The sequence below is a fragment of the Ranitomeya imitator genome, chromosome 5 (genome assembly GCF_032444005.1).
Source record: "Ranitomeya imitator isolate aRanImi1 chromosome 5, aRanImi1.pri, whole genome shotgun sequence".
Taxonomy (NCBI): domain Eukaryota; kingdom Metazoa; phylum Chordata; class Amphibia; order Anura; family Dendrobatidae; genus Ranitomeya; species Ranitomeya imitator.
Genome location: NC_091286.1, coordinates 81309819 through 81598176, shown reverse-complemented (window position 1 = coordinate 81598176; position 288358 = coordinate 81309819). Strand labels below are relative to the sequence as shown.

At 44.0% G+C, this 288358-nt stretch overlaps 1 protein-coding gene across 2 annotated transcripts; it reads left to right on the top strand.

The window, feature by feature from the left end:
• The first annotated feature begins 81173 nt into the window (after nt 1–81173).
• Nucleotides 81174–282709, top strand: SPTBN1 (spectrin beta, non-erythrocytic 1). Of its 2 annotated transcripts, XM_069768874.1 has the most exons (36): nt 81174–81302; nt 134242–134426; nt 200072–200223; nt 216068–216241; nt 217087–217178; nt 219297–219377; nt 221711–221826; nt 225798–225910; nt 227466–227653; nt 232618–232735; nt 233649–233807; nt 235876–236178; nt 236259–236412; nt 237852–238722; nt 238804–238941; nt 239026–239782; nt 241355–241557; nt 242158–242248; nt 243241–243387; nt 246356–246619; nt 251196–251420; nt 251554–251643; nt 256186–256464; nt 258227–258357; nt 258492–258696; nt 259384–259758; nt 262081–262325; nt 262524–262662; nt 263045–263129; nt 263260–263456; nt 263860–263972; nt 264050–264116; nt 271538–271776; nt 279050–279223; nt 279736–279778; nt 281223–282709. In XM_069768874.1, the coding sequence occupies exons 2-36, from the start codon at nt 134285–134287 to the stop codon at nt 281436–281438; spliced, it is 7086 nt and encodes a 2361-aa protein (XP_069624975.1). In that variant the 5' UTR covers nt 81174–81302; nt 134242–134284; the 3' UTR covers nt 281439–282709. The 2 variants fall into 2 exon arrangements, with proteins under 2 accessions (XP_069624975.1, XP_069624976.1); XM_069768875.1 differs by lacking the exons at nt 81174–81302; nt 134242–134426 and adding an exon at nt 167465–167878.
• Nucleotides 282710–288358: the final 5649 nt, after the last annotated feature.

The window sequence follows — 288358 nt, the reverse complement described above, 5'->3', positions numbered from 1 at the left end:
TACAACCATGGAACTAGCTAAGGTATTGAACTCCTGGAACATGACACTAGTTGGTACAGTGAGAAAAAACAAAAGGTTCCTACCTAACAACATGCAGCCTGCCAAAGAAAGGCCTGTATACTCGACAAATTTTGCCTACAATCATGATGCAACAGTCTGTTCATATGTACCAAAGAAGAACAAATCAGTCGTGCTTCTATCATCTATGCACATGACGGGAGAAGTTGAAGAGACACTAGCAGCCAAGCCAGAGATAATAAAATACTACAACATAACAAAAGGTGGCGTTGATGTTATGGATAAAATGTTGGGAGAGTACACTGTGAAACGACGAACATCACGTTGGACTTTGGCATTTTTCTACAATATGATTGATGTCAGTGGGTTAGCATCCTACATCATCTACAGAGAACACAATCCAAGCTTCAGGGCAAAGGATCAACGAAGAAAGTTCCTGAAAGATCTCGCAAATCAGCTGTGTATGATTGCAATTGAAGATCGTAGTACAAACAAAATGATAATGAGAAACCATTTTCTTCGAGGTGCAGTAGAAATGGTGCTTGGACGATGCATTGTGGTAGCATCGCAGCCAGCAGCTGGCCCCAAAATACCTCATGGTAGTCGTGGACCCTCCCCTGTTGTTGGTAGTTGCTATGTCTGCAGAGACCTGAGGCGAAAACAACGCAAGACTAGAAAGTCTTGTGTGGTTTGTGTGAAACCCATTTGCGATGAACACTCTGTAGCAAAGCCAACATGCATTACTTGCAAAGAAAATCAATAAAAAAAAGTTTCTTACATTTTCTTTTATAATGTAAATGAACAGTTTTTTACTTGTTTATAATAGTTAAATAGCATTATCATTAAAAAAAATTTATGCTTTTTCCCTTGCATTATCTTCATTCAAAATATATGAGGTACATTTGTACCTATGCAGCTTGTTATGGATGCAAAAAGATCTCGACCCCTTATCTCGGAAGCGGGTGGAGATATTTTATTGAAATTTGGCCAATATATTCTGGACCAAAAATGTAGAGATGTCACGAAATTTCAGCCCTCTACGTCTTTTCAAAAAAAAGTTATTGCAATTTTAAAACGGAATAGTTACAATTGTACCTATTCAGCCGGATAAGGGTTAACCATTCTTTTGCAATACGACTAATGTTCATTGGGTCGTTGACTTGCTGCATGACACACTTTCTCTTGAGATTCAGCTTATGGACAGACATCTTGATATTTTCCTTTAGCGTTTGCTGATAAAATTCAGAATTCCTAAACTTTCTGTTAAAGTGGAAACAATTTAGTGTAGAGTTCTGCTCTCAATAAGAAAAAAAAGCACCATAATACCATTTATTAATACTGCTTGGTACATTTTGGAGAATCTCAAAGATAATTTACGAAAATAGCTACAAATGATATAATTCATATTAATTTAGATGCTTTGTTTATAGAATAGAATTGTTTAGTGTATTATTTTTTGTTTCACTAGTCTCATCTTACACCAAGCTTGGCTCCTGGCCTGAACTATCATTTCTGTTTGTACTAAATATTGCTGTTTGTTAAAAATGTTTAATGAAAATTATATATATATATATATATATATATATAAATAACAATTATTCAGAGTTCATTGTTTTCTAAATGGGTTGCAGAAAAACAGGCTCAAACCATAATACTACCAGTGTCGGACTGGTGTGCCTAGGGCCCACAGGAGGAATTGATCCCACAGGGCCTATTCTACTGTTAATTTACATATAAATTGTATTCGTTCATAATCAAGCGTCATTCACATATACATGAGGCACATGAAAATATACCTGGAATATACATGAACATTTTCTCTGGTTTGGGTAGATGCAGCAGGAGTGCGGCTGTTTAATATAATCATCCTTTTTCCACTGTTGATCTTGTGAGCATATTGGCAGAATCTGCACAATCATCTTGATGTAATACTATGTTAGCATTATTTTAGGTTACATATAATGTATTCATACAGTACATATAGCATACATTTACTATAAAGGTGCTTCCAAAAAAATCAATTCATAGAGGATACGCCTGCCTAACACATATCACATAGACAGTTCCCTCCTCTGCCACACATAGCATTTACATCAAGCCCCCTTCCTTTGCAAATGGCATATATAGCAAACTCCCACTCCCCACATATAGCATACATTAACAAGTCTGCCCTCCCCCACACATAGAATGCATAGCCAAGTACCCACTCCCCCACACATAGTATGCATAGCCAGGTTTTGCCTCCCCCACACATAGTATGCATAGCCAAGTCTCCCCTTACCCACAGATAGCATGAATAGCTAAGTCCCCTCTTCTCCACACATAGTATGCATAGCCAAGTTTCTCCTCCCCCACACATAGTATGCATAGCCAAGCCCTTCCTCCCCAACATATTGTATGTGTCACCGTTCCACCCCTCAGTGTGTCTGGGATGCAGTTACTGATGGCTCAGTCATTCAATCTGGTACAGGGGCATGTGAAAGCTGTCAGTACTTCGTCCAGTCTGGTGCAGGAGTGTACTGATCTGTCGGTGTTTTGATTGACTGTTCAGCCTTCACATCTGAGACTGGGAGACCCTGGTGGTCTCCAGGTGTTCATTGTTCCAGGTGATTGCTCTGTTATTTAGCTGGGCTGTTAGTCCCAGATCTCTGCCAGTTGTACATTCAGCTAAGTGTGGTTTGTCTCTTTGTGCCTAATGTTCTAGGCATGTTGATTTTTCATTGCCTGACCTTGGACCTCATTCTGACCATTCCTCTGTTTAATCCCTTTGTTCTGATCTATCTTCCTGGTACTTTGACCTCGGACCGTTACCTCACTACACCTTTGTCTCTTCCCTCTGTTTATGATGTACCCTCCAGACTTTTGACACTGACTCCTTGACTATCTCAACTCACGGCTTGTCCTTAAGAAGTGACTCAGCATCACAGTATGACTAGCCTAGTCCCCTCTCCCCCACATATCCCACATATCCTATGCATAGTATGCATAGCCAAGTCCCCCCCACATATAGTATTCATAGCCAATTAGCCCCTCCCCCACACATAGTATGCATAGCCAAGTCTCCACTCCCCCATATATAGCATGTATAGCTAAGTCTCCATTCCCCCATATACACAGTGTTCCAAATTATTATGCAAATTGGATTTAAGTGTCATAAAGATTTAATTGTTTTGTTTTTCAAATAAATTTGTGGATGGTATTGTGTCTCGGCTCAATGGATCACTAAAATCAATCTTAAACACATGTGATAATTAGTTTTCTAGGTGATTCTAATTAAAGGAAAACTACTTAAAAATGATGATCCACATTATTAAGCAGGCCACAGGTTTTAAGCAATATAGGAAATAAAAAGGATCTCTGCTGCTAAAAAGCGTTAAATAGTGCAATGCCTTGGACAAGGTATGAAAACATTAGATATTTCACGAAAACTTAAGAGTGATCATCATAATGTGAAGAGATTTGTGACTGAAACAGAGCACAGACAGAGTTCATGCAGATAAAGGCATAACGAAGAAGGTTTCTGTCAGACAAATTCATTGGACTAACAGAGCAGCTGCCAAAATACCATTAGAAAGCAGCAAACAGTTATTTGAAGCTGCTGGTGCCTCTGGAGTCCCTCGAACCTCAAGGTGTAAGATCCTTCAAAAGCTTGATGTGGTGCATAAACCTACTATTCGGCCACCTCTAAACAGTGTTCACAAGCAGAAACGGTTGCAGTGGGCCCAGACATACATGAAGACTAATTTTCAAACAGTCTTGTTTACTGATTAGTGTCGAGCAACCCTGGATGGTCCAGATGGATGGAGTAGTGGATGATTGATGGATGGCCACCATGTCCCAACAAGGCTGCGACATCAGCAAGGAGGTGGAGGAGTCATGTTTTGGGCCGGAATCATGGGGAAACAGCTGGTAGGGCCCTTTAAGCTTCCTGAAGGTGTGAAAATGACCTCTGCAAAGTATATAGAGTTTCTGACTGACAACTTTGTTCCATGGTCTAAAAAGCAGAAACGTGCCTTCAGGATAAAAATCATCTTCATGCATGACAATGCGCCATCGCATGCTGCAAAGAATACCTCTGAGTCATTGGCTGCTATGGGCATAAAAGGAGATAAACTCATGGTGTGGCCACCTTCGTCCCCTGACCTCAACCCTAAAGAGAACCTTTGCAGTATCATCAAGCAAAAGATCTATGAGGGTGGATGGCAGTTCACATCTAAACAGCAGCTCTGGGAGGCTATTCTGACTTCATGCAAAGAAATACAAGCAGAAACTCTCCAAAAACTCACAAGTTCAATGGATGCAAGAATTGTGAAGGTGATATCAAAGAAGGGTTCCCATATTAACATGTAACTTGGCCTGTTAGGATGTTTTGGAGTTAAATAGCTTTTTTGTTCAGTGAATGTGACCTCCTAATGCTGCAAATTCCACAAATGACATTTTCAGTTTTTTAAAACATATCAAATGTTTAGAAATTCTACTGTTCCTAATAATTTTGAACAGTGCATTTTGAGTTAAATTCATTTTGGAGATTATACTGTTTTCATTGGGAGGTTTCTTCAATAAAATTCGATGTATACTCTAATGTGTGATGACTTTTATTAGACTGACTGTCATTTGCACCGACCATTTAGGAAAATCCGAGAAAAATATAATTTGCATAATAATTTGGAACATGGTGCATAGCATGTATAGCTAAGTGACCCTCTCTCACACAACATATAAACCACTTTACTCAAAATTGATGTAAATAGATCTACTATTTTATTATACATATATTTTTTGCATAAAACTACATTCGCAGCAGAAGAGGGAGAAGGTCCGGGCAGCAGCCGCATGCTTTACCGTGACACAGAACCAACTACAGCTCACAGCCTCATCAAGCTTATACTGTCATGACTCTGTTAACAGGTGTCCCGGAACTAGGGGCTGCTTCCCTGTTCCTAATAACGCTAGGGGTGCGCTAACTTGCCCTGTTCCCACGTACCTTGCCTTATCTCCCGAATCCGCCATATGTGTGCCTGTCCCCCACACAGGGAAGAGGAGAGTAGTAGTGTGCCGTAATAGACCAACCAGACTAGCAAGGTAATACAAACAGTGGTAATGAAAAATATCAAACATACAAATACTCACACATACAACAGAGGAATGCACTGGGGAGTAGAGGATGGGGTTAAACCAAAGTAGAAGAAGAAAGGGAATTATCACACACTCAAAACCTAGCAACAGTCACAGATAAATTTACCAAATGCCTTCTCCAATAGCAACCACCAACAATCTCCAGCCATTCAGCAAAAGCTTGCTCTGACAATGAGTGCTAGCCAGGGCCCAGATTATATAGGAGATAGAACTGAGCAGATTAACCCCTGCATTGCTAAAAGAAATGTGCACCTTTTAATATGAAGGTGAAGTGCTTCTAATCAGTGCAAGAGTAGGAGAAATCAGACACTGCGGTCTTCTGGCTTCTCTCTGTCGCATACACCTAGAGCACAACAGATGATCAAGAGGCCAATATACATAAAAAATAGAAAAACTTTATTTAAATAGGGTACATATAACAGGTAGAATGGTGGACACGACCACAGTGCACATAAACAATTCAACACAAAGCGATAAAGTAGTCCAATCATTATCTTTAAAATGGTAATAAATAGTAGAGGTAGAGGATCATAGTGAGAACCTGCTGAGTACCCCATACAACGGCATATATAAGCCTAGTAATAGAAATATCTTTCCCAGGGCTATAGATTGTGCCTAATATAGTAGAGTAGTATTTGACCGACGGTAACAACCGCTGAAAAATAAAATGGGTTCGCAAATAAATATAGGCATACCTAAATCCAGGTCCAATGGGTCACCAAGTATAAAGAGGGGAAGTACTACAGCAGAATCCAGATGTCACCACATCACCTCGACGCGCGTTTCGGCGGAGCCTTCGTCAGGGGGCATGATTACAATCAACAATGTGGGGTTTAAAAATAGGTCCGGAGCCAATAAACACGAACCCGGAAGTGATGCAAAGTTGCTATGACAGCGCACAGCGTTATCAAAAGTTACCACTAAATAACAGTATACCTAGCATTAGAACTTAGTATACAGTACAGGTATGAGAAAAGCAATTGTAGGTCACATATAATGTATAAAAATATATGCGGCGGAAGTTACGATGTCGCGCATCATAACTCATGCGCAGCTGGAACACAGACATCATACATCAATGGTGATGACGGGTAAGGGAAATGGGGTGAGTCCAGAGTACAATCACATGATCAGGTATGGGTTCAACAAAAAATACTAGAAAACGTCAGCCGCGACCAGGAAATGTTATATCGTTGCCATGGATACAGGTACCGCAAATTAGGGGCAACCATAATATATATATATAACTAGCAGAACTGATAGTCTCTTGTGTCTCTATTAAATTTCTGAGTTTTTGTCTCATTAATTTTCTTGACTACGAGATCTAATGTTTTCTCCAATTGTACCTCAAAGTTCATAAAGGTATCACTAGGACACTTAGATTTGAATTCAGTCAATGATGCATCGATGGATAGAGCCAAATCCGTGATGGACTTAGAATTCAGATCTATCAGAAGCTGAATAAGGGATTTAGATCAATTGGTGCACGCTTCCTCCCACATCGAGACAAACAGTTCATCAGCAACAGGAAATGCTGGAATGACTCTAAAGGTACCTTCGCACATAACGATATCGTTAACAATATCGTTGCAACATCACGCTTTTTTGTGACGTAGCAACAATCTCGCTAACGATCTCCTTATGTGTGACAGTGACCAACGATCAGGCCCCTGCTGGGAGATCGTTGGTCGTGGGGAATGATCAGGACCTTTTTTGGTCGCTGGATCACCCGCTGTCATCGCTGGATCGGCGTGTGTGACGCCGATCCAGCGATGTGTTCACTTGTAACCAGGGTAAACATCGGTGACGCCACCGCTGTGCTCTGCGTTACGGCCGGCGCTTGACACAGTCAGTGCCGGAAGCTGACGGCGGGGGACGTGACAGACATCGGAATGTAAGTATGTAGTATTTTTTTTTTTTTAACTTTTACAATGGTAACCACGGTAAATATCGGGTTACTAAGCGCGGCCCTGCACTTAGTAACCCGATGTTTACCCTGGTTACCCGGGGACTTCGGCATCGTTGAAGACATTTTCAACGATGCCGAAGTTGTTCCCCTGATCGTTGGTCGCTGGAGAGAGCTGTCTGTGTGACAGCTCCCCAGCGACCACACAACGACTTACCAACGATCACGGCCAGGTCGTATCGCTGGTTGTGATCGTTGGTAACTCGTTTAGTGTAACGGTACCTTTACTCGTAGACCTCTGGGGACAATGTTTCAGGATTTATATTTTTCCAGGAAGGCTCTCTGTCGCAGTAAACCCATGACAACAAGTACTCTGAGGTGCCAGAAAGGTGTGAGGGTGTGCCAATCAATCGGTACCCTGTGACTGCATCGAAGGGGGCTGAAGGGAGCTGGTCAGATTGATACCTCTGCAGGGGAAGTGTCTGTAGCACAGCACAGCTATGCACTGCTCATCTAATCTGCGTCTACAGTGGCAGAAGATGCGAGATAATTGAGATCTGTGAAGGAGATAGATCCCTGTTCTTTAAATAAAACAGGTACCTGTACCTCATACCTGATTGTCATCCAACCAAATGAAAACTCTAGAGTCTAAAGGTACCGTCACACTAAGCGACGCTGCAGCGATACTGACAATGATCCGGATCGCTGCAGCGTCGCTGTTTGGTCGCTGTAGAGCTGTCACACAGACCGCTCTCCAGCGACCAACGATCCCGAGGCGCTCTGCTTCTCTGCTCTGGCTGTGAGCGCCGGGCAGCTGGAAAGCAGAGCGGTGACGTCACCGCTCTGCTTTCCGGCCGCTGTGCTCACAGCCAGAGCAGAGAAGCACAGCTCCGGGGACAGACAGCGGTAGGTAAGTATGTAGTGGTTGTTTTTTTTACTTTAACGATGGTAACCAGGGTAAACATCAGGTTACTAAGCGCGGCCCTGCGCTTAGTAACCCGATGTTTACCCTGGTTACCAGCGAAGACATCGCTGAATCGGCGTCACACACGCCGATTCAGCGATGTCAGCGGGAGATCCAGCGACGAAACAAAGTTCTGGACTTTCTTCCCCGACCAGCAATATCACAGCAGGGGCCTGATTGCTGCTGCCTGTCACACTGGACAATATCGCTAGCCAGGACGCTGCAACGTCACGGATCGCTAGCGATATCGTCTAGTGTGACGGTACCTTAATGTCACTTTCAAATTATCTGCTAATTTTGAAGATTATAAACTTGGGAGCAGGGCCTCTCTCCTTCTTTAACTGTTTAAACTGTATTTTACTTTGTATTGACTTTTTTGTCTGCATACGTCACTGCTTATTTGTAAAGTGCTGAGGGATATGTTGGTGCTATATTAATAAAATTACTATTATATATTATCAATCCTGAAAATTCACATTTTTGTATAAATCAGGTTTATTGAAGCAAATAAACAATACAAACAATGGTACAGTGCTGAAACAATTGTTAAACTCGACGGGGTACAACCCGTAGATCGTACAAAAGGAGAAAGTCTCAGCAAGTATTAAATGTAGTTGGCCACTGCCAACGATAACACTTTCAAGTTAGCAATTATACTTTTCATAGTTGAAACATATAAACAGCATCAAAGGCAATCAAGTATTACTAGCTATATTTAATCGTTTATATTAGTATAAAATGTCGCTAGATATACAGTTAGGTCCATATATATTTGGACAGAGACAACATTTTTCTAATTTTGGTTATAGACATTACCACAATGAATTTTAAACAAAACAATTCAGATGCAGTTGAAGTTCACACTTTCAGCTTTCATTTGAGGGTATCCACATTAAAATTGGATGAAGGGTTTAGTAGTTTCAGCTCCTTAACATGTGCCACCCTGTTTTTAAAGGGACCAAAAGTAATTGGACAATTGACTCCAAGGCTATTTCATGGACAGGTGTGGGCAATCCCTTCGTTATGTCATTCTCAATTAAGCAGATAAAAGGCCTGGAGTTGATTTGAGGTGTGGTGCTTGCATTTGGAAGGTTTTGCTGTGAAGTAAACATGCGGTCAAAGGAGCTCTCCATGCAGGTGAAACAAGCCATCCTTAAGCTGCGAAAACAGAAAAAACCCATCCAAGAAATTACTACAATATTAGGAGTGGCAAAATCTACAGTTTGGTACATCCTGAGAAAAAAATAAAGCGCTGATGAACTCATCAATGCAAAAGACCTGGGCGCCTACGGAAGACAACAGTGGTGGATGATCGGAGAATAATCTCCATGGTGAAGAGAAACCCCTTCACAACAGCCAATCAAGTGAACAACACTCTCCAGGAGGTCGGCGCATCAATATCCAAATCTACCATAAAGTGAAGACTGCATGAAAGTAAATACAGAGGGTTCACTGCACGGTGCAAGCCACTCATAAGCATCAAGAATAAAAAGGCTAGACTGGACCTCACTAAAAAAAATCTAAAAAAGCCAGCACAGTTCTGGAAGAGCATTCTTTGGACAGATGAAACCGAGATCAACCTCTACCAGAATGATGGCAAGAGAAAAGTATGGTGAATGCGTGGTACAGCTCATGATCCAAAGCATACCACACCATCTGTAAAACACGGTGGAGGCAGTGTGATGGCTTGGGCATGCATGGCTGCCAGTGGCACTGGGTCACTAATGTTTATTGATGATGTGACACAGGACAGAAGCAGCCAAATGAATTCTGAGGTATTCAGAGACATACTGTGTGCTCAGATCCAGCCAAATGCAGCCAAACTGATTGGTTGTTGTTTCATACTACAGATGGACAATGACCCAAACCATAAAGCCAAAGCAACCCAGGAGTTTATTAAAGCAAAGAAGTGGAATAATCTTGAATGGCCAAGTCAGTCACCTGATCTCAGCCCAATTGAGCATGCATTTCGCTTGTTAAAGACTAAACTTCAGACAGAAAGGCCCACAAACAACCAGCAACTGAAAACCACCGCAGTGAAGGCCTGGCAGAGCATCAAAAAGGAGGAAACACAGCGTCTGGTGATGTCCATGAGTTCAAGACTTCAGGCAGTCATTGACAACAAAGGGTTTTCAACCAAGTACTAGAAATGAACATTTTATTTAAAATTATTTAATCTGTCCAATTACTTTTGGTCTCTTTAAAAACAGGGTGGCACATATTAAGGAGCTGAAACTCCTAAACCCTTCATCCAATTTTAATGTGGATACCCTCAAATGAAAGCTAAAAGTCTGAACTTCAATGGCATCTGAATTATTTTGTTTAAAATTCATTGTGGTAATGTCTATAACCAAAATTGGAAAAATGTTGTCTCTGTCCAAATATATATGGACCTAACTGTAAGAAGTAAGCAGAAGTAGAAAGAAGTAAAGAAACGGAAAGAGGAGGAAAGAAAGAAGAGAAAAAGATTAAAAAAAGGGGGGGAGGAAAGGGGGTGGAGGAGGGGGGGAAAGGAAAGCGGGTGAAGGTAAAAGGGTACACTAGGTATGAGGAATGCGGCACCCCTCCCGGGCTGACCCCAGGCCCTATGTAGTGGAGAGAAGAACATTGAGTCACCAACATTGGCTTTAGGCCACGACAGCAGGCCAGAGGATAGGGGCAACAACCATTACGCGAACGCTCCCATATCGGCTCCAGATATGAATTAGGACCTGGACAACCATACGTCCAACTCCGGGGTCTCCCTGAATACAATCCATGAAGCCCAAGTGTTAAAAAATTTCGCCGAATCCCCCATGGATTCACTTATCAATTGTTCCATTCTGTAAATGTTGTTAAGCTCCGCAACAAAATCGGAGCCTGAGGGGTAACGTTCCTGCTTCCAGTATCTAGGAATCAAATTCCTGGCAGCCGTAAGAAAATGTCTGAGAAAAATCCTCTTAAAACCAGAGATCGACATGTCACACAGAGACAAGAGGGCTAGTTCCACTGTGGGTTGTATTTTGCGAAAGGATAATTTGTTATGGAGATCGAAAACTAGCATCCAGAATTTCTTTATGGGTGGACATTCCCACCAGATATGGACATAAGTCCCTTTTTCTGATGTGCATCTCCAACAAATATCCGGTATCACCGGGAACATAGTGTGAAGCCGGCAGGGGCATCTATACCACCTCGACAGAACCTTGTAACTCCTCTCCTGTGACACAGCCGACAGCGAAGTCCTAAAGGTAAACAAAAAAATCTTATCTCTTTCCTCTTGGAACAATGAAATCCCCAAGTCACTCTCCCATCTTGAGAAAAACGTTGGGAAGTCATGTGTTGGGGTCTGACTCTCCTGGAAAAGATTATATAAGAGGGACACCTTACGAGATGGGGGCTCCTCAGCGAGACAAATTTTCTCGAAAGGGGTTAACACCCCCATGGACTTATTAAGTTTAAATGATGTGCCTATGAAGCTCTTTAGCTGTTCGTAAAAGAACCAAGAGCCCTCAGGAGGTTCCCCCCCCCCCCCCCTGGTATATTTCGTGTAGGGACTTAATACCTATCTGATTTATGAAGTCAAATATAATGGGTCTTGAAGCTCTATTTTTACTCAGGAAATTTTCCCTACGGAGACCTGCGGGGAAGTGAGGATTGTCGTAAATTGGGGTTAGTGGACCCGGGGCTGTAGAGGTTATAGTATTTCTGCCACTCTGTCATACAAGTAGAAGCATGTTCCTAGTCATGAATGGAAGTTTCGACCTCCCCCCCCCTCCCGTGTTCCATAGTATCGTCTGAGGATCCCCGCCAACGAGATCACCCTCCAGGCCCACCCATTTCTTGTTGTTACTGCTGTGGTATAAGTCTAAAATGCAAGTACCTAATGAGGCACGACTATAAATTCACATTTTTTTACATTGACAAACAATGTGACATTTGATCATTTTCCTGAATCAAAAACATTATAAAGAAATATGGAGTATTCTGAATGGTTCACAAACTTTAAGTGCCTCTGTATAATGCATTGTGATTTTTTTTGGGTGGTGGTGCAAACATTTTTTTTTATTAATAAAGTATTTTTATTGTGAAAAGTGCAGTTTTGTATTTTATTTTTTGCAGTGTGTTATACCAGCCTGTCAATAATCTATTGTCAGGTAGCATATTATTCCAGTTTCTTTTCTTTTTCTATAGTAGGTGATTTACGTTTTTTTCGTAAAGTGACACGGAGTGTTTGACATCTGCCCCTCTTTCCTTTCACCAAGAAAAAAGCAGCTCTACCAGTTAGACAGTCTACATTTAGACTGTCACCAAGCTACAATAAAATAAAAAATATTGCAATATGTCTCTTTTTACCATAAATTTGGAATCTGTTTTTTGTATGCAAAAAAATAAAAAATTCTAAGCTTCTCCTTATTATCAGACCTCATTCATACATTAGAAATTTTTCTCACGTGTAAAAACACAGACCATTCTTTATCAGTGTTTTGGATCCGATTTTCATCAGTGTTTGCTCCTTATATCAGTATTCGCCATCATGTGTTTCTTCAGTGATTTTCTTATATAAAAAAAATAATTCCTACATATTACAATGTTAATTACAGACAGTACACGGATTGCACACGATTGACAATGTGTGTTGCCAGTGATTTTTGAAGGACTCATAGACTTGGTAATTTTGATCCATAACTTGGATAAAAACAGACATGTCGCCATCATTTTTGCAGACACGCAGCTCCATAGAGCATGATGGGTTCATGTTTTATCTGTGAAAGACATGGACAGAACAGATGAGAACTGGATGTCTGAATGAAAACTTAAACAGTAAAAACAGACAGGACTCCGACGACACACGGATGTCATCTGTGTGCTGTTTTTTTGGCGGACCCATTCACTTTAATGAACAATTTTGGTACACATATCATATTAAAAACAAATCATTCCCATAGACTATAGTGGGTATATGTTCGATCTATGGAAAACACGGATAGAACATGAACGTGTAAACCAGACGTCTGAATGAGGCTTTATATGGTGTCGTTTGTTTTAATTATTCCATCGATTCCCTTGAATTGTATTGTGTTGGAAGTACACCTTTCTCAAAAACTGATAATGACAAATCCTGATGCTTTATCACTGCTCCACGACTCCCTGAGGTGCTACCGCTTTGACTTGAAAATCTTATATTGGTGGCATGTTGCTTAGCAACCTCTTGCCGCCTCAGCTCCTAGCAATGAACACAGAGAAAAGGCGACCAAAGAGGTCTTCTGCTGGGATATAATAACATCAGTTAGAACAGGCACCGTCTCCAAATAGTAGTTTATTTCTTTAAATAGACTGATTGTTTCCCATCCCTGCCTGTTTATTTTACTCTCAGAACAGCAAATAGAATCTGTGGACGTTTTCTGCAGGCCGTCGTTGTCTGTGCGTCTGAACTCCACGTCTACGGGGAAAAAAGCTGAGACAATATTCATGAATAGTCTCTGGAGATTTCATGCAGCTGTTCCCTTTATACCCTGGAATAGTATTTATATTTAATGCAATTCACTTATCTTCGTATCATATAATCTTTATCATAATAAATAATCTTTTGATATTTTATGGTCATTTTGCTCTCACACAGAACACATGCACATCATGGTGTATTGTAGAATTGATGTGGATTTTACACAGCATATCTCCAGCATTTCCACGGCATTTCTACTATGTTTAGGCCTCATTCATGTCTAAAATTAAGAATTAAATTTAAAAAAATGGAGTGGGTTCCCGTGTAATTTTCATAACCAGCAGAGGGAAAGCCCATGGCTGGGGGCTGATGTTAATAATCTTGGAATTGGGACAATATCCCAAAAGGTTCCAAGGCTATTAATAACAGCTCACAGCTGTTTGCTTAGCCTGTACTTGTTAGTTTACAGGGGGATCCCAGGAAAAAAAAAAGATGTAGGGTACCCCCATAAATTCGAACAAGCAAAGGTTAAACAGACAGCTGTGGGTTGATATTAATATCCAGGGTAGGGGCCAGGAATATTGCCCCCCACAGGCTACCAACATCAGCTCTCAGCCACCCCAGAAATGGCGCATCCATAAGATGCGCCAAATCTAGCACTTAGGGCTCCTTCTTACTTGCGAGAAATACATCCGTGTCTCGCAGGTTAAAACGCTGCTCTGGCGCCGGCACTCCAGAGCGGAGCGTGCAGCTCCATGTATTGCTGTGCGGCTGCACGCTCCGCTCTGGAGTGCCGGCGCCAGAGCAGGGTTTTAACCTGCGAGACTCAGACGTATTTCTCGCAAGTAAGAAGGAGCCCTTAGCCTCACTCTTCCCACTTGCCTTGTCGCTGTGGGGTAATGGGGTTGGAGTTGATGTCAGCTTTGTATTGTCAGCTGACATCAAGCCCAAGGATTAGTAATGGATAGGCGTCTATAAGACGCCCCAATTACTAAACCCATAGTAAGTTTTTAAAAAAACACACAGAAAGAATAAAATCCTTTATTTGAAATAAATACTCCCCTACCCTCTTTTTCCCACTTCTTACTGTAAAAATTTAAATAATAAAAAGCATATTCCTCACCTGTCCAACGAGAAGATAATCCATTTGTCTCACGCCGTAATCCATCTCTGCTACATCTTGATGTCTTGATGAATGGTGGCATGATGTTGAGATTTTCACAATTTGCATTGCAAGAGTGCAGACCACAATGAATTCCTCATAAATAACTGACATGCCGTGGATTTTGCAATCTGCAGATAAGGTCAATCAATATATGTACAGAAAATTTCCGGATCGTTTGGATGAGATTTTTAGAATCTCATTAACTTACTGTATTACACTGTGGATTTTTCGCATGAACATCTACACCAATAAAGCAATGAGTGCATGTAGCCTAAGTTGCTACAATGAGTATTTGGTGCAATGCTTTCTGTTGTGTATTTTTATGCATGAAAAAAATGCAGCACATTACAGTTCCAGCAAAGTGTATGGGATTCATATAAATCTCTGGCTAACTCTGCTGTATTTTAATGCTGCAGAAATTGACCGACTATTAACATAAGGTGGCAAGTGAGACAAGTATACAACTTTTTAGTTAAAAGTTATTAAGTGCTTTTGTTTTCATCTTTTCTGGACCTGTGGATTTTGCTGTGGATATGACAATAATCGGCATCAAAATCCATAACAATTGGCGTCTGTTACAGATTTTGACTCCGATATTGCACTCAATGGGGATAATTTGCCGCAAACGTGCATCGATTCTTTGGCAAAATTAACATGATATGAATTTGAGTATGGATCCACAAGGGCAGGTCCAATTCTGCATGAAAAACATCTGCAGCATTTAAATCAAAGTTGAAATATTCTCCATTTTGTTGATACTGTATGCTGCTGTAAATTTTGTGAAAATCCAGAAGAAAAATCCAAAGACTTTCCACTATGATTGGATGCAGCTTTATAATTCTGTTTTGTGAAGCAAATCCTCGCTTTGGCTTACAAAAAAACATGACATCAATAATGGCACTAAAAGTGTAAGGTGTTAATCTTAGGAAAATTAGTGCTATAATTGCCAGTTTTTCCATCTTGTCAGCCTCTGTGCTGTCCAAACTGTTACAAATTGTACCTACATACCTACAATGATACACTATAGCAAACAGGACAGAGGAGAAATTTCTACTGCTATTGGGTAGACTAGAAAATAAATTGTAGCAAGCCATCATGAAAAAACTTGTCAGCAGGATTCTAGACCCCAAACTATAGCTTGAAAAAAGACCTAGGTCCATGAAGTTCAACCTTTCTCAGCAAATTGTACATTTTGTCACTAAATTAACTATAACCCACAATGTTATGGGTATTGAGGAAATCATTCCTCTATTTTTTAAGTCTGTGCCTCCATTTGATAGAAATCCATCAGTAAAATTATTAAGCTAATGAGCCTTAAGTGCAGGGGAATGGCCTCTCTCCTTCTTTCCCCCCAAGCTGCCAGCCTCATGTCAGTGACTGACAGATCACTCTCTCTGTGACCTGCTCCACCGCCCAAGATCCTGCGCAAGCACCATCTTTCCTGAGGGCAGCGCATGCACAGACTGATAGCCTGACTCTCAAATGCCAGAGGACCTTACTGCGCATGCACCACTCCTGGAATGATGGCAGATGTGCTAGATTTCGGGCAGGGGAGCAGGTAACAGAGAAGAATGAGGCAGCGGACTGGGAAACAGAGGGCTGTAAATGTAGAGCAAAGCCTCCTGTACTTGTGGCATATTTGCATTAAAATTCACCAATGGATTTCTATAGAATGGGGATACAAACTTACAAAACAAAGGTATGGACATAACCATCATTACACAGACTTAACAGATGACGTTAGTTTGGGGTGTAAAAACTTGCTGATAGGTTCCCTGAAATTTTTTATTTGTTTTCAACACGGATAGAATAAATCCCTTGCTGCACTGTATGTACCGTACCTATCAGGGCAGGTGGCACATTTCAGGGCACAGTCAGTAATTGTATCTGTGACATCTGGACATGTGTGATCAGCTTTATGGCTAAACTTGAGGGTTAGTGGGCCAGATGAATGCAGTAATACTGCTCAGAGCAGACTGCTAAATATAAAGGTGTTTTGTTCACACCTCCCAATATAGTATAGTGTTTAAGGCAAAACACTGGCAGGAAGACAAGATGTCCTCTCAAAGCCTACAACTGTCCAAACTACATGGATTAGATAAAAAAAATGTACAAACAAAAATTTTTAATATAAAAAAACCTTCTTTAAAGCCATTTTTATAGAGTGTCTTTGATTGGCTTCAAGATTGGCATTTTGTATGCCAGTCTTGATGAGGAGTGCAATGGAGGAAGATGCACCCGTTAATGAATTTGGACCATCTTTTGGGACCATGTGACCTCACAAATGTACTCCAGCTATGGACTGGACTACATTTCTCTTAAAATTCATGTGACTTTTGTAGACTAAATTATTATGAGCCCATGACCAAGCACGTATTTAAAAAAAAATTGACCAAGTTGGATGCGAATGGCGTGAAAAAATTGCAACATTTTTAAGAGTTTTATGACAAAATTCTGTTAGTGGTATTTTGTAACTGCTCTCTTTGAGCTAAAAGGGCTCTATACTGAAAAAAAAAAAGTTTAGAATGAAAGATAAGACATTACACAGAATGCATCATGGTGGCCCTTTTTGGTTGTCTGCCTTTTGTTTCCTTTGTGCTTACATCATAGGTGAATAAAATACATGTACAAACAGGAGCAGTTTAAAAACACTGAGCTGTATGAAGAAAGTCTTATACATATACAGTATACAATCGGCATATCCTCCTCACTGTTTTTTGTCCTGGATAGCCACTTAAGAGAGGTGAGTCACTAGACTTAGGGTCCATCCAATCAGTTCACTTTGTCACTGGCAGATGGCTTATTCATTTTTGATTAAAAAAGCGTTAATTAAGTATCTCGCATTTTATTTTTATCTAATTTTTTTGCAGAGCGCTTTTGCATAGTGTTCGTAAATAAGTCTTAGCCATGGTTTATATAATGATGTTCTGTGGCCAAAACAAGGTGTGAATCCAAAAAAATTCACACCACAGAGGCTACATTTACATCTTGTTATTCTGCAGTTTCGGTCTATGGCATCTGGGTATACTCTGAAAATGTCTCCAAGGTATAACCGGCATATAGGCAGCATAGTCAACTGTATAATGTTCAGTTTCATATATCAGAAGTCATATATTCAGGGTATACATTATGCAAATTAGCTGTCCTCCAGGAGGAAGAAAGCTGACCACTTATTGTAGGGAAGCTACCTTATAAGTCAATTTTCAACCCTTTAACAAGCCTTGCTACATGACTTAGGATATTTAGCCATACATTATTTTCCCAAAGGAAGACTCCCACCCAGAGACAGCTTTCCAGCACATTCTGGTACAGTATTCCAATACAGGTTCCAAACATGGCTATCATACAGCCAAATCAGATCTCATGCTTTGCATTGAGGAGGGGCAACACCCTGAAACATGGGTCTGCAAACTGAGATTCTGGTTTGGCTTTTATCCTAAGTCATGTGGCAAGGCTTGTTAAAGGGTGGATATTAAATTTTAGGATTGCTACTAATAGATGGCACTTGAAGAGGCAATTTACATAGTCAACTAAAGGCACACGCAAGTGTATAAGCTATAGGGAAATGTATTATGGATCTAGGATAATAGAAAGAATTGGAGTCCAGCTCAACAGGATTGGATTTTCCTTTTCTTTTTCAACAGAAAATATAATGCATATACAAAAGAAAAATGTACATGGTCGACATGACCCAGTATAAGGCTATGTTCACATTGCGTTAGTGCAATCCGTTTAGCGGATACGCTAACGGATTGCGCTAACGCAATGGCCAAAAAGGGATTGCGTTCGGAAATCCCGCTAGCGCAGATGCCCGATCTGCGCTAGCGAGGAACGGACCCTGAACGCTGCAAGCAGCATTTGAGGTCCGTCCGAAACTAACGGCACATCGCAGACGCATGCCAAAAATGGCATACGTTTGCGATGCGTTAGGGATCCGTTAGCACATTGCAGTCAATGGGTGCGCTAACGGATCCATTACATAGCGTTAATTGCGGCAATTACGCCATGTAACGGAGTCCGTTAGCGGACACCCACTAACGCAATGTGAACCTAGCATTATGTATCTATAGCTCATGCATTTGTATATGGTTGTGTAGATGAGGCATTGTGTCCATTTTCTATGTTGTTCTTTGCTGTGAAACTAAGTGATTAGTCTGGAAAACATTGTAGATAAGCAAATCTGGCAAAGAGCTCCATGTGTATTTAACCAACATATTTATAGAAACTTCAATAGGCTTTGCAGTTTTTCATTTCTCTTCACCCACTGAGTAAATTAATTTTTTATTGTTTAGTTGTCTGAACTAGCTACCCCCAGGGAGAGGGTCAACTCTTCTTGACTTTATTCCCGTACAAGACACAAAATCAGACAATGTTGTAAGTCTGGTATTTTATGAACAAAGACAGGAATAACCAGAAGCATACACTATCCGCTGGGTGCATTATGTATCACTTACATAATTGACTGCTGCTATAGAACAAAATGATTTCTACTTGAGTGTAGAAAAACATCTCACAATGACAGAAATAGAAATAGGAAGATATTTAGTATAACCGACTTCAGCATCACAATAGAGCATTTCTTATAGGGAACCTGTCAGGCGATTCATGCTGCTTAAAGAGGTTGTCCTCTGCTTTAGCATTGATGACCAGGAGGCGAATGTGTACTAACCTGCGGTGGCCACTATTGGAAGACGGCCAGCTTCGCAAGTGAGCACTTCAGGCCAGCGGCTGCTGCCGACACCAATAACAACTGATTGATGGGGTTGTCGGGTGTTCGACACCGACCGATCAGACCTAAAGATAGGTCATCAATGCTAAAGTAGTGGACAACCTCTTTAAATTGCAGGCAGCATGAATCACAGCCTGGGATATGATTAAGTGAAATGCTCCAGCATTTTAGTGTAAGTACACGGTGAAGGTCCAGACAAGGACCATATCTGGGGCGAGACTAGTCCAGCCGTATCTTCCCAACAATGCTAGAGGTAATTGACAGGTCTTCCTATAAATACATGAGAGAGAGACCTGTCAATCACCTGCAGCAGCGTTGGAACAAACTGGTCGGGAGAGGAACCAGACTAGTCTCGTCTCTGGCTATGGTCCCCAGACAGATTTTCAAAATATTATAATATATCTCCATGATACAATTCATGCTGCCATAAGTTTGGGCAGCATGAATCACCTGACAGCTTACCTATAAGACCTAGTAAAGCCATGGAAGGCAGTGATAAAGATAGACTGCAGGTAAAAGTACTCAGTTTAGCAATTCAACCATTATAGCGATTTATCGCGACTATATTCTGGTTTATAAAAAAAATTTATTCTGTTTTTAACAAATGCTTTTTGTTATACATACGAGTAATTTTTATGCATTTTTTTCTATAGAAAATATTGTAGAGAAAATGCACCAAAAGTTTGTAAAAAAGCTATACAAATATGCACTGTTTATTAAAAAAAAAAAAAGCCTAAAAAACATAATTTAAAGAAGCTCGGTATAAAACAATCTTTAGGCTGGGTTTAGTGGGGCCAGTAATGACCAGAAAGTTCCAATGTAATTGGCTCTGTGTGAAGCTGCTCATCCTTCTTGTGGATAGGTGCACGAGCTGACTTCTAATACTAACCCAAATAATGCTTGTTCCAATGATCCACAAGGAAAATGCCCACGTGCACCAGTTTGTCATAGTGCTGTCCATGTGTGCTCTGTTCAGCACATGGACAGCACACAAAACAAAAACATGGCATATTTTTTTAAGGTGTTTGAACCAAAGCAAGAAGTTGGACAAGTAGGAAGAAGTATAAATCCATCCTTTATATTTTTCATTGCACAACTCGAAGTAATGCAAAAATTGTATGACTTCTGCTGGGGTTTTTTTTTTGTCATCACCAATGTAAGTGCCTGTACCATGTTGGACTCATTAATTATCATGAGTGATTTTATTTTTCACCTGAAAAAAGCACATACTGTACACAAAAAAGAAGAACAATTTCATATGTATCTTAATACCAATGATTTAAATCTATCTTTTACTATCAGTGGTGTAGGCACAAAAATTCATTCCTTTTTTGGATGTATTGTTAACAGGTGATTCCATTTTACATAAGATACATACTTCGGCATATAGAAAAGGTAATTGAGGAAACTCTTTGCTTCTTTCTTCCTCTTATTCGAAACATACTATTAAAGCGATCCCTTATGGTGAGTTTAACAGACTCAAACATCAATAACAAGGGCGTAGCTACTGGAGGTACAAAGGTAGCAGCTGCCCCTCATTCCTGATGCTTGAGCAGATACAAAGGCTCCTGTGTCAAAAAGGAAGATAGCAGTAAATTTCCTTTTACATTTTGATATGGTTCATATACTTTAAAGGCCATCAAAATAAAATAATGACTGGAAAATCAGCTTCTTCTATTTTTCAGGCCATACTCCAATTCTGCAGTCAAGAAGTGTCATTATATATCCAACTACTTGCCTACGGATGTGTTTTCCAGCCATCTACCAAATTGCAGCCATACATTAAAGCACAGCAGTATGTTATCAGGTCCCTATGTTAAGCAGACATCTAGCAGGCATGGGGGCCTAGATAAGGGCTTTGTCTGCAATGGGGGCTATGGGGAAGGGGTAGGATTACTTTCCTTGAGTCCCAAGAGGAAGAAAAGAATTTACTGAAGTATGTGTATATTTTTAACTTCAAGAAGGAAAACTGTCCAGGCAAGGAACATTTGTTGGGAACAGTACATATCAGGAAGCAGGAGGGGGAGGGAGGAATGTAAAGTAGCGGCTTGTCCTCCTTCCCATGTAATTCACAAGCTGATGGCCATTGTGAAAGCCTTAGGGATACAATGCTCATTAACTGCAATGACCTTGTTTGTTAAGCACATGTTGCTTAATTCTTATGCAGTAATGTAAGGAACTTAGCTTCCGTCTCTCTGTCATGGCTCTATGGATATTTCATGGGTTACGTGAACAGTTACACAGTTGTGAATTTGTTATATACATCCTTTTTTTCCATAATTATGTCTCCATACTGTTCCCTTTATCTGCTATACACATAATAACTATGGACAATTAGGCATGACCGTAGGACACTTTATGATGGGTCATAGGCAATGTCAGGAATGCTCTATCATTGTAATGACCAACAAGACCTTTGCTCCATGTTTTTACCATGTTTTGTCAAGACTGCCATCTGCAATTATCCACCATGCCTTATCTGTAGTGATTTTATCAATGTGTTTCTTTTTACAGATGTAGCTAAATTTAACTTGACAAACAATGCACCATCTTGACCACTTGTCTTGAAAGTTTATCTCACTAAAGAGGATTAATTCTGATTCTATGTCTTCAGTCATGTCCCACTTGTGGATACTTTTTAGGCCGTTTCTTGCCATGCTTCCCTGTTTTACATGGCTTCTTTCAATTGCCTGACATTAATTCCTGTCTCATTCTTGATGCTGCCATTCGGTCTCCCCTGCTCCCTTTTACCACTGGCAAATTCCGAATCGCACCTTCCGTTTTCTCATTAATTTTCCCTCCTCACATGTCCAAAATAGGTCAGGTTTTGACTGGTAATTTTGCCTCTCTGGGTTTATATGTTCAAGAACATCTTTGTTGGTGATCCTAGCTAGATTCGAAGAAGTCTTCTCCAGCACTACAACTGAAACTAAAAAAAAATTATTGTCTGCTTGTGAGTGTCCACATCTCACAGTCATATGTCACGACTGGGAGCACAATTGCAGTGATCAGTCTTTAGTAACAAAAAAGGCTATCAGCTCACCTGTCTGGTCCACAGCAAAAAACCTCTGTAGTAATACACTGTAGGTAGATCCACGTACAAACAAGCACTCATAGTATTCCATAAAAAAATAAGTTTATTGTTCAGATTAAAAACATGAGTGGCAAAAAGCAGCAACAAAAATTATTACACTATGTATACAGTACTGCTGCTGTACTGAGCTGCTGTTAGCCTGAGATTTCTGAGGCTGGTGACTCAGATAAACTTATCCTCAGAAGCAGAGGTGACTCTTTGTCTTCCTTTCCTGGGGCGGTCCTCTTGTGAGCCAGTTTCTTTGTAGCGCTTGATGGTTTTTGCCACTGCACTCGGGGACACTTTCAAAGTTTTCCCAATTTTTCGGACTGACTGACCTTCATTTGTTGAAGTAATGATGGCCACTCGTTTTTCTTTACTTAGCTTCTTTTTTTCTTGCCATAATACAAATTCTAACAGTCTATCAGCTGTGTATCCACCAGACATCTGCTCAACACAACTGATGTCCCCAACCCCATTTATAAGGCAAGAAATCCCACTGATTAATCCTGACAGGGCTCACCTGTGAAGTGAAAACCATTCCCGGTGACTACCTCTTGAAGCTCATCAAGAGAATGCCAAGAGTGTGCAAAGCAAAACGTGGCTACTTTGAAGAACTTAGAATATAACACATAATTTCAGTTGTTTCATACTTTTTTGTTAAGTATTTAATTCCACATGTGTTAATTCATAGTTTTGATATATATATATATATATATATATATATATATACATATATATATATATATATATCTCAATGGTAAAGAATGGAAGCACATCTAATCAGGCATTCATGCAACTGTTTTCTGTGGTCCTGAGTGTGAGCCAAGTATATATTGTATATATTTTAATTATTTTTGCTGTTGCTCTTTGCCCTCATGTTTTTAATTTGAACAATAAGCATAATTTTTTTTATGGAATACTACGAGTGCTGGCTTCTATGTGGATCTACCCAGTGATCAGTCTTTGACGGTGATTGAGATGCCCTTGCCTTTCCATATATGATCCATTTTCACCATGAATGAATGTCCCAATACTATTTGATGTTTGATCTCTGCTGTCGTCCCGACACTGTGATTAATGAGGGATTCAAGAAAAATTAAGCTGTTGACCACTTCTATATCTTCATTGTTGGTCTTTATCTGGACTTCCTCATTGGTGATAGTCATGATTTTGGTCTTCTTGGTGTTAAGGTAAAGTCCAAATTTCTTGTTTTCTTTCAACTTGAAGATTTTATTTAATCCTTCTTACTCTCTACCGGCTGAGTTGTATGAGCTGCATATCTTAGTTTGCTGATGGTTCTTCCGCCTATTTTTTTTCAACACTCCTCATGATTACTTCCGCATAGAAATTGAAAAGAAAACGAGAAAAGATGTTTCCTTATTTTGTGCCATTTTTATCTTGAACCAATCTGTATCTCTAAACCTGGTTGGCACTGTAAGATTCTTTATTGTCATAGAGTGACATGATTAACCTAATCTGGGGTGTATCTACACTTCTACCTTACTCAGTTCTTTCCAAAGCTTATCATGCTCAACACAGTCAAAAACTTTGGTATAATCAATGAAGCAGAGGTAGAGCTTCTTCTGATACTTCCTTATCTTTTCTTTAATTCATCTCAGTTTTGCGATGTGATCACACAATGTACCCTTACAGAATACAGCTTGGGCGTCAGAGAAGTTCTCAATCAAGGATTGTATGTAGGAGGGTGTATAGGGGCTCATACTGTATATAGGAGGCTACATGGGGCCTCATACTGTATATAGAAGGCTATATGGGAGCTCATACTACATATAGAAGGCAATGTGGGAGCTCATACTGTATATAGGAACCTATATGGTGGCTCATACTGTATATAGGCACCTATGTAGGAGGTCATACTGTATATAGGAGGCTATATAGTGGCTCGTACTATATATAGTGAGCTATGTGCAGACTCATACTGTACATAGGAGGCTATGTAGGGGCTCATACTGTTTATAGGAGGCTATATAGAGGCTCATATTTTATATTGGAAGCTATGTGCAGGCTCACACTGTATATAGGAGGCTATATGTGGGCTCATACTGTATTTAGCGAGCTATGTGTGGGCTTATACTGTATATAGGAGGCTATATAGGGGCTTCATACTGTATATACAGTGGGGCAAAAAAGTATTTAGTCAGTCAGCAATAGTGCAAGTTCCACCACTTAAAAAGATGAGAGGCGTCTGTAATTTACATCATAGGTAGACCTCAACTATGGGAGACAAACTGAGAAAAAAAAAATCCAGAAAATCACATTGTCTGTTTTTTTTAACATTTTATTTGCATATTATGGTGGAAAATAAGTATTTGGTCAGAAACAAAATTTCATCTCAATACTTTGTAATATATCCTTTGTTGGCAATGACAGAGGTCAAACGTTTTCTGTAAGTCTTCACAAGGTTGCCACACACTGTTGTTGGTATGTTGGCCCATTCCTCCATGCAGATCTCCTCTAGAGCAGTGATGTTTTTGGCTTTTCGCTTGGCAACACGGACTTTCAACTCCCTCCAAAGGTTTTCTATAGGGTTGAGATCTGGAGACTGGCTAGGCCACTCCAGGACCTTGAAATGCTTCTTACGAAGCCACTCCTTCGTTGCCCTGGCGGTGTGTTTTGGATCATTGTCATGTTGAAAAACCCAGCCACGTTTCATCTTCAATGCCCTTGCTGATGGAAGGAGGTTTGCACTCAAAATCTCACGATACATGGCCCCATTCATTCTTTCATGTACCTGGATCAGTCGTCCTGGCCCCTTTGCAGAGAAACAGCCCCAAAGCATGATGTTTCCACCACCATGCTTTACAGTAGGTATGGTGTTTGATGGATGCAACTCAGTATTCTTTTTCCTCCAAACACGACAAGTTGTGTTTCTACCAAACAGTTCTAGTTTGGTTTCATCAGACCATAGGACATTCTCCCAAAACTCATCTGGATCATCCAAATGCTCTCTAGCAAACTTCAGACGGGCCCGGACATGTACTGGCTTAAGCAGTGGGACACGTGGGTTGCGTGGAGCCCCAGATCGAGGGAGATTATCAGTGGTCTTGTATGTCTTCCATTTTCTAATTATTGCTCCCACTGTTGATTTCTTCACTCCAAGCTGGTTGGCTATTGCAGATTCAGTCTTCCCAGCCTGGTGCAGGGCTACAATTTTGTTTCTGGTGTCCTTTGACAGCTCTTTGGTCTTCACCATAGTGGAGTTTGGAGTCAGACTGTTTGAGGGTGTGCACAGGTGTCTTTTTATACTGATAACAAGTTTAAACAGGTGCCATTACTACAGGTAATGAGTGGAGGAAAGAGGAGACTCTTATAGAAGAAGTTACAGGTCTGTGAGAGCCAGAAATCTTGATTGTTTGTTTCTGACCAAATACTTATTTTCCACCATAATATGCAAATAAAATGATAAAAAAACAGACAATGTGATTTTCTGGATTTTTTTTTCTCAGTTTGTCTCCCATAGTTGAGGTCTACCTATGATGTAAATTACAGACGCCTCTCATCTTTTTAAGTGGTGGAGCTTGCACTATTGCTGACTGACTAAATACTTTTTTGCCCCACTGTATATATGAGGCTATATGGAGGCTTGTACTGTGTATAGTACATAAGGGAAACATTTGTGAAGCACGCTTCGTGCACCGCTATCTCTGTCATTTTGCATGTACAGATGTGCACCAGAGCACCTGTGTGTTATTCATGACCCATCACATGATCTATCAAAAGTGATCATGTGGCATGTGACGTGTGACGTGATACGTCGGGTACCTAGGAGGGCCCACGCCTTCTAAACTGCCAGGGGCCCTGGCTACTGATTGGCACTACCCTGTGTTAGGTGTCGAGTTCCCCCGCTGCACAGGGGGAATCTCGAACCATGTCCTCTGCGGTCTCCCATTCTTCCCCAGCCGCAGCAGAGACATCGGTCCCAGCATCTGGCTCAAGCTGATACTGTGCGTCTGGTTACAGCTGCTGCCCCAGGTTCAGCCTTTGTAACCAGCATTGATCAGCAGCGAGCAGACGTTCCAGGGACTAAGTCCTGCTTTTCGTCTACTGAGCATGCCTGTGGGACGACCTCTCATTGGATGTTGGAGGTCACATGCTCAGGTCCTGTAGCAGCTCCGATTGGACCTCTAGGAAGGTCCTGGAAGGCAGCATCTATAAAAGGCTCGCATTGGCCGCTCGGCCATGCGCTAGCATAGAAGTGTGTGTGTGTGTGTTTGTGTTTGAATCTGGTGAAAGCTCCTAATTATACCCATCCCTAGCGTTGTTGCATGTTCTTGGGTGATTGAGCTATCTAGCGCCAGACTGTGCCATCCAGCATTAAGCACGAGCATACTGGGTCTATTTGCAGCAACCGCCAGTGCGGCGCCGTGCACAACTAGTGCGCTTTCAAGGCCCTAGTTAGGGTGGTTAGTGGCGTCCGCCAGAGGGGCGCTGTACGCACTCTGTGCAGTATTTATTTTTTTCCCTGGCACCACAGTTGCGGCACCGAGCGCTAGTGGTCTAGAGGGACCCTAACCCTGTGTCCTCGGGGCAGAGTCCTGTGATCTAATACTAGTGTTCACTCTGCGGTATTGCAGCCCTGTGACACAACAGGGTTTGTCTCCTTTCATACCGGGTGAAGCTAACCTGTTTTTGTTCACATTATACTGCCATATACTGTCAGCCATTACCGAGCAGCAGGTGTCATCTCTGCACGGTGGACCCCGGGCTGTGAATGCACCTTATATCTTCATTATTATTATTTGGTGCGTTCAGCCTGCCCTAACACCCTGGCACTGTCAGCACTGATTGGATATGGTGAATGAACGCATACATCTCAACTAGTAACTCCCAGTTGTCAAGATGAATTCGTACATTTTTAGTAGGTTTAACATAGGAATGGTAGAATGCAGTGTTCTAAGAAAAGATGCTCCGGAATAGTTATATTATTAGTAATTCCCCTTTTTACTGAAGCAGATATATTAGGAAGGCCAATAAAAAACCTTGTATATGCAGCCTACTCTTCACTGGTGCCAGTGGCTAAAACATCCCTTTTTTGGGATCAGTGTAAGTCCCAGAAGTTGGACACATCCCATTATTTTTTACTTAAAAGATCTATCAACATATAGTATTATAAATGAGTTTTCAGAAGAAAGGCGTATTTTCATGTAATGATTGAGTGAGAACTTTCTAGCAAGAACTTTTTAGCAAATCGAAGTTTATAACTATCTGTTAATTGGAAGGAACACTTTATGAATGAAGCGACTATAAAACTGACCACACCAGTGAGTTCTGGCAGATGTACAGGCCTCTTACTTCACAGTGTAAGATTTTCCTAATTCAGGAGCACAATTAGTGCCTTGTCATTCCAAAAATGACTTAATACTTATTCCAAGAGGAAAAATGTGGATTTGCAATGCAAGGCAATGGGCAGAACATAGAAAAGAGTACTAGGAGTATTATAGATGGAATATTAAACCATATGTTATTATAATATATATCACCTATTTAGGGATAGCCTACTTGCATGCTGTATAGTAAATTTTAGGTATTCCATAAGGCTACTTTCACACATCAGGTTTCTGCCATCAGGCTCAATCCGACGAATTTTGAAAAAAATGGATCCGTCGCAAATTGTGAAAAACTCATGCGACGGATCCGTTTTTTTCACCGGATCCGACTAGCTGATCTGGCTAATTGGATCTAAGGGTATGTGAGAGAGACCAGAATGGAAAACGCGAAAAAAATCGAAGCATGCTCGGTTTCAAAAAACGAAATCTGTCGCCATAGGCTTCCATTCTAGCAAAAGCCGGATGGCACCGGATCTGTCGCTGTTCGTTTTTTCGACAGACACAAAAAACGTTCCTCTGTGTGTTGTCTCCGGCCGCTAGACTGACAATTTTCAAAGGATCCGGCGAACGACGGACAAAACGTGAGGCCATCCGTTGCAATCCGTCACTAATACAAGTCTATGAGGAAAAAACGATCAGGCGGCAACTTTTGCTGTATCCGTTTTTTTCCAAAATTCGCCGGATTGTGCCTGACGGCAAAAAACTGATATGTGAAAGCAGCCTAAGCAGGAATGGAGACATAATGATCAAACTGCCACTTTAATTGTTAGAATTACAGAGATACTATGACTAATGGCTGACCTGAGACTCATCACTAATGGTAGATAGGTAACTGAACCCTAATCATAGACAGGAAAAGCAAAACTGTTAATTAGAGGCAGATTTTATGAGGTTAGTATTTTAAAAACCTATTTCTACCATGTGCCTCGTTCTGATGCTGCATAGGATTACATTGTAAAAGTGATTTCCAGTATAGACCTAAATCCCAATGGGATCCAGCGAGTTGGAATTTCAGTCACGTGAGTGAGAAGAGGATCGGAGCAACTCTGGAAACCAGTGAAGATGGCGATCGGTGAGTATTTTATTGCACTTACATTAGACAGCACACATTTAGACAGTTTTAGAGAACAGAAAAAATATTTGGACGCCTTCTTTAAATGCACTACTATGCACTTTGTGGCATTTTTACGCACCTTTAGGGCAGTCTCACACGTCCAGATAATTCCGGTACCGGAAAAATCGGTACCGGAATTATCCGTGTCCGTGTGCCCGTGCGTTTCTGTGGCACATCAGTGTGGCACACGTGCGGCACACGTGTGCCGCCCGTGTGCCCACTGGGTACCACACGCACCGTGCTGGGTACCACACGTACCAGCATCTGGTGCTGAAGCCGCCATTCATATCTTCCCTGCAGCAGCGTTTGCTGTAGAGAAGATATGAATATTCCTTTTTTTTTTAGTTTCTCGTGTTTAAAATAAAGCTCCATGTCACGTGGGGCCGCTCATTTACAGTAATGAATATGCGGCTCCACCCCTATGGGAGGTGGAGCCGTATATTCATGACTGTAATCGGCGGCCCCACGTGACAGCTCACACAGTAGAAGGTGCGTCCAGGACAGGAAGCAGCGCCAGCCAGCGAGGGAGCCGGGTGAGTATTTTAAGAACAGCGGGCGGGCGCACAGGGTGTGGGAGGGGGGTGGGGACATGGAGCTTTATTTTAAACACGAGAAACTAAAAAAAAAAAAAGGAATATTCATATCTTCTCTACAGCAAACGCTGCTGCAGGGAAGATATGAATGGGGTTTCAGCACCAGTGGGGGGACAGCGCTTACTGTAGTGCTGTCTCCTGTACGGCACACGGACTGCACACGGACAACGTCCGTGTGCGGTACGTGTTTTACACGGACCCATTGACTTTAATGGGTCCGTGTAATCCGTGTGCTCCCACGAACACTGACATGTCTCCGTGTTTGGCATACGGAGACACGGTCCGCAAAAAATCAATGACATCTGCACAGATGCATTGATTTCAATGTGTCTACGTGTTTCAGTGGCTCTGGTATGTGAGGAAACTGTCACCTCACGTATCGGAGCCACTGACGTGTGAAACCGGCCTTAGGCGGTGTTCTCAAGTCCAAAAAAGATGCTTTTATTTCTCTAGGCTTTTTCTAAAAATGTCTCCACAAAAAACACAATCGTTCTGATCAGGAATTTATGTGGTTTTGGCACAGATTTTACGTGTGTTTTTTTACTGCAGAAATGCTGTGATCGCACAATTAAAAACACAATTGCCCTGTTTACATTCATGTTTTCACATAGTGCCTATAGCAAAAAAATTCACCAAAAAATGTTCAGCTCAGCAGCGTATTAAGGGTATGTGCACACGTTGCGGATTCTCTGCGGATCCGCAGCGTTTTTTGCAGTGCAGAAACGCTGCAGATCCGCAATGGATTTACAGTACAATGTAAATCAATGAGAAAAAAAGAATGCTGTGTACACTTTGCGAAAAATCCGCTGCGGAAATGCTGCGGTTTAAAAGGAGTAGCACATCACTTCTTTTTTGTGAATCTGCAGCGTTTTTGTACCCATTCCATTATAGAAAACCACAGGCGTAAAAAACCCAGCAAATCCGCAAGAAAACCGCAGAAAAAATGCACAAAAAAAGCTACGGAACCGCACAAAAAACGCGACAAATCCGCAGCTGCGTTTTCTGCAAGGAGAGGCAGAATCCGCACCAGAAATTCCTAAGCCTAATCCGCAACGTGTGCACATAGCCTTATAGGGAACCTGTCACGTGAAAAAAACTAATAACCTACAGATATGAGGCTATTCTGCTGGTTAATATCGAGCTGACACCATGCGCCGCCCGCACTTAATACCCCGCTGCTGGGAGGAAATGATCTTTATTTTTCACGCAACAAGTTCCCTTTAAACGCTTTCACAAAATCACATCTACTTCGCTTGAACTATTACGCAGTATTCACACATCCAGCTGTAAAGGTCCATGATTTACAAATCGGCTGAGACTTGAGGCTGTCAAGATCAGGACAGGAAACCTGCGGCCAGTCCGAACATCGCAACGATGTGTGAATTCATGACACAAATTAATGCAACCGAAAAACTGCAGCATTTTTACGCTACAGTAAACACGACTTCAGCCTATTTTTAGGCTGGTGATATTTTTTGAAAATGCAGCTTGTTTGAGCTGAACAGATTTTCAAAGCACATTTTAAGAAGGCCACTAAAAAATTGCTTGTGAAAAAAAATGCATGAGATTCATAGCAATCCCAACCCTGCACCTACAGTATATTTTCTATAAAAAAAAAAAAAGACCAAATAAAAGGTTAGGTAATCATTTTCAGATTTGGTTATATTTGGGAAGAAAAAAAGGTTTTGCCCTTTCAAAACAAGTGAAATACGACCCGAGCTGAATGGCGGGATTGTGCTACTGCTTGTCAAAGGTCAGCAATCAGATTGTAATTACCACAAGGCATGCAGTGGCAGGGAAAAAACACGTATAAGTTGGGAGATGCTTGTCAAACGCAGCACACTGCTTGAAGGAAGAACAGGGCTGTAGGGCCATCTTCACAGTAATTGCTATACAATAGCCACAGGACTGTCGCCTGACTGCTATGTTGGACCCTGTAGGATTACTGAGGAATATTTGCCATCTCCCTTGTCAGTAACAAATGCACACAACTATTTCCTTATAATCCCATTAATGTTCTAGATGCCAATGTGATTACTGCTTGCATATGTATGAAAATTATATTAAGTGTACTATTATTATTATTTATTATTATAGCGCCATTTATTCCATGGCGCTTTACATGTGAGGAGGGGTATACATAATAAAAACAGGTACAATAAACTTGAACAATACAAGTCACAACTGGTACAGGAGGAGAGAGGACCCTGCCCGTGAGGGCTCACAATCTACAAGGGATGGGTGACGATACAGTAGGTGACTAGAAATTAAAGTGATTTGCCTCTGAAAGTATAGACTTTGGGGCAGATTTATCGTAATGTATTCACACCAGTTATAGAGCTATGTCATGTTTACAGATCTGAACTACATGTACAACTTTAAAAGCAGAGTTTCACAACTCAGTCCTCACAGCTTCCCCACACATCAATGGTAAGGGAATCCAGCACTCCAAAAAGAGAGCTTCAGTAAAAAGTATTCAATCACACAGTCCGATAAAGTGCAAAAAAAGTGACATGCACAGGTGAGAGAACATGTGGCATTTTCTGATGCCTTGATAATAATTGCATCACCTGTGCAATACTAAAGGTACCTTCACACATAACGATATTGTTAACGATATCGTTGCTATTTGTGACGTAGCAACGATATCGTTAATGAAATCGTTCTGTGTGACAGCGACCAACGATCAGGCCCCTGCTGGGAGATCGTTGGTCGCTGAACAAAGTCCAGAACTTTATTTCGTCGCTGGACTCCCTGGAGACATCGCTGGATCGGCGTGTGTGACACCGATCCAGCGATGTCTTCACTGGTAACCAGGGTAAACATCGGGTAACTAAGCGCAGGGCCGCGCTTAGTAACCCGATGTTTACCCTGGTTACCATGCTAAAAGTAAAAAAAAACAAACACTAGATACTTACCTACCGCTGTCTGTCCTCCAGCGCTGTGCTCTGCACTCCTCCTGTACTGTCTGTGAGCCGGAAAGCAGAGCGGTGACGTCACCGCTCTGCTTTCCGGCTCACAGACAGTACAGGAGGAGAGCAGAGAAGCAGAGCGCAGCGCTGGAGGACAGACAGCGGTAGGTAAGTATCTAGTGTTTGTTTTTTTTTACTTTTAGCATGGTATCCAGGGTAAACATCGGGTTACTAAGCGCGGCCCTGCGCTTAGTTACCCGATGTTTACCCTGGTTACCGGCATCGTTGGTCGCTGGAGAGCTGTCTGTGTGACAGCTCTCCAGCGAGCAAACAGCGACGCTGCAGCGATCCGGATCGTTGTCGGTATCGCTGCAGCGTCGCTTAATGTGAAGGGGCCTTAAGGAAATCCTGAAAACATGATCTGTTGGGGGCCGTGAGAAAGCAGCGTTTCCTAAACTCCAGTCAAGGTGATCCTGACAGCTGATACATGCTTCCCGATCTTGATTTCAGCAATTTATGTTTCAGTCTGAAATGCTGAAGCTTTACAAAGATAAATATAGTTTAAATGCTGCCAAGGACTGAGCCGCACAAGAAACTAGTCAGTCAGGCAGGTCCCTATTGGCGTTTTCCCGCCCACTCCCCTTGAGTGACAGTTCTCTCCCGACGTGCGTGTATAGGAAGAGACCTGTCACTCTGGTCCAGTTATGTACATATATTTCTACTTATATATTCTCTAATGATAAACTATTGTCATTCACAGTGCATGTATGATAAAGGTCACATATTATTATTATTATTTATTATTATAGCGCCATTTATTCCATGGCGCTTTACAAGTGAGGAGGGGTATACATAATAAAAACAGGTACAATAATCTTGAACATTATAAGTCACAACTGGTACAGGAGGAGAGAAGACCCTGCCTGCGAGGGCTCACAATCTACAAGGGATGGGTGAGGATACAGTAGGTGAGGATAAAGCTGGTCGTGCAGTGGTTTGGTCGATCGGTGGTTACTGCAGGATGTAGGCTTGTCGGAAGAGGTGGGTCTTCAGGTTCTTTTTTAAGGTTTCGATGGTAGGTGAGAGTCTGATATGTTGTGGTAGAGAGTTCCAGAGTAGGGGTGATGCGCGAGAGAAATCTTGTATGCGATTGTGGGAAGAGGAGATAAGAGGGGAGTAGAGAAGGAGATCTTGTGAGGATCGGAGGTTGCGTGCAGGAAAGTACCGGGAGATGAGGTCACAGATGTATAGAGGAGACAGGTTGTGGATGGCTTTGTATGTCATGGTTAGGCTTTTGTACTGGAGTCTCTGGGTAATTGGGAGCCATTGAAGGGATTTACAGAGGGGAGATGCCGGGGAATAGCGGGGGGACAGGTGGATTAGTCGGGCAGCAGAGTTTAGAATAGATTGGAGGGGTGCGAGAGTGTTAGAGGGGAGGCCACAGAGCAGGAGGTTACAGTAGTCGAGGCGGGAGATGATGAGGGCATGGACTAGGGTTTTTGCAGATTCTTGGTTTAGGAATGCACGGATCCATGAAATATTTTGTTGAAGGCGGCAGGAAGTGGAAAGGGCTTGGATATGTGGTTTGAAGGAGAGATCAGTGTCAAGGATTACCCTGAGACAGCGAGCTTGTGGGACTGGGGAGAGTGGGCAGCTGTTTACTGTAATGGATAGGTTCGCTGGGGGGGTCGCGTGAGATGGGGGAAAGACAATGAATTTTGTTTTGTCCATGTTAAGTTTTAGAAATCTAGCGGAGAAGAAGGATGAAACATCTCGTTTTTATGCACCTTATTGGACCTTGTGATCTAATAAATTTCACTGAAGCTCATTTATTTGAGTGTCGGATTTCTTTACCATTTATTCCATATTATTACCATACGAGTACCTGGAAACCTACGAGTTCTGTATTTCTCTGTTTGCATAGTCCAGGGGAGTGGGCAGGAAGAAACCTTTAGGGACTTGACTATCCGACTAGTGTACAGCGAGACTCATTCCCTGGCGAATTTTAAAATGTTTTCCTTTCACAGTCAAACATATATAGCTCACATCATGTAGCCAGTGTCTGATAGCCGTGGTTCAGGCAGCAAGCATCACCTTTCAAGTTCCTTTTAATGTCAGATTTAACATACTAAAAAATAAGCCAAGCATTATGTGTACAGTCTTACTCCTTTATATCTATTACTAGATGGCAGCCCGATTCTAAAGAATCGGGAGTCTAGAATCCATATATACTTTATTTATTCAAATGTAAGAATAATACAATTAATAAATAATAGTAAGAAAGAACAAAAAATGGCTGCACTTACCAGCTCTTGACAATTCTTGTTATTTAAGAAATTGCTGGGCAATAATGGACAATGTCCTTATGTGGCAAATAATAGAGCAATATACCCAATGTGGCAAAGAAGAGGTTAATAAACGGCAGTCTCTCAGTATAACAGTCAGTGAATAATAGGCAGTATATGGAGAAAACACCAAACAAAAGTTCAAAATTGGTGTGAAAATGTCACTGAACCACTTCACAACTAAATATATATAGTTTTGGTAAATGGTATTATCATTTTTTTGACGAAATTCGGCAGGAGCTTGAAGAGCAACGTCACTGGGCCCGCCTCCACGCAGTAGAAACTTGCTGTGAGGTAAAAATTCAAAAATCACACCAAAATGGCGGGCGGAGTGTGTCACAGTACGGCACGTTTCTGATTGGTCGCTCGCAGCAGGCGGCAACCAATCAGACACTGGACACTGTTGACGTCACTTATCTCCGGACATTATCTCCGGACATTATCTCCGGACATTAGCTCCGGACATTAGCTCCGGACAGGAAGTTGGCACAAATTGCAGGAAGTAGTATTCTAGGCAATTATATATTAGATTCACTATATCTAGCCACTGCAAGAAAAAGGATCTAGACCAAGCTAGACCAAGGGTAGGCATTACATTTTCCCTAGGGACCATGTAGGAAGCCATGACTGTTGTGGAGGGCCAAACCAATAGGCTGAAATTAATTTTGCTATCATGAACATATTGTAGTATTATTATTTTATATAAATTTTTATCACTTAAATGGATAGTCCAGGATTTAACATTTATTGCCTATAATAATAATAATCTTTATTTTTATATAGCACATACAGTATTACGCAGCGCTTTACAGTTTGCACACATTATCATCGTTGTCCCCGAAGGGTCTCACAATCTACATTCCCTATCAGTATGCCTATCCTTAGGATAAGTCATCAGTGTGTGATTGGTGTGGGTGCTGGAATAGTGGCCACGGCCGGATACTGCACGTACACGCCATATTTATTTGACCAAGTTACGGATGTGCAGTACCTGGCTGCGTCCACTATAGAGTCGACAGAGCTGTGCAGCTCTGCAATTGAGCAGTTCTGGCCACAGCCAACACTGGGAACAGATGATTGTTGGGTGTGCCAATTGTTGCAGCCCCTGATCACACATTGATGACCTATTGAGGGTAGGCCATCAATGTTAAAGTCCCAGACAGCTCTTTATTTTGAAGTAGAAATAAGCATGATTACTCACTGCTAGACAGTGCTAATACATGTTACGAAAGGGATTATTGTAATGTATTCTTATCAGTGGCAGCTTTATCAAAACTATGCAATTTATTTCTTTTTATCAAGTTTATAAAAAAAAAACAGTAAATCATACTCCTCCTGTTATTTAGCTGTTGTTCTTTAATCAACAGCCCCCCTACAAATTATGATGCACCCAAACCCCCCAAACAGTATGATTTCCCCACTCTCAGATAGGGAAACACATAAAGTGTATACTTAAAGGGGTATTCTTATCTCAGATAATTCTGGCATATCCAAAGGATATGTGTCATGGAATGGAGAGTTGGTTGTGTAAAACTAATCAGTGGCTTTTTAGCGCAAAATTTAATGGAATAAGTTACATGTTCCCCTTTTCCCCCTTTTTTTTCAAACACAACATTTTTCTTTAATTGCAAACAAGGTTGCAGAAGCTCCATCTTTTGTATGCATGGGATACTGATGCATATTTTGTCACCCATGGAAGAAGATGGTGGCAAAAAAAGGCGTGTTATAAGGATAATTTGAGACAGTTGCAGCTAAACTATTATTATAATTATATCTCCTTGTTCATTATATCCATACCTCATTGGTTTCACTCTTATTATTCAATATAATTAACCTTTTTATGGATATCTTCTTTACTCGATCCTTATTTTGGTTTGAGTTTTTGCTATTGGTTCAAGAATGTGGAACTGCCATTCTGTAAAACAACGGACTGTAACGTTTAATGGGATACTGATTGTAGTCAGGATACTGGTAGATTTTGGAGTTGAATTCACAAACAATTATGGGTCTTATTAATCAAGTATTTTGTAGGTTTTTTTTGGTGGAAAACTGTTTAAAATGTCGTAAAATAATGCAACTTTTTCATTTTAATGCAAGTTCCTGGCCAGCTCTCCTCACCTTTCAACTGGAGAGAGAGTGGATATGGATCGCCCCCAGACACAGGGCCAAGCGTTTTCGGTACCGGGCCTCTCTGGTTCAGTTCCGAGGCTGTCACGGTGGCTAGACCCGGTCCGCGACCCTGCTAAGGGGCGTCCAATAAAGGTGGTGCAGTCTGTCAGGGGTTCATGACGCCACCTGTTGTGAATTCTGTGGCCAAGCTCCCTCCTGTGGTCGTGAGTGGTACTGCGGCTGGTTCTGTCTATAAGCTTCCTTTGGTGGATGAGAGTGGTACTGCGGCTTCTGAGTTTCCTTCCTCAGGTGATGAGGTTGAGTCGTTAGGTGCTGCTCTATTTAACTCCACCTGGTGCTTTGATCCTGGCCTCCAGTCAATGTTCTAGTATTGGTCTTGCTTCCTCCTGGATCGTTCCTGTGGCCTCTCTATCCTGCATAAGCTAAGTTCTGCTTGTGTTATTTTTGTTTGCTATATTTTCTGTCCAGCTTGCTATATTGGTTTTTTCTTGCTTGCTGGAAGCTCTGAGACGCAGAGGGAGCACTTCCGTACCGTTAGTCGGTGCGGAGGGTCTTTTTGCCCCTCTGCGTGGTTGTTTGTAGGTTTTTGTGTTGACCGCAAAGCTATCTTTCCTATCCTCGGTCTATTCAGTAAGTCGGGCCTCACTTTGCTAAATCTATTTCATCTCTGTGTTTGTATTTCATCTTTACTCACAGTCATTATATGTGGGGGGCTGCCTTTTCCTTTGGGGAATTTCTCTGAGGCAAGGTAGGCTTATTTTTCTATCTTCAGGGCTAGTTAGTTTCTCAGGCTGTGCCGAGTTGCATAGGGAGCGTTAGGCGCAATCCACGGCTACCTCTAGTGTGGTGTGTTAGGATTAGGGATTGCGGTCAGCAGAGTTTCCACGTCTCAGAGCTTGTCCTATGTTTTTGGTAAATGTCAGGTCACCTTGTGTGCTCTGAACTTCAAGGTCCATTGTGGTTCTGAATTACCTGTTCATAACAGCCACCTGTGGTGTTCGGTCAGGGTGACCGACGCTGCTGTGGGACCCGCTGGGGTGATGGAATGGCAGCTGGATGGTATACCTTCCCACAGGTGAAGTATGTCTCCAGGGCTCCCTAGTAAGGTGGATGGTAATGGTGTGAGGTGCAGGCAATAACGAGGACACAAGGTTGCAGTCTCTTTACCTCTTTACTGTAGACTTCAGGATCCTCAATCCAGAGCACGTTTAACAGGGCTCTCTGAGACCGGCCGGTCTGATGGGCACTTCCAGAGTTTCCCTCACAGATGGAAATCGTTGCCCACCACTAGCGCCTGTGTGTTGTAGTCCTACCCTGCTGAGCATTCGGAATAGTCCTCATAACTGCTGTTCTCGTTTCATTCGTTCTTTACAGCTCTCTCTCTCTTTAGTTCCAGATGTTGCTAGTTTCTCGTCCCCCAGTATGTTTTGGCTAGGACGCACCCGTATGACGGGAAGGCTTGGAGGTCTTCCGGGACCCTAGAGACGCCCCTCTACCAATGTTGCCCCCTATGTCTTCTTAGGAAATTTAAGGTAGACAGCCAACCTATAATTAACTGTCCTGCGGAGTTTGAAGTAAGGCCTTGAGTCAGTTACTTCCACGGTGTTCCGGCCACCGGCTACGCGCCTCAGTAGGATGTTGCCTCGGTCTCACGACTCCTACTGGTACTCCTTTTTGCTAGATCTCGTTTACACTGTTCCACAATATCCTTCCTTTCTTGTCTCTTTCTTAGGATACCACCGCAGGAGGTGCAGGCGCGGCTCCGTTACGTTCTGTTCTGTTCGCTAGGCACCTGCCAGGTTCCCACGCCTGACAGGGACCCCCCTGTGTCTTCTCCCTGCAACACCCCCTGCCACAGGATGTTGCCTGAATCCAACCCAGTCAGCTTCTGACTAACTTTCTATCCAACCCCTAGTTTTACCAGTGTGAGGAGGGGCCCAATAAATAAAGCCTTTTGCTCCCCCTAGTGGCCGGAGTGTGAAGTGTAATGTGTGCTGGTGATACCTGGTCAGGAGAATTCCTTCAGTGCCATCAGACGTACCATCACTCCCCTTAGTGGCAGAGAGTCATACTGCAACGACCAGGTCTCTGGGGCACTGCAGATAAGCGAGCCCAACAAATTTATCATAAATTTGTGCCTCAATAGAAGCATAAATAAGGACAGGAATGTGTGCCAGACTCTAACTGGCATATATTTTTTAATTTTTTTATCGATGGAGCACAGCAGCTGAAAGATGCACCAAATAAATTATCAATATTATTAATAACCCCTTAAGCCCCAAGTGTGGTTTGCACTTTAATGACCGGGCCAATTTTTAAAATTCTGACCACTGTCCCTTTATAACTCTGGAACGCTTCAACAGATCCCGGTGATTCTGACAATGTTTTCTCAAGACATATTGGGCTTCATGATAGTGGTAAAATTTATTTGATATTACCTGCGTTTATTTGTGAAAAAAAAACGGAAATTTGTCAAAAATTTTGAAAATTTTGCAATTTTACAACTTTGAATTTTTATGCCCTTAAATCACAGAGATATGTCATACAAAATACTTAATAAGTAACATTTCCCACATATCTACTTTACATCACAATTTTGGAACCAAAATTTTTTCTTGTTAGGGAGTTATAAGGGTTAAAAGTTGACCAGCCATTTCTCATTTATACACCATTTTTTAGGGACCACATCACATTTGAAGTAATTTTGAGGGGTCTATATGATAGAAAATAACCAAGTGTGACACCATTCTAAAAACTTCACCCCTCAAGGTGCTCAAAACCACATTCAAGAAGTTTATTAACCCTTCAGGTGTTTCCCAGGAATGTTTGGAATGTTTAAACAAAAATGAACCTTTAACTTTTTATCACAAAAAATTTACTTCAGCTCCAATTTGTTTTATTTTACCAAGGGTAACAGGACAAAATGGACCCCAAAAGTTGTTGTACAATTTGTCCTGAGTACGCCGATACACCATATGTGGGGGTAAACCACTGTTTGGGCGCATGGCAGAGCTCGGAAGGGAAGGAGCGCTGTTTGATTTTTCAATGCAAAATTGACTGGAATTGAGATGGGACGCCATGTTGCGTTTGGAGAGCCACTGATGTGCCTAAACATTGAAACCCCCCACAAGTGACACCATTTTGGAAAGTAGACCCCCTAAGGAACTTATCTAGATGTGTTGCGAGAGCTTTGAACCCCCCAGCGTTCCACTTCCGGTTATAACGCAGAGCAGTGAAAATAAAAATAGGTTTTTTTTTCCACAAAAATTATATTTTAGCCCCCAGTGTTGCATTTTCCCAATGGTAACAGGAGAAATTGGACCTCAAAAGTTGTTGTCCAATTTGTCCTGAGTACGCTGATACCCCATATGTGGGGGGGAACCACCGTTTGGGCGCATAGCAGAGCTCGAAAGGGAAAGAGCGCCATTTGGAATGCAGACTTAGATGGATTGGTCTGCAGGCGTCACGTTGCATTTGCAGAACCCCTGATGTACCTAAATAGTAGAAAACCCCCACAGGTGACCCCATATTGGAAACTAGACCCCCAAGGAACTTATCTAAATATGTTGTGAGAACTTTGAACCCCCAAGTGTTTCACTACAGTTTATAATGCAGAGCTGTGAAAATTAAAAATAATTTTTTTCCCACAAAAATGTTTTTTTTTAGCCTCCCAAATTTTTATTTTCCCAAGGGTAACAAGAGAAATTGGACCCCAAAAGTTGTTGTCCAATTTGTCCTGAGTACGCTGATACCCCATATGTTGGGGTGAACCCCTGTTTGGGCACACGGGAGAGCTCGGAAGGGAAGGAGCACTGTTTTACTTTTTCAACGTAGAATTGGCTGGAATTGAGATCGGACGCCATGTCGCGTTTGGAGAGCCCTGATGTGCCTACACAGTGGAAACCCTCAATTGTAACTGAAACCCTAACCCAAACACACCCCTAACCATAATCCCAACCACACCCCTAACCCCAACCACACCCCTAACCCCAACACACCCCTAATCCCAACCCCAACCACACCCCTAACCCCAACACACCCACAACCCTAATCCCAACCATAACCCTAACCACACCCCTAACCCTGACACACCCCTAACCCTAATCCCAACCGTAAATGTAATCCAAACCCTAACCCTAACTTTAGCCCTAACCCTAACTTTAGCCCCAACCCTAACCCTAACTGTAGCCCTAACCCTAACTTTAGCCCCAACCCTAACCCTAACTTTAGCCCCAGCCCTAACCCTAAATTTAGCAGCAACCCTAACCCTAGCCCTAACCCTAGCCCTAACCCTAGCCCCAACCCTAGCACCAACCCTAACCCAAACCCTAACCCCAGCCCTAACCCTAGCCCTATCCCTAATGGGAAAATGGAGATAAATACATTTTTTAAATTTTATTATTTTTCCCTAACTAAGGGGGTCATGAAGGGGGGTTTGATTTACTTTTATAGCTTGTTTTTAGCGGATTTTTATGATTGGCAGCCGTCACACACTGAAAGACGCTTTTTATTGCAAAAAATAGTTGTCATGCCCTCAGTTGCAGGTCCTGTCTCCGCTGCGCAGGGAGACCAGCGACTATCACACAGCCTTACTCACCCTGTCCGTGGCTCCAGACGATCAGCGGCTCCTTTCTCTGCTAAGAACCTGCATCCTCTTGGCAGGTCTCCTGGAAATGCTCTTAGGAGCTGTGCCCCGCTTCCTGCACATACTTGAAACAGCAGGGCACCTGTTCACTATTAGGGCTGTCTGTGTTATGATGCTCTGTGCATAAAAAGCACCCTCCCCTTAAGGGAGGTGCCTGGGCAACGTGTTCATTCTCTGGATTGTTGCCTCAGCTTCAGGCCACGCTCTGCTGTGCTCTTCACTTTACTTACATCTCTATTTTCACAGAGTCCTCTTCTGGCGATTCCCATCCTGGACTCCTCTGGTCTCTCCGATTCCCACTCCAAGTTGTCTTGCCTCTCCTCACGGAACCCTCCAGACCCTGCTACCGGTGGGATCAACCTTTCCGGATTTCATGGAGCTTCAGGGATTCTCTCCACCAGCAGGTCCAAGTATTCTACAGTGTTGCTAGTTTGTCAGTACGGGTCATCCTCTGGTCCTGGATTTGTGGCATTCAGGCCACCTGGTGTTGTGACGGAGGAATCCCTGTATAGGGGTACACCTTGCCCGGTGCTCCACTATGTGGTACAGTGTTGTGATCCAGAGGTTCTTTCCCTCTGACACCTTTTTCCTTTTTGTTTTTACCTTGTTAATAAATATCTTTTGGTTTATGAGATCCACTCTCCTGTTTTTTGAGTATCGGGTATACAGCCGCCACTGCACCATTAGTGGTCTAGTGAGTCCACTATACATTTTCACACCCTGTGGGCGTTACAATAGTTTTTGCGTCTCCACATTTTGAGAGCTAGTCTTGTTGTTTTGCAGGACGAGTTGACGTTTTTATTGGTAACATTTTCGGGCACGTGACATTTTTTGATCGCTTTTTATTCCGATTTTTGTGAGGCAGAATGACCAAAAACCAGTTATTCATGAATTTCTTTTGTGGGGGGCATTTATACTGTTCCATGTTTGGTAAAATTGATAAAGCAGTTTTATTCTTCGGGTCAGTATGATTACAGCGATGCCTCATTTATATAATTTTTTTATGTTTTGGCACTTTTATACAATAAAAACTATTTTATAGAAAAAATAATTATTTTTGCATCGCTTTATTCTGAGGACTATAACTTTTTTATTTTTTCACTGATGATGCTGTATGGCGGCTCGTTTTTTGCGGGACAAGATGACGTTTTCAGCGGTACCATGGTTATTTATATCTGTCTTTTTGATCGCGTGTTATTTCACTTTTTGTTCGGCGGTATGATAATAAAGCATTTTGTTGCCTAGTTTTTTTTTTACGGTGTTCACTGAAGGGGTTAACTAGTGGGACAGTTTTATAGGTCGGGTCGTTACGGACGCGGCGATACTAAATATGTGTACTTTTATTTATTTTTTTTTATTTAGATAAAGAAATGTATTTATGGGAACAATATTTTTTTTCTTTATTTAGGAATTATTATTATTATTTTTTACACGTCTAAATATTTTTTTTTTACATTATCACATTGTCCCAGGGGGGGACATCACTATGTAGTGACAGATCCCTGATCTGACACTTTGCAGAGCACTGTGTCAGATCAGCGATTTGACTTGCACTGCTCCAAGCTTACAGTCACCTGCTCTGAGCAGTCGCTTGTAAGCCACCTCCCTGCAGGACCCGGATGAGGCCCGTGGCTATTTTGGATCCGGGGCCTGAAGGGAGGTGACGCTCGGTACAAGGTGAGCACATCGCCTTGTACCGAGGGTCTCAGGGAAGCCCGCAGGGAGCCCTCTCCCTGCGCGATGCTTCCCTATGCCGCTGGGACGCAGCGATCATGTTTGATCGCAGTGTTCCGGGGGTTAATGTGCCAGGGGCAGTCTGTGACCGCTTCTGGCACATAGTGCCGGATGTCAGCTGCGATAGTCAGCTGACACCCGGCCGCACTCCCCCCGTGAGTGCGGCTGATTGCATATGACGTACTGTCCCGTCACTGGGAATTAAGTCCCAGGTCACCTTGACAGGATAGTACGTCATATGGGATTAAGGGGTTAATATTTATTAATAATGAATTTGACGCATCTTATTCCAGTGCACTTTTAAATGCTTTGGGTCTCCTAACATGCTAAGCGTATAAGAGAAGTGACCTGACAAATCTTCAGGCTTCTTCCACTCTGAAGACGTTTTATACTTTCCAATTCAAGTCAATGGGAAGGCTCAAAAGATGCCCAGGTGTCTTTTTGAGTGTTTAGTTAGTCCTTTTGCTTCAAAAACTGGAAGCTCTTTATTCACTGTTGAGTGGAGTTAAAAAAAAGTTTGCAAAACAACAATACGAAAGGTGCCCCAAAAATGATGGGGGAAAAAATACTTTAAAAATCCATGGACAATTAAAATCATCAAAAGAGAGCTAAGGAAATTACCAATAAATAAAAAAAAATATGATGCTTTCGTTTCACAAAACTGCAGAGAAAGGAAATGATTCCTAACAGTATTCCACTTGATAAATGGATGTTTTTGGCCACTGAAAAAGAAGCTGTGTGCACATACTTCATAGAATCCTGTGACAATTCATGCGTGGGGGATTTTCATTCAAGGACCACTGCAATTAATAAAGTATAAAGGTACCGTCACACTAAGCGACGCTGCAGCGATACCGACAACGATCCGGATCGCTGGAGAGCTGTCACACAGACAGCTCTCCAGCGACCAACTATGCCGGTAACCAGGGTAAACATCGGGTTACTAAGCGCAGGGCCGCGCTTAGTAACCCGATGTTTACCCTGGTTACCAGCGTAAAAGTGAAAAAAAAAAAACACTACATACTTACCTTCCGCTGTCTGTCCCTCTGCGCTCTGCTTCTCTGCCCTGTGTAAGCACAGCGGCCGGAAAGCACAGCGGTGACGTCACCGCTCTGCTTTCCGGCCGCTGTGCTTACACAGGGCAGAGAAGCAGAGCGCCGAGGTACAGACACCGGAATGTAAGTATGTAGTGTTTTTTTTTTTTTTACTTTTACGCTGGTAACCAGGGTAAACATCGGGTTACTAAGCGCGGCCCTGCGCTTAGTAACCCGATGTTTACCCTGGTTACCAGCGAAGACATCGCTGAATCGGCGTCACACACGCCGATTCAGCGATGTCAGCAGAAAGTCCAGCGACGAAATAAAGTGCTGGACTTTCTGCAGCGACCAACGACATCACAGCAGGATTCTGATCGCTGCTGTGTGTCAAACTGAACGATATCGCTAGCCAGGACGCTGCAATGTCACGGATCGCTAGCGATATCGTTTAGTGTGACGGTACCTTAAGTATAACTAGCAACAATTTCCAGCATGATTGAGACCATGTTACAAGGCAAAAGTGATAACTAAGCAACTTGAACAAAACTTTTGGGTCCATGGCCAGAACACTCCCCAGATTTAAATCCAATTGAGAACCTGTGGTCAATCCTCAAAAAGCAGGTGGCCAAACAAAAACATATAAATTGTGATGAGCACCAAGCAGAGATTAGACAAGAATTGGTTGTCACCAGTTAGGATTTGACCCAGAGGGCTCATGCACGTGCAGCGCCCCAGGGTCCTGGTTGTTGCAATAATGTCATTCTCCCACCAGGGGGAGTGATGTTACGTCTGATGGCAATAAAGGAGATCACCTTACCAGGTATCACAAACTACACAACACACTTCACACTCCAGTCTACCAGGGGGAGCTATGCTCCTATCTAGTAGGGCACTCCTCACAATTAGGTAAAACTGGTGGGCTGGATAGGAAGTTAGGCAGAATCTGACTGGGCTTCACCCAGGCAGCACCTGTCAGGCAGACAGGGGAAAGGAGGAACATCAAACAGCTGCAGACAGAGAGGTCCCTGACAAGGGTGGGATCCTGTCAGAGGCCTAGCCCGAGGGTTACGGAGCTGCGCCTGCCCCACATGCGGCAGCATCCTAAGAAAGGACACGAAGGGAATTGCATTGCTGAGAGTGAGAAACAAAGTCATAGCACAAGGAGAGGAATCCAGAGGGAGTTCTGCCCTGGAATAGGCTGCCTCCCTCTGAGGCGCAGAAGCCGGTGGCCGGAACACCGAGGAAGCAATCATCTCCAAGCCTTGCTTCACAGACCGGCAGGACAGTTAATTCCATGTTAGCTTGCCCGACCTTACACCCAGGAGGCACGGTGGCAACTTGTGGGGGCTGGGGCATCGTAGGGTCCCTGTAAAAAGCCTCAGGCCATCAGTCATACGGGTTTGTCCTATCCATACCATCTGGGGGACAGAGAGAGAGAAAGAGACATAACATCTAGAACACCAACATCAGTTGTGAGGACCTCACCGAGAAGCTCAGCAGGGAGGGACTACAACACTCAGGCGCTAGAGGAAGGCTACTGATTTCCACCTGGATAAGGGGACTCTGGATTTGCCTTCAGACTGGCCGGACTCTGCCTACCCTGTGATCTGGTGCTCTGGACTGTGGACGCTGAAGCCTTCAGTAAAGGTAAAGGGACTGCAACCTTGTGTCCTCGTTCTTCACTGTGCCTTACATCATCCACCATCTACACTCTGGGAAGCCCAGGGGATACACTTCACCTGTGGGAAGGTACACCATCTAGCTGCCATAACATCACCCCCTAAGCAGCATCGGTCACCCTGACCGAATACCACAGGTGGCGTCACGAACATTTCCCCTTTAAAGACCTTTCCCCCATTTATTAACGGACGTCCCCTAGGGCCAGGGACCGGGTCAGCCACCGTGACATCCCTGATGAGAACCGAAGGGCCCAGCTCCGAGTACCCCATTGCCCTACACTGGGGGGGCGATCCACACACAACTGATTTTTCTCATCTGAGTACTATCCGTGATACCTATGATATTCTATGAGGCAGTGCACATGTCCAACATTTTCTTCAGACAGAGTGGTCTGTGGTAAAAATCTGAGACGTCTGATTTTGATCTGATTGTCAGATCAAAATTTGCAATGCTAGTCTAGGGGTCTGTGAAAAAAAAACGGACAGCATTCGGATTCATCTGATTTTCACAGACTGACAGAATGGAGAATGTGAAGAACTTTTTTTCTCTCTCCACGTCCAAGAAAAACTGATGCCACTCTGATCAAAGACCTTGTCAGAATAATCAGTCCATTTTTCTCGGATGTGGAGAAAACAGTCGTGTGAACCTACCCAGAAGCTGATATGTGTCAAGGTGAAGTGCAGGGGTCTTGAAAGGGTGAAAACTGTATTATTAAGTACCATAATATTATATTCAATAAGCCTGGCATTGTAGAGTTCTAATGTCAGAAGAAAAAAAAAAGATATTCAGCTCACCCGTAAATGTCCAAAAGCTGTGGTAATGGCATCCGAGCAGGGAAAAAGACGTCTCCGCTGTAACGTAGATAAATCACCAAAGAAAGCAGGATTTTAAGCTGCAGGATGTAAATATAAAAGCAGTAATTCTTTATTCCATGATTAAAATAGCAAAGGCTGACAATAAACCGGAGAAAGCATCACACAACAGTCCCAACTGAACTGGCATTCCCCTGACTAATAATGGGTAAGCACACCTTTGGATTTATTTTTGGTCTGAACTGGCTTATAATTCACTGAGGTATTATGGGTTGATTTGATTTTTTAAAGCCAGCAGATCTTTCTTTTTATAGTTTGTACGTTACATATTTACTTCCCTGGGGTATATTGTATTGTTCTAACTCAGTCCTGCATATCTGCAGATCTCCTCCGGTCAAATTTCCTTGACATATATTAGGTATACTTAAAAGTTTTTGTATGTGATTTTCTCAATAAATGAACCTTTTTATACTTCTATGATGTTGTTTGGGACATTTTTGCTCTATTTTTCTGTTTTGTTGATACTTATAATTGTAGTTCAGTGCCAGTAGAAACATCTCAAAGATATAAAAACACTGAAGCAACTTTGTGTAAACCAAAATTTGTGTCAGTTTCAAACCTTTTGGCCACGACTGTATGCTGTAGCTGATTCTACACTTGAAGTTCCACAATATATACAGGTGATTCTCCCAAAATTAGAATATCATCAAAAAGTTAATTTATTTCAGTTCTTCAATACAAAAAGTTAAACTCATATATTATATAGAGTCATTACAGAGTGATCTATTTCAAGTGTTTATTCAAGTTAAAGGGAACCTGTCACCTCAAAATGGAGGGATATGTAAATGTCTTTTTTCCGGTCCGATGGGCAACGTTTCGTCTTCATTTCTCCACCCCATCAGTCCCTGTTGTCCGCAATATGTTTGTGAATTAGAGTACTTGTCCTCCATAGTTCATGCGTGCACAATGCAATCTTCGCTCGTGCACGTGCATTATGCTTTGCCCAACTGCGGGCAAAACCGAAAAGCATTACTGCGCATGTGCCCACGCATGTGCAGTAATGTTTTTCGGCTTTGCCCACAGTTGGACAGAGCATACTGCGCATGCGCGAGTGAAGATTGCATTGCGCACGCAATTGCCATCACAGCCCCCCTTGCTCAAAATTCTGTGGCCTATAACAGTACAGAACACGTTCACCCAGGTCATGTCATCGGAGATAAGAAAGAGACATTAAAGGAAACTGAGTTAAGAAGTAGGCCCAATGTAGGGGTGTGGGTTTCTGAGACTTGTAATGGAGTGCATGAACTGACAAACAATTCCCCAGTGGGGGTATCTTTTTGTAATAAATAAAATAGTGCTATCATAGCCCCTTTGCCCAAAATTCACCGGCCTATAACAGTACAGAGCAAGATCACCCTGGTCATCTAGTAGCAGTTAAAGAAGAGACATTGCAGTAGACAGAGTTAAAAAGTAGGCCCAATGCAGGGGTGTGGATCTCTGAGACTTGTAATGGAGGGCATGAGCTGACAAACAATTCCCCAATGGGGGGTCCTTTTTTAAATAAATAAAATAGTGCCATCACAGCCCCCTTGCCCAAAATTCACTTGCTTATAACAGTACAGAGCACGTTCACCCTGGTCATCTAGTGGTTCTGGATGATGAGGATGAGGATAAGGAGGAGGATAAGAACAAACAGACCAAATCTGGAAGCGTATACCCATGTGTGGTTGTGAAGAGGTGCATGACAATACACCTCCCCAAAACAGAGAATGTATTTGAGGTTATGTTTCGCTGTTTTCACTTGGTGGTGTACAGAAGTCTTTCCCAATCCAGCCCTTGATTATTTTTATAAGAGTCAGCCTGTCAGTATTTTCAGTTGACAGGCGGATGTGCTTATCTGTTATAATTCCACCAGCGGCACTAAAAAAATGCTCTGACTGAACGCTAGCAGCAGGGCAGGCAAGGACCTCCAAGGCGATGAGAGCCAGTTCATTCCACATGTCCAGCTTGGATACCCAATTATTAAAAGGCACAGAGGAAACACGGAGGATGATCTGCAAGGTACTCCCTCACCATCTTCCCAAACATTGCACTTCTTGTGACAGCACCCATTGCCTCTGTGCCGTCACGATGGGAGGGTCTGGGAAAACTGTCCCAGAACTTTGCCATTGTTCCCCTGCCTGAGCTGGATTGTACTTCTGTCTCTCGCTTGGACTCCTTGGTTGTACAACAAACTCTGACGTCTGCTGCCAGCATTCTCACATGGGAATTTTCTAAGTAATTCCGCTACAACAGGATGGCTGACCATGCTCTCCTCCTCCTCCTCCTCCCTGTCCTCAGTCCATCCTGTTATGATAGGCAATTCAGGAACACAATGTACATAGCGATCAGAGCACACACAGTGATCTGACAACAACCCAAAATAACAGAACGAGCTCTGAGACGTGGGAACTCTGTAGACCGCAATTCCTAATCTTCTCCAAACACAACTAGAGGCAGCTGTGGATTGCGCCTAACGCTCCCTATGCAACTTGGCACAGCCTGAGAAACTAACTAGCCTGAAGATAGAAAAATAAGCCTACCTTGCCTCAGAGAAATACCCCAAAGGAAAAGGCAGCCCCCCACATATAATGACTGTGAGTAAGATGAAAAGACAAACGTAGGGATGAAATAGATTAAGCAAAGTGAGGCCCGATATTCTAGACAGAACGAGGATAGGAAAGATAACTTTGCGATCTACACAAAACCCTAAAGAAAACCACGCAAAGGGGGCAAAAAGACCCTCCGTACCGAACTAACGGCACGGAGGTACACCCCTTGCGTCCCAGAGCTTCCAGCAAAACAAATAGACAAGCTGGACAGAAAAAATAGCAACAAATAGCAAAGAAGCACTTAGCTATGCAGAGCAGCAGGCCACAGGAATGATCCAGAGAAACACAAGTCCAACACTGGAACATTGACAGGAAGCATGAATCAAAGCATTAGGTGGAGTTAAGTAGAGAAGCAGCTAACGACCTCACCAGATCACCTGAGGGAGGAAAACAGGATTTTTGGTTGCTTACCGTAAAATCTGTTTCTCGGAGCCTTAATTGGGGGACACAGGAACCATGGGTGTATGCTGCTGCCACTAGGAGGCTGACACTATGCAAATAAAAAAATTAGCTCCTCCTCTGCAGTGTACACCCTACCGACAGGAAGTAGGATATTCAGTTAGTGAGAAAGCAGTAGGAGAAGCAACATGTAAAAGAGAAAGAATAATATAATATAGTAACATAGTAACATAGTAACATAGTTAGTAAGGCCGAAAAAAGACATTTGTCCATCCAGTTCAGCCTATATTCCATCATAATAAATCCCCAGATCTACGTCCTTCTACAGAACCTAATAATTGTATGATACAATATTGTTCTGCTCCAGGAAGACATCCAGGCCTCTCTTGAACCCCTCGACTGAGTTCGCCCTCACCACCTCCTCAGGCAAGCAATTCCAGATTCTCACTGCCCTAACAGTAAAGAATCCTCTTCTATGTTGGTGGAAAAACCTTCTCTCCTCCAGACGCAAAGAATGCCCCCTTGTGCCCGTCACCTTCCTTGGTATAAACAGATCCTCAGCGAGATATTTGTATTGTCCCCTTATATACTTATACATGGTTATTAGATCGCCCCTCAGTCGTCTTTTTTCTAGACTAAATAATCCTAATTTCGCTAATCTATCTGGGTATTGTAGTTCTCCCATCCCCTTTATTAATTTTGTTGCCCTCCTTTGTACTCTCTCTAGTTCTATTATATCCTTCCTGAGCACCGGTGCCCAAAACTGGACACAGTACTCCATGTGCGGTCTAACTAGGGATTTGTACAGAGGCAGTATAATGCTCTCATCATGTGTATCCAGACCTCTTTTAATGCACCCCATGATCCTGTTTGCCTTGGCAGCTGCTGCCTGGCACTGGCTGCTCCAGGTAAGTTTATCATTAACTAGGATCCCCAAGTCCTTCTCCCTGTCAGATTTACCCAGTGGTTTCCCATTCAGTGTGTAATGGTGATATTGATTCCTTCTTCCCATGTGTATAACCTTACATTTATCATTGTTAAACCTCATCTGCCACCTTTCAGCCCAAGTTTCCAACTTATCCAGATCCATCTGTAGCAGAATACTATCTTCTCTTGTATTAACTGCTTTACATAGTTTTGTATCATCTGCAAATATCGATATTTTACTGTGTAAACCTTCTACCAGATCATTAATGAATATGTTGAAGAGAACAGGTCCCAATACTGACCCCTGCGGTACCCCACTGGTCACAGCGACCCAGTTAGAGACTATACCATTTATAACCACCCTCTGCTTTCTATCACTAAGCCAGTTACTAACCCATTTACACACATTTTCCCCCAGACCAAGCATTCTCATTTTGTGTACCAACCTCTTGTGCGGCACGGTATCAAACGCTTTGGAAAAATCGAGATATACCACGTCCAATGACTCACCGTGGTCCAGCCTATAGCTTACCTCTTCATAAAAACTGATTAGATTGGTTTGACAGGAGCGATTTCTCATAAACCCATGCTGATATGGAGTTAAACAGTTATTCTCATTGAGATAATCCAGAATAACATCCCTCAGAAACCCTTCAAATATTTTACCAACAATAGAGGTTAGACTTACTGGCCTATAATTTCCAGGTTCACTTTTAGAGCCCTTTTTGAATATTGGCACCACATTTGCTATGCGCCAGTCCTGCGGAACAGACCCCGTCGCTATAGAGTCCCTAAAAATAAGAAATAATGGTTTATCTATTACATTACTTAGTTCTCTTAGTACTCGTGGGTGTATGCCATCCGGACCCGGAGATTTATCTATTTTAATCTTATTTAGCCAGTTTCGCACCTCTTCTTGGGTTAGATTGGTGACCCTTAATATAGGGTTTTCATTGTTTCTTGGGATTTCACCTAGCATTTCATTTTCCACCGTGAATACCGTGGAGAAGAAGGTGTTTAATATGTTAGCTTTTTCCTCGTCATCTACAACCATTCTTTCCTCACTATTTTTTAAGGGGCCTACATTTTCAGTTTTTATTCTTTTACTATTGATATAGTTGAAGAACAGTTTGGGATTAGTTTTACTCTCCTTAGCAATGTGCTTCTCTGTTTCCTTTTTGGCAGCTTTAATTAGTTTTTTAGATAAAGTATTTTTCTCCCTATAGTTTTTTAGAGCTTCAATGGTGCCATCCTGCTTTAGTAGTGCAAATGCTTTCTTTTTACTGTTAATTGCCTGTCTTACTTCTTTGTTTAGCCACATTGGGTTTTTCCTATTTCTAGTCCTTTTATTCCCACAAGGTATAAACCGCTTACACTGCCTATTTAGGATGTTCTTAAACATTTCCCATTTATTATCTGTATTCTTATTTCTGAGGATATTGTCCCAGTCTACCAGATTAAGGGCATCTCTAAGCTGTTCAAACTTTGCCTTCCTAAAGTTCAGTGTTTTTGTGACTCCCTGACAAGTCCCCCTAGTGAAAGATAGGTGAAACTGTACAATATTGTGGTCGCTATTTCCTAGATGCCCGACCACCTGCAGATTTGTTATTCTGTCAGGTCTATTAGATAGTATTAGGTCTAAAAGTACTGCTCCTCTGGTTGGATTCTGCACCAATTGTGAAATATAATTTTTCTTGGTTATTAGCAGAAACCTGTTGCCTTTATGGATTTATAATAATAACAAACTTTATATAGCGCCAACAAATTCCACGGCGCTCCGTAGATTAACAGTTTCAAACACTCAAAGAGTGTTCAAAGAACTCAAACGTATACAGTGAACAGAGCTGTTCAACTTGGGAGGGTGCTGTGTCCCCCAATGAAGGCTCCGAGAAACAGATTTTACGGTAAGCAACCAAAAATCCTGTTTTCTCTATCGCCTTTCATTGGGGGACACAGGAACCATGGGACGTCCCAAAGCAGTCCCTGGGGTGGGAAAAACAGACTTCCATCAGGTCCGAGGACTCACCACTGCTGCCTGCAGGATCCTCTGCCCAGGCTGGAGTCTGCCGTAGTTCGGCGAAACGTGTGGATGGAAGACCAGGTTGCCGCTTTGCAAAGCCGTCGGCAAAAGCCCCGTGACGTACCGCACTGGAAGCGCCGACTGCCCGGGTAGAGTGAGCTTTATCTCAGGAGGAGGCACTCTTGTTCTTGACCCGGTAAGCTTCGAAAGTTGCCGTTCTGATAGAGAGAGCAATAGTCGCCTTGGAAACCGGCAGGCCTCTACGCACGCCATCAGGGATGGCGAAAAGAGAATCCATCTTTCGGAAAGCGGCTGTGCTAGCCAGGGAGATCCTCACTGCCCTGACGAGGCCCAGCCTGTTCAACGATCACTCCAGAGGATGAGTCGGAGCTGGACAAAGGAAAGGTAGAACGATGTCCTCGTTGAGGTGGAAAGATGAAAACCACCCCAAGAAAGGAAGGAAGGAAGGAAGGAAGGAAGGCAGGCGGAGGCCTGGGACCACCTTGTCCTGGTGGAAAATCAAGAAAGGAGGTCGGCAAGAAATGGCCGCCAACTCGAAAACACGGCGGATCGAAGAGATGCACCTGAGAAAGGCCACCTTCCGAGATAGAACTGACAGGGAAAACTCCCTGAGAGGCTCAAAGGGGGAACCCCTAAGAACAACCAACACAACCTTTAAATCCCATGAATCCACAGAGGCCCTGTACGGAGGGACAGTGTGGGCTACTCCTTGAAGGAAGGTCGTAACCTGTGGCTGAGAAGATAACGCCTTCTTAAAAGGGAAGAAGAGCGCAGAAACCTGGCCCTTTAGGGAACTGAGAGCGAAGCCCGAATCCAGTCCTGCCTGAAGGAAAACCAAATGGAAGGCAGGGAAAAAGGACATAGGAGAAAAGCGGTTGGACTCGCATCAACGAAAGTATGCCCTCCAGGTAGGATAGTAAATCCTGCAAGAAGACGAAGGCTTCCCAGCCTGAATTATAGAGTGGCTCATCTGGGCCGAAAGGCCGTACGCTCTTAGAACTGTGGAGTCCACAGCCACACCGTTAAACTGAGCGACCGATAATTTGGGTGGCAGATCGGACCCTGAGACAGCATATCGGGTCCGTTTGGAAGGCACCAGGGGTGTCCGCGAGAAGATTGATGATGTCTGCAGACCAAGACCTCCTATGCCAATCCAGGACGATCAGAATGACCGGCACCCATCCCGCCTTGATCTTTTTCGACAGCTTGGAAAAGCAAGGGAAGGCGTGGGAACCGATAGGGGAGCACGAACTGCGACCAAGGAATGGCCAGAGTGACAACACCACTGTGAGAGGATCACGGGACCCTGGGCCGACCCGAGGGGCCTTCCTGTTCAATCAGGACGCCATGAGGTCCACCTCTGGAGTCCCCCATTGAAGGGCAATCCGATAGGAAACCTCCTGAAGAACCCTTCCCCCGCCGCGAGGCCCTCGCGGCCGAGGAAGTCGGCGGCCTAAAAGTCCATGCCGGGGACATGCACTGCGGAGCTCACCAGGACCGTTGCCTCTGTCCAAAGGAGGATCCTGGAATCTCGGCCGAGGCCAGGGAACGCCGAGTCCACCCCTGGTGGTAGACATATGCCACTGCTGTGTCATTATCTGTCTGGATTCGAATTGGCAGGCTGCTGAGAATCCTTACCCAGTGAAGGAAAGACAGAAAGATGATCCGGAACTCGAGGACATTGATCGGCCAAGAGGACTCCTGCGCCGACCAACAACCCTGAAAGAACAGGAAACAAAGCCCCGCGCCTCCGCCGAGCGGGCTGGCGTCCGTCGTCACCACCTGCCAGGGAACTGGAAGGAAGGATCTACTCTGGGATAAGAGAAGTGACCTCAGCCACCAGTCGAGGAACCGTTTGACCCGGGAGAAAGCCGGATCGGACGATGCAGAGAAAAGACAGACCTGTCCCCTGTGATAGAATAGCCTGCCGAAGAAGTCTTGAATGAAACGGGCGAAGGGAAAATTGCTTCCGATGTTGCAACCAACCTCCTTAGGGCCTTCGAGGCCCGTCGGAAAGGAGGGGAGCCGAAAACCCTGGAGCAAGCGAACTTCCTGACAAAGGAGGGATATCCTGTCTTCGGGAAGGAAGACTCTGGTCCGACAAGTATCGAAGAACAAGCCCGGAGATACGAGGTGCTGAACAAGATGGAACTTCTTCCTGTTGTCGAGCCACCCGCAACGGCTAGAATGTCGGGAAAGATGGATAGACTTTCGGGAGCCTGAAACCGAAATTCCTGAGCCTCCATGGAAGCGATTACTGAACGAGGGAATATCATCCTGAAGTGTCTCCGACGAAACTTCCTGTTCAGCAGATTGAGATCCGGACTGGGACGAACCTTGTCGTCCTCTGTCAGTACCAAAAGATTCGAAGAGAAGCCTGTGAACCGTTGAACCGTTCCAGTTCTGGGACGGGAACGATTACCCCGGATTTAAGGAGGGAAACAATGGCAGTAAAGAAACCCGGGACTAGAGCGGGGTCTCTTGGAGGTTGGGATTTGAAGGAACGATCCCAGGACCGTGAAATGAAGATTTTGTATCTAGAGGGAACAAGTGCCCTGGCCCATGTGTCCTCTACTGAGGAGACCCAGACGTCCCTGAGGAACAGGAGATGGTTGCCCAGCCTGAGAAACTGGCTGGGGTCTAGTCGTGGGTCATGCCTAGGTGGAACTTCCAGTCCTGGACCTGGATAATCCACCTTAGGAGTAGCGGGCACGCCAGGAAAGAGTGAGACGAAGAATACCTTCTTCTCTTAACGTGCCTGTGGCCTCTGCTGTTGCGAAGAGGAATCTGATGCCGCGAAACTACGAAAAAGGTCGAAAAGACCGAAGTAGCCGCCTAAGGGGAAGTGGGCGAGGTCTGGAGAAGGGGACTGGTGCCGCCAGTGGCGTCCTTAATAATTTGGTCCAGCTTGGAACCGAAAGGACGTGAACCTTGAAAAGACAGGCTCGTTAGGGACTTCTTTGATGACTCTTGAGCCAAACAGTGAGACGGCTGGCAACAACATCACTGGGCGCCTGTGCGGCAGAAGACGCGACGTCCAGGGAACCAATTATTCCCCTGCGTGAGTAATCTGGGTGGCAACTTCCGCCAGCCGGCCTGATGGAGCTCCAGCTTGAATGCCCCAACGGAGTTGTTTAGCCCCTCAGATACAGACTTTGAAACCCAAGTGGAAGCCAAAGTCGGGCATTGGGATGATGCGGCAAGTTTCGAAAGCCGACTTCACGAAGGATTCCATGATCCAATCGATGGAATCTTTCAGAGCCGCCCCACCGGACAGCATAAGGACTGTGTTGGTGGTAAGTCTAGCAGCCGACGGATCCACAGGGGGAGAGGTCGTTCTCTAACGCCTCTCAATCCGGGGCAATGAGATCCGGAGGAAAGAGATTATGAGACTCCAAGACGCTTGTCTCATTGAGAACGTCTGGTCGAATTCGCTCTTTCTCTGGCCAGAAGCTCCTCGAATTCAGGATGAGGAGCCAATACCTTGGGAGGTAGTTTAGACCATCTAAACGAAACCGCCTGATCTGCGGGTTTCGTAGAGGAATCTTTGATGCCACAGGTCTGATTGGTCGCTCCAATGAGGCTTTGAACCATATCCCTCATGTTAGCGATTTGGTTCGAACCCGGCCCCAAATTATCCTCCGAAGGCGCATCAGAGAAAACCTCGCCTGACTCCGAGGGGAAAAGCCAGGGGGAAGTCGACCACAGAGAAGGACCGTGGGGCGAAGTGGACCGAGAAGAGAACTCAGACCAGTGTTCCTGTCTGGATCTTTCGCGGCCTGTATTAGAAGTCTCGGACGGAGCTTCTTGCAACCCGCTGGCTACTACGGAAGTCTGCAGGGGCAACCGATCTAGCACGGACACAAGGGTCTGGGACACCCGTGTGAGATCCGCTACTGATAGAGTGGCGGGGGGGGGGTCCTGGGCGGTGAGCATAATGTGGATTGCTGCAGGCCTGCCTGAGAAAAGGTAGGAGGCCGGAAGCGAACTCCCGTAAAAATAGACCGAACGGGTCCGAGGAAAAATTCAGAAGGGAAGAGTATCAGTCTGCGGTGCAGAGCTACTCACGGCAGACGCTGCGGTGGGCATAAGGCGAACACGCAAAGTGTTAGACTAAGGCAGAAGAGGGAGGACAAAAGCGACTTCCCTTAAGATTAGACATGGCGATGAAGAAGCCAGAAGGTTAGTACTCACGACAGGTGATGGATGGAAAGCTGCACCTCATGATGTGGATGGTCCTTAACGCAGGGGTGCAGGTAGAAAGAGCAGACTTCTGGGACACTCTTCTGTCCAGGACCGGCTGCAATGCTGAGCCGCAAGGGATGAGGACGCCAGGCTATGCGCTTTGAGGAGCCAGCGCAAAGCGGTCCTGGTGCCGAAAAACCACTACAGGGGAGCAGGAGAAAGTGGGCGGGGCTAACCGTCAGGATGGCGCTGGTGGGCGGAGCTCACCGACTTGAACCAGTCGGGCGGGAGAAAAGCCCGCCTGATGTAAGGAGGAAGTGGCGGAGTCGCGGCCGGAAGTAGGCCCCGGGGGAAGCCGGGGCCTAAATTAGAGGCCGGCGTCCACCGGTGCAAGACCGCGGCGCCGGAGCTGTGCGCCGCGGGTATGAAGCGGCGGGGCAGCCTGGGACAAAGGCATCGCGGCCGCAGAGAGCGGACGGAGAAGCGTGGCTGCAGGGGCCCGAAGCGGCGAGGCGGCCTGCAAATGCCGCCGCGCTGGCAAAGATGGCAGGGGAGCCGCCACGCTGGCACAGATGGCGCTAAGGGCGGCCAGAATCGTACGGTCGCAGGGGCCAGAACAGGAGGCAGAACGGCCGCAGCTATGGAAGCGGCGCGGCAGACAGAAAAGCACGGCCGCCGTGCGGTAAAAGGGATCTCGGCCCGTGCGCGCGGATAAAAAGGCCCCTGCAACTGCGTGCAGCTGCCCGTACAAACGGGCGACGACCAGTGGGATCCCCCCCTTAGATCTGTATGGGGTGGGATGGAATGGGGAAAATACTCACCTTAAATATCCCACGTCGTTACTAACCTGAAGAGGAATGAGACGTCCAGGGAGCTGATGGACGTCCTCGTCTCCGCAACCGACAGGCTCTGGTGGGCGAGTGGGTGGGGGACGGAGCCAGGACCGGACTTCTAAGCACGCTTGTGTGCTAGGATCTTGGTCCTGGTGAGGGATCTATGAGGATACGGGGTGGCAGTACACGCCGTACTCATAGTCCGCACTGTGGGACTACAGGTGTGACTGTTCACCCTGTATCCCTCCGGAAAAACCTGAAAAGAAACGACGCACATTGAGGTAGATAAGGGTCTAATGAAAGACCCGTGTCCACCTCCTACTGACACTAAGCTAAACTGAATATCCTACTTCCTGTCGGTAGGGTGTACACTGCAGAGGAGGAGCTAATTTTTTTATTTGCATAGTGTCAGCCTCCTAGTGGCAGCAGCATACACCCATGGTTCCTGTGTCCCCCAATGAAAGGCGATAGAGAAACTCAGAAGCTGCAGTACCACTTTCCTCCACAAACGGAAGCTCCCAGAGAGAATCAGCCGAAGTACCACTTGTGACCACAGGAGTGAACTCTGCCACAGAATTCACAACAGTACCCCCCCCTTGAGGAGGGGTCACCGAACCCTCACCAGAGTCCCCAGGCCGACCAGGATGAGCCACATGAAAGGCACGAACAAGATCGGGAGCATGGACATCAGAGGCAAAAACCCAGGAATTATCTTCCTGAGCATAACCCTTCCATTTAACCAGATACTGGAGTTTCCGTCTTGAAACACGAGAATCCAAAATCTTCTCCACAATATACTCCAATTCCCCCTCCACCAAAACCGGGGCAGGAGGGTCAACAGATGGAACCATAGGTGCCACGTATCTCTGCAACATTGACCTATGGAATACGTTATGTATGGAAAAAGAATCTGGGAGGGTCAGACGAAAAGACACAGGATTAAGAACCTCAGAAATCCTATACGGACCAATAAAACGAGGTTTAAACTTAGGAGAGGAAACCTTCATAGGAATATGACGAGAAGATAACCAAACCAGATCCCCAACACGAAGTCGGGGACCCACACGGCGTCTGCGATTAGCGAAAAGTTGAGCCTTCTCCTGGGACAAGGTCAAATTGTCCACTACCTGAGTCCAAATCTGCTGCAACCTGTCCACCACAGTATCCACACCAGGACAGTCCGAAGACTCAACCTGTCCTGAAGAGAAACGAGGATGGAACCCAGAATTGCAGAAAAACGGTGAAACCAGGGTAGCCGAGCTGGCCCGATTATTAAGGGCGAACTCAGCCAAAGGCAAAAAGGACACCCAGTCATCCTGATCAGCAGAAACAAAGCATCTCAGATATGTTTCCAAGGTCTGATTGGTTCGTTCGGTCTGGCCATTAGTCTGAGGATGGAAAGCCGAGGAAAAAGACAAGTCAATGCCCATCCTACCACAAAAGGCTCGCCAAAACCTCGAAACAAACTGGGAACCTCTGTCAGAAACAATATTCTCTGGAATGCCATGCAAACGAACCACATGCTGGAAGAACAAAGGCACCAAATCAGAGGAGGAAGGCAATTTAGACAAGGGTACCAGATGGACCATCTTAGAAAAGCGATCACAGACCACCCAAATGACTGACATCTTTTGAGAAACGGGAAGGTCAGAAATAAAATCCATAGAGATATGTGTCCAAGGCCTCTTTGGGACCGGCAAGGGCAAAAGCAACCCACTGGCACGAGAACAGCAGGGCTTAGCCCGAGCACAAATCCCACAGGACTGCACAAAAGTACGCACATCCCGCGACAGAGACGGCCACCAAAAGGATCTAGCCACTAACTCTCTGGTACCAAAGATTCCAGGATGACCAGCCAACACCGAACAATGAAGTTCAGAGATAACTCTATTCGTCCACCTATCAGGGACAAACAGTTTCTCCGCTGGGCAACGATCAGGTTTATTAGCCTGAAATTTTTGCAGCACCCGCCGCAAATCAGGGGAGATGGCAGACACAATTACTCCTTCCTTGAGGATACCCACCGGCTCAGATAAACCCGGAGAGTCGGGCACAAAACTCCTAGACAGAGCATCCGCCTTCACATTTTTAGAGCCCGGAAGGTACGAAATCACAAAGTCAAAACGGGCAAAAAACAACGACCAACGAGCTTGTCTAGGATTCAAGCGCTTGGCAGACTCGAGATAAGTCAAGTTCTTATGATCAGTCAATACCACCACGCGATGCTTAGCTCCTTCAAGCCAATGACGCCACTCCTCGAATGCCCACTTCATGGCCAGCAACTCTCGGTTGCCCACATCATAATTTCGCTCAGCAGGCGAAAACTTCCTGGAAAAGAAAGCGCATGGTTTCATCACTGAGCAATCAGAACCTCTCTGCGACAAAACAGCCCCTGCTCCAATCTCAGAAGCATCAACCTCGACCTGGAACGGAAGAGAAACATCTGGTTGACACAACACAGGGGCAGAAGAAAAACGACGCTTCAACTCTTGAAAAGCTTCCACAGCAGCAGAAGACCAATTGACCAAATCAGCACCCTTCTTGGTCAAATCGGTCAATGGTTTAGCAATACTAGAGAAATTGCAGATGAAGCGACGATAAAAATTAGCAAAGCCCAGGAACTTTTGCAGACTTTTCAGAGATGTCGGCTGAGTCCAATCATGGATGGCCTGGACCTTAACAGGATCCATCTCGATAGTAGAAGGGGAAAAGATGAACCCCAAAAATGAAACCTTCTGCACACCAAAGAGACACTTTGATCCCTTCACAAACAAAGAATTAGCACGCAGGACCTGAAAAACCGTTCTGACCTGCTTCACATGAGACTCCCAATCATCCGAGAAGATCAAAATGTCATCCAAGTAAACAATCAGGAATTTATCCAGGTACTCTCGGAAGATGTCATGCATAAAGGACTGAAACACTGATGGAGCATTGGCAAGTCCGAACGGCATCACTAGATACTCAAAATGACCCTCGGGCGTATTAAATGCAGTTTTCCATTCATCGCCTTGCTTAATTCGCACCAGATTATACGCACCACGAAGATCTATCTTTGTGAACCAACTAGCCCCCTTAATCCGAGCAAACAGGTCAGATAACAATGGCAAGGGGTACTGAAATTTAACCGTGATCTTATTAAGAAGGCGGTAATCTATACAAGGTCTCAGCGAACCATCCTTCTTGGCTACAAAAAAGAACCCTGCTCCTAATGGCGACGATGACGGGCGAATATGCCCCTTCTCCAGGGATTCCTTCACATAACTGCGCATAGCGGTGTGCTCAGGTACGGATAAATTAAACAATCGACCTTTTGGGAATTTACTACCAGGAATCAAATTGATAGCACAATCACAATCCCTATGCGGAGGTAGGGTATCGGACTTGGGCTCATCAAATACATCCCGGTAATCAGACAAGAACTCTGGGACCTCAGAAGGGGTGGATGACGAAATTGACAGAAATGGAACCTCACCATGTACCCCCTGACAACCCCAGCTGGACACCGACATGGATTTCCAATCTAATACTGGATTATGGACTTGTAGCCATGGCAACCCCAACACGACCACATCATGCAGATTATGCAACACCAGAAAGCGAATATCCTCCTGATGTGCAGGAGCCATGCACATGGTCAGCTGGGTCCAGTACTGAGGCTTATTCTTGGCCAAAGGTGTAGCATCAATTCCTCTTAATGGAATAGGACACTGCAAGGGCTCCAAGAAAAACCCACAACGCTTAGCATAATCCAAGTCCATCAAATTCAGGGCAGCGCCCGAATCCACAAACGCCATGACAGAATATGATGACAAAGAGCATATCAAGGTAACGGACAGAAGAAATTTTGACTGTACTGTACCAATGGTGGCAAACCTAGCGAACCGCTTAGAGCGCTTAGGACAATCAGAAATGGCATGAGTGGAATCACCACAGTAGAAACACAGACCATTCAGACGTCTGTGTTCATGCCGTTCAACTCTGGACAAAGTCCTATCGCACTGCATAGGCTTAGGTTTAATCTCAGGTAATACCGCCAAATGGTGCACAGCTTTACGCTCACGCAAGCGTCGACCGATCTGAATGGCCAAAGACATAGATTCATTCAGACCATCAGGCATAGGAAATCCCACCATGACATCTTTAAGGGCTTCAGAGAGACCCTTTCTGAAAATCGCTGCGAGCGCAGCTTCATTCCATTGAGTGAGTACCGACCACTTTCTAAATTTCTGACAGTATACCTCTATCTCATCCTGACCCTGACACAAAGCCAGCAAATTTTTCTCTGCCTGATCCACTGAATTAGGCTCATCGTACAGCAATCCGAGCGCCAGGAAAAACGCATCAATATTACCCAATGCAGGATCTCCCGGCGCAAGGGAAAATGCCCAGTCTTGAGGGTCCCCACGCAAAAAAGAAATAATAATTCTCACTTGTTGAGCTGGGTCACCAGAGGAGTGAGGTTTCAAGGCCAAAAACAGCTTGCAATTATTTTTGAAATTCATAAACTTGACTCTATCACCAAAAAACAAATCAGGAATAGGAATTTTAGGTTCTAACATAGGCTTCTGAACCACCAAGTCTTGAATCTTTTGTACATTTATAACGAGATTATCCATTGAAGAGCACAGACCCTGAATATCCATGTCCACACCTGTGTCCTGAACCACCCAAATGTCTAGGGGAAAAAAAAGACAAAACACAGTGCAAAGGAAAAAAAATGGTCTCAGAACTTCTTTTTTCCCTCTATTGAGAAACATTAGTACTTTTGGCTTCCTGTACTGTTATGATAGGCAATTCAGGAACACAATGTACATAGCGATCAGAGCACACACAGTGATCTGACAACAACCCAAAATAACAGAACGAGCTCTGAGACGTGGGAACTCTGTAGACCGCAATTCCTAATCCTCTCCAAACACAACTAGAGGCAGCTGTGGATTGCGCCTAACGCTCCCTATGCAACTCGGCACAGCCTGAGAAACTAACTAGCCTGAAGATAGAAAAATAAGCCTACGTTGCCTCAGAGAAATACCCCAAAGGAAAAGGCAGCCCCCCACATATAATGACTGTGAGTAAGATGAAAAGACAAACGTAGGGATGAAATAGATTAAGCAAAGTGAGGCCCGATATTCTAGACAGAACGAGGATAGGAAAGATAACTTTGCGATCTACACAAAACCCTAAAGAAAACCACGCAAAGGGGGCAAAAAGACCCTCCGTACTGAACTAACGGCACGGAGGTACACCCCTTGCGTCCCAGAGCTTCCAGCAAAACAAATAGACAAGCTGGACAGAAAAAATAGCAACAAATAGCAAAGAAGCACTTAGCTATGCAGAGCAGCAGGCCACAGGAATGATCCAGAGAAACACAAGTCCAACACTGGAACATTGACAGGAAGCATGAATCAAAGCATTAGGTGAAGTTAAGTAGAGAAGCAGCTAACGACCTCACAAGATCACCTGAGGGAGGAAACTCAGAAGCTGCAGTACCACTTTCCTCCACAAACGGAAGCTCCCAGAGAGAATCAGCCGAAGTACCACTTGTGACCACAGGAGTGAACTCTGCCACAGAATTCACAACACCATCCCCGCTGAACAGATGGCATGACAGCTGTGCTCGTAGTACCGTCTATAGCGCATGAAAGTAGCTCCTGTTCATCCTCCTCCTCATTGTCTACCAATCCACGTTGAGAAGACATGAGGCTGGGCTGAGTGTAATCCCCCTGTATGATTCCATGCTCCATGTCCTCGTTCTCTGCCTGCAATGCATCCTCTTCAATTTGGGCAGAGAGGTTTTCAGAATGCTGAGAAGCGGGATGGTGATGCTAATTATCGCGTCATCGCCGCTCACCATCTTGGTGCAGTCCTCAAAGTTTTGGAGAATAGTTTATATGTCTGACATCCATGTCCATTCCTGAGGACTTATGTGTAGAGTCTGAACTGAATATCGACGGCCTTGTTGATGATGGTAATCAACAACTGCCCTCTTCTGCTCACAAATCCTTTCCAACATATGCAGCGTAGAGTTCCAGCGCCTGGGGATTTCACAAACACCAGTCAGTGAACTGGAAGCTGTAAACGCTGCTGAAGCACGGCAAGGGCGGCTGAAGCTGTAGCTGACTTTCTAAAATGGGCAGATAGACGGCGTACTTTCACTAGCAGATCCGGCAGCTCCGGGTAGCTTTTCAGAAAACGTTGAACCACGAGGTTAAGCACATGAGCCATGCAAGGTACGTGTGTGAGCTCACCTTGGTGGAGACACCAGTTACCGCCGAATAATCCCAGAAATGCTCGGTGCTCGCTGATTAACGAGTAGTGGCGAGCATGTTCGCTCATCACTAATGGGTACAAACAATTTTCCTGAAGGACCCACAGGGGCATCCCCATGAGGAAAATACCACACAGAAACGCTGCGTTGTATTTTCCACAGCATGTTAATTCTTTGTGCGGATTCCGCAGCGGTTTACACCTGCTCCTCAATAAGAATCCGCAGGTGTCAAATCGCTGGTGGAATCCGCACAAAACCCACAGGAATTCCACGGTAAATTGGCGGTAAATCCGCAGGTAAAACACAGTGCGTTTTACCTGCAGATTTTGCAAAAACGATGCGGAAAAATCCGCACATAATTCCGCATCGTGTGCATATAGCCTAAATGACCATAAAATTAAACCTGGTGATAAACACAGGCCATTTAGCTTGCCTTGAATTAAAATGTTTTGCAGAATCAAGGTGCGTCAAATTTTTTTGATTAGTGATGCTGTGACCAGATGAATGCCCTCTCCAAAAAATGATGTCATTCCTCAAATGCCAACTTATTGGCCAAAAGTTTCCTATTGCCTAGGTCATAGTTTCTTTTGGCCGACAACAACTTTTTAGAGAAGAAGGCACATTGATCCCATTTACCAGGAAACAACACTTCATCAACCTCGACAATAAAATTGATAGCGGTTTATTGGCCAAGAAAAGTACTAAACTGCATCATGTGAGTGCCATGACAGTTGGAAAAATACGAATTGAAGTCCGTCTAACCATTCAGAAGCCAAAAGGTAGATATCCAGGCAAAATATCATAGTCAATTAGTCAGCTCATCCCAAGGTCTATCAATTCTGGCGCCACGAACATGGCAGTGGAGGTGGCTCTTACGCTTCACAATAATGTGATCACAAACGTCGATGCAAGCACCATGTGACACACATTACACAAGTCTGGAATGGTGGCCCGAAAAAAGGTGAAGGAGCCTCAACTTCAATATTGTCATAAGAAGCGCTGGTTTGAGTTTGCAAACAAGTACGAAAAGTGGACATTTAAAGATTTGAAACAGGTGATTTGGAGCAATTACACGAAAGTGAACAGGCTAGGTTCAAATGGGTCTGAAATAAACAAGGGAAAAAGGGGCTAATGGATTGAGAAATTGAAGGAAATGTCAAACTTGGTGGAGGAAGCCTGATGATACAGGGTTATTTCACAGCCAAATGCATAGAATACTTGACCAGGTTTGATGGTGGTCTCAATGATAAGCTATATATGAGTATCCTACAAGATGAGTTACTTCGTACAATCAAGGACTATGCGTAGCAAAAGGACAATATAGTGTTCCAACAGAACAACATGATGCATACGTCGAGAGTGGTGAAAAATGGTTCAATGACAATGAAGCAGAGGTCCTGGAATGGCCCCCACAGACCCCAGACCTTAACTCAATCAAACAATTGTGGGCAGAATTAAAAAAACAGTATTCATAACCATGTGAGTCAACCAGTACGCACCAAATTTGGAAACGTGTAGAAGCGACCTGAGATCAAATTTCGGTAGACACATGTATGAATCTGATCGAGAGCATGCCCAGAAGGATTCAGGCACTGCTGAAAACCAAAGGTGGACTTACAAAATACTAATAGAATAATAAAAATGATAATTTTGATCTTTAGGAGCAAAACAGTAACAATGCAGTGACATGACAAGAATCTGCATCTAATCATATGCTAAATAGCTGCAAGTCAAATTTATAGGGAACCTGTCACCCCCAAATGGAAGGTGAGCTAAGCCACCGGCATCAGGGGCTTATCTACAGCATTCTGGAATGCTGTAGATAAGCCCCCGATGTATCCTAAAAGATGAGAAAAAGAGATTAGATTATACTCACCCAAGGGCGGTCCCGGTCCGGTTCTGGTCCGATGGGTGTCGCGTTCCGGTCTGGCGCCTCCTATCTACATCAGATAACGTCCTCTTCTGGTCGTCATCTGATGAAGATAGAAGGCCCCGGACCGCGACGCCCATCGGAGCAGAACCGGACCAGGACCGGTTCCCTTTAAGTATGAGATATCAAAGATGATAGACTATAAAATGATGGCAGTCTCAAGTTCAAATCAGAAGTGGATAATGAGATATGGAGCCTGAAAGTCAACAGTTCAAAACATTGTTACCCTTTTGCTCTTCACTGTATCAGTCTAGGACAGGGGTCCCCAACCTGTAGCTCGGGAGCCACATGTGGCTCATGGTCCCATGAATTGTGGCTAGCGGCTGTCTGTAAGCTTGGCGCATTAACTCCAGTTATAGCAAACAGTTATGAAGAGCACATCTGAAAATGGTGAATTTTGTGAGCAGCCCTGAACAAAAGAGCATATCTGGATGCACATGTACTGGTCTTAAGGTACCGTCACATTAAGCGACGCTGCAGCGATCTAGACAACGATGCCGATCGCTGCAGCGTCGCTGTTTGGTCGCTGGAGAGCTGTCACACAGACAGCTCTCCAGCGACCAACGATCCTGAAGTCCCCGGGTAACCAGGGTAAACATCGGCGCATGTTTACCCTGGTTACCATTGTAAAAGTAAAAAAAAAAACACTACATACTTACATTCCTGTCACGTCCCCGGCATTCGCTTCCCTGCACTGTGTAAGCGCTGGCCGGAAAGCAGAGCGGTGACGTCACCGCTGTGCTTTGCTTTACGGCCGGCCGGCGCTGACACTGGGGGACGCAGGGAAGCTGACGCTGAGGAACGTGACAGGAATGTAAGTATGTAGTGGTTTTTTTTTACTTTTACAATGGTAACCAGGGTAAACATCGGGTTACTAAGCGCGGCCCTGCGCTTAGTAACCCGATGTTTACCCTGGTTACCAGTGAAGACATCACTGAATCGGCGTCACACACGCCGATTCAGCGATGTCAGCGGGTGATCCAGCGACGAAATAAAGTCCTGGACTTTCCCCAGCGACCAACGATCTCCCAGCAGGGGCCTGATTGTTGGTCGCTGTCACGCATAACGATTTCATTAACGATATAATTGCTACGTCACAAAAAGCAACGATATCGTTAATGATATCTTTATGTGTGACGGTACCTTTAGGCTACTTTCACACTTCTGTCTTTCATCTCCCGTCAGAATGCGTCGTTTTGTGAAAAAAATGCATCCTGCAAATTTTCCCGCAGGATGCGTTTTTTCCCGTAGACTTGTATTGGCGACGCATCGCGACGGATTGCACACGTCGTGTCCGTCGTGCACTGGATCCGTCGGAATTTGGCGGCCTGTCATCTGGAAAAGGTTGATTGTAACGTTTTTTGTCTACGTCGGGAAAACGTATCGCGACGCATCCTGCGGCATGCGTCGTTGGCTAGAATGGAAGCCTATGGACGCAGGATCCGTCGTGACACGTTGTATGACGGAATCCAGTGCTGGAATACGTTTTTTACACTGAGCATGCTCAGAATCAGGATTTTGTAGCAAATTGGCCAGACACCCCCAAATCTATATAAAACCTGGCCTGGGGCTTCACCTCCAAATGTGCCAGCAAGAAGACAGAAGACTGAAGACAGCAGCCAGCCAGCCAGCATCCGTCCAGCCAGCCAGCGTCCAGCCTGCCAGCGTCAGTCAGCCATCATCCAGAGGCCTGCCTGCTATAGAACCTAGGCAGCCAGAGGCCTGACTGTGCTGCCAGAAGCCAGCGTCAAGCTACAGCCTTCCAGCCAGTGTGAATACCAGTGGCGGATTAAAACGAGGTCAATCTGGGCGGTAGCCCAGGGCCCAGTGGTGTGGGGGGCCCTGGGCTACCGCTCAGATTGACCTCGGCCGCTGACTGGCGTATGGGCCCGGTGGGTAGAGGGGGCCCGCATCGGGCCCCGTCCCATCTGCTCACCGGGCCCCCCTACAGGCGCTGCGGCAGTAAGGCTATTGACGTGTGGGTGCAGGCTCGGGCCTGCACGTCAATAGTTAACCTTAACAGCCGCCAGCCAGTCGGAGGCTGGCAGCTGAGGTGTGCTGCAGAACGCACGTTGCCGGCGTCTGACGTCTGTTGTGAATTTTGTTCTTGGTTGTAAGTAGTATTTTTGTGAGTTCTGCTCTTGGGCTCCTCCTGTGGTCTTTAGTGGTATGACTGCTTCTTGGATTTAGCTTCTCAGCTGTTTCCTTTGATTGTCTTTTGCGCTCGGCTATATTAGTCTGGCCTTAGCCCTCATTCAATGCCAGTTGACAATTGTCTCTGCTTGGAGTCAATGCTCTTTGGATTTTTCCTGACACTCTGACCAAGTTCTGCTAAGCTAAGTCATTCCATGTCCTTTGCAGTTCACTTATTGTGGACTTGTTGTTTTGTACTGTCTTGTTTTTTGCTCATTTGTCCAGTTTTTCAGTATGATCTATTTAGCTAATCTGGAAGCTCTGGGCAGCAGAGTTTGCCCTCCACACCTTTAGTTAGGTGTGGAGATTTTTGCATTTCTCTGCGGTGGACTTTTTCTAGTTTTTTCTACTGACCGCACAGAGCTCTTTTCTGTACTTTCCTTTCTAGCTAGAAGTGGCCTCCTGTGCTCAATCTTGTTTCATACTACGTATGTCATTTCCTTCTCCGCTCACAGTCATTACATGTGGGGGGCTGTCTTTCCTTTGGGGATTTTCTCTGAGGCAAGATAGTTTTCCTGTTTCTATCTTTAGGGGTAGTTAGCTCTTAGGCTGTGACGAGTTGCCTAGGGAGCGTTAGGAGAAATCCACGGCTGCTTCTAGTTGTGTGTTGAGCTTAGGGTCTGCAGTCAGTATAGATACCACCTGCTCAGAGCTAGTCTCATGTCGCTCCATAATCACCAGACCATAACAGACTTCATTGTCAGCCGCCGGCGAGTGCGCGCTTCACCTAAGTGGAAGGAGGAAGCTTCGCCCGCCAGCCGCCGAAGGAGTGCAGCTAGGTAAGTAAGAACTCGTGTTTTTTTTTCAGAGCGGCGATCCTGGGGCAGAATGCTGGACACGCTGGGGGCAATATGCTGGACACACTGGGGCAGAAAGCTGGAGACATTGGGGCAGGATGCTGGACACACTGGGTCAGATTGCTGGAGACACTGGGGGCAGGATGCTGGAGACACTGGGGGCAGGATGCTGGAGACACTGGGGCAGATTGCTGGAGACCCTGCCGGCAGGATGCTGGAGACACTGGGGCAATATGCTGGACACACTGGGGCAATATGCTGGACACACTGGGGCAGATTGCTGGGCACACGGGGGGCAATATGCTGGACACACTGGGGGGCAGGATGCTGGACACACTGGGGCAATATGCTGGAGACACTGGGGGCAGAGATTCTGGAGACACTGGGGGCAATATGCTGGACATACTGGGGCAATATGCTGGACACACTGGGGGCAATATGCTGGACACACTGGGGGCAGGATGCTGGACACTGGGGGCAGGATGCTGGACACACTGAGGCAGAATGCTGGAGACACTGGGGGCAATATGCTGGAAACACTGGGGGCAGGATGTTGGACACACTGGGGGCAGGATGTTGGACACACTGGGGCAATATGCTGGAGACACTGGGGGCAGGATGCTGGAGACACTGGGGGCAATATGCTGGAGACACTGGGGTAATAAGCTGCGCACACTGGGCAGATTGCTGGACACACAGGGGGCAATATGCTAGACACACTGGGGATAGGATGCTGGACACACTGGGGCAATACGCTGGAGACACTGGGGCAGAGATGCTGGAGACTGTTATGATCAGGTGACCTTGGAGCAGCATGAAAACTTTCACTGGAGTAGGTGGTAACTATACTGACCGCAAACCCTGATCTTAACATCGCAACTAGAAGTAGCCGTGGGGTGTGCCTAACAAAACCTAGACACCTCAACACAGCCGGAGGACTAAATTCCCCAATAGATGGATATAGGAATTCTATCTTGCCTCAGAGCAGAACCCCAAAGGATAGACAGCCCCCCACAAATATTGACTGTGAGTAGTAGAGGAAAAGACACACGCAGGCAGGAAACAGGATTTAGCAAAAGAGGCCACTTCTAGCTAAATAGGAAAGAATAGGACAGGATACTAAGCGGTCAGTATTAAAAATCCTTCCAAAATTAACCACAGCAGAAAATACAAAAACTCCACCATCTAACTAAAGATGTGGAGCGTATATCTGCAACTCCAGAGAATCCAACAAGACTGAGAAAACACTGACACAGTCTTAGCTGGACAAGAGAAAAACTAATGAATAGCACAGAATATGAGCACACTGCATGTGTGCCACAGAAAAAGAAACAGACGCTTATCTTTGCTGAATTGGCAGCTAAGCAGGAGAAGCCAGAAAAAGATCCAACACTTCCCAAGAAACATTGACAACTGGCAAGGACTAATGAGTCCTGCAAACCTAAATACTCCAGTCAGAATTGCAATCAGCAGATACACCTGTCCACGACTGCAGCCCAGGGACAACTGCATTACCACCTACAACCACGAGAGGGAGCCCAGAAGCAGAATTCACAACAGGAGACACTGTGGGCAATATGCTGGACATACTGGGGGCAGGATGCTGGACAAACTGGGGCAATGTGCTGGAGACACTGGGGGCAGGATACTGGACACACTGGGGCAGAATGCTGGAGACTGGGGGCAATATGCTGGACACACTGGGGGCAATATGCTGGACACACTGGGAGCAATATGCTGGAGACACTGGGGGCAATATGCTGGAGACACTGGGGACAGGATGCTGGACACACTGGGGCAGATTGCTGGACACACTGGGGCAGAATGCTGGACACACTGGGGGCAATATGCTTTAGTTCCAAGTGTCAGGAGTGGTGCACTCAACAAAAGTAGGTGCCAAAAGGAAAAAATTTAATATGTAGAAAAAAGAACCTTTGGCACTCAAACAATGACTAATACGGAATATTTATTCATTCTCAGAAGTATTTATTCAACACCAAGCCGGTAAGAACAGCAGACATCAAAGTAATTCAATCCAACGTTTCGGCGTAATTAAGCCTTTCTCAAGGAAGTCTGCAAAGAGCAATTGCCACTCCTATAATATATCCCTAATCATCAGGCTAACATCCGTAGCCAAGCTGCCATGAGTAATCGGTACGTGTCCGGCGGTGTCGGGAGGCGGTGACACCGCCTCCCGACACCGCCGGACACGTACCGATTACTTGTTTGAGTGCCAAAGGTTCTTTTTTCTACATACGGCAATATGCTTTAGACACGGGCAGATTGCTGGACACACTGGGGGCAGATTGCTGGACACACTGGGGGCAATATGCTGGGCACACTGGGGCAGAATGAAAGACATGGGGCAGGATTGGAGACAGATCGTGCAGGATCATGGGGCAGGATGGATACGATGGAGACTGATGGGGCAGGATGGGGAGATCATGTGGGGCAGAATGGATACTCATGAGGGCAGGATGGGAGAACATATGGCTGGAGTCAGGAATGAGATACACGGGGCCAGGATGGGGGATATTATTATTACCATAGGGGCTAATTAAGGGATATTATTACTGCAGTGATGTACTCATTTTATTTTTTTGAGGACACTGTTTTAAATGGGGGGCAGTCCTGTTACTGTGTAGAGTGACACTATGTCGCCTCTTTTTCTTCATGTGGTGTAATGTAGAAGTTGGGAAAAATTAAGTAATGTGTTTTGCAAGCGGAGCTCGAGATAACTGTGTTATTTCCTGCAGAGACGAGTCCTGGCTGAATGAAGTGATGGCGGTCTGTGCTGGATGAAAGATGAAGGACTTCACCTAGAGACGTCACTGGTGAGTCAGTGTTACCTATACACTAACACTATACACTGTATACTATATACTGAACTGAAGGGTAAATTGACTAGATCAATGGATGTTTGACAGGTTATATGGAACAGCTTTGATAGGGATTATATACATTAGGTAGGACTGCTCTATATGGGTATACCTTGACGATTGGTGGAGCAGCTTAGTATACATTTTTTTGCAAAAAAAGTATCAACTAAATACCCTGTTTTTTCCATCTTTTGACTAGCACTTGCTTATTACTGTGATTTTTTTTACAACAGAGTATTTTTGACCTCACTGTGCTCTTTTGTGTCTTCAAGTTTCTTGGTGTTGTGTGAACAGGTTCCTACAGACTTGTTCAATGTGCAAGTAGCCCATGTGTTTCTGGTTCTATAATTGTTCTCTTGTTTCTACAGAAAGGCAGAAGCCGAAACGCGCGTCGGGGGGGACAGGAGTGTGGTGTCTACTTATATATAAGATCTGGTATGTATATGTTCTGTTATGCAAGGGTGCGGCCATGACTATTCATACTACATAATTATTTGTTTTTCGTTTACTATATTATAGCTGGCCATTCTCGTATGGCGTGTATTATAGATGAGCTGTGCTTGAAGTATAATTATATGCATACGTTTACAATGTGGACACCTATCGCCTGTCCGTGTTTTACATGCTTTGTGTAGTGCAGGGATCATCTTCTCCCCCTGTTATGTTTTTATCTGGTATCACTAAATAAAAGTTTGTATATATTTTCATTATTCTGGACAATTTGCTGCTTTCTTTCTTTCTGGTGTGTATTCTACAAGACTAGGGAGTCCACCACTCCTGATGGGTCATTTGCATCAAAGCTGTTCCATCAAGCATGTCCACATGGATATTCCGTCTCTGAACCCTGCTTATACAGGTACTATACAGATGATCAGGTTTTTAAATACATCAGATAGGGATTATATACATTAGGTAGGACTGCTTTATATGGGTATACCTTGACGATTGGTGGAGCAGCTTAGTATACATTTTTTTGCTAAAAAACGTATCAACGAAATACCCTGTTTTTTCCATCTTTTGACTAGCACTTGCTTATTACTGTGATTTTTTTTTACAACAGAGTATTTTTGACCTCACTGTGCTCTTTTGTGTCTTCAAGTTTCTTGGTGTTGTGTGAACAGGTTCCTACAGACTTGTTCAATGTGCAAGTAGCCCATGTGTTTCTGGTTCTATAATTGTTCTCTTGTTTCTACAAGACTAGGGAGTCCACCACTCCTGATGGGTCATTTGCATCAAAGCTGTTCCATCAAGCATGTCCACATAGATATTCCGTCTCTGAACCCTGCTTATACAGGTACTATACAGATGATCAGGTTTTTAAATACATCAGATAGGGATTATATACATTAGGTAGGACTGCTCTATATGGGTATACCTTGACGATTGGTGGAGCAGCTTAGTATACTTTTTTTGCTAAAAAATGTATCAACTAAATACCCTGTTTTTTCCATCTTTTGACTAGCACTTGCTTATTACTGTGATTTTTTTTACAGCAGAGTATTTTTGACCTCACTGTGCTCTTTTGTGTCTTCAAGTTTCTTGGTGGTGTGTGAACAGGTTCCTACAGACTTGTTCAATGTGCAAGTAGCCCATGTGTTTCTGGTTCCACACGTTTAAAGGTATAACATATTTGGTTTATTAAAAAACATACCAAACTTTTGGGAACTAAATAATAAAACTAGTTGTCAATAAAATCATAACACTTTGTACAGAAACATAAATCACAGAGACATAAAAGAAAGATCTCACACTATGTTGTCTTGCCATGGAACTCTGCCTACAGGTGACACAAAATACTCAGCAAAGTGATCCCTCATTCTGGAAACCGAACCTGCGGAACGAATAGAGCTGCTTTGGTAATCCCACAAGGTTGTCTCAAAGTCCTCATCATCCATGGAAACTGGCTCCTTGGAAAGAACATAGTTATGCAGCACCACACAGGCCTTGACAACCTCATCCACTGTTTGTGTGTGCAGTTTAATGGCGGTTAGCAGCACGCGCCACTTTGCGGTTAAGATGCCAAACGCACACTCCACCACTCGTCTGGCTCTAGTTAAGAGGTAATTAAAAACTCTTTATGTTCGGGTCAAGTCTCTGCTTGCATACGGGTTTAGTAGGTGTAGTGACAACTGGAATGCCTCATCACCAACACAGACAAATGGCATAGGTGGTCCAGTTGTTCCCTGGAGTGGTCTTGTTGGTGGAAAATCATAGCTGTCTCCATACAGACAATGGCCCATCGGAGAAGTTTTGAAGACTTGTGAGTCGTTGGACCGGCCATAGGCTCCAATGTCCACAGCCATAAATTTACAGTTGGCATCTGCTATGGCCATGAGTACTATTGAAAAGTACTTCTTGTAGTTAAAGTACTCTGAGCCAGATCCTGTAGGTGTTGCAATACGGATGTGTTTGCCATCTACGGCACCCAAGCAATTAGGGAAATGGCACAGTTTCTCAAAATGTTTAGCACTCTGCAGCCAGATGTCCATTGTCGGTTGTGGAATGTATTCATGGTACAAGGTATCCCATATTGCGCGGCAGGTCACTTTCACAATTCCTGAAATTGTTGATATTCCTAGGCGGAACTGGTAATGCAGTGAAGTTAGGGATTCTCCTCCAGCTCAAAAATATCTCCAGAATCCGTCCTTTCCTCAACCGTCAATCTACTAAAATGCTTGTGCACACCCTCATCATCTCCCGCCTTGACTACTGCAACATCCTTTTCTGCGGCCTCCCTGCTAACACCCTTGCACCTCTCCAGTCCATCCTTAACTCTGCTGCCCGACTAATTCATCTCTCTCCTCGCTACTCCTCTGCAAATCTCTTCACTGGCTCCCATTCCCTCAGCGTATCCAGTTCAAATTACTAATTCTGACCTACAAAGCCATCCACAACCTGTCTCAAGCATATATTTCTGAACTAATCTCCCGATATCTTCCCTCACGTGATCTCCGGTCCTCCCAAGACCTCCTTCTCCCCTCCACACTTATTCACTCCTCATCCAACCGCCTCCAAGACTTCTCCCAAATATCCCCCATCCTCTGGAATTCTTTGCCCCAACATGTCCGACTATCAAACACATTCGGATCCTTCAGACGGAACCTGAAAACCCATCTCTTCAGGAAAGCCTATAGCCTGCAATGACTCTGTTGCCTCCTCACCACTCCCGAAGCTACCGCCTCACCAACACCAGAGCTCCTGCAACCCCCAACCTATTGTCTCCTTCCCCATAATCCTATAGAATGTAAGCCCGCAAGGGCAGGGTCCTCACCCCTCTGTATCAGTCTGTAATTGTTAGTTTGTTTACTGTAAAGGTACCGTCACACTTAGCGACGCTGCAGCGATACCGACAACGATCCGGATCGCTGCAGCGTCGCTGTTTGGTCGCTGGAGAGCTGTCACACAGACCGCTCTCCAGCGACCAACGATGCCGGTAACCAGGGTAAACATCGGGTAACTAAGCGCAGGGCCGCGCTTAGTAACCCGATGTTTACCCTGGTTACCATCCTAAAAGTTAAAAAAAACAAACACTACATACTTACCTACAGCCGTCTGTCCTCCAGCGCTGTGCTCTGCACTCCTCCTGTACTGTCTGTGTGAGCACAGCGGCCGGAAAGCAGAGCGCCGGCTGACCGACGCTCACAGCCAGTGCAGGAGGAATGCAGAGCACAGCGCTGAAGGACAGACGGCTGTAGGTAAGTATGTAGTGTTTGTTTTTTTTACTTTTAGGATGGTAACCAGGGTAAACATCGGGTTACTAAGCGCGGCCCTGCGCTTAGTTACCCGATGTTTATCCTGGTTACCAGTGAAGACATCGCTGAATCGGTGTCACACACGCCGATTCAGCGATGTCTACGGGGAGTCCAGCGACCAAATAAAGTTCTGGACTTTCTTCCCCGACCAGCGACAGCACAGCAGGGGCCTGATCGCTGCTGCCTGTCACACTGGACGATATCGCTAGCGAGGACGCTGCAACGTCACGGATCGCTAGCGATATCGTCTAGTGTGACGGTACCTTAAGTGATATCTGTAACTTGTATGTAACCCCTTCTCATGTACAGCACCATGGAATCAATGGTGCTATATAAATAAATAATAATAATAGTAAGGAATCTGTGAAAAACATATAAAAATGTTAGTAAAAAATGCAAAGACCAACATAACATTTTGAAGCAATTTACACAAATATTGCTTTTTAAAAAAAAAAACTTTTGATAAATTGTACTGCGGAAGTTTTTGTTCTGTTGCAGTGCACATTTAAAACAGCATTTTTACATCTGTGCATTCCTATTATGTAGCAGGTGTTAAACACTGTGGAATGACCACAAACAATAAAAAAATGAACATGCTGCAGAAAATGCAATGCAGTGTTTCAACGCAGTATTTTCTGGAGCATGTTCACTGCTGATGTGGTTTTCCATAGGTTAAAACATGTTTACATGGCCTTAAATATGAACAATGATAAAAAAAAACAAAAACAAGTAGGCTAACCGCAGTGTCACCATCAGCCGCTCCGCCGGTGAGATGGAAAACTCCATCTGTGTGTCCTGCCTTCGGATGACATCCCCAACTAGTCCCAGCAAAACATCGAAATGTTCCTGCCTCATCCGAACATAATTAAAACATTTATCCGGGTTCTGCCACAACTCCATGTAGAGAGTTGAACAGATGCTCCGGGTCATCCGCTGTGCATTTATGGGATGTATCCATAGGCATCGCCGGCGACGTCGCTGTTGAAGAATCCTCCGTCTTGCTGCTGCCTCCTTCTCCCGAACTATTATATCCAGCCGATTGGTCTAAAAAATCACATCAGTAACTACATTCGCAATCTTCACAAGCACTCCTTCCATCTATGCCACTTTCTCTAAACCCTGTCAAAGATGGGGTGTAAAAACAGTCAATATATAGTTTTCCCTATTTTCCAGTAGCCAATCACATTTGGGAAACTCCCATTTTTAGGCATGGAAAACGGATCCGTCATAAAAACAGATGAAACGGTTGTTAAAAAAACGGACACAACGGATCCAGTTTTTCAACGGAACCGTTAGCGGATCCATCGAAATACTAAATGTGTTGCATCCGTTTTTTACTATTTTTGACCCATCCGTCGATACGTCGCGCTGACGCATTGTGACGGCCTCCAGAAGACGGAAGTGTGAAAGTAGCCTTAGGGGTTTTGAGATGATTTAAGTATGGTACGCTGGAGACAAGATGACACCACCTGTCAGAGGAGGTGTTTGAAGCTGGATGTGACAGTGTCTTGGGAGTGCTTTATAGGAGAATACTGAATGGGGGGTATTGTAGGAACCCCTGGATCTTTGTATACTGCCTTAGGGTGATTGATTTTTGTGGAAAAGCTTTGGTTACCATTATTGTGAGGGGGGCGGGAGCTGAATGTGGCTCGTGACCCTCTCTGAAGTCTGGATGTGGCTCGCGACCTTCTCTCAGAGCTGAATGTGGCTCTGAAGGTCAGAAACGTTGGGGACCTCTGGTCTAGGAGATAATAGTTTTTACAGTATTTTCCCTATAAGCGCCTGTGTAATGTGTATTGTTGTCATCTTTATACTTTACTGAAATGATGTGTATGGAGATGTGTGTGATGTGTGTGTGTGATGAAGAGCAAGTAACACATATGATGCAGTTAAATGGTTATGTATTTTCAATCTGTAACGACTGTTTTTTTATTTTCTGCTTTTCGCAATCTTTCAATAAACTGAATTTTTTTTATAAATAGATGATCGTGGAAATGTGATGTTGAAGTAGGAACAGGGAAGTAGAGATGGTCTATTTGAACTTTGGATGGAGGACATCTCTTGCCAAAAAAGGACTGGAGAAAACTAACAGAGGATAAAGGCAGAGGTAAAAAGGAATGACCGTGGTAAGAGACGTGTCTGTATTTTTATTTCAAGTCTATGCTAGGCTCATTTATGTAATCAAATTTTGGTGACTAACTCCTTTAATATTGGAATTAGCTGGTGTGAATTGTCAGCTCTGATCATGGACCTAAAGGAAGAAGTTGTTCTTCATTTGTATCTGGATCCTTGGTCAAATGCAATGTTTATACAACTCTGAAGCCCTGACTACTTTCTTCCCAGGATGGTTTTATACCAGGGAGAGGATCTGATTAATTTGAGGAAAGTGTTTTTAAATATGCAACTTGGAGAAGGAGCCAAGTCTCCTGGCATCAAACGCCACAAAGGTTTGTAATAGTAATTAGTGATTCCATGTGACCGCTGAACACAGGAACAAGCTGCCGGTGCATGCCGGAGACCATCGGAGAAGCAGGGCAGTGCAGAGACCGCGCCAGGAGGGTGAGTATGATGGGGAGGGTGAGCCATGCGATATTCACCTGTTCCCCTTCCACCACCGCACTATGTCTTCCACATCCTCTGGTTGTGACGTTCAGGTCTGAGGGAGCGATGACGTGTTTAGTGTGCACCCTAAGCCTGAACAGTCACTGCAGAGACCCAGAAGACACAGGTGCGCGCGGCGGTGGAACGGGGACAGGTGACACCGGCACCTGGCGCCCATAGCACGCCGGTGTCCCCCCCTGCTCAGGACACCGGCATCTGGGGCCCAGCGACGAGAGGTGAGTATGTCATATTTTTTTTATCGCAGCATCAGCAGCAGCATATGGGGCAAATTATTCTGTGGAGCATCTTATGGGGCCATCAACCTTTATGGAGCAGCATATGTGGCATATTATTCTATGGAGCATCTTATGGGGCCATCAACCTTTATGGAGCAGCATATGCGGCATATTATTCTATGGAGCATCTTATGGGGCCATCAACCTTTATGGAGCAGCATATGCGGCATATAAATCTATGGAGCATCTTTTGGGGCCATCAACCTTTATGGAGCAGCATATGAGGCATAATATTCCATGGAGCATCTTATGGGGCCATCAACTTTTATGGAGCAGCATATGCGGCATATTATTCTATGGAGCATCTTATGGGGCCATTATTAACCTTTGTGCAGCATTATATGGGGCATATTTTTTGTATGGAGCATCTTAATGGGCCCATCATGAACTTTTCCCCAGTTTTTTATGGCAAAATTAGGGGTCTCGGCTTATACTCGAGTATATACGGTACCTTCTTAAGTTTCAGAAAGAAACAGGCTTGGTCGTTTGCTATTTCTAAAGGTATTTCTCAGCAGCCCAATTACTTACATTTCAGGATTTCTGACTGTGAAATATGTTTACTCAATATGAAAAAAGGTTTTGTTACACAAGAACATTTTTTAGGAGATGGCCAATGTTTTAATCTTGGAACCATACTTGGGAATCTATAGAGAGGATATTAAATATTAACACGGTAAATGGATGCACCTCATCATGGGATAATATTATATATACACTGCTCAAAAAAATAAAGCGAACACTTTTACAGATATAACTCCGCGTAAATCAAACTTCTGTGAAATCAAACTGTCCACTTAGGAAGCAACACTGTTTCACAATCAATTTCACATGCTGTTGTGCAAATGGAATAGACAACAGATGGAAATTATTGGCAATTATCAAGACACACTCAATAAAGGAGTGGTTCTGCAAGTGGGGACCACAGACCACATCTCAGTACCAATGCTTTCTGGCTGATGTTTTGGTAACTTTTGAATGTTGGTTGTGCTTTCATACTCATGGTAGCATGAGACGGACTCTACAACCCCCACAAGTGGCTCAGGTAGTGCAGCTCATCCAGGATGGCACATCAATGCGAGCTGTGGCAAGGTTTTCTGTGTCTGTCAGCGTAGTGTCCAGAGGCTGGAGGCGCTACCAGGAGACAGGCCAGACAGGAGACAGGCCAGAACACCAGGAGACGAGGAGGGGCCGTAGGAGGGCAACAACCCAGCAGCAGGACCGCTACCTCAGCCTTTGTGCAAGGAGGAACAGGAGGAGCACTGCCAGAGCCCTGCAAAATGACCTCTAGCAGGCCACAAATGTGCATGTGTCTGCACAAACGGTTAGAGACCGACTCCATGAGGAAGGTCTGAGTGCCCAATGTCCATAGATGGGGGTTGTGCTCACAGCCCAACACCGTGCAGGAAGCTTTTCAATTGCCACAGAACACCAGGATTGGCAAATTCACCACTGGGGCCCTGAGCTCTTCACAGATGAAAGCAGGTTCACACTGAGCACATGTGACAGAGTCTGGAGACGCTGTGGAGAGCGATCTGCTGCCTGCAACATCCTTCAGCATGACCGGTTTGGCAGTGGGTCAGTAATGGTGTTGGGTGGCATGTGCTCGCCAGAGGTAGCCTGACTGCCATTAGGTAACAAGATGAAATCCTCAGATCCCTTGTGAGACCATATGCTGGTGCGGTTGGCCCTGGGTTCCTCTTAATGAAGGACAATGCCAGACCTCATGTGGCTGGAGTGTGCCAGCAGTTCCTGCAAGATGAAGGCATTGAAGCTATGGACTGGCCCGCCCATTCCCCAGACCTGAATCCGATTGAACTCATCAGGGACATCATGTCTCGCACCATCCACCAATGTCACATTGCACCACAGACTGTCCAGGAGTTGACGGATGCTCTAGTCTATGTCTGGGAGGATATCCCTCAGGAGACCATCAGCCGCCTCATCAGGAGCATGCCTAGGCATTGTACAGGAAGGTTATACAGGCACGTGGAGGCCACACACACTACTGAGCATCATTTCCTTGTCTTGAGGCATTTCTACTGAAGATGGATCAGCCTGTAATTTCATTTTCCACTTTGATTTTGAGCATCATTCCAACTTCAGACCTCCGTGGGATATTGGTATAGATTTGTGTTGATTATTTTTAGGTTTTATTGTTCTCAACACATTCCACTATGTAATGAATAAAGATTTACAACTGGAATATTTCATTCAGTGATATCTAGGATGTGGGAGATTAGTGTTCCCTTTATTTTTTTGAGCAGTGTGATATACACAGCTCACATGATGGAAGATATAGATGGAATACACTGAAAGTTTCCCATCAGACGAAAAGCATGATGATTTACAAGAGGTTGTGCAGCATCTGAAGCGGAAAAGATGTGGATGGAGCGCTACTTGAGCGTTATAATGGCTGTGGGGCACCCACTGATTACAGAGCCCAGCTCCGGAGGATGGGGAGCAGCGCTGTGCTGACTGCTGTCTGTCCCGGGGTCCTGGCGGAGAGGGGGATGGGTGGAGCACTGCTGCTGATGGTGATGATGAGAGAAGCGAGGGTGGAGTCTCCATCTGAGCGCAGGGCAGGGTGGCTGCTGTGCTCCCAGCCTCCTGCAGAGGTCGCTGTGGCGCTGGCTCTCTCCGCCCCTCTCCGGGAAGAATCAGTGCAGCTGTTGCTGTGTGTGAGGCTGCGGATTCCTCCAGTCCACTCCCTTCATTTCATCCCTGCTCCGAGCTCAGGCGGCTGCCATCCTGCAGGCTCCACACTCCAGTGCATTCCAGGTAATGGCTCCTGCCCCCGCTATTACCGCGCTTCTGCCATGGATTGATGGTGGGGGGATTACAGAGGGGGGATTACAGAGGGGGGATACAGAGGGGGCTTCGTGCTGCAGACAGACCTGGATCACGCCGCATCCTCCATACTGGGCTGTGTTCTGTATAGGCATTAATGCACGGGGAGGGCTGGATGCTCCTGGCTGCAGTCTGCATCATTGCAGCAACACAAGCTCCCTCCTCTGCTGTAGTATCCTTATACTCGGGAACTAGGGAAGAAGACGTCAAGGAGGGGCTTGTGGGGACCGATCGCAGGAGGTGCCCCCCTGGGAAGGGGCTGTGGTGGGCTGCCGGCTGGATGAGCAGTGCCAGAGAGCCGGGATAACGGTGCGGGCACAGGCGTGGTCCTGTGTGTGTGTGTGTGTGTGTGTGTGTGTGTGTAGTGGAGCAGTACGGTGTGTGTGTGCATGTAGGGGAGCAGTGCAGTGTGTGTGTGCATGTATATGCTGTGTATGTAGGGGAGCGGTAGTGTGTGTGTGTGTGCGCATGTAGGGGAGCGGTACGGTGTGTGTGTGCATGTAGGGGAGCGGTACGGTGTGTGTGTGCATGTATATGCTGTGTGTGCATGTAGGGGAGCAGTACGGTGTGTGTGTGCATGTATATGCTGTGTGTGCATGTAGGGGAGCAGTACGGTGTGTGTGTGCATGTATATGCTGTGTATGTAGGGGAGCGGTAGTGTGTGTGTGCGCATGTAGGGGAGCGGTACGGTGTGTGTGTGCATGTATATGCTGTGTGTGCATGTAGGGGAGCAGTACGGTGTGTGTGTGCATGTATATGCTGTGTGTGCATGTAGGGGAGCAGTACGGTGTGTGTGTGCATGTATATGCTGTGTGTGCATGTATGGGAGCAGTACGGTGTGTGTGTGCATGTATATGCTGTGTGTGCATGTAGGGGAGCAGTACGGTGTGTGTGTGCATGTATATGCTGTGTGTGCATGTATATGCTGTGTGTGCATGTAGGGGAGCAGTACGGTGTGTGTGTGTGCATGTATATGCTGTGTGTGCATGTAGGGGAGCAGTACGGTGTGTGTGTGTGCATGTATATGCTGTGTGTGCATGTAGGGGAGCAGTACGGTGTGTGTGTGCATGTATATGCTGTGTGTGCATGTAGGGGAGCAGTACGGTGTGTGTGTGCATGTATATGCTGTGTGTGCATGTAGGGGAGCAGTACGGTGTGTGTGTGCATGTATATGCTGTGTGTGCATGTAGGGGAGCAGTACGGTGTGTGTGTGCATGTATATGCTGTGTGTGCATGTAGGGGAGCAGTACGGTGTGTGTGTGCATGTATATGCTGTGTGTGCATGTAGGGGAGCAGTACGGTGTGTGTGTGCATGTATATGCTGTGTGTGCATGTAGGGGAGCAGTACGGTGTGTGTGTGCATGTATATGCTGTGTGTGCATGTAGGGGAGCAGTACGGTGTGTGTGTGCATGTATATGCTGTGTGTGCATGTATATGCTGTGTGTGCATGTAGGGGAGCAGTACGGTGTGTGTGTGCATGTATATGCTGTGTGTGCATGTATATGCTGTGTGTGCATGTAGGGGAGCAGTACGGTGTGTGTGTGCATGTATATGCTGTGTGTGCATGTATATGCTGTGTGTGCATGTAGGGGAGCAGTACGGTGTGTGTGTGCATGTATATGCTGTGTGTGCATGTATATGCTGTGTGTGCATGTAGGGGAGCAGTACGGTGTGTGTGTGCATGTATATGCTGTGTGTGCATGTAGGGGAGCAGTACGGTGTGTGTGTGCATGTATATGCTGTGTGTGCATGTATATGCTGTGTGTGCATGTAGGGGAGCAGTACGGTGTGTGTGTGCATGTATATGCTGTGTGTGCATGTAGGGGAGCAGTACGGTGTGTGTGTGCATGTATATGCTGTGTGTGCATGTAGAGGAGCAGTACGGTGTGTGTGTGCATGTATATGCTGTGTGTGCATGTAGGGGAGCAGTACGGTGTGTGTGTGCATGTATATGCTGTGTGTGCATGTAGGGGAGCAGTACGGTGTGTGTGTGCATGTATATGCTGTGTGTGCATGTAGGGGAGCAGTACGGTGTGTGTGTGCATGTATATGCTGTGTGTGCATGTAGGTGAGCAGTACGGTGTGTGTGCATGTATATGCTGTGTGTGCATGTAGGGGAGCAGTACAGTGTGCATGTAGGGGAGCAGTATGGTGTGTGTGCTGTGTGTGCATGTAGGGGAGCAGTACAGTGTGCTGTGTGCATGTAGGGGAGCAGTACAGTGTGCTGTGTGCATGTAGGGGAGCAGTGCAGTGTGTGTGTGTTGTGTGCATGTAGGGGAGCAGTGCAGTGTGTATGTGCTGTGTGTGTTCATGTAGGGTCAGTAGTGCTGCACATCTGCTCCTGATCATCCGGTTATATAAGCACAGGGGAGTAAGGTCTCTGTGTGTGATATATAATATATTATTTCAATGGGTCAGTGTCAGTGTTGGATTGTTTCCACTTTGCTTTTTACCCCCTGGTTTTCTGGTGCCCACCTTCAACAGGTTTTTCCCCCCCTTTTTGTCATCCCAGTGATTTTCCTCTTTATTTTAGCCTGTACAGGTGGATAGTAGAAGTCCAAGTACACAGATGCCCCTGCCATGCTCAGGGTGACATCCCACCTGCACTACATGTATATGTTATATCATACACCAGAGCCTTTTATATGGTGCCCCAGGGTGGCATCCTTCTTGGCACTGCATATAAAAATCCTCCAAAGTATTTGTCTGGTAAGGAACCACCTGGGTGTCTGACATTCAGTGCAGTGTGAGGTTTTCCATGCGCGGATGCTGAGGATGATGCAGCACTATGCAGCAAACTGACAAACCCAGTATGTTGGTTGCAGTTCACATGGGCATCTGCTGGTGTTCCCAGTACAACCCCACCCAAGGATGTTTATAGCCAATGCCCCCCTCCCCCCTCCTCTACTGGTCAAGCTGTGCCCAGTTGGTGAGCATTCCCCTGATTTTCAGCAGTAGTAGTGTTGGAGCTGTGTGCACTTGCTCTAATGTGTGCTGCCCTGTAATGAAGGCGGTGGGGGTGGTTAATTACAGTTCTGCAGATTTAATGCGGTCAAATGGAAGTGCATTCAGCCCTAAGGTCTAGGACATTAACCATTTTACTTCCAGAAGAGTTTACGATAGGGGTGATTACTATTTCTAGATTAGTCTTTGCAGGCTGGGCACATTCATTGGTTGATGTGGGTGAGATGATGTGCGGACGTGTTCATGCTTTATGATTCCATTTTTCTTTTGGATCTTTGTCTAAATCCAAAATTAACAAGTAAAATCTGTTCCATCCAACATCTTGATGTCTGGTGTAATTGCATGAAGTTTCTGTTGACCGGCCGCCAAGTTAGAGCTAACCTCACCAATATCTCTGCTGAAGACTCTGAAGATCTAGTGGATTCCACCAACTCACAACTCCTCGGGAATTCTGCACCTGTCTTGTAGGAATGTAGGGGTACGCATGTGTCGATGGTGGAGGGACGGAGTCGTTCTCAGGCTTGGCAGGATGTATGGAATTCCTGGCACAACTTCCATGGCATCTGTAAGCACGGATGAGGTGCAGAAACATGACATTTCGGAAGATTTACTGCTATAGTAGGCTACTGAATATGTTCTACCATGGCTTCTCAATTTTTTATTTTTTTTTCGACTGGGTCCTCGCCAGCCAGAATACAATTTCTGGACTGACAGTCGTCATATTCTATGCCAGCTTTATAAAAATTACTTCACCGTCAACAGTGGGGCGCCCTATCTGTGATACCACCTTTGAGGAGCGCTGGTATAGCGCATACATTATGCACACATGTAACTGGTCTATGGGACATTTTGGCTTTAGGGTTACATGTCTGGGGGAGCTGTTTTAATGTTTTTTTTTTTTTTTTATTATATTTGAATCTGTTGGTATCTAAATGATCAGATTTGACCTTTGTTGCTGTCTGTATTTGTGTCCGTACTATTCTTGTCTGACTTGGGATGGATCTGTTTCTATACTTGCCCAATGAGAGACGAATAGTGGAAATTTACCACCAGCTTTCAGGTATGTTATTGGAATGTGCAGCATGCCTCCTTGGTGATACACGGAGGGAGATTGTGAAAAATGCCAGGCCGCATCTGGTGATGGTGACAGAAATGATTATTAGATTTTTTTTTTTTTTATCAATTAGTGTTTATTGAAGATTTCCAAAACAATACAGTGCAGTCAAACAGTAATAACAGTAACAGAGGTCAACTAAAAATGACCAGAAATAAGTAAGGAGAAAAACCAAACCAATCAGAAAGGAAGAAGTAGGGGAGAGAGGCGGGGGGAGGGATAGGTACAGTGGGGGGGGGGGGGGGGGGGGGGAGGAAAGGAGTATAGGCATTCACAAGACATTATCTAGCAATTCAGTTATAGACAAGGGGTCCTGGCAAACTATGGCAGAATAAGAATATTACAAACACAAAAACAGACATGTCAATTATGCTTACTTATTCCCACTCAAGTAAACGATCAAACAAGGTGGTGCGGGTCAATAGAGGAATGATCACTATGTAACCAAGGGTGCCAAATATTTTGTCTTTTGGTTTTGGCAGTCACGGAGTGAGCCAAAGCGAGTTCATATTGGCAGTGGACATTAAGTTTATTAATTAATTCACTAATATTGGGAGGATTAGTGTCTTTCCATCTTGAGGCGACTAATAACCTGGCAGCTATTAGAATATGTGATAGTGTACCTCGAAGTATGTGTGGAATGTCCTCCAGGCCGATGTGAAGAATGGCCTGCCTAGGTGACAGGCAGCTGGATCCCCAAGACCTGTGTAATTAAAAGGTCCATATCTCTCCACCAGGGCTGAAGAATTGGACACGACCACCAGGTGTGTTCCAGAGTTCCCCTGTGACCGCACCCCCTCCAGCATTTGTCCGACCCGGTAGGGTCATAGTGAGCCACCTGAACCGGATATTGATACCATCTAAGGTGTACTTTTTTCAATTGTTCGAGATGATTGACGCAGGCAGATACCCGTAATACTTCACCCAGTCCCTCCTCCCAATCTATCAGGTCCGATAGGAAGTCCAGATCCTGTTCCCACTTGATCATATATGGCAGTTTAACATATTCTGCTCGGTCGTTTAAGGCTTTATATAATATTGAAATTCCCTTCGGGCCAGAGTCAGGCAACAAGAAATAAGCATTAACCCTGTTATTTAAATGGGAGTTGAAGAAAGGCGAGTTTGGGGAATTATGAAGTAGATGACGTATCTGCAAATATTGATAGAAATATATCCGGACATTCGGGAAGTTGGAGGCCAAGCGGTCAAAGGGGACAAGGCCAGCGGCATCCAATATCTGCCGTAATGTTACGATTCCAGCATCAACCCAAGGCTGGAGATTAATAAATGGGATGTGTGTCTCAAGGGCTTTTAAGGATAGGGAGTCATGAGATAATTTAATCAAGGAAGGGACCAGTGTCCTCCAATAGTGGAGCGCGATTTTATGATTATTAGATTTGTAAGGGAATGTGCGCACTACTTTTTTTGTTTTTTTGCGCTAAAAAATGTAGTTTTCTAGTGGAAACCACTTCACGAAGCTCTCCTTCTTTTGAGATGTTTTTTTGAGGAGTGTTTTATTCCCTTTTTTTTGTGCAGCCTCCTGATTGGACAGTAAATATTTAGGAGCCAATTCCCTCAGCCGCTTTTGAGATATGACACAGTTTATTTTTCCCACTAGGCGTTTTTCTAAATCTGAAGTGCTGGGGGGAGAATGCTTAAATGCCCCTGTTTGTGTAGGTAATTACTGTGAGCTAAACGAACCAGTGCTTTTAATGTCAGTGCACCAGAAATTGGGGAAAATCTAAATTTTGTCAGTAATGAAGACTGCGGACACAACGTTGAACATTAGTTATTGTTTGTGTTTTTTTTTTTCTTGTTAAAATCTTGTAATTTTTTACCACAGGCTTTAAAATTGTCCAAAACATGAAAAACTTTAAACTTGACCTGAAAATTTCGGTCAAGATTTCTACATTTGGATAATGGACGCCACAAACCAGGGATTAGCATTGGTTTTGGGGATGTCTGGACACTGACTGGAAAACAACAAGTTTTTTCTTTTTGTAGATGATCAAATCTCGTGGGCATCTACTCCTTAGGCCTCGGTCACGCCACCATTATTTGGTCAATATTTTACCTCAGTATTTGCCAAAACCAGGAGTGGAACAATCAGAAGTAGAATAGAGACACGTCACAGCTTCTGTATTTATCACTCACTCCTGGTTTTAAATTCTGAGGTAAAAATCTCACCAAATACTGATAGAGTGACCATGGCCTTTCACATCAAGCTTCCATGCGGTATATTAGAAGACGCACGTGCTTTTTAAATGCCGTGTCTGCTCTATATTATTCATTAGCGGTCAGCCATTTGGTAATGTTTTATGAGGCGGTTGTTATGATTGTAGCAACCGATCTTGGGATGAGTCTTCACCCAGGAAGATGAGGAGATGCTCGTATCGTCTTTGGCTCCCTTTCTGGAATCACATAAGGGGACATTGATCAAACTAGCTACGAGAAAACCAGGCCTTGTTTCCCATAGCAACCAGTCACAGCACAGCTTTCACTTTGTATTCTGCCATTGCAAAACGAAACGTTCACTGTGGTTATCATGGGCAGCAAGGCATGTTTTCATGACAGGGCTTCATGCAATTTTTTTTTTTTCAGGAAATGTTGAAGGATCACATCCAAAAGGAATTGGCTTCTATGTAGTAGTAGTAGTAATATTAGCAAATCTCTCTAATTAGAAACGTAGTATAGTTCTTCTGATTCGCTAGGTCACTTGCCCCATGTGCAGGCAATGCAGTAGATTAGGTGTTAGTGGTCGTAACCATGGATACCTAAGCTCCTGCAATGCTCTGCACATGGGGTAAACGACATACCGAATAATGAGAACTATGCTAGATTTCTAAATGGAGATATTTGCTAATATCATTACACCTACTACATATTGGGATAGGATCTTGGAGCTGGAAATACACCTCTAATTTTATCCTTTCTTCAGGATGGCTCTGAAAACTGCAAGCGAGCTTGTATCTTATGGATGTATATGACTCATGCACAGAGCCTTCATGGAGCACCAGTAGGTAACTGGGAATGGTCATTTACTGATTATCTGCTGGTGTAAACATGCCTGCGACCACCCAACCACGAGCAAAACGCTGACAAAACGCCCAGGCGTCTTCTGGACGTTGTTTTTTAACCTTCCCATTAACTTGTATTTAAAGCACCACTCGAGCGTTGTTTTTTGTTTGTTTTTTCCAGCGCTGGAGTGACTCTTTAAATGTAAGCCTCCTGGCCCCGGTCATATACGGTACTCACTTTCTGACGTTTTCACAGCTTTTTTCGGTCCTCGTGCGCCATTTTGTCAGCTCTGCTTCTGATAGAACGAGGCCCTCATAGACCTACCATATATAGACTTACAAAGTGACCTCCGCACTGCTGCATGAAACACTGGAGCAGCCAGCAGGTCACTTTTCACCGACTGGAAGTGGCGGCAAAAATGGATGAAAACTCTGGCAGGTGAGTATCAGACAGGGGGCAGGGGACTAAGCACCTCTCCAGGAGTGAAATTCAAAACAAACGCTGGAGTGGTGCTTTAAAAGTATGACGTGACTTCAGAACATAAAATACCTGAAGAATGATCAGGTCACTTCTTTTAACCGTATGGTGTCTTTGAAAGCTTAAGGGTAAGTTCACACAGGGCGTTTTTGTTACTTTTTTCTGCAGCAAAACCTGATTTCCTGGCAAGAAAGAAGCTGCTGCAAAAACGCAGGTTTAGGTGCTTTTTTTGGTGCGTTTTTTGGGTTAACTTGTGTCTTTGTCCATGCTAATGACCATGACTTTTCTGCAGCAAAAATGCTGCAAATGATATCTGCGTTTATGCAGCGTTTTTTCAACACCCATTCAAGCCAATGGGGGAAAAACGCTGAAAAAACGCTGAAAGAAGTGACATGCGCTATGTCCAACACAAGCTCAAAGCACAAAATCCTGATCACAAAAAACAATGTGTGTGTGAGATTTCTGAAATCTCATAGGCTTTACTGGTACTATAAAAAGCAGCTGAAAATTATCATAGAAAAAGCAGCAAAAACGCCCAGTGTGAACATACCCTTAAGCGATTAAAACTAACAGCTTGAACATATGAACTGCAATGTGGTTTTACAATAGAAATTAATAGGAAGTCTTTTTAATCATTTTTTTTTATTTTCTGGTGCCTTTCAAGAAACCCCAAAAAATATGACCTTATGATACCTAAAGGTGCCTCTAACTTTACAGTACCTGCTCTGTTAGGCGCCATACAACTAAAAGGGCAACGTATTATGGAAGCATTTGGGCCATACACAGGGGGACTAGGTCTGAGTCTTCTCATCGACTTAAGTATGGTATATGTCTTTTGTTGGGTCATAATCTGAGCAGACGGAATATCACAGCATAAAAACGTCATGTGGCTGTAATTTAAAAACAATTTGTTGTAATCCCTAATCCTGACTTTTTTTAAAAATTGTCAGATTGTATTAAACAGCTGCCGTTTTGTTAGATAATATATATTTATAATATACCAAAATGGCATCTGTTATATATTCATATATATTTTCAAATCTATACATTAGTTTATACTGGCGCCGTCTTGCGTGTAAGGTAACACAAGTCAGTCTACATTGCTGATTGATTTTATATTACTGTTTTATTTAGGCAAATTAAACAGCTAAATGTTTTTTGTTTTTTTTTTTTTTGCTTTTTTTATTTGATAATTATACAGATAATGAGTTATTGTCACTACTAATAATGCTTTTTCTGATTGGACTTCTGTGCCAAGTGCTTGTCATCGCTGTCAGGGGGGATTCCATGGCTAAAGAATGCCTCCTGTTATTTGTTTGAAGGGCGGCTGTCACCAGCTATGGCATTAGACACGGTTATGCTGACATCGGAGGCTAGCTCTACACGTTCATTGGCGATGATGACAAAGTTGTGTTAGACTTGAAATATTTAGAAAGGGCATTTAGGAGTGAGACAGAGAAGTTTTGGAAATGAACTGAATTTACGTCAGGCTTTTATGATCAATGTTATATACTGTTAGATGACATACTGCAAAGTTGGTGTAGATTTAATTTCAAGAGATCAATTTACTATCCCAAGAACTGTATCTATTGCCTTCTCGTGTTGGTGACTGACATTTTGTAGACAAGGTCCATGGTAGGATGTTGGCTGACTGTAGATAAACTGGCTCTTGCCATAGATCTTGTCACTATGGCTGCAATATTTATTCTTTCACATATAGACACAACAATTAAAAAAAACAAACACTTAAACATCTTCAAGGCACTTTGCTTTCACTGCAGGTTTTTACGTCCTCTTCCTAGACCAATCATAAAAATTGTATATGTTATTCATAGTTGAAGGGATTGTCCAGACACAATATCCATCCTTAGTATGAGTCCTTAATATCATGACGTTGGGGGTCCGACACCTGTCAACCCAGCCGATCAGCTGTCATTTGCTCCAACGGCTGCCAAAAGTAAACTGCTTCAACAAAAAGCAAGGCACAGTTCAATTTAACGTGTAGCAGCCAACGCCTGGTACTGCTCATCAGTCGCTATTTTTTTTATTTTATTTATTTTTATGAGATGTGTTCTGCAGTACGCATCAACAACAACTAACAAATTACTTTACAACTCTGTTCAAAGTATTTAAATTGGCTGCCGATCTGGTATTGATCACTTATCCCAAGTATAGGACATCAAGACGTTGTGCCCAAGACGTTGTGCCCAGACATCACCTTTATTTTAGGGTTTTTTATTTATTTTTAGCTGAATTACAAACTTTTGTACGGTAATTCGTTTTAACATAAACCTGATTTAATAGGATATTTTAAGGACTTAAATAACACCCGTGAAAGTTATAATGGGAGCCATACTGTTTGTAATTCAGCTTTAATAAAACCTTAAAGGGGTTGTCCACTAGTAGGACAACCCTTTTTCATACCCCACTCTTGGGCCCTATAAAATAAAAAAGCCTATTTTCCTCTCCGATACCAGTGATGACACCGCAGGAACAGCCCTAGCGGTCCCGGGGCTCTCGTTCGGTTGCTGCAACACGTGACCCCAGCGCTCAATCAGAGCTGGCGACCTGTGTCCGCCTTTGGACAAATTGAACATAAAGAAGAAATCAGATCAACTGCAGCGCTGACTTAGTCTATGTGCACACATTTATGAATTTTCGTGTTTTTTTGCTATAAAAACGTGAAAAAACGAATACATTAAGCATCCTATTATTAGAATACTTTCTGCATTTTTTGTGCACATGCTGCGTTTTTTTTTCCGCAGCAGAATCGCATTCCGGAAAAAAACACAGCATGTTCATTCCTTGTGCGGAATCGCGGGGATTCTGCACACAAAGGAATGCATTGATCCGCTTACTTTCCGCATGTGGCTATGCCCACCATGCGGGAAGTAAGCAGATCATATATGGTTGGTACCCATGGTGGAGGTGCGAAGACTCTCCTCCAGGCCTTGGGAACCAAATAATTGTTTAAAGAAAAAAAAGAATTAAAATAATAAATCATGATATTCTCACCTTCCGGCGTCCCCGGCAGTCTTCCCGCTCCTCGCGATTCTCCCGTTCCCAATAATGCCTGGCGGCAATGACCTGTGATGACGTAGTGGTCTCGCGAGATCCCTACATCATCGCAGGTCATTCTCGCAATGTATTACTGGGAACGGGAGCATTGCGAGGAATGGAAAGACTGCCGGGGACGCCGGAAGGTGAGAATATCATGATTTTTATTTATTTATTTAATATTAGATCTTCTTACTATTGATGCTGCGTAAAAAGTTGGTCACACTTGTCAAACACTATGCTTGACAAGTGTGACTAACCTGCCAATCACTTTTCCAAGCGATACTACAGATCGCTTGGAAAACGCTAGCATTCTGCAAGCTATATACGCTTGTAAAACGCATGCCAATTCCGCATGCGTTTTTCCCAAGGCAGGGAGTTCCGGAATTGCCACGGAAATTTCTGCGGCAATTCTGGACGTGTGCACATAGCCTTACTGTTCATGTTCAATTTCTCTGAAGGCGGGTACATTGACGCCAATGTTGATTGAGTGTCGGGGTCACATGTCACAACAACAGTGCACTGGAGCTCCGTGAACCTCTAGTGCCAACACCACGGGAATGGTGCTGGCACAGGAGGGGGAGTACAAGCTTTTTTTTATTTTATCGCGACCCAGACTACTTCTTTAAGCTTAATAGTATGACCCCCCATTATAACTTTAACGGTTGTTCCTAAAATATCAAATTGTTTAAATCAGGTTTATTAAAGGTAATTTAAAAAATTTAGTTTGCTAATATTTTTACCATACCATTAGTAAAAAAAAAAAAAAAAAAGTTAATCTTGCAAACTAAGGCTCATATTGGGCTGACCATTCCTGTTCTGTAGAGATCACTCTTTAGTAGTCCTCTCGTTATCACAGTCGGGATTACAATGATGGGAAATGCCTATATATATATATATATATATATATATATATATATATATATATATATATATATATATATATAGATAATGCAGGATATCACTATTCACAGGAGGTGATGATCATGGCTCTCCTCCCCTCCCTGCACCATGACCTCAGCACAGGTCACAGAGCAAGCCCACAGTACTTTCCCATTGGAATCAATCAGCATACTCTATTGTTTTCTAAAGATTTGATTCAGCTACAAAAATCAATCTCTTAGGCCGGGATCACACACAGCGAGATACGGCTGAGTCTCGCAGGTTAAAAACAAGCTCTGGCACCCGCACTCCGGAGCGGAGCGTTCGGCCGCATAGCAATACATGGAGCCGCACGATCCGCTCTGGAGTGCCGGTGCCAGAGCTTGTTTTTAACCGCGACACTCGGCCGTATCTCGCTGTAGTGTGACTCCGACCTTAGGGAATTTTCACGTTGTTTATTTTGTATTTGGATTTTGAAGTGAATTTTACTTCAGAATCAACATCAAATGCCACTTCAATTACTCTTTGATGTTGATTTTGAGGCAGATCTGTTTCAAAATTCACAAACATATAAACGTACCCTGTACCATCCCCTGTACCCATACCTTATAGTTTAGTATATGTACAACATGTCTGGTTTTCATTTCTGGTTGCTGTAGATTTCTGCCCTTAAGAACCAACATGGATTTTGTGCATAAAAATTAGATTCAAGCTTTATTTTTTCTTGAGCAAATTTGGGACCATTGAATCTGACCAGAAAAAACTCTTCAAAGGCGTATTCCCATCTCCAAGAAATTAGTAACGTAGTATAGTTCTTGAGATTCGCTATGTCACTTACCCCACGTGCACGGCTGTTGTGAATTCTGTGGCAGAGCTCCCTCCTGTGGTCACAAGTGGTACTTCGGCTGATTCTCTCTGTGAGCTTCCGTTGGTGGAGGAAAGTGGTACTGCGGCTTCTGAGTTTCCTTCCTCAGGTGATGTGGTGAAGTCGTTAGGTGCTGCTCTATTTAACTCCACCTAGTGCTTTGATCCTGGCCTCCAGTCAATGTTCTAGTATTGGACCTGTTTCCTCCTGGATCGTTCCTGTGGCCTGCTGCTCTGCATAGCTAAGTTCCGCTTTGCTATTTTGTTTGCTGTTTTTTTCTGTCCAGCTTGTCTATTTGTTTTTTCCTGCTTGCTGGAAGCTCTGGGACGCAGAGGGTGTACCTCCGTGCCGTTAGTTCGGTACGGAGGGTCTTTTTGCCCCCTTTGCGTGGTTTTTGTAGGGTTTTGTGTTGACCACAAAGTTACCTTTCCTATCCTCGCTCTGTTCAGAAAGTCGGGCCTCACTTTGCTAAATCTATTTCATCTCTACGTTTGTCTTTTCATCTTAACTCACAGTTATTATATGTGGGGGCTGCCTTTTCCTTTGGGGTATTTCTCTGAGGCAAGGTAGGCTTATTTTCTATCTTCAGGCTAGCTAGTTTCTCAGGCTGTGCCGAGTTGCATAGGGAGCGTTAGGCGCAATCCACGGCTGCCTCTAGTGTGGTTGGAGAGGATTAGGGATTGCGGTCAGCAGAGTTCCCACGTCTCAGAGCTCGTTCTATGTTTTTGGGTTATTGTCAGGTCACTGTATGTGCTCTGACCTCTATGTCCATTGTGGTACTCAATTACCTTATCATAACACACAGCATTGCAGTAGCTTAAGTATCCATGGTTACGACCACTCATGTAGCCACAGACAGCTCTTAGTGGTCATAGTTATAGATACTTAAGCTCCTGTAATGCTCTGCACATTCGGTAAGTGACATAACAAATCTCGAACTATACTACATTTCTAATTTGGAGATAATTGCTAATAATATTATACCTGCTATATAATGGGGTAGGATCTTGGAGATGGGAATACCCCTTCTAAATCTTATATCCTGTGGGTATATTAAGGCCTCAAACTTTTATGGGCTGTATAACGGTTCAGTATAACTTGGTACAATTGTACTTTACAGTTTTGTTGTACCGTTTCCTTTAGCCATAACTGTACTAGTTAGTATGAACAATTGTTTTTTTGTGTAGTTGACATTACTAATTATATGATCCTTTGAGGAATATTTAAAAATAAGATATAGGTATCTAAACACTTTAATATGACCAAAGGCTCTGTAAACCGCTAAAAAGAAATGCTGAAAACAATGAAATGCTTGAAGTTTTACATGCACTCTTGTTGAGGAAAAAAAAACGCTGCCGAAAGTGTGTGCCGGTGAGCTTTATTAGAGTTGAGCTACGTTTGCCACCGGTATGGCTCCCAGAAGCCAGCTGACTTTGCTGGAGAAAAACATTGTCTTTGCGTCAGCTAAATCCTTAGCCAGTACAGAGGGGCTCTTGGTGGGTGTCCTTCATATTTTAAGTTTGTATTGATTATTAGGTTGTATGGACAGGTCTTGTCTTCAGGAGACAACCTCTTATTCATTGACTGGTGACGTTATGTATGCACATATCTGTCAGGGATGGGAAGCAGGCTAAGTGCTGTAGATTAAGGAGAAGATCCATGCGTTTCTCCTGCTGCATTCCTTCCCTGTGCCCACTCACACCCACTCAGTGCTGTCTGTTTCATGTCAGCAGCCTGCATTTCCGCTCTGCACACTAATATGCAATTAGATACCACTCTTCCTCTGGTTCCATAGCACTAGACATGAGGTAATGGTGTCGCAGCCTCAAATACTCCAGTATACTGCTTCGGTTTGCTGGCTCCAACTAACAACTTGATACCTTTTTTCATTATTTTTTTTTTATCAAATAGGACTGTGTATAAAATATATTATAATATTTTATTTTGATTCAAGAACTAGACCTAGGTATAGTGTTAGTGCAGTGATTCCCAACCTTATTATTTTACTGCGCTACACATCTTCGAGCAGCCTGAAATTAGTGTGTGTATATGTGTATAGATATAGAGATCTTAGGATTCTGGACTCACCAAGTCAAAGTTTGCCAATTATGCACCAATTCCATTTAAGCTGCTCCCCTGGGTATTCTTTTTTTTTTTGTTTTTTGTTTTTCTTTTATAAATCTGCTTTATGGTTGACGAGATTTGGTCTTTTTTATTTTGTGCCACTTTTATGGTCTTTACAAAGGGGTGTTGCTCACAGGGTGATAATGCAGAGCAGCCTAAAGACACCCCCTCTCCCCACCCCAGAGCAACATTTATTTCTATATTTTTTTCCCCCCCTTTTTAGAGTGTCAAAATTTATATGCAAATAAGCTTTTGTGAATCTCCATATAAAACTGAAGTGGAGGTTTTTCCGTCAACTTTTTTTTGCTAATTCCACACTAAATCGGTAGCATTTTAGAGTGCAATACCAGTGGATGGGGTTTATCAATGCAAACGTTAAAATCATGTATTTATGGCAGAATCCCCAGCAGTAAAAGCCTGCTGCATTTATACTTGGCTTATATGGATTGTTTGGATCTAATATATTGATAAAAGAATAAAGGGTTATTCACATTGCTAGATAATCTTGAACGAGCGTTGCTAAAAACGCTCTCGTCGCGATTATCTCTCCATGTAAACAGGCTGTTGATGATTGAGCAAAATACTCATGCATCAAGTAAAATGATCATTTGTGCAGTAAAAGATCATCGTTCTCAGCGGTACATCCCCATGTAAACAGGACTCGTGCCGCCGAGATCTATCGCAGCCTATACGCGTTGAGCAATCTAGTAAAGATTGCTTAGTTTGCATTGTTTACTGCGGTCTGCTTGTGTAAACAGGCATTTAAACGACTGTCAATCAGTAACAGTCATATCGTGCCGCTGGCCGATGCGTGTAAACGGGTATTAAGCTATCAGATCAGTGAAAGTCCAACACCTGGTTGTGCACAGATGATGGGTCCTATTCTGCAGTATATAGCACATGAAGTCTATTTGTTCTTCTATACCAGTTGGTATACTGGGTAGGTCCATATTAGTAACATGAGATTGCTTATTGGGTTATTAAACATAAGAGATTTCAGTACAGGAGTTCAATATAATGGAAGAGTTCACAAAAAGGGTGGTGAAGATGGCGTTCCACTCCTCTAATCATTTTAACAATAGCAGTTGTCAAACATGTATTTTTTATAGTTATCCTACTGTGGCTGCAATTCCTTTTGTTTGGGTATGAAAAGGTTAACGGTAGGGCCAGCCCATAATGGGGAGACGTATTGGGCATCTCTGTGCAGTTATAAGAATAGAAATGTAGAGGTTGTCCACTACATTAGCACTTATGACCTATGCTGATGACCTGTCCGACACCCCCACTGATCAGCGGTTATCAGTGGCGGCAAGTACTCACATCCACTGCCGACACCGATAACAGCTGATCGGTGGGGATGCCGGGTGTCGGACCCAAACCCATCAGATATTGATGACCTATACTAAGATAGGATGTCCACTACTTTAGCATTGATGACCTATTTAAGTGTTGGCAAGTGAATAAGTAAGGACACCCTCTTGTCAAGGTGATCTTCACTTTTTTACAGTTAAGTCCATATATATTTCATCCATTTGTAATGTGGATACCCTCAAATGAAAGCTGAAAGTCTGAACTTCAACTACATCTGAATTGTTTTGTTTAAAATTCGTTGTGGTAATCTCTATAACCAAAATTAGAAAAATGTTGTCTCTGTCCAAATATATATGGACTTAACTGTATGTCTAAGAAGTCAGCAGAGACAGCAGTGAAGGAGAGAAAAAGCAAGAATCTTAGAAGCATTACATCTGTGGCAGCGGACGACTCTCAGCAGGCCAGTTGTGGAAGTCTGCAACTTTATTAGTCCCTAAGGATCTCTGGGAACACAAGTGTCAGCCAAGTCTTGGAAACTGCGAGGTCCGAGAAGAGACTAGTCGGCAAGGCTGTGGGTACAGTCGGTAAAGTGGCAGCCACAGGCGCTTCATTTACATGGTTCATAGATTGTCAGCTTGCGAGAAGGTCCCTCACTCCTTCTGATACCTGAGTTGTGTTATGCTGTGTTATCTTTATTGTCTGTAACAGTCACCTCTAAAATTGTAAAGTGCTGCGGAATAACTTGGCGCAATAAAAATTATTCCCAAAAAAGTGGGCTGAAGGATAGTGATCACTGAAAGGCTCCGCTAGTCACTAGTATCATTAGTGCTAGGAAGTCGCTAATCTGTTCTGCAAAATCTCACCAACTGTGCCGCTGAAGATGTTTGCTGGAGACGGGTCACTGTTTTGTAGCCTAAAGAACGAGGTCTGCATCTCCTGTTGTATTTTTGTGTGCAATTCCAGATGTTTGGACTGTTGTGGTTTCGTGGGGTCGCTGGGAATCGGAGCACAGCAATGCGTAGTGGACCAGAGGAGCTGGGAACTGTCCATCATGGTAACTTGTGCACACACTGAAATCAGCCCCCGTTTTTCTGTAGCGGGTCGGAATGTAGAAAAGAGGCCCCCCTCTTTACCACCGCGAGCCCCGTTACAGGTACATGATGACAGTACTGATAAAGAGAGATTTAGGCCCTAAATCCATATCTGCAATAAAGTGAGACTCCTCAGCAAAACCCAACATCCCTGATTGTAAGTCACTGAGGTCTGTGCTGTCCTCCGTAGTACATGTCTGCACAAGGCAATCTTGCCTTGCGCAGGCGTGTACTATGGAGGACAGAGAATGAAGTTCAATCCAATATTGCAGCCAGCATGCAGCTAGCGGGTAAGGAAAGGCTGAATCAAACACCCAAAAACCCCGCCTCCATGGCTGAAGATTGTTCCCTCCAAATTCAGGTGACAGTGTCCCTTTCAGGCAACAGATCAAGCATACAAACCTCACACGCTGAATATACATCTGGGAGACGCAGCTCAGTCTACTTTCACACTGGCGTTTTTTGCCAGACGTCGCAGTGCGTCGTTTATGGCAAAAAACGCATCCTGCAAAGTTGTTTGCAGGATGTGTTTTTGCCCCATAGATTAACATTAGCGACGCATTGCGACGCTTTGCCACACGTCGCAACCGTCGTGCGACGGTTGCGCCGTGTTGTGGCGGACCGCCGGGAGCAAAAAACGTTACATGTAACGTTTTTTGCTCCTGATGGACCGCTTTTTCCGACCGCGCATGCACGGCCGGAACTCCGCCCCCACCTCCCCGCACCTCACAATGGGGCAGCGGATGCGCCGGAGAAATGCATCCGCTGCCTCCGTTGTGCAGTGCGTTAAACGCTAGCGTTGGAATCTCTGCCCGACGCATTGCGACGGGGAGATTCCGACGCTAGTGTGAAAGTAGCCTAAGAAGCATGGCAATTAACTGGAATAATGAACACATGGAGACAGCCGACGCCTCACAGTCTCAGATTGGATAGTTGAGCTGTCAATCAAAGTACAGACAGCTTCAGCACACCCCCTATACCAGATTGGATGGCCGAGCTGTCAGTGATTGCATCCCAGGCACCACCACGCTTCTCCATGGACTTCTCGAAGATTACCACACCCAATTGACTAACAAGACTAAATTCTTCGCTGTATAAAAATCTTGTATTCAGTTGGCGGTGTGACAGCCCTAGCTGGATGTAAGATTGTGCCCTGTCTGATGGATATTATTTCTGTACCTGCTGCGGGGTGATCAGTGGATATGACATACTCCCAATAAACCCTATTTAGAGCTTCATTATGTTCCTTCCTGTTATCTGCTGCACCCATACATGTGCTGTCAGCACACCGGACACACGAAAACCTAAAAGCTAGAATACCCCTTGGATTAGTCTCATGGTGCAGATGCGGTTCTCCTCTCTGGCTTGCTGCTGTAAGGTGTGGCTCCGTCCCCTAGGACTTTGGCTGCTCCCGCTGCACAGAGGATGGAGGTTTTCCGAAGGGCTGCACCAGAAAATATGACATAACAACATGAGTAATTTCCTACAAATCCCTGGTGCGCGTTAATGCAAAAGCCACTCGGAGAGAAAATCATTTCACATTTACTTATACATTATTGCTATTCTTAGGCTATGTGCACACGTTCAGGAAAGTGTGCAGAATTTTCCTGAACAAAACCGGACTTTCTGCAGAAAATCCGCATGCGTTTTTTTTTTTTTTTGCGGATTTTTCGCGTTTTTTTTTCCAGAGCTTCCCAATGCAATAAATAGCGGCAAAAACATGAAAAATCCGCAAAATTAATGAATATGCTGCGTTTTTTACCGCGATGCGTTTTTTTCCGCGAAAAAAAACGCATGTGCACAAATATTGCAGAATGCATTAAAAATGGTGGGATGCTTATGTGTGTTTTAGTGTTTTTTTCCGTGGAAAACGGCCGAAAAAACACAAATCCTGAACGTGTGCACATAGCCTTAAGGTTTCTGTATGATGGAGGCGGATGCCATACTGTATGTCGGTGTATACTGACTGCTGCAGGGAGTGTACAGGTGGTCGGCATACTGCTGAATTATAGAATATAACTTTTTTTCACTCCTCCTGAGTTACTGTGATATTACACACTTGTATATAAATCTAGGCTTGTTGGTCAAGGGGGCGTGATTCTGAACTCTTCTTATTGGGGTCTTCATGAGCATCATACCCCCTAGAGTATAAAGACGATCTGTATAGCTTTATCCATTGGGCGTTTTACATTTGAAAACACAAAAGTACGTGAATCATGCTTTTATTTATTTTTGTCCCCCATCTTATCTCAGTGTATATATTTTAACAATGGAAATGAATGGCCTATGAACGTCCTTGTATGTTGTTCATTGAAATGCTCCCAGTCTGCACATCCGACAAGCCTGGAAAAAATGTAGATGTAGCTGTACGGGTCACTGACTGACTTCAGAGCGAGATTACCAGGTGGAGGACACAGAGGTCAACACTATATAGAGGAAATAGCTGAACTTTTCCTGGGATGTTTCTTCAGCTGGTTTGCAGTAAAGGCAGCCAGTCGGGCTTCATGGGCCCCAGCATCACTGGCCTGCTGGATGGAGGCTGTTAACCTTCAAGTGACCTTTAGGGCTGTTCTGCAAAGCTGTATTTCCATGCAGGCAGGAATGTCCTCAGCACTAGGTGACATGTCACAGCTGTTAACCCTGTCATCTGAATTTTAATTACCACTATAATTGTTTCTGGAATTAGATCTGATTTTTTTTTTTTTTTTTGTCATAGTTGGAATTTTATTTTAGTTTTAAAATTTAGCTTTTTGGCAAAATATTACAGATCCTTTATTGGACAGAGGAAAACTGTAAAAAGAGGTAAAAAGTCTGTAAGGGTATGTGCACACGATGCAGATTTAGTGCAGAACGGCAGCAGATTTTTCCGCAGCAGAAACGCTGCAGAACTGCACTGTGATTACAGTACAATGTAAATCAATGTGAAAAAAAAAGCTGTGCAGAAAAATCTGCGCAGAAACGCTGCAGATTTCAAAGAAGTGCACGTCCCTTCTTTTGTGCAGTTCTGCAGCGTTTCTGCACCCCTCCATAATAGAAATCCATTGGTAAAAAACGCATAAGAAAAACGCACCTGCGGATTCTGCCAGGAGATGCAGATTTTATGCAGAAAATTCTGCACCAAATCTGCATCGTGTGCACACAGCCTAAGTGTTGTAGAAACCTGTGCCCCTGAACTGGCAGTTTTTGGCTTGTTGGGGCACGGTCGCACTGACTTTTTTTTTTTTTTTTTTTTTTTGCATAGATTCAGTGCAAAAATTCACACAAAAAACACTTAAATTCACTTTTCCATTCTTTTAAATTGAAAATCACACTTATTGTGCACATGGTGCATTATGTTCCATTTTGTCAATATTTAGACTGGTTTTCCTGCCTTTAAATCACTGCAAAATATGCAGTTTTGTCAGCTTTAGTTCTAGTTTCTGATTTATGTATTTGCCAAGATTTTGCTGTGGAAAAGTGGCAAAAAGCACCATTTTTTTTTTAAACTCCATAGTATAATTAATGCTTTTAAAGCCAGGCAGAAAATCTCATAAACAAAATGACATCAGAACAGGGTGGGGGGAAAAAAAAAGCTTTTTTTTAGAAGAAAAATTCAAACCTAAAAACAGATTTAGCTGGAAAATCCATTTTAGATAGACTTTGAAATGGATTGGTTGCTTATTCCATCAGAGTAAAAGGCCTCCTTCACAAATCTGTATAAAACACGTACGTGAAAAACCGCTAATGGTGCCATCTATGTGTTTTCCCCGTATGGATGAAGAAATAAATAACACAACTTCTCCTACACTTTGCAATTTTAAAGGGAAGGTGCCACCCCAAAAATTTTTTTTCCAGCAATTGAAAAAAATATAAAGAATTAAAGTTTACATTTTCTGAAAAAATATTATCATTTAATTTGAAGAGGTTTGGCATTTCCACTTTTAAACACTAGGGGGAGCAGCTAGTGAAATTTGACAAAAACCTAGTGTACAACTACGGTCACATTACTGCACTGCAGTAATTATGGGCGGAGTCTGCTGACGTGTGTGATGTCACTCATCCCCTTCTGGGTGTTTGCTAAGGGATATGAGAGCATGAGATTTAGGAACAGTGAGCAGCTATTTTGTTGGTGACTGCAGAGTTATACTAACAAGTAGATAGTCACCAAGGATGGCAAGCAGCAAGGATTTTGGGAGATATATGGGGGAAGGAGCAGGGTGACAGCAGCACAGAGTATTTCAGGAGAGCAGCCAGGGATTGTACGTAGAGCGCTGTCTTTTATATACATGGATGGACCTTCTGCTCCACAGAAATCCAGGACACATTTCTGCTGATTGATGGCCTGTTCTGATCCAGACTTTGCATGCAAAGACCCCATTCCTCTCCTCAGATCCTGTCCTGGCAATGTGTGAAAGCGAGGCGACAGGCGCAGTCCAGGGTGACGCTGGGAAGCAGGCTGGGGGTAAATGTAGCCATATAGTAACAATAAAATGAGACCCCTCTCTTCAGCTGCCTCACCAGCCTTCCCCTGACTGCACCTAACTGGAGGTCATGCTGCCCCCTCTATTACCCCAGACCCGTGTGCAGCTGCTCAGCCAGAACCACCCTAGAATGGGTCTCCTTTCTGAAGATAATACTGCCATAGTGTTATCACATATTACCGCCATATAGATCACACATAATGCCGCCATATAGATCACACATATCACCATAGTGTTCTCACATAATGCCGCCATATACTTCTCACATAATGCCGCCATAGTTATCACATAATGCCGCCATATAGATCACATATATCACCATAGTGTAATCACATAATGCCGCCATATAGCTGTCACATAATGCCGCCATATAGCTGTCACATAATGCCGCCATATAGCTGTCACATAATGCCGCCATATAGCTGTCACATAATGCCGCCATATAGCTGTCACATAATGCCGCCATATAGCTGTCACATAATGCCGCCATATAGCTGTCACATAATGCCGCCATATAGCTGTCACATAATGCCGCCATATAGCTGTCACATAATGCCGCCATATAGCTGTCACATAATGCCGCCATATAGCTGTCACATAATGCCGCCATATAGCTGTCACATAATGCCGCCATATAGTTGTCACATAATGCCGCCATATACAGTCATGGCCAAAAGTATTGACACCCCTGCAATTCTGTCAGAAAATACTCAGTTTCTTCCTGAAAATGACTGCAAACACAAATTATTTGGTATTATTATCTTCATTTAATTTGTCTTAAATGAAAAAACACAAAAAGAATTGTCCTAAAGCCAAATTGGATATAATTCCACACCAAACATAAAAAAGGGGTGGACAAAAGTATTGGCACTGTTCGAAAAATCATGTGATGCTTCTCTAATTTGTGTAATAACAGCACCTGTAACTTACCTGTGGCACTTAACAGGTGTTGGCAATAACTAAATCACACTTGCAGCCAGTTGACATGGATTAAAGTTGGCTCAACCGCTGTCGTGTGTCCTTGTGCGTACCACATTGAGCATGGAGAAAAGAAAGAAGACCAAAGAACTGTCTGAGGACTTGAGAAACCAAATTGTGAGGAAGCATGAGCAATCTCAAGGCTACAAGTCTATCTCCAAAGACCTGAATGTTCCTGTGTCTACCGTGCGCAGTGTCATCAAGAAGTTTAAAGCCCATGGCACTGTGGCTAACCTCCCTAGATGTGGACGGAAAAGAAAAATTGACAAGAGATTTCAACGCAAGATTGTGCAGATGTTGGATAAAGAACCTCGACTAACATCCAAACAAGTTCAAGCTGCCCTGCAGTCCGAGGGTACAACAGTGTCAACCCGTACTATCCGTCGGCATCTGAATGAAAAGGGACTGTATGGTAGGAGACCCAGGAAGACCCCACTTCTTACCCCGAGACATAAAAAAGCCAGGTTGGAGTTTGCCAACACTTACCTGAAAAAGCCTAAAACTTTTTGGAAGAATGTTCTCTGGTCAGATGAGACAAAAGTAGAGCTTTTTGGGAAAAGGCATCAACATAGAGTTTACAGGAGAAAAAAAGAGGCATTCAAAGAAAAGAACACAGTTCCTACAGTCAAACATGGCAGACGTTCCCTGATGTTTTGGGGTTGCTTTGCTGCCTCTGGCACTGGGCTGCTTGACCGTGTGCATGGCATTATGAAGTCTGAAGACTACCAACAAATTTTGCAGCATAATGTAGGGCCCAGTGTAAGAAAGCTGGGTCTCCCTCAGAGGTCATGGGTCTTCCAGCAGGACAATGACCCAAAACACACTTCAAAAAGCACTAGAAAATGGTTTGAGAGAAAGCACTGGAGACTTCTAAGGTGGCCAGCAATGAGTCCAAACCTGAATCCCATAGAACACCTGTTGAGAGATCTAAAAATGGCAGATTGGAGAAGGCACCCTTCAAATATCAGGGACCTGGAGCAGTTTGCCAAAGAAGAATGGCCTAAAATTCCAGCAGAGCATTGTAAGAAACTCATTGATGGTTACCGGAAGCGGTTGGTCGCAGTTATTTTGGCTAAAGGTTGTGCAACCAAGTATTAGGCTGAGGGTGCCAATACTTTTGTCTGGCCCATTTTTGGAGTTTTGTGTGAAATGATCAATGTTTTGCTTTTTGATTCATTCTCTTTTGTGTTTTTTCATTTAAGACAAATTAAATGAAGATAATAATACCAAATAATCTGTGTTTGCAATCATTTTCAGGAAGAAAATGAGTATTATGTGACAGAATTGCAGGGGTGTCAATACTTTTGGCCATGACTGTAGTTGTCACATAATGCCGCCATATAGTTGTCACATAATGCCGCCATATAGTTGTCACATAATGCCGCCATATAGTTGTCACATAATGCCGCCATATAGTTGTCACATAATGCCGCCATATAGTTGTCACATAATGCCGCCATATAGTTGTCACATAATGCCGCCATATAGTTGTCACATAATGCCGCCATATAGTTGTCACATAATGCCGCCATATAGTTGTCACATAATGCCGCCATATAGTTGTCACATAATGCCGCCATATAGTTGTCACATAATGCCGCCATATAGTTGTCACATAATGCCGCCATATAGTTGTCACATAATGCCGCCATATAGTTGTCACATAATGCCGCCATATAGTTGTCACATAATGCCGCCATATAGTTGTCACATAATGCCGCCATATAGTTGTCACATAATGCCGCCATATAGTTGTCACATAATGCCGCCATATAGTTGTCACATAATGCCGCCATATAGTTGTCACATAATGCCGCCATATAGTTGTCACATAATGCCGCCATATAGTTGTCACATAATGCCGCCATATAGTTGACCACTGCATACGGCACGTCAGTAAACCACAACAAAGAAAGCACTGTGCATGAGAGTCCCCGGCCAGTAACGTCTCCATCCTGTGAGGGGTCTGCTTTAAAGTGTTCATTTTGCATTTGAAAGACACAATGGATCTAGCTGCCAAAACCGTGAAACCAGCCCATCAGCATGTTTCCTTGTAACATATCGGGAAGCCTAAATCTAAGAATAAAAACCTTTAATCTCTCGGGGGACAAGGATGTGTTGGAAAACTTTGCCTCTTGTTTGTACAATAGAGTTATGTCCAGAACGTGAGTACATGGAAGCCTAGTCCTTACCTGAAGGGCACGCTGTACTGTCTGCAAAGCCGGCTCTGGAAAATGAGGTGCATGACACAAAGGTTGAATTCCTTCGTTCCTTGCCAGGAAACGTCCACCTAAATTCTGCTTTACTCTGGATTAAACGCATTGTGATCAGATGAGATAAACTTCATTTCCTTCCCAATGACGGATAAACTGGCACCTAAAATTAGCCGGCATTTCAGACTTTTAGCCCATGATTAGCATTGGCCATAGCTCATGCGAGTACCAAGTCTTTACAATGGATGACCGCTTTTAATGAGTTTACATGCCGCCCCCTAATATGGACTAACGGCTACTGGTCTTCCATGTTAATAAAGGAGACCACTGTTGTGAATTCTGTGGCAGAGCTCCCTCCTGTGGTCACAAGTGGTACTTCGGCTGGTTCTCTCTCTGAGCATCCGTTGGTGGAGGAAAGTGGTACTTCGGCTTCTGAGTTTCCTTCCTCAGGTGATGTGGTGAAGTCGTTAGGTGCTGCTCTATTTAACTCCACCTAGTGCTTTGATCCTGGCCTCCAGTCAATGTTCTAGTATTGGACCTGTTTCCTCCTGGATCGTTCCTGTGGCCTGCTGCTCTGCATAGCTAAGCTCCTCTTTGCTATTTGTTTGCTGTTTTTTTCTGTCCAGCTTGTCAATTTGTTTTTTTCTGCTTGCTGGAAGCTCTGGGACGCAGAGGGTATACCTCCGTGCCGTTAGTTCGGTACGGAGGGTCTTTTTGCCCCCTTTGCGTGGTTTTTGTAGGGTTTTGTGTTGACCGCAAAGTTACCTTTCCTATCCTCGCTCTGTTCAGAATGTTGGGCCTCACTTTGCTAAATCTATTTCATCTCTACGTTTGTCTTTTCATCTTAACTCACAGTCATTATATGTGGGGGCTGCCTTTTCCTTTGGGGTATTTCTCTGAGGCAAGGTAGGCTTATTTTCTATCTTCAGGCTAGCTAGTTTCTCAGGCCGTGCCGAGTTGCATAGGGAGCGTTAGGCGCAATCCACGGCTGCTTTTAGTGTTGTTGGAGAGGATTAGGGATTGCGGTCAACAGAGTTCCCACGTCTCAGAGCTCGTTCTTGTTTTTTGGGTTATTGCCAGGTCACTGTATGTGCGCTGACCTCTATGTCCATTGTGGTACTGAATTACCTTTCATAACAGTACTGGAGGCCAAAAGTACTAATGATTCCCAATAGAGGGAAAAAAGAAGTTCTGAGACCATTTTTTTTTCTTTGCACTGTGTTTTGCCTTTTTTTTCCCCTAGACATTTGGGTGGTTCAGGACACAGGTGTAGCAATGGACATTAAAGGTCTGTCTTCATGTGTGGATCAGCTCACGGCAAGAGTACAAAATATTCAAGACTTTGTGGTTCAGAATTCTATGTTAGAACCGAGAATCCCTATTCCTGATTTGTTTTTTGGAGATAGAACTAAATTTCTGAGTTTCAAAAATAATTGTAAACTATTTCTGGCTTTGAAACCTCGCTCCTCTGGTGACCCAGTTCAACAAGTTAGGATCGTTATTTCTTTTTTGCGTGGCGACCCTCAGGACTGGGCATTTTCTCTTGCGTCAGGAGATTCTGCATTAAGTAATATCGATGCATTTTTCCTGGCGCTCGGATTGCTGTACGATGAGCCTAATTCTGTGGATCAGGCAGAGAAGAATTTGCTGGCTCTGTGTCAGGATGAAATAGAGGTATATTGTCAGAAATTTAGAAAGTGGTCCGTACTCACTCAGTGGAATGAAGGTGCGCTCGCAGCTATTTTCAGAAAAGGTCTCTCTGAAGCCCTTAAGGATGTCATGGTGGGATTTCCTATGCCTGCTGGTCTGAATGAGTCTGTCTTTGGCCATTCAGATCGGTCGACGCTTGCACGAGCGTAAATCTGTGCACCATTTGGCGGTATTACCTGAGCTTAAACCTGAGCCTATGCAGTGCGATAGGACTTTGACCAGAGTTGAACGGCAAGAACACAGACGTCTGAATGGGCTGTGTTTCTACTGTGGTGATTCCACTCATGCTATCTCTGATTGTCCTAAGCGCACTAAGCGGTTCGCTAGGTCTGCCACCATTGGTACGGTACAGTCAAAATTTCTTCTGTCTGTTACCTTGATCTGCTCTTTGTCATCGTATTCTGTCATGGCATTTGTGGACTCAGGCGCTGCTCTGAATTTGATGGACTTGGAGTATGCTAGGCGTTGTGGGTTTTTCTTGGAGCCCTTGCAGTGTCCTATTCCATTGAGAGGAATTGATGCTACGCCTTTGGCCAAGAATAAGCCTCAGTACTGGACCCAGCTGACCATGTGCATGGCTCCTGCACATCAGGAGGTTATTCGCTTTCTGGTGTTGCATAATCTGCATGATGTGGTCATGTTGGGGTTGCCATGGCTACAAGTCCATAATCCAGTATTAGATTGGAAATCCATGTCTGTGTCCAGCTGGGGTTGTCAGGGGGTACATGGTGATGTCCCATTTCTGACTATTTCGTCATCCACCCCTTCTGAGGTTCCTGAGTTCTTGTCTGATTACCGGGATTTATTTGATGAGCCCAAGTCCGATACCCTACCTCCGCATAGGGATTGTGATTGTGCTATCGATTTGATTCCTGGTAGTAAATTCCCAAAAGGTCGACTGTTTAATTTATCTGTGCCTGAGCACGCCGCTATGCGGAGTTATGTGAAGGAGTCCTTGGAGAAGGGGCATATTCGCCCGTCATCGTCGCCATTAGGAGCAGGGTTCTTTTTTGTAGCCAAGAAGGATGGTTCACTGAGACCTTGTATAGATTACCGCCTTCTAAATAAGATCACGGTTAAATTTCAGTACTCCTTGCCATTGTTATCTGATTTGTTTGCTCGGATTAAGGGGGCTAGTTGGTTCACCAAGATAGATCTTCGTGGTGCGTATAATCTTGTGCGTATTAAGCGAGGCGATGAGTGGAAAACTGCATTTAATACGCCCGAGGGCCATTTTGAGTATCTAGTAATGCCATTCGGACTTGCCAATGCTCCATCAGTGTTTCAGTCCTTTATGCATGACATCTTCCGAGAGTACCTGGATAAATTCCTGATTGTGTACTTAGATGACATTTTGATCTTCTCGGATGATTGGAAGTCTCATGTGAAGCAGGTCAGAACGGTGTTTCAGGTCCTGCGTGCTAATTCTTTGTTTGTGAAGGGATCAAAGTGTCTCTTTGGTATTCAGAAGGTTTCATTTTTGGGGTTCATCTTTTCCCCTTCTACTATCGAGATGGACCCTGTTAAGGTCCAAGCCATCCATAATTGGACTCAGCTGACATCTCTGAAAAGTCTGCAAAAGTTCCTGGGCTTTGCTAATTTTTATCGTCGCTTCATCTGCAATTTTTCTAGTATTGCTAAACCATTGACCGATTTGACCAAGAAAGGTGCTGATTTGGTCAATTGGTCTTCTGCTGCGGTGGAAGCTTTTCAAGAGTTGAAGCGTCGTTTTTCTTCTGCCCCTGTGTTGTCAACCAGATGTTTCGCTTCCGTTCCAGGTCGAGGTTGATGCTTCTGAGATTGGAGCAGGGGCTGTTTTGTCGCAGAGAAGTTCTGATTGCTCGGTGATGAAACCATGCGCCTTCTTTTCCAGGAAGTTTTCGCCTGCTGAGCGAAATTATGATGTGGGCAATCGAGAGTTGCTGGCCATGAAGTGGGCATTCGAGGAGTGGCGTCATTGGCTTGAAGGAGCTAAGCATCGCGTGGTGGTATTGACTGATCATAAGAACTTGACTTATCTCGAGTCTGCTAAGCGTTTGAATCCTAGACAAGCTCGTTGGTCGTTGTTTTTTGCCCGTTTTGACTTTGTGATTTCATACCTTCCGGGCTCTAAAAATGTGAAGGCGGATGCTCTGTCTAGGAGTTTTGTGCCCGACTCTCCGGGTGTATCTGAGCCGGCGGGTATCCTCAAAGAGGGAGTAATTGTGTCTGCCATCTCCCCTGATTTGCGGCGGGTGCTGCAAAAATTTCAGGCTAATAAACCTGATCGTTGCCCAACGGAGAAACTGTTTGTCCCTGATAGGTGGACGAATAAAGTTATCTCTGAGGTTCATTGTTCGGTGTTGGCTGGTCATCCTGGAATCTTTGGTACCAGAGAGTTAGTGGCTAGATCCTTTTGGTGGCCATCTCTGTCGCGGGATGTGCGTACTTTTGTGCAGTCCTGTGGGATTTGTGCTCGGGCTAAGCCCTGCTGTTCTCGTGCCAGTGGGTTGCTTTTGCCCTTGCCGGTCCCAAAGAGGCCTTGGACACATATCTCTATGGATTTTATTTCAGATCTTCCCGTCTCTCAAAAGATGTCAGTCATTTGGGTGGTCTGTGATCGCTTCTCTAAGATGGTCCATTTGGTACCCTTGTCTAAATTGCCTTCCTCCTCTGATTTGGTGCCATTGTTTTTCCAGCATGTGGTTCGTTTACATGGCATTCCAGAGAATATCGTTTCTGACAGAGGTTCCCAGTTTGTTTCAAGGTTTTGGCGAGCCTTTTGTGGTAGGATGGGCATTCACTTGTCTTTTTCCTCGGCTTTCCATCCTCAGACTAATGGCCAGACCGAACGAACCAATCAGACCTTGGAAACATATCTGAGATGCTTTGTTTCTGCTGATCAGGATGACTGGGTGTCCTTTTTGCCTTTGGCTGAGTTCGCTCTTAATAATCGGGCCAGCTCGGCTACCTTGGTTTCACCGTTTTTCTGCAACTCTGGGTTCCATCCTCGTTTCTCTTCAGGGCAGGTTGAGTCTTCGGACTGTCCTGGTGTGGATACTGTGGTGGACAGGTTGCAGCAGATTTGGACTCATGTAGTGGACAATTTGACTTTGTCCCAGGAGAAGGCTCAACGTTTCGCTAATCGCAGACGCTGTGTGGGTCCCCGACTTCGGGTTGGGGACTTGGTTTGGTTATCTTCTCGTCATATTCCTATGAAGGTTTCCTCTCCTAAGTTTAAACCTCGTTTTATTGGTCCGTATAGGATTTCTGAGGTTCTTAATCTTGTGTCTTTTCGTCTGACCCTTCCAGATTCTTTTTCCATACATAACGTATTCCATAGGTCATTGTTGCGGAGATACGTGGCACCTATGGTTCCATCTGTTGATCCTCCTGCCCCGGTTTTGGTGGAGGGGGAGTTGGAGTATATTGTGGAGAAGATTTTGGATTCTCGTGTTTCAAGGCGGAAACTCCAGTATCTGGTTAAGTGGAAGGGTTATGCTCAGGAAGATAATTCCTGGGTCTTTGCCTCTGATGTCCATGCTCCCGATCTTGTTCGTGCCTTTCATATGGCTCATCCTGGTCGTCCTGGGAGCTCTGGTGAGGGTTCGGTGACCCCTCCTCAAGGGGGGGTACTGTTGTGAATTCTGTGGCAGAGCTCCCTCCTGTGGTCACAAGTGGTACTTCGGCTGGTTCTCTCTGTGAGCTTCCGTTGGTGGAGGAAAGTGGTACTGCGGCTTCTGAGTTTCCTTCCTCAGGTGATGTGGTGAAGTCGTTAGGTGCTGCTCTATTTAACTCCACCTAGTGCTTTGATCCTGGCCTCCAGTCAATGTTCTAGTATTGGACCTGTTTCCTCCTGGATCGATCCTGTGGCCTGCTGCTCTGCATAGCTAAGCTCCTCTTTGCTATTTGTTTGCTGTTTTTTTCTGTCCAGCTTGTCAATTTGTTTTTTTCTGCTTGCTGGAAGCTCTGGGACGCAGAGGGTGTACCTCCGTGCCGTTAGTTCGGTACGGAGGGTCTTTTTGCCCCCTTTGCGTGGTGTTTGTAGGGTTTTGTGTTGACCGCAAAGTTACCTTTCCTATCCTCGCTCTGTTTAGAAAGTTGGGCCTCACTTTGCTAAATCTATTTCATCTCTACGTTTGTCTTTTCATCTTAACTCACAGTCATTATATGTGGGGGCTGCCTTTTCCTTTGGGGTATTTCTCTGAGGCAAGGTAGGCTTATTTTCTATCTTCAGGCTAGCTAGTTTCTCAGGCCGTGCCGAGTTGCATAGGGAGCGTTAGGCGCAATCCACGGCTGCCTATAGTGTGGTTGGAGAGGATTAGGGATTGCGGTCAACAGAGTTCCCACGTCTCAGAGCTCGTTCTTGTATTTTGGGTTATTGCCAGGTCACTGTATGTGCGCTGACCTCTATGTCCATTGTGGTACTGAATTACCTTTCATAACAGACCACGCAGTGCATTGTTTGGGTGATGTTCCTGTATGATCTTGTACAATTCCACACTGATGGAAGAAAAAGTTTAATGACTGATCCAAAACCCTCTTGGCCATGTGTAATGAGCCCATCACATAGGACAAATGTATCTTTTTGAGGTCCTTTAAACAGAAGACAGTCTGCTGTGTTTGGTAACATCTTTTTGACATACAGATCTAGTTGTAATAATAGCCATGACCAACCACAGTGCAGAGATTTGTTTATGCACTCAGTAATACACTGCTCAAACAAATAGGCAACACCTTAAAGGGAACCTGTCATCCCCAAAATCAAGGGTGAGATAAGCCCACCGGCATCAGGGGCTGATCTACAGCATTCTGGAATTCTGTAGATAAGTCCCCGATGTATCCTAAAAGATGAGAAAAAAGGTTATATTATACTCACCTAGGGGCGTTCCCACTGTTGGTCCGGCGCCTCCTATCTTCATTAGATGACGTCCTCTTCTTGTCTTCACGTTGCGGCTCCGCCGCAGGCGTACTTTATTTGCCCTGTTGAGGGCAGAGCAAAGTACTGCAGTGCACAGGTGCCGGGAAAGGTCAGAGAGGCCACAGAATGAAGACCAGAAGAGGACGTCATCTGATGAAGATAGGAGGCTCAGGACCAGCAGCAGGAACGCCCCTAAGTGAGTATAATCTAACCTTTTTTTTCTCATCTTTTAGGATACATCGGGGGCTTATCTACAGCATTACAGACAATTCCTCCTGCTGTTGTGCAAATGGAACAGACAACAGGTAGAAATTATAGGCAATTAGCTAGATAATCCCTATAAAGGAGTGGTTCCGCAAGGGGTGACCACAGACTATTTCTATGCCTATGGGAGTGGAGTCGCGTCCATATTCATGACCTTAATCAGTGGTACCACGTGAACGCTCAGCACAGGAAGAAGCTGTCACGCCAGGACAGAGATGCAGGGACTGAGGGTGAGTATTGATGTCTTCTGGAAGTCGGTGGCTGCAGCTGTCTTTGTGCGACAGCTGCCGGCTCCCCGCCCCACCTCCCCTGCTGGCTTTCTGGACCATGACTCCTATATAAGCCGAGGGGGGGGGGGGGGGGGGGGGGGGCACTTTCAGCAAAAAAATGCACTGAAAATCTCGGCTTATACATGAGTATATACGGTATATTTTATCTTAGAATCTTTAGTTAGGGTCTTCTTGCCATTCGGCAACTTGTAAACTGTACATAAAGTGCAGCACAGATTCATCTCAACTAAAAGCCGAGATCCTTAGATCAGGAACAGAGCAGACATATATAGGACATTTCATAACTTTCCCAAATTCTTATGAAAATTTACAGCGCATCCTGCATTGTGCTACTGTACCCAATTTATTACATAGTTTAGGAGTTGGTTCACTTTATACCGACTCTGAGTCTGACTCAGACACCGCCAAAATGGACTCTGACTTTTCAGCGTTTTTCACCCATTGAAAGTAATGGGTGGCGAAAAAAACGTTGAAACGCAGGTATCGGGTTTTGCTGTTATGTGCCAAAAGTTTATGAAGTAGAATGATTTTTTTATTTTTTTTTGGGTCACTAAATAAAATCCGCATGCAAAAAAGACAAATGTAGCGGGACAAAAACGCAAGAAAAAACAAGCGAAACTTGCTGCTTTACTGATGAGAGCAGGTTTTGTTGTAGAAAGAAACGCCAGGTGTGAACATAGCCTTCACATCAGCACTTGCAGCAGATATTTGTGCTGCAAATACGGAATGCGTGCAAACACTTTTATAGTCAATAAAATAACTTTCTTCAAAGAACGTTCCCAGAATAATCCCATAAAAATCGTTCACCCATTGCCTGATGGTGTTGACCACGCGTGGCCAGTTTGAATGAGCCGTTCTTTGTGTTGACTTTAAGGAAGAGTCCTAATATATCTATATTGCAAACCCATCACCTAACCTTTTTTTTCCCACTTATCTATCCTAAAAGCAAGTTCTGAAAATGTTGTATCTGCGGTGCGTCAGCTGCACATTGTCATCGATGGATGGAGAGCCTGTGTGGTGACACATGAGTTACCAAAAGCTCTTAAACAATGGGTGCAATGTCTGGGGAAGAAACTCTGGAAAGGAGATGTGTTATTTCAGCTGCCCAGTCACACACAACACATAATTGCTCTGATTAGTCTTTAACACCTACTTCACACAGATGTGTCCCAGTGCAGGAGCCATTTTGAGGTCTTATAATGAAAACTGAACATTTAGTGCACAAGAAAATTTGTGAACCCTAAAAAATGAAATGTTAATAAGGTCGTCCCCTTTCAGGAAACTTTCTGCTGTAAGCTTCGGTTGTACTAAAAACAATCTTAGAATTACCGGTACTTTCCCTACCTGAAACCAGTGCTGGATCTGTACAAATGTCCTGGTCTGTTTTTTTTTATCATCTCGACACCGCTGCAGACAATCACTGTGCTCAGCGACTGTGTATGCGGCACGAGAAAAGGAGCTCACAGATTTTCCTGATGGAGACCTACTGTACAGTTTATGCCTCCCTATTTCATACAGGGGCAAACAGAAGTCTTCTACATGCTACATATGAATCCAACAAAGATTATAATTGTGCCGTGGGTCACAGGATGCAGTATGGAGTAATAAGGTGCCTTGCCGAGGTCCATACAGCGGTATGCCAGGCACTTGGAAACACAACCCCATCAAGTGTATTCTATGTCTCCCTCCTCGCCTACTTTTTTTTCCCTCAATATTTTTTTAACCTATTTTGTTTGATGAAAATGCTTGGTTCTAACCAATATGGCGTGCTTTACCATGCCCTGCTATTCCATATTTACACCTTGTATTCTGAGATGTGTAGAGATGTGACCACCTCGTGAGCAGCTGTGAAGAAGACGACCATGTTGGTTTTAGTTAACTTTTCCCAACAGATCTAAAAAAGAAACTGGTAAAGTGTTTGAGAATACAAAATGACTGTTCAACCAAGCACCAGTACCTTGTGAGTGGCATAGCCCTAATGAAAATCATAGCATTAGTGTCCAAATGATAGTGAATGGTCCTTTGGTAAAATATGCTGAGTCGCTTGGAGCACCCTCAATATGGCCGAACAGTACAGTGCGTCTTTGCCATCTATCTCTGCCCTCTTTTAGCTCCTGTAAAGCTAGATCTGCCAGTGAATGAAGAGGGAGACTGAGATGGGCGACAAACAAGTAGTTGGGAAGGTGCACGGAGTGCCTCATTAGCATATTTAAGTAAAGAACACCTTTTGGAGAACACTGCAATGGATTTGTCCATGAAAAGTACAATTTTCATTACGGCTACAAGGTGCTTTGCTTGGTTTGAACACTCATTTTACACTCTGTCTCTTTAAAGGGTATATCTGGGACTTTAAAAACAAATGTGCCTAATCACTAACAAGCTGGTAGTACCTGGTGCTGTTCTCCGCCGACACAGAGCGGTCCTCCTGGCTATTTATTGCTTGCGTTGAGAAACATGTGATGGTGTCTCCGCGGCTTTTCTACACGCATTTGCATATTTCCCATAAGGGATGGGGGCAGTGTTCTGGATCACTGCGTTGAGAAACACGAGATGGTGTCTCCGCGGTGTTGGATGTTTTGATCTCCCCGAGGTCATTCATCCTTAAGTTTATAGTTCTTTTACCAGGCACTGCTCCTAATAGCCAGATTCCTACTCCACACTGATGAGGGGCAAATACCCCAAAACAGCTGTCTGTGGATGGATACCATGTTTTGGCATAGGTGGTTTTCCTTTTTGGATGCTGCCCTTCCCGTGGTTGTTCCTTCCCGGTGAAAGACCTGGCTATTTATTGCTTGCGTTGAGAAACACGTGATGGTGTCGCCGCGGCTTTTCTACATACAGAGCGGTCACAGGCTTCCGCTGACGTCATGTCAGCAGGGCGGTGGTATCTCTTCCTGTTGACAGGGAGGACTACTGGTGTCATGCTGATTGACAGCCTGCTCTACTCTGCCTAATTGGGGAAGCTGTCTGTCAATCAGCATGACACCAGTAGTCCCGCCCTGTCAACAGGAAGAGAAACTGCTGCTCTATTGACAGGGAGCAGCTGAATCTCTGGCGGGAGCGGTCAATGACCAGTGCCGGGTAAAACATTCAGGTAGTTGCCTCTATTGTTTTTTTTAAAGTCCCCTTTAAGTGCTCATGCGCATGGCCGAATTACCCCGGACGAGCACAATCTGTGGTTTTCATGGGTTTTCTATGAGGCTGTGCACATGTCCAAAAAATGGAGACCTGTCCAATTTTTGATACGATTGTCGGACCAATATTGGCAAAGCAGGGTTAATAGGTCCGTTAGGAGCATCGGACTGCACTCGGATGACTTCTGGTTTTCACGGACTGACATAATGGAGGATGCGGAGAGACTCTACCCCTCACCACTCTCCGTGTCCGAGAAAAACTGATGTCTCGCTGATCGAACATCAATCTCTGATCAAGATAAATCAGACTGTTTTTTCGGATGCAGCTGAAGCTGTCGTGTGGCCCTACCCCAACAAGAGAAAATCTCAAGTACTAATACTAATCATCGCCAGAGACGAGCATCCTATAAACACAATGTAATGGGAGGGATATATGGGAATTCTAGAACTACTCTCCCACTGCAGAGATGGGAGACTTGGGGATTTTTGGGATCTTTTTACATTTCATATTAAGTTTCAAAGTCGTATTCATCTTTCAAAAGGGCAAAAACTCTTCCGTTGTCGTGTGATTTCCAGTATTACAAGGTCAGTTTTTCCAAAGCAGAAAATCAATATTTGGTATTTTTCATCCCAGCCAGGACATAAATGTGCTTTTTGCTGCAGCTGCTCTGTGTACATCAATATTACTCAGAGATAATGATCCTTCTGCAGAGATGTAATTGTTAAATCCAGTAATGCATCTGGCCGGCTTATGCACACGTTATAAATAAACCCGTATTACACGCCGTTCATTGCGCCACTCTTTCATGTTGGCATAGCGTTTAATTTCTCTCTGCAGTGACGCATGACTCCATATTTACTGCTCTGTGTGTTTGGGAACAAAGCTGGCATCTTTTCTCTTGTTGGAAGCTTTGCACCGCCTGCAGTCCTGGGCGCCTTCCAAGCTGAAAGAGACACCATGGGGCTGGTTGGGGAAACTGGTCTGTAGGCTGCTGGTAATCTGCTAGCGGAGGCTGCTGATTGGCAGCTGAGGGTGATCATCCGCTGTTAGAGGACCAAAATCCCGATTCATGATCGCCTTCCCACCTGTATTTTTGTCTTGTGTGTTTTAAGCTTTTTTTTTTTTTTTTCTTGTTTTCACGCAATTCATTGCGCTTTTTTTAAAGTCCATTTATACGTGCCACGTACCCGCCTGTTTAATGATTCAGAAGTTTTGGAACGTACCTGCTTCATCAATTGGTGCTTTTTAAAAAGGTGAAACATTTAGCACAATTTTACTCCAGTAACCCACCACCATTCCCCCAAACCGTTTTTTTTTTTTTTTTTTTTAACCAACACCACGCTTACATTTGTTTCAATTCTTCCAACTTTTGGTGCCAAATTGTGACTTTTTGTGTCAAGTCGCAAAAGCAGTTAAAGAAAAGTAAAAAAAAAGCAACTAATGCCACAAGACAAAAAAGGGAAAGTGACTTAAAAAAAAAACCAAAACTCCGCAAATGATCTGGGCCAAGGTGTTAATCCACAATTGGGTGTTTTTGTCCACCTGAGAGGAGTCCGAAGTCCCTAATTTAAAACTACCCCGTAAAGGGCAAATAGTGACCATTTGTATGGTGGTAACTGGTCACACATGGAACAGTGAAGCCGGGTTCATACAGACAAGTGTATGCAAAATCGTCGTTTTTTTTGTCCTAAGTTTTTTTTTTTTTTAAATCACATGCATGCCATCATTGCAAGTGTAAAACCGCTCATGTGATCTTCGACCTTGATTTATGTGCTAGCCATTTTGCGCTCATGGTGATTTATTTCCCGATGTGATGCTGCCACCTCGTGCCAGCATTCTCTATATCCGTCGGGCATACATCATGCAGGTTGTGGTGGACTGTATCTCCAGCAACAATCCATGTCCGGTGTCTGACACTATCCCTGCTGGCTGTGGTTGGATATTCCCGGTTCCCTGGTCGGTTAAACCCCTTTTCTAATTGTCCCCACCAGTACCCCTTCCTCCGTCTCCGCGCCATGCTGTGTAGGTGTACTATAACAATGTATCGGATACGGTGATGCTTTATTCTCGGTGAGACAGCTTGGTGGCTTAGGGTATGTGCACATGTTGCGGACTGCTGTGCGGATTTTTACGCATTGATTTTGATAAATCCGCAGGGCAAAAACACAGCGTTTTTCCTGTGGATTTATCGCGGATGTACCGCAGTTTTTGTGCGGATTCTACTGCGGTTTTACACCTGCGGTTTTCTAGTATGGAGCAGGTGTAAAACCGCTGCGGAATCCGCACAAAGAATTAACATGCTGCGGAAAATAAACTGCTGCGTTTCCGTGCGTTTTTTTTCCGCAGCATGTGCACAGTGGTTTTTATTTTCCATAGGGTAACAGGGTACTGTACACCGCAAGGAAAACTGCTGCGGATCCGCAGTAAAAACCGCACCGTGTGCACATGGCCTTACACTCCCGTCCTGGGCATTGTGTATTCAGGCAGTGAGGTCATTGTGGTAATTGCATTTGTGCGCGTCGTCGTCGTGTTGGAGCCTGTGTCTCGTATTGTGGGAGCACAATCTGGTGACTCGGTTTCTATGTGATCTAGACTTCAATGATGTTGATCTAATGTGAGTACGTCACGACACGGGCTTAAATCACAAAGGCTTCTTTAAATCTATAATGGGGGTCCCTTTCAGATTTTTTTTTTCCTTTGGCTTTTTATCTTATTGTCAGTTTTTCAAAAATCCATTAAAGTGGATATTGTGAATGTTTCCCCTGGAATTTTTTTTAAATCAAAATAGGGATTTAGAATTAAATCTTAACTTGTCTCTTGGGGTCTTACTGGTAGAAACAACAGCAATTCCTACAACATTGAGCCCTGTATTAAAGGGAATCTGTTATCTGGTGTTTGCTACCTCATCCGAGAGCAGCATAATGTAGGAAAAGAGACCCTGATTCCTGCAATGTCGCAACTGCTGCGCCCAGTAAACTATCAGTTTTTAGATGAAGCAGAGCTCAGAAAGCTGGCCATATCAGGCTCTCTATGCACATTGTATACGGACAGTGAGCTGCTCATCAGAGGGGCGTGGTCCGACTAGAAGGCACATGAGCTGTAGTCCAGGCAGTGATAATCTCTTGGTGATAAAACCTTTCATTATAAGTAAACGGCACATAGCCTAATAAGTGACACATCGCTGAAATCTTTGTTTCAGCCTCTATTTCCCGCTGTCTTCAGATTAATTCGCCTGTTCAAGATCCACTATTAATTCTCTGAGGAGCTGCCGGATAAAAGCCAAGTGCAGCGTTTGGATATTTTGCAATATTTTTGCAAGTCCCATAGACCGTGCATGGGATTCAGATTCACCTGGACCCTTAGGTGGTAACATTCAATTCTGAGAATACCCCTTTCACCGTTATGATTTCTTATTGTATCTTTACTGTAGCCTGATGCAGAGCTCCAAATTACCTCCAAAATCAATGAAGGGATCATGTTTGTCCCCTGTAGCTGCCAGTAGCGGGGACGTCGGGGTATGTTCACATGTAGCATATACGCAGCAGATTTACTGGCAGAAAAGCCAATGCATATTATTGCGGTATGATTTTAATATTGGATTTTATATTTTGCAATATGTAGGGTGAAATAAGAGGGAAATCTGTCATAATCAGCGACAAACTTCACTTGTGATAAATATGGATGGAAAAAACAGTTTTTTCACCCTGGCATGTGGTAATTCCATAAAGCTAAATTCAGCTGTATGTATCGTTGTTCTGTCCTAGTCCACAATGGATCACGGACACAGTTGTTAATGGCACAGTCTGTATGGAATAAAATGGATGGGTATAGATTATCGAATTCCGATTTACAGGCGAATTTTCACCAATGACCATACCTCCCAACCGTCCCGGATCCAGTCAGCCCCGCGATCCCGGATGGGACATTAGTTGTCCCGCACTGGTTGGGAGGTGTGTAATATCACCCGGTCAGCTCCCCGAGTCCCTGCACCCGCAGAGCAGCACACCACATATTGGCTGCTCTGTGCGCACAGGACCTGTGATGAGGTCACAGGATGGGAGGAGTCAGGGGGTCACATGATCGGGAGGACCTCCATGTACAGGACTCTGCTGGTTGTCATGGCGCCAGACGAGGGTAAGTGTAAGTGTGAGGTCAGGAGGTGTTTACAGTGTGGATGTAGCAGAGCCGTGTGTGTACGAGGTGTATGGATCGGAGCAGCGTGTGAAAGGTGTATGGAGCAGAGCCATGTGTGTAAGAGGTGTGCGGATTGGAGCAGAGTCGTGTGTGTACGAGGTGTGCGGAGCAGAGCCATGTGTGTACAAGGTATACGGAGCGGAGCAGCGTGTGCAATGTGTATGGAGCGGAGCCGTGTGTGTACAAGATGTATGGAGAGGAGCCGTGTGTGTATGAGGTGTTCAGAGTGGAGCCGTGTGTGTATGAGGTGTATGTAGCGGAGCCGTGTGTGTATGAGGTGTATGGAGTGGAGCCGTGTGTGTATGAGGTGTATGGAGTAGTGCCGTGTGTGTATGAGGTGTATGGAGCGGAGCCGTGTGTGTATGAGGTGTATGGAGTGGAGCCGTGTGTGTATGAGGTGTATGGAGCGGAGCCGTGTGTGTATGAGGTGTATGGAGCGGAGTCGTGTGTGTGTGAGGTGTATGGAGCGGAGTTGCATGTGTACGAGGTGTACGGAGCGGACGCTGGCTGTGTCGGATCGGAGCAGATATTGCTCCTCGCTCTGACACTGACTGGCACAAGAGACACGGAGAGGTCTTTATCAGTGGCGTATCACAGCTGCAGCAACATGAGCAGTCAGCGGTGCAGCTGGATGACACCATTCAGCACCGTGGGAGTGGAAGCTGCTGCGAGGGAGCGCGGCTAAAGATTTGTGTGTAGTGATGGAGAAGGCAATGATGGGGGTGGGGTAGCCATGTGTGGCCATTATACTGTACCCAGCATTGTATGGGGCCATTATACTGTATGGAGCATCGTGTGGGGCCATTATACTGTATGGACCATCACGTGGGGCAAGTATACTGTATGCAGCATCATGTGGGGCCATTATACAGTATGGAGCATAATGTGGCCATTAATACAGTATGGAGCATTATGTGTGGCCATTATGAAGTATGGGGCACTGTGTGGCCATTATAAAGTAAGGAGCATCATGTGGAGCCATTATACAGTATGGAGCATCATGTGTGGCCATTATACAGTATGGAGCACTGTGTGGCCATTATACAGTATGGAGCACTGTGTGGCCATTATACAGTATGGAGCACTGTGTGGCCATTATACAGTATGGAGCACTGTGTGGCCATTATACAGTATGGAGCACTGTGTGGCCATTATACAGTATGGAGCACTGTGTGGCCATTGTACAGTATGGAGCACTGTGTCCATTGTACAGTATGGAGCACTGTGTGGCCATTATACAGTATGGAGCACTGTGTGGCCATTATACAGTATGGAGCACTGTGTAGCCATTATACAGTATAGAGCATCATGTGGAGCCATTATACAGTATGGAGCATCATGTGTGGCCATTATACAGTATGCAGCATCATGTAGGCCCATTATACAGTATGGAGCATCATGTGGGGCCAGTACACTGTACGCAGCATCATGTGGGGCCAGTACACTGTACGCAGCATCATGTGGGGCCAGTACACTGTACGCAGCATCATGTGGGGCCAGTACACTGTACGCAGCATCATGTGGGGCCAGTACACTGTACGCAGCATCATGTGGGGCCAGTACACTGTACGCAGCATCATGTGGGGCCAGTACACTGTACGCAGCGTCATGTGGGGCCATTATACAGTATGGAGCATCATGTGGGGCCATTATACAGTATGGAGCATCATGTGCTGTCATTATACAGTATGGAGCATCATGTGGGGCCATTATACAGTATGGAGCATCATGTGTGGCCATTATACAGTATGGAGCATCATTTGGGGCCATTATACAGTATGGAGCATCATGTGTGGCCATTATACAGTACGCAGCATCATGTGTGGCCATTATACAGTACGAAGCGTCATGTGGGGCTATTATACAGTATGGAGCATAATGTGGCCATTATACAGTATGGAGCATCAAGTGTAGCCATTATACAGTATGGAGCATCAAGTGTAGCCATTATACAGTATGGAGCATCATGTGTGGCCATTATACAGTATGGAGCACTGTGTGGCCATTATCCAGTATGGAGCACTGTGGCCAATATACAGTATAGAGTATCATGTGGAGCTATTATACAGTATGGAGCATCATGTGTGGCCATTATACAGTATGCAGCATCATGTGGGCCCATTTTACTGTATGGAGCATCACGTGGGCCCATTATACTGTATGGAGCATCACGTGGGGCCAGTGCAATCTACGCAGCATCATTTGGGGCCATTATACAGTATGGAGCGTCATGTGTGGCCATTATACAGTATGGAGCATCATGTGTGGCCATTATACAGTATGGAGCACTGTGTGGCCATTATACAGTATGGAGCACTGTGGCCATTATACAGTATGGAGCACTGTGTGGCCATTATACAGTATGGAGCACTGTGTGGCCATTGTACAGTATGGAGCACTGTGTGGCCATTGTACAGTATGGAGCACTGTGTGGCCATTGTACAGTATGGAGCACTGTGTGGCCATTATACAGTATGGAGCACTGTGTGGCCAATATACAGTATAGAGCATCATGTGGAGCCATTATACAGTACGGAGCATCATGTGGGGCCAGTACACTGTACGCAGCATCATGTGGGGCCAGTACACTGTACGCAGCATCATGTGGGGCCAGTACACTGTACGCAGCATCATGTGGGGCCAGTACACTGTACGCAGCATCATGTGGGGCCAGTACACTGTACGCAGCATCATGTGGGGCCATTATACAGTATGGAGCATCATGTGGGGCCATTATTCAGTATGGAGCATCATGTGCTGTCATTATACAGTATGGAGCATCATGTGTGGCCATTATACAGTATGGAGCATCATTTGGGGCCATTATACAGTATGGAGCATCATGTGGGGCCATTATACAGTATGGAGCATCATGTGGGGCCATTATACAGTATGGAGCACTGTGTGGCCATATTTTTTTGTTTATAATTATTGTTTACGAAACGTGATCAGAAGTGCTAAATGGGTGTGGTTGGAGCGTGACTAGTTGTGAAATGGGTGTGGCCAGAGGCGTGGCTAAAATGTGCCGTAGCGCGCGCAGCGCGCCGCTAACTTTGTCCCTCTTTCCCTTCCTCGAAAGTTGGGAGGTATGCCAATGACACCCGGGTGAACTGCGGGCGAGAAGCAAGCACATTTGTTCCTCAGGACTTGACGGGGCTGAACTTTCAAGAATTCATGTGAATACAGCCGAATGTTGGTGTCACAGATTTATGCAGTAGTTGTCACCATTTTCTTACAGGATTTGGAGCCAAAGACATAAGTGTATCTCTTTCCCTTCCTCGAAAGTTGGGAGGTATGCCAATGACACCCGGGTGAACTGCGGGCGAGAAGCAAGCACATTTGTTCCTCAGGACTTGACGGGGCTGAACTTTCAAGAATTCATGTGAATACAGCCGAATGTTGGTGTCACAGATTTATGCAGTAGTTGTCACCATTTTCTTACAGGATTTGGAGCCAAAGACATAAGTGTATCTAGCAAAGAGCAGTAACAAAACGTGCTTTATATTACATATTCCTTTTGAATACACTTATGGCTGTAGCTCAAAAAGTTATATCAAAACTTTTTTTTTGCATTGTGTTTTTATACTTTGAACTCTGTATCTGGTAAAGCTCTTGCGCTCCCTCTAGTGGTGGCCGTAGACAGTGAACATAGTCTCTCTTGGAGTGTATACCTATGCAGGCAATTTAAAGTAAAGCTAAGCCAGGACTTCCATAAAGATATTTAAAAAAAAAAAAAAAAAAATAATAATAGTTTTGAGTAAATGACATAAGAAGGTGGAGATTCACTTAAATATTTTGAGCTATGTTTGGGGAAGCCTGACCTCTGCAATACCAGTTGCTGTGCCAGTACGAGGCATTGTCTGGGGAGCTGCTGTCATACGCCGGACTCTTGGGAGCCTACAGTTGGGGACCTATAGATCCCCATGAGGAACTTGTGCAGCCAAATATCCGAGGATATTGGTTTCGCCAGGAAAGGTTGCATCAGGGGCTTATTTACTAGTTTTCTCTTTTATCACCTTGCTTGTAATGTAAGCCCACAGTACAAAGTGCTTTCTTTTTCCTTCCTATATGGATCGTTTCCAGCAGGTGGCAGCAGACCTCTGTGAATAATCCCGCTCTGTCTGCGGTGTAGTGTGACCGTGCGATAGTCATTTCCCTAGAAAGTTACTGCTAAACATTATTTTGAGGATGAAAAGTAAATCTTTGGCGTTGTGGAAGATCTGTACATCTGCAGCCAAAATCCAGTGAAAACACACATTTTTGTGGTTTCCAGTAGTGGTGTACTGGTATCTTGCAGGGTTTATGGCGTTACATCCTGAGTAGTAAACCATGATGAAGGCGTCTGACATTCTTGTTCATTATATCATTGGGGGATTTTATATTGTGCTTTTTTTTCGTATTTACGGTAACCAGTGTGTTTTTTTTTTTTCTCTCATCTTTTCCGTTTTCTGGTACCTCGTCTAATGACTTTCTCCTTTTGAAATGTTAACCCTTGCACTGTTAAGTATCGGGTTTCAGTATAATGGATTCTTGCGACACATAAAACAATTTTTTTATATTGTCAGTATTCCATTTGTGGCGCGGTTTAGTACGCTCTGATGCCCATATTGGCAGCATAGAGGCCGTAGTCTGTCGCCATCCTAATTTTACTGGATGGATCAGGTATACTCAAACGGATTGTTCAGAGGTTGCGGGTCTCCTAGAAGCATTCATCTTATTAATGAGCCCCTCTACGATGGATTTTGTAGCCCATGGATTGCTGGGGAACAACTTACTATGTGGTATCAGATTTTAAAAGCAAAAACATTATTTTGTGATACTCTGTCACACTAGGTCTATGCTGTATGTCTGTCTGCCACCCAGTGGTTGTGATGTGAATTGCAGTCTATCAAGGCTGGCTTGTAATATTGTCACATGCCGCTTGGAATATTTATAGTAATATTGCTGTGGTCAATTAGCTGATTTCTTGGACATTGATTTTGTCCCTCTAAGTGTATCAGTGCATGATAGGATGTGGCTTGCCATACAGGACGAACAGCAGATATCATATTGCATGGAAATGTATTTATAATTAATCTCCTGTGTTTTAGAGATCATAATGTAGAGGTAATGAGGCTACCTTCACATGCACTGGACTTTTGTTTGGGTAAATAAAAAAAAAAAACCCTTTAAACTTCATGTGATTTTTAGAAGTATTTCTTTCAGGTCGGCTTTTTTTTTAATTACTATTATTCAAGCATTTCTTTTTTTTTTTTTTTTTTCTCCAATGCCTATGGAAAAAATGGCTGAAAAATCAATTTAACAGTGAAGCAAACTGGGACAATTAAAAGGTTTATTTTTATATTATGGTAATTTTTCACCAAATATCTGGCCCCAGCATTTGATTCAGAAAAAAATTGACAAAATAGAGCTGTTTCTTAAAAACCTTTTGTTACCCATAATTTGGGTGCATTTTAGCAGTTGTACGAAGGACACAAGTCCCATGCCTATCAACCTATCAACCCATCTATAACATTTATTGTTAGTGTGGGGCCTGGAATCTGTGGTCTGGACATCGCTGGCGGCCGAAAGGTGCCCTCATTACCTCCATGCGATGGAGATCTTGGCGTGTGCAAAGTGCACAGTTTATTTATAAACTAATAATTATAAAGTCTGTTACTCTTTCAGAATGACATCATCAAATTTACTTTAAGAAAATGGCGCTTGTGGTTTTCCCAAAGTATCCACCACTTCAAAAACTGCTGGTATGCTGGCGCCTAAAAGACTGCGTGTGCACATACCTATAGGCCATGTTCACACGTTGCGTTTTTGCAGCATTTATTTTTTGCAGGTAAAACCTGCTCTCTTGGCAGTAAGGAAGCTGTTTATAAAAAGCAGGTTTTGCTGCATTTTTTAGGATCCCAAAGTTCAGCTTTGCTTCCACCACAGAAGCATGAACACAGGTCACCGATGCAAGACCTATGTGAAACCATCCATTTTTGGAAAAAGGGCAATTTGATCAAATTACTTAGTGGAAAAAGATTTTTATGTCTGAATGCATAGTGACTATCCTGAACAAAAAAAGTTCACAAGTTCATGAAAAAATACACAATTAAAGGGAACCTGTCACCATCCCCCCCCCCCCCCCCCCCCCCGGGAGTTTGTAACTAAAAGAGCCACCTTGTGCAGCACTATTGCTGCATTCTGACAAGGTGGCTCTTTTAGTTCTTGGTGCTGTAACTGCAGAAATAATCGATTTTGCAATTTGTCCAAAATACCTTGAAACAGTCCTGGGGGCATCTTTCCCCCCTAATGCAGACGCAGCACCGCCGTCACTTATGCCCTCTTGGCACCTGGCGCCGCCTCCTCAGCGTTGTTTTCAACTGCCCTGGCGCCTGCGCTGTTATCTTATGCCTTAGGCATACACAGTTAGCGCTGCCCGTCTTCTGACCTCATTTGATGTCTTGCTGACTGCGGCTGCGCTGCCCGAGATCCCGCCCCGCAGTGTGAATAAATCTCGGTGCTGCGTATGCATTAGGGGGGGGGGGAAAGACCTGCCCCCAGGACTGTTTCCAGGTATTTTGGACAAATTGCTAAATCGATTATTTCTGCAGTGCCACCTTGTCAGAACGCAGCATTAGTGCTGCACAAGGTGGCTCTTTTAGTTACAAATGCCTGGGGGGGTGACAGGCTCCCTTTAAAATGTTTACCTAAGACACTGCCAGTTTGTAGGACTTGTGACGCTATTGGTCAGCCCGTGAGTTGATCAGGTATTGTTCACTTTCACACCTTGGTCGGCCAATGTTAACTTTTACATATCACTAATTTAATTAAACTGTGTTAATCCTAAAGGTACCTTCACACATAACGATATTGTTAACGATATCATTGCTATTTGTGACGTAGCAACGATATCGTTAATGAAATCGTTATGTGTGACAGCGACCAACGATCAGGCCCCTGCTGGGAGATCGTTGGTCGCTGAACAAAGTCCAGAACTTTATTTCGTCGCTGGACTCCCTGCAGACATCGCTGGATCGGCGTGTGTGACACCGATCCAGCGATGTCTTCACTGGTAACCAGGGTAAACATCGGGTAACTAAGCGCAGGGCCGTGCTTAGTAACCCGATGTTTACCCTGGATACCATGCTAAAAGTAAAAAAAACAAACACTAGATACTTACCTACAGCCGTCTGTCCTCCAACGCTGCGCTCTGCACTCCTCCTGTACTGGCTGTGAGCCGGAAAGCAGAGCGGTGACGTCACCGCTCTGCTTTCCGGCTCCCAGACAGTACAGGAGGAGAGCAGAGAAGCAGAGTGCAGCGCTGGAGGACAGACGGCTGTAGGTAAGTATGTAGTGTTTGTTTTTTTTTTACTTTTAGCATGGTATCCAGGGTAAACATCGGGTTACTAAGCGCGGCCCTGCGCTTAGTTACCCGATGTTTACCCTGGTTACCGGCATCATTGGTCGCTGGAGAGCGGTCTGTGTGACAGCTCTCCAGCGACCAAACAGCGACGCTGCAGCGATCCGAATCGTTGTCGGTATCGCTGCAGTGTCGCTTAATGTGAAGGGGCCTTAACTTCCATTCTCAGGTGAGGACACCAAGATATTATAGTCAAAATTTGGGAAAATCACAAAAAGAAATGGGTTTCACATACTGCAGGTACATACTGTACCTGCTTTTTTTTTTTAGTTTTTTTTTTTTATTATTATCTTTCACTAAAACCACAGCAAAACCCGATCCCTGCTTTTTTGCACTTACTCGTTGCTTTCTATGGGTGAAAAAGTGCCGAAGGGACCTGCTGAAGTTTTCCAATTCAGTCAGGGAAAATGTGTGTGCATGAGATTTCTGAAATCCCATGGCTTTTGTTGGTACTGTAAAACGCAGCTTTAAGTTTCCATAAACGCAGCAAAAACGCAACGTGTGAAAATAGCCTATGGTTATGTTTTCTACCGTACTTCGCCTTGTCTCCATTCTGCGGCGAGCGCACCCTCTGAAGGGTCATTCCCATCTTCAGAAATGGTTATTGTTGAATAACGCTTGCAAATACAAATAATTTGGCAAATTACTGGTTATTTAAAAATTTTCAGCCATTCTTCAGATATTAACATTTTATTTTTTATTTCTTGCTTCCAGCTCGTCTTGCAAACCGACCATCGCTGCAGAACATGTGCAGTGCTTTTTACCATTTGATCTTGTTAGCACTGTTTTGAAGCCTGCAAGGATCGCTGAAGCATATTGTTTCCGCCTAAGGCTAGCTAGCAGCGGCGGTCGGTCTCCTAGGCAATGTACTGTAAGCACAGGAATAAAAAAAAGTGCTAAAATCACAAGAACAGCTGCACATTTTAATAAGTAAATTGGAAAGGTTCTTGTATTTTTAAGCACTGTCCGACTATATCCATCTGGGAAGATGGGAATAACCCTTTATTGGGTTTATGGCAGCTAATCTTTCCACTCGCACTCTTTACAACCTGTGATGGAGTATTATGGCCGGATAAACACGAGATATCAATTCTTTTTTCTCTTCAGACATAGTTGTATACATAATTGTACATAGCTGGGATCATTCAGTTGCATTGTGATAAGTGATCTTTGAGGTCGTTCACAATCTGTTGGCGCGGTCCAGACAAGTGTAAGGGCTCATTCACACATCAATGTTTTGTTGTTGTTTTTTTTTGTATGTGCAAAAGAAAAAAGTCTGTATTGGTCAATGTGTCAGTTTTACCATCAGTGTGGTCAGAGTTTCATCAGTCTTTCGCAAAAGAAAAATCTGAGCTGTTGGAGGGCTTTCAGGCTTCAGCGATAAACAAGTCCTTGAAAAACGTACGACATGCAGATGGCAGCTCAGTCTTTCCCATTTTATATTTTTTTTCCCACTGATACATAGACTTGCATTGCGAGTTTGGTCTGAAGCTTGGGTCAATATTGGACATGTGTCTGCGCTCTTGTGCCGACCAGTCAGCCCAAGTAAAGCAACACGTGAGGCTGCCTTCACAATATCAGTATTTGGTCAGTATTTTACATCAGTATTTGTAAGCCAAAACCAGGAGTGGAACAAATAGAGGAAAAGTATAATAGAAACATATGCACCACTTCTGTATTTATCACCCACTCCTGGTTTTGGCTTACAGATACTGAGGTAAAATACTGACCACATACTGCTAGTGTGACCGCAGCCTAAGCTGGTACGAGTGCTACCACTGATGGCAGTCGTATGAGGAAAACGGACACCTGAATGAGAGTTTACTGTCAGACTGTGACCGAACTACACCGTCCTGTTTTGTAAGGACATGCCATAACCAGCGAAGAGTGGTGATCGCGCTGCTAGGACCATCCATGATTCGCAAAGGGAACACCAACAGTCAATCTCATTTAGATGACACCACCATTTTTTCAGTTCCAAAGATCACCAAAAACGCATCTTGGGAAGACCTCAGTATTTGTAAGCCAAAACCAGGAGTGGAACAATCAGAGGAAACATATAATACAAACACGTCACTGCTTCTGGATTTTTCTCCCACTCCTGGTATTTGCTTACAAATACTGAGATAACATACTGACGAAATCCTGAACGTGCCCTACAACTGAAGAATGATGACATGTGATTCCTCTCTACAGTACACTTTTTTTTTTTTTCCTCTCGCTATTCTAGAGTCCATTCACAGTCCTGTTCAGCTCTCTAATAATAATTTTTTATTTTTTAGAATGTGTTATAAATACTAACAGACAGGTAGTTGCTAACTCTCTGCCTGTTGTCTGATGCCGATCTCTGTGGTCGCGGACTGCTCCTGCCGGTGACTCGGTGGTGGCTTCTGTCGATAGCCGGCAGGAACAGTCTGCAATCGTTAGGAGCCCGTGTGTGCCGGGTACCACAGATAAGGGCAACTATCTGCCTGTTTTTATGCCCATAGTTAAAAATAAAAAGTCCTGGAGAACCTCTTTGAAGATTCTCCTAGATTCTTGAGTCAATGTTGCTTTCAGAGGTTTTGTAGAATCTGACTACGATATTTTGTCAGTGGCTGCTGCTCTTCAGAAGATATTTTGCACGGTATAAAATAATTTGTATCTTCTCTACTTTTATCAGCGGTTTAATAAATCAATTTTAGAATGAGCTCAAGGCCGAATTCTCATGGGGCCGGTGTCTTGTGCTCATCTGTTCCTGGATCAATAACTGCTTCTCTCATCCTGGGTGGAGTAGATGATGATGGACGCTGTCCAGTATTTTGCATGGTCTGCTGAATATGACTTCAGTGGAAATATAGCTGATGTAGTCTCTTCTTCCAAGCATCCTATGTAAATGTTTCCATCATTGCTACAGTGCAAAATGGAAGATCATTTCCTTTACACTATTGACTTTTTTTGTAGTAAGGTGGTTGTTCTGTAAGGCAGGGGCGATATCCGTGATATTAATCCCATGGTGTACAGGCAAACATGTTACAATTACACCCCTTTAGGTGGTTCCCTGAAAGTGCCCACATGAAGCCGAAATCTTGCCTCTGTCCATTTGACCTCTTATATCACCTAGAGGGGGGCTGCACTACTTGCGTCCCCTTTCTGTGGCCCAAATTAGAGGTTACAGGTTACATTATTGGGCGACTGCTGCAGGGGATATTTATTGGCACGTCCGGCTTCCCTGGGTGGGGAGGGAGGATTGGAGAAGCCATACTCGGAGGAGATCACCAAACCGGCTTCAGTTCAGAGACTCCTAATGGAAAAACGTCATAAAAGCGCTTACGACAAATGCCACATGTCAAAACTGTGTGTTGTGAATTGTACATCTTACTATAGATAAAGTAATAAGTGGCCGTAATAAAACCGTTTAAAAAAAACATCAGCGAAAGCTTATCGAAAGCGGAAAAACTGTTTGAATCCAGCCGAATAAAGCTTTATATTTGTAATGTAGAAATGAGTGAGATTGTCAGATCGCCTCCTGTACACTTGGGAAATACGTGGACGTGGCTTCTTCCCGTGGTACCGAACTGTCTCCAGGCAGCAGAAAAGTCGCTGATGTCAGCCCATTATTTTGTGAAGGGTGAGAATGCAGAGAGGTTTGGCATAATTGGTTTTAAGAGAATTATTTTTTCCCCTCCCGTAAAGCGCACTCGAATCACCATGACAATAATGTATCGGGGGGAAGTTGACTCTTGATGTTGGACACAATGGACGTCCTGTGCCCGGCATTGTCTCCCGTTGTCTTTATTCAATGTATATAGGTATAGGCGAGTTACTAGATGCAGAGCGGAGGTCAGTGACACGTCTGTAAACAGGCACTTCCATTTCCAAAGATATTCTTGAGTTGTGTGACATTCATGAAAAGCCATTTCCTGAGACTCACAAAAAAGCTGTGACATTGTGCGAGCTGTAAATCTGCGGCTCCTGCCAGTCCTTTGGCTGTAAAGAAAGGTCTCACAATTGCCGCTTTCTTGTGCGGGGCTTGGCACATGTGTTTTCCCAGAAACCTTTCAGGTTGCGTTGGCACCAGCATTATTGTAGCAGAGGAGTAGGCGATTTACATTAATTTATTCTTCATTTCATAGCGGAGTTACATTTCTGTGCAGGAAATGGATTGATGAAATCTGAAAATGTAAAAAATATCACTCAATGGGTAACTCCATCTATTTAGAATGCAAAAGTTATATAAAGTGTTTTTAAAAGGAAATTGCCACATGTTTATTTTACTGATTAATTTATTATACTCCCTTTATATAGCGCCATCATATTCCATAGCATTTTACAGATCTCGGCATCGCTGTCCCCAATGGGGCTCAGAATCTACATTCCCTATTAGTACAGTATATGTCTTTATAGTGTGGGAGGAACCTGGAGGAAACCCTCACAATCATGAGAAGAACCTACAAACTCCTTGCCGATGTCATCCTTGGTGGGATTTGAACCCAGGATCCCAGCACTGCCAGGATCCAGTGCTGACCACTGAGCCACCATGCATCCCTTTTGTTATCATAGACCTGTCCCATACAATATACCGCTTTTGTGAATGTATTCTTAATCTGTCTTCTCTTGGAGAATTTGTGAACAATCTGGCAAATTTCAAAATATAGAGTGAGCATGGATTCAGATATTAGGCGGTACGCTGATGTGCCCAAACAGCAGCTGGTGAAGGGCCTGACACTTTTTCCAATGTGTTTACTTGGCATTAAAGTGAAGCCCTCAAATTTCTTAAAACCTCTAACACTTTTACCCATTGAAAATGGTGGGAGATATACTTTTTGAATTTTTTTTATATTGTGATGGTGAATTAAATCTTTAATCTGTAATAACAGGGAAAAAAGGGCAGCTGTAAAAAGCCACCACACAGTGAGCACACTATAGCCACTCCCCTTACGCCTTGATTGACAGCCAGCTCTATACACACACGCTGTGGAGCTGTAAAGTGTCAGGGAGTGATTAGAGCTGTAACTGTAACCACCCCTGCACCATCCTGGAAAAAAGCGGCTGCAGGGAGAACATAATTTTCTTCATGCAGCTTAACTTCCATGTAAGGCAGACAAACCTGATTTAAATCCTCTTTACGTGCAGATTACCACTGTATCTATATACCACTATATTTGCAGGTAAAAAGAACTTTTTGGAGATGTCCGGTTTCCTTTTATAGATGACTTCAGTATTTCATGTGGGGAAAAATGGCAAGAAACGTGATTGCCATGTCAGATTTCTTTTGCTATTACATGGTTATTTCAATTTCCTTTTCTATATGGAAACATTTGGATAATATTGCATGTTTTGAACCTAAAAAAGTATAACCAATACGTTTTGAAAACCTTTTGTTTTTATATTTTATGTCATAAATGGGACATTATAGTATCAAATCACTGTTAGGTTATCTCCACACCAGACTGATTGGCAAAAGTTAGTGCAGATTTTGTCAGTTTTATTGCAAAACTTTTTCTAATTCCACCTTTCACATTAGATATGAGAATATTTCCATCAAAAATGTATATGTTTTGCAGGGTGTAGATGAGACTTCATAAAATCTGATCCACAATGCTGGTAATGCAGGGTAAATGTGGACACAGAAGAGGCCCCTGTACCAGAACAGTATATGGGCCCTTTTCAGGCTAATTGCTCACCATAATGCAGAATTCCACCTGCTTTGGCTTGCCTGTTGGGCCACTGCATCAATGGTATGGTATGTCCGCCCCCGACGCAGGACCATCATAAAGGGGTGGTAGCAAGTTTGAAAGTTGCCCATCCATAAGATCCCATGTGAATGTAGTGGAGGTTGTCGGCTATGGATGGCAGAGTACAGCGCTTTATGAATTCTAGCTGTTCCAAACAGGATGAACGGAGCGGAGCTGCACAGGCTCGACCTCCACTCCTCAGAGGCCCATTATCAGGATTGATGGGGAGTCCCATCAGTCGGGGAAGATATCCCCCCCATCTTACGGGTATAACAAAGGAGAGCCAATCTCATTACTTTTGGCTTAGTGTTACGGACTGGGCTATTTAGGTGTCCGGAAGATCACTTTTTTTTGGTGATCACATTTGGTGTGCGAACCATGGCATATGGGAAAATGGTGTCCTCGTTGCTCATAGTACAAGTGATGGTTGTCTTCGAATAATTTCTGACATACTTTTGGGTCTAATTCAATAACTACTGGGAAAATTGAAATTTTCCTTGAAGTTCTCTGGTGAACATAGATTCACATTGTTCCTCTTCTTCGAGCAGCATTGTACACATGCTTAGATAATTCGGTATTTTTCATTCTCTTTGGACGTCAACTCCTATTTACACGCAGTTGAACCGAAATGTTTGAGATGTCGGAGATTATTCACTGGTGTCCCATCTTGTAACCTCCTGTCACTTTTTGCTTGCCTCTTCAGATCTGAGTGAGCTGTAGCTGATGATAGGTTAGGGAGGTCCAGAATGACGGCTGTCGCGACAGACTTTGACAACATTGAGATACAACAGCAGTACAGCGATGTCAACAATCGCTGGGACGACGAGTGGGACAATGAGAACAGCTCCGCCAGGCTCTTCGAGAGATCCCGCATCAAGGCATTAGCAGGTAGGTTCAGAACACTTATTGATGGTGGGGTTTTTTGCATGTTCATAGGACTAAGGCCAACTTCATACATCTGACTTACCGGACAGTCACTGTCCTAAGTACTTACCCTGATGTCTGGACCGGCCGCAGGTCTCTTGACCCGAACTCCACATCCTTATAAGCATATATCGAGCTGATGAGTCCTGGTCAGGAGAGCGTGGCCGGTCTGGACATCATGGACTTGAACAGTCAGATGTGTGATCCTGGCCTAAAGGTGAGGTCTGTACCCACTGGGCTGTCATCTGTACTTGTATGTCATTTACGGTATTTGACGAACTTCATCCACATGTTTTCGTGTTCTTTAATGCAAAAAAATAAATGGTAAACTGTTGTATACCGCTGAAAGGACGCTCTTTTGGCCCTCATCAGGTAAATGAAGATGTTCCTCAGTGTGAGGCTAGGTTCACACCACGGATTCCTCCACATGTGGGAAAACGGACTGATTATTTTGATCAGACTGGCATCAGTTTTTTTTTTTCATACATGTACAGGAAAATAAATCTTGTCCACCTTGTCCTTTGTCAGTCTGTGAAAATTAGACCACACTCTATCATCCAAGTGCAGTCCTTTTTTTTTTTTTTTTATGTTTTTTTTTTTTTTCTTCCAAGAACTCATACTTGCATTGGCGATTTTAATTTGACCCCCAGGATCAAAATCGAACAGGTCTTTTTTATTTATTTTTATTTGCCGCAGACCACTTGGTCCAAGGAAATGATCAGACATTGGCATGGCCCCATATAATATTGTGGGTACGAGTGCTATCCGGGAAAATCGGTCGTGTACCTGAGCCTTATATTTGATGAAAAATAGGTTATGGACTTCCTAGGGGATGTCTAAATGGGCTGGATTTGCTGCAGATTTTCCAAGATGGAGAAAGAAATCTGTACCAAATTGTGCAGGTTTTGCTGCAGACTTTCTACAGTTTATCCTTTTGTATTGCAAAGGGTGAAATCTGTCCTGAAAATCTACAGCATAAAATGACAGACAGCGGCTTCATTCTCTGCAGCGACAACCTTTATCTGCCTGGATTTTCTTTGCAATGTGTAGGAGGTTTTTTTTTGTTTGTTGGAGTCTTGCAATCCTTTTCCCTGTCCATATAATTTTTTTTAGTAAAAGTAACTAAAGTCACAGAATAGAAGCGGCTGAAATGCTGCTGTTTTTCTGGTAACAGATTACATTTTTAGTTTCGCAGATATTCAGCCAAATAGTTCTAACCACAAGTTCACATGATTGAAACCCATGTTACCCACTGTTGTTGTCAAGGTCAGGGCGGCCATCTGTGGTTAACCCTATAAATGCCTGGTAGCAATTTCCCTAGTGTTGAATTAGATGAGCCATAATGTGTGCCTGTTTACCACAGCGTCGCTTTACAGAATCTTCACCTTCTGCTTTTAATGTTTTTGACCTTGGAATAGATGATGTCAATGAGCAGTGTGCTAATCTCTAGATATAGCTGAACATATATAACGATGCACTGTAAAATGGCAGGACGAAGGCTAATAACACAGCAAGTTCTGCATCACAAGACATGAGCTGGGACTTACTGGAAACAACCATTTGACATTTAAAGGAGTTCTACCAAATTTTTTAAAAAACTTCACTGTTTTCTTCTCAAAACAGCCCCACAGCTGTCCACAGGTTGGGTATAGTATTGCAGCTACAGCCCAGTCACTTCAGTAGAGCGGCGCTAGAATACCAGACACAACCCATGGGCAGCTGGCTGCTTTTCACTATGCATCTGTGTGCTTATCCTGTACAACCCCTTTATTATGAGCGCTGCAGCGGTGATCGGCAGATCCCTGGAGGTGGGACTCCTGAGAACCCTAAGGCCGGCGTCACACTACAGCGAGATACGGCCGAGTCTTGCAGGTGAAAACCAAGCTCTGGCACCGGCACTCCGGAGCGGAGCGTGCGGCCGCATAGCAATACATGGAGCCGCACGCTCCGCTCCGGAGTGCCAGAGCTGGGTTTTCACCTGCGAGACTCGGACGTATCTCGCTGTAGTGTGACTCCGGCCTAACAGACGAGGGAAGATGTAACCTATTCCTTATTTCTCGTTCAGTGGATGCTGCTGGGTAAATTTAGTATGTGCAAGGGACAGTCGGGTAATAAAGGAATGCCCTGAGCCCACTGGAGTAAAGCCCACCATACTCTTTAGATAGCTGTTGAACAAACAATGTTTGGCCGGTAGGAGGCAGCTATCTTGACTGACTCTCCCATGTACAGACCGATCCTGTGCTCTCTACATCTGACAGCGGCTTATCTCACCGAGAACTAAGGTATCAGCAGTCCAAGATCGGACATACCTGAGCCTTCTCTCCCCCGACAGCAATCCAAGATCGGACATGGCTGATCCTTATCACCCCCGACAGCAATCCTAGATCGGACATGCCTAATCCTTCTCTCCCCCGACAGCAATCCAAGATCGGACATGCCTGATCCTTATCTCCCTTGACACCAATCCAAGATCGGACATGCCTGATCCTTATCTTCCTTGACAGCAATCCAGGATCGGACATGCCTGATCCTTATCTTCCCCGACAGCAATCCAGGATCGGACATGCCTGATCCTTATCTTCCCCGACAGCAATCCAGGATCGGACATGCCTGATCCTTATCTCCCCCGACAGCAATCCAGGATCGGACATGCCTGATCCTTCTCTCCCCCGACAGCAATCCAAGATCGGACATGCCTGATTCTTCTCTCCCCCGACAGCAATCCAGGATTGGACATGCCTGATCCTTCTCTCCCCCGACAGCAATCCAAGATCGGACATGCCTGATCCTTCTCTCCCCCGACAGCAAGCCAAGATCGGACTTGCCTTACCCTTATCATCCCTGACACCAATGTTGTAAGATCGGACATACCTGATCCTTCTCTCCCCTGACACCATTCATGGTTTATGTTGTGAATCATTGGGTGATGCTCATTGACTTCTGTTAGACCCTATTTTCTCCTTTAAACATGTAATGTGGCCAAAGCGATGGAGGGTGGCTATGTATTGATCTCCAGACTGCTCAGAATAAATACTTTCCACAAAAGACGCAGACATCATCTGTCCCGTTGTGGTGACGTGGACAACTCCCTGTAAAATTCAATACCTCTGCTGCATGTTTGTTAGGTGGGGATTTTCCATCCAGCTTCCAATTAGTAGGACAGTCTAGAAATAATAGTGAGACCATTATTAAGTCGTAGACTTCTCCGTCTGTCAGGACCTTGATAACAGAATTACTGGGAGGCTCAAGGCAAACAAAGGCGCAGGCTGTATAATTCCTGTGGGGAACTATGAGGTTATGTCATGCAGCGAGCCTCACACCCTAATGGCACCGTCTGTAAATGATTCTCCAGATCCCATGCTCACCTGCGGCATTTCTGACCTTGAAGCAGAATGTCTCGGTGCCGTGGGATATATTGCTCTGAAAATGTCCTGTGCGGTATGCCTCCTGGGCCGGTCCCCAGTGTGCAGTGCACATGGTTATGTATTGTTTCTTGGCCGCAGGACGATATGTGCTAGAAAAATATTCTGTGTCTTCTGCTGCTGAATTGTGCAGCATGTTAGTAAACTATGGCCACCTCCTGATCATTGATGGCTAGAGAGGACTTTATTGCCCACTGCACTATTTACTGTGAAGACCCTGAAACTAAGCAGCAGCCCCTCAGCTACGTTGGACACGGTGACATAAGCAGTGGAAACGTCTTGGTATTTGAGGACCAGCGAGCGCAGAGAAGGCGGTTTGCTGTTACTTTCTATGGCTCTGTCCTTCTCTTCTGATCCAGAGGTCTGAGTTTGAGTCCTCTCTGGGGTTTAATTTAATTGGAGAGGTGTAGTGTCTGCTTAATATCGGGGACTGGATTCATCCAGTTAGTTTTGAGTTCATAGTAAAGGGAATCTGTCACCAAGTTTTCCATCTGGAAGTAAACCCTTTGCAGAACAGCGCCGATTCTGCAGTACCCAGCAGCAGCTGCTACATAACAAATGGATCTGGGCCCTGCAGCTCCGTTCAATATGTTTATATCCAGCCAACACCAGCGATGATAACAGCTGATCTGTGCTTGTTCTGGGTGTTGGACCCCCACAGATCTGATATATGTCATGATTCAGACCGGGTTTTGGGTTTTGTCTCTCCTTTGCCTGGTCTGGTCAAGGCAGGGGTTAACTTTCTGCCTCGTTTTGGTTTCATGTCTGCTATTACTGTGCTCTGTGTCCTGCAGGCAGTGTCAGTTATACTTCCTCCCTACGGCATAAGTAGCTAACTCTGGTGAAACCCTGATTTGTCCTGCTTTGTTTAGCTGACTTTACCCGTGTGTGTTCATTTCTCTCTTCCCGCCCCAGCTCTGTGTTTTCCCTTCGTGTCTGGATTCCCCGGTACTCAACTCGGCTTTGGCTCTGACCTGACTCCGTCTCTTCTTTCTGGTATTTCTGCTTCTGACTGGTACTGACCCCATGGCGCTCCTCTGACTCCGTGTGTGATTTTTTCCCTTGGTACTACGCTACTCTCTGGTATCTACCCGGCTTGTTTGACTATTCTGCTGCCATCTGGTGGTAGCCTCGCTGCAGTTCTGTTCTGCTCTGAACAGGATTTCAGTCCTCTCTTCGCTGCCACGTAGTGTAGTTTGCATTTACCTGCAGAGCTGCAGCATGACAATATTGACTAATTCTATGGACAATGATTCCGAAAAATGCTGCACTCGTCAAAATGAAGTTTTATGCTTAATAGTGTAAAATGATTTGTAGCGACAAGCAAAAACGTTTTGGCCAATTTAGTGGCCTTGGTCACATAGTCGCACTGTGCAGGGAACATATTCTATTGTGTCCGCTACTGATGCATGAGAAGTATGGCCAGTCTGTGAGGTACAAGGCAGCCGCCAATCTGTGGTGGTGACCATGTTCAGACACGGCAGTGTCAGCAGCTGTACCACCACCGATTGGCGGCTGCCATGCACCTCACAGGCGTGTACTATGGAGGACAGAGAATGAACTTCAATCCAATATTGCAGCCAGCATGCAGCCAGCAGGTAAGGAAAGGGTGAATCAAACACCCAAAAACCCCGCCTCCATGGCTGAAGATTGTTCCCTCCAAATTCAGGTGACAGTGTCCCTTTAAGTCACATGCTGTCCATTTCCTTGTGATCCTCCTTGAGATGGTTCTACTCCTTCATTGAAGTCCACCTATGTTTAATTAAACTGATAGGACTTGATTTGGAAAGGCACACACCTGTCTATATAAGACCTCCCAGCTCACAATGCATGTCAGACCAAATGAGAATCATGAGGTTGAAAGGAACTGACCAAGGAGCTCAGAGAGAATTGTGGCAAGGCACAGATCTGGCCAAGGTTATAGCAGAATTTCTGGAGTACTCAAGGCTCCTAAGAGCACAGTGGCCTCCATAATCCTTAAATGGAAGAAATTTGGGACCACCAGAAGTCTTCCTAGACCTAGCCGTCCAGCCAAACTGCGCAATCGTGGGAGAAGATCCTTGGTGAAAATGGTAAAAAAGAACCCCAAGATCACTGTGGCTGAGCTCTAGAGATGCAGTAGGGAGATGGGAGAAAGTTCCACAAGTCAACTATCACTGCAGCCCTCCACCAGTCAGGCCTTTATGGCAGAGTGGCCCGACTGAAGCCTCTCCTCAGTGTAAGACATATGAAAGCCCACATAGTTTGCTAAAAAACACATGAAGGACTCCCAGACTATGAGAAATGAGATTCTCTGGTCTGCTGCTATGAAGATAGACCTTTTTGGTGATAATTCTAAGCAGTATGTGTGGAGAAAACCAGGCACTGCTCATCACCGGCCCAATACAATCCCAACAGTGAAACATGGTGTTGGCGGCATCATGCTATGGGAGTATTTTTCAGCTACAGGGACAGGACGACTTGTTGTCATTGAAGGAAACATGAATGCGGCCAAGTACAGAGATATCCTGGATGAAAACCTCTTCCAGAGTGCTCTGGACATCATACTTGGCCAAAGCTTCACCCTAAAACAAGACAATGACCCTAAGCACACAGCTAAAATAACAAAGGAGTGGCTTCAGAACAACTCTGTGACCATTCTTGACTGGCCCAGCCAGAGCCCTGACCTGAACCCAATTAAGCATCTCTGGAGAGACCTGAAAATGGCTGTTCACCATCCAACCTAACGGAACTGGAAAGGATCTGCAAGGAAGAATGGCAGAGGATCCCCAAATCCAGGAGTGAAAACTGGATGCATCATTCCCAAGAAGACTCGTGGCTGTACTAGCTCATAAGGGTGCTTCAACTCAATACTGAGCAAAGAGTCTGAATACTTATGACCACGTGATATTTCAGTTTCTTTTTTAATACATTTGCATTTCTGTTTTTTTGCACTCAAGATGGGGTGCAGAGTGTACATTAATGAGAAAAAAAATGAACTTTTTAGAATTTACCAAATGGCTGCAATGAAACAGAGTGAAAAATGTAAAGGGGTCTATATACTTTCTGTGCCTACTGTAAGTCATAAAATAGGTCATCAGCAGAGTCTTGTAAGAAGTCCACAAATGGTGACCAAGGTATGTTTGAACCGGTGACTTATCATGTCCCCGGCCACACTATTCGAAGTCTATGGGACTAATGGAAAGTACTCAGCTATTTGTGTTTTCCACAGTAGCGGTGCACATGTCAGCCTGTTGCTCCATCCACATGGCAGATTCTGTACCCTGGTTCTTGATGGGGCGGATTGCGATCAGCAACCTATGATCACCATCATCTGACACTCATTGACCATCGTGCCCAGGTCCTTTGTAAGTTCCTTAGAAAAATTGGTGTTTTTACCATCTTTACTGAGGAACTCTTCCACTGTTACCCATAAATATTGGTGGAAATGACATGGGTTACAAGTGTCAGTACCGTAATTCATGGACTTTCTGCTCCACTAGATCTGGACTGATCTCTGGCAGTGACGATGGCTGGTGCAGCCTTGGCTTGATCACTTGGCATTGTGATACTCCTCGTCATGGCTGTACCTAGGAGGAGCAATATGGCACGTGCTACACTGCCAGCTGGCACAGCTTGTAAGTACGCCAGTGTGAGTAACTCTCCCCCCACCAGCCTACGTCTTCACCATGTCAGTCCTACCTGATACCTTGTCAGAAATGTTGCCAGACGTCCTTGTACCCATTATATAGCAATCTAGAAGGTTGCGTCCAGGTTCCCATGTGCCGACAGTTTATAAAGGCTCCTGCAGCTTCAATTATACTTAATTGCGGGTGTGGGGGTGTATTTCTTTTCAGTCTGATCTTCACCATTATTGCTGCATGATGTCATTCATGTTTCCTCTCCATTAGCAGCTGTCACTTGTGGGGATTGAGGCTGTGAATCACTTCTCCTCTGGCTTTACGTGAGACTGTCCATTCTTCAGGTCTGGCATCGTGATAAATGTCGTAGCTCTGCTCGTTAATTGTAATTTAGACCGTTGCTGTTTCTGGTGTAATTACAACGATCGGCATGTTTTCTAAGGGCTGTAAGGTATTCTGTTTTATACTCCAGGTTACTGCTTTGTGTTCCTAGCTCGTTTTTTTAGACTTTTCTTTTTTTACTCTCTGAAATCCACCGCATTTCGACTATCCAGGGTTGTTTGTAACAAGGGACGCTAATCTCATGACTGGTTCCCTCTTTAACAAGATTGGACACCCTGTACTATGTATTACTCCTGCTCACAGGGCTGCTCAGCCTGCGCCCGGGCATCACGTGGCCTGCCATGCCATTTTGTGCGTCCCCCTGCCTTCTGTATTAGTTTCCATGTCAAAGGGAAGAAGATGTATTGCCCAGGAGAAGCATGAATGAGCACAGAGTACCCATATCCAAGTCCCACATGCATGGACAGACTAGGGTTCCTTGACCCATGTTTAGCCCTCCAGACAAGCATATGTGGGTTGGAGTGGTGGCTGCCTGTGCCTGCAGCTCTCACTAATCTATTTTAAAGGGAATCTGTCAGCAGAATCTGTGTAACCCCGCCCTCATCACTGGGAGTTTGCTGACATTCAGTGGTTGAGGCGGGGGTTATACATAGCTTACCAATATGTCCAGTGCTACATCTACAACAGAGAAAACAGGCATTCTATCAAAACTACACCGAGCAGTCCAATAAGTGATAGATCCCTGCAATCGGGCTCTATTGCCCTCTAGTATACTGCTCTCCGATTACATAACAGAAATCTGCTGACAGATTCCCTTTCGGGAATTATAAAACGCAGGCATCTACTATAACACCCGTAAATAAACAGGTCTGCTAACAGTTGACATAACGGCCATTCATTATGATCCATTTTCCATAGACTTCTTCAATGGTACCAATACAAACAACTATCTTGTCATCCATTTTATTTTTTTCCAGACTCTAAAAAGGATTGTGGCTGAATTGCAGCCAAAACAGCAAGGACATTTTTGTTCCCATTCATCTGAATTGATCCATTACTGGATTCTTTCTATTTCCATATTTGTATTCCCAATCAGGCGACAGTAATGTAGATATTACTGTTTTTGCTCCTCGTCCGTACACAGTAGTTGGCTGTGAGATGACATGGACTTGCATGCTAGCTATCTGTCGTTTTTCGTTTTTTTGTGGAAGGAGGTAATGTGCCTTTTCTCCAGACAGCATTGCCTGAAAGTCTACATATAACAGCTGGATCTCCACAAGTAGAGCAGCTCCTTCCAAGAGTCTCCATGAAATGTAAACTGATTTCAGTCTTCAATTTTATGATGAAGGTAAAATGCTTATTGATGACCCATCCTCTGTATCGGCAGAAAGGAGCCGGCCGGGAGCTGATTTACATGCCCACAAAATCCCGGATTATTTAAGCCAAAAAACTGTCCCTCATTACTTGTGTGTTTTTCAGCTCTGCAACGGGGTGTAGCCTAAATTGCATTTCATGTACGGTAATTGAAAATTGTGCCAAAATTTGGCATAAATTGTAGGACAAAATTAAGCCAACTACTAGATGGTGTAAGCCCACATTAAGGAGGCTAAGGTGTGCCACACTTATTAAGCCGCCTGAGCCACTTCAACAAATTTATCACTTTTTAAGACCGTTTAGCCTTAAAGGGAATCCGTCACCAGGCTTTTATTACCTCATCTGAGAGCAGTATAATGTAGGAAAAGAGAGCACCGGTTCTAGAGAAGTCACTTGGTTTACTGGGTTCAGAGGTTATAACAGTTTTTTTGATGTATGAGAGCTCAGAAAGCTGCCCCAGCAAGGCTCTGTATGTAAATTGTATATTGACAGTGAGCTGCTAATCGCAGGAGGGGCGTGGTCAGACTCGCCACTGTGTAACATGTAGTGCAGGCAGTGATAGTCTCCTAGAAATAAAACCATAATGGTAAGTAAACAGCAGCACGCCGCCTAAGTTACACATAGCTGAATTCAGTGCTTAACGGACCAACATCATGCTGTCCTCAGATTACATAGCAAAAACCTGCTGACAGATTCCCTTTAATTTGTCACTGATAGGGTAGACTGTTTTACGAAAACTGCACCACTGTATTATACCTAGTGCCGGACCAGAAGGGGCAGATTGACTGATCTTTGGTTGACTTTAAGGCTAGATTTACAGATCCATGTTGTGTGGACCATAATTCATGGACCGACCATGGATCTCCTAGCCTGAAAACTCTTATTTCATAAGCTGCAATAGCCATTAAAAAAAAAAAGTGAGCTCAGGTGCTCTCCCTGTGTAGATGGTGCGAGCTGCTGAGTTCACTGATTGGCTGCAGCGCTGTTGAAATGACTGTAGCGCTGCAGACCGAGACCGGTGCAATGGCGGAGAGCCAGCGCTAGACCTTATGAAAGGTAAGTAAAATTTGGTTTGTTTGAAAGCACGTTTTCTGGAAGGAGAGAACCTTTTCGAATGGGGTTTCCGGTTTCAGAAAGTTCCTGTTCCCTCGGGTTCTTTACTTGCCCTCCCTGGGTCCAGAGTCTCCGCTGCTGTCTGTTACTATGTTGGTAATTATACCGCCAGTTTGTGAGCTCAGTGGCTCGCGCTGTCATTTTGGGCAGAGTCGCTGAGCTCCGTTACTGGCTGCACTGCTGCTGTGGACCCAAGGAGGGTGAGTGACGCCCATTTGTATAAAACAAACTGCAGCCGTGTGACGGGGGTTTTTCAGAACCAGAAAACCCCTTGCAGTTCTGCGGTAGACATCACACAATATATTGCCTATACTGGAGCTGGTGGTTAATTTTTAGCCTTTTTAGAGATTACTTCTCCACTATTTAAACCCAGTGAGTGTTTCTATTATCTTCACACAAACGTGGAACGTTGGAAACATGGAGAATAGACGTCCGGACAATGCTCGCTGCTTTCCACAGCTTGTTATCCCACGATCAAAAGGCTTGAATTACAAGTTTTGCAGTGAAGCATAAGTACAAAAATAAGGTTTGAAATCGGATTAAAAACACATTTTTTTTTCTGCTCCTTTCATGTATTTTTTTTTTTTTTTTTTTTTTTAAATGTGACCCCACCCAGTGCCGACGCTTAGATGGAATTATTGCCTCTTATCATGTTGTCACTACTGGGAGAAATTACATGGGACGGTGTAATTATAATTTCTTGGCAGCGGAGCGACTCCCTGAAATGTATTTCAAAGCACGTATGTGGTATGGATTATCAGCCGTCCCGGTGCACATCCCGTGCCAATGGTTTTATCAACAGACAGCATTGTCTCCTTATCTCTGTGACTGCGCTCTCCGGGGCAGAATCCGGTATTTTTGTTGCATTCCCTTAGGTAGAGGAAATGTGGAGTGGGTGGCCTCTGAAGTCTCCTTTCACATGTTCCCCGTTCATGAGTCGAGGGGCCAGTTTCCTCCATGTAGCCCCTCTTATTATTGGAGTATTTCCTTCAGTCGTCATTCCCATGGCTGTCCGAACCCTCCGGAGATAAACAGGATGTCTCCCCGGCCGCTCCCTCCCTGTATTCTGAGCTTATTGATGGTCATTGTCTTCACTGAAGACTCTGATGATATTTCAGTGTGTCACTGAAGTGTATTTTTTCCTATATTTAGCTGATCTGATGTTGCGGCCAATGGTAATTGTCAGAAGATGGCTTAGATTAGAACTGCGATGTATCTATAGAAATGAATGTTCAAGCAGATCTGTCCCCATACATTTGTTATTAAATTAACTTCACAAAGATTACACAGCCATTCTGATGGGGATTTTGAAAATAAATCACCAGCCTCGTCAGGCCTGAGAACTTTAATAATGTATGCGGTTTGTATGATGAAATCTGGTGACTAATTCACTTTAAAAAAAAATTACTTCAAAGTTGCCCATACGTATGAAATTAATGTTTGTGAAACCTGCTAATTTGATCTGGACCAGTGAGTCAACTTATGTACCGTGTATGGAGGAGTATCCCAACTCTTCGATGCTAGAAGAAGAGTCCAAGATATTTTTCTTGTGCCTAAGGCCCCTTTCACACATCAGTTTTTTGCCATCAGTCACAATCCATTGGCTCGACGTCGCAGATTGTGAAAAACTGATGCGATGGATCAGTTTTTTCGCCGGATCAGACTAGCTGATCCGGCAAATTGTATCCTAAAAAAATTGGAGCATGCTCAGTTTACAAAAATAGGAATCCGTCGCCGGATTGTGTCATTTGACGGATTCAGCACCATAGGCTTCCATTCTAGCAAGCGACGGATGGGGATGGATCCGTCGCTGTCCGTTTTTTCGACGTACACAAAAAACGTTACTATGTCCGTTGTTTCCGGCCGCCGGACAGATAATTTTCGATGGATCTGCCGAACGACGGATGAAACACGAGGCCATCCGTCGCAATCTGTTGCTAATACAAGTCTATGAGAAAAAAAAACTGATCCGGCGGCATCAGTCGCTGGATCTGTTTTTTTTTCATAATTTGATGGATTGCGACTGATGGCAAAAAACTGATTAAGTTTAAGCAGATTAAGTTTGTGTCTAAGAAATGTCTGAGTTATTTCTGCAAAGCAAACTTATGCGGCACTGACATTTTTTTAATATGCCTTTATCAGTGTCTACTGCTACACTTGAGTGCTGATCTGTAGCACCTGCGAGCGGACACTACACAGTGTATAGGGCAGTGCTGTTCCAGCACTGTACACTGGTTACGTAATCAATACTGTACTGTTCCAGCTCAATACATGGTTTCATTCAAGCAGTCGCGTTTTCAGATAGTAACTGCTAGGTGGGAGTACCTGGTGTAGGAACCCCACCTGATATTGATAACTTATTGATTGAATAGATTAGTCCTGGAATTCCCTTTATGGATGGGAGATGATTGAAATGTTAAAAATGAAAAAATGGAGGAACGGGTTTTATAAAGGCAAGTATAAATCTAGGAACTAGAGCCGCCGAAACGTCAAGTTTCGATAGTCACATTTTGTGTGTCAAGTCACAATACCTTTTTTGTTCTTCAATAGCACAAGTTTTCCAATGCATAATTTTTGGTTTTAAACATATTCTCTTCTACTGAACACTTTCAAGAGTGCCGTTTTCCTTTGTTTTTTATGTCCCTTCTGGAATTGTATGAATAAGTTGGCATCTGGGTGTTGCCTTTCTCATAGTCCTGTGTCCCTGCACTGTACACCATCATGGACAGCACTGATTGGATAGTATAATGTATGGACAGGCCACCAATTGGTAACACCCACTCGTCAATGTATTCATATTTTTTGCTAGGAATAACGGGAACAGCACAGCACAAGTTTTATAAAAGCGTTTTACTAAAACAGACTTGTCAGTAGAGCGGACAAGTCCCCGGTAAGAGTAGGTCATCAATGCCGTAGTCCCGGAAAGCCTAAGTGCGTGTTGTCTGGCTCCTGCTGATTAATGGCATTATACACGCCAGTACATTAGAGCCATAAACGAGAACTGAACAGAATAAGGAAGTCGTTCGTATGGATCAATCTATAGTGAGGATCCACGCGGTAACAAATGGACATTTTACATGCCCATAATGGCATTGTTTGGGGATGATGCATTCAGGTTTCAGATTAAAGGGTTTTCTTGTATTTTGATAAAAATAATGGCAAAGAATGTGATTTAATAATAGTAATAGAACCAACATCTCGAGCATCACTTTTCTGTTGGTTCCTGCCGGTCTTGGTTTATTTTGCATCAGCGATCATGTGACCGCTGCAGCCAATCACTGGCCTCAGTGCTCTTGAGTTATATACGCAGGCATCACTGTTAAGGCCTGTATGTATAGTCCCGTCCAGTTGTCATGTGGATGTATGATCGGTGCAGAGTAAGAGCTCCTTCACATGAGTGATGTTTCTCGTATGCAAAACACAAAAGTTCTGCGTTTCATCAGTGTTTTTTGATCAGACTGCCAGCAGGTTTGGTCAGTGTCACTTTTTTACCATCAGTATTTCGGTTAGCTTTTAATCCATTTCTCAAGTGAAAAAAAAAACTGATGGGGGAATCTGGAGAAAATTGCATCAAATAGTGAAAAACAAACTGCGCACAGATGGCATTTGCGTGTAGTCTGATTTTTTTTTTTTTTAATCTTCGCTGACACATAGACATGTGATTTTGCTCTGATACTCTGATCAATATCTGACAAGTCTCCTTGATTTTGTGTGGATCATATGGTCTGAGGAATAAATCGGACATATGAAATGCCCCATAGACTGTCGTAGGCATGAGTGTTTTCCAAAAAAAAACCACAGCAGTCACACGAGAAAATTGACGTCTGAGTGAGAAAGACCGACTGGAGCCACCAGACCGCTGCTCTGGGGCTGCACGATATATAGCTGGTGAGTAAGTGTTATATCATTTAGTGCCGAACCTTTGTTGCCATTTTATCATGGGTAAGACAATAGATTCAGATGGCAGTGTTGTCCAACATGAGACAATGGGCATAGGTCTGGGACCCCCAACTGGCATGAGATCTTGTGTGTAAGTTGCAGAGAACATAGAAATTAAAAAAAAATCCTGATTGTGTATAGAAGTGTCACACCTGCCCATGGTTTGTATCTATTGTGGCTACTTCGATCCATTCATTTCAGATGGACTGTATCTTTAATGTCAGCTGCCAAGCTTTCCAGTCCTGTGTTACCTCTGTAAGGCTACTTTCACGCTAGCGTCATTCGATGCACGTCACAATGCGTCGTTTTGAAGAAAAAACGCATCCTGCAAAGTTGCCTGCAGGATGCGTTTTTTCTCCATAGACTTTCATTAGCGACGCATTGCGACGGATTGCCACACGTTGCATCCATCATGCGACGTGTTTTTGCAGTGTGTCTGGACAAAAACGCACTGCGACGGCCCGTAGCGACACTAGTGTGAAAGTAGCCTAAGGCTGTGTGCACACGTTGCGTTTTTTTGCGGGTTTGCCCGATAACGCTATAAAACCGCAAAAAAACGCATACAATAAGCAACCCATCATTTAGAATGAATTCCGCATGTTTTGTGCACATGATGCGTTTTTTTCCACGAAAAAAACGCATCGCGGTAAAAACCGCAGCATGTTCATTAATTTTGCGGGGTTTTTTTTGGCGGATTTCCCACTACAAAATGCATTGGGAAGTGTCCGGAAAAAAAACCGCTGCAAAAACGCGTCAATCGCGGCAAAAACACATGCGGTTTTCTTGCGGATTTCTTGCAGAAAATGTCCGGTTTTTCTCAGGAATTTTCTGCAAGAAATCCTGAACATGTGCACATAGCCTTAGACTGTCCATGTGCCACTTGAACCTTTCATTAAATATATTCATCTGGTGTATTCCTTCAGCTTGGATGAGTTGGAGCCAATGTACTCGGTGAATATGCTAAGTGTAAAAATAAAACATTAGAATTACACAATATGTTTCCACATTTCACTTCTCCATTCAGACGGTGACAATTCGCACCCATAGCCACAAAGTGTCCATGGACTTGTGTTTCATAGTTGAGCACATGTGGCTAATCCGGGCTTTAGTGCTATGTGAAAACGCATTGATTTAAGAGAAAATCATCTTAGCTGGGGACACAAGGCCAGAGGGATGCTGCTGAATAATGAACGAGCGTGCTGCGGCGCGGAGTGCATGAGAGAACAAGGTCAGACGAGAAGGACATCTGAAGGATTCACTTGATACAGGAGAGGAACATTAGACCACAGTAACCACATTAGCAGATGTCTGTCTCACTGTACAGTTAATCAGTTTAAGATCCTTTGGGCGAGATCGCATCTGGAGCTCCAACATGGAGACTGTTTGCAGGCCGCTAGTCCGCGCTTGTGCCATGTATTGAGGAGCGCTCACAGGACCCCGACTGCTTTGATTTACTTGCTCATAGACATGGGGGAAAAAAAAGACCTGGGACATCGTAGCGATGTCTGGGATGCAAACTGCTCATTTATATTTCATGGGATTTTTTTTTTATCTTTCTTTATCCTTAGCATAGTAAGTAGTGATGAGTACCTAAACCTGATGACGCTAGTGTTCATCCCAAGCCCCTCCAGGAAGTGGAGGAATGGAGATCTGTGCATTCTCAACACCATCTATCATTTTAATTCATGGAATAAAACGGTCGCTCTTTTGGAAAGTCAGAACCGTGACCATGCAGAGCTCACCGGACTATGTTCATAGTCTGAGAAGTATTCTAGTGATCTCCAATGTTGCATTGTGAATGCCTTTGAGCTGGATATATGGCGAGTGAGTTATTGGGGTACATTGTCCTCATATGTATAGAGAGCCCTAAGTTTTAAAAATCTGTGTCTTTAATGACCACATACACAATAGATAGAAATCATCCGAACCCAGCATTTTCTACTGGATCAGCTTACAGTCTAATGCTTATGGGTCTTCCGACTGATCCTTGTGTTGGGTGAGGAGGTGAGTCTCTGCCAGATGATTTAGGAAGTCTCCTAGAGATAACAAGCAGAGCCCAGCGTTCCTGTGTATGTGTCAGCAGAGATGAATAATGTGTATGGCCAACATTAGTTTCCATCACAAGCATGAGCCTTGGAGTGCAGGATCCTTCGCACAAGGGGAGTCCATCAGTTGCCGCATTTATCTATTAGGCTGCCGTCACACTAGCAGTATTTGGTCAGTATTTTACATCAGTATTTGTAAGCTAAAACCAGGAGTGGAACAATTAGAGGAAAAGTATAATAGAAACATATGCACCACTTCTGTATTTATCACCCACTCCTGATTTTGGCCAGTTCTGGATCATCAAGCTCCATTCAACAGATACCACGTACACTGTGGTTCTGCCGACATTAACCCCCTCAGCTGGGGTAATTTTTTGGCAGCTGCACATTTGTGGTATTAAATATGATTACCATACCTGGTCACACTGTGTCCACAAAAGCAGCATGCACTCTTTGATTTTTCACTTTCTCATTTGGGTAATATAAAAGGGCCTCAAACCACCGATATTATAGCATCTGGACAGGTGCTCAGACAAGACAAGACTTTTTTTACTGCTTTATGGAAGCTACAAACCAATCTATGTATTCTAAGACCATCTTTCATGGCAAATCCACATGTGGCTGGTAGGCTACTGCTACTTGTATAGATCCTATCTATCTGGGGATTCCTGAAAGGAATTAATTGCATTTCTAGTTTACATCTGCAGCAGAAAACCAAGGGTCAGCCTCAGATTCCTGACAATGAACATATCCAGGAACATCAAAGGTTCCAAAGTTTCATCTCAAACTCCACAATCTGTACAGTCATGTGATTTACAGAGCACAAAGCCTAGTGCTCAATCTCCGAAGGAAGACATTTTGCTATCTGAATGTAATGAATGTAAATCATTCAGCTGCCGCGATGAAAATTTGGTTAGTCACAAAGATGTGATGGGTGATGGATTCAGATTTCAGCCAGGGTAACATTTTCTCAAACACCATTTCCTTGTGGAGGTAGACACGGGAAACAGATGTAAGGAAACTCTTTGCTTTTGTAGCCAGTCAAATTATATTCCTGCATGGCATCTTACTTTGTGACCTATTTATATGTAATGTTGATATTGGATGACCTTTTAGGTATATTTTACATACTCTTCTCCTTGCCCCTTTCGTCTGTTTCCTGCTTTGCGAAATGTTAGTAAGTTAGTCAAATCAAGGAGCCAATAGACCAGACCAAGGACATAAATTATGAGGGGTTGGTGTGCCCCTCCGACGCATTTCTATTTTCTAATGTGTTTGGGGTTATCCTAACCCCCGTCATGGCACATTTTGGGTGAGGGGGTAGAGAAGTACTGAGCACGTGTGTATACGCACGCACGCACGCACACACATATATATATATATATATATATATATATATATATATATATATATATATATATATATGCACGCACGCACGCACGCACGCACGCACACACACACACACACACATATACACATATACACATATACACACACACACACACACACTCACCGTTAACCACTCCAGCCAACCCGCAGCGTTCGGTGGTCTTGTTTCCTCCACCACTCCACATCTTCACTAAATGCCAGGACTTCCAGCCACATCCAGAGGTCACCACGTGTAGCAAGGTCATGACGTCAAGATGTGCACTGCGACCTTATAATGCGCAGTGACCTCCAGGGCCTTTGATGAAAAGGCTGGAGATGTGGTGCACAATAGAGCAAAGAGAACTGCATGGCGGGCATCGAGGCTGCTGGTAAGGTAAAGTTAAGGCCCCTTTCACACATCAGTGATGTGCCGCCGGATCCGTTTTTTTTCTCATAGACTTGTATTGGCAATGGATTGCCTCACTTTTCATCCGACGTTCGCCGGATCATCGACAAAGTAATGTTTTTTGTGTACATCGAAAAAACGGACAGCGACGGATCCGTCAATGTCCCTCGTTTGTTCGAATGGAAGCCTATGAGTGCCGGGATCTGTCAAATGACGGAATCCGGCAATGGATTCTGTTTTTTTTAACTGAGCATGCTCCGATTTATTTAGCCAGATCTGCTAGTTGGATCCGTCGAAAAAATGAATCCGTCGCATCAATTTTTCACAATCTGCGACGGATCCGTCGAGCCAACGGATTGTGACTGACGGCAAAAAACTGATGTGTGAAAGTGGCCCAAGCAATGAGGTTGTATTTTTTTTTTTAAATTTTTTTAAACCAATACCACCACAACTGCTCTCTGCAGGCCATCTGATCCTTTTCTTTCGCCATTGTGTGCCATGTCTCCGGCCTCTTCACTATAGGTCAGGACTTCCGGGCAATGAGAATTTAAAAAAAAACAAAAAGAAACCCTCTACAATCCCTCCCAAACAAAGTGCTGTGCATGCAGACTTTTCAAAATAATGCCACAAAAAAGGCTGCAAAATGCTGTATGGGAACGCAGCTGTGCAGTGGTTTTTTTTTTTTGTTGTTTTTGTTTTTTTTTATCAGATAAACGCATCCTATGTTTAATTCTTTAGATTTTCTGTCATATCTTGGCGTGAACATTATCGTTGAATCTTGATAGTCTTGGTTCTCCATGGTTGAGAACTGTCATGGAGGATGCATTGACTCCATTCTGAAAATTACACACATGACCCTTCCACAGACCACCTATTATGTTACCTTGCTGTGGCGTTGCATGTTCCCGAAGGGTGAAATGCTATACTACACTCTCAGGTGATCTTACTCTGCGGTAACCCAATTCTTGTGTGTCTTGGAATGTAAGATCTGCTCACACTTTACAGACGGAAGTTCATAAATTCAGACTCGATATGTATAATAAAATATTGGCTGGAAGGAAAAAATGCTCTTGGCTTGAGTCTAAGGGTATGTTCACATTTAGTCTTTGAGTTTTTGAAGTGAAGACTTTTTTTTTTTTTTTTCCTTTTGAGGAGAATTTTGGATGGTTTCCGCTCCGTTTCCTATCAAACCTCCTATTAAAAAAAACAAACCTGAACATACTATTAGCCTGGTTTCAAATGTTGGGCATGTTAGGACCGTGATGTCCGGACCGGCTGCGAGTCTTCCTACCTGATCTCTGCCTATGAGGTTGTTGCGTTCAGGCCAGCACTCCCTGTACTGGGAAATTAACCTAAGGATATGTGCACACGATTATTTTTTTTCAGGCAAAATCCCCCTGAAAAAGCACCGGAGAAGTGATAGAAAAATGAACATAATCCACAGCAATGTAAAATCTAGATTACAGTGCACATGTTCTGTGTTTTTTTTTTCTCACTACTTTTAACTGCTTCAGGGTTTGGAAATCCTTGAAGCTGTGTAAAGAAGTAACATGTTCATTTTTTTCTTCTTCATGAAAGTATAAAGCAATGACACGGGCTACGGAACACGTCAGGATTATTTGCAGAAATTTCCTGAAGAAAAACGGACTTTTTCTGCAGGAAATCCGCATGCGTTTTAACCGCGTTTTTTGTGCGGATTTTTCACGTTTTTTTTCCGGAGCTTCCCAATGCATTAAATAGCGGGAAATCAGCGAAAAATCTGCAAAATTAATGAACATGCTGCGTTTTTTACCGCAGCAAAAAAAAACAAAAAAAAAACGCAACATGTGCACAAAAATTGCGGATTGAATTGTATTAATAGGATGCTTAATGGATGCGTTTCTTTCGCGGTTTTTATTGCAAAAAATCCAGAATGTGTGCACATAGCCTTAAGATGCCGTGTGCACATTCCCTTCAGGAATTAATTTGCCATAATCAGGATTGTTGCCTGATCTTCATGATCCATGTTCCGGATTAAAAAAAAAAAAATTAGCTCCACCAAACCAGGTATATTCTACCTTTACTTGTCCGTTACATCTTCATCCAGTTAGCATCATCCAAAGTTTTCAGTCTTTAGATGGTGTAATGTACATGGAGCTCATACTGATACACAGGACACTTTTCGCTATGTTTACTGTCCCCATATTTATCACTTCTTTTTCCTTGCTGTCACTCCCTGGCTCACATGTACATTTCTTGCAGTGATGAAATGCTGTAAATACTTTTCTCATGCTGCAGAAAGAAGTATGACAATGAGCCTTTGGAAGTATGGTGGGAGGTTTTACATTCCATCGATCGTCATTTTCACATTAGCTGAACCCATTCAGGATAACAGACGACGTATTCAGCAATTCAAGGCATGAGGAATATGGCTGTAGGGATTTGTGCACATGAAACCCTTGTGATTCATATGGGGGGACTGGACAGTGGCATGTTAACCACTCATGAAATCTGCTTTATTTACATGGGCAGAAACCTTTGCAGACTTGGGGTATGTTCACACAAGGCATTTGTTTCCTTCGTAAGAAAGGTGTTTGCAGGAAAAACACACATTAAGTGCCTGTTCTTGCTTTTTTTTTTAATGCATTTTAATGGCATCTTTGATATTTTTGGCTTTCATTGTGGTGAAAAACATAGTATGAGGATCAAGTTTTGTAAATTTCATTATGCTGAAACTGTAAAACACAGCAATTTTGCTCACAAAAGAAAAACCGCTGCAAATACTCAATGTGTGAACAAGCTCTTACTGCACAGGATGATGTACAGCGAAATCCACACTGGCCAAACCACCCCAAGTGGTGTAATTTTGATGCAGATTTCTTTGCTTCAAAATTCTGTGGATTCTCCTCAAATCTTGCCCATCGCACTGTGAGTGACATTAAATATCACAGAAAAAAGCGGCCATATTTACCAATACCTGGTCACTAGTGAGGAGTGAGTGTGACCTCCGAGTATTTGTTAGTGTTTGGAGATTTAGTTTTCATCGCGGCAGCTGAATGATTTACAGCTATTAGCCAGGCTGAGTACATGTGGGGGTTGCCTGGATGCTAGAGAATCCCCACATGTAATCAAGCAGGCTAGTAGCTGTAAGGCTAGGTTCAGATTGCGTTAGTGCAATCCGTTTAGCGCCTAGCGCTAGCGGATTGCGCTGACGCAATGTGATATAAAGGGGTCGCGTTAAACGTCCCCGCTCTCGCAGATCTCTGATCTGCGAGAGCGGGGAACGGACCGCGGGCGCGCCTCGGATGCTGCAAGCAGCGTCCGAGGCGCGCCACAAAACACTGGTGTGTATTTATAATATTAGGCAACAACTCCCTCATGGATGGTAGGTGTGAGAGAAGTTGTTCATCAGTGTTGCGCTACCTCCAGCTTTTAACATGCCATGCAGGATGCATTAGTAAAGTGACCGGCTGTTTGTAAGAATGGCTGCTTTCAGCGATCATTTATTTTTATTTTTTAATTTGTTCTTTTTTGTGAATTGTATTGGGGATCACTGCTCCGTCTCTCGTGTCATAACCTGAGCATGCATAAAGCAGACTGGGCTCCAGGGTAAACTCCATTGTCCCCAGCCACTTCAGTAGTAGTTACAGAAGCCCTCCTATGATGAACACTTCTTCTATAGATAAGTGTGTTGATATACTCCCCTACCGCTGTCTTCTCCGAAATCCAGTGCTGTTCTGCTCCTCTTCTCAGTGATGTCCTCACTCTTCAGACTCTCCTGGTCACTCTATGCACGATCCTGAAGTCTCTTACAACATAAGTCTAAGAATCTTTGTTCTGACACTTCATGGACTTACGTTAGAAAGGTCCTATTTGGGTCACGTAGAGCGCAGTGCTACCCACAGAGTCTGAAGAGCTGTGCTGTAACGTCTCTGAGAAGAGGAACAGAATGGCGCTGGATCCTGGAGAAGATGGCAGTAGATGAATATGGTACGTTAAAACACACACACACTAAAGTACGTACCTATACACAGATTTATAAAAAGATCTTACCGCGAGGACTTCTTTTAAAAATGAACCACACCCCCTGTTTCTGGTATCCTTCTCTTCTGCCTCTCCTTTATCAATTTTTTTTTTCTTGTTCTTGCTTGTCCCCTTTTCACAGTTCATCTCTTCTCTCCATCCAGATCTGTTTTTCGGTATGGGATTTGTCTTGGGTCTGGTTTAGTGTCTTGTGTATAGAAAAAAAAAAAGTAACTTTGGAAGCGAAGAAAAATGTAAATTGTGCGTGACCGCTAAGTTTTATGCTTCATTCATTTATCAAGCAATCTACTTGTCCATGTTTAGAGGGCTGTTCAATGCAAGGTTTTAACTTGTGGTCAACCATTCAGATGTAAATCGAAGATTTTGGGGGGCAATTTTTTATTTTTTTTAAATCTTAAATTTATTGCTGAACATAAATCCAACCCTCTCAACTCTGCAGATGTCTGTTCCTAACCCCCTTGAAGCAGCTGATGAAACACATGTGTTGGGATGATCTTTGTGCAGAGCGATACTGTTATGTGATTGTGATTTTCGTTTTTCACAGTTTGTTTTTCCTCAATCTCCACTTTAGATTATAGTTCCGACTATCTGATTTATATTTGGTTGTTTAATGAATTTACTTTTGGGCTCCTTATGGATTTGCCAGTTAATAGTGTCTGATTTCCAGTTGTGCAACCAGACTTTCATGTATCTCACACCCATACTTTTTTTTTTTAATAATCTAAATCACGGCTTAATAAAAATTGCATATGATATTCTAGTCTCCTATCTGTAGGTTGATATTTTGCTTATAGGATTGACTATTTAGTTTGTTGCTCTAGGTTGGTTCAAATTCCTATTTCTAGCCTAAACTTTGCTCTTAAAATGTCACAATAGACTTAAAGTCTCAAATTCTTTTTATTGTGGGCAGAGTTTTATACAGTACTGTGCAGACTGTCTCCTCTCCATGACAAATGGACAGGGTATGTGCATTCAAAAGGTACAAAGGTCGGGCACATTGCATAGTGTGAGGCAGTGACTCGTGTCACAGGTAGGGGTCGCTGTGTGTTTTTTCCCAGGTTGTGCATGGAGACAGATGAAGTCCATAGGTGTGCATGGCAGTCACGGATTTCCGGTCTGGGTTTTCCATGTGGCTGAAAGCCACAGGTTTGTTTGTTAAAAAACCCTGCAGTAAGAGGTATGGGTGTGCAACGTCGGTGTTAGTCTGGTGTGTGCTGTTGTGCAGAGCAGAGGCCTGCAGAGCGCTGGTTGTGTGTGAAGCAGCACAGGCCGGCAGAGCCAGCTGCTATGGCAGCTGAAAAGCCTGGCACCCGCAGCGTACACAGCGAAGCAAGTCGTCCATGGTAACTTGTCTTGGATGTGGACAGTCTGATGTCCTGTACCTGAAAGAGGACTTGCATGTGTAACGATTGCAAACAGGTGGCTATGGTGCCCGGCTGCTATCCGGAGGATATCCTGGGCTGTGTACGGCTATGTGAGTAAAGAGTCTGTGATACAGCGGTGCAGGGCAGCCACGGGAAGTAGTCAGAGGAGGACTGGCGTATGTAGTGTCTGCAACATGTGAAGCTGTGTTTGGAGACTGTAATATGGCGTGCGGTCGCCCCACGGATACCGGACAATGAGAGGTCCGGTGTGTTTAAGCACTGCAATCTAAAAGCCATATGATGTGTAGTGCTATGAAACTGGCACTGAGACGAGATGCAACTGTGTGTATTGAACTTTGATGACGTGTACTATAAAATGCTTTGCACCTTTGTGTGCAGTAACACATTAAAGAGAATTTTGTGTTTGAACTTTGTGGGTCACTGCCTCTTCGCTGCGTACGGTGCTCCATTACAATAGCTTTTTAAGACGCAAAGGGAATCCAACAGTAGGATCAATCCTCTTAAGCCTTCTTTATGATCATGCAGATCATAAAAAAGAATAAAATGATACCTTGATATCTGCAATCCGATGTCTTTTTTCCCCAGAAATTAAGGCTTATTTTAAATAAATAAATGTAAATGAGCTGTTAGCAAAAATATGGGCCAGACATTGATCTCCCTGAGAATCTGCCTCCAGAGATTATTTTAAATGAAAGGGCGAGTTACCAGAGTGAGACATGTAATGACTGACAGTCTGCTCTCCTGATCTCGCTAAAGATCTGTGCGTGATTGCAAAACGCCTGGAGCAGAGTAAACCTTATTGTGATTATAACTAGCTCAGTACAGCAAAGTCAAACTTTCTCTTTACAAACACATGTGTAGTCAGTGTGGGGGGCAGTATATCAGAGCTGACAGCACTGTGAGGGTATGTGCACACGCTGCGGAATGTTGTGCGGATTTTTCCTCACTGATTTTGGTAAATCTGCAGGAAAATCGCAGTGCGGATTTACTGCGGATTTACCGCTTTTATTTTTCCGCGTTTTTGTGCGGATTCCATCTGCAAAATCCGCAGCGTGTGCACATACCCTGAGAGGAGAGTAGCAGGTGTTTGTAATAAGTTAATTTCTTCTGTACTGTGTTAGGTCTGATCTCTCTGCAAAGCTGTGTGGTTATGAAAGTAAACGGTCAGTCATTATATGTCTCCTTTTCATTTAAAATAAGCTCTGGAGGCAGAGTCTCAGGGAGATCCATGTCCAGCCTATAGATCTGTACAGTTCATTTGCATATTAAGGAAAACGTGGCTTCGTTGTATTCAACTTTCCATTACTTTTTTGCCCTTTTGAGAGTTGATCCTACTGACCGATTTCCTTGCAATTATTCACTTGATCAACATATGAATACAGTCAAATCTTTTTGAAGCGTTCATTCCACTTTGTACAACACATTGAAAGTGTAGGTTTGTAATGGTGAAGACTTCAGAGGATTGGCGAGTACATGGGTGCTTGCACGTTCAGTGGCCCCGTTGGTCTGGGCTTACGTCTGAACCGACGGGGACATACACTGTAATGGTGCCACCAGAGATTGTGTGCTCCGCTGATGAATCTAGCACACGTTAATAGAGGAGCATTTCTGCGTAACCTTAGCATGGTGTGCCTGTATTAATAGGAAAGATGGTGGCCATAAGTGGAACAAGGCGAGCACTATTTTTTTTTATTGCATACGATCTCTGTGTAGGCTGGATGAGGAGTGCTGGCTCTTCTGTTCTCACACAGATCCAGGAATTTTTAGCCGTTAACCCCACATATTTTGTATATTGCTGTGGGCATAAATTTAGGGGATTTTCACATTTCCTAGCATCAATGAAAATGGAAATCTGACACCGATATACCAGTGGATCTGGGATAGAAATCTAATGCTGACACTCGCTTTCCTGCATGAGAATTCGCATCAATTAAGTGAAAAAGCATGGTACATTTTTATTCTAGCAACGTTGCCAAAAATCTGTACATATACTTTTTTTTTCTTTTTTGTGCATGTCCACAAGATTTCGAAAACCCTTCTCCCAAACCTGAAATCCAGGCTTCTACATGTTCATTTCGTTGTGCAATCCTTACTGAAATGCTCAACAGATCTTTAAAGGGGCTGTCCACTTTTGCGGACAACATTTTTCTTAAATGCATGCAATTGGGGATAGAAATCATTTTTGCAGTTGGTGCAACATTTATAATGAAACCCGTTTGCCTCCTATAGCCGCTGTATTATACAGTCTACTGCTGGATGTAGAGTGCGGTAACAGGGACGGCCATATTATCTTTATTTCATCAGATGTGTTGGGGACATGATTTTATAGCGCTTACTATTATATACCGTAGGTGTGACAGGTTCTCCTCCTGCTCTTGTTAGTGCGGTTTCCTCACAGACTGCACAGCTCTCCAGTCCATACAATGGCTGCTGGCGGAGGAGCATGTGACCAGACCTGTCCATCAGCCTTGTCCAATGGAAAACCTCACACGAGAAAACTGTCTTCCTATTGGAGGAGGCCGATGGACAGGTCTGGTCACATGTTCTTCCGCCAGCAGCCATTGTATAGAGTTGTGCAGTCTGTGAGGAAAGGTGCGCTAATAAGAGCAGGAGGAGAACCTGTCACATCTATATAATAACGGCCACAAAATTATTTCCTAACACATATGATGAAATAAAGGTAATGAGGCGACCCTGTTACCTCACTCTTCAGGCAGTAATACACTGTGTAAGGCCACGTTCACACGTTCTATATTTGGTGAGTTTTTTACCTCAGTATTTGCCAAAACCAGGAGGGGATCAATCAGAGGAAAAGTATAATAGAAATATGTCACCGCTTCTGTATTTATCACCCACTCCTGGTTTTGGCTTACAAATACTGAGGTAAAAAACTCACCAAATACTGAACGTGTGACCGTGGTGTCATACAGCGGCTATAGGAGGCAAACTGTGCAAAATTTGTAGTGAAACCCAATTGCAAAAATGATTTCTAGCCCCAACTGCATGCATTTAGGTAAGAAACAAAAACTTTCCCCAAAGATAGACAACCCCTTTTAGGAATTATATTGGGTCATATTTATTAAGCACGCTACGGTAATATGGCAGAATCATTGGGTTAGCCATCAGAATTGCTTTAATACTCTTCGGGAATGTCCAGATCTCTTGCTGATTGTTTCCCTGAAAAACTATTCAGAGGGGCCGCTGACAGACGCATTCATTACAATGAGACCAACGGAGTACAAATGGACTCCATGTTTTTTGCAGCGGTGTAGTCTGCTACGCTCCTTTGCTTGTTTGAAAAGACGGAGCTCACACGTTTCTAATGGCACATTTTTCAGGGATTCTGACAGAAGCCATCAATCGAATGGTGAACATAGTATGTACTTAACTTTAGCCATATTCTGTGTTTTTTTTTTCTTAATCCCTTTCACCCTTTGGCTCATCAAATGTCCCTATATTGCAGCATTTTATATAGACTACTTGTACATGGGCCAGAAAATCTTACTTCATTTGACTGACTTAAATCCGTGAATACTATTTTTATAAGACTTGGTGTAAAAATTATCCATATTGGTTGTTGCTGCCACTAGGGGGCATACCTGTTGCTCCCCATGCATCCTGCACGCATTTCTGCAGGTACATGCCATGTGTCATTTATGGTTTAAGAATCAATTAGTCAACTTTCTCATACACCATTATGTGCTGGCATCTACGTTTTAATCTAACTCGACTGATGCTATATTTTATGTTTTAAGCAGTTGTAGAAAAAAAATGCTGCAAAGTAAGAATGCTTTCAATATAGCAGCATTGATAGTTTATTAACCCCTCTGTGACCTTAGACGTACTATCCCGTCGAGGTGCCCTGGGCTTATCTGACCCTGGACGGGATAGTACGTCATAGCCGATCGGCCGCGCTCACGGGGGGAGCGCGGCCGATCGCGGCCGGGTGTCAGCTGCTTATCGCAGCTGACATCCGGCACTATGTGCCAGGAGCGGTCACGGACCGCCCCCGGCACATTAACCCCTGGCACACCGCGATCAAAGATGATCGCGATGTGCCGGCGGTGCAGGGAAGCACCGCGCAGGGAGGGGGCTCCCTGCGGGCTTCCCTGAGCCCCCCGCAGCAACGCGATGTGATCGCGTTGCTGCGAGGGTCTCCTCACCTCCCTCCCTGCTCGAGCCCCGGATCCAAGATGGCCGCGGATCCGGGTCCTGCAGGGAGGGAGGTGGCTTCACAGAGCCTGCTCAGAGCAGGCACTGTGAAGGCTGCAGCGCTGCATGTCAGATCAGTGATCTGACAGAGTGCTGTGCAAACTGTCAGATCACTGATCTGTGATGTCCCCCCCTGGGACAAAGTAAAAAAGTTAAAAAAAAAATTTCCAAATGTGTAAAAAAAATTAAAAAAAATATTCCAAAATAATGAAAAAAAAAAAAAATATTATTCCCATAAATACATTTCTTCATCTAAATAAAAAAAAAAACCAATAAAAGTACACATATTTAGTATCGCCGCGTCCGTAACGACCCGACCTATAAAACTGTCCCACTAGTTAACCCCTTCAGTAAACACCGTAAGAAAAAAAAAAAAAAAAAAACGAGGCAAAAAACAACGCTTTATTATCATACCGCCGAACAAAAAGTGGAATAACACGCGATCAAAAGGACAGATATAAATAACCATGGTACCGCTGAAAGCGTCATATTGTCCCGCAAAAAAAGAGCCGCCATACAGCATCAGCAAAAAAATAAAAAAGTTATAGTCCTGAGAATAAAGCGATGCAAAAATAATTATTTTTTCTGTAAAATAGTTTTTATCGTATAAAAGCACCAAACCATAAAAAAATGATATAAATGAGGTATCGCTGTAATCGTACTGACCCGAAGAATAAAACTGATTTATCAATTTTACCAAACGCGGAACGGTATAAACGCCTCCCCCAATAGAAATTCATGAATAGCTGGCTTTTGGTCATTCTTCCTCACAAAAATCGGAATAAAAAGCGATAAAAAAATGTCACGTGCCCAAAAATGTTTTCAATAAAAACGTCAACTCGTCCCGCAAAAAACAAGACCTCACATGACTCTGTGGACCAAAATATGGAAAAATTATAGCTCTCAAAATGTGGTATTGCAAAAAATATTTTTTGCAATAAAAAGGGTCTTTCAGTGTGTGACGGCTGCCAATCATAAAAATCCGCTAAAAAACTCGCTATAAAAGTAAATCAAACCCCCCTTCATCACCCCCTTAGTTAGGGAAAAATAAAAAAAAATGTATTTATTTCCATTTTCCCATTAGGGCTAGGGTTAGGGCTAGGATTAGGGTTAGGGTTAGGGTTAGGGCTAGGGTTAGGGCTAGGGCTAGGGTTAGGGCTAGGGTTAGGGCTAGGGCTAGGGTTAGGGTTAGGGTTAGGGCTAGGGTTAGGGCTAGGGTTAGGGCTAGGGTTAGGGTTAGGGCTAGGGTTAGGGCTAGGGCTAGGGTTAGGGCTAGGGCTAGGGTTAGGGTTAGGGCTAGGGTTAGGGCTAGGGTTAGGGTTGGGGCTACAGTTAGGGTTGGGGCTAAAGTTAGGGTTAGGGTTTAGATTACATTTACAGTTGGGAATAGGGTTGGGATTAGGGTTAGGGGTGTGTCAGGGTTAGAGGTGTGGTTAGGGTTACCGTTGGAATTAGGGTTAGGGGTGTGTTTAGATTAGGGTTTCAGTTATAATTGGGGGGTTTCCACTGTTTCGGCACATCAGGGGCTCTCCAAACACGACATGGCGTCCGATCTCAATTCCAGCCAATTCTGCGTTGAAAAAGTAAAACAGTGCTCCTTCCCTTCCGAGCTCTCCTGTGTGCCCAAACAGGGGTTTACCCCAACATATGGGGTATCAGCGTACTCAGGACAAATTGGACAACAACTTTTGTGGACCAATTTCTCCTGTTACCCTTGGGAAAATACAAAACTGGGGGCTAAAAAATAATTTTTGTGGGAAAACAAAAAGATTTTTTATTTTCACGGCTCTGCGTTATAAACTGTAGTGAAACACTTGGGGGTTCAAAGCTCTCACAACACATCAAGATGAGTTCCTTAGGGGGTCTACTTTCCAAAATGGTGTCACTTGTGGGGGGTTTCTACTGTTTAGGTACATTAGGGGCTCTGCAAACGCAATGTGACGCCTGCAGACCATTCCATCTAAGTCTGCATTCCAAATGGCGCTCCTTCCCTTCCGAACCCTCCCATGCGCCCAAACGGTGGTTCCCCCCCACATATGGGGTATCAGCGTACTCAGGACAAATTGGACAACAACTTTTGTTTTATTTTTATGGCTCTGCATTATAAACTTCTGTGAAGCACTTGGTGGGTCAAAGTGCTCACCACACATCCAGATAAGTTCCTTAGGGGGTCTACTTTCCAAAATGGTGTCACTTGTGGGGGGTTTCAATGTTTAGGCACATCAGTGGCTCTCCAAACGCAACATGGCGTCCCATCTCAATTTCTGTCAATTTTGCATTGAAAAGTCAAACTGCGCTCCTTCCCTTCCGAGCTCTCCCATGCGCCCAAACAGTGGTTTACTGCCACATATGGGGTATCAGCGTACTCAGGACAAATTGGACAACAACTTTTTGGGTCCAATTTCTCCTGTTACCCTTGGTAAAATAAAACAAATTGGAGCTGAAGTAAATTTTTTGTGTAAAAAAGTTAAATGTTCATTTTTATTTAAACATTACAAAAATTCCTATTAAACACCTGAAGGGTTAATAAACTTCTTGAATGTGGTTTTGAGCACCTTGAGGGGTGCAGTTTTTAGAATGGAGTCACACTTGGGCATTTTCTATCATATAGACCCCTCAAAATGACTTCAAATGAGACGTGGTCCCTAAAAAAAAATGGTGTTGTAAAAATGAGAAATTGCTGGTCAACTTTTAACCCTTATAACTCCCTAACAAAAAAAAAAATTGGTTCCAAAATTATGCTGATGTAAAGGAGACATGTGGGAAATGTTACTTATTAAGTATTTTGTGTGACATATCTCTGTGATTTAATTGCATAAAAATTCAAAGTTTGAAAATTGCGAAATTTTCAAAATTTTCGCCAAATTTCCGTTTTTTTCACAAATAAACGCAGGTACTATCAAAGAAATTTTACCACTATCATGAAGTACAATATGTCACGAGAAAACAATGTCAGAATCACCAGGATCCGTTGAAGCGTTTCGGAGTTATAACCTCATAAAGGGACAGTGGTCAGAATTGTAAAAATTGGCCTGGTCATTAACGTGCAAACCACCCTTGGGGGTAAAGGGGTTAACACTAACCTTCCCATGGTCTAAGACCTGGGAAATTAATCTGTCTTCCACAACCTCACCTTTGTAGCAGACTGGCTTTCCTCACCCAGGTTTAAGCTTCCCACAGTTTTGTTTCAATCTACATATGAAAATTGCAATCACGATCACCTTTTTTGGTATAACTAGTTACGTGTACACCTGACTATTATCCTACAAATGCCTGACAACATGCAAGTGTACCCAGGAGAATTCATACTGTTTTGAAGGCAATGTGTTGTGTTACCATATATTGCTTTAAAGTGGCTATTTGGGGCTTTTTTTTATTTCTTAGCCCCATATGCAAAAATATAATAGGCAGGTAGTTGCTAACTACCGATCACTGATGGCACAAAACAATCACTGTCCACTCCTGATGATAATTCTGTGGCTTCCGATGATGTCAAGTTGACCGATCAGCTTCTTTACTTCCATTCTACTGTTGTTGGGCTGTCACTGCATATATTATACTGATTGGCAGCCAGCTACCCACTACCTTACTGCGGGGAGCAGGCTGTCAATGAGCATGACATCATCAGCGACACCCTGTTAACATAGCAGACCGGAAGAAGAAGATCTGCCATGTTGACAAGAGGTGAAACTAAACCAGAGTATCACCAGCAGAAATCGTCCCACTCAGAAAAGGCAGGTAGCTGTCTGTTAGTTCTTAGAGACACACACACACACACACACACACACACACACACACACACACACACACACACACACACACACGCGCGCGCACACTCCTGGATAACCCCTATTTTAATTTTTTAATTACATTTTTGTTCATTCACTTTGCATTTTGTTAATTGATAAAAAAAAACTTAAATTTTCTCTTTTTTTTTTAAAGCATTTTCACGTTGCTGAATTTTTGCCACACCTGCCTAAAACTTGTGCAGTTGTGCTTTCAGCTGAATATAGTTTCCAGCGAAGTGTCCCCATTTATCTTCTTTTCATCAACCACATCACTTATATTTGGATTATTAGATCAGATCTGAGTCTCATTCTTGTCTTTGCAGCGGAAATTAATTTCATCCATAAGAATCCTGCCCTCCTCGGATATGACAAGCAGTGCTGTCTCGATAGATTGTTTCCTCGCCTGCTTGTAACATGGTGATTTCAGTGTGTCTGTAAGTGGCCATCTTTCTCTGACTGCAGATAAGTCACTGACCAGAAGATGGTCAGACATTTACCTAAATCCGACACTTTACCATAATGGGGGCCGTGCAGTATAACTGGAGATATACGTCTTTAAGGGCACAGTGTAGAGCAGTGAGCCGATATTTGCAGAAAGTCCCCAGTTCAGTTATAGGTGTGGAAGACGAGTGACAGCCAGTATGGCCGACCGTGCAACTTACAGGGTAGATCGCCCAAGAAGCACTTATAAACCTCGAAAGCATTTAACAACTGAAGGCCATTTATGTGACAGGTGATTTTATAGCTTGAGGTGGAAATGCTTCTTCAGGCATGTGTGTATTGTAGTGTGGCCTTCACTTCTGTAGAGAGCCGTCACCTTCACAGCTGTCCTGTCTCATGCGTGCCGCCTCCTACAATAATGTACTCGGCTTTATCTTATGTGCCTTGGATTGAATGGTGGCAAGTACTAAATCATTTCATTAAAAAAAAACAAAAAACCTTTTTTGTTGATCTTTCATGTGCCAGTCATATGAAATCTAACATAGAAACCATATGCAAATCAGGCTACAAGTGCACTGGGGATGGTCGGTGTATTGGCACGCCCTCCGTGTACTTCCAGTCTGGTTTGCATATGGCTTCAGCCTGAAAAAGCTATGCCAAAAAATCTTAGGTTCATACTGCTTGGAAAACGACAGAAAAGAAATCCCCATGTACAAAATAAGACAAAAAAAACTTGTGAAAAATTTGACTTTATCTATTTATTTTTTAAGTAGCTTCAAAAGTTGCAGAAATAATGTGGGTGGAGGGTGCTGAAAAAAATGTGTGTGTATATGTATGTATGTATGCGTGCATGTGTATATAAATATCTATATCTATCTATATATATATATCTATCTATCCTATCTATCTATCTATCTATCTATCTATCTATCTATCTATCTATATATCTGTGTGTGTATTGTTTTCTTCTATCCGGTGTGTCCTGGCGGCCGGTCGCCCTGCGATATTCTGTCATCAGCGACATTTTCTCCCTGATTTCCTAGGCCCCCGTGCACACAGCGCTGATCTGGTCCCTGGGCTACAATGGCCGCGGTCCTCTTGAGCGTTGTCACACAGTAATAGATTGCTCCACACAGATATGTGACAGCTATTGATTGGAGTGACCGCGCTCGTTTCCATCTGATGGTAATCTGAGACTTTTCCGTTACATGAGGCTCTTAAACAAAAGATTGTAATTCCAGCAGCTTTGTTCAGGAGCGTACCATTGTCTGCGGCTTTGTGCAGCCAGCTAGACGAGCAGGGCCAGCCTTCTGGGCTGCAGACACTGTGTGCAGGGAGTTCAGCATCTGATCCTCCTTCCACAAATGTGTCCTCATGTTTGGCATTTTTGCATTTGGCTCTCCTTAGGGGCAGCCTCCTACCCTCTCCTGAACTGCTATGGTTCAGCCTCCGTTTCCTTTACAATGTCTTATGCTAATCAAGTGACATCACCACTAAATACACAGTGTGGCTACTGATTAAATTACACACCACAAGGTTTGCAGGAGGTGTGCTGCTGCTCTGCTGCGCCTGTGTGTGTCTGAGCTATCCAGCATGCTGGGGGACGCACTAGCTCAGCACTGAAGCCCCCTATGGAGGTGATCCCACACACAGCCTGGCCGGTACTGACCACGTCTCGCACAGTCTGACACTCGTGGGCTTGTGGATTTTGTACTCTGCTTGTATTGACTCAGACTTGGCGCCTGTCTCCTGCACGTTGGAGCTGTTTGGATTTATGGTGGGGGTCTTCTGTGGTTTATGCCTCCGATAGCACCACATCTTCTTTCTAAATGGAATTGCAAAGGACCTCTAGCCTATCGGGCCCATTGTCCCCAGGATTTACTGGGCAGGTACCTTACAACTACAACCAGCTGGAGGGACGATTTAAGCAGCTACAAGGTAAGCTTGGGCTCGTCATGGCTGCTTGTTAGCTGGTTGCTATGATATCTGGCTGGAAAGCTGATGCTCAGTTACGGTGTAAATAATGCAGGTGACCTGTAATGGTAACCACACATGAAATCGGGATTGGTGTCTCAGCCATGGCTTGGTCTCGGTCTGTTATCCGGGTATTGTGGTTCTGCCATTGAGTGTGCAGGGACTTGATGGCTGTCACCGGTGTGTTCACGCCCCATGGTGTGGAATGGATGGACAAGACATCAGGGAAACAATGGTGGGGAAGGAGTGGTCTTTTGTGTGGAATTCAGCTTCTGATGGTGGCTTCCAGGCAGCATCTAACACCAAAGACACATTATTCTCTCAATGTGACAGCTCGCACTGACGGCATTCTCAATTATTTAACAACTGGAAATGAATGTGGCATTGGCAAGTGATCTTACACCTAAGTGAAACCTCTCGAATGGATGGGGAACTGTAGGCATGTCTCGCTATTTCACATTCTTTTCCTTCCAAGCAATTGTGAGAACATTGAAATTGTATAGAGTGGTGCTGTCGGGACGGCACCCGCAGAGTGGCGCTGTCGGGACGGCACCCGCAGAGTGGCGCTGTCGGGACGGCATACCTGGGGTGCTGTGTACTTATGGTAATGTTCTCTGCAATCTGTCAGAAAATGCGCTGGTCTCTGATCATTCACACATGTACAGTATATTTTCTACTGGATTTAATGAATGAACTCCGCTGCTCTCGGCTACTTCAGGTGTTCAGCTTTTGTGTCAGACACACCCAGGAGTGTGCAGTATGAGTATGTAGGTACAGTATATTTACCAATGAGTAACCGACGGGCCATTAAATAAAGTTACACATTCCACACAACTCTCTGCACTTGATAGTGTGAAAAGTTTGGTCAATGACCCTTAATAAATTCTTTGTACATATTCTAACAATTGAGGCAGGAAGAGGAAAAGCAAAATGTCCTGTGTGCATTGAAATTATCAAAACTTGAAGAGTGTATGTAATATGCAAAACCTTTCACTTTGCAAAGTTGATATGTCACAGCAACATTGAGTATAGGAACAGTGTGTACAGCAGATACATCTGTGTGTGTATATGTGTGTATGTGTATATACACACTATATACGGTAATTGTGTGTATGTACAGTGAGGAGCAAAAAGGTAACAATCCTTTGAACTTTTGACTTTGTCTCCATATCTCATTATCCACTTCTGCTTTGAACTTGCGACTGCCATCATTTTATAGACAGTCATCTCAGATATTTCATACATAAATTTGACTTACAACTATTTAGTATATGATTAGATATGCAGATTCTTGTCATGTCACTGCATTGTTACTATTTTGCTCCTAAAGATCTAAATCTTTATTTTTATTTACTATTTTAAAAATCCACCTTTAGCTTTCAACACTGCCTGAATCCTTCTGAGCATGCTCTCGATCAGATTCTTACGTGACGACCAAAATTTGATCTCTGGTCGGGTGCCTTCTACACGTTCCCATAGTTTATGCATACTGGTCGACTCACTTGGATATGTATATGATGTTTTTCTTCAATTCTACCCACAAGTGTTGGATTGGGTTGAGGTCTGGGGACTGTGAGGGCCAATCCAGTACCTCTACTTCACTGTCATTGAAGCGCTGCTTCCCCAATCTCAAAGAATGCTTCATGTTGTTGTCCTGTTGGAACACTATGTCGACCTTTTCATAGCCATAGTACTTGAGTGTACGAAGTAACTAATCTTGTATGATAGTCGCATATGACTCAGCTTTGAGACCACCATCAATTCTGGTCACGTATCCAATGCCTTTGGCTGTGAAACAACCCTATATCATCAGGCTTCCTCCACCGAACTTGACATTTCCTTCAATTTCTCAATCCATTAGCTCCTTTTCCCCTTGTTTCTTTCAGAGCCTAGTCTATTGACTTTCGTGTCATCGTTCCAAATCGCCCTTTTCAAATCTTTAAATGTCCACTTTTCGTACTTGCATGTAAACTCAGACCGATGTTTCTTATGACAATATTGAAGTTGTAAAAGAACTGAGGTATCACTTATGCGCTGCTATAATCCAATATTCGGTGAAATTATTTATTTAATGAGGTTTAAAAGTCAACACGTTTCGAGGTCATGCAGGACCTCTTCATCAGGACAACCTGGAGATTTCTTCACATTTTTTTCGGCCCACCATACCAGATTTGAGTAATGTTGCTTGCATCCATGTCTGTGATGTCCCTATTATGAAGCTTTTGAGCCATGTTTGTCACGCCAGAACTCTTAGACCTTGGGATGAGCTGACTTGTCGACCCCGATATTTTGCATGGATGTCCACCTTTTTGGCTTCTGAATGGATGGACGGACTTCATTCTTCCAACTGTCATGGCACTCACATTATGCAGTTTGGCAATTTTAGTGGTCAAGAGATTGCTATCAATGAACTGGATGATGCTATTTCTCTCTTCTTGGAAAATCATCTTCATGGCTGCTCGTGGATTCGAACAAATGAGCTTTCACTTGAGAATCAACTGAATAACACACTGAGCTATCAGGGAATGTGAGGTTGTATTTTGTAGTATTCGGGAAGAGAAATATTTTTCCACCACCAGGAGCAAAACGGTAACAATGCAGTGACGTGAGACGAATCTGCATAACTAATAATATGCTAAATAGTTGTAAGTCAAATTTATGTATGAAATAGCAAATAGATGATTGTCTATAAATTAATGGTAGCCTCACAATCAAAGCAGTAGTAGATGCTGAGATATGGAGATTGAAAGTCAAAAGTTCAAAACATCTACATCTGTACTCTTTTGCTCTCCACTATGTATGTAGCAGTCTTGTCAGTGGCTTTCTCCTCTCTCCATGTTGAAATGTTGAAGACATATAAACTCTTGGCCAAATACTCATATTTACGGGAAGCCAGGAGAAATGACTGCCTGCTGAAATAAAAAATGTTCGCTCTGGTTATATTTTGTATATGGCCAGCTTCACTATTCATCTTTCATTATATCAGGTGTAAGGTGGCTTTAGGACACCAACTGAATGGTAGATAAATCTGGAGTAATGCTTTAACCCCTTTTAGTCCTATATGTAATAATCGGCCATGACAGTTTGATTGTGAGCAGCTGAAGAGTTAGGAGAGATGGCAGCTCACCATATCTCCACCCCTGGGTCTGGTTCTCGTGTGTGTCCTGGATTGAATGCCTTTGCTAAAGGACTAAGAAGCTGGACTCTAAGCCAGTCGGGTTAACCAGCACTGTTGTACAGACTTTTTACACTATGTTATACTTTGAGCCGGTCTAGGTCTGTGTTTGGGTTTCCTGTGATGCGGTTTAAGGACTGCAATAAACCAGCCGGACATTAAAATAGAAACTTTTTTCCTGTGATATCTCATCCTGCTCCCAAGTGAGTAGCATTGCTACACAAATGTAAAACTTTGGGTCAATAATTCAGCAACCTGACAGAAGAGGACAACGCTAAGGCTACAGATATAGAGAAACAGTCGTCGCGTTTCACTGCATTACTCTGCATGAAATGGGTGGGTTTGTCAGCTCTCCGGACATGTCTGTTTTGGCAAATTCTTGTGTTCCCATAATATCACAATTCTAGTCATCATCTTATACCTGCGTTGTGCCGATCCTGATAGATTGACAACTGGGTGTAGCTAGTTGGGGGGGGGGGGTGTCCTCACACTGTCCAATCCGTGCTAAGAACATCAAGACTATGTAGGCCAACAAGGGGAATAGTCAGCCTCTGTCAAGTCATGTAGAAAATTTTAGGAGGAATAACATTAATTGCACAGCACACAATAATGGGAACAGATTATCCAGAATTGGGATTTCATAGACAATACAAGTAAGTACTAAAACACACTTAGACTATGGTCATACGACCGTGTTTTCCGATTATGCTAATCAGACTGATCGTGCTCACGGTCCTATATTATATTATATATATATATATATATATATATATATATATATTTTTTTTTTTAATAAAAACTTGATTCCATCTCACCCAGTTTCTCTATGCTCATCCATCTGGGGCTCAGACACCGGCCTCGCCCTGGCCTCACATCGAGGACAATAAAAAAAATTGGAGTCCGACTCAACAGGACTGGGTTTTGCTTTTATTTTTATTTTTCAAAAGAAAAAATAGTGCATAGAAAAGAAAAATGTTTGCATGGTCGACATGACCCAGTCAACGCATTTTGACTGCACTGGGCAGTCATACTCATGAGTAATGAGTAAGACTGCCTAGTGCAGTCGAAACGCGCAACTGGGTCATGTCGACCATATAAATTTATCTTTTGTATGCACTATATTTTCTTTAGAAAAAAAGAAAAGGAAAATCCAGTCCTGTTGAGCCGGACTTCAATTTTTTTTTTTATATATTTTTTTTTTTTTAACTCAGACAAGTTAACCACCCCATAAGATAACCTTGCATACCAAAGATACACTCGTCCTCACTATCCCTTATAGTGCGAGGTGATCGGTTGTACATTAAATTCCATTTCACATTTCCCTGAAGCGATCTATTTTACTTAGTTCAGATTGAGTAGAGGCTGACTATAGATCTAATGAAAACACGTCCAGGAAAATGTCACTCCCCCATGATCAGTACTTTCCCCCCATCTCCGGTTGAGAGCCTCCAGAAACCTTTGCCTGTGTCTGAATGATATTAGCCGCTCTTGTGTACCAGCTGCTGGAGGTTGTGTGTTGTAGTTTCCTTACTGACGTGTGCGGATTTCTTTGGTATGTTTTGGTCACCACATGGCATTGTTGGAATGATTGTTTGGGGTTTGCGGTGATGAGATTGCCATTGTTGGGCTCGCGGTGCGGGGTATGGCAGGCACTTGCAGGAAGGAGACTGGATTGGGCTGAGCTGCTGATGGTGTTTGGCTCGCCTCGCCGGGGATGGCGATGGAGCTGAGCAGGTGGGATGGGGCATGTAAGGTTTTGTTTTTTATCAGAATTCAGAATAAATCTGCCGCACAGAGCTGGACGGTTTATGACCAAGCTGCTGCATAGTGTGAGCCCAAACCCTGTGACATAAATCATCAATATGTCCTGCTCTCATGCCAGCAATGGGCTTAGGCGAAATCCTAATGAAAAGCATGGGGGTTAGAAGAGGCAGATCTCTGTAACAAAAGGCTGCTTATTCTCCACACTTTAAGGGGGGCTAGAGGAAAAGGCAGCGACTGAGCTTGTCAAGGGTGGGGTTCACCTCCAGGAAACACTTTAAATTACCCGAGCAAGCCCAAGGCCTAAGGAATTGTCTGCTCCTCCAGTAATGTAGAGGAATTGTGAGTGATGCCGGCCCGGTCTGGGGAATACGTTCCTGCATATGGACGGCATCACGTTTCCACTTCACAGTGCAGATGTTTTAGTCTTGCTATGCTACATGTCAGCCGTAACATAAGTCACGTCTGACATTGCTGCACCCAGCAATAGGGAACTAATTACTAACCTATGCGGTTGTTCCATCATGAAGTAACAATATTGTGTAATGTGTGTGTGTGTGTGTGTGTGTGTGTGTGGAGGGCGCATGGTTAAAAAAACAGCGTTTTTTACATGTCCAAAGTATTCCAAGGCTGAGCAAGATGTTGGCGCAGCTTCTCCCCATCCATCACTTTCAGTTACATTTAGGGTTTTATAGATTGATGCCTGACAATAGCCAGGGGAAATGTCCGTTCTCTTCAGTGTTATATCATACAGCAGGTCACATCGTTACACATAACCCTAGTTTTTGCTTTTGGAATACAAAAAGCAGAGTTTAAAGAAAAAAAAAGTTGTCTGTGTGTGAATACATGTATAGGAGCGTGTGTGTATGATATGCACACAATGGGTGTACGTTTATACCTACTGTATATACATGGTGAGTATAAGCATCACTTTTAGGGTTAAGGTATCACCTTCACAAAGAGCACTAAGCTGATATTAGTGGAAATGGGTTCTTAGGTTTTCTTTTGTTTCCATACCTCTGCAAAATAAGAAGGCAGTTGTTGCGTTTAGTGTGATAATGCCATCATGTCCATTCATAAAAAAAAATGCCATTCAGTTTAAAGGGACGTAATGGTTTTGCTGCTTTGAGTCCAGCAGTGGTCGTCTGTCTAAATGACAGACGCCAGGTCAGAATCCAAACAGACGCCATTGTTGATCAATCCTATGGGATCAATTATTAGATTGATCCTCCAGAGCAGGGGTGTCAAACTGCATTCCTCAATGGCTGCAAACAGGTCATGTTTTCAGGATTTCCTTGTACTGCACAGGTGATAATTTAATCACCTACACATAATGAGTTGGTGATTAAATTATCACCTGTGCAGTGCAAGGAAATCCTGAAAACATGACCTGTTTGCAGCCCTCGAGGAATGCAGTTTGACACCCCTGCTCCAGAGCGTCATTGCTTCTATAGTAAACTGAAGCCATAACTCCATTTTGAGCATGGTGATCTCCTAAAATGTCCAGCGATCATCTCCAACTATTTGGTTTCTGATGTGCACAGAAGTTTTTTCCACCCATATGAAGGTTAGGCTTCATTTACTTGCACGTTGACGTCTCTGATCGGAGCCGGTGTTACCGGAGGAGAATCAGAAAGGAAAATTGACGCTTAAACCAAAATATGGTTTTAATAATGGCTTAATAATTGCATAAGAATTTAAAGCGCATTATCCTTGGTAATTGGGAGTGTTCAGGGTGTGCCCTATGGGTCCCAGAATTGTCATTGTGGATCAGTCCTGTCTGCTTCCTCCACAAATTGACAATTTGTGATGTTTGTGTATCGGGTGTTGCTTTTATTCTCTGCTATAACTTGTGCTATAATTTCAAGCTCCGACACTTAATTACTAAATTGATGCTTTCCTATATTGTGTGAATTTAACAAGCAGTGAAACAAAAGATCAGATGCTACACTCCAGATTTATGAATGCACAGTATCCAGGCCCTGGGCTACGATTTACCCTTTTTTTTTTTTTTTATGATTTTTCCACGCTCCACAAATTTTAGAAACCCACTGGAAACTTATGTCCAGAGATGCATATGGGGCCGGGCCTGTCACAGACGATTGAAAGTCAATTATGTATTGATTGCACACACAATTGCAGATACTTGCTCCTGAGATGTTATACAAACTTTGCAAAAATATTTATGGCTGGTTAGTCCTGTATAACGCTATACTATCCCCGTCTTCATAAATTATAGTGGCCCTTCTTGTGTTTTTACCGAAATTTAGAGCTATGTGATGCCAAGATCTTATAAATGGTAAGCTATTAATTCTGTGCAAGTGTTTTAGTGTCCTCACAGTGACAGGTTGGGGTCTGAGTGCAGGGACCCCCATCAATTACAAGAACTAAAATCCTATGTCTCCCATGTATCCCTAATGTGACCAGCTCTGTATACATACATGTGTTATGGGTCTGAGCGCTAGTGCACATGCATTTCCCTGTAAAATGAACAGTCATACGTGTGCAATACTGCGCTGTTCACATTGGAAACAAGGCACCCCCATTCACATGAGACACTGGCACCTGAGGGGTTAAACCCGGCGAGCTCCTCAGTCGAGTACTGTACTTTTATACTGGCAGAAGTGCTCCGTCTCTGTAATGGCACCTGCTAATATTGTCTAACGGCCTCTCCCCCCCCCCCCCCCCCTCTTGTATACGCCCTTCCCAATCTTTTCGGCCTTATTGAACACCATGGCTGACATCCGACTCCTCATTTTCCCTGCCTCCAGCTCACCAGCACGTTCTCACTACTGAGCATGTGCATAAAGTGCAGCACAGATTCATCTCCTTTAAAAGCCCAGATCCTTAGATCAGGAACAGAACAATCATTTATAGGACATTTCATAACTTATTATGAAAAAATCTTCAGCACTTCCTGCATTGTACTACAGTACCAAATATATTGTACATTTTAGGAGTCGGTCCATTTTATTCCGACCCCATCAAAATGGACACCGACTTCACGACTCTGACTCCACAGCCCTACTGTGCCAAACCTGTGGCTAAGCATAGAAGATATACGGTACATCTATAAGGACCAGGTGCTCATTCAGAAGTGCGTTACTTTCTTATACAAGAGTTTTCATGAGTGTTTGTTTTTGATCAGAATTTCATCGGTTATTCTTGAATCGGGGGGGGGGGGGGGGGGGGGAAGTGAACTACCCCGTAGACCATCATAGATACAAGTGCTCTCTGTGAAAAACGCAGATAGCACTTTTACAAAAATAACAAAAACAACTGCTTGAATGAGCCCTTACGCCGAGGAGGAGGCACATGAGTGAGACCTCACCCAATGCTATCTCTTAGGGCTCATACTCACCTGCGAGAAACTCGGATGAGTCTCGTATGTTAATACCCGGCACTCAGATCGGAGCGTGCGGTCGCCTAGGAATACATGCAGCCGCACGCTCCGCTCCTGGTGCCGACAGCAGCACCGGGTATTGACGTGCGAGACTCGGCCGAGTTTCTCGCAGGTGAGTATGAGCCCTTAAAGCACCACTCCAATGTCTTGTTTTGTTTTAATGCGGGATTGCTGCCACTAATCCACGTTCCCTTCCCATGTAATATACCGTACTCACCAGCTGCTGCCTTCTTCTGTTTTTGATGCCGCTTTGGTCGTCTTCTGCAGGTTGTGACCTGCCGAATTGCTCCAGTGTTTTCAGGGTGATCCGGAAGTCACTACTCAATGTAAGTCTATGCGAGCGAGAACTAGGCTTCTCATTGACTTACATTGAAAGCTTGTGTATGTTACCTCTGACATCCGGTCACTTAGAAGTTGTGGTCACAATATGGCGGATCGGGTCTAGAGCGTCACCAAGGAAGAGCTGAAGACTGTGATCAGGGACTTTATATAGTGGCACCATTTCAGCGCTGTAATAAAAGTAGTAAAAAACCCACTGGAGTGGTGCTTTTAAACAACTGGATGGTTGTTTCTGGGATAAATGGTCATATGAGATGTGATAATGCTCTTCGGACCAGAAAAAATATAGGTCACTCTTAGCAATGAAAACAATGTATTTCCGTTTATTGTGGGTAAGATCTTAATGATTTTATATGTTGAAACTGAACGCCTTTGTAACCGTGCCAGAGCGTGACTGATATTATTCAAGGCACTAAATCAGAAGCACAGGAGTGGGTGTACCATCTTGCCAGCCTGTTACTGCAAGATTTCTTATGTCATAGCTCCTCCATAAAGAAGATAAGTGGGGGCAGTTAGTCTCCATATCTTATGAATTGCATTTTCATATACACCCAGGTTTGTGTTACATGAAAAAAAAAATCTGGTCTTGATTTGTTTGAAAATGTGAAAACCTAATTTCTAGATCCTTTTCATGTCTCAAATGGTTGACGGTCGTTACACTTCTGTCTGTAATTGTCATGGATTTTTTTTTTCGCCTCCTGTGTTTTATGGCAGACTAATATTGCTATTGGTGATGGCATTGGAGAACATATGAGTTGATCTTTACGTTTCGGTAGAAGCCCTACATTTGGAACGTGTTTATCAAATTAAAGGAATTCTCCTAGTAGCCTATGTCTCCTTCTTTATGTTCTCCTTACTGACATCTAGGTAACGTTATTCAGCCCATAAACTGAGGGTGGGCAAGTGTAAAGACTCCTTGTACAGCTGCATATTCATCCTGCGCTCTACCTGTACGGTCTAAAACATCTGCCGTTAACAAGAACAGATGATTTTACATCCTCTCTAGAGGCATCTGCAGATACATCTGACACAGGGCATCTGCAAGATGAAGAACATCATTGCATTATGATCCAAAAATGCAAGGTCAGTAGGTTTCCAGAAGATAAATGACCCCGCCATGTAGCGGCAGGGTGTGTCGCCTTTTCCAGTAAGGCAAAGAGTTCAGACAGAAATGTCTTGGAATATTCAACACTGCCCCTAATCTGGTCTGTTCTCAGCATGTAACATTAGTCTTCATCACTTTTATGGTACAGTAAGTATGAAACCTATACAGACTCCTCAGATTTCATCATAATGAGAGAGATTCGATCTTCTCTAACGGGTCTATAACTCCTCATCTGTATGTTGCTTCTCATCTGTGACCATGGCTTATCTTATCTCTTATCTGCGTGATCTTGACTGTGTGAAAGTCCTGTGCCTGACTTCCTGATGTGTAAAACACTACTGATGGTTATAACTATTATTCGACATACTAGTAGTACAAATGTGGGGAAAAAGTTTCATGTTTTCCCCCTTTTTTCCGTACCTTAGTGCTTGATGTTAGAGGTTGTCCACTATTAATGACCTCCCCATCTGGCCTAATAGTATATTTTTCATTTGTTTGTTTTTTTGCTACTGAGTTTGTATCTCTCTGCCAATCACATGAATTGGTATGTCTAAAATGTTTTTTTACCGGTGACTTTGTCTTATTTGTTCATTTTCTGGTCCCTGGGTTCGGTGGATCATCACCACGCCGCTTTAGGAGGAGAATGTTGGAAAGCTTGGTGACTGAGCTGAATACGTTAGCCCAGTAGAGTTTATATTCTACGGTAATTGGATGGGATTATATGGAAAATGGCTTTATTAGATTTTGTTTTTACTTTGGGTTCAATGGCTGGGTTTATTGGATGGTGCCATGTATTCTTTCAGTTCCATTCTTCTGTTACACTGTAAGGTTTGTCATTTTGCTTTGCTGTTAGATGTGACAATGTACGAGCTGATGGCTGAGTATATTTGAGAAAGCCCACGGGACGGGAGTGGTGGTGATCACAATGTCACTCATGTGCCCGGCCATCTTCTGGTCTAATGTCTGGTGGCACACAGAGGCTGTTGTTTGTGCTTGGACCCTCAGTAACTATCACATGCCGGTTCTCACAGTTTTTCTCAATGCCTCTCTGTTCTCGTAATGATGAAGAAAAATTACAGTGAAAGTGGAACATTGCAGTTTAAGTTTCTTCCACAGGCTTCAAAGTTCCCTGGAAATCCACAGTTGTACATTCCTGCCGATCACTAGACAGGCACAAGTTTACGCATTGTAATGTCACTTAGTAGGGAACATTTTTATTAACCTTATTTCTTACTTACAGTTTTTAGGCTTTGTTCACATCAGGAATTATTTAATTAGTGGCAATGCCAGACGTCAGTGGTGCCCATTGTACCTCATTTACAGTAAAGAAATCCATTGGGTTTCCTTCAAGATGCCTGGCGTTTTCATTGTTTTGCAGGGCTGTGGAGTCGGTAAACCAAGCCTCTGACTCCTCAATTTCCATGACACCGACTCCATCAAAATGGGCTCCGACTCCCCCAAAATGGACTCCGACTCCACAACTCCGACTCCACAGCCCTGCCAGGGCTGTAGAGTTGTTAATCCAAACCTCCGACTTCTCAATTTCCATGACTCTGACTCCACCAAAATGGGCTCCAACTCCACAGCCCTGCTATTTTGTGTAGTAATATTTACTGGATCTGAACAGAATGTCCAACACAGGTGTGAACAGACCCTTAGTATATAAATGTGTTTTGTTTATTACACTTGGAATAATTTCTGTAAATGGTCGTCATCCTTGCTGTGTTCATGTGGACTCTAAAATACTGGAAACACAAATTACGTTTTTGCGTTTCCAAAATTTGAGGGGAACAAAGCAAGTTAAACTGTTCAGTTTATTCTGGATAGTTTTGAACACTATTTTATCTAGGGAGGAACTACCTACAACGCTGTATGTCAGACTAGCTAAGGCCGAAGTAGAATGACTGAGACGCTGGTACTCCGCCATTGATAGAAGACTATTCACTTAGAAATGGAGCAAAACCTTTATTTTTTTTATATTTTTTCCAATTTCCAGAATGTTTTTTTGAATTTTGGCAAAAAAGTAAATAGAGAGGGGTTTACGGCGCTGAATAACAGGAGTGTAAATGAGCGCTACGGTCTGGTTCCCACGTAGTAATTGCCGCCCACGTTTGTTTTTTTTAACTTGTTTTTCCCTATGATACTGGGAATGAGTCCAATGGGAACACGTATAAAGCTTTCATCTATACCTGTCTTTCCTTTTTGTATCTGCTCCCAATTTTGGCAGAAGTCAATGTGGGCAGAAAGTGCACGATAACCACAATGAGGTAACTTGGCCTAATATAGCTTTCTTTTGCCCTTTATTCTTAGCACAGGTGCTGGACCCCAAAACAGACATGGGTAGGCCCTTTTAGAGTAGTGTAGGGTGAAATTTGCAGCACAGTCTGTGCGTGTAACCTTTGTGGCTGCATATGTCGCCTCAATTGGGCAAAACCTATCTAAGAATAGTTAATTTTCTAATTGGAGTATGTTTGGTTTTTTTCCACCTTTTCTTTTAGTTTGTGCTAAAAAGTTAAGTTTTATCTGTACCTTGGTTCTGTATGCCCTTCCTGTCACTCCCCCAAGTTTTTCGGTAGACGGGGTTTTTTTTTTTTTAATATGGGTTCATAAATTTAGGTAATACTCATTTACCAAATGGTTTTGATTTGAAGAGGACACAAGTCACGCTGTGAACAAATACAGGAAGAAAACGGCATTTACTTTTCATCCAGTGACCTTTGCTCTTCAGATTATGCAGGACTGCGAGCAGGGCTGGGTCTCCTCTGCAAGAGTTGGCATTGATTGTGTGCGCGATTGTTTATTTTCTACTACAAGAACTTTTTGGATATGGTAGTTGGAAGACGTACTTTTTTTCAATGTCCTTGTTGGAAAGTTTTGTCAGTGGACACTATGCAGATGCGTGATTCACATATGGATGGTCTACACGCAATCACAGTAGCAATGGAAATCATGGGTAGCTTGATAATGAAAAAGTTTACATATTCCTATGAATCGTGTTGAAGGGTTGTCAGATAACCACATTCTTGTAAAACCGCATGTAAAAATTATAGCTGTAAGATGAGAACGTTCAGCTTTGTAGGATAGATTGGAAATATACACCAGTGGAGGCCATAGGCACCATTTTGTTCAGAATTCTTAAGAATCGGTACACCCTTTTAATGTAACAGGATGACTGCAGAGACCCGTGTGTCGTAACCAGTGCCTTCCCCCGTCCCACCACTCCGTAATAAAAGATACCAACAATCCTGGATGGGTTGAACAGGTCGGTCACAGTTTTATTAATTGCAAAGTAGAGAAGGGCAATTACACATCGCGACGCACTCATTGCTGAAGGCCCCAGCCGACGACCGCTGGGCCAGCAAGCCGATGAGAGGTTACGAACCTTTGCCCCCCTCTACCTACCGCCACTGTGACGTATATAAAAGAACATCAAAATCTTTTTTTTTTTTTTTTTTTTTTTTAAATTTAAAATTCAAAACATTTTAACAGTAATTGCACAGCACATTTATCAATTTATAAGGGAGGGAGGGTGGGACAACAGCTTCCAAGGGTCAGCCGGGGAGAAAGAGGGAGAACCTGGCCCGGTCACTGGAATTTAACCCCTGAGGGTGTGGCCTGACTCACCTCCTCTCCCCGGTTGGTCCGCTGGGCGTCCCAATCATGACCTCACCTGGGGAGGTAGTGGGAGGGGGGAATTGGGCACTGCACTGATTTCCCCTCTAGCTATCCCTTAGGGGCTCTGCAGTCAGAGGCACGTTCCTTATACAGTGCCGTGCCTACCAGACTGCAGAGACCCGTGTGTCGTAACCAGTGCCTTCCCCCGTCCCACCACTCCGTAATAAAAGATACCAACAATCCTGGATGGGTTGAACAGGTCGGTCACAGTTTTATTAATTGCAAAGTAGAGAAGGGCAATTACACATCGCGACGCACTCATTGCTGAAGGCCCCAGCCGACGACCGCTGGGCCAGCAAGCCGATGAGAGGTTACGAACCTTTGCCCCCCTCTACCTACCGCCACGGAGGATCATGTGTATGACCTACACAAGACTCCGACCCCCACACAACATCATTAGAGCCTGTTCAACACCATCCCGCAAACCCTCCAAGAATATGTCCAGTCCGATGTCCGTGAGGTGGATGCCATCTGGTCTCAGCAAAGCAAAATTGTTCCCTTCTAACTCCTGGTGTCGAACCACAATGCCGTAATTTTCTCTCACAAACTTCGACATCTTTGTGTTAATCCTTTTTCTTGCGTTTTCGATGGCTTTTACGTCCTTAGCTCCGTGCCAGACCGCTCGAGGTATTATCTCTGACCACACCACCACCATATCTGGTAATAAACAGACAAACCGCTCGATGTCCGTTGACATTACTGTGTACAGCTCGGCCCCTTTCCGCTTGCCCAAATCATTGCCTCCGGCATGTAGCACCAGAACCACCGGCCCCTTGGCCTTCTTAGCGATGTCGACCAACTCCGGGAAGATCTGACGCCACCGAAGCCCTCTGACGCCTCTCCAGTTGACTTCCAAATTCGGGAAGCCAAAATTGGTTCCCCCCGTCCTGAGTTTGGCCCTTTTGCACGCCCAGTAGACAAAAGAATGCCCCACTACCCAAACTGTGGGCTTAAAGCTGCCTGGAAGAGACAAGAAGTGTTAGAGCAGGTCTGGTCTTATGTATCTTGCAAAGCATGCGGATTTCCAGCGGCCCATTCTCTGCACCTCGACTTCCGATACCCCCGCTCTAGCTGCTTCGGTCGCCGCCCCTATTCGGAATGAATGTGTCCCATATTCCTTTGGAGCCACGCCGAGTGCCTCTAGGCACTGTCTAAAAATCGCTTGAAATTGATATTTAGTAAGAGGGGATCCGTCGGTGTGTGAAAGGAGGAATCTACCCGGATGTCTTACTAGCGCATAGTTTTTAACTATTTTTACGGGGCATATAGGGCCGCCTGACGCCTTGACCAATACCCATGTCCCCCTCCCGGTGGGGTCGCACTTGGATCTCCGTACTCTAATGCGCAGAGCTTCGCTGCATATGACGAGGTCTTCATTGATTAAGCCGCCTATTGATGCTGTTTTTGACTGGGGCACTAATTCGCTGATGCGAAGTGCCCCGAAGAAGGCGATTGCGAACGCTGCGGATATCAGCGTTGCCTCGTATTGTGATTTGCACACCGATGAAGAAATTGCAATTATGTCGGCCAGCAGCCTTAAGGAAACTGGGCGTCGGCATTCCTGACTAGGTTGCAGCCTTCTCCAGCCTTTAACGGCTTGTTTGATGAAAAAATATTTGGTTACGTCCACCCACCCCAGCAGCTGAAAGAAGAATGCTATTCCCGACAGATGACGTTGCGCTAATGTCCCTGACGCACCTCCCTGCCTGAGCTTTTCTAAAAGTTCTACTAGGACGTCGCATCTCGTCCGGTTGCACCTATCGACTGGTCTTCCTTGCGTTAGCGAGCACCACTCCTCCCACGCCTTACCGTAAACCTGCCAAGTCGCCGGTGTCACCGAAGCGCGGATCAAGGGCATCAATGATTGGCCACCATGTCCAAGAGAGAAGGAGGACACCGCAGGCCCGACGTTCGCGCCCTGGGGAGGAAGAGTTTGAATGCCTGCCAATCGGAAGATAATAAAGAGTTAACAATTTTATCATCGACAGTCGCCGTAAATCTGGCCCGGCACCAGATGTTGTGCTTCAGGCATAATAGTGCTAGGCGGCGCAACAGCGCGAGTACCGGCTGAGAAGAAGAGGACATGCTGTTTAGGGCTTTTGCTGTTCTCAGCTGTTTTGTTGTAAATCTGATGTTTGTATTTTCCAATTGGGCACCCCATAGCTCGACTGATGTTACTATTGCCAAAATTTCCACCAGTGCTGGGTCACGGCCCCATGCGGCCGTGGTCCATAGTTCAGGCCATTGGCCTTTGCACCACTGGTTTTTGTATATCGCCGCGAAACCATCAGTAATATTTCCACCAACCATCAAGTCTAAATCTTTGCTTGGCGTCTCCTGCGCCATAACGCATGTATGCCCATTGTAGGACTCCAGGAATGTCCTCCAGACCAGCAAGTCTGCCTTCAGGGAACGGTTTAGCCTAATTCTGTGGCTCGGCTGGGCTATGCCCTTGGTTGCCAGTGATAGTCGGCGTGAAAACGCTCTGCCCGCCGGCATTACACGACAGGCAAAGTTGAGCAATCCTAGCAGGGACTGCATCTGCTGCAGGGTAACTTTTTTTGCTTCGTAGCAATTTTTAACCATTTGCAGAGTTTTTTGCAGCTTATCAGCTGGTAATCGAAACACCCTTGCATTGGTGTCTATTTCAATACCGAGGAAAGGCAAAACGTTACAAGGGCCGACTGTTTTATCCGGTGAAAGTGGTACCCCAAATTTTTTGGCTAAAAACTTAAACTTTTGGAGAAGAAAGGAGCAGAGTCTGGAGTCCCCGGGACCGACGAACAAAAAATCGTCGAGGTAGTGAATCGTTGAGTTGCTACCAGTTTCGTATCGTAATACCCAGTCTAGGAAGGTGCTGAAAAGCTCGAAGTAATGACCGGAAATGGAGCAGCCCATTGGTAGGCACATATCAAAGTAAAATAGCCTGTCCACCTCACAGCCTAATAAATGAAAACATTCCGGGTGAACGGGCAAAAGGCGGAAGGCTGACTCTATGTCGGATTTCGCCAGCAGGGCACCGGGCCCGGCTGCGCGCACGAGCTCGACCGCCCTGTCAAAAGAAGAGTAGGTTACGGACGAGTCTTCCGCGGGTATTGCGTCGTTAACCGATGCGCCTTTCGGGTAGGAAAGGTGATGTATTAGCCGATATTTTTTGGGAACAATACCTAAAGGCGAGATTCTGAGATTTTTAAATGGCAACGAACTAAAAGGTCCCGTCATCCTGCCCAGCTCAACTTCTTTTTGGATTTTTTGCTGTAAAATATCAGGGAATTCGCGTGCCGATTTTAAATTATTTGCAATAGTTGGCGAGGGGCTGGGTTTGAAAGGGATATAAAAACCGTGTTTAAAACCGAAATATAGTTGTTCTGCCGCTTCTTTATTGGGATAACGGCTTAGCCATGGGCCCATTGCGGTTACGTTCACCGGGGTTAGACCTCCGCAGGTGCTCTATTTGACTGGCGGGTACATCTGGCCGCAGGGTGTCCTCCTCCGCAGGAGGAGCATTCGTGTCTATATTTACAGGACCCTTGGAAACGGCAGTATCCATCGTTAAACAGTAAGCAGGCCCCAGGTCCGCGTGCGACCACTGTGTTCTGGCCTGCTGCTGTTGAGTGATAAGTGGTCGCTGCCGAAAAGGGGGGCTGTTTTTGGGACAACATCAGTCGTAACCAAACGTCCGTCGCTTTCACCCCCCAGCCCAAGTCTGGTTGCATGGCCAACCGCCTGCGGAACTCCTCGTCGTACCGTTTCCATGCCGCCCCGCTGTGGCACTTATATGAATTATATATTAGATCTTGGTAAATAAATAATTCGGAACAACGCTCTGGGTGCTTTTGGCCCATTATACATCCGAGAACCGCGAAGGCCTGGAGCCAGTTATTCATTGTTTGAGCTATTTTTTGGTTTGCTCCTATCTTGCAACCGCTCGCCAGTCCTCCTTTCCTTGTCTACGGACTGTTGGTCGGCCGATATCAGTGACCATATATCCACATAACCATTTTCCCAAATTTTTTGCTTTGTCTCCAAGTCAACATGCGCTCCCAGTGGGCTAACTCCACAGAAAAATGCATCCTTGTGCAGACTAGCTGCTTGGGTGGTGCTAGCATCAGTTGGTACGCCTGGGCGTGTCAACTGCTGAACTAGGGTCTTAATAGCGGCCGCCAGCTCGCTTTCTCCCACATTTTGCAATGTAGAATGTTCACCAACATCAAAGAACTCACCGCTGTCAGATGCCGGCCGAGTGTCTCCGGACGGAGGTACTCTGGCTCCTGCCGTGGCGCTGTCCTGGTGCTGGCCGCCCGCCCAGGAGGATGAAGATGGCAGGCCAGCGGCCAGCGCCGTGGCACGGGGATGTATTCTCGTCTGGTGCCGAGCGTCCCCTGGAGAGGGAGGTGCTCCGGCGTCAGTTGTCTCCATGGTTCGGTGCTGGCTGGTGGACCGGGGAGGTACGTATGGTGTGTCTCCCTGTGCGTCAGGCCAGGACGGAGCTCGGTGCTGGCTGGTGGACCGGGGAGGTACGTATGGCATGTCTCCCCGTGCGTCAGCCAATGAAGGAGCACGTGACGGATGAGATCTGTCGTGTGCTCGATGATGAGAGGCTATTGGGGCTCCGATCTCTGCCTGGTCGGTAACGGGGGATGTCAGTGTCTGTTCCCACCGGGTACCCGCTCTGGGTGTCCGGTGAGACCGCCGTCTTTCGGCGTGTGACCGGTACCGCCCGTTGTGACTCCCCGATGTTTCTGAACCGGTTGTGGATGGCGAACGCCATCTGGAGGAGCGGGATCTGTGGTGGCTCCTGCGTGAGTGGTGTCGGCGTCTGGAGTGGGAATGGCGACAGCTAGAGGGACAGCGGGAACGGTGGCGGGAGTCTACTGATGAGGGTGAGGACGATCTGCGGCATCTATGTCTGCGATCGCCCTGTCTAGGGGTTGTGTTAGGTGCATTCACCTCGGGAGTAAGGGGGACGTTATCTTGGCCACGGGGCGTGAGTGGCGGTGCAGGGGGTAGAGACGGGGAAGGTGCAGAGACTATTAGGCTGGAACCGCAGGGTGAGCGCAACAGGGCGGGGACTGATAGGAAACTGTCTGCAATTTGCGTTTGGGAGCATGGGGGTGTTGGCGGCGCGTAATTTATTGCAGCTGTGTTAGTGTTTGGTGCGACTGTATGTGTGTTTGGTGCATACATTCCTGGCCGCGGAGCGTGCTGGCTGGTCTGAATAGACCAGGCATCACGCTCCGCGGCCGTGTTCGTGGCTCTGGCCCCCGACTGCCTGCCCCCCCGCACAGGCAACGCCGATGTGCCTGCTGGGGGGACGCGGTGGGCCAGGGGTGGGCTGGCCAGAGGTCCACGGTGCTGCAGTCCTGTTCTGGCAGGGGCCGGTCCAGCGCTCCGTGGTGGGTACTGGCACGGGGGGCTAGTGAGCGCTGTCTGTGAGGCGCCCCCCCGACCGATTTGGCGGGTTGGGGCCCCACAGACTAAAGCTGCGCTGCTGCTGCCTCCCGGGGAGTAAGTGGGCATCAGGGAGGGGAGACTCCCTGACGCTGCAGGGGACTCGCGGTGTGCCTGGGCTGGCTGGCTGCCCACGCTGCCCCCTGGTCCTCTTGAGCGGCTGGCGCGCCGCCGAGGACACCGAGGCAGCGGGCGATCCCCTGCCTGCCTCCGCAGCACTGAATATCTGCCGGGAGGAAGTGGGGCCAGAAGTGGGCGTGTCCCACAGGGCCCGCACTGCACTCTGGGAGGCAGGGCGGCCTGTGTGAGAGGGGGAGGCTGCCACTATGTGCGCCGGGCCCTGGGCCTTAGATTGGGGACCGGAAGTGACCGGGGCCCGGGCGCACTTGTAGTTAGGAGCGGGCGCTTGGTACCGGCGGGCAGCGGAGCCCGATGTAAACGTCGCGACGCCCGCCGCGCCCCCCGGAGCCACACGTGGGGCGGGAGCACGGTGGCTAGTCAGCGCCGGCTCTGCTCCAACATGCAGGCGCTCGGGAGGACGGGAGGAACGCCCCGAGCGTCTACCTGGCGTCGCAGCTGCACCATGATCAGCGGGAGCGCCGGGAGCTGAGAGAGGAGGCCCAGGGTGACCGAGGTCTGCGGTGGACGGGGCCAACACTAAGGGCAGGTGAGTAGGGGTTAGCTGCGCTGGGGAGACAGGAGAGAACGAGGCCCCAGGGGAGGATGTTGCAGGGACAGAGCCCTGGGGGATGCCGGGGAGGCTAATGGATGAGGAGGGGGCACAGGAAGGTGAGCACCCAGGCCAGAATTAGGGGATCGCGACCATTGCTCACCTTCCTGTGCAGCTCCTTGCTGTAGGGCCTCGGTCGCAGGGGCAGCCATGGTGGCCAGGAGATCAGGGACACAACAGCTTCCAAGGGTCAGCCGGGGAGAAAGAGGGAGAACCTGGCCCGGTCACTGGAATTTAACCCCTGAGGGTGTGGCCTGACTCACCTCCTCTCCCCGGTTGGTCCGCTGGGCGTCCCAATCATGACCTCACCTGGGGAGGTAGTGGGAGGGGGGAATTGGGCACTGCACTGATTTCCCCTCTAGCTATCCCTTAGGGGCTCTGCAGTCAGAGGCACGTTCCTTATACAGTGCCGTGCCTACCAGACTCTGCCTCATAGACATTGGTAGTGAACTGCCCACATGGCGAAGGCCAAGAGACCTTGTATGCCGAAGCATGAAGGCTGGTATTTTATACACCGGTCTTCATAGAGACCACTGGACTAAGATGCACCAAATTCATTGATAAAATGACTGGGGAACAATTAAAGTGCAATAGAGTTATCCAAAACACAGGGTTACAAAAAAAGGCAGTACCGCCAACACTATAAAGAGTATAAGGGATCCCATCTTCTGCAGATCCGCAAATTGGCATAACCAATGTAGTATCTGAATATCAATGTAGTTTAATCTCCACAGGTTTTGAAGTGTTCTTCAGGAGAAACAGAAAAGTAAGAATACTTTTATTGGATAGAATACCAGCAGCGCAGGTTACTCACAACCTCCGAATATTCTGAAATTCATTTTTTTTTTATAAAAAGTGATCTTTTCAGGTCTCGTGTGAAAGAGACGTACCCCCGTAATTGACTGGATTGCATTACTATAAGTAATTGCCATTTTTGTAGCATAAATTATAATAAATTTGCACTAGGCAGACCAGCAAATGCCAAGTCTCAAATTTTTCTAAAAAAAAAAACTATGCACCTCGCATTGCTCAAAAATGTTCCTCAATTTGCAACTGTTTCACCCGTTTTCTGACACAAACTGAATGATAAAGTTACTTGGTTCCAAGTAGTGGTGTAACTTGAAACTCATGGGCCTGGTGCGAAAGCTCCAACGGGTCCCCCAAATATTTTAACTCTTTAATAGCAATAGTCTTTTTCTATAGGCCAAAGCGACTTTTAGGGCCTTGATTCCATCTCACCCAGTTGCTCTATGCTCATCCACCTGGGGCTCAGACACCGGCCTCGCCCTGGCCTCACATCAAGGAAAATAGAAAAAATTGGAGTCCGGCTCAACAGGACTGGATTTTCCTTTTCTTTCTATTTTTCAAAATAAATTATAGTACATACAAAAAAACCCCTGCACCTGTTGTAGTTACACCCCTGGTTCCAAGTATGTCCAGCCCAGATGTGCGGATTACTCCGAGTGCTGGACATTGGCCTGGGCCATGTTGGGGCATCTTGAGATGTGGAGGAACTTACCAGCTGGGCTGCCACTAGTGAGCTGCGTGCCACCAGGACATATTGCAATAAGGTTACCGCATTCTCCTGTTCGTTCTTAAGACTTTACTGTTTTCTATTACCCGAGTTGTAATGAGAAGGTGTGCGGTGAGGGATGATGCGTCTACACACTGCTCAGAATAGGGGGATTCTCAGCAGTCAGGTCAGATTAGCATCTGTCCAGTCATTTAGTCAGCGATTTATCTTTGAGTCATACAACATGTACTAAGCTATATATATATATTTTAATTGGACTCCGCGGTCTGCTTGCTGCCGTCCAGCTGGAGCACACTCCATAACTGGACTTGTTACGGATCTCTTTCAATGTATCTGCTGCCAGATGGAATAAATGCTTATGTAATTCCCATGTCCTCCTATATATGAGCCAGGGAACCTATGAACGGTTTACTGGTGAGGATTTTGATGTGTATCCACTCCAAGATGCACATCAAAACACTCCAGGTGAACGTACCCCTAGGCCGGTTCCACCCTTCCCAGTATAGACAGCGATGTCTTGACCGACCCCAGGTCTCCTGACCCATACTTAAGTGTTGGCCCCTTTATTTTAACAAATGTGCTGTTCTGTGATTTTCTGGCACTTACACTGTGCAGCATCCTATATGATCTGTGTATTCTTCTCACAGCAGCCAATGTAGCCAGGAACAAATGGATCTCTTGTGAGTTAATACAGAGGAAAAATCCGATGCATGTTTGCAGTAAATCAAGGCGGATCTCACAATATCGGACCCTAATAAACTGCACGTAGCCTAATTCCAATGAAAAATCTATTGTCAGATGAATGTGAACGAAAATTACCCATTGCAAACCTGGGCGGCTATCAATCAGATTTTCGCATTAAATACATGCGACAATCCACTTATAAATGTAAAACCACATACCATTCCTATAGTTCTATATTTTACGTCCATGTTCTGGCTCAGTATTAGGCTCTGCAATATGGGGGCAAATAAAGACTCATAAAGTAAATAAAAAGTGTGATACTGACATAAACATATGAAGCTACCTATATACAATATTTTCTGTCTATATCCAGATATGAATGAGGCCCAGACATGCTGTAATCTACAAACCGGGTAATCTGCAGGTCGTAAATGCATTTATCAGGTTTTGCCTTTGTAGTATTGATGTGTACAGGCAATCATCTTCTCTGGGAGCAATTTGCTCTCGCACACTCCCCATTCCTATGCATCGCTTTGTCTGCCATCGTTTCTACGTGGGTGTACTACATTGTGCTCCTCGTATTCCTTTTGTCGCAGTTATACTGAGAATTTTCTGGAATACTGAGGTAATTGTAGAAATTCACCAGATTATTTTCTATTCCTGAATAAGAGTGGCTATATAGGATTTTTGCTGTTGGATCCTATAGTGATGTGCTGATCTGTCAACATTTTGATTTGTTTTGTGGAATCCAATAAAGATACTGGTAAATGCTAGCGTGATTGCAGCCGGAAAGGTCCATCTGGTTACACAGACATAAAGGCAAAAGACAAGAAAACACCACCACGACCGTATTTCTGCCAGCATTGTTGACTTGAAATAATTTGGTGGTCAAGTATTCATGTTTACCACCAGAATAGGATGGATAAGCGGCTACCAGACTGTTTGCTACTGAGTAAAATCCTTAAACCTTGTATCTCAGCAGATTTCAGGAGGCAATATGGTTGCTCCTATGCTCCACACATTTTAGATGCCATTCCCTACCAAGCGCTCTTGTGTTCGTCACGAAAGAGCCGCTGTTAGACTCGTCTGATGGGAATTTATGTTCTAGAGAACAAAAGGATCAGCAGTCCGAAATGTGACATGCAGTCCGCTTCTCCCCCTGACGATCATCTGTCGTTGCCCTCTTCTCCTCCATACACATCAATATTGGCAGGTTTGATGGATGTTAGTCTGTGTATCGCCTTTACACATTAAATTGCTGTGAAGTCCCTCGGATATTGACGGGTTCCTGAATAATCTAATGATTAAAGCCTTGCTCAATCCACGTTAGAGATTACCGTCAGTCGTGTTGCCCTATGTGTACTCCTACAGAAGGCTCTGTCCTCTACTACTAGGCCTACACCCTTAAACTGTAGAGTCAGCTTAGCTGGTACATATCTAAAGTAAAATGTCCCTCTTTTGGCCTGTGTTTCGTTACGTGGTACCCTATGGATGAGACTTTGCTAGTAACTTTTTCCTACGAACACATCAAATGTAAGGCTGAAATGGTATGTACTTCACGGCGTGGCGATTCTAAATACACCTGCCTACCTGCTTGTTTTCCCTCAATCTCCATCCTCCTCTTCGTTCACTGACTGCTCGGTCTTCATAGAGCCAGGGAAGGGTGGAAACAGATGGAAAAGAAGCAGGTAGGAAGATGTGTAAAAATGATTGGCTCCACCACAAATCTCAGAGCACTCTTGGTTTGAACAGTCATTCTGTTCTTCGAGTCCCCTTAAACATGCACGATTCTTCTTTACCTTCAGTCGACCAGGGTCCCAATACATATTAGACATTCTGCTGAACCCATCAACATCAGGGGGTTGAGCTGACATTAGTCTGTGTATGGGTGCTTTTAGTCCTCTATAAGACAAGATATCTTGCCATTCTATATGGCCCCACTACATGAGGGGAGATTTGGGTTTCCTAAGGAATTCCATCAATTTTGACCAATCTGAGAACACCATTACCGTCGCTCGCACCCATTTTTACACTCATTGTACTGTGAAAGTTTTCCATTTTGTGTTCGTCATTAGCTGGCCTTTCTCTCAGGTCTTAGCTGGCCACTTTTGGCTTCTGATTTATTTCTGTGCTAATTTTATAAATAAATTTCCAATTTCTGGTTTGTCTTCAGCTGCCAAGAGCGTCAGGAAATGTTCCTCGCAGCTGCTACAGTTCACCCCACGTTCACTTCCTCTGTGCGTTGTTCCCTGTATTTATGGTATTCGGATATTTATTTGGTTTCATCTTCCCTAGAAGCGATGACTGTCTTTTCGAAGACTACATGATTCCTTGTCATTGGATCGTATGACGGTTTTGCGACATTCGTAATATATATTTCCACCTGTACATGAAATATTACATAGGAAACCCTGTGCCGGCCTTATGTGCAAAGAAAATTTGATAATTTTACTTTTGAAAACTGTAGCAGTTCATTCTGGCCATTTAGGACGTGTTCACATGTCTCGCTGCATTTTTCTGATGTAATTTACATGAAATCAGGGCAAAAACCCAGTTTTACATAAGTGCAGAGCTTTTGCCACAGTATTGCGGTACATACCTGGGAACATTTTTCATTATTGAGGCTATTTTATGTTATTGATGTAGAATTCCCTATCCCTTAATGTTGAGTTGATACTTTTTTTTTTTTTTCTGTACTGGGGACAGAAAAAAAACAGATCTGCACCAGCCTGTCCCCATTCACTATAATGGCGTCCATCATTTAAAAAAGTGCATGCTGTTTTTTTTTCTTCTGGTAATTGATTGTACTTACATTAGAAACTTCGACATAGGTAGGCTTAAAGGGGTTGTCCCGATTGACCAAATTTCAGCCCACAGGTTCAGTTATGAGGTCTCCAACGATGCCCCTGTTCTCTGTTGCTTGGCAGTGCAGTGTGAACGACGTGACCGCAATCCTTAAATTGGCCACATAGAGTATGTCCACACGTGACAGCAAATATTGCAAAAGGTGAAAGTCTGCAGATGGAAAATTTAGATGCTTAGCATTTAAAAATTAGCAGCACAGATCATTTTCGTTATGGTAATTATTCACACCCTTGTGGATGAGATTTTTAAAAAATCTCAATCCTATACAAATTTGCTACCCGCAGATCTGCAACATGTGAACAAGCCGGTATTTTTTGTTGTTGTTTTAATGAAGAAATGAAATCTATCTAGTAACAATTACAACCTATGAAGAATTCTGTAAATTGTTAAATGGTAATATTTCCCATTCCCCTCCAATTCCTACAATACATTGATGAGTAGGTTCAAATAACCATTTGTAAGAACTTTTAATACTAAAGGCCTGTCCCGCTGGGCAGTTTCCTTCGATATGTCTAGAGTTTCAAACACAGGAAATTGCATCTGGCTCATATTTAGTACTGTAATACAGATAATGTGACAAATGACACGTGAGGTTCTCCCTTGTGAAAGTATTCTGAGATTCGGGCCGTATGCTGAACATTTCCCGGCCCCGTGTGAGTGAAGATGGAGCACATGCTGTATACATGGCGTATACACGGTGACAGCAGATATTGGCCATGCCGCTCTCTTGTTTTGCTATTGACACAGTTTCCATCGTAACCAGTATGTTTCTGGTCTCTGACAACAAAAAAAGCAAGTGACTTGATTGTGAACAGACCCCGAGGTCATGTGCATTAAGGTCACCCTTGACACACAACATATACATAATCCTAAGAATGTGTGCAGCATGTTGGGGGCTGAAGCCCCTCCAAAGTCGTAACGTGGGGGGGAAGTGGGCCTTTCAAGTGTGCATAATTTCTCTGAAATGTATGTCACATAAAAATTCTGACAAGTCATCTTTGCTCTGTGAGTAACCTCCAGATATGTGGTGGGAACTTTCTCCATTGTATTTTTTTTTTATTAGAGAAACCAATCTAACTCGCATGTGAATAGTATTTTCACTCGCAGTTTTTTTTTTTAAGACGTGGCAGGCACTTATTTTTTCTCTCTCCTTTTAAGTCGTTACCTACACACAATTTCTAACCCGCCATTGATACAGCTGCCTTCCGCAGTCTGGAGCCGCCTCAGAACAAAGCACAACTGCTACTCTACACCTGTGGTAAAGAGGGCACTCGCGTGTGACGTGTGTGAGGGCAAGGTGCCATAGATTTGGGTAATATATGTGGTCACTGATTTGATTTGTGCCAAACTAATTTTCAGTAAATGTTTAGGGAGATCTAGAAGCAGCTTCTGGCTGGGTCCTTTTTGGATTTATGGATCACTTACACGGGCCGGTGTTGGGTCAGTAATGAGTTCCGATTGAATGTATTTAAGTTGTTTAGCGCTTGTTTACGGGCCTATGTATACAGGCCAATGGGCAATGATGGCGATAGAATGATCGTAATACATACATCATCATGTTTTTGGCATCGTAGCTGCGGTTTATACCAAGCTGTGTTTAGCTGATAACGATGATTGTTATGCCGGCATGAAAATCAGATCACCCAACTATCAAGTGTTATACTCGTTGATCGGTTTCTTGCTGGCATGTCTGTCCTGTCAGATAGGAAGTACCAAACGCTCGTCGATTATTGGCTTGTTTAAAAGAATTGTTAGTAATTACAAAATGGCTTCTTACACTGGATGTTTAGTTCGGAGCAGTGAGAATGGAGCGTCGGTAAAGGATGTGCCCTCCCATTCTGTTCACTGTTTGGGGCTGACTGAAACATCTAAACTCTGTATTCTGCAGTCAACGTTGGTCCTACACATACCATACTATTGTGTTCTGCTCAAAAGCCTCCCCCGGAAAGTTGGATAAAAGGAGCCGAAAGTTTCATATTTTGGATTCTTTGCCTCCATTGAAGTCAATGGCTTGGTTTGAAAACTAGAAAAACGTTTGTGTGTTTCCCCGATGGAGTGCAAGAGGTGGTATGAACGAAGTCTAATTTATTTGAGGTTTGTCATGTGAAGCTTGAGAATAAGGCTACTCTCACGCTTGCATCGGTACGGGGCCGTCGCAATGCGTCGGCCCGACGTACCGACGCACATTGTGAAAATTGTGGGCAGCGGACGCAGTTTTTCAACGCATCCGCTGCCCAGTCTATGTCCCAGGGAGGAGGGGGCAGAGTTCCGGCCGCGCATGCGCGGTCAGAAATGGCGGACGCGACGTACAAAAAAAGTTACATTGAATATTTTTTTGTGACAACGGTCCGCCAAAACACAACGGATCCAGTGCACGACGGACGCGACGTGTGGCCATCCGTCGCGATCTGTCGGCAGTACAAGTCTATGGGCATAAAAAACCCATCCTGCAGTCACACTTGCAGGATCCGTTTTTTGTCCAAAACGACGGATTACGACGGATGCCACACGACGCAAGTGTGAAAGTAGCCTAAAGCGCAACCCTATTCAGGTGTCATGTAAAAAAAAAAAACACAAGTTGTCCAATCTATCTGTTGCTTGCCTTACACAGTGGAAATTATCTGCTAATTTCATCCATTGCGATGCACAGGCCGCGGTGTGGTATATGTCTAAGCCATTTACTACAGTCAGGCCTGACTAGCCAGACAGCTATTGTATAATTTACGCATCCAATTTGAAACCTTAAATAGTTTAGCTACATATCATAATCTGTGACATAAATCCCAAGAATGCAAGAGGTTTATTCCTCATTTTAGGACTGTCGCCAATGAAATCATTCTTTTTCCTGCGGTTGACCACATATCCAGGGTAAACAAGTGCTGTGTAAATTTAGAGCGTTACTGCTTTATTTTTGTATAAAACGCTTTTCCACAATCATCAGTGCAAGATGGTTTAGAATAATGGATCTGGGGATGAAGGAAGAATATCTTTTGGCATAGGTGAAGTTTTGTGTCTGTGTGTAAACCTACATCTGAGGCACATGATTTCTGTTCTGTTAGTTGTTACTAGTCTGGTTATACTTTGTCAAAATCCGTAATAAAGAAACAAAGCTTGGCGAGCGGAGTTGCTATATGACCTTATTGCCTTCCGTACAGGCAGCTTCCTTCCTCATGGTAATGCAAGATAACCGTCAACTGCTTCGGTTTCAGTCTTCTTCTGCTTTCCTGCTTTACTATGCATCTTCATTTGCATTTCTTCCCCTGGGGAAACTGTTTCAAATAAGGCATCAAAATTTATAATTCTTGTTAAATTGAAAAAAAAAAATTAAAAGTAATCTGTATTGTTCTTACCCAGCTTTCTGATGCATTGGGATGGAAGAAAGTTATAATGCAATTATAGAATCTTTACGGGATTATACCAAGGACTGGTGAGGGACCAGAAAAGTAAAGTTTGAAAACGATCACTTATCCACAGCGATTGGGACCTCTACCAAGAATTGGGGCACTGTAGAGCTTTGTCGATTGTGTAGCCACGGTCTAGTATTTGCACCACCACTCAATTCCTTGTTTGTGGGACTTCTAGAGATTGGGCAGCTACAGTGCTCGGCTATCTCTGGCAGTCCTATAGACCTTGGAAGTGATGGTACACGTGCTCAACTGCTGGGCCCGTTCACTGAGCCCATCACCAGTTTTCTTGTGAATGAGTGATAACTTTAAAAGTTGGTACAAACCCTATATGCGCAGGCAGTATTACCCCCATCATTCATATCTTACTGCCATCGGTACAGTCTTAACGTGCACCTGTCGACACGATTTTGTAAAGTAGAGATTAAATTGAGACCTTCAAAGAAATCCGCTTTATGATTTATTCTTTAATCACCATTTGAAAGTTTCTTTTGATTAAATTTCGGGGGCACAGGGGCTGGACTGTGCACTGGGTCTTCTCCCCACGGTCTGTAATTCCCCAGCCCCTCCGGCCTACATCCTCTGTTTGAAAAGGAGATTTCAGAGATGAGGCAAACCACTAAAAAAGCAGTGGCCTGTCATTCACAGACTGGAGGCAGGTGGAGGCTGAGGTATGAGTCGGGGAGAAGAAGACAGTGTACAGTCTGGCCTCTGTGCACCAAAATAGTAAAAAACTGAAAATGGTGAGTAAAGAACAACAAAGGTATCGCTGTAATCAGTGTTATGGCACCAAGACAGCCATGTCTTTACTGTGCTGACAGGTTGTTGTTTTTTAAAGAGCTTAAACATATTGGTTGAAGCCATCGATTTTCCATTTGATTGGTGGACAATCAAATGTGTATACAAGTCTCTTAACATTTGGATGATCGGGCACAGACTGAAGAGGACCCCAGTGTGAAAACAATATATGGGCCTTTTGCAGTCCAATAGTTAATCATAATGCACAAGTCTACCTGCTTTGGAGGTGGAAATGGACCTCCTTATGTCTTGGGTACCAATGGAAGGTCCTCCCCTGATTGGGCACATTGGGTTATAACATGCTCGATTGTTTGTTCTTATACGAGATGAGCCATATTCCTCTATCATAAAAAAAAAAATCTCGACCAAGCCATGTGTATGGAGAGTAGGGAAGAAATGTTTTTTGGCCAACAGCTTTCCGAGGTGTCACACTTGCAACTGCAATGCGAGAAACTCGCTCAAGTCTCTCGCCTCAATACCCGGCACTGCCGCCGGCGGTTCAGGCCGGAGCATTCAGCTGCATAGAAATACATGCAGCCGCTCACTCCGGTCCTGAGTGCCGGCTGCAGTGCCGGGTAATGAGGCGAGAGATGCAAGTGTGACACCGGCCTTAGACTACTGCTTCCACCGTTATGGCCACTGGAAGAATACGCTGAAATATTGTTGTGACTACCATTAGTATTGTTAGCCACTAGTATTATCCTAGGGTAGAATAATATAAGTCAGGGCTTTATAGTTCTTCAAACTCTAAATCTAAAGATTTGTATATCCGTCTACAGTTTTGGTAGAGCAGCAATGAGAAGGCCATTTCCTGGCCCAAAGAGTCATATTTCTAATCTTTCAATAGAGACTTTACAAAAACAAGATGCCTTGTAATGGAGCATGGGCGAGCGTGATGATGTACGGTATATAATGTATCATCGTAATATCTGGGCCGGGGTCCGAGGTAATTGCTGTGATATTTAGCAAAGAATGAAAATATTTGACATTCTACCTTCCTCCACATGAAATACTTCACCCATGGAAGACGCACGTCCTCTTACCCCTTGGAGTCTGAGCACTGGAGGAAGTGGAGGAATTTCCTTTGCTATTGCATTTGTTTTCTTTCGCGGCCAACACAATGGCGTTACTGTGTCGTAGTTCATCGGGCAGAATTCTGTTCCATAATGTCAACACATGAAGGAAGCAGAACATCAACTTTTCTTGATGAGCTGCAGATCTGAGATGCTTAATGTGTACATGTGATGTTGATGTCTGTGTGAAATGCAATGGAATTGCATTAGGTTTTCATTATTTTTAAAATATATTAAAGTGTAATTGTAGTTTCAATTTATATTTCACAAGTCAATAGTACATATGAAAATAATCAATTTTGTGATGTATCTAATCAATAACCAATCAATTGGCCCTTTTTTGTATATATACCATCTTTGGCCAGTACCTAACCGCCCCTGGACGAAGCATTTCATTGCAAAACGCGCGTCGGGTGTGGTGGGTCCCCAGGAGTACTCCATTGGTAACTTTATGTATACTTACCTTGTTGTACACTTGTATACTACTATATCTATTATCTGTTATATTTGGTGCTTTGTTTGTACATGGTCACACAGTACTATCTTGTGTAGATAAACTTCAGTAATTTATTTGTGTGTGTGTATATATAGTTTATTTTATTGGCCTGGTGTGAAGTTGTTGGTTATTATTGTATACTTCATGGCTTGACTTGGTGGATATATTTAGGTGTTTTTGATATATCTAATCAGAGAAATCCACTACTTTCTCCTTCTGGACCTATCAATAATTTTCAGAATTCTTCTGAAGCCTCTGTCCCTCCAGCTCTAATCCCACATTCAATACTTCCTGCTTGACAGACAACCTCTATTCTATTTGACTTCAGGGTAAAGAGCCGTCAGTGAAGCAGGAAGAGGCGGCACTGGGCAGGGAGTAGAGCTGGAGTGATGGAGGCTCCAAAAGTACAAATGGCTCTTAAGATTCATTTACACATCAATTCAGATACCGATTTCTCAGTAATGGAGGAGCAGACTGGTCATGTAAGGCTATGTTCACATTTGCGGTGCGTCGGGCGCAACCGCGGCGACGCATGCGCCCCTATATTTAACATGGGGAGCGCATGGACATGCGTTGTGTTGCGTTTTGTGACGCATGCGTTTTTTGGGCGCAAGCATCAGGGCGCAGAGGACGCTGCTTGTTGCATTTTTTTGCGCTATAAAAATGAACGCATGCGTCACAAAACGCAGCGTTTTGCTGCGTTTTTGCGTGCGTTGCCGACGCAGCAGACAACTACGCAAATGTGAACGTAGCCTATCGGTATTTCTGGACTTTTTCTTTGAATGCACTACATGCACGTGTAAATAGCTTGGGGTGTGAAAACCTGACAGATTCCCTTTAAAGGGTTGCCCTTAGGGCGCAGTCAGATGGCTGTATTACTAGCACTCGCATCGCATTCCTTGACCTTGGCCGTCAACTCTCCTGACCTGAGCGTGACAGCTGCATAGAAATACATGCTGCCACGGGCAGGTCAGGAAAGCGGACGGCCAGCCTGAGGATTGCGATGAGATCTGACTGCACCCTTAATGTGACTTCAGGAACGCATCTTCCTCCTTTTTCCCAGCTTAATGCTAGGGTAAGGGGGGGGGGGCTTTTGTTATTGATTGACAGTTTGTGCCAGCGCCATGGTTCAGCGGCGGGCCCAGACAGTGCTCTCTGATTCTGCAAGCTTTTCCTCTGCAGCTTCAGAGCAGGACTTGCAAACTCTATTCCATAGACCTTGTAAGCGTTCTGCTTCTTGCTTCAGAGTCTGCCCACTGCTGATAGGCTGCAGCGGAGGACAGTAACCTGTATTGCAGGCGGTAAAACAAAAAATCCCATCTTTTCTGAGAATGAGGAGGATTTTCAATAAGGAATAAATCATTGTTGCTTGTTTTTACAGTTAGTATTATATATCCTTTAGCTGTATAAAATTATGCATAAAAAAAACGCATAAAAGTTAATAGATACAATTTTACCTTTACTGATCTTAATGCCAGCATTGCTCATAGGTAGAGGAGTTTTTGTTTGAAATGTTAGCCGATTATAATAAGGGAACATCACAAATGCTTTACTTTATTCATCCGTGTAACAGAGGCGGGCACCATCATGTTTATTACACATAGAGGCTTCTCGCTTGCTTGGAGTTGACCATTGATGTCCATTTTTCACTTTCTCTATTCTAGATGAACGTGAGGCGGTCCAAAAGAAAACCTTCACAAAATGGGTGAATTCACACCTGTCCCGAGTCTCCTGCAGGATTACGGATTTGTACGCGGACCTCCGAGATGGGCGGATGCTTATCAAACTACTGGAGGTTCTCTCCGGAGAAAGACTTGTAAGTAACGTCCTTGCAGTGACCTGGCATTGTCAGATACTCTCTGTGTAACTCATTTCTATACTATAGGGGATTTCTCAGTTCACATGGGGTTATCAGGAGCTTCATTTCCTTCCCTCGTTAAGCACACAGGAATCTGAGGTGTGGCGGTTTCTTGCTACACATTTTACTACTTGTTTTTTGCTATATATGGGGGTTATAATATCTGCGCTACCATCTTCCATCCAATCATGCGTAATAGTCATCTGGAAACTTGACATCTGCAATGTAAAGCAAAAGTTCTGCTTGATCTGTAAATCTATACCGATACTAGAAACACCATCCCGTCATTTAGGTAATGCTGTGTTCATCCGAAACTCCTGAAAGGGATTTTGTAATTTGTCAGGAAACCCTTTAAATGCACATTTATATGGTGCTAATCTTGTAGATCTAGACTGACCTATGATTGCTCGATGTTTCATATTAGGTGTGACTTTAATGATACAGCTAATAATGGCCTATATTCTGTATATTCTGTATTTAAAGGGTTTGTCTGGGAATTTTATAAAGTGTGTCAACAGATGGAGATGTGTTAAAATAGTGAAATGCCACGTTTACCCCCTTACCAGTGTACAGTTGCGTCATATACCAACTCCCTGACTTTGATGCGGACTCAGGAACTGAGCCCGCATCTTTCCCTGCACACGATAGCTGTGATATTTAGCCGTCATTTGCTTCTAACAGCCACGAGTGCAACGGAGCGCCGCCCTTGGCTGTTAACCTATTAAATACCACTATCAATCTCTGACAATGGCGCTAACAGTGAGCTGGCAGGGAGACACATCCTTTTATGTGTCCATCAGTGTCTCTTTGATGTTAGCGTGGGGCACTGATCAGTTGCCATGACAGCCAGGGGTCTGCTAAAGACCCTTGTCCCTGTCATGACGGTACTCCTGTGACTAACAGTTTGTCTGGTGTTCATAGAGTAATTGTACTGACTTGCAGAATCCTATTACCAGGTTATTTTTACTGCATAGTGAACATGATAAAAAAAAAAAAAACTATTGTGCAATTACTTTTTTTGCAATTTCGGTACACTTGGAATTTCTTTCTAGTACATCGCATGATAAAAGTGAATGGTGCCATTCAAAAGTACAACTTATCCTGTAAAAAAACAAGCCATCGCGCGGCTTCGCCGACGTAGGAAAAAAAAAAAAAAAGCTATGGTTCTTGGAAGAATAGAAGGAAAAAACAAAAACGCAAAAAAAAGAAAAGAAAATAGCCATGTCAGAGAGGGGCTAAATCCTGATTGCCCAGCTTATTGGAGCAAGGGGCTACTGAGCGAAAATAACGTTTTATTTTACTTGCAGCCGCTCGCATCCACTCTTTGCTTTGGTGCAGAAAGTTGTTAGTCACCGCTCATTATACTGTGTGCGTGATATTATCATTCTCCTGCACTTTGACAACCTACTCTGCACACAGGCTCTGCACACACGCTCTGCACACACACGCTGCACAGTGGCCCATCACTCAATGTGCCACAGAGTATTTACAGTGTGATCATTGTGTAGTGAGCCGTGACTACACCGCTCTGATGCCTAGAAACAAGCAGCTGCATGGAGAATAAAACCTTATTTTTTTCCCTGTAGCTGCTGCTAATCATTATTTAAACAATATTTACCCATAGATTCACCCATTATTTGCAGGTAAATGGTGTTTCTGGATGTAATATGACCAGTTTAAACTTTATTGCATTGTTGGCCATTCTTTTCCATCACTATCTGATGAGCGTGCAGTATAGGTGGTGTGATCGCTCGTCTGTTTACTGCAATAACAGAATATAAGGCTGTGTGCACGCATTGCAGATTTCCTGCGGATCCGCAGCGCTTTTTACCATGCAGAAACGCTGCAGATCCGCAAGTGATTTACAGTACAATGTAAATCAATGAGAAAAAAAAAACGCTGTGCTAATAGTGCGGAAAATTCCGTGCGGAAACGCTTCGGATTAAAAGAAGTAGCACGTCACTTATTTGTGCGGATCTGCAGCGTTTTTCTACCCATTCCATTATAGAAATCCGCAGGGGTAAAAAACGCAAGAAATCCACAATAAATCCGCATAAAAAACGCGTCAAATCTGCACCTGCGTTTTCTGCCAAGAGATGCAGAATCCGCACAAAAAATTCCTGAGGCAAATCCGCAACGTGTGCACATAGCCTAAGCTTCCAGAAGCCACACCTGGGCAGAAAGTCTGAATTATTTTTCCCCACTTTTGTTTTTCATCCCTCTTTCAGCTTGCACACATGGATGGCAACTCTATTCTTCTCTAACCTTCACTACCTTTCTCATACACATGCATGGATGTATCTTCAGTGGGGAGAGGAAATTAACGCACAGCTACATTTTTGTTTTCTAATATGTGACATAGCCCTGAGACCCTCTGATCGCTCAAAACATTTCTGTTGGTCAGATAGCCAAGCGCACACAGAGCCAGTGCTGTGGAGTCTGTAAGCCAAACCTCCGACTCCTCAATTTCCCCTGACTGCACAGCACTGGTCACTACTGAGCATGTGCATAAAGTGCAGCACAGATTCATCTCAACTGAAAGCCCAGATCCTTAGATCAGGAACAGAACAGACACTTATAGGACATTTCATAACTTTCCCAAATTATTATGGAAACATTTACAGCACATCCTGCACTGAACTACTGTACCCAATGTATTATATATTTAAGAGTCGGCGCCTTTTATTCAGACTCCACCAGAATGGATACAGACTCCCCAGCCTTGCGCAGAACAGTGTAACAGATTTTCTATTGAGCCTGCACTGTGTACATATTCACACAGGAGCAGAGTTTGTATGATTGGAGGGGGTCTCAGGACCTAGACCTGCGGAACATTACAGGCCTTGTCTCATTTTAGAAACTGCATGATGAAATTAATCATTGCTCATTCCTTCCTTCCTTTAAAAAGTGCCAGGAGACCCCCACACACCTAATGTAGACAGACAGTCTCTCTGGTGTATATAGGCTTCGTGTATCATGAGCGCGGGACATCTTTACTTTTCAGGTTCTTCATGCTACAGCAGAGTTCCAGTTATCTGGAATGGCTGCTTATGTATTTGGATAATTAGTGGAGATAATTTTGTCCTGCAGGTCTTACAAAGAAGCCTCGTTCTGTAATGTTAGGGTATGACCGGTCATTACAAGCTCCAAGTGAAAGGGACATTGTTCATTGTGTACCAACAAACCTCTATTCTGGCCCTGGTATTACTAGATAATGTGCGGCTCTGGAGACACATGATCGATTCTGCACAGATCCCTCAGTGACTGCGGAACTGCCCTCTCCTATACCGCCTATTAGTCCAGCAGTGGAAAAGGTTCATGTCCTCCTAAAAGAGAGGGCTACCTTGTACACCCAGTAATTTTGAGAGCGTTGTTTGCCTGGATCGCTATGCAACAGGAATGCATTGTGGAAAATAGCGCTGTTATCAGTGGGTGTGTAAATGTCTACACAATGAATGTGCATTATTCATCATCTCCAGTCATGTCTGTGTAACACATCGACACACACGGAAGTTAGTATCCTTCAGAATTCTGACTGACGCTAGAAAATTGATAGGTGGGTAGTCATTTGTTGTGACAGACACCACGGTCTATTGCACTTGTTTACATAGCCCCCTTTGTGCCGCACTGTGCAGCTCTGACCCACAGTACAAGTCAGTACTCTACTTTTAGTGTAAATGGATAAATTTAAATTGTAGGATGGCGAACATACCCCAAGTCGCCTCTAGCTGTTGACACCTTAATGACAGGGCCTGACCCTGCAGCTGTGACTCCCCCTCGGTACAAAATTTACCGCAGGTCAACAGGCGTCGACTGATGAGACTACTACTCCCATCAGGCTACGTCTGATGTCACTGATAACAGTGATAGCAGGCACCGCTGATGGGAGAAGCAGTCTCTCGTCAGATGGCGCCTGTGCGCAAATTTAAAAAAAAAATTCATTCAAAATAATTAAATGCATATTCAAATTAAAAAAAAACATTATACTCATCTAACGTCTAATCCTTGATGCCCATGTCCTCTGTAAACAATCAAAAATGATAACCATATATACTCTAAACTCTTGGAGCACCTAGTCTACTCCCGCCTTACCCGTTACCTCTCCATTCACTCCCTCCTAGACCCTTCACAGTCCGGTTTCCGCCCCTACACTTGACAGAAACTGCACCAACGACCTTCTGACAGCAAAATGTAACGGTGACCACTCTCTGCTCATTCTTCTCGATCTTTCTGCAGCTTTTGACACTGTTGACCACCTTCTCTCGCTCTCTAGGCTCCAGTCACTTGGCATTAAGGACACTGCTCTCTCCTGGTTCTCCTCCTACCTTTCTGACCGCTCCTTCAGTGTTCTGTTCTCTGGCTCCACTTCATCTCCTCTTCCTCTCACTGTCGGGGTACCCCAGGGCTCAGTCCTTGGCCCCCTTCTCTTCTCCATCTACATGGCCCCAATTGGACAGACCATCAGCAGATTTGGCTTTCAGTACCATCTTTTTTTTTTTTAATTTAAATAGATTTTTATTAACAATATAAAAAAAGGAGAACAACAGAATGCCATTTACATTGCATTATATCAGATACACATTTTCTTACTTTTAATAAACCCCAACATTACCCCAACTACCCCCCTCCCCCATAAGACAGCTCAGTCTCAATCTCCACCGCACCGAGGCATTATCTGCCTCTTGTAATTTATCCTCTTCCAGGTCTTAGGAAACACGACGCCTATACTCCTCAATCCAAATCAAGCCAAGGAGACCATATTTTATTAAAGAGTTCTATTTTCCCCCTTTTACTGTACACCCCCTTTTCCAATTTTAGACCATGTTGAACATATTGGAGAAATTCCCTTCTCACAGGTGGTTCCGCGTTTATCCAGTTTCGTGCTATTACTTTCCTGGCCATGTAGAGTAGCCTAGCAATTGCAATCTTCCAAGTATTGTCAACTCCAATTTCTTCCACATATCCCAGCACACATACTATCGGGTCTCTAACAACTCTGCACTTATACGCTGCTTCAACTCGGCTCAAAACCACCACCCAAAAGGCAGCCAGTCTCGGACACGTCCACATCATGTGATATATTCCTGCCTTCTCACTCGCACACCTCGGACACCCAGAATTGGCACGCAATCCCGCTTTGTATAACACTTCCGGAGATTTATATACCCTATGCAAAATGTATAGCTGCGAGAGCCTATATGGTTCACTCAAGGATAGTCGCGGAACCCACTCCATCACCGATTCCCAGGTTTCATTTTCCATCGGCCCCACTTCTCTCTCCCACTTAGCTCTCGCCTTTATAGGGAAATCTAGCAGAAATGTGTGCATAAGGTCCTTATACAGAGTGGAAATAACTCCCCTTGTAGTACCCTCACCACACACATACTCCAACACTATATCATCTTGAACCCTGATATCAGCCTTCTTATTCTGAGCTCTAAAGGCATGTCTCATCTGCGCATACTGATATTCCCCTGTGGATCGCAAACCAAATTCTTCCTGCAATTGGGAAAAGGACTTCAGCTCCTGCTGCTGGATTATCTGGTGAACAAAGCAAATTCCCTTATTCTGCCATTCCATCAATCCTCCCAGGGCCTCAAAATCCTTTAAGTTGTGGTTAGACCATATCGGTGTGAATTTAGTCAACCCTGTAACCCCACGAATCTGCCTTAATCTATTCCATAATTTACGAATCAGGAACAGGGTTGGGTATATTTTCCCCAGCGCGCCCAATGAGCCATCCTCCAAACACCTGGCCATCGGTCGTCGGTCCGTCACCTCTTCCAATAGCTGTTGTACTGCACTGGATGACGCCCCTCGCGCCCAGCCCTTCAAATGCTGGCTCTGGGCCGCAAGGAAGTATATTTCCGGGTTGGGCAAAGCCAAACCACCATCTTCCTTGGGTCGTTGAAGCGTCTCCAAGCTAATACGTGGATATTGTCTACCCCATATCAAACTTCTAAAGAGGGCATTAATCTGCCTGAACTTCCCCCGAGGGATCCAAATTGGTGCGTTATGCAGAACATAAAGAATTTTGGGCATAAGGACCATTTTAATAAGGTTTACCCTACCGACGACCGATAGATGTAGCTTATTCCAGGCGTCTACCTTTGCCTTGAGTACCCCCATAACAGGAGTCAAATTTCTTTGCAGAAACTCCACCACCGGCACCGAAATCCATATTCCAAGATATTTAAATTGGGAAACCACCTTCAGCCTCTCATCCCCAACATCCTCACTCACATTCTCTCCTACGTCATCCACTCTAAAAAGAACCGTCTTATCCCAATTAATTGTTAGTCCCGACACAGTACCAAATCTCTCAACAATTTCAACGGCCCCTCTTAGTGAATTGTCTGGATCCTCCAGGAACAGCAAAACATCATCCGCATATAACGCTATTTTTTCCTCTACTTTGCCATACCTAAACCCAGGGACCCCATCCGACTGCCGAATCTTAGCAGCAAGAGGTTCTACAGCCAACGCGAACAGGAGGGGTGAAAGCGGGCATCCCTGCCTAGTACCCCTAGCCAGCCCTATAGGACGAGATAGCTCCCCATTTACTCTAATTCTGGCGGATGGTAATGAGTACAACAGCTGTATCCAGGCCACAAACTGCGGGCCAAACCCCATACATTCCAGCACCTGCCAGAGGTACCCCCATTCGACGCTGTCAAACACCTTGTGTGCATCTAGCGATACAATCACTCTTCGACCACAGTTATCAGACTCTACCTGCAAATTTACATATAACCTCCTCAAATTGATCGCCGTTGATCTATCCGGCATAAAGCCAGATTGGTCCGAATGCACCAGACTCGCAATAACACTAGAGAGGCGGAGAGCCAACACCTTGGCCAGAAGCTTGACATCAATTGTTAGTAAAGAAATTGGGCGGTACGACTCCGGTTTCCCCAAGTCCTTATCCTCCTTTGGAATGACCACTATTATGGCCTCTCTCATAGAGGCTGGCAAGCGCCCACAAGACCTAGCTTCCTCCAATACCATTTTTAATCTAGGAATCAACACTTCTGCCAACCCTTTATAGATCTCAGCGGGTAACCCATCGACCCCAGGCGCCTTCCCATTGGCCATAGACATCAATGCCCGACTCAATTCCTCCTCAGTGATAGGGGCCTCAAGGCTCTCCCTATCTGCCTCACTCAGTCTCGGCAAATCCAGACCTTCCAAGAAAGTCAGTGCATCCTCGACCGATTCACCAACCCGAGAGGAATACAAATCTGCATAGAAGTCCGCAAAGGCTCTCAAAATTTCAGGTGTTTCCGTTATTTTACCTCCACTAGCAGAATCCAAAGAGTGTATATATGAAGAACCTCTCTGAGCAGCAGCCACTACCGACAGCATATGTCCCACTGTTTCTCCCTCCTGATAGAACAATACCCTTTGGAAATCTCGTTTCCTCTCAGCTTTGCCTAGCAGAATTTTTTCCAAATGATTTTGTGCGTTTTTCATTCTTCTCTCTGCCTCAGGGGTTCCCAGTGTGGCCATCCCATCCTCTGCTTCCTTCAACTCCTCAACTGCCGCTTTTTCTACCTCTCTCGTCCTCCGCTTACACCTACTAATGTCCCTAAACAGTAGTCCCCTCAGGTACGCCTTCATTGCATCCCAAATTGTAAGAGCGTCGGCGCTTCCATCATTTAAGAGAAAGAATTCCGCCTCCTCCCGTCCTATACTTTCCAACTCAATACTCTGTAACCAATTAGGATGAATCTTCCATTCTCTCCCACTTAGCGAGCGAGCCCCCTCCAATCTAACCTCTACTTCAATTGGACTATGGTCCGACAAGGCCCTTGGCAGATATCTCACCTCCCCAACCAATGTGTCCAAAATCCTGTTACCCAGAGCCATATCAATCCTAGAGAGTGTGGCATGTGCCGGTGAATAACATGAGTACCCTCTCTCCCCCACATGTCTAACCCTCCACAGATCAATCAAACCTATCTCCTGTATATAGGTGCCAAATGTTATGTGTCCCTCCGACCTATTCTGAGTATTTTTATTTTTATCCCAATATTCATCACAGATGTTATTTAGATCTCCGATAATTATTAACGGTGTCGGTCCCCATTTTTCCACTCGCTCCATTACTTCTCTAATCTTCCTGCTAGAGTAGGGAGGCGGAATATACATCGCGGCAACACACAGCATCACTCCATACAGTATACACCGTAATAGTACATACTGTCCCTCCACGTCCACATATACCTTCACCTCCTCATACTGAACTCCCGCTGGAACCAAGATTGAGACTCCTCTTGCATACGTGGAGAAGGTAGAATGATATCCCCTCTGGATCCATCGTCTATTCAAAACATCCACTTTTTCCCTTACCAAATGCGTCTCCAGCAAGCATATCATTGAGGCCCTTTGGTCTCTTGCATATTGCAAACACGCAGCACGTCTAGATTTCTCCCCTAGGCCTCTCACATTCCAGCACAAAATCTTAAAACGGGTCCCCATCACTTGGCTCATCTTCACTATAAGTATCATCAATTTTGAGCTCAGGCTGTCTAACTACTCTCCCCCCCCTCCCACCCTTCCCCCCTCACATCTAACCATTCCACCTCTTTCCAAGAGTGGGGCATCATCGCCCATAGCGAACACTCCGTTTGGCATTACCTTCCCAACCCTCCTCCCACCACTGTACATAACAGGATTTCAGACATTTTGAAAAATAACGTTCTCAAAACATTTTAACTTAGAATTATTTGCACACACAAGAAGTCTGCATAAACTTAAAATATGTCGCAAACCCTTCCTCCCCCTTTCCCAGCAACCATTACACCATCCCTTTAACTTAATACAATCCAGCTCCCTTCTTCACCACCCATACCCCCTGGTTTGTCAATCACATGACTCTTTTCCAACTGACAGATAAGTAAACAACTTCAGACTCTTCCCACAGTTTCAGTCTCCTTTTCCTTTAAGCTTTTTAGCATTAATATCGATCCACTGGGTAGTGTCCTCCGGCTTCTGGAAAAAATGAATTTTATCAAACGCCACCACCCTCAGTCTTGCTGGGAACATCATGGAATACTGCACACCCAATTCCCTCAGCCGTCTCTTGATACCCGTGAACATCATCCGTTGTTTCTGCACCAGAGTAGAATAGTCTGGGTATATAGCAATCTTTTGACCTTCAACTGTCAGATCCGTCATGTCTCTGGCCTTCCTCAGGATAATGTCTCTGTCTCTATAGTTTAGAATTTTGGCGAGCATGGTACGGGGATTCGCTCCAGGGACAGGTGGTTTCGGTGGGACCCTATGCGCTCTTTCTACCGCGAACACTTTTGTTAGCGCCATATCTCCAAATGTCTCTAACAGCCATTTTTCAATATATTCCGTTGGATTCCTCCCTTCAGCTTTTTCAGGGATGCCCACTATGCGAATATTATTTCTTCTGGACCTGTTCTCAAGGTCCTCATTTTTCGCAGCCAATTCAGCTATTGCTTGAGTGAACTTTTTCTCTGCTTTTTGCAGCTGCACTATATGGTCTTCTGCAGTGCTCACTCTCTCCTCTACCTCCCCCACACGTTTGTCAATCTTCTGCATGGCTGCGTTTATCTGGGCTGTGTCCCCCTTAACCTCCTGTATCTGTATGGTCAGAGATTGTTTACATGAAGAGACTAGCGCAAAAACGTCTCTTAGGGTAGGCTCAGCTTCTGGCGCCATTTCCTCGGGTCCCCCTTCTGCCACCGCCATTTTACTCTCCTTTCTCCCCTGTTGTACCTCATGTTCTCCTGCTGGGCTCTCCTCCTCCTCCTCCTCTTCGGTATCAGCTCCGGCTCCCTCCTCTGCGGCCTCCGCTCTCGCAAACTGCTGGAGCTTTGCCGCTACCTCCATGCGCTTTCTGCATGCGGCGTTCTCCTTGTCTGCCTTTTCCCTCAAGTCGGCGCCATCTTGGATTGCGCCTGCATCCCCGGCTCCCGCGTCCTTCTGCCGTCTCCTGGTCATGTTCGTCGGTTCCAGCGCTACCGAACAGCACCGCCGGCCTCTCCAAGTCTCCCCGCAGCCAGTAAGCCCCCGCAGGGACCAAACAGCAGCGGCTCTGCAGGATTTTACAATATACAGCGGCGGGAGCTCACAGCCGCACGTCCGCTCACATGGACTCTCAGGCCACGCCCTTCAGTACCATCTTTATGCTGATGACACACAACTATATACGTCATCCCCTGGCCTTACTCCTGCTGTACTACAGAACGTCACTGACTGTCTGTCCGCAGTCTCTGACATCATGTCCGCTCTCTATCTGAAACTCAACCTCTCCAAAACTGAACTACTTCTGCTCCCACCATCTACTAACCTCCCAAAACCTGACGTTTCCCTCTTCGTGGGTGGCACCATAATAACACTCCGGCAGCAGGCGAGCTGTCTGCGTGTTGTGTTTGACTCCGATCTCTCATTCACCTCCCATATACAATCTCTTGCCGGCTCATGCCGCTTACACCTAAAGAACATCTTTAGATCAGCCTTTTTCTAACTATAGAAACAACAAAAACCCTCACTGTCGCCCTGATCCACTCCCGCCTGGACTACTGCAACGCTCTATTAATTGGCCTCCCCCTCACTCGACTTTCCCTCTCCAGTCTATCCTTAATGCAGCAGCAAGGGTCGTCTATCTAGCTAATCATTACTCAAACGCGTCCGCTCTTCGCCGGTCATTACACTGGCTGCCCATTCATCACAGGATACAATTCAAAGTACTTGTTCTCACCCACAAAGCTCTCCACAATGCGGCACCCCCTTACATCTCTTCCCTCATTTCTGTCTATCGGCCTAACCGACCTCTGCGCTCTGCAAATGACTTTCGACTTAAGGCCCCTTCACATTTAGCGACGCTGCAGCGATACCGACAACGATCCGGATCGCTGCAGCGTCGCTGTTTGGTCGCTGGAGAGCTGTCACACAGACCGCTCTAGAGCGACCAACGATGCCGGTAACCAGGGTAAACATCGGGTAACTAAGCGCAGGGCCGCGCTTAGTAACCCGATGTTTACCCTGGTTACCATGCTAAAAGTAAAAAAAAACAAACACTAGATACTTACCTACCGCTGTCTGTCCTCCAGCGCTGCGCTCTGCTTCTCTGCTCTCCTCTTGTACTGTCTGGGAGCCGGAAAGCAGAGCGGTGACGTCACCGCTCTGCTTTCCGGCTCACAGCCAGTACAGGAGGAGTGCAGAGCGCAGCGCTGGAGGACAGACAGCGGTAGGTAAGTATGTAGTGTTTGTTTGTTTTTACTTTTAGCATGGTAACCAGGGTAAACATCGGGTTACTAAGCGCGGCCCTGCGCTTAGTTACCCGATGTTTACCCTGGTTACCAGTGAAGACATCGCTGGATCGGTGTCACACACGCCGATCCAGCGATGTCTCCAGGGAGTCCAGCGACGAAACAAAGTTCTGGACTTTATTCAGCGACCAACGATCTCCCAGCAGGGGCCTGATCGTTGGTCGCTGTCACACATAACGATTTCATTAACGATATCGTTGCTACGTCACAAAATGCAACGATATCGTTAACAATATCGTTATGTGTGAAGGTACCTTAACTTCTGCACTAATCCGTACCTCCCACTCCCGTGCTGCACCAATCCTTTGGAATTCTCTACCCCAAAAAGTTAGGACCATCCACAATTTGCATAGTTTTAGGCGCTCCCTCAAAACACATTTGTTCAGAGCGGCCTATCATGTTCCCTAATCAGTTATTTTGTTTGTGTGTAGCCCATTCACTACTCTATCCCCCACTCCCTGAAGATGTCTGGACCATCATTGTAAATACATCATTGTAAATACACACCTGTACTTTGTATCTCCCTTACCTCATTGTAGATTGTAAGCTCTCACGAGCAGGGTTGTCTTGTTTTGCTTTAATTATTGTATTGTTAACATTGTTACTTATGACTGTTGTGTTTAAAGCTGCTATATAAATAAAGATTATTATTTATTATTACCGGTATATTCTATTGTCCGCTGTAGTCCATGTAATCCAGAGTGTCCTATGACGATCTCACTTGTAGAACAGTCCCATTGGACCGGCCGCTGGCTACACACTGACATGAGCATCATCGCTCCCACAATTATAGCACTGAGCTGCCGTGAGAGAAGTCAGACGAGTTCATCAGCTAATGAGCTCAGGTGATCTCACTTTCTCACGCAGCGGTGGTGCCATAAGTGAGATCTCCTCTCTCTATTGGCAGCTCAACGCTATTCACTGCGGCAGCGATGACGCTTCTGTTAGTGTGTAGCCGGCAGCCGGTTAGAGCAGACACATCTCCTGATGTGACTGTTCTACAAGTGAGATGGCCGTGGGACACTCTGGATTACATGTACTATGGCGGACAGGTGATTGTACGGTTGTTTTATTTTTGATTTACAGGGGACATGGGCATCGGTAATTAGGCGTTCATGGGGTATGGTAAATTTAGATTTAATAAAGTCTGTGTCATTTTTTCAAATAAAGAACTTTATTCTGGGTGTATTTAATTTATAAACATTTACTATTGGGTTAGTAATGGGGGCGTCTTATAGACGCCTCGCCATTACTAACCTGGACTTCATGTCAGCTGCCAATACAAGTTGAAAAAAAACAATGAAGGATGCACCATGACTTACCAAGAATGATTACTCTAGAACATTGAAAATGCATTACTGCCATAGAAAATGGGGAAAAAAGTGCTATATAACGTACACATGAAATATTTATTGGCAAAAATTGCTATGAAAAAAGGAAGGTCCTTCGCAAATAGATGGGCCAATATATGTAAGCCCAATTGCCATGTCAAGGCGTCTTTCGTAAATTGGGTCCTTGTCCTCTCGTGGGCAAAAAAGCCTACAATTTATGGGTCAGGATTGGACCAGCTAACTACGGTACTTAAAATCACTTGTGGCGAGTGGGGAGTGCACATGTCCAAAAAGGCTTAATACAAATAGAGAAAAAGACCAGCACATCCAAGCTAGTGTGAAAAGGCACCAACCAAATAAAAGCATACAAGTTGAAAAACCATACAGGATGCACCATGATTTCGAACATTGAAAATGCATTACTGCCTTAGAAAATGTGTAAAAAGGAAAAAAAAAGCTCTATATAATGTACACATGAAAATGTATCTGCCTTTTCCTTTTTTTTTTTTTTTTTTTACCATTTTCTATGGCAGTAATGCATTTTCAATGTTCTAGAATAATCATTCTTGGTAAATCATGGTGCATCCTTTATCGTTTTCCAACTTATATGCTTTTTTTGGTTGAGCCTGCTCACACTATCTTGGATGTGCTGGTGTTTTTCTCTAGCTGCCAATACAAGGCTGACATGAACCCCAATACTATCACCCCACTTGCCAATGCACCTGGGGAAGAGCGAGGCTAAGCTTGAGATTTAACGCAACTTGCTGAAGCGCCATTTCTGGGGCGGCTGAGCACTGATGGTTTTTAGTCTTGGAGGGCACCAATATCCATAGTCCCTTTCTAGGCTATTATCAGCCCGCAGCTGTCTGCTTAGCCTTTGCTGCTTAGATTTTATAGGAAGACTATACATCAATTTTTGGGGGTTCCCCTGTAATGCAGCTAGTAAAGGCTAAGCAAACAGATGTCCGCTGATATTAATACCCTTGGAACCTTTTATGGCTATTGGCTCCTTCACTGAATATTAACATCAGCCCTCAGCCGTCTGCTTTCCCTGTGCTGATTATAAAAATTACGAGAGCCGACGCAATTTTTTTTTTAAATTAAGTTATCGTGGTGCACGCAGATTTCTGCCAGCTGTGGTTTGGTTAAAGCCTATGTAGGTTCATTCTGTTAACGCTCCTATATAGGCTGGGGACTGTGTGTGTGTGTGTGTGTGTATATGTGTGTATTTAACTCTTTACTTACCGGTTTAGTAATGGGGGTGTCTGGCTGACACCTCTTCATTATTAAATCTACTGACAACTGCTGACACCAAGCCCTAATCCGATTACCCTGATGACACTGCATCAGAATGAAAAAGGGTTGAACCAGACTAGCGTCTCCGCAAGAGAAATTGACATGCTGTGGCCTGGAGAGACATGCCGCATGTCTGTCTCCGCAGGTGAGCCTCAGGCGTCTCTGGACCCATAGTAGACATGGGATTTCTTAAAATCCCATCCACTATGCTGTAACATCTGGACGCTTCGGTTTAGACGCACAAGTACGTCCAACCTCTGCGTTTACTGGACTTCTGCACACACCCTTAGGCCCCTTTCACACATCAGTTTTTTGCCATCAGTCGCAATCCGTCGAATTTTGAAAAAAAGACGACTGATGCCGCCGGATCTGTTTTTTTTCTCATAGACTTGTATAAGCGACAGATTGCGACAGATGGCCTCACATTTCATCCGTCGTTTACCGGATCCGTTGAAAATGGTTTGTCCGGCGGCCGGAGACAATAGACAAAGTAATGTTTTTTTGTGTACGCCGAAAAAACGGACAGCGACGGACCCGTCATTGTCCGTTGTTTGCTGGAATGGAAGCCTACGGTGCCGCACCTGTCAAATGACGGAATTAGTCAGATCCGTCCAAAAAACAGGTCCGTCGCATCAGTTTTTCACAATCTGCGACGGATCCGTCAAGCCCATGGATTGTGACTGACGTGACGGCAAAAAACTGATTTGTGAAACGGGCCTTAATGTATATTAGGCTACTTTCACACTTTTTCAATACGTCGCAATGCGTCGTTTAGGGGAGAAAACGCATCTTGCAAAGTTGTCTGCAGGATGCGTTTTTGCCACATAGACTAACATTAGCGACGCATTGCGACGCATTGACACACGTCGCAACCGTCGTGCGACGGTTGCGCCGTGTTGTGGTGGTCCGCGGGGAGCAAAAAAACGTTACATGTAACGTTTTTTTGCTGCCGACGGTCCGCTTTTTCCGACCGCGTATGCGCGGCCGGAACTCCGCCCCCACCTCCCCGCACCTCACAATGGGGCAGTGGATGCGCTGGAAAAATGCATCCGCTGCCCCCGTTGTGCGGCGCTTTCGCTGCTTGCGTTGGTGCGCTGCAACATCGCATAGCGACGTGCGGTGCACGACGCAAGTGTGAAAGTAGCCTTACCCTCAATGTTCACTTCTCAGCAGTGTCAATGGGCCACAATATTCACTAGAGGATCATGGCACCTTCATTGTTTACCCACATATATTAGCTTGGCTTGTATTGCTTGCAGCAGCATTCATTGGCCTTGCTGGTCTCGGGGGTTGGAAGTCCACCAATAACACACATTCATGAATCATTGTGTCCCCCCCAAAGACCCCTTTATCGGTCCTCTTTGTCTCTCCATCTAAAGCCAAGGCAGACAGGATTGATGGACTATGAAACCTTGGCTTCCGTCCTGTCCTTTGGCCCATATTTTAAAAAGTCCTATGGTATATTACTAGTGATAATAAATCATAAAAAAAAAATAAAGAAAAACTGAGCAAATTCTGTAAAAAAAAAAAAAAAGTTCCTTGAAATGTGGATTTGTTTCCATTTTGTGCAGAAACCATATAAGATGTATACTGTGAAAGTGTGCCACAATATTGTGCTGATCCCGCCATACATGGGAATTCCAGATTTATTGATGTTGTGGTATTAGTCTGGGCTGGGGATAATTCTTACTTCTGAAAATCCACTCACGCCTGGCAGGTTTCCAGTCTGGCTTACCAGCCTATTGTTTGACACATCTGCAGTCTTTACATTAGATCCAGCCATTGTTTTGTATTTTTCTACGTAGATGTATTGCCGCCATGACCAATACATATACTTTAATCGCTGGCTTTTTTTTTCTTTAAATACAGCCTAAACCCACCAAGGGAAGAATGCGCATCCATTGTCTGGAAAATGTTGATAAAGCTCTGCAGTTCTTGAAAGAGCAAAGAGTCCATCTAGAAAACATGGGATCACATGACATTGTCGATGGAAACCACAGACTGACGCTGGGCCTCATATGGACCATCATCCTCCGATTCCAGGTGAGATGGATCATGGTGCTGATTCTCCACTTCAATTCTGCGAACGTCTACCTACCAGAATACCCCTTTAACTTCTCAACTATCCACTTTTGCTCCATTCATTCCCCATATGATTTGATCCACAAGAGAAGGCAAAAAACCCGATGTCCATGTTTCTGCCTTCCAGATCTTTCACTAGGTTGTGTTCCTATGAGAGAGGAGTGTGAAATTAAGGCGGTCTACAATGATCTCTTGATTGCTGGTTGATCATTCACATCACCATACTCCTAGGACTACTTAAACAAAATTAAAATAAAATAAAATAAAAAAAAAAAAGTTCTTACACCCGCCAGCTGTATACAAAGCTACGCCTGCAGTGTTTGCGCCCATAACTAGGGTATATGATAAGTCTAAATAATCCACACAAAATGACTGAATACATTCAATTTACCAAAAGAAAATTTTTCCCAAATAAACTTTATTGGAAGTTTTTAGACTTCATTACTTTTCTAACAGACAAGCCAATATTGCTTCAAGTAAAAAGCAAGCTACTGTTGGATAAAAAAAATTGTCCTCCTAGACATAAAAAAATGCAAAATGTACTTTTTAATAGCCCAAAAGTTATAGAAATTTGACCAATATGTGCCACAAAAATTAGAATAGTTCTCTCATAACATTGGTACTCGGGGTCTGTAATTCTACTGCCTGATGCCTGCACCTAGTACTATTAGGCCAGATGTGATCATGCTGAATGGTTTTGCTTTCATACCATGAATTTGTAGCTCACGAATGTGGTAATAAAGCAGTGTGCCACCTGACGGCCATGTGCCGACATCTTCTCAACAAATGCCCTTTGTCTCTGCTAGATTCAAGATATTAGTGTAGAAACAGAGGACAACAAGGAGAAGAAATCTGCCAAGGATGCTCTGCTTTTATGGTGCCAGATGAAGACAGCTGGGTGAGTAGAGATTAAAGGATTAACCCAAAAGATCTTCTTACAGAGTTTAGAGTTTTCACAAAAACAATTGCGCTGGCTACAAGCATGTCCCCCGTAACTGGATTACTGCAATGCTCATAAATGACTGTATTCACAGTCAAATACCCGGGATTGTGGGGATGTGAGGAAATATGCATACATTAGGCGGCGGGTTCACTTACTAATCCAGTGTGCGTGCCAGGGATAGGCCTGACACCCTCGCACATGTACCCTCTTAGAATGAAGGAATTTACTAGTTGCAAATAAGCCTGTGGGTTTTTCTAATGCTGTCTATAGAAATGGACCACCAGAAATATCATTTGGCTCCTGCAGATGTATAGGTCCCGACTCATCAATACCGATATCGTCATCCCTGTCCCCATTGGGGCTCACAATTCCCTATCAGTATGTCTTTGGAGGGTGTGAAGAAACCGGAGAACCCGGAGTAAGACCCACACAAACACGGGGAGAACATACAAAGTCCTGGCAGATGTCGTCCTTGGTGGGGTTTGAACCCAGGACCCCAGCGCTGCAAGACTACAGTGCTAACCACTGAGCCACTGTGCTGCATCACTAGTTTATAATTCACCATTAAGGCTACTTTCACACTAGCGTTAACTGCAATCCGTCACAATACGTCGTTTTGCAGAAAAAACGCATCCTGCAAAAGTGCTTGCAGGATGCGTTTTTTCCCCATAGACTTGAATTGACGACGCATTGCGACGGATTGCCACACGTCGCATTATCATGCGACGGATGCGTCGTGCTTTGGCGGACCGTCGGGAGCAAAAAACGCTACATGTAACGTTTTTTGCTCCTGACGGACCGCATTTTCCGACCGCGCATGCGTGGCCGGAACTCCGCCCCCACCTCCCCGCACCTCACAATGGGGCAGCAGATGCGCCGGAGAAATGCATCCGCTGCCTCCGTTGTGCAGTGCGTTAAACGCTAGCGTCGGAATCTCTGCCCAACGAAATTGCGACGGGGAGATTCCGACGCTAGTGTGAAAGAAGCCTTACCTGTCCGAGGAGAAATAACTTGTCAGCAGCATCTTGGCCTGGTGATGTGTGAGGAGTCTATAGACACCTAACCCCATAGGGTTTCTTTAGTCTCATGTTGTACTTAAAGGGAACCTGTTACTTATTCATGGTGCCCATACCACAGGCAGTATGATTCAGAGCCTGGCTGCTGGATTGCAGACTGGTATGTTTTACTCGGAAGCTCCAATGTTTCAGAGAGAGCCTAGTTTTAAGAGATGTCTGGGGTACTATAGAAATAGATGTGACTGGAACAGGAGCCACCCCTGACTTCCTTCTCCCCACATTGCACCAGTTGATCGACACGTCGGCCTATGTACAAACATGGAAGAGACCTGTCAGTCAGCTAGAGTGGTGCTGGGAGGAGCCGGCCAAGAACGGCGCTGGTTCCAGCCACATCTATTTCTATAGTACCTGGTCGGCTCTTAAAATAGTTTTCTCTGGAACATTTGAACGTATTGGAGTAAAACATACCAGTCTGTCTTTTCCTGTGTTTCCTGGTGTTAGATCTCCATTATTCTTGCTATTAGCTCTATTATATTCATGTTTTGTTACACGATAAAATTGCACTTTATGCTTTGTGGAACTTCCTTTTTTGTATTGGGCAGGGACCTTATAAGAGAGGTGGTTGAGCTGGGCTGAGTGTTGTGTCAGCACTTTAATGTTTTTTTATTTATTTTTAATTTAAGTGCTTTTAACTGTATTTTTTTATGTTTGAGGCTTAAGAAACTTGTCTTTTCACAGGGTTCAGTGATAATAATGATATAATATAGAATACATTCCTTGGCTTTTGTAGTCATCTTATAATTTCTGGATGTTGGATTTGAGGTGTCTGACCAAAGCTTGTTTCCTTCCTCAACTATGAGGCATAAAGGTGTAGGGGAAATTGGGAAGAATAGTGGCCGTCTGATCGAGCCTATGGCGAGGAAATCTTATGGAAATAATGTCTTACTACTAGTAACTTGGAAATTGAGTTATGACATCATTTTTATTGTACTTGGTCCATTGTCCTTAAAATGAGCAGTCAATGTTTTGGATTCTTATAAATGTGTTTGTGTTGCAGGTATCCAAATGTAAATATTCATAACTTCACAACCAGCTGGAGAGATGGCATGGCGTTCAATGCACTCATTCATAAACACCGGTAAGACGAGAAAATGTTTTATATTTGACAGTTTTATTAATGTACTTTATTATTTGTCGCTTTATCCACCCAAAGTAGTTCTTTATAACACTATGCTATCTAGTCTCAAAAGGCCCTTCTACATGACTACACTTAAATCTCTATTAGGCTATGTTCACACATTGCGTTTTTGCATTTATTATTGTGACTTGTCTTCATGAAAGTCATGAACTGTTCTCCACCCAGGCCGGATCTGATTGATTTTGACAAGTTGAAGAAGTCCAATGCACACTCCAATCTTCAGAATGCCTTCAGCCTTGCAGAGCAGCACCTCGGGCTCACAAATCTGCAGACCTGCATGTGACAGTCATGTGTGCCTCATGCAGGCTCTATTTTCCCCTCTTACCATTAAGTAATGTACCAACACTTAAAGAAACAAGGCTTTTTTTAAAGAAAGGGCTAAATACATCTTTATTAAAAACATATAAGAAAATATAGCATGTATTTACGTATGTACATACAGAATATACAGGAAGGGGATAAAAGTACAGGAAAAAAGTGGGCATACCTGGATAAAAAAAAATCTAGCATAGTCTATTGCACTATTATATCCATTCACAGACTCTCATATATCACAAGTGGAATGTAGGAAAGCATGTATAAAGTACAAGTAATACACCATGTAGTTTTAGATGTACATCTTGATCTTGTTCAATGAATCCAAGTTGTAGGACCAGTCATAGCACAGAAATAAATAAAATAAATCACATATCTGTAGAAGTAGTATATAAATGTAGCTACCTGTAATATTAGGCTAATATGCTATTAAGCCCATGTAATCCTAAATATGAGAAGAGTCTTCAGTAAACTACTACAATAATACCGTATAATACTATTGGGCCAAGGTATGACAGATGACCATCCAATCTATACATAAATGGACACACAAAGTAAAACTATAAAGGTAATGTTACCAGCAGTGCAGAGAGCCAGGAACCCACCACACCCGACGCGCGCTCGCTTTAGAAAGCTTCTTCCAGGGAACGATCCTTTTTTGGGTCATATGATATCTGACAGAAGATGTTGGTGTAGTCATTAAGTAATGTAGTGTTACCCACATTGTATCAGATTGATTGTGTTCTTATCCAATGTTAACCTTTTAACTTGCTAAAATCTGATATACAGTTTTACATTTAAGGTATGAAGAATATTAGTGTATTTCAAGGCCTCCTGAATTGTAGATGCATGTATTCCCCATGAAATAACAATTATGTAGCAGGGTCTCATAGGATAAGTCTGTTGATTAACATCACAAATTTCGGACTGTGTAAGTACCCTCCTTGGGTATATGTCCTCCTGATTGAGAAACTAGACTCCCCGAGGCACCTCGATGGGCCATTGAAGACCCCACTACACAAGTTTGTCCTCAGCAGTTCTCCACCGATCTCCACAAGCCTCAACAACAAAATCTGAAGAGGTTGTGCAAAAGGGACCATTAGCTACACAAAATTGACATGATAAATGTATGTAAACTCATAGCGTCCAGTGCTGAACAACGTGTAGGAATGTATAAATCTGTGAGGTGTGCTTCATATTTATGAAGGGTTTCTGGCTCCATTTACTATGAAAACACACATTTAGGGAGAAATGACAGGAATTACAGTAAAATAAATGATTCACATTTGTAGAATAGTTAGAAGTAATTGTAAATGGATCAGGGAAGTGCGAAGTTCATTAATGTGGCAAACTGGGAGTTGTGGTCTATGCAGTCAGAGCAAAGAGGAATTTTCCTAATTAGTTCCTCCAGTCAGTATATCTGTAGGCTGTTCAGCCAGGGTTAAAGGCCTTTAGAGACAGACATTCATTATGTGCCAGGAAATATCTGTTATCCTGCTATTCAGTACGCCATTCATTCTTGTTATTTATCTCCAATAAGTCGTCATTTTGCCACCATGCTTTTTATAATTTAAACCACTTGTCCGGAGTCCAAGTAAAACAGTCTAGATTCGAATCTGATTGTCAGGAAGTCGGTCTGTAATTAAATTTATACTCTGAAAAAAGTGGTTTTTCCTTGTATTTGTAAAGCACATGGATATTGTGACATTGTATTTTTCATTCATTGTAGGCATCGCCATTCAGTTTGCGGTCTAAGATTTAGTTCAGTTTTCTAGAAATCCCATTATCCATTTCATGAGAACAAGAATAATATACAAATTCTGTGTTGATGGTTTCCTGGTCAGGTCTTGGTCGCTGATCTTGGCGCTGTGTGACGGTGTCATTGCATGTTTTATTATCTTTCTGCATTTATTGTTATGACTTGTCTTCATGAAAGTCATGAACTGTTCTCCACCCAGGCCGGATCTGATTGATTTTGACAAGTTGAAGAAGTCCAATGCACACTACAATCTTCAGAATGCCTTCAACCTTGCAGAGCAGCACCTCGGGCTCACAAAGCTCCTGGACCCAGAAGGTGAGCAGCGTAATAAGTACAAGCTGGTTCTAAGAGAATTCATCGCCACAAAGATCCCCTAAAATTATGGCATCTAGAAGGTGTCCTTACAAAGTCTTTAATGGATGTCCCTTGTAAGTGAGTGCAGTTCTCACTGCCGATTGTCTGCTGATTGCCTCCATGGCTACTTCCTGCAAGAAAGATGCTTAGTAGTCCATAATCCCGCTTTGGGTTTATGCACACTTTGTCTCTTTTAGGCAGATTCATCTTAGAAAAGTGCTAAAAAAATGCTTCAAAGAATGAACATAATTCACAGCAACGTAAAAACAACTAGCTGTGCACATGTTCCGTCTTTTGTTACCTCTTCTAACCACTTTAGGTTTCAAAAAAGACGAACACCAGTTAAGTTGTAGTACGTTTTTTTCTTTGGGCGGCTTTGTGTTCACTCTTGGAAGCCGCTGTCTATTTAAAATTTGGTATTAAAAAAAAAAAAAACACGCTGGAAAAACACCAACAAAGATGCTTTAGGAAAAACATGGTGTATCTTCGCCACGGAAAACCCGGTGGGTTCGCTGGCATCTAAAAGACGCAGTGTGCAAATACCCTTAATGTAGCGTCACACATCAGGGTCAGTAACATAAATGCCTATGAGGCTGTGACATTTGTTCAGGAGATCAGCGATCTCCGTGCATCACGGTCTGTACTTGGAAGGCTGTGTGAAAACCCGCCTTAGAGGAAAGTAAAGTTACGTTCCTTTATTCACAGCCCAAATATAAGCTTCTACTTACAGACTACACAAATGAACCCTATGTGAAGGTTGAGCCTGCAGTCGTCCACACCACCCCTCCCCCCCCCCCCCCCCAATGTGATAGCCCATTGTACAGATGGTAGAAAGGGTCAAATGTAAGCGTGACAAAGCAGCCTGACTACACACGGGTAGTCTGTAACCATAGGGACTCATAGGTCTGTGGAGGAGCTGTAAGCAAGAAACAATAGAATATTTTTAAGAGAACCTGTCATGTTGAAAATGCAGTCCAGTCTGTGGGAGCATGTTGTGGAGCAGAAGAGCTGAGCAGTCTGTGGGAGCATGTTGTGGAGCAGAAGAGCTGAGCAGGCTGTGGGAGGGAGCATGTTGTGGAGCAGAAGAGCTGAGCAGACTGTGGGAGCATGTTGTGGAGCAGAAGAGCTGAGCAGTCTGTGGGAGCATGTTGTGGAGCAGAAGAGCTGAGCAGACTGTGGGAGCATGTTGTGGAGCAGAAGAGCAGAGCAGACTGTGGTAGCATGTTGTGGAGCAGAAGAGCTGAGCAGACTGTGGGAGCATGTTGTGGAGCAGAAGAGCTGAGCAGTCAGTGGGAGCATGTTGTGGAGCAGAAGAGCTGAGCAGGCTGCCAGCATGTTGTGGAGCAGAAGAGCTGAGCAGTCAGTGGGAGCATGTTGTGGAGCAGAAGAGCTGAGCATGTTGTGGAGCAGAAGAGCTGAGCAGGCTGCCAGCATGTTGTGGAGCAGAAGAGCTGAGCAGGCTGCGAGCATGTTGTGGAGCAGAAGAGCTGAGAAGACTGTGGGAGCATGTCGTGGAGCAGAAGAGCTGAGCAGACTGGGAGCATGTTGTGGAGCAGAAGAGCTGAGCATGTTGTGGAGCAGAAGAGCTGAGCATGTTGTGGAGCAGAAGAGCTGAGCATGTTGTGGAGCAGAAGAGCTGAGCATGTTGTGGAGCAGAAGAGCTGAGCATGTTGTGGAGCAGAAGAGCTGAGCATGTTGTGGAGCAGAAGAGCTGAGCAGGCTGCGAGCATGTTGTGGAGCAGAAGAGCTGAGCAGTCAGTGGGAGCATGTTGTGGAGCAGAAGAGCTGAGCAGGCTGCCAGCATGTTGTGGAGCAGAAGAGCCGAGCAGTCAGTGGGAGCATGTTGTGGAGCAGAAGAGCTGAGCAGTCAGTGGGAGCATGTTGTGGAGCAGAAGAGCTGAGCATGTTGTGGAGCAGAAGAGCTGAGCAGGCTGCCAGCATGTTGTGGAGCAGAAGAGCTGAGCAGTCAGTGGGAGCATGTTGTGGAGCAGAAGAGCTGAGCATGTTGTGGAGCAGAAGAGCTGAGCAGGCTGCGAGCATGTTGTGGAGCAGAAGAGCTGAGCAGGCTGCGAGCATGTTGTGGAGCAGAAGAGCTGAGAAGACTGTGGGAGCATGTGTGGAGCAGAAGAGCTGAGCAGACTGGGAGCATGTTGTGGAGCAGAAGAGCTGAGCATGTTGTGGAGCAGAAGAGCTGAGCATGTTGTGGAGCAGAAGAGCTGAGCATGTTGTGGAGCAGAAGAGCTGAGCATGTTGTGGAGCAGAAGAGCTGAGCATGTTGTGGAGCAGAAGAGCTGAGCAGGCTGCCAGCATGTTGTGGAGCAGAAGAGCTGAGCAGTCAGTGGGAGCATGTTGTGGAGCAGAAGAGCTGAGCAGGCTGCCAGCATGTTGTGGAGCAGAAGAGCCGAGCAGTCAGTGGGAGCATGTTGTGGAGCAGAAGAGCTGAGCAGTCAGTGGGAGCATGTTGTGGAGCAGAAGAGCTGAGCATGTTGTGGAGCAGAAGAGCTGAGCAGGCTGCCAGCATGTTGTGGAGCAGAAGAGCTGAGCAGTCAGTGGGAGCATGTTGTGGAGCAGAAGAGCTGAGCATGTTGTGGAGCAGAAGAGCTGAGCAGGCTGCGAGCATGTTGTGGAGCAGAAGAGCTGAGCAGGCTGCGAGCATGTTGTGGAGCAGAAGAGCTGAGCAGTCAGTGGGAGCATGTTGTGGAGCAGAAGAGCTGAGCATGTTGTGGAGCAGAAGAGCTGAGCAGGCTGCCAGCATGTTGTGGAGCAGAAGAGCTGAGCAGTCAGTGGGAGCATGTTGTGGAGCAGAAGAGCTGAGCATGTTGTGGAGCAGAAGAGCTGAGCAGGCTGCGAGCATGTTGTGGAGCAGAAGAGCTGAGCAGGCTGCGAGCATGTCCTGGAGCAGAAGAGCTGAGAAGACTGTGGGAGCATGTCGTGGAGCAGAAGAGCTGAGCAGACTGGGAGCATGTTGTGGAGCAGAAGAGCTGAGCATGTTGTGGAGCAGAAGAGCTGAGCATGTTGTGGAGCAGAAGAGCTGAGCAGGCTGCGAGCATGTTGTGGAGCAGAAGAGCTGAGCAGTCAGTGGGAGCATGTTGTGGAGCAGAAGAGCTGAGCATGTTGTGGAGCAGAAGAGCTGAGCAGGCTGCAAGCATGTTGTGGAGCAGAAGAGCTGAGCAGGCTGCAAGCATGTTGTGGAGCAGAAGAGCTGAGCAGGCTGCGAGCATGTTGTGGAGCAGAAGAGCTGAGCAGTCAGTGGGAGCATGTTGTGGAGCAGAAGAGCTGAGCATGTTGTGGAGCAGAAGAGCAGAGCAGACTGTGGGAGCATGTTGTGGAGCAGAAGAGCTGAGCATGTTGTGGAGCAGCAGAGCTGAGCAAATTGATATATAGTTTTGTGGAAAAAGACTTACTATGACTCAAAGTTTAAAAAACCTAAAAATTCATGTTTGTTCTGGGTTTGGCAATACAGGAGGCAGACCTGCTCTGCCATTGACAGCCATTTTTGTATGCACAGCTATACAGGGAAGTCTTAAATCACCCACTTAACACCTGACGCCCAGAGGAAGCAGGAATAGAGATAAATGATTTACAAACTATACTAATTTCCCACAAAATATATATCCATTTTCTCAGCTCCTCCTTTTCTATAGCGTGGAGACTAAAGATTTAACTTTGTGTTAAATGTGACAGGTTTCAAGAATTCCAAAGTTGCTTTAATTTGTTTTTCCCCATGGGTGCAGTGCAGTATAGACAGGGTTACCCTATGGAAAATGTTTATATTGGAAGATTATTTCAATCCTCAAGAATAGACACATGTTTGTTCTTCATAGGCTAACTTGATGTAGACTTTACAAAATCTTTCTTCTTTATACTGTGTCCTTGTCGCCAAATCAAAATAATTGGTTGAGGCCTTTTTGAACTTTATGCTTTTATTCTAGATATAAGCGTGGATCATCCTGATGAAAAATCCATCATCACTTATGTTGTCACATACTATCATTATTTCTCAAAAATGAAGGCTTTAGCCGTGGAAGGAAAACGTATTGGAAAAGTAAGTATTTAAAAGAAAAATGTTGCATTATATTTGTTAATTTAGTAGTTTTCTGAGATGGTGATAAAATAGGTTATCCAGGATCTTACAGACAGGCCATCAATGTTAATCGGTGGGAATGTGACACCCAGCACCACCTACTATCTCCTGTTCCTGGTGTGGTTGGCAGCTGGAAGTTCTCAGTTACGCAGCTACAGTTCCGTCGACAAAATAATGGCCGCAGTTCGGTACTGCACATCTGCCCCCCAGTGATTTGAATAGGGGGTGTATGTGCAATACCCACCCGTGGCCTCTGTTCCTTTGACAGAATTGAGTAGCTCCGGCCGCCGCCGATACCAGGAACACCTAATTTGGGGGAGGAGGGGGGTGCTTTTGTCACGCTTTCACAGGTCAGACATTGATGACCCAGCCTAAGGATAGGCTGTCAATGTTAAAGTTCCAGTCAACCCCTTTTAAGATTACCTCTATTCACTCTGAAATTCCCACACCAGCTAACTTTAGCAATATGGTAACCTTTTTCTGTTAACTGCCTTGCTCAATTGGGACATCATCCTCTCTGAATCATAAAATAGTAAACTTGGGCGAAAAGATTCTTAGGAGTCGTAGTCATTGGCTGCAGGACCAGAACACTGCAAACCTCGGCCCTCCTACTGCATACCCCAGCACATCTACTGATTGCTTGCCGGTCATGTCACGTGTGCTATGTTGCATTGATGACCCAGGGCCTACTCTGGCGTCAATCTGGGACTACAGACATGGTGGCTGGACCATTATTCTGCGAAAGTGTGCACAACTCTTTAAAATAGTCATGCAAGTCACAAGCCGTAAGGAGTCCTGATTCTATTTGATTTGGGCCATTTATATGACAAGTAGAGTTGGAATTGACGGAAAACTGCAGATGTGAAATCAGAACTTGTGGAAATCAAATAGCAATTTGGAAGAAAACCGCGACATGTAGACTTTTTCTTTTCTTTTTTTTTGGGGGGGTGAGAATCATGGCATAATGGAAAGAGCATGTAAACTCTACCTCCGTGGAGAAAATATTACACTCGCCATTATTGTGATACTCTGAATTATATGATAAACGGTTTCTCCTGTATGGGATGTTAAAATAATCAGATTTTTAGATGTATCGACTGTATGCATTCAAGAATCCTAAATGGCCAAAGTGTTCAGTTCTTTGAATCCCATTATTCCCACTTTGTCACAAACGTCTTACTGTTACGGTATCTTTCCTTGTTTGTTATTATTGCTGCCAGCGCCATGTTGTTGGCTTTTGTGCTCTTTATTCCAAACTGGAAAGACCAGTTTAGTTTCCTTGACTCAAACTCTGTTATACTGTTTGTAAAATTCATCCAGTTTTGTTTTAACAGCCCTAGTTTTATATTTTATAAACGCTTTAGTATTTTTGTTTTTTATTGCAAGTTCCATCAGTCAGCATGCATCATGTCATTGTCCTCTAGAAGAATTTACGGCAGGAATTCTTGCCTCCACCACAGATTAAAAGTTGTAAGGCGTTTGTGAAGTGTCCAAACAATTTTCTGTGTATTTACAGGTGCTAGACAATGCCATCGAAACCGAAAAGATGATTGAAAAGTATGAATCCCTAGCATCCGACCTCCTTGAATGGATCGAGCAAACTATCATTATCCTGAACAACCGGAAATTCGCCAACTCACTGGTTGGTGTTCAACAGCAACTTCAAGCGTTCAACACCTACCGTACAGTGGAAAAACCACCAAAGTAAGAAGAGAGAAAGGCTGTGCCTAATAAAAGAGAGAATCCCTTTTTTTTTTCTCTAATGTATGGTCATGTTCCCACGTAGTGTAAACGGTGTTTTGTTTTCATGCAGAAAATTCCACTTTTAACAGTTCAAGCAAATTACCGTAGATATGATTTGACGAAAGCTCGCGCCCACTGTGCATATAAAAATAGTTGAGAAACAAAAACGGAGACACAAGCAGCCATATGGTCCCATAAAATACACTCTTTATTAAATATAAAAATCACCAGACAAAAAACAGGTGTACAGAGGGAGGGTAAAAGTACGCACAAATGGTAATGGCAAAAAACAGGCCTGAAAGACGATCCATAAACCACACTGCTGAACTAGCAATATGCTAGAAAGAAATTCCCCATATCACATGGTAAATAGATTGTACATTATACATTGTATATGGGGCAAGTGCCCTCATGCAGGGAATTCTGACATCTAAGCACAATGTAGCGGTGTACTTACAGCAGACAATGGTGGTCCAGGGAACGACCAGGCAGGCCTGACCCCAACGCGCGTTTCGGAGCACGCCGCTCCTTCATCAGGGGGTATTTAATAAAGAGTGTATTTTATGGGACCATATGGCTGCTTGTGTCTCCGTTTTTGTTTCTCATATATTTATTGGCAGCTGGCCCCTATTATCTATCCATATATAGCATATACTATCTTGTAGACTCCATCGTGTTACTATACAGGTCCTTCTCAAAAAATTATCATATAGTGTTAAATTTCATTATTTACCATAATGTAATGATTACAATTAAACTTTCATATATTATAGATTCATTATCCACCAACTGAAATTTGTCAGGTCTTTTATTGTTTTAATACTGATGATTTTGGCATACAACTCCTGATAACCCAAAAAACCTGTCTCAATAAATTAGCATATTTCACCCATCCAATCAAATAAAAGTGTTTTTTAATAACAAACAAAAAAACCATCAAATAATAATGTTCAGTTATGCACTCAATACTTGGTCGGGAATCCTTTGGCAGAAATGACTGCTTCAATGCGGCGTGGCATGGAGGCAATCAGCCTGTGACACTGCTGAGATGTTATGGAGGCCCAGGATGCTTCAATAGCGGCCTTAAGCTCATCCAGAGTGTTGGGTCTTGCGTCTCTCAACTTTCTCTTCACAATATCCCACAGATTCTCTATGGGGTTCAGGTCAGGAGAGTTGGCAGGCCAATTGAGCACAGTAATACCATGGTCAGTAAACCATTTACCAGTGGTTTTGGCACTGTGAGCAGGTGCCAGGTCGTGCTGAAAAATGAAATCTTCATCTCCATAAAGCATTTCAGCCGATGGAAGCATGAAGTGCTCCAAAATCTCCTGATAGCTAGCTGCATTGACCCTGCCCTTGATGAAACACAGTGGACCAACACCAGCAGCTGACATGGCACCCCACACCATCACTGACTGTGGGTACTTGACACTGGACTTCAGGCATTTTGGCATTTCCTTCTCCCCAGTCTTCCTCCAGACTCTGGCACCTTGATTTCCGAATGACATGCAAAATTTGCTTTCATCAGAAAAAAGTACTTGGGACCACTTAGCAACAGTCCAGTGCTGCTTCTCTGTAGCCCAGGTCAGGCGCCTCTGCCGCTGTTTATGGTTCAAAAGTGGCTTTACCTGGGGAATGCGGCACCTGTAGCCCATTTCCTGCACACGCCTGTGCACGGTGGCTCTGGATGTTTCCACACCAGACTCAGTCCACTGCTTCCTCAGGTTCCCCAAGGTCTGGAATCGGTCCTTCTCCACAATCTTCCTCAGGGTCCGGTCTCCTCTTCTCGTTGTACAGCGTTTTCTGCCACATTGTTTCCTTCCAACAGACTTACCATTGAGGTGCCTTGATACAGCACTCTGGGAACAGCCTATTTGTTGAGAAATTTCTTTCTGGGTCTTACCCTCTTGCTTGAGGGTGTCAATGATGGCCTTCTTGACATCTGTCAGGTCGCTAGTCTTACCCATGATGGGGGTTTTGAGTAATGAACCAGGCAGGGAGTTTATAAAAGCCTCAGGTATCTTTTGCATGTGTTTAGAGTTAATTAGTTGGTTCAGAAGATTAGGGTAATAGGTCGTTTAGAGAACCTTTTCTTGATATGCTAATTTATTGAGACCGGTTTTTTGGGTTATCAGGAGTTGTATGCCAAAATCATCAGTATTAAAACAATAAAAGACCTGACAAATTTCAGTTGGTGGATAATGAATCTATAATATATGAAAGTTTAATTGTAATCATTACATTATGGTAAATAATGAAATTTAACACTATATGCTAATTTTTTTAGAAGGACCTGTATTATTATTCTAAATATGCTGGCTTTAGTATTATTATATAAAAATAGTTGTTGAACTGATTTTAAGTGCTGAATCCAAGAATTTTTGCACTGAAAAACACATGAAACACCATTAAATAGCACCAAAACCACAAAAAAAGGGAAATCGTATAAAAAATGAGGATAATTAAAGCAGATTGCTATTGCGCATTTGGTGCCGACACCGCTAGGAATAAAAACAACATTTCTGCACTTGGGAATATGGCTCTAGGGGTTACTAAACTGCTATTCAGATGTTCAATTTTTTTTATTTTTATTTATTTTCACGCACCATATTTATATGAGAAAAAAAATCTTTGCATGCACTAGTTTCTTCTGTGTGTGTGACTCGCCTTTTGAAGTTTAGGGTGCGCTTATAAAGATATCCAATACCATCTGATTCTGCCATATAGCATCTGATTTTTACCTATTGCAATTCATTACCATATGAAACTCTGAATTTGGGCTTGTAAATTTTAATAACTGCTGATGCGGAGAATCTGAGGCCATACATATGACAACCTGAGTTTTTTTTTTTGGAATGAAATCGGACAATTTTTTTTATATGCCCGTGTGAATTGAGGTTAGGAGTTAAGGTACCTTCACACTGAACGATATCGCTAGCGATCCGTGACGTTGCAGCGTCCTGGATAGCGATATCGTTGAGTTTGACAGGCAGCAGCGATCAGGATCCTGCTGTGACATCGTTGGTCGGAGCAGAAAGTCCAGCACTTTATTTAGTCGCTGGACTCCCGCAGACATCGCTGAATAGGCGTGTGTGACGCTGATTCAGCGATGTCTTCACTGGTAACCAGGGTAAACATCGGGTTACTAAGCGCAGGGCCATGCTTAGTAACCCGATGTTTACCCTGGTTACCAGCGTAAACGTAAAAGAAAACAAACACTACATACTTACATTCCAGAGTCTGTCCCCCGGCGCTGTGCTTCTCTGCACTGTGTAAGCGCCGGCCGGAAAGCAGAGCACAGCAGTGATGTCACCGCTGTGCTTTCCGGCTGGCGCTCACAGTCAGTGCAGAGAAGCACAGCGCCGGGGGACAGACACCGGAATGTAAGTATGTAGTGTTTGTTTTTTTTTACGTTTACCCTGGTAACCAAGGTAAACATCGGGTTACTAAGCGCGGCCCTGCGCTTAGTAACCCGATGTTTACCCTGGTTACCAGGGGACTTCGCATAGTTGGTCGCTGGAGAGCTGTGTGACAGCTCTCCAGCGACCACACAGCGATGCTGCAGCGATCGGCATCATTGTCTAGATCGCTGCAGCGTCGCTAAATGTGACGGTACCTTAAGTCTAGACGTGGAGGATTAGCTGCAGTTTTCAAACCTGCAACATGCCTAAATGCCACAGATTATCACCACGGGTTTCACTCCTTCACTGTACACAGGTTGGAATCCACAGTAAATCTGACATGTGAGAGCAGCGTCTGGACTTATCTGTCATACAGCGGGTTGCCAGGACAGAGACCTGGCAATTTAGGTGGAGATTTTAAAAGCTCTGATGAGACAAAGCCTTAGAGTAACAATCGTTTTTAATTTTTATTTCATGAATGGTGCACCTGAAAATAGGCAACTTGGTAACATATCTTCTCAGAGAATTTTTCAGATTACAGTTGGTGCTTTTAAAGTTCTATGGAGAAGAGGAAGGAGCTAGAGGCCGGCACAGGCATTCTGCTGCAAGTTCTGAAAATGCTACAGTTCTCCATAGAATGGTATGAGCACCAACTGTCATCTCAGTAATGGGACAATCGGAATTCACCCTGAGAATTTTGAGAAGGGTCAGTTCAGAAGGAGAGAGGTGAATCAGATTTGTTTAATAAGATATATTACATAGATTCATATCTAATATATAATTGCCTAGAATACTACTTCCTGCAATTTGTGCCAACTTCCGTGGCTTTGTCCGGAGCTAATGTCCGGAGCTAATGTCCGGAGCTAATGTCCGGAGATAAGTGACGTCAACAGTGTCCAGTGTCTGATTGGTTGCCGCCTGCTGCGAGCGACCAATCAGAAACGTGCCGTACTGTGACACACTCCGCCTGCCATTTTGGTGTGATTTTTGAATTTTTACCTCACAGCAAGTTTCTACTGCGTGGAGGCGGGCCCAGTGACGTTGCTCTTCAAGCTCCTGCCGAATTTCGTCAAAAAAATGATAATACCATTTACCAAAACTATATATATTTAGTTGTGAAGTGGTTCAGTGACATTTTCACACCAATTTTGAACTTTTGTTTGGTGTTTTCTCCATATACTGCCTATTATTTTTGTTCTTTCTTACTATTATTTATTAATTGTATTATTCTTACATTTGAATAAAGTATATATGGATTCTAGACTCCCGATTCTTTAGAATCGGGCTGCCATCTAGTTTTCACATAAACTGATTTATGAAAAAAATTAAAATGACGGTTGCCGTGTAAATCTTTGTCAGTTTTGACTTCTCTTTCACAATAAAGGAGTACTGACTGCTATAAAGATATGCAAAGAACTTGCTCAGCACAGATCATAAAAGGCAAAGTTTGTCTTTAGAAGATTTGTATGGTAAATTAGTTATGTATTTTCTCACCGCCATTTTGTTTTTCCTTGGTTTCTGTAGATTTACAGAGAAGGGAAACTTGGAAGTGCTGCTCTTTACAATTCAGAGTAAGATGAGGGCTAACAACCAGAAAGTGTACATGCCAAGAGAAGGCAAGCTCATCTCCGATATCAACAAGGTGAGAACAGCCAGAGTGTGCGGATCCGTGTACACCGGGAGAATGATGAACTGCAGGCGTGCGTCACAGTAATGTGAAAATGGTGCAAAAGTCCGTACGGTAACGGTCTGCCATAGCAATAGGTCAGGTCACTATTCTTATTCTGTAACACGTAGTAAATAATGTTCTGTTCTGATATATTCTTTATAGTTCCGACGCTTATCCAAAGCCATATGGAGGGGTGTTATGAGCCAGTGTTTGGTTTAGGAGGATAAGGGTATGTGCACACGTCAGGATTTCTTGCAGAAATTTTCCTGACAAAAACCGGACATTTCTGCCAGAAATCTGCATACGTTTTTTTCATGCGTTTTTGACACGTTTTTTGTGCGTTATTTCCCAAATGCATAGAATAGCGGGAAAAACGCAGAAAATCCGCAAAATTAATGAACATGCTGCTTTTTTTACCGCGATGCACAAAAATTGCAGAATGCATTCTAAATGATAGGATGCATATGTCTGCAGTTTCAAATGCGGTTTTATCGCGTTTTTAAAAACCGGCTCCTGCTGATTCAGTGCTTTTACGTGTTTGTGTTTTTCAGTGTTGTAAATGAGAAAAACCGTACAATTTTTGAGCCACAGTTCAGTAGAGAGGTGTAAGACCTTTTTTGTCTGAGGTTTGGTCCGAGCTTGTGCCTATCTCGGATTAGTTGCTACAAAGGCTCTTGTTGTCCCATTGCTTCGTATATTAAATGGCCCTCACAAAAGATTCACATCCCTAATTCCTGGTCTTGTCAACGTCTGTGCCGAGTGTCAGTGAGAGGTCCTCTGTTTCTTAGTCTTGGCATTACTGCCTTGAGAAGTGTCCCTTTTGGAGATAAGTTTTCTGAACTCAAAGTAAAAACCTCTCCTTTTTTTCTTAATTCAATTTGCCCAGGCCTGGGAAAGACTGGAAAAAGCCGAACATGAGCGAGAACTGGCACTGCGAAACGAGCTGATCCGGCAGGAGAAACTGGAACAACTTGCACGAAGGTTTGATCGCAAGGCAGCTATGAGAGAGACCTGGCTGAGTGAGAACCAGCGCCTAGTGTCTCAGGTATGGGCAGAGATGACAAACCTGTAGGAAAGGTTGGATACTAGACTAATATATGATCTTGATCAGGTAACTAAGTGAATTGCACATTTTTTGAGCTATTACTCTATCACACCTTATTATTCAGCTGCTATAAAGACACCTCAGATGGTTGGGTAATTTCTTGTCTGTTCTTTTTGTTTGCAATAATGATTAATACGTTAAGTTGGACCAGAAAAGTCTTCCAGAGCTCTTGCTGTTTCTTGCTGCAGCTGGCGACTTGTTAACTTTCACTGACTTGTATATCTGCAGTCATTGACCCTTGAAATATAAAAGGAGTGTCGTTTTATGTAAAAAAAAAAAAAAATCACTTGGTATCAGCTGTAGTGATGAGCAAATGTGCTGGGATGAGGTGTTATCTGAGCATGCTCAGGGGCTAGCAGGGTGTCTTTGGTGTGCTTGAAAATGATGCTCAAGTCCCCACGGCTGCATGTCTTGCGGCTTTTAAACAGCCACAACACATACAGGGATTTGTTTGTTAGGCGATCCCTGCATGTGTTATCGCTGTCTAACAGCCGCGAGACATGCAGCCGTGGGGACTCGAGCATAATTTTCAAGCACAACAAAGACACTCAGTTAGCACCTGATCATACTCCGATAATGCACGTCTGCTCATCACGAAGCTGTGCTGTATACTCATCTGTGCACTTTCCACATTATTTGTAAATGGTGGCCCAATGGGGGGTTTTCTCATAGGCCCGCTTAGGTCATATGGATGTCCTGTAGGAAGGTCGAAGCAAAAATGGGAAACTTTCGATCATTTGTTCCCATTGTGTCTGACTTGAGCCATCCTTGTCTTAAATGAGTGGTCAGTCATCTGAAGGCCTCTGTGTAATGCTGTATACAACTCTTTTACAGCAGGGCTTTCTATGGCTTTTCTGGTATAATGTGCTGTTTAATGGGTGCCGTGCGTGGGACCTGCCGTGCGTGGGACCTGCCGTGCGTGGGACCTGCCGTGCGTGGGACCTGCTTGGGAGATGGACCTGCTGCAGTCAGCCAATCACTGGTTTATTTGATTTTGAAAGGGATGTCCTCAGAACACATTGCCTTTAACAATTGTTGTGCTCTAAAGAAATAGGTCATAGGATGAGAGAGACATTTATAAACCTGTGCAAGAATAATAATGTCGCTAGTCAGTAACTTTGCAGATGTGCTGTATTAGTAAACCTGTTAAACAGAGTCTCAGCACAAACTGTTCAAATGAAGCACAGGCGCTCAGTGCACCCCTGGCGTGCCCAAACAGTTCTGTGCACCTTTCCACCAACTATCGTTGCCTTTCTCTGTCTTCTGTACAGCCAGAGCTGTGAAAAGAAGGTGCAAAAGGATGAAGATAGATGGCAAACAAGTAGGTGGGAAAGGTGCACTGAATGGTTGGGCCACGGTAAGGGTGCACCAAGCGCCTGTGCTTGGTTTGATCAGTCATTTTGTGTTGACAGACTCCCTTTTAATCCAGGTACGTTTTTTGGGTGCTTTTGTTTTTAGAATGGATATAAAATTTGGCTTTATAGTTTACAAAGCATAACTTTGGGTTTTAAAGCAAGGCTATGTGCACACGTTGCGGATTAGCCTCTGAAATTTTTTGTGCGGATTCTGCTTCTCTTGGCAGAAAACGCAGGTGCATTTTTTTATGCATTTTTTTATGCAGATTTTGTGTGAATTTGCTGCTGATTTACTGCGGATTTCTTGCGTTTTTACCCCTGCTGATTTCTATTATGGAATGGGTACAAAAACGCTGCAGATCCGCACAAAAAAAGTGACATGCTACTTCTTTTAATCCGCAGTGTTTCCGTGTGGAATTTTCCGCGCCATTAGCACAGCATTTTTTTTTTCATTGATTTACATTGTACTGTAAATCACTTGCGGATCTGCAGCGTTTCTGCACAGTAAGTAACGCTGCGGATCCGCAGGAAATCCACAACGTGTGCACACAGCCTCAAAGTTGCAGGATAGAATTTAATTTCAGTTTCATTTACCGTAGTTTTTAATAAATACCTGTCTCACTTTTAAGAATAAAAATTTCTTCTTGTTCCAGGATAACTTTGGCTTTGACCTACCTGCTGTGGAAGCCGCCACCAAGAAACATGAAGCCATAGAAACCGATATAGCGGCCTACGAAGAGCGTGTGCAGGCTGTGGTGGCCGTGGCGCGAGAACTGGAAGCCGAAAACTATCACGACATAAAACGCATCACTGCTCGTAAAGATAATGTCATCCGCCTTTGGGAATATCTCTTGGAGCTGCTGCGTGCAAGGCGTCAGCGCCTGGAAATGAACCTTGGATTGCAGAAGGTCTTCCAAGAGATGCTCTACATTATGGACTGGATGGACGAGATGAAGGTCGGTCCTCTTTCTTCGGTACTTTATTCTGCAATGCAATGTTTAGCCTAAATTTGCTGACTGTCCTCTTCCTTTTGCAGGTGTTACTATTATCTCAGGATTATGGAAAACATTTGTTGGGGGTTGAGGACTTGTTACAGAAACATGCATTGGTTGAAGCAGATATTGCCATTCAGGCTGAGAGGGTGCGAGGTGTTAATGCGTCTGCCCAGAGATTTGCCACCGGCGGAGAAGGTAAAGAATGGGCAGGTGTCTAATGTAGCGAGGGATAGACTTTGGTGGAACTTGTTTAATAGGACTGTATTGTAAGAAATTGATCAGATATTTATTATATGTTGTAAAAATGTATCCACATGAAAATATCCTGAAACATTGCAGTTTCACACAAACCACTAAATCAGGTACAAAAACCTGTTATTTTCTGCAGCTCATTTATTAGCTTTGCTGTGTATGCCGTCACAGATGATCAGAGTCCTCTCATAATCATTATTATTATTAGAGGGTGTGCATGTTAATAACAGCTATGTTGTAGATACAATAGTGTATAAACACCATTAAGGCTTCATTCAGACTCCTGTGGTTGTGCTTTTTTTTTTTTTGCAAAACACACTTTCGTTTTAACAGCTGTATTTGGGCAGCATCTTATTTCACCATCAATGTGGCATCAGTAAATTGCAAGTGCTGTCCATTTTTTTCACTGACCCATTAACTTTAGTGGACGACTTTGATCCGCAAATTGAATCAAAAACTGTAATTTTTTTTTTGTAATGTCTGAATGAGCAGCCTAAGTATCGCTATACACATTACCTGATCCCTGTATCTCCCCCATCCGTTCTACAAAAATCCTGTCAATTATTTCCAATGCCATAAACTGCACAACTGAATTCTGCTGTGCTGACTATATACATATAGGAAATGTGTTCTACCAATATTGCCACCCCCAAGGAAGGTTTATAAGTAAACAAAATGGTTGCAATTTTAGGGTATGTGCACACGTTCAGGTTTGTTCGCGATAAAAACGCTACAAAAACTCATTAAAAACGCATACATTTTGCATCCTATCATTTAGAATGCATTCTGCATGTTTTGTGCACATGATGTGTTTTTTTCTGCGAAAAAAACGCATCGCGGTAAAAAAAGCAGCATGTTCATTAATTTTGCGGATTTTCTGCATTTTTCCCGCTATTCTATGCATTTGGAAAAAAAGTGTCAAAAACGCATGAAAAAACGTGAAAAAAAACACGCAGATTTCTGGCAGAAATGTCCTTTTTTTGTTAGGAAAATTTCTGCAAGAAATCCTGACGTGTGCACATACCCTTAAAAATAATCAGAAATCCATTATTTATCTATATGCTCAATATCATCTAATCAAATAAAACTGAATGCATAATACCTCCTCTTTGGCATCCTTATGACTGGCCTCACCATTTTAGATATTTTTTTCATATAATTTAGATTTTTGTAAGTCTATTTGCTAAGAGTAAAGTTAGTAAATATGAATATCACAATACTCCCTGCTGATGGCTGTATAATTTGTTCCTGGATAATAGATCATTGGTTTATGTTGTCTCCACCTTACATTTTAAGAAAATCTTTTTTGAGAGAACCTGTAAGGCTAAAGATGGACCATTTAGAAAACACACTAAGCATATTCGGTTTTATCTATTTTCTAGGTTATAAGCCCTGTGACCCACAAGTCATACGGGATCGTGTGGCTCACATGGAGTTTTGCTACCAAGAACTGTGTCAGCTGGCGGCTGAAAGACGAGCACGGTTAGAAGAATCAAGGCGTCTCTGGAAGTTTTTCTGGGAAATGGCAGAAGAGGAGGGATGGATAAGAGAGAAGGAGCAGATCTTGTCTTCTGATGACTATGGAAAGGATCTGACCAGTGTAGTTCGTTTGCTTTGCAAACATAAAGCGTTTGAGGATGAGATGAGCGGACGGAGCGGTCACTTGCTGCAGACGATCAAGGAAGGTGAGGAGATGATTGCAGAGGAGCATTTTGGATCTGAGAAGATAAGAGAGAGAATAAAGGATATTCAGGAGCAGTGGGCGAACCTCGAGCAGTTATCTGCTATTCGCAAGAAACGTCTGGAAGAAACATCCAGTTTCCATCAATTCCAAGCAGATGCTGATGACATTGATGCCTGGATGCTGGACATCTTAAGAATTGTATCTAGTAATGATGTCGGACATGATGAATACTCTACACAGACTTTAGTAAAGAAACACAAAGACGTAGCTGAGGAGATTGGAAGTTACAGATCAACCATTGAGGCTCTCCACGAGCAAGCAGCCGCTCTACCGGAGGAACAGTTCGAGTCTTCGGAAGTTCAAAGCAGGTTGTCTGGAATAGAGGAGAGATACAAGGAACTGGCCGAGCTATCAAGGCTTCGGAAACAAGCTCTTCAAGATGCCCTTACTCTGTATAAGATGTTTAGTGAAGCTGATGCTTGCGAACTTTGGATCGTTGAAAAGGAGCAGTGGCTGAACAATATGCAAATACCAGAGAAATTGGAAGATCTGGAGGTTATTCAACACAGGTAGCCATACTTTACTTGCTATTTGCAGACAGGTTTTATAAGATTTATCTGATACTAAGTAGTGATTTGTCGTCATTTTAGATTTGAAAGCTTGGAACCAGAAATGAACAATCAGGCTTCTCGGGTGGCTGTAGTTAACCAGATTGCCCGTCAGTTGATCCACAGCGGACATCCAAGTGAGAAGGAAATCAAAGCACAGCAAGACAAGTTGAACACCAGGTATGTATTTAGACAGGCATCAGAAACTTTAGTTTCTAGCATTTTTACATGTTCACACTTTTTTTTGTATTTTGTTTTCTTAAGATGGAGTCAGTTCAGAGAACTGGTAGATCGAACAAAAGATGCCCTCAGTTCAGCCCTTAGTATTCAGAATTACCATCTTGAATGCAACGAGACCAAGTCGTGGATCAGGGAAAAGACCAAAGTTATCGAGTCCACTCAGGAGCTGGGCAATGACCTGGCTGGAGTTATGGCTCTCCAGAGGAAGTTAACAGGTATGGAACGTGATTTAGCTGCTATTGAAGCCAAACTGACCGATCTCCAGAAGGAAGCTGAGAAACTGGAAGCTGAGCACCCTGATCAAGCTCAAGCGATCATGACAAGACTTGCAGAGATTAATGACGTTTGGGAAGAGATGAAAACTACCTTGAAGAACCGAGAAGAGTCTCTTGGTGAAGCCAGCAAGCTCCAACAATTCTTGCGTGACTTGGATGACTTCCAGTCCTGGTTATCAAGGACCCAAACAGCCATTGCCTCAGAAGACATGCCAAACACCTTAGCCGAGGCTGAAAAGTTACTAACTCAGCATGAAAACATCAAGAATGAAATTAACAACTATGAGGAAGATTACCAGAAGATGAGAGACATGGGCGAAATGGTGACACAAGGACAGACAGATGCACAGTACATGTTCTTGCGCCAGCGTCTTCAGGCTCTGGACACTGGATGGATCGAGCTTCACAAAATGTGGGAAAACAGACAGAGTCTCCTAAGCCAGTCCCATGCCTACCAACTCTTCTTAAGAGATACCAAGCAAGCAGAAGCTTTTCTTAATAACCAGGTGCGTTGAGACATTGCATTTGTGTTGTAATTCCTTGTAATGACTGCTTCTATGAGGTCTTTAAGGGTACCCATATACTTAACGGTAGTGATTTACTGCAAATTGACATGATTTTTACATGGAAAACACCTGCTTATAAAACGCTCCTATGCTGAAAACCACATTTGGGGGGATGTGAATTCACAGCCAAGCCACGTAGCACCCTAGGTGTACCAACCTAATTTTCTAAGGCCTGAAAAAAAGTTGTTGCTAGTGTAACACCCCAGGTAACCAGTTGTTACAGTGGTATTGCTTTCCTTTCGGGGAGAGTGATGCCATGCTTGAAAGTGAAGAAGGATCCCTTTAACAGGTAACCAGTACATGCAACACTGTTCTGACTCCAGGCCAGAAGGGGGAGCTCTAGACCCAGTTACAGGTGAGCTTCTCTAGATATATATATATTCTGGTCTGGAGGAGGAGTTAGTCAGTGAGAGACAGAGAAGGAGAGAGGAAAGAGAGAGAGTCTGAGAGGAAAGTGGGGGCCGTGCAGCCACGTGAGGTGCTGCTGCTCCTGGAAGGAACAAGAACAGAGCAGTCTGTAGGAGACTGAGAGGGGAAGTGGAGCGCAGGAGAGTAAAGAGCTGGAGGGAAGCTGCGACTGAGCTTCCTCCACGCTGAAGCGCAGAATTCCGGTAGCCGGAAGACCGAGGTTGTGGGGGTAACTTTATGCCACATGGCAGAAACCAGCGGACAGCAGATTGCAAGTCGCCTATCCATCATTAACACCCGAAGGTACAGTGACAGATGGAGCCCGTAGTCATCCTGAGAGACCCTGTAAAAAGGCTCAAGTTACCTGCCATGTGGGTAGTGTCCTACTTGCAAGGGGGACAGAGAGAACGTGAAGACCTTGTGTGAGGCCTAAGGCAGCAAGGGACTACATCATAGCGCAGAAGGGAAGGCTTTCATCCCCACCTGGTAAGGGGGATTCCTGAGTCTCTTCCAAGCCGGTCGGACCGTACCAGTACCTGTAATCCGGTACCTTGGACTGTGGCTTCCTGAACTCTACAGTAAAAAGGTAAAGAGACTGCAACCTTGTGTCCTCTTTCTTACTACACCATCTTTATCTACTACATCGGGAGCCCTGGGATCCCAGCTTCACCTGTGGGAAGACATACCATCCGAGCCGCCATAACAATCCCCCAGTGCACCTCTTAAAGCAGCGTCTGTCATCCCTGACTGAACACCACAGGAGGCGTCACAAACATCCTTTCCTTTAATTTGGATGCCCAGGGCCACGGAGCGGGTCGCTGCCACCATGACTACCCCTTTAACAACGACCAGACCTGGTACCCAGTACCCTTAGCGGGGCGCTCCACTACAAAATGTCATTGTCAAGTTCTGATTACTCGATTGATTAATTTGAACTCAATATCAATACATTGCCTTCCTCCAGTCAAATTTATTTTTACTCCTAATATAACCATCAACCAATAAATTCTTAAATGGCAAATAAAAACAATTTACTAGAAACTGAAGCAGCGCATATAAAACTCTAGGAGCTCTCTAAGTCTGTGTATGATCCTTTCGTCATAGGAATATGTCCTGGCCCACACTGAAATGCCAAATAACTTCGAAGCTGCTGAAGCTGCGATCAAAAAGCAAGAAGACTTTATGACCACCATGGATGCCAGCGAGGAGAAAATCAATGCAGTTGTAGACACTGGAAGAAGGCTGGTCAATGACGGCAACATAAACTCAGATAGGATTGAAGAAAAGGTGGACTCCATTGACAGCAGGTATGAACCATCTACAGTTTCTTATTGGACTCCATCTATAGTTGTCATTCTTAGCAATTTTAACTTTGTTCTTTTATTAAACTTAGAAGTCTAAAGAAAGATCATTAGTCATTTAATTCCCTTTCTATTGAAGGATTTAATGATCAATGAACATAAACCTGTTACATTGTACATGCAGTCTGATTTGTGGTCATCATGGTATAAAAAGGATAAACTGCGCATTATGATATATAGGTTTATTGGAAATGACTCGGTATGACTTGTATTTTCTTCACTGAGCTCCCTGGTGTTTGTACACGAGTCCAGTGGGCGGTCCCATTCAATGATTGACAGCTATCACCGCATGCACAGTCATACAAGGAATACAGTCAGTCACGGAGTAGGACCTCCCACCAGACTCGTATGTGTACAATCTCAGGATTTCTATGAGTAAAATGCGAGTTTTACTTTTCCTACAAAAATGTCTATCAGTCTGATCGGCTCCTCCTGCTTTTAAATCGGATACCACTTTCGACATAATGGGTTCCCATTAGGATGAAGGTAGTAGCAGTCCTGCACCCTTGTATTTAAATACTTTGTTTTTTTGTTTTTTTATTTTAGACATAAGAGAAATAGAGAAGCTGCAAACGACCTCTTGACACGTTTGAAGGACAACCGAGAGATGCAGAAGTTTCTACAGGATTGCCAAGAGGTACTACCTCCTATCCTCTATTGACTTAGATTGATAAGACAGATTTGATTTTGTAAAAAACTTACGTTACCCATTAGTATGAAATATTGATTCTTTTCTTACAACTGTTTTTCTATTCATCCTGCTGTTGACAAGTGGGTGTTACCAGTTTGGGGCGTGTCCCTATGCAGTCTGACTGTTGCCCAATCAGATCTTAGAGGGCCAGACTCTTGTCGGAACACACCCCTTTTAAAAAAGGAATTAACGCCCTTTTGTCTATTTATAAATTTGTAGGCAGAATGAGAGCGGGCAGCATAATGCAAATGTGGAAACAAGATTTCAGAATTATTATGTTATGAGGTTTACAATTAGTAAATCAGACCTTACAGGAGAGTTTTCGGATCTTCTCTAACATAAGTTGCTGTGATGAAAATGCACAGGTTCAAGTTCACAAATGTATTATTTTTTTATGTACAGTATATTACAAAATGTGCACACGTTTTGTGTACCCTTCTGGCTGACTAGCATTTCATTAAGCTGCTGTCATGGTTGGGTGCCTTTCCTTCTCTGGTGTCCCATGATATCTGTGCATTAATGATGTATGGCGTCTGCGAGAAGCATTATTTATGAGCTCTGCTGTAGAATTGTGGAGGGGGAGATAACGCCAGAGTCCTCCAACTCGGGGAGGTTCAGATAACTTGGAGCCAAGACCTTGCATTTATTTTTAATAACTTTTATTCTTGATATTACTTTTTATATTGTTAACCTGGAGATAAAATGTAGCATAAGGCTGACAATCAGCAGCTCCTAAGAGAAACGGGCGTCTCTCCAGAAAGAGGTGGATGTGTCATCGATTGGATCCTAGATCACTCTTCGATCATATCCAGAGAATTCCATATGTTTTACTTTATTTGCGCTTTTGATACGTTCCAGATGTGCAGGCAGTAGATTGGGGGTTGGTTCGGAGCATTGCGTGTATCTTATGAAATATGACATTTTCCCTGTCTTTTCAGCTCTCTCTGTGGATTAATGAGAAAATGCTCACTGCCCGAGATATGTCTTATGATGAGGCCAGAAACTTACATAGTAAATGGCTGAAGCACCAAGCCTTTATGGCAGAACTGGCTTCCAACAAAGAATGGCTGGACAAAATAGAAAAGGTAATAAAAAGGAAAATGCTGCTCAAGTTCTGCTAAAACGAGGGCATCTGGTATGAATATTAGCCGCCCTCCACAGATGTGTGAACACTCTGCAAATGACTTCACATCAGATCCCTTAAAGGCGCTGTCCAATATTTTAGTAGTTAGTTTAGTAGTATCTGATACAGATTGGCTCCGTCGGCCGGATGTAACCATTGTATGGATCAGAACTGCACAGCACCGACAGTGGGTAGTAGCTGTTCCTGAGGACTGTAGCTCAGCTCCTACTTAATCAATCTGATATTGATGACCTGATGATTCTTCATCAGTATGAATGTCCTGGAAGACCCCTTTAACCACTCGTCAGGTCTTGAGGAAGTTGTAAGGTTTGGTTTCTGACTGCATTGTCTGTGGCATCTGATTGCTCGCTCCATCTCTTATTGCAAACCTTCCGTGTTTCTCCCAAGATGTCATGACTGCGCCAGAATTTTCAATAGTTCTGCAAGATACTGATCCATATTTTATGTCCCACAATTGGTACCTTAAGGTTCTTTTCATGGGGCTATGATTGCCAAAACAGATTTCTTTCCAAATTAATGTCCAATATTAACTTGTGTTTTCTTGTTTGGTTGCTGAACATTTCTAGTTGGTCTCTATTTAGAATTATTGGTCTGTTATCCAACTCTACATGTAAACGGGGATGTGCTGCTGAGAATCAAAATGTGAAGAGAACGAATTGGAGATTGTTTATATATTAATGAAGTTGAAAAAAATTTCTTAAAAGCACCACTGCGGCATTTTCTTACTCAACTGGCTGAGTGGTATTGATAATGCCCGTACCCTGCCCCTAGTAATATTCTTACCTGCCGCTGTCTTCTGTTCTTCCTGCTCTTGTGACAGCAACTTTGGACTGACCGTAAGGTAGCGATCACAATGGTCAGTGTAAGTCTGAGACCCTCGTTCTGGCTCTCATAGACTTACATTGAAAAGTGACCCCCGGCTCGCGCTGCAAACACTGCTCACAAACTGCAGAAGACGACCGGAGAGGCGCTGAGCGCAGAAGAAGATGGCGGCTGGTAGGTAAATTATTAGGGGCAGGGCACATACATTAGTCATACTCCGGCAGTTACAAAACAAACGCCAAACAACCCGCCGGAGTGGTGCTTTAATTGGGGATTGGTGCTTGTTGTGAGCAGCTTATTAGCCGATAACTTTACGATACATTTAGCCTCATTTTACTACCATAGAGATACATGAGCAATGATCTGCCAATAGTGTAAAGATACACGGTGACCCGGCTCTCCATGGCCTCCACTATGCAGTTAGCCTGGGAGCCTAATTGTCACTACCATGTCCCCCATCACGAAAGGCTCGTCAAGCAGATCTAGCAAGGAGCATGCTGCACTACCTGCTGTAAAGCAGGAGGATCTCTGCAGGTCCATCACTCCGGCACATGTTTCTCCAGACCTAGAATCATGGCCGCCATACAATAATTAGCATTCTGTATAACGATGTTTGTTGTTTGGCGGCGCCCATTATCATGTGACCACTGAACTCAAAGGGTGGAGATCACAAAAACAAATATATTGCTGGGATCTAACTATAATTAACCCCTTAGTGACACAGCCAAATTTTTTAAATCTGACCAGTGGCACTTTGTGGTAATAACTCTGGAACGCTTCAACAAATCCCAGTGATTTTGAGAATGTTTTTTCCTGACACATTATACTTTATGATAATGGTAAACTTAGGTCAATATGTTTTGTGTTTATTTATAAAAAATATCAAAAATTTGAGAAAAATGATAATAAATGTGCAATTTTCTAAATTTGAATGATTATCCCTTTAATCTAGATGGTCATACCACAGCAAACCATTAATAATTAACATTTCCCACATGTTTGCTTTACATCAGCACCATTTGTAAAATGTTATTTTATTTTGTTAGCATTTTAGGAGGTTTAAAAATGTAGCAGCAATTTTTCATTTTTTCAAGGAAATTTACAAAATTTACTTCTTTAGGGACTTATCTATGTTTGAAGTGACTTTAGGGGTCTCATATATTGGGAAACCCCCAAAAGTAATACCATTTTAAAAACAGCACCCCCTGACGTATTGAAAACTGGTGTCAGGTAGTTTATTAACCCTTCAGGTGCTTTACAGGAATTAATGCAAAGTGGCATGATAGGAATGAAAATGTGTATTTTTACCACCTAAATGTCTCTAACTTGTGAACAGAATACTACAACAGTCAGACTCTAGGGCCGCTATTTGGTCATGAATTGCCATGGCAAAAATCAGGACCACACAATCCTGATCTGAGGGCACCAATTTGGATGAACAGGAAGCCCCCACACTCTGTTAACCATTTATAATGATGTAGTCACTATTAACAGCAGCATCTAAGGGGTTAAACAGATTTGGACAGTGCAAACACTGATCGTGGCTGATGCAGCAAGTTGTCAGCTATAGTGGACAGTCGACAGCTGCTGGATTGTCACCTGTATGGGGAGGCTATTCTCTTTTATCTCAGGTCAGTTAAAAGACATATTGATGGTCATTAAGGGGTTAAAAAGTACAATAAAAAAAAAATTAAAAAAAAAGGCCCCGATTTACCAAACTGTTTTCCCGAGATTTCAGGCTTAAAACTCTATGAAAAGACTCAATTTACAGTTGCACAAAAATGTTGGAACTTTCGATATTTGACAACGTTTTTAAAAATGTGTGGAGAATGGTTGACATTAGCTACGACGCAAAAAGTAAAAAAAATCATAAATTTCTGAAGTCCCGTAGTGACTGGTGTCCTACAGGGAAAAGCGAGGAACATTTCAGACCACATCTGAATTGTTCTCACTGTGCATTCTTGTCTATATTCTCGGTAAGTTTCTGTAGATGTTGGTGGCCATGGGGAAGGTTTGCAGACTTCAGCTTTCTCTAAAGATCACATGTTTCCACTGAACAGTTTTCGGTGAATGTCTTTGTTTCTTAGGAAGGAAAGCAACTGATTGCAGAGAAGCCAGAAACTGAAGCCGTAGTGAGGGAGAAGATGACCGCCTTGAATAAGATGTGGGAAGAGCTTGAATCCACCACACAGACCAAGGCCCAGAGACTTTTTGATGCCAACAAAGCTGAACTTTTTACCCAGAGCTGCGCAGATTTGGACAAGTGGCTCCATGGCCTGGAGAGTCAGATCCAGTCTGACGATTATGGAAAGGATCTCACCAGTGTCAATATCCTCTTGAAGAAGCAGCAGGTGAGATCAGCAAGGAAAAAAAAAAAGATGAAAAAACAAAATAAAGCCTTGTTTTTTGAGCACTTACATAATGTTCATCAGTGATTGTTGGATGTTGATTTTGACCTGTATCTGTGATGGCTGCACGAAACCTTTCACACATAGAAATCATTATGCTCTATAATCTCACAATAGATAGTGTCACACTTTTGTTTTTTGTTTTTACTTTAAAGCCAAAATGGAAAAGCAACGGTATTTAAATTCTGCTGTCACATTTGTGATGAAGCTTTTGACAGCTCTTTTTTTAGGATTTGTTTGTGCAGCCAGATGTATCTTCCAGGTCTACAGTGAAGCAATGCATTCTGATTTGATATATGGTTTATTTGTTGTGTGTTTTTTTTTTTTTTTTGGTGGATGGCATCTATTTTAACACACATTTTAGATATTGACTCATCACCATTGAAGCTTATAGGTGTATTTAGAGTTTATACACGGAGTAAAATGCTGGGTCCACATCAGCAGTAAATGAATACATGTGATTCTCCAATATTTCTTGTTATTTATTTGTAAATATTGGGAAAGACCCGATACAAATGTAACAGATAAAAAAAAATTATACTAAAACCTAAAAAAGCAATGAAAGCACCAAGTTTCATAATCCAAACTACATATTTTATTAAATAGATCTTACACCCAGTAAGAATGCTTCACTTACTTGAAAAATATTTAGAATTGAGAGTCCTCAGTGGTTGATACCTTTTAATAGCCATTAAAAGGTATCAACCACTGAGGACTCTCAATTCTAAATATTTTTCTATCCACTGGCTAACACGGTACCAAGATATATTTCTTTCCTGTATCACTTACTTGAATAATCCATGTCAGAATGGCTGTGTAATTCTTTATAATTTGGCCCACCTTGACTGCCAGTTCCTCAGTATCCCTCCTCCCTGCTGCTTAGATCTTACTATGCTCAGTACAAGCTGCTGCTAGAAGTAAGGCTTGGTGGGCAGAGGCTCATGAGATATATATTTTGGACTCATAAAATACTCATCCTCATATCAGGAATTCATATCAATGAATTCTGTTTTGTCCATGTTAAGTTTTAGAAATCTAGCGGAGAAGAAGGATGAAATAGCGGATAGACATTGAGGGATTCTGGTTAGTAGGGAGGTGATATCTGGTCCAGAGATGTAGATCTGCGTGTCATCAGCATAGAGATGATACTGAAAACCGTGAGATTCTATGAGCTGTCCCAGGCCAAAAGTGTAAATGGGGAAGAGCAGGGGCCCTAGAACTGAACCTTGCAGGACCTCGACAGATAGGGGGCGAGGTGAGGAGGTGGTGTGTGAATGGGAGACACTGAATGTTCGGTCTGTTAGGTATGACGAAATCCAGGATAGGGCCAAGTCTGTGATGCCAAGGGATGAGAGGGTCCGCAGCAACAGGGATTGGTCCACTGTGACAAAAACAGTGGACAGGTCCAGGAGGAGGAGGATAGAGTAGTGTCGCTTGCTCTTGGCGGTTAATAGGTCATTGGTGACCTTAGTTAGGGCAGTTTCAGTGGAGTGGTGTGACCGGAAGCCTGATTGTAAGCGGTCGAAGAGGGAGCAGGAAGATAGATGGGAGGACAGTTCAAGATGGACGTGTTGTTCCAGTAGTTTTGAGGCATAGGGTAGAAGCGATATAGGGCGATAGCTAGATACAGAGGATGGGTCAAGAGAGGGCTTTTTGAGGATAGGTGTGATTGAGGCATGTTTAAAGCTTGAGGGGAAAACACCAGTTGTTAGTGATAGTTTCAAGAGATGGGTTAGGGTTGGGATGAAGACTGTGGCGAGGTTTGGGATGAAGTGGGAAGGGATCGGGTCAAGTGCACAGGTGGAGAGTCGATCTTCTGTAATGGTGGAGAAGTTGGTTTTGGAGGTGGAGGGCTGGGTAGTTGGGAGGATGGGCTCTGGGGTTTGTTGACTAAAACTGTCTCTGATGTTCTCAATCTTCTGCTTGAAAAATGAGGCAAAGTCTTCAGCTGAGATGAGTGGGGATGGAGGAGAGAATTGAAGGTGTTGAATAACTGTTTAGGCTTGTGAGAGATGAGAAGTAGGTTTGTTTTGCTGTGGCGAGTGTGGTCTGCTTGGGTGACATTTTCATTGTATAATATAGGACATGTCCTCTTTAACTGTAGAAAGATGGAGGGAAGTGGGGTATTTTTTTCCTTTCTTATCCACTTTGGCCAAAGTGGATAACTTTATAATTGCCACCTAGCGGAGATGGCTATGCTGCGTGTCGACCCTTTTACCGGCCTCGCAACACTACAGCGATATATCCCAAACTATACTCATCTACAGACAGCGGCTTCTGGGTAGTTTTTTCTTTAATTTTTAGCTAATTCTCATGAATCTTTCCCACTCAGCACTGACAAGAGGACTTCACCATAATCTGCGTTTTCTTGGGGTCGGGTTGTTTTTTCAGTGCACCTTTTTTTTTGTATAATTCAGAAGATTCATTGATAGTTAAAATTGTATATAAATAGCAAAGTAGAAATAGTCTGATAGGATGCCAGTGGAGACTTATTGCTATCGTACCACGGCAGATTGCACCTCGACGCTCATATTCCATGCTACGCTTTTTTGTTTACACGCTTTTTGAAATCCTTTTAAAAGGCTCAATAATAAATCTGTACAAAGCACCAAGAGTGAGTAAATGACTTTTTACATTAGTTCATAAGCCATTTCTAAGAGCCAGAAAGCCCAGGACAATGGAGGGAATGTGTAAACAGCTCGGAGCTCCTACACGGCCACTGCCCGCCGCGGCCTCTAAACAGCCTCTGTGTGCACATTTATTGTTATGGCGGAATGTGATCTCTGAAATGTCAGATATTCAAAGGATTTCAGACATAGAGACTACTGTATGCTGGAAATAAGGAATTAACACAGATTTTATTTCCCCCTCGCTCTTCATGGCTCTGTTTCCCTGTTATATTTAGCTCAGACTGGAGACGGGTTCATCTAGCGAGTATCTGGCCGTAAAGGCTTTAACCCCTCTGGGATGAAGGCTCAATATTACATTGGGTACTTATGTGGAAATCATTCCACAAGTATATGATAGTGGGACATAAAGGTCCCTTTGATCGGCTAAAGATGCCAAGTGACAAGATGGCAATGACTGCATGCGTGTCTACTGCTCAGCTGAAATCTACTGTTAAGGGAAATGTTTGTGGTACATGTATTTAAAAAAAAAAAAATGTTGACAATCTTTATTCAATGGCAAAATTACTAATTTTACAGTTTTGACATTATCCACCTGGGCTTTTTTGGACTGTTACTTCCAGTCCTTTCAATAAGAGTTTTCAGTATTCTCCTTATCAGCAGAGGCAGGGTTACAATGACAAGTAAACGCCTCTCTACACAGCTGATAACTTGGGATCCACCAATCAAAATAGGCGATGTTGCAGCTGACCCTGCTCTCCCTCTCTCCACAATGACCATTGCACACAACAATTAGATGCTTCAATACAAAAGACAGGCTCAGTTTGTTCATTTTGCCCAATGTACATTTGTTGTTTCCTTAAACAGGAAGTTAGAATTTATGAAAGCTCCAGTGGCCCATGTTAAAATTGTAAGGTTTCTAATGTTTATCTTTAATACAGACTGGGATATTGTAAAATGAGAAATAATTTACAGCACTTAAAAAGATATTAATATACACAAACCTACTGTAGACAAGACATGATTTTCTGATTATCACTTCCCTTGAAGCTTACTAAAAAAAAAGTTGGGATGGCAAAACCTAACCTCATGTGTGAGGGACAGCCTGACTTTCCGCTTACAGTATGCTTCGTTACTGGCGTAAAAGCCATGAGATATTGAATTTCAACCCATTTTATCCTAGTTTCCTGCATTTAAACAGAGAATTACGATGAACTTCATTAGAAGTGGTGAGCGGCTGGTACATATCTCCTATATAGTGGTCAGTCGACGGTGATCTCCTGACCAGCGAAAACTAACAATAATTTTTTTTTCAATGGGGGTAGTGGAGTTATCTGCAGTAAGTTGTGGATTATTTTATTTAGTTATTGGGAACTAAAGGCTTGGCTGATGTAGTTCACCACGCTGGGATCCTTGTCTCCCCACCATCATCAGTCTGGGGATGGTTTAGCTGACATAAATCTAATGCGGAGAGCTATCAGATAAAATCCACCTATATAACTTAGCAAATTTATAGAGACAACACTATAGCTATTAGTCTATTTGGCAATTTTAATTTTATTTTCTCCTTTGCCACATTGGGGGACACAGGACCATGCACTTTGTTTATTTATCTTTACAGTAGTATCATTTATTTTAAAGGAATTAATGTAAAATAATGAAACCCCAAATGGCTGGGAGACTCGTTAAATCTAACTGGACTGTTAGGTCCTCGTCAAGGCCTGTGTTCTGTTTTAGTTGAAGAACAGATTTCTTGATCTTTGTTCGTGAGAAGCTCCAAGTTATAGAGTGTTCATGTCAATACAATTTTGGTACCCACCTAAAAATGGGAAATGTGCTACCATTCCATTGTACTGTCTAACCATGAACTGACTTTGGATATTTCTGGCTAGATGTTAGAAAATCAGATGGATGTCCGTAAGAAAGAGGTGGAAGAACTTCAGAGCCAGTCACAAGCCCTCAGCCAGGAGGGGAAGAGCACCGATGAAGTGGACAGCCAGCGCATCGTCGTGGAGCAGAGATTTGTAGAGCTGCTTGCTCCCTTAAATGAGAGGAAGAAGTATCTCCTGGCCTCTAAAGAGATCCACCAGTTTAACCGAGATGTGGAAGATGAGATTGTAAGTGAATGGAAGCATCCTGAGGTTTATCAGGACCTGTTATCCATTTCATTTGTTACTTTTTAGATTGCGGCGCTTTTTTTCTATTATTTCTTCCTTTCTGTAGAGTTAATTTTGTTTCATCTTTTTTCAGCTATGGGTTGAAGAAAGAATGCCGATTGCCACATCCACTGACCACGGACACAACCTCCAGACTGTCCAGCTGCTTATAAAGAAGAATCAGGTCTGTATTCCCAGATCTTAAATGTTCTTACTGGAAAAGTCTGTGTTATTGTAATACTTGATTAGCAGACATTATTTGAAAGTAGAAAAAAACAATCTCTTAAATTTAAGATCTTGCAAAATATTTAGAAGATAAGAAAACCTACCAATTTTTCCCAGAAGTCCCATCCATACAATATTCCATGACCTGACATTTCAAGGACATTATCCAAAAGATACATAAATATCAAAACCTCTGTGAAAAAGACAATTACAATTTACCCTTTTATTATGGATTTAATTCCTTCATTAAGGGAACCAAAATCACGATTAATTACTGTCTGAGTAAACAAGGGATATATGACCTCTTTACCTCCCAAATGCCAGTCCTTAACTGATATCCAGCCTTCAAAAATGGGGATACAAGAACAATTTTATGGCGAGTGGTTATTGGGTAGGGATTAAAAGATGCCAGGTATGTTGGTAATGCAGAAATAAAAAGAAGGAAATGCCTCTCTGGCCCTAATCAATCCCTATTTCCCATAAGGAAACACCTCTACCTGACTACAGGGATGGGCACCCAAAAATCTGCAGTAGTGCCCCACTCCAAGTCATCTGCCCCTATCCTTTCCCTAGTGAGCACTAATATTAGTTCATTCAGGACAATATTCCATAATAAATCTAAACCGAATATTGTGCATTCTATGACCAGATACCATGAACAGATATATAGCCGTAATTCATGGACACCCAAAAAATGTGTAAAGACTGGCATTAAACTGTAATGTCCCGTCACCCGATGCAATGCAGCCTTGACATTAGCAGATGGATCATCTGTTCTTATGTTTATCTGATATTCTGATTACCAGGGTTCCCCAATAATATTTCTTCCCAACATGTTTCCCCTCTATACAGAGGTTCATCAGGGGATTCTGTTAAGGAATTCTTTCAAAGAAGGTGGAGTGGTGAGGTGTACGATTGCTTCATTCCCACCTCTATCTCCTGCATACTAGAACATCAAGAAGACTTAAAGAAAACCTGATAACTCTATCCCCAAAGTCCCCACCCTACACTACGCCATGAAATGATTACGTGGCCCCCGAGTGCTTAATAGGTCTTCAGAGATTATTTTTTTAAAACTTAAGGCTATGTGCACACGTTCAGGAATGTATGCAGAATTTTCCTGAGCAAATCCAGACTCCTTTCGCAAGAAATCCGCTCGAGTTTTTTGTGCGTTTTTTTCGCTGATTTTTTGCATTTTTTTCTGAAGGTTCTTAATGCAATAATATAGGGGAAATCCACAGATTTTCTGCAAACTTACTGAACATGCTGCGTTTTTTTCTGCGATGTGTTTTATTTTGGGGAAAAAAAAAAGCAGCATGGGCACAAAAATTGCGGAATGCATTAAAATGATGGGATGCATATGTATGCGGTTTTTTAAGCGTTTTTGCAGTGGAAAACCGCTGAAAAAAACCGCGAAAAATATTGAACGTGTGCACTTAGTCTAAAGTTGTTGTCCAGTACTCGGACAACTCCTTCTCAGTCACCTTTACTCACCTCCGCTGTTCCAACACTGTCAGCGCTGGCTCTCCCAGGGCTCACATGACAATGTCACGGGATCCCTTTGGCTAATCAGTGCTGGCTTCTCTCCCAGCCTTTGGATAAATCACATACGCTGCAACTCCGACTTCCTCAGGATGTCCAGTACATCGGAAGGAAGGAACTGTGAAGTGGCCACTGATTGGCTGCAGAGAATGCATGACATCATTGTCGAGAGTCAGTGCTGACATCACTGGAACGTCGCTGTCACTGGAGGGGAGTGTAGGTGTTATAATTTTATTTGGGGGATACATCAAAATTGAGAAGGAATATATGGCCCAGATCAGAAAGAGTCACACAGTCTTGGCTCAATCGCCTCCCCCTTGTGGCTTCATTGGCTTTTATCCCACCTTTTATATGTCACCAGCATGTTGCCGTACAGTCCTACAGAACTGTGGGCAGTGCAGCATGGCGTACGGAGCATGCGCCTAAAGAGAGGGGTAGATGCAGCACACCTCAGTGTTTTGTGCAGGGAGTTGCATTATTCCTGTTGTTGGGTATGATTACATAATATGTAGCAATACTGTGCATACGTGAAGAGGCCCTGTATAAATATAAAGATGGCGCAGCCGAATGTTTATTCAGTATTCTCACCATGTAGCTTCAAGAAGATGGCTGATATCGTATGGATATGGCCCTTTTTTGTTTTTGTTTAACTTTAAAAAAAAAAAAAAAATTTAATCCCAATTCTTTTCACCCACATCACCTTCCCTGGTTGAACTTTTTGTTCTCATTTTTTTTTATTAACTGTTCTAAGTTTGTGACCTCCTGGCAGCACATACAGAAACATTTTTCTTAGGATTTCTGGATTGTGCTTGTATGAGTAGCTATAAGTTTAGTAAAAGCTAATTTTTATTTTTTTTATGCGACATAGCCCAATAATTATAAAAGTGACAAGCTGCTGCAATACATACAGAGACTGTGAATGAGACTGGATATTTAAAGACTTTCCTCCACCAGGCCACAATGGCGTTTTCCATTTTGCACTTTTGTAAATGTCGTACAGCTCCAGCATTGCATCACGCTCCTCGCAGCCTTCATACTGTGGAATGCGATTTGCGTAATTTCCTTCCTCTGGAGCTACACCCTATAAAACAATCAGAAGAGCTGTAGATGAGGCTGTTCTCATTATCTCACTGGTAGCCTGGCTTCCTTCCATGTGGATGTGATCATTATTTTGGGATTATATAAGTTTTCCTGATCTGACAAACAGATGGATTTTCTTGAGCACATATATTTTTAAAAGTTTTAATCAATTAGTAAAATGTTGAAATGATAAATTTACCTGAATAATAAGCCGCAGCCAGGAAAGGCCCTGCTAATGCATCAGGCACCTTAGGGAAAGACTAAATCTACCTAAAAGAAAAATTCATTTTTTTTGTATAATGCTCTTGAACGATGAATAATCACAAGAAATATATATACATTTTCCTTTTCTAATTTTTTTTGAAGTCTGCCACAATGACTCATAATGGGACAGATTAAGTTTGCATATAGAATAGTGCAATAGGCTATGTATTTAACAAATCATAGATTAATCTATTACAATATACTTTTATTATATAAAGTATATGTACCTCCTGTGCTGATGTCAGATTATGGATAATGACCATTGCAAATTTGTGAAACTAAAAGAATAAACAAGTTGCAATAAGGGAAGGTATAATGAATGTGGATGTTCACGAAGCTACATAAATGATAAGGAATGTCGATGATAGATGTGCCAGTCTATTAATCTGATTGCTTCAGGTCTGTGATAGTGGATAGATGGTATTTTTGGTTGAATGGATCCATTATGTTGAGTGCCCCAACTGGTAGCGACTCTCCAAAGTTCACTAGTTCAGAAGCTGACGGTGATTAGTGATGAGCAAATGTGCTCTCGGATAAAGTGTTATCTGAGCATGCTCGGGTGTTAACCAAATGTCTTCGGCGTGCTCGAAAAATACGTCCATCGCCGTGACTGCAGGTCTCATGGCTGTTAGACAAATGGAACTCCCTGCATGTGTTGTGGTTGTCTAACAGCCGGGAGACATGCAGCCGCGGAGACTCCAACATATTTTTTGAGCACAGCGAAGACTGTTAGCCTCCGAGCATGCTCAGATAACACCTCCTCCGATCACGTTCGCTCTTCACTAGTGTTGATGTCACGAAAAGCTACTGAGCTCCAAAGTGGACAAAAGATGTAACTCATTTTGAAAAGTTTCCCTTTTCTTCATCATGAATGACGGAGTGCACACCTTGGCTTCTTAATTAGCTTTCACTAGTGGTGAAACACTTTTAATTCTGCTAATTGGCCTAAATATTTTGTTACTTCAATATTACAGAAACTACTGCTGTATCAATTACCGTAATCAGTGTCCATTCGTGCTATAATATAACTGATAAAAAAGTGTTTTATTACAGTAATTAGAAAATGAATTTAGCGAAAACTACCATAGATCTATAAGTGTGACTGCAAGGAGCGTGGTAAAATGATTACTTATTTTAAGAATAATATTAATGTTGCATGGTGGACATATTGCCGGTTATCTTTGGAAACACAGTCTTCGTAACACTTTATGAAAAAGCAGGTTGCTCTATTCACTATTTAAGCCTTGCAGGGTTATTGAATCCATAATGAAGATCCAGCTGATTTCCGCCCTGGACATTCATTTTATACAATTGTCCACTCTCAAGTCCGGTTTAACAATTTTACTACCTTTCCATTCATATTGCCATGAGGTTTTTTAATAAAATGTTGCAGTATATGTAATCCATTACAATCCATTGCGAGCAGCTCGCCCTTTACAAGCACTCACCGATCCAATCTGGAGCCGCGCTCTCTTCATAAGGGCAGTGCCATCACCAGTGGTTTTCTTGGTCAGGGATCGTTTTAGGTCATGGCACCAGCCTGTGTTACTTGCAGTGAGATTATTTGGTGATTTATTACTTGATTTACTATGTTGGTATCGTATGTTTTAATCAGACTCTCCAGAAAGAGATCCAAGGTCACCAGCATCGTTATGAAGATATCTTCGAAAGAAGTGAAAAGATTTTGGAAGATGCCAACCTTAACGCAGAGCCCATCAACCAGCGACTCGCAGATCTTCAGGCTTTATGGAACCAGCTTAGTGACGAAACCGAGAAGAGACACAGGCGGCTGGAAGAGGCTCACAAGGCTCAGCAATACTACTTCGATGCTGCTGAGGCGGAGGCCTGGATGAGCGAGCAAGAGCTGTATATGATGTCTGAAGAGAAAGCCAAGGTGCCTAACAATATCATTTGTATGGGGTGACGGCAGTGCAAAAAAGTAATCCATCATTAGTGGGAATTTTAGTTTTCTTTTTAATGGGTTATTTCTAAAATAGCAGGTTATTCCCCTCTCTTTTGACCCCCAACCAGACTTTTGAAATCTGAGAATGAATCTTTGTCCCCCTGTCTTGAATAAAGTGGAGGAGAGAATGATCAACCTCGGCTCCATTCATTCCCTACCAGAGTGCTGAAAATAGTGGAGCGCTCTACTCCTCATCCTCCAGTACTCCCATAGACGATGAATGGAGTGGAGGTCAAGTTAGCGCCCTTCCTCTCCATTCTAGGCAATGCTCTGCTAAGCCCGGATGTAGGGTTTCCAAAACTCCATTCATAGGGTCTCTGGGGGTCCTAGCATTCAGCCCCTCTCCCCTTAGGAAAAAAGGGATAACTTGCTATTTTGGGAATAACCCTTTTATGAAATGCTATCCATACATAACTGCACATACAGACATAAACCTTACCTTAAAATTATGAAATATTGCTGTCTTGCTTATTGAGGTGTGTATGTATGTATATATGTGTATGTGTGTGTGTATATATATATATATATATATATATATATATATATATATATATATATATATATATATATATATATATATACACATACATACATACACACACACACACACACACACACACACACACACACACACACACACACCGGCTCAGGGGCTGACACAACCGGCACCTTGCTCTTATTGCTGCTGCTTAATCATCTAAATGACATCAGTGGTTTATGACAGCTGGGGGGCTGCTGGGGTCCCCACAATTGCCATTTTAGTCAGCCTTTTGAAGGGACTGTGGCTGGGCCTCATAGGAGAATTTCATGGTGACTGCAATGCAGCTGTGATATTGGACATACATCAGTATTCCACTATATAGGAGAAGCGATCAAATGGTCGCAGGTTCAAGTTCTCTAAAAAATGTCTACCCTCTCCCCCCCACAACACTCTATTAAATAATAATTAAAAATCCATACTTGAAATTCTGACGTCCTTAATGGTTTCATAAATTGGACTAGCAAATTCTTTATAAAAGTGAAGTACCTGAAGTCTGGCCGTGTTTACTCTGGCCACTGAGTCTGATCATAGTCTGACACTTCCATTTCTGTAGAGATCATCACTTTTAAGTAGTCATCTCATTATCATAACAGCCAAAAATACAATGACCAGATAACACCCATGTGTAATGGCGCAGGACCCTCCATTCACAGTAGGTGATGGTCACAGCTCACCTCCTTCTCCTCCCTGCACTATCACAGAGCAGGCCCATAACCCTATTGGTTATGCTTTCTTGTAGTTGTCGCTGAACATCTCTAGACTTTCTTATGGTCCGTGCGGCTGATGCAAATCAAATCTCTAAATCCTGTATAGAACTGCAGCTCCGGCACGATGGCCGCATTACAATCCTATACAGAAAGTAGAATACAAATCTACAATCGGAAAATCACAATCAAATATTTTAGTTCTAATTAGTGTAAAAAAAAAAATATCTAGGTGACGTTTTCCTTTTAATATATAATCTTTCCCTTTATACTGGCTGTACTCTTATACACAGAGAATAAATATGGAGCTGGTACAGGCCAGAAAAGTGTCATGGACAATGCTCCATGCTGATTACCAGCGTTCCTGCAGAGCATCGCAGACACTGTATGATAAGTAGCTTTCCATTCCACATATCGGGTTCCTGCTGACCCTGGACATTTATTGCAGGATGAGCAGAGCGCGGTGTCGATGCTGAAGAAGCACCAAATCCTGGAGCAGGCAGTGGAGGATTATGCGGAGACCGTGCACCAACTGTCCAAGACGAGCCGGGCTTTGGTGGCAGATGGGCATCCGGAGAGGTTAGTGGCCATTTTTGTATACATCTTGTGAAGAATTGTTTATAGGCTTGGTGTGATTGATCACTTTTTCCACTGTATAGGAAATCACTGTGGCTTACATAACATTATCCCCACCCGTTATATCGTCTATACAGTGAGCGCATCAGCATGCGTCAGTCGCAAGTGGATAAACTTTATGCAGGTCTGAAAGATTTGTCTGAAGAGAGGCGAGGAAAACTGGATGAACGGCACAGGCTGTTCCAGCTCAACCGTGAGGTGGATGATCTGGAGCAGTGGATCGCAGAGAGAGAAGTCGTGGCCGGCTCCCATGAGCTGGGTCAGGACTATGAGCACGTTACAGTAAGTCATCGCTTTTATAATCCTTTTTATGGTAAAATATTATATTTGGTTACGGTAGAAGTTTCATTCATTGTCGTGGATTATAGGCGTTGTCAACGGTGTGAAAAATCTTACTTTCTTCCTGAAAAGTGCCACACCTGTCTGTGGTTTGTGTCTGGTATTGCAGCTTGTCCTCATTGAAGTGAATAGGAGCAGAGTATCCAATACACTGTGAACGGAGCTGTGGTGTTCTGCTTCATACAGTGGATATAAACCGCTACGGAGGGAGCTGATAACAGCTGGTCTGATATTGATGAGCGAACATGCTCGGATAAGGAGTTATCCAACCGAGTGTCTTCAGCGTGCTCGAAAAATATTCGAGACCCCGCACCTGCATGACTCGTGGCTGTTTGACAGCCGTAACACATGCAGAGATTGTCTTAACAAGCAAGCATTCCATGCATGTGTTGCGGCTGCTGCAGCAGCTCTCATAGAGAAGTTGGCCAAACTATCTAGCGAGCCATCGTTGAGTCGGCAGTGATCTATTTTATGTGGGGGGGCTTAAGAATAGGTTGTGAATATCAAAGTAGTGAACGACCCTTTAAGGAAATTGAGGAATTTTTCACTATTATCAGTCATTTGCCACCTTGGTTAAATTTCCTCTTTCTGGGTATAACTAAAAAAAAAACCTGTTTTCTTTTCTTGCAGATGTTACAGGAAAGGTTCAGGGAGTTTGCACGTGACACTGGCCACATCGGGCAGGAGAGAGTGGATACTGTCAATCACATGGCGGATGATCTTATTAATTCGGGACATTCCGACGCTGCTACTATAGCAGAATGGAAGGATGGTCTCAATGAGGCCTGGGCGGACCTGCTGGAACTCATCGACACCAGGACACAGATACTGGCTGCCTCATACGAACTGCATAAATTCTATCACGATGCTAAAGAGATCTTTGGTCGAATACAAGATAAGCATAAGAAGCTCCCGGAGGAGCTGGGAAGGGATCAGAACACCGTAGAAACACTACAGAGGATGCACACAACCTTCGAACATGACATCCAGGCCTTGGGCACACAGGTATGGTTTCTGGTAGCACTGTCCACCTCTAAGCAGTGCAGGATTTATGTTGGCGTCAGATTGCTAAGTGGCACCTTATAAATGACCGGTTACAGTAGCTAAAGGGTTTAATTAGCGTATATACTCGTGTATAAGCCGAAGACACCTCCCCTCTGCTTATACAGGAGTCATTGTCCCAGAAAGACTGAGGGGGAGCAGCGGGTTACACAGGCAGGAGCCTGCGGCTTTAACGGTGCCCTCTGCTAAAGAGAAATTAATATTCAATGCCCCTGCGATCACATGTCCCCCGCTCATTAAGGTAATGAATATTCACCTCTCTCCACTCCCATAGGTGTGGAGTGAATATTCATTACTTTGAGTGGGGACATATGATCGCTCGGCCGTAAGCACTGCTGGCGCTGGAACGAGATGCAAAGAGGGTGTGCTGGGAAAGGTATGTTGGATTTTTTTTTTTTATAGGAACCATGCATACAAGGACAGGGATGGGGAGCCATGCATGCTAGGATAGGGATGAGGGGGACCATGCATATATGGTTTATACTCAAATCAATAAGTTTTCCCAGTTTTTTGTTGCAAAATTAGGTGCCTCGTAGTGATGAGCGAATATACTCGTTACTCGAGATTTCTCGAGCATACTCGGGGGTTCTCCGAGTATTTTATATTGCTCGGAGATTTAGTTTTTATTGCTGCAGCTGAATGATTTACATCTGTTAGCCAGCATAAGGACATGTGGGGATTCCCTAGCAGCCAGGCAACCCCCACATGTACTTATGCTGGCTAAGGGTACTTTCACACTGGCGTTTTTTTAAATCCGTCACAATGCATCGTTTTGCAGAAAAAATGCATCCTGCAAAAGTGCTTGCAGGATGCGTTTTTTCCCCATAGACTTCTATTGACGACGCATTTGCGACGGATTGCCACACTTCGCATCCGTCTTGCGATGGATGCGTCGTGCTTTGGCGGACCGTCGGGAGAAAAAAACGCTACATGTAACATTTTTTCCTCCTGACGGACCGCTTTTTCCGACCGCACATGCGCGGCCGGAACTCCGCCCCCACCTCCCCGCACCTTACAATGGGGCAGCGGATGCGGCGGAAAAATGCATCCGCTGCCTCCATTGTGCAATGCAGCAAACGCAATGCGTCGGGGAGATTCCGACGCTAGTGTGAAAGAAGCCTAACAGATGTAAATCATTCAGCTGCGGCAATAAAATCTAAATCTCCGAGCACTAAAAATTACTCGGAGGACCCCCGAGCATGCTCAAGAAATCTCGAGTAACGAGTATATTCGCTCATCACTAATGCCTCGGCTTATACGGTTGACTTATACTCAAGTAGATAAGGTATTAATATAAAGAAAACTTTAAAAGTTTTTGTTAGAGAGCAGTACATTGTGGGAACTCAAGAGAGTTGCACCGTTTTCTCAATTAATACATTACCGTGCTTTCCGAAAATAAGACAGGACCTTATATTATTTTTATCTCCAAAAGATGGGTTAGGGCTTATTTTCTGAGGATGTCTTATTTTTTTCCATGAACGACAAACTACATTTATTTTTGAACAAAAAAAAAAATCATCATTATATTCAAATATAATTGTCATCACATACAATGTACATACAGCCTAGTTCCTCCAGATTCCCACAGTTAATGGACCTTTGGTGACAACTCTGGCCCTTATGGTAACTAGGGCTTATTTTTGATTTTTGGAATATGGCTTATATTTAAAGCATACTTCAAAAATCCTGTAAAATGATGCATGGCTTATGTACAGGTTAGGTTTTTTTTTCGGAACAACGGAGCATGCGTTTCAACGTACTCCTGACCAGTCATACACTTGTCAGAAGTTTTGATTGGTTCCGCCCTCCACCATAGGTGTAAATGCTCTCGGCTTAAAGCTGCTCTCCTCTCAGGCTAAAGATGGGTGTCATACAAAGTCTGTGATCCAGCCTTGTGTCATGAGGGAGGGCAGTTCTCAGCTGAGTGCCTCATATTTTTGATCTGCAGGGTCTCAGAAGCCGGCCACTACTGACCTAAACTTCTGACATGTCTGTATAACTTGCCAAAAGTTTCCTGGAAGTTGTTTAGTCTCTCTAGAGATTTATCAAGCTATAACCCCTTGAGGATGTAGTTAGCTTATCATCATGAGTTCGGCTTCTGAAACTATGATCGTCAATTCATTCCTCCTGCAGTGGTTGTAGGGTTACATACATGGAGGGAGGGTGTAGTATTTCATGTCGGCCATTAAAATGGAATGCATAGACAGACTGGGTCCCCTACAAATACATCCAGCGCTGTGCTAAGGTTGTGCCATTGACTTTTAGGTGAGGCAGCTACAAGAAGACGCGACACGACTGCAGGCTGCTTATGCAGGAGATAAAGCTGATGACATCCAGAAGAGGGAGAGCGAGGTTCTGGAGGCCTGGAAGGCATTGCTGGATGCATGTGAGGGACGACGGCTGAGATTGGTGGACACAGGTGATAAATTCCGGTTCTTCAGCTTGGTCCGTGACCTTATGCTTTGGATGGAAGATGTCATTCGCCAGATTGAAGCCCAAGAGAAGCCAAGGTACTGTACTCTTGGTGCTAAAAGCTACATCCTTCAAATTGGACCAGGTTTACAAAGTCATAAGAAAGCCAAGCCTATGTCTATAAGAAATATTAACCCTTGACCAGTAGACGTCAGATCGCCAGTTTAGCTGTGTCTTCAGATACTGCCTCCACTGTTTTGCACCATGATTGATTGCATTGTCTGCTATCATTGCAGGGATGTGTCTTCAGTAGAATTACTAATGAATAATCACCAAGGTATTAAAGCCGAGATTGATGCCCGAAATGACAGCTTTACTACATGCATCGAGTTGGGCAAGTCTCTCCTGGCAAGAAAACACTATGCATCAGAAGAGGTGAGGCGCCAGGATAATTTATAGCTCAGCTGCATTGCAGATCTGCATGGACTTGGCGGCAGCGAAGGCGGACTCTCCGGTGAGAGCAAGGTCTCGGCTGCTGTTTCCTCTGTGCTAAGCACTTCCCAGTGTAATATGACTTCAGTCACCAAACTGCTAACACCACGGTATTTAGTCTTCAATGTGGTTTTGCATCCCTGGCAATATAGATGAAAATATTATCGATGGGGGGGAAAAAAATGTTTGGGAGCTGAATCTGAAAGGCCAATAGGGCTGTGAGTGATTGATGGCTCTCTGTTAATAAACAGAACAGAGGATTAGATTTAGTCCTTTAATCTGAATATGTTACATGCTGATACAACAGACGTCCTTTTCACAATAGATAAAAGAAAAGTTACTGCAGCTGACCGAGAAGAGGAAAGAAATGATTGACAAGTGGGAGGACCGGTGGGAATGGCTAAGACTGAGTAAGTTGATGTGAAACACCTTTGGCCGTAATTCTGGAAATTTCGCTTCCCTGGGACGGTTTCTTATTTTGTCGAAATCCCTTTAATTTTGTGCATTTGAACGTTTGTTCATCCTGTCTGTCTCTCTCAGTTTTGGAGGTGCACCAGTTTTCCCGAGATGCCAGCGTTGCAGAGGCCTGGTTATTGGGACAGGAGCCATATCTGTCAAGTCGTGAAATAGGCCAGAGCGTCGACGAAGTGGAAAAACTCATCAAACGGCATGAAGCATTCGAGAAGTCTGCAGCTACTTGGGATGAACGATTTTCAGCCTTGGAAAGACTTACCACGGTAGTCGGCTTTTGTTTGCTGGTGGATTATGCGGTTTTACAAGGTTGCACCCCTGCCAGCTCTTCTAGTATATTAGTAGCCTGTCTGTTTCTCATGGGCTGATGGTTAATACACAGCTAGAAAATAGTTCTTTAATTTGATTCCAAATGATTGTCATCGATAATCTCATTCTGGCCACGATGTGAGATTACAGGGCTCAACTCAAGGCAGCGTTACCATAATAATAAAGGCAGAGGAAGGGCCGACCTCCTGCATGGTCTTAGTCCTGCATTGACCTTATTGTCATGAATTTGTGCAATGCAGCATAAACATGGCTGGATATCCTTGGATTCTTAAATCTGGTGTCAGCCCCACTGAGAACCTCACTGTTACTTGCTGTAATTCTCCCTGAATTCTCTTTTAGTTGGAGTTATTGGAAGTCCGCCGTCTGCAGGAGGAAGAGGAGAGGAAGAGGCAGCCCCCCACTCCTGAGATGAGTCCTAAGGTTTCAGAAGAAGGGGATTCGCCACAACAATGGCAAGTCTTGTCCTCTTCTCCCCATCATGTAAAAAAATATTTAGTTTTTCTGACCACTTACTTTTTTTTAAATTTAGGGATGGAACTAAAGAAGGAGAACAGATTTCCCAAAACGGATTGCCATCCGACCAAGATTCACCACGGGTTAGTTACCGCTCCCAAAACTACCAAAGCTACAAAAACTTGATTAGCCGAAGAACCGCCAATGACAGGCAGTGGTCTGGACTGTAAACCCTCTTGTGTCTACCCCACAAAAAAAATCAAGTAACGCTGGTACTTTCTGACCCAAACTCACTGGGACGTACTGTCAATAACATTTAATATAGTTTTATTTGCCTTGACTAATCGCAGGTACTAGGTCACATGTTTATTTCATATGTATTTTTCTTGAATTCATATTAAAAGGGTCGTTTGATACTAATGAACGTTGTATTAATATTCACCTAACGGACCCCCGCCTCTTCTCTGTTCTGCTGCCGGCGTCACGCTGGCTTCTTTTTCTGGATGGGGTTGTCAGGTGACCACTGCAACCCGTCGGCAGAATGGAGGAGCGGCGAGATTCCGGTATGTGAGTTTGGGGATTTTTTTTTGCTTTTTTCAATTTTAAGATTACCCTCAGCTCGTTAATACAATGTATTCATATCCAACAATCCCTTTGGATTGAAGTACAGTTTTGTCTGGGATTTTTTTTCCATTGCAGGGTCTATATCGCACAACCAAGACTTCCCTTAGTGCAGCAGGTTTTGCTTCCTATGTTACGTGTGTATCAGCCATTGTCTGTTCCTGTTACTGCTCCCAAACCTGAGCTATTCCTGCCTGAATGCCCCTCGTTTTATTACAGGCCATATACTCTTATCAGAGATATAACCCTGTGGAAATGCAGTTACCCCAGAATCATTCACCAGCTCCCATCAGTGTAGTAGACTTGTTACAGATTTTATAGCATTCATACTTATAGGCACATAAAATGTGTTATGGTAATGTATCAGTACTAAAAGACTCAAGTGTAGAGTTTTCTATAGCTTTTATTAACTTTTTTTTACCGCTGATGTGGAATATCCTGCATTCGGTGATGTAATGTTGTTGGTGTCCACTAGATGGCAGCATTAAGAGGTGGTTTCGGATTACTGCGCTGCAGGGGGGCACGGACTCTAACATGGCCTCATGCACGTGACTATGAGAAGTGTATGAGCGCACACTGCGCTCTCAATGGCTCGGATACATTAAGCATAGGTTGCATTTTTACTTTTTGTCGGATTCTAAATATAAAGTCACCAAAGACACAAAGATATTCTTATCATAATAATAATAATAATAATAATTTTATTTTTATATAGCCAACATATTCCACAGCGCTTTACAAATTATAGAGGGGACATGTACAGACAATATACATTACAGCATAACATTCTTCCGTAGTTCTCATGCCTTATAATATAGTGACTTATTGAGGTGGGAGACTTTATGGCCCCATAGTGCAAAGTCCTAGGGACCCGTGGTGCCTTTTTTCTGACTCTGGCCTTTTAATAGGGGTTTACAACATAAAGGAAATGTTACATAGACCGTTGAATAAAGATGGTGACTATTTTAGTGCATAATGTATTTACATTGGTTTCAAGGTTTTTTTTTCATGTTACATGGATGACATTGCTTGGATGTGCCATCGCTGTTGGGGGTCGGACCAGCCATCCTGAAAGATAAGGCAGCGCTCGCCTAGTGCTGTGTTCCCTCCAAATTATATAGGGGCGCTCCGCAGTACCATGCACACTCAGGGGTCCGGGCCTCCTTGCAGGGGAAGCCAGCCCTGCATCCCCTTCATTCCCGGGACCAGTAATGGTGAACATGATCTTGGTGATACGCCATCATGTGTAAGATGGGAGAGGAACCCCTTGAAGATCTAAATGCAGAATCTGCGAGATGGATTTGGATCTAAGGCTAGTTTCGCACCAGCGTTTTGAGGAGCTGCGGAGGGCTGCGGACTTCCTCCGTGAAGCCCCGCCCTCGGCCGCACCTCCGCCGCTAGCTCCGCCTACTTCTGCATGCGGCCGGCGTATTTATCTTTAACATTAGGTACGCAGGTCGTGCCGCTGTATGCGGATGCTTCCGCATTCGTCATTTTGACGATGCGGCGACCGGCGTAGAATGCAACTTGTAGTAATTTTTTTTTTCTCCGCATCGTCACAACGAGGCATGCGGAGGCATCCGCATACAGCGGCACGACCTGCGTACCTAATGTTAAAGATAGGTACGCAGGCCGCATGCAGAAGTAGGCGGAGCTAGCGGCGGAGGTGCGGCCGAGGACGGGGCTTCACGGAGGAAGTCCGCAGCCCTCCGCAGCTCCTCAAAACGCTAGTGTGAAACTAATTCTCTGCAAGTGCAACTCATTTCGTAAATGCATTAGGACCACCGGAGCGAGCCTGTTACTGTATGTAGTAGACCTGGAGCCGCTGAGGGTTGTCCTCTCAATCCCCATGATTGTCCGAATATTTCACTCTTCAGATCCGAGAAGCAGCCAATCGTTTTTATCTTACTTTGTTTTCTAATCACCGACATCACATAAATGTATTTCACCAGTTCTTCTTTTCATTGAACATGCTTTTGTCAGCAAAACTGCAAGTTGCTTCTTATTTCTGTTCACAATTCACTCTGTATTATTCCACCTGGAAAAATGAGTCTCTCTACTGTTTATTAATTATTGCTGATTTATATAAGATTAATTTATAAATGATGACATGAATGCAATGTTTAAGGTACATCTGATTACTGCACACAATGGAGGCGGCCATGTTGTAGATTCATCAGATTTAGTGACATTAAAGGGGTTTTCCGGTTTAAGAAAATCCTTGTCCTCAGGAGTGTTTCTTTAAAAAACAAACCTGTTTTTCCTCACCAGATGTCGGCTATTGTCTGCAGCGCTGATTTCACATTGACGGCTCTGCTGCCAATCCGTAAGCTCAGCTTCTCGTGCGGTCTACACACTAACCGGTTGGCTGCAGCGCTGTCAGCTGTAATCTACACCCGAACAGAGGCGGAGAGCCAGCGCTGTACCTGGGGATGGTGATCAAAGCCCTTTGTTTTTTAAGAAACTGCACCTGGGGCCAATATATATATATATATATATATATATATATATATATATATATATATATATATATATATATATATATATATATATATATATATATATCCTTTACCTAATCTGAGTGCTCTTCTGAATATTGCGCCTCTGAATTATCTTGCATGTCCTCGTCGTATCCTCATTGACGATGGTCCTGAAGTCGCACATGGCCGCCCCAGTGTGATGTAGGCAGCGGTTCTGAATTCATGATACTAATGCGATGATATTATAAATGTATTTTCTTATATAAACATATGACTATTATATTTAAATCTATTTAACTTTATTCTTGAGCTATATTTTATCAGAAAAGTCAATAAATTGGTGCAGAGACTCCCAACATATCAATCAAATGGAGCATAGCTTTGTGCATCTGGATACAGCGAGCCTCGCCATGCATGTCACTAACGACTCACGTACATCACGCGTCACTGACCCGATCACAGGACTAACTACCATGTGACGTCAATGCCACCGCAAGCGCTGCGTCCTTGTCTGTCAGCACGCCGTGCACGCATGTGCCCATTAAAGTTCATCTCTTTGTTCGTTTCTACATGTTCAGCACGTTTGTGTTCTTTTGTTACGCGAGCTTCGTTACGTGTTTAATGCTTCAATGGAAAGTGACTGATATATCCACGTTCAGTAAGTTCAGTGCGCAGGAGTAACGTTGTCTGCTTCCTTAGTCTACTTGCAGATGTCGCTTACACTCACCAGATTAATGCCGCTTTTCACCAGCCAGCCGTTGCAATTCTGAAATTTTTGTTGGGAATTAAGATATTAAAACAGTTCCAAGAACGGACTGTGGATAAGAGTGGCGCTATCCTCACGCAACCTCTTTATGGCCATAGATGTGGAACTGCTAATATTTTCTGTAGTGCCAAATGCCAAAATCTACTCTGTGGTTGCAATTATAAATATTGCTACGATCATGGACCCATACGGGTCCGCACAGAATGTCCGTTCCAACCAAGTACAGGCGCTCGGTGCACCCTTAGTATGGCAAAAAAGTTCAGTGCACCCTCCAACCTTTGTTTTACCTCTATCTCCACCCCTCTATGCCTTTATTAAGCCAGAGCTGTCAATCAAAATAGAGGGGGGGCAAAGATATTGAGTGTAGGCAGTTTTTATTTTACATGGGGGAATACAGAAATTGTGAAGGAGTTTGCTGAGCTGTGGGACAACCTTTTTAAGGTTTCTTGCAGTACAGAATCTCCTTATGGAGACTAGCAGCTAGCTTAGGGATCCGTAATCCAAGCTATACTACATGGGGGGAAAAGGCTGGGCTAATTAGCCGTTTAGGTAGCTACCCGATAAGTTAGTGCCCCGTCATTTAAAAATCCTTACATCATGACTGGGGATATTGGTCAAACCTGAGTTTGCTCCAAAGGTGATAGAAACCCATCTGTAGACAGCTGTTTGGGGGTCTTTTTCCCCTGTCCGTACTAAGAAGGCTTCTTTGGCCACATTCACATGTTCAGTATTTGGTCAGTATTTTACATCTGTATTTGCAAGACAAAATCAGGAGTGGAACAATCAGATGAAAAGTATAATAGAAACATATGCACCACTCCTGTATTTATCACCCACTCCTGGTTTAGGATTAGAAATATTTCTAAGGCAAAATACTGACCAAATGCTGAATGTGTGAACGTGGCCTAAGGAGACACTTATTCTCCTTGTCGAGAAACCAGGCTAGAGAATGCTTCCAAGGGAAAAAGGTTTGTAAATTGGCTGTCCCACAGTAAAAAAAAAATCGAGGAGTCTGCTGTAACCCAAATGTGTGTTGATAATGGCTTCATCAGCTCGTCCATCCAAATCACAAAATAATGGATAAATGGGTTTTCCGATGCAGCTCAGCATCAGTACATCGGCAACCCTGATGGCATTGTCGGCATATGCCTGGCACGATAGGTGCCCAATCAACGTGTGTGATACCTGCTGCTCCCGCACTCACCCTGGCAGGCATCCGCTGAGCAGTGCCATTGGCGCCTGATGCCATAACTTCTTAGTAATTTGATATCTGTTTCCAATAGACTGAAAACTATTAAAAGGTCCTCACCATATTTTCCTGTTCTGTCGACCACTCAAAACCAATAAAAACTTCTCACAATCCATTGAAATTCCAATTTTATGATTTTCCTAGAATAATCATTTATGTACAGAAATCAAATCTGATTTGCTCCATCTTATTTTAATCTGTGATCCTTTTTTATGTTCCTCAATTTGTCTTCTGCCTCTGAGCTCTGTGCACTGCACAAGTAAGCGTCCTACACGTGATGCATCAGAGAAGCTTTAGACTTATCTCCTGGATTTAGTAGTGTAGACGCCTATAGTGTGAAAAGAAAATCTGTCTGTTGTGGTCTATGGAGGAGCATTACTTCAGTTTACCCACAATTTCACAAGACAATTCTTCATACCATTGGGGCAGCAGTAATGCTCTCGCCTGACTGTATGTACCCCATGCTTTACACTAAAGGGATTGTCATCTGTAATCCTGACCTATTAGAACAAATAGAGAGAGGACAGGAAAAGAACCACTATAGAGAGCAGCTCTTGATCTAAAGGACATGTCACATTCGACAAAAAAAAAACCTGATTCCATTACAATTCTGCAAAAACGTAATTTCCTGACTGAGGGATCTAGAGTTGATGTGGGTTTATTTCATGTCCCATTTCATTGGTCACGACAGCGGTCTGTGACGTCAGGACGTATGAGGGAGTTCTGGTGCGGCCGCAGCTCTTTTGATAACTGGCATGGCATGATGTCATACTACCACGATGACGGCGCACCAGATCAGCGAAGCAAAAGAGCCGCAGGTGCCGACGGGTAAGAGGCCGTACCTCCCTCACCTGTCCAGTGGTCTGGAAGAGAACGTGCAAATCCATTTGCACCAATTTAAGCAGGGAACCCCCTCACTGAACTCATTATTAAGGGAAGTGAGGGATTGTTTAAAATAAACCGGTTTAACGTTTTGTTTTTTTTAAATAAAAGACTAAATATCACATTTGACAAATTTAAGAAATTTTGCCCCTGTATAAAACATTCATACTTGCGTTGCAAATCTTGTTGGAAACCTTTTTGGAAATGCATAGTTCTCATATTTTATGAAGTACTGCATTTGTTTTACTGCTACGGTCAGTGCTTGGGAAGTGCCTGTCGGGCCATTGCTTCCCCCAGGAATTCAGCAGTTTTTGGGGAGTTGGACCCTGATGATCCCCCTTGTTAAACCAAAGTGGTTTTTATTATGCCCTGTTAGCAGATGGAGTATAGGAATCTAAAGGCGGTCCCCTAACCCTTCCCATCGAAAACTTTCCACCAAAAAGCAATCTATGTTTTGCATTAGATGCAGTGGGTGACAGAGTTTACTATACACCAATCTCCGCATAGAGCGCCTGCCATTAATCTCTTCAGCCGTGTTATAATAAAGCTGCGGCTCTTTGCTTCATTTTATCCTTGGCGTAAAATCAGGGACTGGCGTTGTGTGTACTAAATAGTAAGCAGCACCGAGCTTCCATAACTTGCTAATCTCACTCTTCGAGCTGCTTCAGTGATACTAAATAGCAAAAACAAATGTCAGGGTGGGAGTCCTATCCCTAGATAAGCGATACTAGGAATCCATTGTTATTGAACGACTCCTGGAGACGACTTCTTGACCAGTCAGCCACTGGAAAACATGGCTCTCTGTGCCATCCCGGGTCACCAGCCAGCAGCGAACAACCAGAACTGCAAAGCACTCGATGGGCAAGGCCTTGGTTCTGTCTTTGTTTTGGGGGTAAATAGTCGTGTGGTGTTGAGTGACTGTGGTGGTTTCTGTGGTCCATTCTTAACTCCGATCCAATTGACCTTAATGATAAGCACTACAAACTCTGGTTACCAAACGACTTGTATCTCACAACTCCTAATTTCCCATCTGCTCTCCTGAAAATCCAATCTAACCAGGATGATGGAATTGGAAATGCATGGTGTAATTTCACTTTAATCTTTGCATGTCTTCTGATTGTTTTACCGCTGGTAAAATAGGAGTATTTTCAGAAACCAGGCCATAGCCCAGTACGTTTCTGACAATGCTTATGAGATCTGACCTGTTATTAATCCCCATCTATAGTGTGGTGACAGGACAGGGTTCTGTAACCGATGGCTTTACCCTATATTCTGGCAAAAAGGATTGAGGTACAGTTATGCACAGTCCGCACTCCCTGTTATCCACCTCTATAAATTAATACTAATCATATTGATACAGCTAATTGATTTTCTGCTTATTTATACTGGTGTCTGGTGTAAGAGCAGATTTTCTGTACTTCAGTCCTTTTTCTGTAGGTGAGCTGCCGGCAGCCATTAATAAATGGTTTCTGTACAGCCGTGTTGAATAGTCTATAGGTGACCATCTTGAGCCGTGCTGTTCTGCGTGGTTTGTCATATATTTATGCCATTCTTTTATGTTTTCAGATGGCAGAAAATGCTGAAACCAATGAAATGGTTAATGGATCCACAGAGCAGAGGTCAAGTTCAAAAGAATCCAGTCCCATCCCATCACCCACTGCTGACCGTAAATCGAAAGCAGGCATGCAGTCGCAGACCGCCTCCACTCTCCCAGCCAAGACGCAGGACATTCCTTCCTCTCAGTTTGAAGGTTTCTTGCATCGCAAACATGAATGGGAGGCACATAATAAGAAAGCTTCCAGCAGGTATAGGGCAATGAAAAATTACTGTGTGTGGTATTCCTTTAATATAGAAGTCTGAAAAATTCTACTACTACTGGTCCATCCATCCACCCACCATTGCATATACCTCCCTTTTTATCTAAATGGGTTGACAACTCTGAGCTGATTAATATGGTATATATTTGTATCGGTTGATTTTCTGAAAAGCAAATTCCCTGCATAGACATTCATTTTAAAAATGACTTTGTGGCTGCCTGCAGATACCATTAGGGGCAGTGTAAAACATACTGTAACTCATTGAACTCAGGAAGACCGTAGCACTAACACCCAGGCTTCCTCTTGTTGTGCCTGTAGATAGCCAGAATCTTAGCTTTAAATCTTTGTCTGTTTGGAGTTTTGGGACTTGAGAAATTAATCAGCATGTAAACTTGGACCTTAAAGCACCACTCCAGCATTCTTTTTTTTTTATTGCAGTGCTGGAGTGGTGCTACAAATTTAAGTTCCCTGCCCCTACTCTCTTGCCAGCCACCGACTACACCTCTTATCTGCCTTGTTCTGGCTCTCATAGACTTGAATCGAAAGCTCATAACTGTTACTTCTGACTTGGGTCAGTCAGAAGTTGAGGTCACGAGATGGCGATACAGGACCAGCTAAAGATGGCGGCTGGCAATGTAATATTAGGTGCAGGGATCTTCCATTATTAGCACCACTCCAATACTGAAATGGGGGGGAAATGCTGGAGCAGTGCTTTAAAATCACAGGAATTTACTTTATGGCGGATTGATCTTAAAGCGTAAGTAAACTTTTTTTTTTTTTTTCATTATTGAGCAGCCTTTGCAAATTTATGAATCTTTGTAATATACTCCATTATTGCATTTTACTTCCTTCTCTCTCAAACATAGTGCTGAAAGTGTTGTTTTAACTAACTTGTTCATGATCCTTTAGTGGCTGCTTTGATTTGCTGCTCTAACAATATATACAAGCCAACTCCTTGTGTGAGCTTCTGTTCCCCTCCCCTCATGCTCAGGGTATGTGCACACGTCAGGATTTCTTGCAGAAATTTCCTGAAGAAAACTGGAAAATTTCTGCAAGAAATCCGCATTTTTTTTTGCGTTTTTTTCCCGGTTTTCTTAGCATTTTGCAAGCGTAATTAGCTTACAGAATGCTAAAGTTTTCCAAGCGATCTGTAGCATCGCTTGGAAAACTGACTGACAGGTTGGTCACACTTGTCAAACATAGTGTTTGACAAGTGTGACCAACTTTTTACTATAGATGCAGCCTATGCAGCATCAATAGTAAAGGATAGAATGTTTAAAAATAATAAAATAAAAAAAATGGTTATACTCACCCGCAGACATCCAATCTCCTCAGCGGCGTCCGTTCCTATGGATGGCGGGTGTGTGCAGGACCTTCCATGACGTTGCGGTCACGTGACCAATCACAAGACGGCGACGTCATCGCAGGTCCTTCACACAGAGCATCTATAGGAATGGAAGTGGCAGCGTGCACCGCTAAGAGGCAGGAAGACATCGAAGGTGAATATATCACTGTTTTTTATTTTAATTCTTTTTTTTAACCAATTATATGGTGCCCAGTCCGTGGGGGAGAGTCTCCTCTCCTCCACCCTGGGTACCTACCGCACATAATCTGCTTACTTCCCGCATGGTGTGCACAGCCCCATGCGGAAAGTAAGCAGATCAATGCATTCCTAGGTGTGCGAAGTCACCGCAATTCCGCAAATTTAATGAACATGTTGCTTTTTTTTCGCGGAAAAAAAGGCAACATTTGCACAAGAAATGCAGAATACATTGTAAATAATAGGAGGCATATGTAAGCGTTTTTTTCACGTTATCACGTTTTTATAGCGAAAAAACGTGAAAAATACTGTACGTGTGCACATGGCCTCAGACACACATTATTTGTACATACTATTTGAGTATCAATTCTCACTAGAACAGCATGAAGTAGGCAGATAAAACAGCATTTCTCTATCACTTCATTGGGGGATACAGGTAACCATGGGGTGTATGATGCTGTTGCTAGGAGGCTGACACTAGGCGTAAGAGTTAGCGCATCCTTAGCCGTGTACACCCACCGACTGGCACTAAACTAATCGGTTTTAGCTTTGTGTCAGTAGGAAGCAGACACTGGACTACACTCAGACCCGTCCTTAGCTTAGGTTCATTTATTGTGTTTTATTAATAATGTCCCTTTCTTTTTCAGATTCTTCTATCATCGAGCAACAGAGTATAAATGCTCGCTCTGTCTTCCCAACAAGCAGACTGAGCGTGTCTTGGGGTGGCTCGGCCGGGTGATCATTGCCACCCTGCCCCAGCCCGCTCACCCACCATAATGAGACAGTGCCGGGAGGAAGGCTGATCCACTTCCAGTGATCCGCTCCCCTCACCTGGGACTCGCACTGCGAGGAAGTAATTATGTATCCTTTCTTCCCCAGGCACTCTTCACAGTGGAGCTCCAAAATAGGGATTCCAGGGGCGCTTCATCCAAAAAAAATCTCTTTGGGATCAGCGAGCGTCAGTAATAACAGGAGCGCTGCAGTTCCAGGAGTATTGTTGGATAGCACTCCTGTTCCTTTAAATCCTGGTGCCGAAATACACATTTGGTATCCCTATTTAATTTGGGTCCCTGCTTCTGCCGAGGCCTACATCTCTGTAAGGCTGAGGCGCAGTGAGGAATATGGCCTATCAGTCGTGGGGACTTTCCTGCTCCTTTTTCACCCAGTCTCCGCTTCCCTTGCTGCTTTTTTCAGTGTGGGTTCACTGCCTGCTCTTTGTGGTCTCCACCCACTTTTCTCCTCACCCATTTCCCACGGGCTGTCTGCGGTCTCTGAATAGCTCCAGCTATGGTTCCACTCACCGTCCTTCTCCAGCGCCTCAGATCTCCTGCTTACCAGGAATGGATAGGCTCTGTCACTGTCTCTTAAATTTTAAGCACAGCCCTCCTCAGTGGTCACTCCAATGCACCATCTATTCCCTATGCTTAACTCCAGGGAGACTCAATTCCACCCTGTACCTCCTCCCATTTGTCTTTGCAAGGCCAGGTCGTCCTGTAAGAACAAAATGCTCAACGGTTATGATACATCCCTCTGCTCAGACTTTGGAACTTCTACCATGGAAGGCCTACAGGAGCCCCACGTCACGTGCTGTGAGAGTGCGCCCCCTGCCTCAGAATGGGCTGCCGCTCTATCACAATTTGTAGCTAAATTAACCAAGGTAGCCCAATCCTTGATAGAGGTCTTGACGCGTCTAGCTAATCAACCTACCGCTTCTGCTGCTCTGATTGCTTCCTGGGATGAATCGGATGCAGACCTCTATTTGTCCCAGCATGGCAGATCGCTCACAAGGTCTAGGATCTGTCTGGATCTCCTTCTCTTGCCACATCCCCCAGGATGGGACTCCATTTCTCTCTACATCTTTTCCTGAGGCAGCTCCACTCTGAGTCAGACTCTAATCTGGACTTGGACCAGGCTTCTAAGTTATAGGACATGATGGACAGACGAATATCAGCTGTTAATCAGACCCTTAGTCAAGGGAGACGAGCCTCGCTCCACGGAGCTCTATGTCTCTGTCAAAAAGACCAAACCCACTCCACTTAAAAGATGACGGTGCCTCCCTGAAGTATCCCACAGATAGTCACGTCGAGTCTCTTGTGACGCCAGCCTTTGAGGCCGCGGGCGCATCATTCTGCCCCACTTTCGCCTCCACGTAGGTTTCCAAGGCGGTCTCTACCTGAGCGAAACTCCTGCATCTTCTTTCAGGCCATCTTTTTCAGACAGGTGTCATAGTCCCCGTCCCCACTCAGGAGCGTTCCTCAGGTTTCTAGTTTAACCTTTTTGTGGTTCCAAAGAAGGACATTTCTGTGTGTCCTAACCTGGACCTCAAGCTCCTAAACAGATGGGTTCACCTTTGTCCCTTCAAGATGGAGTTTCTCCGTTCGGATATAGCCTCCATGGAACAAGGAGAATTCTTCTGCTCAGTGGACATCTAAGATTCCCATCTTCACGTCCCAATATGCGCTTACCACCAAAGATTCTTCCGTGTCACAGTTCGGGGTTCTCACTACCAATTCACGGCTCTCACCTTTGGCTTGACCTCAGCACCCAGGGTTTCCCCCAAAGTCATGGTGGTGGTCATGGTTGTTCTACTCCCCAAAGGGATCCAAGTCATTCCCTGTGTAGACTATCTTCTGATCAAGTCACTGACCTACCTGGAATGTTGCGAGAGTCTTTCGATCACTCTCAATAATTTTCCGGCCTAGGCTGGCTCGTCAACAGAACAATGTCCGCTCTGATCCTGGCCCCACGTCTTGTGTTCCTGGGCATGCTGTTCAACGCAGCATGGGCCAGAATCTGTATGTCAGTCTCATTGGATGGGGTGCCATTTTTCTCACACAGTCCAAGGCTGCTGGAATTTCTGGGAGTCATCTCTCCCAAACAACATTCTGGAACTCAGAGCCATATACTTCCCTCTCCTTCACTGACAGGACCTGGTAGCAGACGCCCAGTTCGAATTCAATCTGACAACGCCACAGCTGTGGCATACATCAACCATCAGGGTCGTGCAAGGCAGTATTCTCAGAAGTTTTAAGGATTCTGTCATGGGCCTAGCAGTGGGTTCCTTCAAGCTCAGTAGTACACAATCCCGGCGTGGACAACTGGACTGCTGACTTCCTAAATCACAAGTGCCTCTTCTCAGGTGAGTGGTCCATGAACCCAGCAGTGTTCAAACAAATCTGTCAAAGGTGGGGCACACCGGACATCGACCTGATGGCTTCCAGGATGAACAACAAGGTCTCTCATTTTGTGTCCAGGTCCCGCGATCCTCTAGCGATCTGATGCAACACCCTGATACTTCCTTGACCCCAGTTCAACCTTCCATATCGATGTCTGCTTCCATCCCTGATCTCAAGACTTGTGAAGAAGATCAAAGCAGAAGGGGTACCAGTCATCCTCATGGCGTCAGACTGGCCCAGAAGGGCTTGGTACGCAGAAGTGGTCAACCTCCTCGCAAACATCCCGAGAAAGCTTCAGGACTGCCCACACCTGCTCTCCAAGGGCCCCCTCTTCCACCAGAATTCACGGTCTCTCAATTAAATGGCATGGCTGTTGAAGGCACAGTCGTGAAGAAGGCAGAGTTTTCTACTCAAATCATTCAGACCATGATCAAGGACAGAAAACAGTCTTGTCGCATTTACCGTGGATTGCTTTCTTTTGCTGGTGCAAAACCAATCAGGTGGCGTCCATGTCATTCTCTTTTCCATCCCTCCTGGCTTTCCTGCAGTCTAGTCTAGAATCGGGATTATCCCTCTTCTCTCAAAGGTCAGGTTTACGTTTTCTCTCGATCCTGTTCCAAAAGAACCTGGCCTCCCGCTTTCGGGTCAAGACCTTCTTACAGGGAGTCGCACATTCGGTTCCTGCATATTGGCCTCAATCTTGTCCTGACCTTTCTCCAGGGACCCCATTCAAGACATCGACTTCTTTGCTTTCCGGGTAGATTTCCTTCCTTATTGCAATCACTTCTATCAGGCGGATCTACCAAGTTGGCATCACTCTCGTGCCTCTGTCCTTTCCTCATCTTATACCAGTACAACGCAGTCCTGTGACAGGTTCTTTCCTTCCTTCCTCCCCAAGGTAGTATCTCCCTTCTACCTTAATAAGGACATTGTTCTTCTTTCACCATTTCAGCCGCAGGAACAGTCCCTCCACAAGTTGTTAGGGCCCTACATCTCTATCTCTCAAGAACTGCATCCTTCAAATGCACAGACTCCTTGTTTGTTATTCCAGAGAGTCATCTTAGAGGACTTCTCGCCTCCAGGGCCACTATCACTCGTTGGATCAGCTCTGCCTTATTGAAGGCATATCGAGTCAAGGGTAGATCGCCCCCACCTGGAGTGAAGGCCCACTCCACCAGCGCTGAGTGGGCCTCTGCAACCCAGCTCCGCAAAGCTGCCACCTAGGCCTCCTTTCATACCTTTTCCAAATGCTACAGGATGCATACTTATACCTTGGTCGATGCGTGGCGCTTGCAGGAAGGTCCTGCAAGCGGCAGTTACCCGACATCCTACCTGATCTGGTCATGATTCTTCTGCTTCCCACCCTTGGGACTGTTTTTTGGACGTCTCATGGTTATATGGTACCCCCCCCAATGATGCGATAGAGAAAAGAGGATTTGGGGTACTCGCTGTAAAATCCCTTTCTCGGAGCAGTCATTGAGGGACATAGCTCCCATCCTAGTTTCATGTTTGTGCTAGGTTTTATCACGTGCTTGAAGTTAGTCTTCTTGTTGCTTCTACTGCTTTCTCACTAACTGAGCTTCATGCCAGTTGGTTGTACCCTGCAGAGGAGGAACTAACTTTTTTCATGGCTAGTGTCAGCTTTCTAGCGACAGCAGCATACACCCTATGGTTACCGGTGTCCCCCATCGAAGGCTCAGAGAAAAGAATTTTATGGTGAGTACCCAAAATCCTTTTTTTTTTTTTTTTTTTTTGCATGTTGTTTGAGGTAGAATTACAAAGATGCATAACAAGGCTCATGAATAATTTCAAAAATAAGTTAACCTTAAAATACTTTTAAGCAGTAAGTAATAGGAATGTAGGTGTTTTTAAAACAAAGTCCACAAAATACTGATTCCATTAATGTAGCCTGTATTCTCTGAATGTAAGTATAAGCCGTCTTGAGGGCCTGATTGAAACTTGGCAACCGTTTATCTCCATTAACCTGATTGTAACGCACTACTGCACTTTATTGAATAGTTTTTCTGAAAGAGTTACGTATCTCCAAATTTCACCCCTCCATTTATTATATCAGTGATGGAAAAAATAATCAACTTTCTAAATATAATTTTAAAAAAAAGGTGCATACCATGAGATTTACACACTCCTAGTATGCAAATTTCAAACTTACTGTTAAAAGTTGCCATCAGGCAGCTGGACCGAAAGTTCCTGGTGCTAGCTCGCTCCACAGAATATAATGTGATCTTCTCTGCACAGCTTCATCTTGAAAACTTTCACGAGATCTTGCTAATTAGAGCAGGAAAAAAAGCCTCTAACAGAGTTCAAAGTTGTATGTTTTGTACCCCATGTAATAACTGAAGTCTATGGCTCTGGCACGTCTGAATCCTATTTTTCGGTGGTTTAGACAGAACCTCAATGGAGTCTCAAAACATGATGTGAACCCGGTCTTAAAACTATAGATTGTCGTCATCATCTTCATGCTTCTTTCACACGGTCACCAAGCTTTGGGTCGGCTGATAACTGATGTGTTCTTTCTTTTATTTAGGTCTTGGCACAATGTATATTGTGTGATAAGCAACCAAGAAATTGGATTTTATAAAGACGCCAAGACTGCAGCATCTGGTATTACCTACCACAACGAGATCCCGGTGAATCTGAAGGAAGCCCTCTGTGAAGTAGCCACTGACTACAAGAAGAAAAAACATGTGTTCAAACTGAAGTGAGTGGGCTGAGCTGTGCCTGTCTTTAGGGTCCAATCTTCTTAATTTATTTGAAACCTTGTAAATGTAAAAGATAATTGGTCAGGGTGGGACAAGGACTGGCTCCTGTAATTTTCTTGTGAACAGGGCTGTACCTATGTTGGGTCTAGGGGTTGGAGTTAGCACCTGGGCCCTGGAAACTAGAGGGGGTCAAAAGAAACCCCCTAGCCCATATGAGAAGACCAATACTAATGTAGACCTGTGATAGTTGAGGGCTATGTTGAAGATTTAGCATTGGGGCCCACCAGCCTCAGGGTATGCTTCTGGATTTAGTTCTTTCACTGTATGCTGCCCCGTACACGGTCATAGTGTGGCTGTCACTTCTGTTGTTTCTGTAGATGTAGGATGTCCTCCTACATGGCCGGAGGGGTAATACATTTCTACCATTGTGCTTGGGATGGGACTGGTGTACATTAATGTAAATATTAATTGCATATGCGTCATTCATTCATCTTCTGTTTCATTTCTACAGACTGAATGATGGTAATGAGTACCTCTTCCAAGCCAAAGATGATGTAAGTTCTCCTATATTCCATTGTTAATTAGCAGTGTTTTATACAAACCCCAACGCAAATGTTTTTTTTCCTGTCATATTTTACAAATATGACTATAGTCTTTCAGTACAATATATGCAAAGTAAAAGTCAAGTAGGATTGGTTTTAATGGTGCTGCGCCCCATGTTCTGTACATTTTGCTCTTAACTAACCAGAAAAGAATAATATCCATTTATCGTGTGTATAGGATATAGCTACATTACACACTAAATATTCTATAGTGAGATGAGCACATCATGGCGTTACAGGCCCATAGCCCACAGCTGCACGGCCATTGTGATGTGTCGGGTTCAATGCTATGTAGACCATTTTTGGATTCATACCACCAGCTATAGAGATCTCTAGATCCTGAATAGTCTCAAAAATGTCAGATATGTAGATGAATGTAAATACTTCTATCCACACGTCGCCTCGGTCATCACCGCTCCTCTTCTCTCTTTGGGTGCCTCCAGTACATCCATGTAGTCAGATCACACTTACAGATGAGCGGTCTGTAATACACTGTGTTATATTATTATACAGGAAAGCTCCAGACTACGTGCTGAAATGCAACTTCTCCTCCGAGTAATCTCCTATATTACCTGCGATCACTTTTAAATAAGTATCAGATAGTGTCCATAACAGTGGAGCTATACATTAAACAGCCTTGTACAGTGCGTCTTTCCTTAGTACCTAAACCAAAAAAGTGCCAGACACTAATGCTGGGATTACACGGCGCGATCCATGCTGTCATACAACTTCTGTCCCATGGTTGTTTAATTGACTGGTTAGACAGGTTGCCGAGCCTAATGTTATGGTTCTGTGCCTAAAGAATATCATGTAGCACATCTCCGAGTTAGAGGTCAATGTGCTGCCGAGAACTATGTTTTTTTTTTAGCCATTTTGAATTGAATCCGTCAGCAGGTATTTGCTATGTAATCTGACAGCAGCATAATGTAGAGGTAGATTCCAGCAATATATTATTCAGTTTACTGGGTGCAGCAGTTAACTATAGAATTGGTCATTTCTGCTGCAGAACAAATATTGGAATGCTGATCCCTGTATAACCCCGCCGCAACCACTGATTGGCAGCTCTGTGTACATTTTGCATAGGCAGAAAGCTGCCAATCCGTGCTGGGGGTGGAGTTAGACCAACAGGCACATGTCAGCTAGTACTCGAAGTGATAATCTCCTGTTAATAAAACACTCATTTTATTGAAACAAACACACAGCCCCGTAAGTGACACATTGCTGGAATCCGGCTCTCAGCCCCTACATCACACACAATGAACGAAGTTTTGTTTATGAGGTGATTGCAAAGTCAAAACAACTGTTCCTAGCAATCCTCATTCCCTGATTATTTGCTCATCGAAATGGACCATAAGCCAAGTACTTGCCGACATGTAACCTGGAATTTCTCTTGCAGGAGGAAATGAACGCATGGATCCAGGCGATCACAAACGCAATCACAGTCGATAAAACAGAGGTGTCTCTGAGCACGCAGAGCACTCCAGCGTCCAGCCGGGCCCAAACTCTGCCAGCCAGCGTAACGGTCACCACAGAGTCCAGCCCTGGCAAGCGGGAGAAAGACAAAGAGAAGGACAAGGAGAAGAGATTCAGCCTCTTTGGAAAAAAGAAGTGAACTACAGCCTAGAACAAAAATAAAAAACAAATCATAAACCACTGCACTTCTATTACATTTTTATTTCTTTCAGTGAAATGTCAGCATGCAAGCTCAGAACCAATACATTACTCCGTGCCTAATGTTCCCGGACGAGATTTAAAAAAAGAAAAAAAAAATTAAAAAAAAAAAATTATTTATAGTATGCTAAATAAAAATATGGAGGCACACGAGTTTTAGGGGCATTGGGCATCTGGATGAGAGAGGACCATTTTTTTTACTATTATTTCCCAAAGGCGTTGTAGAATAAACCTCAATATTTAAACTCGTCCTCAATTTTGTGAGGCTGTCTTGACAACAACCCACCCTTACTAATATTGATAAGATATGCAAGGCAGCGGTGCTTTAACTCCTGATTCTTAATGTGATTGTTCACATCACCGACAGATGTATAAAGTTCAGACCCATTGTTCACTACCATTCCCACCAGAGCTAGCATGGAGTTTGAGAGAATCCGAATATGTGGTAGCCGAGTGCAGACACTTCCGTTTTTTTTCTTTTCTTTTGCCAGTAGATTGATTGGGCACCTACTTATTAACACAACACAGCTTTCAAGCGTCACGTGTGTATTCTCCGAATGTTGGTGTTTAAGGAAAGGATTAGCAGTTTTAAATACTCCTGTAATTTTACAACTTTTCTGTTTTTTTGTTTATATATTTTCCTTTTTTTTTTTGCTGAAATACACTATATTGTATGTTTCTGATTTAATTCTAGTACAAACTATAACTAGATGTATAATAAACCCTTTAAAGGAATCCTTGATGTTAAATGTACAAGTGAAATGAAGCATTTACTGGAACAAAAAAGTAATGTTACTCAATTGATTACTTGCTTGTCGGCTACAGCACTGTGTTATAATTTTGCTACATTATTTTGCTATTTGATACATAGTGTGCATTTCTCTGTCACTGTAACTATTGTAATGAGAATTTACATTTTACTGCACAATCAGAATGACCTTTATTAGGAATGATATCCTCCCAATGACTGGGCCTGTATTCCTGGAACTGGCTTTCAGTTGAATGGAACTGTACCTTTTTGGGGTTCGGGTGGCGCCGCGCACTTGTGGCCATTGCTGAGCTCCAGCCTCCATTATGCACTCCGCCTGCCGGTGACGTTAGGAGGTGCAGTTGAGTAATGGTCCCGATTGCTGAGGGTTGCTCAACCCTTGCTCTAGAATTTCGCCCTATCTGTTAAATATATGCTATGTCATTAAATGCTTTTAAAAATGACAGATACTGGAAATTGTTGGTTTCTTTCATTGCTTGCTATACTTTAGGCTCCGATGCAGTGTTAATTGTTGTTTTTAGCACAAGTAAAATGAATATTTTTTTTTTCTCGGATACTCAAGTATGTGGTCAGATAATAGTGTGTATACAGGAGGCTTGGCAGTGTTTGGGCACTTCTGATCGTCTCTCATTGAAGGAAGCTTTATGTATTTAATGTGGTTTTCCTCAATGAGCGCAATAGACCTGGGGAACTGGAAAGGTCTGAAATGCCGTGTATAACAAACAGAACACAGTCGGATGATTAAATGCTTCTGATGGGAGAGATCAAATTAGTGCGCCGCGGTGGACCTGAAAGAGCAGCTGTAATTAAACACAACATCTGCAGAAAAGTATGGTCTTGCGGAACTCCTGTCCCAGAAGATACATACCAGTGTGCTTAGTCCAGGAACTGCACCCAGTCTAACTTGTATCCACTGTTTTTAAATGGATCGTTTGTCTTCATTAGCGTTTTGTCAGTACTTGGAATAGGAACCTCATTTCCCAGTATGGATTGCACCAGCCATAGTCTGGGATCCTGCAGTTATCCTTGTATGTGATTTGACAGTCAGGAGAGCAGGAGCAGAGCCCCCCCATGTCCTGTAATCTGTCTTGGTGTCTCTGCTGCTAAAGATGGACTACACTTAACTAAAGGCAGCAGGTCTACAATTTAGACAAAGAGGAGACTCATCCCAAGTCTACTATGCAATATTTAGTGTTCCAAATCTTTCAATCACAAGTGTAGAAACTATCTAAATTATTCTAATGTATAAATTGTCCTGGAAATTTGCAATTTTCACGCCCCTATATAAGTCAGGGGTGTCTACAATCCTTACTCCACTCTTCCGCCTGCAAACCAGGCCAGTAAAATGCCAAACTTTCCTATTAAAGGGATGCCATCATCAGAAAATGGCCTATATTTATAAATCAGATTTTTGTGTTGAATGTGTTGTTTTTTTTAAATGTTGGCACTTTTTTTACATCACAATCTATTAAAAATAAAAATATAGAATCTGGCAATTACATTTGGGGCTTTTTACTTTTATTTCAGGAAACAACACCTGTACATAGCGACAATTGTCATACCCTGACCTTGTTTCTCTTTAGGTTGAATTATCTAATGAGCTTGTGCAGTGGTCATTATGAAGATTAAGCTGTGATGGTGGATCTTGTGTGATCTGCTGTGTATAGAGGTATATATATATAGTGAGCCTGCTGAAAGGACAGTAAGGATGAGTCTAAAGAAGAAGACCCAGTGGCCAGTATGGCAAAGTTCTTTTTAAGTGCATGAAACACAAAAATCTGATTTATACAATAAGTAATTTTCTGATTATGTCCCTTTCAGACATAATTTAGCCAAAATTGGAAATATGAATTTACCATGGATCTATGCAAGATTTCTAGAAGAGTTAGGTAAATCTTAGAGTGATAATGAATGTGAACAAATACTTCTATTTAGGTCAGGTTCAGGCGGCCATATTTCACGGTCCTGACCAGAACTTACTGCCTCATAGAGGTTATCTGGTTCAGAAGACCCACGGTCCACATCGGCATTGAGGTCCGTATACAGATCGTGAAAGAAGACTGTTTAAACCCTGCTTTACTTTACTTTTCCTTTTCTAGGTTGTGTTCCTGCTGGTCACACAGAATATAGTTTTTCTCCTTCGCCTCATTGGGGGACACAGACCATGACCATGGGTGTATGCTGCTGCCACCAGGAGGCTGACACTAAGTAATACAAAAAAAGTTAGCTCCTCCCCTGCAGTATACACCCTCCTGCTGGCCCCCAGCTAACCAGTTCTTGCTTGGTGTCCGTAGGAGGCACACGGACGGGTCTGCTATTCAGACCCAAAGAACTTTTTTTATTTTTTTTCTTCCGTTTTTTACTTTTTACTACGGTCGAATGGGGCGACGGATTCTTTCATGTTCCGATCTCCTCGAACCAACAGGCGAGCACGGGAGTTTTACCTCTCCGTATCCTCTCCTGCGACGTGGGAAGCCACTGCCTGAGCTGATTCTAGGGGCGACGGGCCCCTTCAAGGGCACCGATCTCCCCCCTCCCTTATCAGACGAGCACTGGAGTTTCACCTTCAGTATCCTCTTCTGCAGCCAGGCCTATTGCCGGACATTCAGCCCTGTCCACCAGGTTTTACCCTCGGCTGTACAGAGGCACCTTCCAGCGTGGCGTCCGAGCAGCCCCCACTGCATCACCACTGAAAAAGCGGATGATGGAAGGAGGCAGACGGTTCCTCTCCACCCCCCTTCTGCAGGGATGGTGGATGGAGGCTCCCCAACCCTGCACCGTCCTATCTACCCGGGCACAGCTCTGACCTGCAGCATCTGCCAATATTGGGGTAAGTGCTGTGAGATTTGGGTTTTCCGGCGGTCAGAGGAGGGCTCCATAGCGGCAGGGTCTCCACAGAACTTCGCAGCCTTTTTCCCTCTCTCTGCGGGTGCGCGTCGGCCGAAGCCATAAATTTAGTCCCCGGCTTCGGCCCTGTTTAGGCCGCATCCCGGGAAGCCCCGCCCACCGCCGACATCCTTCTAGCGGCTCCGCCCCCCTATTCAGGCGCTTCTCGTTCCAGACGAGATCTCGGCGGCCATCTTCTTCCTCCTCCATTGCCGGTCACTATTTCTTCTGGAGGGGGCTGCGGCTGGCGGTTTTTTCACCGCTGAAGTCAGCGCTATTCCAGATGGGGGACTCAGAATCTGAGTAAGGTGAATCGCCCAATATCTCCCCAGCACGCATCCCGGCAGCATTAAGGGACTAGCTTTCCCTGTTTTTATATACTTCAGGCCTGCAATCTCTGGTGCTCCTGCAACTACAGAGTGTATAGTACAGTGGTAAGGTGTACAGGCTTGCAAACAGAGAGCTGTGAGTTCCCAGCAACGAAAGTTAATTTTTAACCTCCGGTCTCATGACCTCATTCCCTGGTATTTGATACTCTGCCCAGTAGTCGCTGGGCCCATAGGTGCATCCCCAGCTTTCCATGCCTTTTTAATAAACCCAGGACCAGCATTCCCTGGTTTTAAGGGTCCCCTAGTTTTAAAAGGGTCACATGCCCAGCATTCTCTGCTCTGCCAGAAGCCGGTCACCTTTTCCTTAGTACTTATTCAGGCCAGTATGCCCTGGTCTTAAAGGCACATGGCCAGTATGCCCTGGTCTTAAAGGCACATGGCAAGTATGCCCTCGTCTTAAAGGCACATGACCAGCATTCCTGGTCTTAAAGGCGCATGACCAGCATTCCTGTTCTTAAAGGCACATGACCAGCTTGCTGGTCTTAAAGGTACATGTCCAGCATTCCTCTCATGACCAGTATTCCTGGTCTTAAAGGCACGTGACCAGCATACCCTGGTCTTAAAGGCACATGACCAGTATGCCCTGGTCTTAAAGGCACGTGACCAGTATTTCCTGGTCTTAAAGGCACGTGACCAGTATGCCCTGGTCTTAAAGTCACATGACTAGTACGTCCTGGTTTTCAAGGCACATGACCAGTATGCCCTGGTCATAAAGGCACGTGATCAGTATCCCCTGGTCTTAAACACAATAACCAGTATGCCCTGGTCTTAAAGGCTCATGACTAGTACGTCCTGGTTTTCAAGGCACATGACCAGTATGCCCTGGTCTTAAAGGTACACGACCAGTATGCCCTGGTCTTTAAGGCACTTGACCATTATGCCCTGGACTTAAAGGCTCAGGACCAGTACGCCCTGGTCTTATACGCAAATGACCAGCATGCCCTGGTTTTAAGGGCACATGACCAGTATCTCCTGGACTTAAAGGTACATGACTAGTATGTCCTGGTTCTTAAGGGCTCATGACCAGTAGGCCCTGGTCCTTGAAGGCACTTGTCCAGCATGCCCTGCTTTTAAAGGCACATGAACAGTATGTCATCTTACTAAAGGCACAAGACCAGTATTCCCTGGTCTTAAAGGCACATGACCAGTCACCCCTAGTCTTAAAGGCGCATGGCCAGTATTTACTGGTCTTAAGGGCACATCATCTATCCTAAGCTGGTCACCCTAACTGAGCTCTGGAGCACTCAACATGCTCCCTCTCCTACAATGGGAGCCGTCGGCCAGCAGGGGCCGCAAGTATTCTAGAAAAACGTACAGGTTCTAGAAAATCTCCATCAACAAATTGACGGGTGATGCACTGGACAGAAACCTCTAAGTAGGATGCCATACCTGGTCGGAATTTTATGGGCGACGGGTCCCTTAAAGGGCTCCGATTTCCCCCCACACCTTCAACAGACGAGCACACGGAGTGTCGCCTCCATGTATCTTCTTCTGCATCCAGGCCTATCACCAGACAACCTGCCCTGTCCACTCGGAAACCTCAATTCTGGGGATGTACGGAGGCACACATTTGTGGCGTCCCAACAAGGAGGGTTTTCCCCCCTTTGTATCAGATGCAAGAAAGCGGACGATTCCTCTCCACGTCCCTGTTAAGAAGATGGTGGATCGAGGTTTTTCCTTATTTTCTTCTCTGCACGACGATGGCAGAGACCTGCTGGTTACAGTCCCGCATTCTGCCACTTGGCAGACTAACCGGGCAGAATTTCTTGTGGTATTCCTACCAGTATCCTGGCCGGTGTATCATCAATTAAGATACCACAGACGGTCGGATAGCAAATCTAGTTCGTTCCGTCTTGTGGTTTCGGGTTCAGCGCTCTACCCTTCCTTAGCTGCCTCATGGGTTGCTTGACCAAAGGGAGGGAATGAAAGTCTCCGGGTCACAGACCTTAACTACTTCGTCCCACAGTATAGATGGCCAATCAAATCTTCTGAGCGGGAGACTAGCAAGGGATCGTATCTCTTCTTCAGACTCAACCAACAGTGGAAGCATTGTCCAGGACAGTCTAGATCTAAGGGATCTTGGTTCCAAAATGGAGGGAATGAAAAGTATCACCATTCCTGGACCTCAAACTTCTAACAACCTTTGAAAAGGCCCTTTCTTTTTTCGGATGGAGTTCCTCCGCTCAGCCATTACTTCAACAGTAAAAGGTGGTTTTGTTTTTTTTTTGGCATCCATCGACTTTCGGGATTCTTACCCTCACATGCCTATTTCTCCTCTACATTAATCTCTTCGCCTTTCCATTCGCGAACAGCATTTTCACGACCTGGCCCTTCGGCCTGGCTACCACACCAGAGTGGTCGCAAGGGTCATGACGGCTGTCATGTGCTTCTTGCACCTTAGAAGCATGGTCGTCCTGCCCTATTTGGTCGACTTTGTAGCCGCTCTCCTAGGACTACGCTGAGTCGTCTATATCACTTGCAATTACCTCTCTACTGGGCTAGCAGCTAAACTTAGACAAGTTTTTTTCCTTCATTCCCAGCCCAGCAGATCCTCTTTGAGGATGATCCTGCCCAAGTAGGATGGTTATTCTCTCTCGAGTCTAGGTCGTGGCCCTTCTACAGGGAGCTTGCGCACTTGATCTCTCATTCCCTCGGTTCATTCAATTCGCTAGGAGGGTTCTGAGGGAAAGGACGTCAACGGAAGCAGTTTCCTTCGCTGCGCTCGTTTTCTGCAAGTCAATCAGGATCTCAAAGGGTAGTCTCTGAGCTCCTTCCTCATCCAGAGCCTTCTCCTGGCCCAATGGCTATTAGGAAATA

Excerpts from the sequence above, each read along its gene's own strand:
- SPTBN1 (XM_069768874.1), top strand. The coding sequence starts at position 134,285 with ATGACGGCTGTCGCGACAGACTTTGACAACATTGAGATACAACAGCAG. Across the intron at positions 236,179-236,258 it reads ACTGGATGGACGAGATGAAG|GTGTTACTATTATCTCAGGA; the intron begins GTCGGTCCTCTT and ends TTCCTTTTGCAG. Across the intron at positions 271,777-279,049 it reads AATAAGAAAGCTTCCAGCAG|GTCTTGGCACAATGTATATT; the intron begins GTATAGGGCAAT and ends TCTTTTATTTAG.